Source organism: Oncorhynchus mykiss, chromosome 29 (assembly GCF_057628025.1).
Source record: "Oncorhynchus mykiss isolate SJ-2025 chromosome 29, ASM5762802v1, whole genome shotgun sequence".
Classification (NCBI taxonomy): Eukaryota; Metazoa; Chordata; class Actinopteri; order Salmoniformes; family Salmonidae; genus Oncorhynchus; species Oncorhynchus mykiss.
The window spans coordinates 12,683,022-12,955,000 of NC_143050.1; the positions used below are offsets into that span (position 1 = coordinate 12,683,022).

Below are 271,979 nucleotides of genomic sequence, written 5' to 3' on the forward strand. Positions count from 1 at the left end.
TCCCCAGGGATTCCTGAGGCTCCTTACTGCAGTTCTGCTCCTGTAGGATTTGGCTATCTGACAGACAGGATCAACATCAGTGGTGCCTCTGCCTGACTATCTGACTGGCTGCCTGACTATCTGACTGACAAGATGCAATGCTAGGTTTAGGGTCAATTCCCATTTCAATACCTGTCAATTCCGGAAGTGTTGACAGTCTCATCAATGCTTTTCAATTGGGAAAATGTCAAATTGGAATTTGATTTACTTTCTGAATTGACTGAAATTAAAATGGAATTGGCCCTATGCCTGCAGCCTACTTAGTGGGAGAGCTGTCTCACTGTGGAGACAGTGGATGCACAGTAGATGTTAAAAGACATTAGAAAAGCTTTGCTAACTATAAGGAAATACAAATTATTAAGATTGAATTATATACTGTAGTTTAAAGAAATATGTGGATATTCATTACATTTGCTATACTATTATTGCTGAACGATTCTCTGTAGATAGAATTCAAACTGAGGTCTAACAAGTCTGAGCAGATATTTTCCCTCTAATCTAACTACAATTGATAGGCTGTGCATTGTGTAGAGGAAAACGCAGAGGTGTGTGAGAGCGAGTCAAAACTAAAGCTGACGATTCCCTAGGCTCCATGATAAGACTATACCCCAGGTTCCATGATACATGACTATCCCCCAGGCTCCATGATATGACTATCCCCCAGGCTCCATGATAAGACTATACCCCAGGTTCCATGATAAGACTATACCCCAGGTTCCATGATACATGACTATCCCCCAGGCTCCATGATATGACTATCCCCCAGGCTACATGATAAGACTATACCCCAGGCTACATGATATATGACTATCCCCCAGGCTCCATGATAAGACTATACCCCAGGTTCCATGATATATGACTATACCCCAGGCTCCATGATATGACTATACCCCAGGCTCCATGATATAACTATTCCCCAGGCTCCATGATATATGACTATCCCCCAGGTTCCATGATATGACTATCCCCCAGGCTCCATGATATAACTATTCCCCCGGCTCCATGATATGACTATTCCCCAGGCTCCATGATATGACTATACCCCAGGCTCCATGATAAGACTATACCCCAGGTTCCATGATATATGACTATACCCCAGGCTCCATGATATGACTATACCCCAGGCTCCATAATATAACTATTCCCCAGGCTCCATGATATATGACTATCCCCCAGGCTCCATGATATGACTATTCCCCAGGCTCCATGATATAACTATTCCCCCGGCTCCATGATATAACTATTCCCCAGGCTCCATGATATATGACTATCCCCCAGGCTCCATGATATGATTATCCCCCAGGCTCCATGATATAACTATTCCCCAGGCTCCATGATATGACTATACCCCAGGCTCCATGATATGACTATACCCCAGGCTCCATGATATGACTATACCCCAGGCTCCATGATATGACTATTCCCCAGGCTCCATGATATATGACTATCCCCAGGCTCCATGATATATGACTATTCCCCAGGCTCCATGATAAGACTATTCCCCTGGCTCCATGATATGACTATTCCCCAGGCTCCATGATGAGACTATTCCCCAGGCTCCATGATATGACTATCTCCCAGGCTCCATGATAAGACTATTCCCCAGGCTCCATGATATGACTATCCCCCAGGCTCCATGATATGACTATACCCCAGGTTCCATGATATATGACTATCCCCCAGGCTCCATGATAAGACTATTCCCCTGGCTCCATGATATGACTATTCCCCAGGCTCCATGATGAGACTATTCCCCTGGCTCCATGATATGACTATACCCCAGGTGCCATGATATATGACTATCCCCCAGGCTCCATGATAAGACTATTCCCCTGGCTCCATGATATGACTATACCCCAGGTTCCATGATATATGACTATTCCCCAGGCTCCATAATAAGACTATTCCCCTGGCTCCATGATATGACTATACCCCAGGTTCCATGATATATGACTATCCCCCAGGCTCCATGATAAGACTATTCCCCTGGCTCCATGATATGACTATACCCCAGGCTCCATGATATATGACTATCCCCCAGGCTCCATGATAAGACTATTCCCCAGGCTCCATGATATAACTATTCCCCCGGCTCCATGATATGACTATACCCCAGGCTCCATGATATGACTATCCCCCAGGCTCCATGATATGACTATACCCCAGGTTCCATGATATATGACTATCCCCCAGGCTCCATGATGTAATGATGCTGAAGCGTGTAAATCACTTGAATGTCAACAATGTTGACAGCCTCAGTTATGTATGTTTCTACCGTGCAGTGGGCAATAACCTTGTTCCCCAACTATTGCATGTTGTTAGCGCATGAGAGACCACTTCAATCCAGAAGCTAGGAGTCGGGCCTGCAGGATCAGAGAGAGAGAGAGAGAGAGAGAGAGAGAGAGTTCAGGTATCAACAGGGGTTGATGTGACTGACATTGATGGTCCAAACCCAGACTTCTAGTGAGCAGAGAACATTCTTTGGCAGTAGTCATGGTAACATGAGATGAGGCTGAGGCATGCCAGTACTATACGGAGTAATGGATCGGATTAGGAGACTTTGGGTTGAGTTTGTCTGCGGGGTCCGTGAGTGCAGCCAGGGATACAGGCAGCTGCACCATAGAATCAAGCTCTGGAAGAGAACTGGCAGGGAGTTCAGAGGCCAAGCTAGGGGGTGAAAAACCTGTTGTTGCCTGAAATGTCGCTAGCTCTGGACACAATATTTCACATCTGAAAGAAATCTGGGAAACACTTTATTTGGATAGTCCAAATAGTATTGGTTTAGATGGTCGGTCTATGGTGAATAACTGTCAACAACATTTCAACTATCTACTAACCCTGGCCCTAACCTTAACACACATCCTAACCCTAAACTTAAAGGCCCAGTGTAGTCAAAATTCAAATGTGCCTGTGTTTTGTATTATATTGTACAACAGCTGATGAAACTAACATGGTAAAAGTATGAACGTTTTGTATCAGTGTTATCTCTTGATAGCTGCTGGTTGAAAATACAATCTACACATGACCATCTAATCAGCAGGTTTACAAGGACTGGAGTTTCGGCTTGTCTGGGGACATCACCAGGCGGTGAATTGGTTAACAGACCAATAACAAAGAGAGTTCCAAACCCTTTCTGCCAATAACAGCTAGTATTCAGTTTCCCTCTCCCAACTCAGACCATTACCGGACAGTCCTAGCTAAATTCTTGCTTGAGAATTTATTTAGCTGAATAGCTATGTGTCAATTTTAATGTCCAACTATTACAGTAAGGTAGTTATTGTTAACCAGAAATTATTTGTGTCACGTATACACCCTCTCCGACGCTCAAGGTCATCAGGGTGCTCATTATTACGCACACCTGTCACCATCGTTACGCGCATCAGCGCCTCATCAGACTCACCTGGACTCAATCACCTGCCTGATTAGCTTCCCTATGTCACTCCCTTTGGTTCTTTCCCCAGGTGTTATTGTTTCTGTTCCAGTGTTTGTGTCTGTAAGCTACCCGTGTTTCTTGTTCTGTTCTATGTTCATTTATTTATTAAATACACCCCCTGAACTTGCTTCCCGACTCCCAGCGTACAAGTTACAATTCGATATAAAAACAGCTGCATTGGCCTTTTAACCCTAACCTTTAACCCTAACCCTGACCCTAACCTTTAACCCTTCCCCTAGCCCTAACCTTTAACCCTAACCCCTATTCTAATCCCTACCCTAACCCTAACCTTAGCAAGCAGTTGCTTATCAACAGGAACACCTGCTCTTTCCAAGACAAAGACTGACCAGGTGAATCCAGGCGAAAGCTATGATCCCTTATAGTGTCACTCGTTAATCCACTTCAATCAGTGTAGATGAAGGGGAGGAGAAGGGTTAAAGAAGGATTTTTAAGACTTGAGACATGTATTGTGTTTGTGTGCCATTCAGAGGGTGAATGGGAAAGACAAAATATTGAAGTGCCTTTGAAGGGGGTATTGTAGTAGGTGCCAAGCGCACTGGTTTGTGTCCAGAACTGCAACACTGCTGGGTTTTCACGCTCAACAGTTTCCCGTGTGTATCAAGAATGGTCCTCCACCCAAAGGACATCCAGCCAACTTGACACAACTGTGGGAAGCATTGGAGTCAACATGGGCCAGCATCCCTGTGGAACGCTTTCGACACCTTGTAGAATCCATGCCCCAACGAATTGAGGTGGTTCTGTAGACAAAAAACGGGAGGTGGGTTGCAATTCAATATTAGGTAGGTGTTCCTAATGTTTTGTATGGGACTATCCAAATAAAGTGTGACAAAAAAGTGTCTCAGTCATAAGGAGGGAACCACGGTGATAAGAACGGCCCTTATAACATGTAAAGAAATCATGAGTCACTCAACACAATCATCTGCTCCATAACAACTGCATTGTGTCAACTCTGACAAGCTTCTTTCCTGAGAGCTCACAATCATCTGCTCCATAACAACTGCAATGTGTCAACTCTGACAAGCTTCTTTTCTGAGAGCTCACAATCATCTGCTCCATAACAACTGCATTGTGTCAACTCTGACAAGCTTCTTTTCTGAGAGCTCACAATCATCTGCTCCATAACAACTGCAATGTGTCAACTCTGACAAGCTTCTTTTCTGAGAGCTCACAATAGAAACAAATTCATTCTGTAAATCCTCCTCTACCACATCCATACATTTCTCTTAGCTGTATTTTATATTCAAACCAAATGAAATTGTATTTGTCACATGCGCCGAATACAACAGGTGGAGGAGACCTTAATGTGAAATGTTTACTTTACAAGCCATTAACCAACACTGCAGTTTTAACAAAAATAATAGTTTAGAAAATATTTACTAAATAAACTCAAGTTTAAAAAATGTACATTTACACTTGTCAATGCTCCTTTTCATACTGGTAAAGGTCACGGGAGGATTGTAGATCACATAGTAAAAGCTCTTCAGGTAGCACAAAATAGACAGTGCTATAAACTCCATGGCTAAGTAGAATGGGGAGTAAATGGCCTAAAATGGAAATATCTCCCATGAACTCTATGTAGAGTCATCTCTATGAGATTCACATTACTGTGAAAAGATAAAATCATGTGCATTAAGATCTGTCCATGTCATTAATCAGACAGTAGTAATGGCCAGTGAGTCAGCCTTGGTTCACTTTAGATGCATTATAGTCTTTAATAAATGCACTTGTCCTATCTCTATCTCTCTCCCCCTCCAATTTACCCCCTCTCTCACACACACACACACACAAACACACACACACAGCTGGACAGAGATCGTCTGTCATCTCTTCGTCTTCTATTCCAGGAGACGTCTGCCCTCTCCATAGTTCCCGTATGGAGACAAACATCTGCTTTACTGAACAGTTAAGAGATAATGGCCCAAGCATTTTTCCTGGACATTTTGTTTTTCTTGGATGCCTCAGATTCAGAGATATCATTAACTATTTTCTGAGATGATGAGTCTCTCTGCAGCTGCTCCTCTTACAACCTTGAGTGTTTTTGAACGCCACTGTAACACTGTAATCCTTTGACAACAAGAGTAGTTTTCTTGGAGTTCTTCCTGAAAGCTTGTGTCATGAGGGAGAGCAGAGTCTCAGACTATGGTGTGTTGGGGAATACATTATTTGCAGTGTTGAGGGAAATCTGAAGAGGGAGAGCAGAGTCTGAGACTATGGTGTGTTGAGGAATACATTATTTACAGTGTTGAGGGAAATCTGAAGAGGGAGAGCAGAGTCTCAGACTATGGTGTGTTGGGGAATACATTATTTACAGTGTTGAGGGAAATCTGAAGAGGGAGAGCAGAGTCTCAGACTATGGTGTGTTGGGGAATACATTATTTACAGTGTTGAGGGAAATCTGAAGAGGGAGAGCAGAGTCTCAGACTATGGTGTGTTGGGGAATACATTATTTACAGTGTTGAGGGAAATCTGAAGAGGGAGAGCAGAGTCTCAGACTATGGCGTGTTGGGGAATACATTATTTACAGTGTTGAGGGAAATCTGAAGAGGGAGAGCAGAGTCTCAGACTATGGCGTGTTGGGGAATACATTATTTACAGTGTTGAGGGAAATCTGAAGAGGGAGAGCAGAGTCTCAGACTATGGTGTGTTGGGGAATACATTATTTGCAGTGTTGAGGGAAATCTGAAGAGGGAGAGCAGAGTCTCAGACTATGGTGTGTTGGGGAATACATTATTTGCAGTGTTGAGGGAAATCTGAAGAGGGAGAGCAGAGTCTCAGACTATGGTGTGTTGGGGAATACATTATTTGCAGTGTTGAGGGAAATCTGAAGAGGGAGAGCAGAGTCTCAGACTATGGTGTGCTGGGGAATACATTATTTGCAGTGTTGAGGGAAATCTGAAGAGGGAGAGCAGAGTCTCAGACTATGGTGTGTTGGGGAATACATTATTTACAGTGTTGAGGGAAATCTGAAGAGGGAGAGCAGAGTCTCAGACTATGGTGTGCTGGGGAATACATTATTTACAGTGTTGAGGGAAATCTGAAGAGGGAGAGCAGAGTCTCAGACTATGGTGTGTTGGGGAATACATTATTTGCAGTGTTGAGGGACATCTGAAGAGGGAGAGCAGAGTCTAAGACTATGGTGTGTTGGGGAATACATTATTTACAGTGTTGAGGGAAATCTGAAGAGGGAGAGCAGAGTCTAAGACTATGGTGTGTTGAGGAATACATTATTTACAGTGTTGAGGGAAATCTGAAGAGGGAGAGCAGAGTCTCAGACTATGGTGTGTTGGGGAATACATTATTTGGAGTGTTGAGGGAAATCTGAAGAGGGAGAGCAGAGTCTCAGACTATGGTGTGTTGGGGAATACATTATTTGCAGTGTTGAGGGAAATCTGAAGAGGGAGAGCAGAGTCTAAGACTATGGTGTGTTGAGGAATACATTATTTACAGTGTTGAGGGAAATCTGAAGAGGGAGAGCAGAGTCTCAGACTATGGTGTGTTGGGGAATACATTATTTACAGTGTGTAGAGGGAGTAGGCTGAATCAACTAGATCCAGCCATGGGACCATTTTGTTCTTGAGTGAAGGGTCAGGGGGTTGGAACATAATTACAAATAATTTTTAGACTGCAAATTGACAATCGGCCCAAACAGATTTAATATTTGACTAAAACATTTACATTTCAAACCTTGCTTTTACATTTGTATACAATCACATATATCTTCTCTATTATGCGTTGCAATACTTTGGAACAGATTTCCATAATGAAAACCACTTCGAGTTGATTGTCTGATGTTTTCACAGTATTTTATGTCCAACAGTAAAATAAAATGTAAAAAGATAGATAACAAAATTCTAAATATATATATATATATATATTGGCTCAGAATACTTGGGGTGCCAAATAAAATCACATGCGGGACAAATTCGGCCCGTGGGCCACCAGTTGGGGAACCCTAGAGTAGACCCTAGCTGTGTTTAGGAAGGCCAGACAGACCTTTGTTTTTAAATTCCCTGCTGAGGCCTGATTACATTCTTGGTAGATTTCTGAATCAATCATTTACTACAGAGTTGAATGGTTTCGGTTGGAGAAAATCCACTATCAGCACGGCCCCTTTACAACCTTCTACAGACTTTTGTGACATGACGAGAGCAGTCTTAAGATAATAACTTCAAGACATATAATTTCACTAACACTCTTCCTTTCAGTTTCCATTAGGTTGTGCACAGTTGCCTACCAAAGTAGGATGACATACCTTCATATCCACCAATGGTCTGTCTGTCTGTTGTCAAGATGAGGGTGTCACAAAGAAGTAAAAAGGTGAGGATGTCTGTGGTTATCACAAAGACATATAGAGGAATATGATGTTGGTTTCTGTGGTTATCACAAAGACATTTAGAGGAATATGATGTTGGTTTCTGTGGTTATCACAAAGACATTTAGAGGAATATGATGTTGGTTTCTGTGGTTATCACAAAGACATATAGAGGAATATGATGTTGGTTTCTGTGGTTATCACAAAGACATATAGAGGAATATGATGTTGGTTTCTGTGGTTATTACAAAGACATTTAGAGGAATATGATGTTGGTTTCTGTGGTTATTACAAAGACATATAGAGGAATATGATGTTAGTTTCTGTGGTTATCACAAAGACATATAGAGGAATATGATGTTGGTTTCTGTGGTTATCACAAAGACATTTAGAGGAATATGATGTTGGTTTCTGTGGTTATCACAAAGACATTTAGAGGAATATGATGTTGGTTTCTGTGGTTATCACAAAGACATATAGAGGAATATGATGTTGGTTTCTGTGGTTATCACAAAGACATATAGAGGAATATGATGTTGGTTTCTGTGGTTATCACAAAGACATATAGAGGAATATGATGTTGGTTTCTGTGGTTATTACAAAGACATTTAGAGGAATATGATGTTGGTTTCTGTGGTTATCACAAAGACATATAGAGGAATATGATGTTGGTTTCTGTGGTTATCACAAAGACATATAGAGGAATATGATGTTAGTTTCTGTGGTTATCACAAAGACATTTAGAGGAATATGATGTTGGTTTCTGTGGTTATCACAAAGACATTTAGAGGAATATGGTATTACCCACTGGGCACAGACGTCAGTTCAACATCTAGCTTTGATTTATACTTGGTTGAGTTGTCAACTAATGTGAATTCAACAACAAATGTCACCGTGTCATTGGGTTTAGGTTAAAGGTTGGGTGTAAAAAAGACCAAATGAAATTATGCTGATGATTTATTGTGAATCCAATGAGTTTTCTACGTTGAATCAACATCATCACATCGGTTTTTGGGGGGTTGAAATGACGTGGAAACAACATTGCCTCAACCAGTTTTTTCCCAGTGGGTAGTTTCTTTGGTTTTCACAAAGAAGTAAAGAATCTGACGTTACTTTCTGTGGTTATCAACAACAACAAAAAAGAAGTTGTTTCATTTCTTAGACATTCTCAAAAACATTCCCATAACCGGTCAGTTAATTAGTAGTCCATTAACCCACAGTTGAGTAGGTCAAAGTATACATGCAGCATGTTCAATTCACTTAGCTACACACTACGTATAGATGTAGTGGAACATTTAACAAATACCATAGAACACAATAGTCTTACATCCCAAAACATCTAAAGGCACAGACAAAGAGATGCACAATAGTAAATATCATGTTCCCTTTTCACAAGCACACACAGGTGTGAAAACGGATATTGCTGGCTCAGAATATTGTTGCAGTGTTAAATGTTTAGGCAGGATTGGGGAGTCACGGAATACATGTAGAAAGTTACCTACCCAACCCTGATAAAGGCTACATGTGACTGAGTGTCATTCACTTTCCCAGCTCATATTCTATTGGACATTATCCTTGTATTCAGTTTCTTGAAAAAGGATCTCAGTTTACCCAGCTTGCATTTCTTCTTCCTTTTATTCCTCCCCTTTTTGTAGACCCCGTTCCATTTCTGCTCGTCTTCGTCCCCCCCGACCCAGGGTACCCAGGCTCCCCCGTTGCGGTCTGGGTTGGCCCGGGGGTCGTCAGTTGGGAACCGGACCGGGACGGCAGTGCGGTTGTAGTAGGCCAGACGTGCTAACAGCTGTTTGACCACATCAGGCCTCTGCAGCGCCAGGTCACTGCGTTCATAGGGGTCTCCTGTGATGTTAAAGAGCCACACAGACTTCCCTGTTCCTCCAGTGTTCCGCTCCAGGGTCCACCAGCTGCCGGGGAAGTTGGCCAGTACCTGTGGTGGGACCCAGTCTCCATGGCCCGGGTCCCCTGTTAGCAGCTTCCAGTCCCCCACCCGGATGGCAGCCTGGACTGTGGTGTCCCACAAATGCTGGGCCTCCTGCCCAGAACCAGATGGGGGCAGGCCAGTGCGCCGATGGAGCGGGTCAATGTTATGGAGTATCTCCAGGCGTGGAGACTCTTTGCCTTCACTGATGGTTGGCCACACATTGTAGCCATCCAGACCCTCAGTCAGTGACACATTACCCCCAGCCAGACCCACCAGGGTTGGATACCAGTCAGTGATGTGCATGAGGGCCTTGGAGACTCTCCGCTTGTTACGCAGCAGTGGGCTGTGTACGAAGCCCACCCCACGGACACCTCCCTCCCAGTAGGTCCCCTTACGCCCTCGCAGGGGCCAGTTACTCCCCCCAGTGAACGGCTGGGCACCGTTGTCAGTGGAGAAGATGAGCACACTGTTGCGGTAGTAGCCGTACTTGCGCAGAGCGTAGGTGACATTGCGTACAGCCTCGTCGACGATGGACACCAAGGCTGCGTACTTCCTTCTGGCTACGTTCCCCATCCCGCGGTAGGGGTAGATGTAGGCCTTGGGTGACTGAAGGGGCGTGTGGACAGCCTGGAGGGAGAGGAACATGAAGAGGGGCTGGCGGGACGGGTCGTGAGTGGACAGAATCTTGCGTACCCTCTGCGTGTAGAGGTGGGTGGAGAACTTGCCTCCACGGCCCCAGGCCACGGTCTCCCCCTCGTGGAGGTCGTAGCCACACAGGCCTGGTCCGTCACAGGAACCATACGTGTAGTAGTCCACACTGCCCGTCAGAGAGCCAAAGTAGCTGTGGAAGCCTCTGCGTGTGGGCAGACACTCCTTCCTGTAGAAGCCAAGATGCCATTTGCCCACCATGTGAGTAGCGTACCCTGCTTCCTGCAGTCGCTGTGGGAGTGTGGTCATGTCCAGTGGGAGGCAGTTGGGCTGTCGAGGCCGGATGATGGAATGCTGAAGGCCTGTGTGGATCTGGTATCTGTGTAAAGAGAAATAATATCCAATAACAAATCTTAATCATCCTCATTGATTATGTACAAAACACGTTCAGCTGGAACTGATTCCAAAATATAGTCATGATGCTTAGAACAGCCTTACTGAAGATACTCTGTCATTACAGATAAGTAGTTTATGCTCTACCAACCATTTAATTACAGTGTGGTTGACAAACACTTGTTTTACAGCCTGACTACAGCTTTCAAGCCATAAAAGGCAACTAATGAAGTCAATTAGTCTTTAAGGAACCACTCATGTAAACATAAGCGTTTGTTTTCTGCCAGGAGTCTGCTTAAATGGAAGGAGAAGGGTATTACTGGCATACTGTGCGAGGATACACTCTGAAAAAAAGGAGTTCAACATTTTATTTGGCTGTTCCTATATGATAACCTCTGTGGAAAGGGTTCTGCATGGAACCCAAAAGAGTTCTACCTGGAACCAAAAGAGTTCTACCTGGAACCAAAAGGGTTCTACCTGGAACCAAAAGAGTTCTACCTGGAACCAAAAGGGTTCTACCTGGAACCAAAAATTATTCTTCAAAGGGTTCTCCTCTGGGTACCTCTGGGAATCCTTTTAGGTTCTAGATAGCACCTTTTTTTCTAAGAGTGTTACGGGTGAGAAAAGGAATGTTGCAGAAATATGAAGAACAAATATAGCCCCCTACTGAACTATAATAAACACTACGATGTCTGTACTGATGCCACTAACAGAAATACCAAACCATTCTACATAAAAAAATATTGCATTTTTCATAAACCTTGAACATTTCCCTATGTTTAGTAGCGTGTAGTACTTCAGTTACATTATACAACGTTAAAAGACTTGTACCTTGTCCCTGTATAACTGTTGACTGGCCGCCCAGGTTATTTGCATGGTCTGATATTTGGGTGGTCTGCACTGCAGTAAGCATGCAGACACACTCCACTTCCTTCAGGCAAGCCCCTTCCCATATATGACCCGCACTGAGTCAATGAGCCCCTTCCTCCCATGACCCACACTGAGTCTGAATGATCCCCTTCCTCCTGTGATCCACACTGAGTCTGAAGGATCCCCTTCCTCCTGCGATCCACACTGAGTCTGAATGATCCCCTTCCTCCTGCGATCCACACTGAGTCTGAATCATCCCCTTCCTCCCATGACCCACACTGAGTCTGAATCATCCCCTTCCTCCCATGACCCACACTGAGTCTGAATGATCCCCTTCCTCCTGCGATCCACACTGAGTCTGAATGATCCCCTTCCTCCTGCGATCCACACTGAGTCTGAATGATCCCCTTCCTCCCATGACCCACACTGAGTCTGAATCATCTCCTTCCTCCTGCGATCCACACTGAGTCTGAATGATCCCCTTCCTCCCATGACCCACACTGAGTCTGAATCATCCCCTTCCTCCTGCGATCCACACTGAGTCTGAATGATCCCCTTCCTCCTGCGATCCACACTGAGTCTGAATGATCCCCTTCCTCCCATGACCCACACTGAGTCTGAATCATCCTATTCCTCCCATGACCCACACTGAGTCTGAATCATCCCCTTCCTCCTGCGATCCACACTGAGTCTGAATCATCCCCTTCCTCCTGCGATCCACACTGAGTCTGAATGATCCCCTTCCTCCCATGACCCACACTGAGTCTGAATCATCCTATTCCTCCCATGACCCACACTGAGTCTGAATCATCCCCTTCCTCCTGCGATCCACACTGAGTCTGAATCATCCCCTTCCTCCTGCGATCCACACTGAGTCTGAATGATCCCCTTCCTCTCACAACACAAATTGAGAATGAATGAGCGCCTTCCTACACGACCCACACTGGGTCTGAACGAGCCCCTTCCTCCTTCGACCCACACTGAGTCTGAATCATCCCCTTCCTACCCAACCCACACTGGATCTGAATGAGCCCTTTCTTCCAACGACCAACACTGAGTCTGAATGAGCCCCTTCCTCCTACGACCCACACGGGGTCTGAATGAGCCCCTTCTTCCAACGACCAACACTGAGTCTGAATGAGCCCCTTGGATGGCTATTACGCTATTATACTCTTTCAGTAAGATCGTGTGTCATATCCTCACTCCTCAGCCTAAAAAACAAATGTGTTGCTCCTGTCTGTTCATCAACTCCTCTTGCTCTTGTTCATTACCTGGGTGTTGCCGGGGAGACAACAGCTAATTACACTCTCCTTTCAAAAGTTCTGAAGATCAAGATCTAGGTTGAACTGTTCCCCTAGTGACAGGCTTCCAACCGACCACACAACATAACACACACATACCCACACACACACACACAAACACACACTGTTCGCTGGTGCTCATATGGTTGTTATCTTCCTACACTGGTGCTCATATGGTTGTTATCTTCCTACACTGGTGCTCATATGGTTGTTATCTTCCTACACTGGTGCTCATATGGTTGTTATCTTCTTACACTGGTGCTCATATGGTTGTTATCTTCCTACACTGGTGCTGATATGGTTGTTATCTTCCTACGCTGGTGCTCATATGGTTGTTATCTTCCTACACTGGTGCTCATATGGTTGTTATCTTCCTACACTGGTGCTCATATGGTTGTTATCTTCCTACACTGGTGCTCATATGGTTGTTATCTTCTTACACTGGTGCTCATATGGTTGTTATCTTCCTACGCTGGCGCTCATATGGTTGTTATCTTCCTACACTGGTGCTCATATGGTTGTTATCTTCCTACACTGGTGCTCATATGGTTGTTATCTTCTTACACTGGTGCTCATAGGGTTGTTATCTTCCTACACTGGTGCTCATATGGTTGTTATCTTCCTACACTGGAGCTTATATGGTTGTTATCTTCCTACACTGGTGCTCATATGGTTGTTATCTTCCTACACTGGTGCTCATATGGTTGTTATCTTCTTACACTGGTGCTCATATGGTTGTTATCTTCTTACACTGGTGCTCATATGGTTGTTATCTTCTTACACTGGTGCTCATAGGGTTGTTATCTTCCTACACTGGTGCTCATATGGTTGTTATCTTCCTACACTGGTGCTCATATGGTTGTTATCTTCCTACACTGGTGCTCATATGGTTGTTATCTTCCTACACTGGTGCTCATATGGTTGTTATCTTCCTACACTGACGCTCATATGGTTGTTATCTTCCTACACTGACGCTCATATGGTTGTTATCTTCCTACACTGGTGCTCATATGGTTGTGTTTATCTGGTCTCTGCTTGCTAGAGCAGATGAAGCAGCCCTCAACCGTTGTTTCACAATACTGGCCTCTCACCCTGCAGCTCTCCACAGTCCATCTCAACAACAGATGTTTCTGCTCATGTACCTGGGGTAGAATGTGAGTTAACGACAGCATTTATCTTCCCCAACAATTTACAGCTATTTCCTGGTAAAGTACACCAAGTGCATGACTATGTGGAATATGTACGTATCCCTCACCTCTATTGTATATGTATTCAAACCGGCTTTCTGAGACTTACAGGACAGCCAGGGTTTACCCTGTTTCCCATGGGAAAACAAAACTACTTTGTTTAGACTTCCTGACAATTCTCATTGACTTATGAATGATATTCAGACTAACTCATCTGTCATGACTGACTATAGCTGCCAACAGAAGAACTTCCAGTAAATGCTGCTGTTGTTCTGTGTTGCACTGGATGAAGATCGCTATGGACAGCTCATTAGTGCAGAACGTTTACATAGCAACGGTTGTTTCCAGCGCTGGGGGAGACATTTATAAGCACTCTACGTGAGTAAGGGCATTGTGCTGTTCTGACTCTGAGGCCCTATGGGGAACACCAGTTGGCTAATAATGGAATGCATTTTAACATGCGCATATTTATCTCTAAACGCACCCTGCATCTTGATCGTGATGTGATGCATCACAACTTTATGTAGTTTATCAATACATAGGTGTATAATTAGGAAACTACATTGTACTTCCTCACCTGGATGTACACCGTAATTACAGATAAAAATGTAGCCTTCATGAAACAATAAGTGTAATGTTGTAACGTTGTGATCAAGAGAATCTTAATTCTGCAGAATCTCTTATCCAGAGCGACGATGTTTAAGTGACTTGCTCAAGTGCATATGGACAGATTGTCTTGGACAAGTCGGCTTTAGGAAGTGCTCAAAAATTGAAGCCAGATGCTGACGCAAACTGAGGTTATGCTAGGTTATTTTTACGTCGGCCACGTTAGGTGTAGGTTTATGTTTACCTGCCCGTGATCAGCTGACTGCGTGACGGAGTGCAGATAGGTTGAACGTAATAATTCTCCAGCTTCACCCCTTCGGAGGCCAGTTTGTCTAGAGTTGGAGTACGAATGTCCGGGTTGTGGTAACCTATGTCATTGAAGCCTTGGTCATCCGTCAGTATGAATATGATGTGTGGTGGTTGTTTGGGCTCAAACGTAATAGAGGGATCGTTTTGAGTGTGCTCCTCCACTTTATTCGGCTTGATCCATTCCATGGATAGGTAGCCAAAACTTAGCAAACTGACCATTGAGAGGCTGGTAGCTGCGTGCATTTTTACAACTTTAGATTGTAATTAGACATTAGTGTCATTACGGTCCTCGCACTATAGTACTCCTCGCACTCTGTATCACACACATTCTTGAAATTAAACGAATACACACGCGCGTAACGTATCCGAGGATGCAGAGTGGAAACAGATGAAACCTTGTTATCGCCACAGATTCTCATTCGTCATGACCGTCCAGCGCTTACAATGTCCAAGCTTCTGTTCTGTAATCTTGCGCTCTAAACTTTGAACGCAACTCCTGCACATTAGAACGTTACAATTAGCCTGTCTATACATTTTCCACAGATCCTCCTTCTCAGTGGTTGCTGTTACTCCGCCTGCGTCTCAGCACAGAATTTGAAACAAGACCCTTCATAGACCCATCCCTCCGCCTCTGGTACAATGCAAGCCCCGTGCTCCTCATCTCAAGGAAAGTTGGCTCAATTGCGTTGAAAAAAGAGCATCCCATTTATTTTACTATGCAAAAAATGTATTCAAGGGACCATGCAAAGACCGTACATCTAAAATCTCAGATTATAGGTAGAAAAACTTAATTATCAAAGTCGACCTACAACAATCAGGCTTATGTTGTGTTCAAGTATGCCAATACTATTAACCCTTATACATTTCAAAAGTTGTAAGACCAATGGACCCCTCATAATCATTCTATGTGTACAGTAATCTAGCAATACCTGATATATCCCATTATAGAAGTCATGCCTTAGGATAGGGTGTGGCTTGACAGAGAAGGTAGACATAAGGTTGATTAAGCATCAGATTTACCTGTCTGCTTCAGAGGAACCTGCACTCTTCATACTTGTGTGTTCACATGGAACGTTTCACCCTGTCAAATCAAAAACACACCCTAACAAGCTCTTCCCTCTATACCCCTGGGCACAACATTAACAGTACAGTGCAACTACAGTGTACCAAAGGTTTATTCTCTCCACGCACAGCAATTTATACTTTTGCTGTTTCACTGCTATACCACCACCAAAAAGTGGTCTTAGCACAATGTTTTGTATCCGTGTCAAAAATCCACCAATGTTGCCTGACTAAAATCTATGCCTGCAACTGTTTACTTGATTAACGCCTGTTTGCCAAGACTAGAAGGACCTCGTTACAAGCCACAGTGCAGAGGAAGGTGCAGCTGGATATTTCTGGTGCACCTGGGCATTGGGAGACGGACAGTGCAGGTTGTTATACAACTTTGTACCATTCCACCACTGAACATTGCTTTTCTCTCTCCAGTCCACTGGAGAGGGAAGTGCTTCAATCTCAGTTCATAAGAGCTGCCTTTCATAGTTCCGTTACTGAGGTTATTGAAACTTTCTGCTTGCCTTCTGTCCTTGAAAGTCCTACCCTCCCACACTACATTGGAAATAGGTATTTATAAAAAGACGGCTTTAATATCTTCAAAACTGTACATCTTTGTGAAGGGGGAAATTCCAACAAAACAGAGAGTACGAGAGTTAACTTTATTCATTTTCTATTGAATTGATGGATTCATTGTCCTCTGTGGTGGTGGGGGTGTATCAGGCCACAGAATATGGACAGTAGATGCATGTGCAAACTTCCTCAATGGAGAGCTGCTTTGAGAGGGGGTGTATTAGTAATGCTTGCAGTAAGCTAGCAGGGTGTTAGTCTTTAGTAGACTGCAATAATACCAAACCATTCCTAGGATTTGTTCTGGCGTTAAATAAGGTTTCCATGGAACCTTGCGTCTACACTGATTGAAACAGGTTTAATGACAGAAGTTCCTCTGTAAACCCATGTAAGATTGTCTTTGCAGGGGGAAAAGATTTTCTTCCTTTCTCCTCTCTCCCATCCATTGGCGCAAAATAACAGCCAACAGGAGAGTTGTCAATGGGCATTCATTTCCCCTTTACTAGAGTAGGTGGCAGGTAGCCTAGTGATTAAGAGTGTTGAGCCAGTAATTGAAAGGCAGATGGTTTGAATCCTTGAGCTGACTAGGTGAAAAATATTTTGATTTGCTCCTGTAAGTTACTCTGGATAAGAGCATCTGCTAAATTACAAAAATGTAGAGTTAGCTTTTCGCAAGTCTAATTCAATGGAATAGTCACTGTAGTCATTGTCTGGTGTTGACGGGATGAAAGGTGGGTCTTCCAGAGCTGCCGGTCACAATCTCCTGCTACTCCAGTCTGGTGTCGCTCCTAAACTGGTCCACATACGTGACTTCTGACCTGTCCCTTCTGCTGGACCTATGAGGTAGTAATGGGTATGAAATAATGATAAGAACGCAAAAATAAGTCAAAAGGTCTTTGAAATCCAATATATGTCTTAGTGAATAGCTGTCAATTATAATTCATGTTTGAACATGTTCCTACTTTTAGTAAATCTGTTATTAAAGTGGTCAGGCCAGAGGGAGGGTTAGGGTTAGAGGTGGAGGGCAACAGGCAAACACTAATCACAAATCACAAGACTATGCTCATGTGGTTAGCAATCACATATCTTATGCTTAAACGACTCACTAGAAGTCACACATCTGTTCCAGCATATCTGACAGTTTTGTCATGATATTCATACAGGAAGTAAAATAGCCAGTATGATATTAGTGGCGCATTGACAATAATATCCAGGGGGCAACTTTAACAAAAATTGCATTTTGTGCTTTAGGACCATGCGAACGCCTCCCGAACGGTCAGGGTTGGCTGTTAGAAGTGTTATCCGACTGGATCAAAAATTGCTACATTTCGAAAATTGCGCCCCTGATAATATCGATACTACTCCCATCCCAGTGAGCACAATACGTCTTTTCAACGTCTTGTGCTCATTGGGATGAACCATGGTTTGAACAGGAAGAGTCTGTTGTTTGGTTGGGGTGATTTAGGCATATCCATTCTCTACCAGAGTGAGGTATGACATCAGATTAGAAAATGTGTACTGTGTGACGAGTTGTTCTTGTTGGTTCCCTCAGCACAAACTGAATGGATTTCTGTGTGGGTTTCTTGTTAATGCAGCACAATTATTTAATATTATACTGATAAATAACACAGGATACTTTGTACTGTAACATTATCGTCTCAGTTTCAGTTTTTGAAACTGTCATTTTCAGTCATGTGTTCAGGCTTGTGCCCATTTTATTTCATTTAACTAGGCAAGTCAATAAAGAACAAAATCTTATTTACAATGACAGCCTACCGGGGAACAGTGGGTTAACTGTTCAGGGGCAGAACGACAGATTTTTACCTTGTCAACTCAGGAATTAGATCCAGCAATTTTACGGTTTCTGGCCCAACGCTCTAACCACTAGGCTACCTGCAGCCCGTTTTGAAATGTCCCCTCTCCTACTTTAACTGACATCCAACATAATACCATTTTGGTAGAATAATCTGTTTCAGATATTGTCCTATATTCCTTTGCACAGCCTTTTGTTGTTTAATTTCTGGGAGAGTTACAGGGTGTTTGACGCCATCGTGTGGTATGTTGATGAATTGAAAACCAATAAATACATTTATGACGGCACAGTCCTACGTTACCCTGCCACGATCCACGTTCAAAACAACTGGTAACTCGGAAATCTCTTCCGATTTTGGTGCGTTCAAAACAACTGGGAACTCGGAAAAAACGAGCACCGAATGGGAAAATCGATGTGAACGATCATCCAACTCGGGAACTTGGGCCTCTTTCCGACCTAAAGATCACTAACGTCATGATTTGACCTCGTATTTTTCAGAGTTCCCAGTTGTTTTGTACGCGGCATGAGTTTACAAACGATGGTTTGAGACCCACAAATCAAAAGGATTGTATCTATTTGGTGGGTCATAAAAATGCCAAAAGGTTTTACGGGGCGGATCACAAACCTACGTTTAGTTTGTTATACACATTTCAGAGGGGATCACACCCTTGTATTGTGTACTGTGTAATGTATTGCTGATAATTGTGTAAGAATTTGACACTCAAATGCAATGGTTCTAAATCCCCAGGACACATGTCACTCACATGGTCCTGACATCATTGATGACGCTGCGGGTATAATGCTTTGTGGCTTGTTATAAGCATGCATGAGCCTTTATAATAATCCTATTATAAGGCTTATAATATGTTACGTCTCTATATGTATGGAATTGTTAGATCATTGTGAGATGATAACACCACATTTTAAGTGGCAACAAGATAGTGTCAAGTCAGTGAGAAATGCTGGACCAATTAAAAGACTCAGGTGCACTTCACTACATGTCCCATCATGCACATCGAAGGGGGCGTAGTCGCTGTAAGTACATGGCAAATTCCTGCAGACAGTGAGGATGAAGAGCTCTTAATCAATAGATTAAAGCCATTTAATTGATTATTTTGATTGTGCTAGTCGTTCTACCTTAAAACGATGACTTCAAAGGACCCGAGTGCATCAAATAGTGCCTTGCTTTATTTGATTTATCAGCATTTAAAGGAGAATGGTTACCAGAAGGCTGCAAACGTGCTGAAAAAACATGTAACTCAGGTATGTTTTGATACTATCCAACTCTTTTTTTTTTTTCGTTTCAACTTCTCATTAAACCTATATTAGCACATAGTGTATTTGACCATTTTGAAATATGTGTGGTTATCCAGGATTTAAGTAGTGTAATTTAATATTAGGTGAGATTTGCTTTAATTATTTTCAATATTTTGTATCTGAATGAACCTACATTTATGTAAATGTTTGCAATTGACTTTCCTTTTGAATGGTGCGTCTTTCTGAATCTCTACCTTGGATTTAGTCAGCCATAACTGATGTAGAACATTATGTAACAGTTGAACACACGTTGGGGCCATGAATGGTGGCACTGTACATTTTGTGAAATGCGCACCATTGTCGTTGTTGCGAAATGATCTTCGTCTACTTGTTTTTCAGATTAATAAATGTATTTACAGCAATTGTAAATGTATTCAGTTGTCTTTAATACTTTTTCCAAAATGTATAGAGACGTATTTAATATAAAATACTCTACATCATTCTGCCCTATGCATTTATGCTTTTGGTGACCTATAGATGGAAGCACCAGAAGAGATCACCTCTTTACATGACATCTACACAAGTTGGACCAAGTAAGTATAGTATAATATGTCATATTCGTTTAGTTTGCCTCAGGCACATATTGTCATTATGCAGTGCCTATATAACATAATGTACTATGTGCCTTTGGGCGGCAGGGAGCCCAGGGGTTAAGAGCGTTGGGCCAGTAACGGAAAGGTCGCTGGTTTGAACCCTGAGCTTGACTAGGTGAAAATAAATCTGCCAATGTGCCCTTGAGCAAGGCACTTAACCATAGTTGCTCCTGTAAGACACTCTGCATCTACTAAATGACTTAAATGTAAACATCTTAAGGTAAATCATTTGTTATGTACTGCTGCCATATTTTCAGGGTCTCGGAAATTGGACAAAATCCAAAACAAGAGCCTGAAGTGGATTCCACCACCCTGAAGAAGATTAAGGCCGATCCATCAACCAAAGAAGAAGATGTGGACTCAAAACCAATTGGTAGGCTACCAGACCTCCTGCCCTACATTAAATATAATGTTCACAGTGTATCAAATTCACAAGCTCTTAATCAACCAAAAAACAGCATTAAACTGTTCCACAGAGAAGATAGACTTGATACAATAAAACTTTATTGTCCATGTTACGGCGAACAATGAAAATGTTTCTTCTGCTCCGTTCTCAACCTCCCTCTCAGAGGGCACACATAATTGAGACAAGCACTATGGTAAAGCTACATGGGTCAAGCTGCCCAACGGTAGGGGAATGTTTTCAGGATGTGAACATAGCAGCCCTCCAGTTGCCAGATCAATTCCCTCCTTTTCCAGCACCCTGGCCCGGAATTCTAATTGGCCACCCTTCAGCTACAGGCCCAACTCCTTAGCCGCTGGGCTACCTACCGCCCCATCTGGCATTCATACAGTGCCTTGCGAAAGTATTCGGCCCCCTTGAACTTTGCGACCTTTTGCCACATTTCAGGCTTCAAACATAAAGATATAAAACTGTATTTTTTTGTGAAGAATCAACAACAAGTGGGACACAATCATGAAGTGGAACGACATTTATTGGATATTTCAAACTTTTTTAACAAATCAAAAACTGAAAAATTGGGCATGCAAAATTATTCAGCCCCTTTACTTTCAATGCAGCAAACTCTCTCCAGAAGTTCAGTGAGGATCTCTGAATGATCCAATGTTGACCTAAATGATTAATGATGATAAATACAATCCACCTGTGTGTAATCAAGTCTCCGTATAAATGCATCTGCACTGTGATAGTCTCAGAGGTCCGTTAAAAGCGCAGAGAGCATCATGAAGAACAAGGAACACACCAGGCAAGTCCGGGATACTATTGGGAAGAAGTTTAAAGCCGGATTTGGATACAAAAAGATTTCCCAAGCTTTAAACATCCCAAGGAGCACTGTGCAAGCGATAATATTGAAATGGAAGGAGTATCAGACCACTGCAAATCTACCAAGACCTGGCCATCCCTCTAAACTTTCAGCTCATACAAGGAGAAGGCTGATCAGAGATGCAGCCAAGAGGCCCATGATCACTCTGGATGAACTGCAGAGATCTACAGCTGAGGTGGGAGACTGTGTCCATAGGACAACAATCAGTCGTATATTGCACAAATCTGGCCTTTATGGAAGAGTGGCAAGAAGAAAGCCATTTCTTAAAGATATTCATAAAAAGTGTGGTTTAAAGTTTGCGACAAGACACCTGGGAGGCACACCAAACATGTGGAAGAAGGTGCTCTGGTCAGATGAAACCAAAATTGAACTTTTTGGCAACAATGCAAAACGTTATGTTTGGCGTAAAAGCAACACAGCTGAACACACTATCCCCACTGTCAAACATGGTGGTGGCAGCATCATGGTTTGGGCCTGCTTTTCTTCAGCGGGGACAGGGAAGATGGTTAAAATTGATGGGAAGATGGATGGAGCCAAAGGACCATTCTGGAAGAAAACCTGATGGAGTCTGCAAAAGACCTGAGACTGGGACAGAGATTTGTCTTCCAACAAGACAATTAAACAAAACATAAAGCAAAATCTACAATGGAATGGTTCAAAAATAAACATATCCAGGTGTTAGAATGGCCAAGTCAAAGTCCAGACCTGAATCCAAACGAGAATCTGTGGAAAGAACTGAAAACTGCTGTTCACAAATGCTCTCCAGCCAACCTCACTGAGCTCGAGCTGTTTTGCAAGGAGGAATGGGAAAAAATTTCAGTCTCTCGATGTGCAAAACTGATAGAGACATACCCCAAGCGACTTACAGCTAGCTGTAATCGCAGCAAAAGGTGGCGCTACAAAGTATTAACTTAAGGGGGCTGAATAATTTTGCACGCCCAATTTTTCAGTTTGATTTGTTAAAAAAGTTTAAAATATCCAATAAATATCGTTCCACTTCATGATTGTGTCCCACTTGTTGTTGATTCTTCACAAAAAAATACAGTTTTATATCTTTATGTTTGAAGCCTGAAATGTGGCAAAAGGTCGCAAAGTTCAAGGGGGCCGAATACTTTCGCAAGGCACTGTAGTTGCACGTGATCAACAGTGTAAATTCAGCATTCCTCATTACTCAGCTGTTTTTCAGATTCTCTACCTCCTGCCCCCCACACACCCCAGGGTGCAACCCCAGAGAATGAGGAGCCGGTCCCACAGGATGAGGTGGGTAGATAGAGGAGGAGCTGTGATTTGGGTCGGGCCTTGGCACCAGAGCTATATATATATATATATATATATGTGTGTGTGTGGTGTAGAGATTTATGTTACAACAACACAGCCTTTTGGGGACTTGAATAGGTTTGGATTAGCAAATTGAAGATTGTTAACTGTTTCTAGGATGCTTAAAACAATCAGAACACAGATATAATACAGTATTTATAGTTATTTAGCTCCATTTGATATAGTTGCTGACTACTGACATTCCGATTTCTGTGTCATTATTGAAGTTGTCATCTACTCCAGTCAGTGATGGGACAGTGGAAACATCAGCCCCTGTACCAGCGGTCACCCCTTTAAAACCAGCAGTGAGCTCAGACAGTGACTCTGAGAGCAAGGAGGAGATTCCCCTCACACAGGTGAAACATGGTGTTCCATTTGGAGGATAAAGGCTTTCTTGATTATATGAAATTGACTGTGTATCCCATGTGTCTGAATGCTTACCTCTCTTCCAGGGAGATACTGTCACCCCAAAGGCCTCTTCAGCTGTCCCTACCACCACGCCCTCAAAACATGTAGACGGGAACAGCGAATCAGACAGTGAGAATGAGATTCATCCATCACAGGTGAGGGCTCTTACGACAACTGTGTTATAACTACATTCTGTAAAATTCAGATTTATGAAATGTTTACTCTGTGTATTTCAGACTGTTGTCATTCCCAGTAAGGCCTCAGCTCCCAGTAAGGCCTCAGCTCCCAGTAAGACTCCAGCCATCCCCACAGCTCCCAGTAAAGCAGAGACCTCAGACAGTGAAGAGGAGGTTACTGTCAAGGTATGTCACACCTGAATCGTTGTAAATAAAATGTATTTCAGCTAAATGATTGGACTGGTACTGGTTACTCCTAGGTAATAGCATGGTTATTCAACAACGCCTGGATGCCATGCATTTGTCTTTCCATCTTCACTCTTCTGTGTTTTTAGAAACTAGCATCTACGGCTGCTCTTATGAAACCAGCCAAGGCGATCCCAGCAGCCCCAGTGAAGCCCAGTGTAGTCACCCCCAGTCAGGCGACTCCTGCTGCAGGGAAGAAAACACAGAGCTCTGACAGCGACAGCTCTGACTCAGACAGTGAGGAGGAGGCTCCTAAAAAGGTGAATCCTAATGATACCTGACTACAGTAATGCTCTCACACACATTTAAGCTTGAGTCTGAAATATATTCTATGACATACAAGCTGGGAAGTCATATAATAAAAACTCGGAGCACAATGATTGGTGACTTCCTGAACTTCCTTTGACCCATTGTACAGTATTTTTTATGAATCAACTTTAACAGTAGAGATACACAGACAACCATATCTGTCGTCCAGTCACTGTAATGATGTGTGTGAACATTGGCATAGATATTATTATAGTCCTCTAAATTCACAGCTAACACCCCCGTGGACAGTTTGTATTTGGCAGGGCTGTACTGCTCCTCTGTCTTTGTGTTGAAGCAGTGACCCATGGTCCTGTAACTCTGTTTGGACAGGGTCAATCCCCTTGGCTCTAGCCTGACAAGCTCTATAATGGCGCTCAGCTTCGAGTGACTGTCTGTGACACCGACCAGGAAACATGGTTCTCATGCCATGTTTCATTTGTCTCTGTTCCAGAAACCTGTGGCGACACCCAAAGCCAAGCCTGTGGCTGCAACTCTGGTCAAGGCAGAAGCAGTGAAATCCACCCCTATTAAAAAACCAACAAACAGCTCAGACAGTGACAGTGATGACACTGAGGAGGAGGCTCCTGTAAAGGTAGGTCACAACTGACTAATATCATGCTACCCTGTCCTATAGCAAGTTTATTTTCTTGAAGAGCTTGATATAATTATTTGTTTCAGAATCCTGCACTGACACCCAAAGCTTCTCCTGTGAAACCAGCCAAGGCGATCCCAGCAGCCCCAGTGAAGCCCAGTATAGTCACCCCCAGTCAGGCTACAGCTGCTCCCAAGACTCCTGCTGCAGGGAAGAAAGCACAGAGCTCTGACAGCGACAGCTCTGACTCAGACAGTGAAGATGAGTTAACTGTAAAGGTAAGTCACACCTGAGAAATAGTAATTAAACCATTTCTCCTTGTCACTAATAAAAACAAATATTGAGTTGGTTTTATTCCTGATATAATACCTTGATCTATTTTTTTGTTTCAGAAATCAACACAGACCCTGAAAGCTGCTCCTGTGAAACCAGCCAAGGCGATCCCAGCAGCCCCAGTGAAGCCCAGTGTAGTCACCCCCAGTCAGGCTAAAGCTGCTGCCAAGACTCCTGCTGCAGAGAAGAAAGCACAGAGCTCTGACAGCGACAGCTCTGACTCAGACAGTGAAGATGAGTTAACTGTAAAGGTAAGTCACACTTGAGAAATACACTGAACAAAAAAATAAATGCAACATGTAAAGTGAGGGTCCCATGTTTCATAGCTGAAATAAAAGATCCCAGTAATGTTCCATACGCACTAAAAGCTTATTTCTCTCTAATTTTGTGCACAAATTTGTTTACATCCCTGTTAGTGAGCATTTCTCCTTTTCCAGGATAATCCACCCACCTGACTGGTGTGGCATATCAAGATTCTGGGTAAACAGCATGATTATTACACAGGTGCACCTTGTGCTGGTGACAATAAAAGGCCACTTTAAAATGTGCAGTTTTGTCACACAAAACAATTCCACACATGTCTCAAGTTCTGAGGGAGCGTGCAGTTGGTATGCTGATTGCAGGAATGTTCACCAGAGCTGTTGCCATAGAATTGAATGTTCATTTCTCTACCATAACGTCATTTTGGAGAATTTGGCAGTACATCCAGCCGGCCTCACAGCGGCAGACAATGTGTAACCATGCCAGCTCAGGACCTCCACAACCGGCTTCTTCACCTGCCGGATTGTCTGAGGAGGGTGGGGTGCTGAGGAGTATTTCTGTCTGTAAAAGCCCTTTTGTGTTGAAAAACTAATTCTGATTGGCTGGGCCTAGCTCCCTGGTGGGTGGGCCTGGCTGCCAAATGGATGGGCTTATGCCCTCCCAGGCCCACCTATGGCTGCACCACTGCCCAGTCATGTTAAATCCATAGATTAGGGCTTAATCAATTGATTTCAATTGATGGATTTCCTTTTATGAAGTGTAACTCAGTAAAATCTTTGAAATTGTTGCATGTTGCGTTCATATTTTTGTTCAGTATAGTAATTAAACCATTTCTTGTCACTAATAAAAACAAATATTGAGTTGGTTTTATTCCTGATATAATGCCTTGATATAATTTTTTGTTTCAGAAATCAACACAGACCCTGAAAGCTGCTCCTGTGAAACCAACCAAGGCGATCCCAGCAGCCCCAGTGAAGCCCAGTATAGTCACCCCCAGTCAGGCTACAGTTGCTCCCAAGACTCCTGCTGCAGAGAAGAAAGCACAGAGCTCTGACAGCGACAGCTCTGACTCAGACAGTGAAGATGAGTTAACTATAAAGGTAAGTCACACCTGAGAAATAGTAATTAAACCATTTCTCCTTGTCACTAATAAAAAACAAATATTGAGTTGGTTTTATTCCTGATATAATACCTTGATATATTTTTTTGTTTCAGAAATCAACACAGACCCTGAAAGCTGCTCCTGTGAAACCAGCCAAGGCGATCCCAGCAGCCCCAGTGAAGCCCAGTATAGTCACCCCCAGTCAGGCTACAGTTGCTCCCAAGACTCCTGCTGCAGAGAAGAAAGCACAGAGCTCTGACAGCGACAGCTCTGACTCAGACAGTGAGGAGGAGGCTCCTAAGGTTTGTAAAATAATCCTACTATATAGATCCCATTTACTGTACAACGCACAACTTGATCTACTGTAGGTCATAGGAAGTGCAGTAGACCATAAACACCAAAAGTCATTACTTCTGTGATAGCAGATGCAGATCTGGAGACTCTCTCCCTAAGACCAAGCTGGGGGAAGCTGCTCCAGTCAAGGCTGTAGCAGTGAAATCACCAGAACCAGTGAAGTCCAGCAAACTAGCTATCACTCCCTCAAAACCAGCAGAGAGCTCAGACAGTGACAGCAGTGAGGAGGACATTCCTTTCACGCAGATGAAATAATATTTGCACTATTAGAACACGCAAACAGCTTTTTTTCTGTGGAATCATGTCTCGAAAATGTACAACTATAATGTTGTTTATTGACACTTCTCTGTGTGGATTTGTGTTTCAGACTCCTGCTACAGTCATAGAGGCAGCTCCCAGTAAGGCCTCAGCTCCCACTAAGGCCTCAGCTCCCAGTAAGGCCTCAGCTCCCAGTAAAGCCTCAGCTCCCAGTAAGACTCCAGCCATCCCCACAGCTCCCAGTAAAGCAGAGACCTCAGACAGTGACACCTCAGACAGTGAAGAGGAGGTTACTGTCAAGGTATGTCACACTTGAGAAATAGTCATTAAACCACTTCCCCTTGTCAATAAGAAAAACAAATATTGAGTTTTATTTCTGAAATAATTATTTGTTCCAGAAACCTGCACAGACACCCAAAGCTGCTCCTGTGAAACCAGCCAAGGCGATCCCAGCAGCCCCAGTGAAACCCAGTGCAGTCACCCCCAGTCAGGCTACAGCTGCTCCCAAGACTCCTGCTGCAGGGAAGAAAACACAGAGCTCTGACAGCGACAGCTCCGACTCAGACAGTGAGGAGGAGGCTCCTGTAAAGGTCTGTATCATATGCCAGAAGTATATGATTTGATAGTGGTGTTAATCCTGTGATAATACTGAGGATAAATTGGTGTATAATCCTAGAACCTTCTTAAATCTGAATCTACTACCAAGCAGAAAACCACCCCAGTCTCAACCCCAAGCAAGGCCAAAGCCTCTCCTAAGACCCCAGCAGCAGCTGCTAAGATGGAGACTGACAGCTCAGATTCCTCTGACAGTGAGGATGAGGCTCCAGCCAGGCAGGCCCCTGCCAAGCCCACTCCCAGCCCGGCTAAAACCACACCCAAGGCCCCTGCTGCAGCTAAGAAGGCCGACAGCTCGGACAGTGATGAGTCTGACACTGAGGAGGGCAAGCCAGCTAAAGTAAGTCATATGTTATTAACCTGTTCTAATGTGTTTTTGGTGATGATTTGGCATCTGCAGTTGTACCTACATTCTGTTTATTTGTTTTTGTTTCTACAGAAGGTCACTGCTACCTCCGTAGCCAAACCTTCAACTCCAGTACAGGAGGAGGACAAAGATTCCTCAGACAGTGAGGATGAAGAAACACCATCGGTCAGTCTCATAGCCCATCAAATTTAACTAGTGCTGTCCCGGACTAAAACAAATCTTTGTCGACCGAAAGTCGTCTGGTCCAAAAAAGAACGTTGTATTTTTCCATATATAGACACACCCTATGTGTTTTAATAAAAATAACTGTATGCATTGAGCTTGTCTGAGGCTTAAAGCTTATGGTTTGATGAAATAAGACAAATGCCTCATGATGGCGCCAGAGATCTAGATAACCAGAAGAGAACCTGACTCCACTATTCTCCTCCCTCTCCTGCTGGCTTTCACAGGTTCTGCCATTACTCTCCTGAAGTTGCCAGTAACAGGCTACATGAGGAGTTAGCAAAGTTTTTCATGTGGAATGCAAATTTATCTTACCAATCCTACCCATCTGTGTGCCAGTTCATATGCACATTTTTATGAAACAGTTTCATTTCATTTATAATAACGGCTTCATATCTGAAAATCATTGTCATGTGGTTAATAAAAATTCTATCCAAATCTAAATGAAAAAGATACTAACCTAAAAAGTAACCAACTATGTAAAATGTGTCTACATAAAGCCAACAAATAAAAACTGCAGGTAGAAAGTATCCTGATAAAATAAATATCCCATAATTTACATTGGCCTAACATGGACACCTAAATATAAATGGTACCAGCACCCAAAATGAGTACCGGAACATATTTCAGTCCAAGTCAAACACTGATAAGAAGTAATCATGTAGGCATATTTTATGATGTTTCAACTAGCTCAGAGCATGACATGTTTTGCTTTCACGCTAAGTGGTTATCAAAAGGGAGAGAGCTGGGGAGATTTTTCAGGTAGCCTATGGCCTACTATGGCCTACTATGGCCTACTTCTATTTGTGCGCGTCTTTACTCAACATGGACAGGAGCGCTCCAAATAAAAGACAATGACTAAATTGACCAAACTCGTAAATGAAATGAAATAAACCAAAACTAGTTTCTCACAAGTGTAGCATAGGTTGTGCGCTCTGTTAATAATGTGTCCACTCCGACAATGACAACGGGAAGACTGGAATAATAATATTTAATGCATTAAAATAATTAACATAACCAGAGTAACAAACATTGTAGATTATACATTCTAGGAATTAAAGGTAAATGTACTACTGGTGATATACAGTACCAGACAAAAGTTTGGACACACCTACTCATTCAAGGGTTTTTCTTTATTTTTACATTGAAGAATAGTAGTGAAGACATCAAAACTATGAAATAACACTTATGGAATCACGTAGTAACCAAAAAAGTGTTAAACAAATCCAAATAGATTTTAGATTCTTCAAGTTGCCACCCTTTGCCTTGATGACAGCTTTGCACACTCGTTGCATTCTCTCAACCAGCTTCACCTGAAATAATTTTCCAACAGTCTTGAAGGAGTTCCCACATATGCTGAACACATGTTGGCTGCTTTTGCTTCACTCTGCGGTCCAACTCATCCAAACCATCTCAATTGGGTTGAGGTCGGGTGATTGTGGAGGCCAGGTCATCTGATGCAGCACTCCATCACTCTCTTTAGTCAAATAGCCCTTACACAGCCTGGAGGTGTGTTGGGTCATTGTCCCGTTGAAAAACAAATGATAGTCCCACTAAGTGCAAACCAGATGTTATGGTGTATCGCAGCAGAACGCTGTGGTAGCCATGCTGGTTAAGTGTGCTTTGAATTCTAAATAAATCACTTACAGTGTCACCAGCAAAGCACCCCCACACCATCACACCTCCTCCTCCATGCTTCACGGTGGGAACCACACATGCGGAGATCATACCTGCTCTGCATCTCACAAAAACACGGCGGTTGGAACCAAAAATCTCAAAGGACAGATTTCCACCGTTCTAATGTCCATCGCTAGTGATTATTGGCCAAATCAAGTCTCTTCCTCTTATTGGTGTCCTTTGGTAGTGGTTTCTTTTCAGCAATTAGACCATGAATGCCTGATTCACACACTCTCCTCTGAACAGTTGATGTTGAGATGTGTCTGTTACTTGAACTCAAGCATTTATTTGGGCTGAAATAACTGAGTCTGGTAACTGAATGAACGTATCCTCTGCAGCAGAGGTAACTCTGGGTCTTCCTTTCCTGAGGTGGTCCTAATTAGAGCCAGTTTCATCATAGCATTGATGGTTTTTGCGACTGCACTTGAAGAAACTTTCAAAGTTCTTAATTTTCTGGATTGACTGACCTTCATGTCTTAAAGTAATGATGGACTGTCGTTTCTCTTTGCTTATTTGAGCTGTTCTTGTTCCGGATTGACTGACCTTCATGTCCTAAAGTAATGGACTGTCGTTTCTCTTTGCTTATTTGAGATGTTCTTGTTCCGGATTGACTGACCTTCATGTCCTAAAGTAATGGACTGTTGTTTCTCTCTGCTTATTTGAGCTGTTCTTGCCATAATATGGATTTGGTTGTTTACCAAATAGGGCCATCTTCTGTATACCCCCTCTACCTTGTTACAACACAACTGATTGGCTCAAATGCATTAAGCAGGAAAGAAATTCCACAAATGAACTTTTAACAAGGCACACTTGTGAAGTTGGTTGAGAGAATGCAAAGAGTGTGCAAAGCTGTCGTCAAGGCAAACGGTGGCTACTTTGAAGAATCTCAAATATAAAATATATTTTGATTTGTTTGACACTTTTGTTTACTACATGATTCCATATGTGTTATTTCATAGTTTTGATGTCTTCACTACTTTTCTACAATGTAGAAAATAGTAGAAAATAAAGAAAAATCCTGGAATGAGTAGGTGTGTCCAAACTTTTAACTGGTACTGTTTAGTCGAGCAGTAACAAATATATACAATCTCGGTCGACCAACAGCCAAACAATCGACCAATCAACTAATTGGGGTCAGCCCTAAATTAAACTGATAATTACTGTGCATATCAAAGTGAAAATGTTTGGCAGTGGCATTTATTATATAAACTTCAACTTGCATAGATTCAATTGACCTTGTATTTTATCTGTGCTTATGAATCTGACGTATGTGACCAGAAACCAGAATCCACACCATCTGAGAAATCTGTCACGCAAACCCAGGCAACGCCTCCTGCTGGCAAGGAGGGAGGTACAGAGGAACACATTCCAGCAGAGGTATGTACGGTACGGGTGATGTAGGGATGTCATGGAACACAGTCCAATGGGTATGTACGGTACGGGTGATGTAGGGATGTCATGGAACACAGTCCAATGGGTATGTACGGTACGGGAGATGTAGGGATGTAATGGAACACAATCCAACAGGTATGTACGGTACGGGAGATGTAGTGATGTCATGGAACACAGTCCAACAGGTATGTACGGTACGGGAGATGTAGGGCTGTCATGGAACACAGTCCAATGGGTATGTACGGTACGGGTGATGTAGAGATGTCATGGAACACAGTCCAATGGGTATGTACGGTACGGGAGATGTAGGGATGTAATGGAACACAATCCAACAGGTATGTACGGTACGGGAGATGTAGGGATGTCATGGAACACAGTCCAGCGGGTATGTACGGTACGGGAGATGTAGGGATGTCATGGAACACAGTCCAATGGGTATGTACTGTATGGACGATGTAGGGATGTAATGGAACACAGTCCAATGGGTATGTACTGTATGGACGATGTAGGGATGTAATGGAACACAGTCCAATGGGTATGTACTGTATGGACGATGTAGGGATGTCATGGAACACAGTCCAATGGGTATGTACGGTACGGGAGATGTAGGGATGTAATGGAACACAGTCCAATGGGTATGTACTGTATGGACGATGTAGGGATGTAATGGAACACAGTCCAATGGGTATGTACTGTATGGACGATGTAGGGATGTCATGGAACACAGTCCAATGGGTATGTACGGTACGGGAGATGTAGGGATGTAATGGAACACAGTCCAATGGGTATGTACGGTACGGGAGATGTAGGGATGTAATGGAACACAGTCCAATGGGTATGTACTGTATGGACGATGTAGGGATGTAATGGAACACAGTCCAATGGGTATGTACTGTATGGACGATGTAGGGATGTCATGGAACACAGTCCAATGGGTATGTACGGTACGGGAGATGTAGGGATGTAATGGAACACAGTCCAATGGGTATGTACTGTATGGACGATGTAGGGATGTAATGGAACACAGTCCAATGGGTATGTACTGTATGGACGATGTAGGGATGTAATGGAACACAGTCCAATGGGTATGTACTGTATGGACGATGTAGGGATGTCATGGAACACAGTCCAATGGGTATGTACGGTACGGGAGATGTAGGGATGTAATGGAACACAGTCCAATGGGTATGTACTGTATGGACGATGTAGGGATGTCATGGAACACAGTCCAATGGGTATGTACGGTACGGGAGATGTAGGGATGTAATGGAACACAGTCCAATGGGTATGTACTGTATGGACGATGTAGGGATGTAATGGAACACAGTCCAATGGGTATGTACTGTATGGACGATGTAGGGATGTCATGGAACACAGTCCAATGGGTATGTACGGTACGGGAGATGTAGGGATGTAATGGAACACAGTCCAATGGGTATGTACTGTATGGACGATGTAGGGATGTAATGGAACACAGTCCAATGGGTATGTACTGTATGGACGATGTAGGGATGTCATGGAACACAGTCCAATGGGTATGTACGGTACGGGAGATGTAGGGATGTAATGGAACACAGTCCAATGGGTATGTACTGTATGGACGATGTAGGGATGTAATGGAACACAGTCCAATGGGTATGTACTGTATGGACGATGTAGGGATGTAATGGAACACAGTCCAATGGGTATGTACTGTATGGACGATGTAGGGATGTCATGGAACACAGTCCAATGGGTATGTACGGTACGGGAGATGTAGGGATGTAATGGAACACAGTCCAATGGGTATGTACTGTATGGACGATGTAGGGATGTCATGGAACACAGTCCAATGGGTATGTACGGTACGGGAGATGTAGGGATGTAATGGAACACAGTCCAATGGGTATGTACTGTATGGACGATGTAGGGATGTAATGGAACACAGTCCAATGGGTATGTACTGTATGGACGATGTAGGGATGTCATGGAACACAGTCCAACAGGTATGTACGGTACGGGAGATGTAGTGATGTCATGGAACACAGTCCAATGGGTATGTACGGTACGGGTGATGTAGTGATGTCATGGAACACAGTCCAATGGGTATGTACGGTACGGGTGATGTAGTGATGTCATGGAACACAGTCCAATGGGTATGTACTGTATGGACGATGTAGGGATGTCATGGAACACAGTCCAATGGGTATGTACGGTACGGGTGATGTAGGGATGTCATGGAACACAGTCCAATGGGTATGTACTGTATGGACGGTGTAGGGATGTCATGGACATTCTTTCTGGACTGCTAACTGTTAATTTTTCCACCAACACCATATTGGTTCCTTATTCATATTGCACTTCATGCCTTGACAGAAGGTTGAGGCTGTTCGAGTCATACCTACAACTGAAACAGCAGCTGAGGAAAACAGCGGTGATGATCCAACCGATACTGAAGGATCTCCTCCTGAAGGTACAACAGCCCAGAACTCACTCCTGTCATGTGTTGTTTTTTGGTGTTGACCATTTTGCTTGGTGTAGTTGGATTTTGGTTAGTTCTGTGTCTGTGGCTATCTATGACCTCCTCCTTTCCATGACAGTCCCTGACGTGGACACACCCCCTGCCTCTGGGCCAGAGAGTGCAAAGGAGGAGGAGGTCCCAGAGAGTCCCCAGAAGGTCCTAAAGACGGACACTTCTTCAGAGAAGCCCAAGACAGAGGATCAGATAGTGACCTCTACAACATCAGAGGACAAGAGTGACACCCCTGAACTCCCATCAGAAGCCCCTGCTACGGGTAAGACCAGCCATTTCTCCCCACCTGGTCTAGAAGAACCATACGTGGACTCCACTGACAACTTGGCTCACTTTAGAGCTGAGGCCAGAAAAGGTACAGACCACACATCATAATGCAGTGTCTAAATTAACAAAGGACAGGAACATAAGCTAAGTAAAAATGAGTGTTCAACAAAAGTGAAACACAGAGAGAGGACAGTCACAACAGAAACACTGTTCATAAAGTTTGGGATGAAATAAAAAAGATATGACTTGCCATCATCTTGCAATGAAATAACTGAGACGGAGGAAAAACAAGCAAAATACAGTCAAACAAGTCAATTACCAGTCTTATGAAATGTATTTGTAAATGTATCTTTAGCTGCTGAGATCAGAACTGCTTTAGAAGAGGAGTCAAAGGACTGTGTTGACCCAGTTATCACCAATTCAGCATCTGAAGACTCGGAGGTAAGTAAAGTAATCAATGATGTAACCCTTTGTCTGTGAGACACCCTGTGTCTGTGAAGACACCCTGTGTCTGTGAAGACACCCTGTGTCTGTGAAGACACCCTGTGTCTGTGAAGACACCCTGTGTCTGTGAAGACACCCTGTGTCTGTGAAGACACCATGTGTCTGTGAAGACACCCTGTGTCTGTGAAGACACCCTGTGTCTGTGAAGACACCCTGTGTCTGTGAAGACACCCTGTGTCTGTGAAGACACCCTGTGTCTGTGAAGACACCATGTGTCTGTGAAGACACCCTGTGTCTGTGAAGACACCATGTGTCTGTGAAGACACCCTGTGTCTGTGAAGACACCATGTGTCTGTGAAGACACCATGTGTCTGTGAGACACCATGTGTCTGTGAGACACCATGTGTCTGTGAGACACCATGTGTCTGTGAGACACCATGTGTCTGTGAAGACACCCTGTGTCTGTGAAGACACCATGTGTCTGTGAAGACACCCTGTGTCTGTGAAGACACCATGTGTCTGTGAAGACACCCTGTGTCTGAGAAGACACCCTGTGTCTGAGAAGACACCCTGTGCACGGCTGATATGAAACAATAAATCAAAGTGACCAAATGCTTTGATTGAAGGTTTTGCTTTGATCTAAACAATATTCTATTGTTGTTGCCCCTCTGTTTTTCGTCACCGTGTAGCCTGAAAAAGTGACCATTGAGACAGTTGTTGAGACAATCCCCACAGAGACAGAGGAGCCAAACACTGATACCCCAACACCTGGATCAAAGAGGAAGAGGAGTAAAGAGACAACGGACGCAACTCCCAAGAAGAAGAAGATGAAGAGGAAGAAGAAGGGGGAGGTTGAAGAGAATGGGCAGCCTGCAGTAGAGGAGGATGGGGATGAGTCCAGTCTGGACACAAAGGGGTTGGAGCTGACTCCATCAGGTATACTATCCAGAGCTCTCTAATCCTGTTTCCGGAGAGCTACCATCCTGTAGGTTTACTTCAACCCTGTTCCTGGAAAGCTAGTGTCCTGTAGGGTTTACCTCGAACCCTAATGTAGCACACCTGATTCTAAAAAAATAGCTGGTTGATAAGCTGAATCATGTTAGTTACAACTGGAGTTGGAGTTAAAACCACAGGAGGGTAGATCTCCAGGAACAGGGTTGTAGTTAAAACCTACTAAAACCTTGTAGTTAAAACCTATTAGCTCTTCAGGAACAGAGTTGGAGTTAAAACCTACAGAACATTAGCTCTTCAGGAACAGAGTTGGAGTTAAAACCTACAGGCCATTAGCTCTTCAGGAACAGAGTTGGAGTTAAAACCTACAGGACATTAGCTCTTCGGGAACAGAGTTGGAGAGCCCTGAGAGAAAGAGGCACAGGAGAAAGCTAATGATAATTATACCTGGACCATAAACTACCCTTAACCACTACTAGGCAAAGGGTAGGGCTAGGGGTTGCCTTTTATTACCTGCTAAATAACTGAATGCAACCTGTAACCATCATCTATAGTCAACATTTCTGTTACATCGATTTTCTCCGTTTTACAGACGATTCCAAGGTGGATACCATCCCGGCTTCAGAGTCTGACTCCACCACTCTTGTTCTGTCAGCAAAGTCACTCAAGAAAAGGAAAAGAAAGAGGGTGAAGAAAAGAAGAGGTGCGAAGGCCGAGAGGGAGTCACCGGAAGAGGACAAAAAAACAGACTTCGTCCCAAAAAATAAAAAAATAAAAAAGAGCAAGAAAAACACAACATCCAACCTGACACCACCAACCAACAACCAGACCAAGGAAACTCCAAAGACCACAGCTGCTAAGAGGCCTCTTCCTCCCACCCCTGAGCCGGAGGAGCTAGAGACTCCCAAAAAGAAGAAGAAGAAGAAAGTCGCAGAGAAAGGGAGCGCTGTGAAGGAAAATACAACTCCAGGCATTGAAACAAAGAAGAACAAGAAAGTTGCAGAGAAAAGGAGCGCTGTGAAGGAAAATACTCCAGGCATTGAAACAAAGAAGAAGAAGGCTGCTAAAGCTGAAAACACTGTGAAAGACTCTGCAATCTCAACTCCTGAACCGAGCCTTACACCAGAGACCCCAAAAAACAAAAAGAGTAAGTGCAATGCGGGACAAACAAGAAAGGTTGCTTCTCTAAGTATTAAGTTAATTTGTTGTGTGTTTCCATTATGATTGGGTTCTACAGAGAAAAACAAGCTGACAGAGAAAAAGGAGAAAATGAAAACTGCATGGAAAACACCGGTAAAAGCCTCAACAGGACCTTTGCCTAACACAGAAGTCACTAAGGTATGGGACAGAAACACTATCTGGGGCATAGGTGCATATCAATAGAAAATTATGAATTACGCAAATAGTGTTATTTGGATGCATGAAATAGTTATAATGGCACTGATATTTCCTTTTTTCTTTTTCTTAAGAAAAATAAGTCCTCCAAAAAGAAATAATCCAATGGTGAAATTTCAGGTACATAAACATCATATATTCTGTCATTTTCCCAGAGCCCAAAATGACTTACATCATTTCTCAAATCTAATGTTACTTTGCAGGAGATGGTGGATATCTTCTCCAGGGAATGAAATGGAGCTGCCAACGTCAATCAGAAGACCACCTCGATCACACTGGTGCCTGAGGTTTCAACCAAAAGAAGGGGAAACTGGAGTTCTGGCCTGTACATGTACTTTAGGTTCTACACATGTATTTTAGGGGAACATCTGTATTGTGTTACTAACAACACAATCTATGTTTTAACCATATATTCTATAAGCTTGCTAAACCAGGCATGTATTGACATGAAAAAGGCAAAATAATCATACCATTCTATTTGAAATGTTGAATAAACGGGACACAGAAACTAACACATTTGCACAGCCTGATGGAACGTAAACCCATCTTCAGTGTATTTGCCAAGTCCTAACCAATGGTAAAACAATCATTAGGTATTAATATGTCCTTGGTCTAGCATTGCTGTCTTGATAATGTTGTAGGGTGTAGTACTCTTGCATGTTGTGGGTTTTCATTTCTGTTCTTTAAGCTGTGAACACTTCCACATAATTGTGTGTAAGGTAAGGGATTGTTAGGACTCAAAATGGGGAACACTTGTAGCAAATGTCACTCCAAATACTGTACTATGCACCTCACGAATCCTATTGCTGAGCCCATAGCCTTGTGTTTTAGCACTTATGTTAGACCCATACACCTATGCAGAGGAAGGTTCTGGGGGACCAGAGGAGGATAGCTGATCTGACTGACTCAGAGAATTTGCTGAACTCCCATGTTTACAAACCAGTATTTGTGTCACATTCTTGTGAAAACAAACTTTTCTTCCATTTGTCATTTTCTGATTGTTCATTATCAATAAAAATGGTTTAATCTCTTAATCTGGTTTCTTTATTCATGAAAGCTTATGAAAAAGTGAATATCTATAGCATGAATATAAATCATATTGTTGCCAGCCACTTGTGTATGAACCTTTCAGTCCAAAGCTGACTGGCCGGTCAATTCTCTCAGACCATAATTGGGAGCATTGAACAGTGCTAGCCTTTGTGAGTTTGACAGTATCTTTTTAATTTTTTAACAATAGATTTAACAATATATGCACATGCCTATGAATAGAATGCAGTTCATATGAACACAAACAATTAACAAACATATCAATGCAGCAGAATGTCACAAGTTAGTCCTCAGATTTATTAGAACAGCAATAGAGATTTGTGATACAAGTCCTTTACAATCCACACTCCATATCAGTTGGAAAGGTGTCCTGGGGGGAGCTGGTCATGCTTATGATGTCACAACTGTCTCCAGCGCCTTAGCCACTTGGTCAGCATTCATGTTGTCAAGGGCCACACTGCTCTCCTTACCAAAATCTGCAATACAGGTACATGAACGAACCAAATGAATGCATGGCCATAAACATTGCATTTGACTTGACATACAGCGGTGACAGATGTGAGTCGCCTAGCTACTGAAACAATGCTCTCACCAGATCTTGCCCAAAGCTTAGGCTGAACACCTGAGCACTCCCTGATGAGGATGGGGAATGTGGGGTTTGCCTTCTTCAGTTCCACATAGTGCTGTTCCACAAAATCCCTGGAGAACATGGAATAATAAATAATCAAGTTAAATAACTTTTACAATATTTTTTACTATACGAGTTCATACCACTGAAATAGCTAGCTAATAAACAAGGGTTTTCTATTTATATTAATAGTAAATGTTGAATATTAAGATACATAATAGAAACGATGTTGTAGAGCTGTAGTTAGATACATATGCATGATCTACAAATTATTTCAGATGAGTTTATTCTATAATAAATTGCGATTGTTCGCTAACTACTGTATGTTTACATGTAGTATGCCTGGCAGTATATTGTGCTAGCTATGAGGACAGAGTAGCTAACTAACTATTTCGATTTCACGAAAATATGACTGTTGTCAAAATTTATAAAATTACCTTGCTCCTTGACTCGCAGGCGATGTCTGGCACAAATGTAGACGAATCTCTCGAAGGTTTTTAGCAAGGTTAGAGCCAATACCTCTTACTACGGAAGCGGCCATGATGGTTCACCAGCTTTAGATGAATGTTGCTGAACCCACCCACTCTCCATATCAACAAATCACATTCAAGAAGCTTTGCTAAATTCGAGAATTCACCCAATTACATTCCAAGTTTAAGGTTGACGTAACGTTTGCGCCGCAAATCAAGACCATACCAATCGAATGTTGACTGTCATTTCCGTTTTCACAGCACACATCACCATCAACAACATAGCTAGGTTATAAATCTAGCAATAGTTGATCGCAAACTTTTTGTTTTACTTGAGTGAGACCAACTTCTTTCAACATGCCGGAACGAGAACGAGGAGAACGAGAGAGTAAGTTTAATTTATTTGGCATTGTGTGAGCTAACGTCAGCTAGCTAGCCAACTAACAAAGATAGCTGATGTTCGCTACTGATAACTTTCCCCATTTGTCTGTGCAGCTAACGTTACTGAATATTACGTTTACACGTTGCATTAGCAATGTATATAGCTATATGGATTCATATTTCCAGACTCAAAAGACAACCGTAACTAACTAGTTAGCAAGCTATGATCGGTAACTAGCTAACTAGCTACTGTTAAATAGCCTGTCTGAGTAGCCACTGTTTGGCCATCGTGCAAAGAAAAAGTAACCTCTCAATTACCTCATTTTATATGTATAACTGCTCAATATGTCTATTTTGATAGCCATTTGTGAACTCTTAGCTAATTGGTGTTTTACTGCAGTGGCGTCAACCACGTATTAATTATTTAGTACAAGTTAACCTCATTCGATGCAGTCGAAGTGAAGCGCGCTCCAATTGGCACAGTTGCCAGTTCTCCCCGGGAAAATGGCGTCCGCAGGTACTAACTTCTTTATTTTACAGCGGAGTCGTTCTCCAACCCTCTGGCTCCGGATGGGCATGAGGTGGAGGACCACCGGTCAGCACTTCAGTAAGTGAGGCTTTTGTTGCCGTTTACAGTATTTGCATGACAACACATTTGGTCACCACATCAACCTTTGGGTCATGAGAACAGAGGACCCAGTGTGATGACACTTATTGAAAATGTCTGAGATGTTTTGATTGGTTCCCCGTACATTTTGGACGAGTACGAATGGTCTGAAAGTCTTCCAAGACTACCTTAGACTACACATACTGTGCGACTTAACCCTCCCCTCACCTTTTTTTTCAGGTCCAAGCTGACAAATGAGGACTTCCGTAAACTTTTGATGACCCCTCGTGCCACGCCCTCGTCAGCTCCCCCATCCTCCAAATCCTCCAGACATCATGAGTGAGTGATGGATTTAGAGTGCCATAGAGTAGTCTGTTGGATCACAAATATATTAATGAAATGGCAGATTTGGGGATTAAGTCCAAGTACACAGTCTTTTGAATCAACACTTCTTGAACTGAATGAGCTTTTTTACAGGATGCCCCGGGACTACAGCGAAGAGGATGATCCTGCAGCCCGTAGGCGGAAGAAGAAAAGGTGATTCTTTCATTAAGGGTGGCAGAGCCTATAATAACTGTCTCTTATAATTTGATTAAACGGAATGTTTGTTGTCCCACTGCCTGAGGTCTCTCAGCTGTCACTGACTGACCTTTGCCCTCTGCTATCCCTATAAGTTATTACGCCAAGCTGCGTCAGCAGGAAGTGGAGAGGGAGCGGGAGTTAGCTGAGAAGTACCGTGACCGTGCCCGGGAGCGTCGTGATGGCGTCAACAAGGACTACGAGGAGACAGAGCTCATCAGCACAACAGCCAATTACAGAGCAGTGGGGCCCACAGCCGAGGCGTGAGTTTTCCATAATGCTACTGTCTACTCCCCACCGGGAGTGGTGGTGTATGGACGTGTTCTGTATGAATGTCCATGGTGATGTATTGTGTCGACAGGGATAATTCAGCAGCTGAGAAGAGACGGCAGATGATCCAAGAGTCTAAGTTCTTGGGTGGTGACATGGAACACACTCACTTGGTGAAAGGGTTGGATTTTGCCCTTTTGCAGAAGGTCAGTCTACTGTCCTTTTCATGATGCTAGGGTTCATTAATAAACAGAAGCTGACCGCCCAGATTCTTGGTCTTTGCCATTAGAATAGCGTTTCAAGTTCCGGGGAGCTGATCTAGTGGTAGTTCTGCTGCCCCCTGACCAAAATGCCCCTAAGGGCAGTGGTTTGATTCCCTTTCCACCACTCACTTCCTGAGCTTTATCCCTCTTACTGTCTCCCCTATCTACATGTTTAACCTGGACCTGTCAATAAAACTTGAGTCACGTTTTAGATGCATTTTAACCTAAAATTAACGAATCTGAAGATGCTTGAGCTCAGATGATCAGTAACAGTCATGTAGTAGTTGTAGAATGCCAGCTATATTGTAGAAGATATCTGGTTTGAAGTATGCTGAAGCTAAGGGATGCTAATTTCTTGGCTGTTCCAATGGGACACACTGTCATTGCTCCCTCCCTCGCTGAAAAGAGTGAAAATACAAAGTAGGTCACCCTGTTCTATCACTCCTGCAGTGTAGACCCAGAGGTGAAGGAAACATCCTCTGCTGTGCCATATAATGGAACAAGCAAGGGACTGTGTCGACCTACAGGAAATAGTTGACATAGATATCATGCTTGTCTACTTGCAGGTACGTGCTGAGATCACCAGCAAGGAGAAGGAGGAGGAAGATATGATTGAAAAAGTAACAAAGGAAGTCAAGTATGTGTATTCATATTTTCCCCGCTCTTCATCATTATTTTCTCATAGCATAGAATGTTATTTTTTATCCTGAACGAGCTCTCCAGTGTCCTCATTCCAGAGAAATTAACCTGTATTCTTTCCTCCAGGAAAGAGATTGAACCAGAGGAGAAAATAGAGTTCAAGACACGTCTAGGTAAGTAATAGTCCTTATCTACTGGAATTTGAGCCCATTTATAGGTAAATCACTCCAGTTGGTTGGTGGTGTTGACGGTCTCTCTGCTCCACCCTCAGGAAGGAATATCTACCGGATCATGTTCAAGGGCCGCCAGTTTGAGAGGAATGAGCTGTTCCTGCCCGGCCGTATGGCATACGTAGTGGACCTGGAGGATGAGTACGCAGACACCGACATCCCCACCACACTGATCCGCAGCAAGGCCGACTGCCCCACCATGGAGGTCCGACTGCACTGCAGACCACAATAACATAGAATGTCTATTACAGTCATGGTTTATGTAGAGGTATGCATAACTTTTCTCTCTTCAGGCTCAGACAACTCTCACCACCAACGACATTGTCATCAGCAAGCTGACCCAGATCCTGTCCTACCTGCGACAAGGGACCCGCAACAAGAAGATGAAGAAGAAGGAAAAAGGAGGTTGGCCTTAATGACTTTGATTGGTTCACAACTGGATACTGATACCTACCCCTTTTTTCATGGCATCCGTTTGTTTATCTACAGTTCACAATTAAGTGATTTCCAGTGGTTTCTTCTTACAGGGGTGAAAATTGATGAGAAGAAAGTTCCAGGACCCGAGGCAGACGTAAGGTCAGTGTTGTGGCTCTCCATAAAGGCGGTTTTCATTTAAACACTTTCTGTTTCTTTGAAGATCTGTTGTTCCCATTGAACTTGAACCATTCCTTTCTCCATCCTAACAGCATCTTTGATGACATCGGGGACTACGCCCCATCTACCTCCAAGGCCATCCGGGACAAGGAGAAGGAACGCTACCGGGAGAAAGAGAGGGACCGGGAGCGGGACAGAGAGAGGGAGCGGGAGAGGGAGAGAGAAAGAGACAAGGAGGAAGAAAAGAGACGTCACAGCTACTTCGAGAAGCCCAGAGCAGATGACGATGAGACCGTGGAGACTGAGACAGGTAATTCATCAACCATATCATACAAATAACATGCTCTTTTTAAAATGTATTATTGATCCCCATTCAACCCAACTACACATTCTGACCTCTGGCCTGTCTATCCTCTTCGGACCATACAGGTCCAGGATCAGTGAAGGACCAGATCAAGCTGATCAATGAGAAGTTTGCAGCAACTCCCCAGTGGCCAGGAGAAACATATCCTTTTCACTGTTTGGGCCAGAGAGCCACATTATCTTGGCTTACATAGCTAGACTTGACAATGTCTTCATTCCCAGTGTTTAGACTGGATAGGGGGGACATGTGTCTTCATTCCCAGTGTTTAGACTGGATAGGGGGGGGGACATGTGTCTTCATTCCCAGTGTTTAGACTGGATAGGGGGGACATATGTCTTCATTCCCAGTGTTTAGACTGGATAGGGGGGGGACATGTGTCTTCATTCCCAGTGTTTAGACTGGATAGGGGGGACATATGTCTTCATTCCCAGTGTTTAGACTGGATAGGGGGGACATATGTCTTCATTCCTAGTGTTTAGACTGGATAGGGGGGACATATGTCTTCATTCCCAGTGTTTAGACTGGATAGAGGGGACATGTGTCTTCATTCCCAGTGTTTAGACTGGATAGAGGGGACATATGTCTTCATTCCCAGTGTTTAGACTGGATAGAGGGGACATGTGTCTTCATTCCCAGTGTTTAGACTGGATAGGGGGGACATATGTCTTCATTTCCAGTGTTTAGACTGGATAGGGGGGACATATGTCTTCATTCCCAGTGTTTAGACTGGATAGGGGGGACATATGTCTTCATTCCCAGTGTTTAGACTGGATAGGGGGGACATGTGTCTTCATTCCCAGTGTTTAGACTGGATAGGGGGGACATGTGTCTTCATTCCCAGTGTTTAGACTGGATAGAGGGGACATATGTCTTCATTCCCAGTGTTTAGACTGGATAGGGGGGACATGTGTCTTCATTCCCAGTGTTTAGACTGGATAGGGGGGACATGTGTCTTCATTCCCAGTGTTTAGACTGGATAGAGGGGACATATGTCTTCATTCCCAGTGTTTAGACTGGATAGGGGGGACATATGTCTTCATTCCCAGTGTTTAGACTGGATAGGGGGGACATGTGTCTTCATTCCCAGTGTTTAGACTGGATAGGGGGGACATGTGTCTTCATTCCCCGTGTTTAGACTGGATAGAGGGGACATATGTCTTCATTCCCAGTATTTAGACTGGATAGAGGGGACATATGTCTTCATTCCCAGTGTTTAGACTGGATAGAGGGGACATGTGTCTTCATTCCCAGTGTTTAGACTGGATAGAGGGGACATGTGTCTTCATTCCCAGTGTTTAGACTGGATAGAGGGGACATATGTCTTCATTCCCAGTGTTTAGACTGGATAGAGGGGACATATGTCGTCATTCCCAGTGTTTAGACTGGATAGAGGGGACATGTGTCGTCATTCCCAGTGTTTAGACTGGATAGAGGGGACATGTGTCTTCATTCCCAGTGTTTAGACTGGATAGAGGGGACATGTCTTCATTCCCAGTGTTTAGACTGGATAGAGGGGACATGTGTCTTCATTCCCAGTGTTTAGACTGGATAGAGGGGACATGTCTTCATTCCCAGTGTTTAGACTGGATAGAGGGGACATATGTCTTCATTCCCAGTGTTTAGACTGGATAGAGGGGACATATGTCTTCATTCCCAGTGTTTAGACTGGATAGGGGGGACATATGTCTTCATTCCCAGTGTTTAGACTGGATAGGGGGGACATGTGTCTTCATTCCCCGTGTTTAGACTGGATAGAGGGGACATGTGTCTTCATTCCCCGTGTTTAGACTGGATAGAGGGGACATATGTCTTCATTCCCAGTGTTTAGACTGGATAGAGGGGGCATATGTCTTCATTCCCAGTATTTAGACTGGATAGAGGGGACATATGTCTTCATTCCCAGTGTTTAGACTGGATAGGGGGGACATATGTCGTCATTCCCAGTGTTTAGACTGGATAGAGGGGACATATGTCTTCATTCCCAGTATTTAGACTGGATAGAGGGGACATGTGTCTTCATTCCCAGTGTTTAGACTGGATAGAGGGGACATGTGTCTTCATTCCCAGTGTTTAGACTGGATAGAGGGGACATATGTCTTCATTCCCCGTGTTTAGACTGGATAGAGGGGACATGTGTCTTCATTCCCAGTATTTAGACTGGATAGAGGGGACATATGTCTTCATTCCCAGTGTTTAGACTGGATAGGGGGGACATATGTCGTCATTCCCAGTGTTTAGACTGGATAGAGGGGACATGTGTCTTCATTCCCAGTGTTTAGACTGGATAGGGGGGACATGTGTCTTCATTCCCAGTGTTTAGACTGGATAGGGGGGACATGTGTCTTCATTCCCAGTGTTTAGACTGGATAGGGGGGACATGTGTCTTCATTCCCAGTATTTAGACTGGATAGAGGGGACATGTCTTGTCCGCTGGCCTCCTTAACTGCGAGCTACTGCTGGGTCGCGTGGCCGTAAAGAGGAGAAGCTCGGAGACTTCTTTGGCATGTCCAACAGCTATGCTGAGTGTTACCCAGCTACGTGAGTCCCCCGTCACATCACTGTACTTAAGTAGGGTGGACACTGGGCTTAATATACCAGGTCATTTGCTGTAGTGGATGTACCTGTGTGATATGGGCGTTCTCTCTCTGTTCTCAGTATGGACGACTTGGCTGTAGACAGTGATGAAGAGGTGGACTACACCAAGATGGACCAGGTTGGTGCTTCATCTTTCAATCCTTAGTCCCCTCCTAGATAGACCTTTGGGTTGATAGTCTGCCATCATGTCTTTCTAGTCATGTGACAGTTAGTTGTGGTGTGGTTGACATACTTTTGACCTCTGTTTTTGTCTCTGACCTCTATAGGGTAACAAGAAGGGTCCTCTGGGTCGCTGGGACTTTGACACTCAGGATGAATACAGTGAATACATGAACAACAAGGAGGCTCTGCCAAAGTAGGTTATCTTAGCGCTTTGTCTCAACAATGAACCTGGAATCCCTTGTTTCATACGTTCATTATAGCACACAGCGATAGACACATCATTGGATTCCTTGGCATTTCCATGAAAGGCTTTTAATTGGGCCAAGTAATTCAATATTAATTGCAGACAAACTGTGTTTGTCCTTTCAGGGCTGCTTTCCAGTATGGCATCAAGATGTCTGAGGGGAGGAAGACTCGCCGCTTCAAGGAGACCAATGAGAAGGCAGAGCTGGACAGGCAGTGGAAGAAGATCAGTGCTGTGAGTGGATGGTTTAATGGCTCTGTTAACAGGGTTGTGAGTGGGTGCTTTAATAGCTCTTAACAGGGTTGTGAGTGGACGGTTTAATGGCTCTTAGCAGGGTTGTCAGTGGACGGTTTAATGGCTCTGCCAACCTCTCTGGGATATGTGGGACGGTAGCGTCCCACCTCGCCAGTAAAAATGCAGGGCGCAAAATTAAAAACAACAAATCTCATAATTAAAATTCCTTAAGTATACAAGTATTTTACACCATTTTAAAGATATACTTCTTGTTAATCCAGCCACAGTGTCTGATTTCAAAAATGCTTTACAGCGAAAGCACCACAAACGATTTAGGTCACCACCAACTCACAGAAAAACACAGCCATTTTTTTCCAGCCAAAGAGAGGAGTCACAAAAAGTAGAAATTGAGAAAATTCATCACTAACCTTTGATCTTCATCAGATGACACTCATAGGACTTCATGTTACACAATACATGTATGTTTTGTTCGATAAAGTGCATATTTATGAAAATCTAATGATTTCAAAAAGGCTTTACGGCAAAAGCACACTTTGCGATTGTTAGGTCAGCGCCTAGCCACAAAACCATACAGCCATTTTCCAGCCAAGGTGAGGTGTCACAAGTCAGAAATAGCATTAAAATTAATCACTTAGCTTTGATCTTCATCTGATGGCACTCCCAGGTCTCCATGTTAGACAACAAATGTTTGTTTTGTTCGATAAAGTTAATCTTTATGTCCAAATACCTCCTTTTTGTTCGCGTTTAGTCCAGTAATCCAAATGCACAATGCACGGGCACTAAGTCCAGACAAAAAGTCAAAATGGTTCCAATAGTTTGTAGAAACATGTCAAACAATGTTTGTCATAAATCTTCAATAATATTCCAACAGGACAATTCCTTTGTCTTTAGAAATTAAATGGAACGGAGCTCGTGCTCACAGCCGCGTGCATGACTTAACTAATGGCTTTCAACCAGACCCCTGATTCAAACAGCTCTTATTCTCCCCCCTTCATAGTAGAAGCCTGAAACGTTCTGACTTTTGACATCTAGTGGAAGCCTTAGGAAGTGCAATCTGACCCCATAGACAGTATATTGGATGGGCAATCACTTAACTACAAACCTCAGATTTCCCACTTCCTGGATGGATTTCCCTCAGGTTTTCGCCTGCCATATCAGCTCTGTTATACTCAGACATTATTTTAACAGTTTTGGGAACTTTAGAGTTTTCTATCCAAATCTACTAATTATATGCATATCCTATGCAGGCAGTTTAATTTGGGCACGCTTTTCATCCAAAATTCCAAATGCTGACACCTACCCTAGTGAAGTTAACAGGGTTGTGAGTGGACGGTTTAATGGCTCTTAACAGGGTTGTGACAGTTATCAGGGTATACTGAGACATAAACCAGGAAAGGTTGTCTTATTAATCATGTGTTTTGTCTGCCACAGATCATTGAGAAGAGGAAGAAGGCTGAGGCAGATGGGTGAGTAAATTTCCTTCAGACATCCTACAGTTAGTGTACATGACTCAGCGCAGACAGACGGTAAGATGGTGGCGGGAGAGGACTGAGAGCAGACAGACAGTAAGATGGTGGTGGGAGAGGACTGAGAGCAGACAGATGGTGGTGGGAGCAGACTGAGAGCAGACAGTATATGATAGGAAGGTGGTGGTGGTATCTGAGAGACTTGTCGGAGCCGCTCACTGTGCTGTACAGTAGTGACCTGCATTTTGCTCACACTCCGAAAGGAGGAAAACGTCTCAAGTACAACTGCCTCATCTCTCCACTTCAGAAATACTGCATCATGCAAGATGCTGCCTAAAATATTCTCAAACATAAATGGTAGATTGTCAATTATGATGCTAAATGTTAAATTCCCACTGCTCTATATTAATTTTACTTTTTATTTCAGGGAGAAACCGAAGAGGCCAAAGTATTAATGTTCTCCCGTCTTGCATAATTTGGAACATGTTGAAAATCTTGCAATATATTGTATGCTAAAAATCCTGTTTGTATTTTGTGGAATACTAGATTGTGTATTATGATTACTTTATCTTTTGTCTTAGACATGTAACCATGGAAATGTAACCATGAATGAGAATTGGAGCACAATGTTATGCAGCTTTTACAAACTGTCAATGTCTCTTAGGTAACATCCAATAAATAAGAATGAAAAAAAAGTTTCTTGCTTTGTCATACATTTTATTTCTAAGAAATATCATACGACAAACACTTGACTTTTTCCACATTTTGTTAGTGTAGATCTACACAAAATACTCTGTCAAAGTAGAAAAATTCTAACATTTGGAAAAAAAAAACACATTTTGATTAGATAAATATTCAACCACCTGAGTCAATACATGTTAGAATCACCTTTGGCAGCGATTACAGCTGTGAGTCTTTCTGGGAAGTTTTCCACACCTGGATTGTCCAACATTTGACAATCTTTATTAAGTGCTGTCAAATTGGTTGATGATCATTGTTAGACAACCATTTTCAGGTCTTCCCATAAACTTACAAGCAGATTTAAGTCAACTACTTAAGCCACTCAGGGACATTCACTGTCTTGGTAAGCAACTCCAGTGTAGATTTGGCTTTGTGTTTTAGGTTATTGTCCTGCTGAAAGGTTAATCTCCCAGTGTCTGGTGGAAAGCAGACTGAACCAAGTTTTCCTCTAGGATTTTGCTTGTGCTTATCTCCATTCCGTTTACTTTTTGTATCTTAACTCCCCAACTATTACAAGCCATACCCATAACCATGATGCAGCCAGCACTATCCTTGAAAATATGGCGTGAGATGCTCTGTAAGGTATTGGATTAGCCCCAAACATAAATTCACTTGTTCTTTGCCACATTTATTGCAGTATAACTTTATTGCCTTGTTGCAAAAAGGAATATTCTAATTCTGTACAGGCTTTCGTTTCACTCTTGTCAGTTGGGTTAGTATTGTGGAGTAACTACAACGCTGTTGCTCCATTAAACGCTAACCGTTTTAAAGTCACCATTTGGCCTCATGGTGAAATCACTGAGCAGTTTCCTTCATCTGAGTTATGAAGGACACCTGTGTCTTTGTAGTGACAGTGTATTGATACACCATCCAAAGTGTAATTAACTTCACCGTGCTCAAAATGACTGCTTTTTACATTTTTATACATATAGGTGCCCTTTGCGAGGAATTTGAAAATCTCCCTGGTCTTTGTGGTTGAATCTGTGTATGAAATTCACTGCTTGACTGAGGGGCCTTACAATTATCTGGGTGTGGGGTACAGAGATGAGGTAGTCAGTGTTAAACACTATTGCACAGAGTCCATGCAACTTATGACTTAACTACATTTGTACTCCTGAACAAAAATAAACCCAACATGTAAAAAGTGTTGGTCCCATGTTTCATGAGCTGAAATAATATGTTCCATATGCTCAGAAATATTGTACACAGATTTGTGTACATTCCTGTTAGTGAGCATTTCTACTTTTCCAAGATAATCCATCTACCTGTCAGGTGTGGCCAAGAAGCTGATTCAACAGCATGATCATTACACAGGCGCTGGGGACAAAAAGGCCAGTAAAATGTGCAGTTTTGTCACAACACAATACCACAGATGCTTTGAGGGGGCATGATGACTGCAGGAATGTCCACCAGAGCTGTTGCCAGAGAATTTAATGTTCATGTCTCTACCTTAAGCTGCCCCCAACGTTGTTTTAAAGAATTATGCCCAACCGGCCTCACAACCGTAGACCGTATGGCGTCGTGTGGGCGAGCGGTTTGCTGATGTCAACTTAGTGAACCCCAGTGCCCCATGGTGGAGGTGGGGTTATGGTACGGGCAGGCATAAGCTACGGATAACGAACACAATGGCATTTTATCGATGGCAATTTGAAAGCAGAAATACCGTGACGAGATCCATTGTCGTGCCATTCAACCGTCACCATCACATGTTTAGAATTGAATAAAACTGACATTTTTCTTTGGCATCACCTTCCATTAAAATAATCACATACATTCTCACATAACATACACATTTAAACCAGTGAGGACATTAATACATTCACTCCAATGACCACTGACCCAACTGCACTAGATAGATAAGTACATATTCCGATACCTTTAATTTTGTATTTAGTAGTCCAACAGCACAAGGAAGGAATGAATGTTTGAACATGTTCTTCTTGGCCATGGGCATTCTGAAGAGCCGGCCAGAGGGAAGCCTCTTGAACTGAGGGTGTAGAGGGTGGGAGGGGTCGCCAACGACAGCCAGTGTCTTCTGTTTGGTTGCCTTGTGGAATAGAATGCTCATGTGTGCCTGTGGTCGACCAATTCCTTTGCTGACTGTGTGTACTATTCTGGTCAGTTTGCTTTTGCTCCTCATGCTCAGATTATCATAGCAGACTGTCATATTGAACGTGAGGATGCTCTCCACCAAGCTGCTGTACACCTTCTCCAGAACATCCTGGCTGAACCCAAACCCCTTTAATTTCCTGATTAAGAACAGGTGTTGGCTTGCTTTCAAAAAAAATACAGTCTGCATTCTCTTTAAAACTCAGCTTGTTATCAGCATAATAATGCAGGCATCATGTCACAAGGATCCTGGAAGCTGAAAATGTCCCAGTTCTACCATGGCCTACATACTCACCAGACATGTCACCCATTGAGAATGTTTTGGATGCTCTGGATCGACGTGTACGACAGCGTGTTCCAGAGCCCTTCAATATCCAACAACTTTGCACAACCATTGAAGAGGAGTGGGACAACATTCCACAGGCCACAATCAACAGCCTGATCAACTCTATGCAAAGGAGATGTGATGCGTTGCGCTGCATGAGGCAAATGGTGATCACACCAGATACTGACTGGTTTTCTGATCCACGCCTCTACCTTTATTTTAAGGTATCTGATCAACAGATGCATGTCTGTATTCCCAGGCATGTGAAATCCATAGATTAGGGCCTAATTAATTAATTTCAATTGACTGATTTACTTTGAAATTGTTGCATGTTGCGTTTATATTTTTGGTCAGTATATTTAGGCTTGCCATAACTGAGGGGATGAATACTTATTGACTCAAGACATTTCAGCATTAAAGGTTTTACACATTTAAAAATAAATGTCAAAAAGTGGACAACAAATCTCAATTCAATCTATTTTAAATTCTGGCTGCAACAACAAAATGTGGAAAAAGTCAAGGGGTGAGAAAACTTTCTGAAGGCACTAACAACATACAATTTGAGCTTGGTTTGTTATTATTTTACCATCACCTAAATTACAATAATCCCCAAATGAATATAGCAGAAAAAAATAAGTTTAATCCAGTCCATGGCCTAAATGTGTAGTTCAAAGAAGTTGTGAAAACTACACTATGTAACCAAATATATCTTTCCCATATAAGCTTTCTTTGACAGCCAAAGCCAAATATATACATGTGTTTGTCTATAATTTTGTTATGAGTTCTTCACTCTCCATGTCAGACTCTTGTTCTTTACTCTGTAGAATACAATACATGGTGTTAGGCATAAAATATTAGTTTCATACACTGTCCACTGCTTCATATGTTCCATGACCCAACAGAAGAGATGAAGTTTAGTGTCTTACCAGGAAGAGGAGTGTGTGGTGTATGATGAGTTCTCTGGTGAGGCGCACCATGTTTGTGTTCATGGCCAGCTCCTGGAACAGTGTTGGGACAAACACCAGCGCCAGGTTCTGAGCTGTCATACGGTTCTCCACATTGTACAGCTGAACTCTAGAAAGAGGTTGGCAACGATGAGCATTAGTCATGCAGGATCATTTTGTTGCCCTGTTAAAATCTTACAATCATTGATCATGTGTTGTTCTTACATGTAGAAGTGTCCACACAGGGCGTTGAGTGTGATTCTGTTGTCAGGGGGCAGCTTTTTCAGGAGTCTGCGGTAGGTAGCCAGTCTAAGGTTCTCTTCTGTCTGGGCTATGGTGACACAGGCAATGAATGAGAACCCCATTACTCAAAGTACAGCTTGTATTGAACAACTTGTTCATCTAGATCAGCGCTACTCCAATAGTATTTGAGAAGATCCGGTCACACAAATTTCCTAGGTGGCAAAGATCTGGATATATATTGTAATTTAAAATCGACATAGTAACAAACCCCTACCTCGTGACCCAAACTGTTCACACCCCTCTTGTTAGCGGAGAGAAAATAGTGCAGTTTAGAAGCTAATTTCCTGAAATTCGACACGTTTTGCCATGTCTTATGTTGAGTGTTCATACGTCTGAGTGACTCAAACATTACCTCAAAATGTAAGAAAAAAAACCTTGGCATGTAATCCGGACATGATAACTACAAGGCTTTCTGGACACTATAACTACAGGGCTTTCTGACACGATAACTACAAGGCTTTCTGGACACGATAACTACAAGGCTTTCTGGACACGATAACTACAAGGCTTTCTGGACACGATAACTACAAGGCTTTCTGGACACGATAACTACAAGGCTTTCTGGACACGATAACTAGTTCCAGTGTCGCGTTGGATAATCATAGCCTGCTAGCTAACATAGCATCCCTCGGTTTGAGTAGGCTAAACTAGCTAGCTGTATTTGCTAGCTAAGTAAGTGCAAGTGAAAAAAATAGAAATATAACTAGATCTCTCTCAGAAGAAATTCATTTGTTAAAAACGAATGTCTTTCTCTCTGAGTCAACTACTCATCACATTTTATGCACTGCAGTGTTGGCTAGCTGTAGATTATGCTTTAAATACTAGATTCCTTCTCTGATCCTTTGATTGGATGGACAACATGTCAGTTCATGCTGCAAGAGCTCTGATTGGTTGGAGGACGTCCTCCGGAAGTGATCATAATTACTGTGTAAGTCTATGGAAGGGGGTAAGAACCATGAGACTCCTAGGTTTTGTGTTGAAGTTAATGTACCCAGAGGAGAACAGGAGCTAGCTGTCCTCCGGCTACACCATGGTGCTACCCTACAGAGTGCTGTTGAGGCTACTGTAGACCATCATTGCAAAACAGTGTGTTTTAATCAATTATTTGATGACTTGAAAATATTTAGTATAGTTGTATCGAAAAAGGATAACTTTTTTAATGTTTCACTATTTTTATTATTATGAAATTCACTGGAGGACGGTCCTCCCTTTCCTCCACTGGTGGCAAACAATAATGAAGGCACTACGGATGGGGGTGTGAACATGTGGGTCTGGGCAGGTGAGATGTAGTCATTGTTTGTGTACGTCTGTAAGTTGTTGTTCAGATGTACAGTTGAAGTCGGAAGTTTACATGCACTTAGGTTGGAGTCATTAAAACTCGTTTTTCAACCACTCCACAAATTTCGTGTTAATAAACTATAGTTTTGGAAAGTCGGTTAGGACATCAACTTTGTGCATAACACAAGTAATTTTTCCAACAATTGTTTACAGACAGATTATTTCACTTATAATTCACGGTATCACAATTCCAGTGGGTCAGACGTTTACATATACTAAGTTGACTGCCTTTAAACAGCTTGGAAAATTCCAGAAAATGATGTCATGGCTTTAGAAGCTTCTGATAGGCTAATTGACATCATTTGAGTCAATTGGAGGTGTACCTGTGGATGTATTTCAGGCCTACCTTCAAACTCAGTGCCTCTTTGCTTGACATCATGGGGGAATCAAAAGAAATCAGCCAAAACCTCAGAAAACAAATTGTAGACCTACACAAGTCTGGTTCATCCTTGGGAGCAATTTCCACATTCATCTGTACAAACAATAGTACGCAAGTATAAACACAATGGGACCACGCAGCCGTCATAACGCTCAGGAAGAAAACGCGTTCTGTCTCGTAGATATGAACATACTTTGGTGCGAAAAGTGCAAATCAATCCCAGAACAGCAGCAAGGGACCTTGTGAAGATGCTGGAGGAAACAGGTACAAAAGTATTTATATCCACAATAAAATGAGTCCTATATCAACATATCCTGAAAGGCCGCTCAACAAGAAATAAGCCACTGCTCCAAAACCGCCATTAAAAAAACAGACTACGGTTTGCAACTGCACATGGGGACAAAGATCGTAGTTTTTGGAGAAATGTCCTCTGGTCTGATGAAACAAAAATAGAACTGTTTGGCCATAATGACCATCGTTGTGTTTGGAGGAAAAAGGGGGAGGCTTGCAAGCCGAAGAACACCATCCCAACTGTGAAGCATGGGGGTGGCAGAATCATGTTGTGGGGGTGGCAGAATCATGTTGTGGGGGTGCTTTGCTGCAGGAGGGAATGGTGCACTTCACAAAATAGATGGCATCATGAGGGTGGAAAATCATGTGGATATATTGAAGCAACATCTTAAGGACAACAAAGTCAAGGTATTGGAGTGGCCATCACAAAGCCCTGACCTCAATCCTATATAAAATTGGTGGGCAGAACTGAAAAAGCGTGTGCGAGCAAGGAGGCCTACAAACCTGACTCAGTTACACCAGCTCTGTCAGGAGGAATGGGCCGAATTTCACCCAACTTATTGTGGAAAGCTTGTGGAAGGCTACCCAAAATGTTTGACCCAAGCTAAACAATGTAAAAGGCAATTCTACCAAATACTAATTGAGTATGTAAACTTCTGACCAACTGGGAATGTGATGAAAGAAATGAAAGCTGAAATAAATAATTCTCTCTACTATTATTCTGACATTTCACATTCTTAAAATAAAGTGGTGATCCTAACTGACGTAAGACAGGGCATTTTTACTATGATTAAATTTCAGGAATTGTGAAAAACTGAGTTTAAATGTATTTGGCTAAGGTGTATGTAAACTTCTGACCAAACTGTATAGTATAGTATAGTATATTATATTATATTATATATATATATATATATATATATATATATATATATATAAAAATAAATGTTTGTAACTGGTAAAAAGTAAATAAATAAAAAATGAAGAAAATAAATATTATACAACATACAAAATATGAATGAGAAGGTCAGAGGGGAGGGAATTCCGACCTCATCCAATGGGTTTTGAGAAGAGGGAGAGAAGAGAGGACACGAGGAATCAAGGAAATACATTCTCTCTGGGGTTGTTTAAGATGCAAAGGACAGTACCTGCAGCCTTGACCCACAGTTCCCTTTGTGTCTGAGGGATGAGCACCACCTGCTGGCGGACATACTGCTTCAGGGCCCCTGCAGCGTCCAGGAGACCCTGTTCATCTTTCTCCAGAGGGGCAGTTTTAGGTGATCTGCTGAGGGCTTCCACCAGACTGCTGACCTTAGTGGCCAAGCCACAGCGCCGGTACAGCCCATCCACCTTCAGGCCTGGGAGGGAGACAGAAGAGGAGCAGAGCAGATTAACCAGTTGTGAGAATTCATGTTCCTGCCGGAAACTGGTTATCCAGATCACTACAATACTTGTTCCAGTCTCAAATGGCTTGTAGCCGACACTCACCATACTGTGTGATGTGTGAGATACACCTCTCAATGGCAGGGGGCACATTGCCAATGGCGTTGGGTGGCAGCTCGTACAGTGATGGGCGCTGCTTCCTCTTTGTGGTCACTGCCCGTTTCAGTAGGCTGTGCCAGGACTGACAGCTGTGGTCTCGTTCAAACTGCATGGACATGGTTCTAGCAGGAAGAAGAGATGGATGCATAGGAGACCATCCTTTGAATGACAGATGCTGAAATACGTTTGGGAACCATTGCTATGACATCAAGTACAATGGAATGCAACTTGTTATAACAAAGTGTTCCTGTGGTGCTGACCTCTCTCCAGTGACCAGCTCTATGGTGTTCTCAGAGGAATCTATCTCTGTGGGCAGAAAAGAACACTGTCATATTACTTTATCATGATACTTCTGCTCCTCTACACAAGGCATGTAGAGAAAAATCATGTTGTGTAAATATGCAGACAATGAGGTGTGACTCACTGTATTGAGTCTCAGGGTTGAGTGTTAGCCTCTCTCTGTGGCGCTGCTGGTCAGTAGGATAGACGAGGACCTGACCTCCACGGAGCACTGCCCAGACCTCAGTGTGCTGCAGGCCTCCTCCCTCCCTCAGAGACACCCGGGACACAGCAAACACCCCGTCCAGCTCCTCCTCATCTATGGGCCCGGGCAACACCACCTGGTAGGGGGAGAACATATGATTAGTTTTAACCCACATTACTATATCTATCTGTGTTATCTGTAGGCCTACTCTCTGCTCAGGAAAGCTGACACAAAGGTCTCTATTATCATACAGCGTATGGAACACTGTACCTACAGTCCTTAATACTCCCAGATTGATAAACACACAGCTGTTATTGTATTACCCTGAGAATATGAAGCAGGTGATTCAGTAGATCCTCTTCAGTGTCAGCATTGCACACCAACGCGTCCGTCAGAGTCACCATTTCAAACTCATGAGTCGATCTGTGGGGGAGGAGGAAATCAACAAATCCCCCTTATATCTTATAAACCGTATTAAAACATTTAAAATCTTAAAAATGGAAATGTCTCCTACAATGTTAACGTCATAAGGTTGCAGTACCCGTTGGAGCTGTGGAAAATGGAGATGACCTCCCTCAGGTCCAGAACATCACAGGCTGCAGAGTCATTCTCCTGGGAGAACAGGAAGCGGTCCTCCTCCAACTTCCCATGGAGCTCCTCCTCTCCTGCGCACACAGTTTTACACCCATTAAGAAGTCGCCTTTTATAGCAAACGATAGGCTTTTAGGCTATTGTGATATGCCCATAGTATATGGGTACCTGCAGCAGGAGGAGGGTCAGAGGTGCCCAGCAGAGACCCTGTGACCTGATGAACATAGGCAGGGGCATCTGTAAAAGAGAAAAACAAACATATTTGAAGCATAATGAACAAGACAGACATTTTGATGTACTGACTGATATCATGAAAGTGACAAGTTGAGACTAAGCAAAGACAAAACAACAGCAGTGCTGTGGATCTTAGGCTGCAATTACACAGTCAGACAAATTCAGATCATTTTTTCACTAATTTCGACCAATCAGATCAGATATTTTGGATCTCAGAGCCTGGACCCCTGAAGTCAGTATCTGTGGATCTTAGAGGACCCCTGATATTAGTACCTGTGTATTCGTTGTGTCTGAGCAGCTCCGTCTGCATGGCCTGTCCAGCCCGCTCTGCCAGGGAGATGGGCGTGGGGCACTGAGAGTCCCCTGAGTGGCACAGGACCCGGGCCCCCGAGCACAGCAATGACATGGTCTCTGGGACATTAGGGCCACACACCACCTCACACAGCCTCTGGAGGACACAGGGTGAGGGGAGGATGTCATAACAACAAATATCATTCAGCACAGTCTGTCCTGTACAGACCCTGGGAGGTTTAGGTGTATTTTCCTATCTTTGAGGATTGATAGGAATCAGAATAGGATGCATACATGTAACAACACAAGTTAGGAAGGGATCTGAACAAAAACCAGATGAACTACACTGTCTTCTGCTGGATGAGAGCAGCAGTGTAGTCTGAGAAAGGGGCTGAAGCTGGGATTGGGGCTGGGATTTGGTCTGAGGCTGGGTTTGGGGCTGGGATTTGGGCTGAGGCTGGGTTTGGGGCTGAGACTGGGTTTGGGGCTGAGACTGGGTTTGGGGCTGGGATTTGAGCTGAGGCTGGATTTGGGGCTGGGGGTTGGGGCTGGAGTTGGGGCTGGGATTTGAGCTGAGGCTGGGTTTGGGGCTGGGATTTAAGCTGAGCCTGGGTTTGGGGCTGGGATTTAAGCTGAGCCTGGGTTTGGGGCTGGGATTTGAGCTGAGGCTGGGTTTGGGGCTGGGATTTGGTCTGAGGCTGGGTTTGGGGCTGGGATTTGGGCTGAGGCTGGGTTTGGGGCTGAGACTGGGTTTGGGGCTGAGGCTGGGTTTGGGGCTGGGATTTGAGCTGAGGCTGGATTTGGGGCTGGGGGTTGGGGCTGGAGTTGGGGCTGGGATTTGAGCTGAGGCTGGGTTTGGGGCTGGGATTTAAGCTGAGCCTGGGTTTGGGGCTGGGATTTAAGCTGAGCCTGGGTTTGGGGCTGGGATTTGAGCTGAGGCTGGGTTTGGGGCTGGGATTTGGGCTGAGGCTGGGTTTGGGGCTGAGGCTGAGTTTGGGGCTGAGGCTGGATTTGGGGTTGGGGCTGAGGCTGGGTTTGGGGTTGGGGCTGAGGCTGGGGCTGAGGCTGAGGCTGGGGTTGGGGCTGATGCTAGGTTTGGGGTTGGGGCTGAGACTGGGGTTGGTGCTGAGGCTGGGGCAGGGGATGAGACCTGGGGTTGGGGCAGGGGATGAGACCTGGGGTTGGGGCAGGGGATGAGACCTGGGGTTGGGGCAGGGGATGAGACCTGGGGTTGGGACAGGGGCTGAGACCTGGGGTTGAGACCTGGGGTTGGGGCAGGGGCTGAGACCTGGGGTTGGGGCTGAGACTGAGACGGGTTGGGGCTGAGACTTGGGGCTGGGGTTGGGGCTGAGACCTGGGGCAGGGGCTGGGACTGAGACCTGGGGTTGGGGCTGTGGTTAGGACTGGGGTTGGGGCTGTGGTTAGGACTGGGGATGGGGCTGTGGTTAGGACTGGGGATGGGGCTGTGGTTAGGACTGGGGATGGGACCTGGGGCTGGGGCTGGGGCTGTGACCTGGGGTTGGGGCAGGGGCTGTGACCTGGGGTTGGGGCAGGGGCTGTGACCTGGGGTTGGGGCAGGGGCTGTGACCTGGGGTTGGGGCTGTGGTTAGGACTGGGGTTGGGGCTGTGGTTAGGACTGGGGATGGGGCTGTGGTTAGGACTGGGGATGGGGCTGTGGTTAGGACTGGGGATGGGGCTGTGACCTGGGGTTGGGGATGGGGCTGTGACCTGGGGTTGGGGCTGGGACTGTGAAATGGGGCTGGGGCTGGGACTGTGAAATGGGGTTGGGGCTGGGACTGAGACCTGGGGTTGGGACCTGGGGTTGGGACTGAGACCTGGGGTTGGGACTGAGACCTGGGGTTGGGACTGAGACCTGGGGTTGGGGCTGGGACTGAGACCTGGGGTTGGGGCTGAGACCTGGGGTTGGGGCTGAGACCTGGGGCTGGGGGTGGGACCTGGGGTTGGGGCTGTGACCTGGGGTTGGGGCAGGGGCTGTGAAATGGGGTTGGGGCTGGGACTGTGAAATGGGGTTGGGACTGTGAAATGGGGATGGGGCTGGGACTGTGAAATGGGGTTGGGGCTGGGACTGTGAAATGGGGCTGGGGCTGGGACTGTGAAATGGGGTTGGGGCTGGGACTGAGACCTGGGGTTGGGGCTGGGACTGAGACCTGGGGTTGGGGCTGAGACCTGGGGTTGGGACTGAGACCTGGGGTTGGGGCTGGGACTGAGACCTGGGGTTGGGGCTGAGACCTGGGGTTGGGGCTGAGACCTGGGGCTGGGGGTGGGACCTGGGGTTGTGACCTGGGGTTGGGGCAGGGGCTGTGAAATGGGGTTGGGGCTGGGACTGTGAAATGGGGTTGGGGCTGGGACTGTGAAATGGGGTTGGGGCTAGGACTGAGACCTGGGGTTGGGGCTGAGACCTGGGGTTGGGGCTGAGACCTGGGGTTGGGGCTGAGACCTGGGGTTGGGGCTGAGACCTGGGGTTGGGACTGAGACCTGGGGTTGGGACTGAAACCTGGGGTTGGGACTGAGACCTGGGGTTGGGACTGAGACCTGGGGTTGGGACTGAGACCTGGGGTTGGGACTGTGGTTAAGACTGGGGTTGGGGCTGGGACGTTGGCTGACCTGGTTGAGCAGTCTCTGGCTGGAGGCTAGAGGATGGGTGAATCTGTATCGGCCCTTGGTGTACTTGGCCCTGATGAAGTCCCCCCTCTGATCCACAGAGGAGTCTGGCAGGATCTGCTCTGCACCCGGCACATTGTGACCCCATACATCATTGGCTGCTTTGTTCCCATAATAGACAAATAGCTATGGAGGAAAGAGAACACAGTTATTAGCAGTGCCTATTTTCACATTACTTTACTTCTGTATTTGGTTATACATGCAAGTATTCAGACACCTTCCCTTTTACCACATTTTGTTATGTTACAGCCTTATTCTAAAATTGATTAAATATGTTTTCCCCTCATTACACACACTATCCCATAATGACAAAGCAAAAAAATAGTAATAATAAATTGTTGAAAAGTTAATAAAACTCAAAACAGATTTATATTATTTACATAAGTATTCAGACCTTTTGCTATGAGACTTGAAATTGAGGTCAGGTGCATCCTGTTTCCATTGATCATCCTTGAGATGTTTCTACAACTTGATTGTAGAAGTCCACCTGTGGTAAATTCAACTGATTTGACATGATTTGGAAAGGCACACACCTGTCTTTATAAGGTCATACAGTTGACAGTGCATGTCAGAGCAAAAACCAAGGCATGAAGTCGAATAAATTGTCCATAGAGCACCGAGACAGGATTGTGTCGAGGCACAGATCTAGGGAAAGGTACCAACAAATGTATGCAGCATTGAAGGACCCCAATAACACAGTGGCCTCCATCATTATTAAATGGAAGAAGTTTGGAACCACCAAGACTCTTCCTAGATCTGGCAGCCTGCCCAAACTGAGCAATTGGGGGAGAAGGGCCTTGGTCAGGCAAGTGACCAAGAACCCGATGGTCACCCGAGCTCCAGAGTTAATTTGTGGAGACAGGAGAAACCTCCAGAAGGACCATCTCTGCAGCACTCCACCAATCAGGCCTTTATGGTAGAGTGGCCAGACGAAAGCCATTCCTCAGTAAAAGGCACATGACAGCCCGCTTGGAGTTTGCCAAAATGCACCTAATTGACTCTCAGACCATGAAAAATAAGATTATCTGGTGATGAAACCAAGATTAAACTCTTTGCCCTGAATGCGTGACGTCTGGAGGAAACCTGGCACCCTCCCTACGGTGAAGCATGGTGGTGGCAGCATCATGCTGTGGGGATGTTTTTCAACGGCAGGAACTGGGACACTAGTCAGGATCAAGGGAAAGATGAACGGAGCAAAGTACAGAGAGATCCTTGCTGAAAACCTGCTCCAGAGTGCTCAGGACCTCAAACTGGGGAAGGTTCACCTTCCAACAGGACAACGACAGCCAAGACAACACAGGAGTGTCTTTGGGACAAGTCTCTGAATGCCCTTGAGTGGCCCAGCCAGAGCCCGGACTTAAACCCAATCAAACATCTCTGGAAGACGGCCTCCCGGGTGGCGCAGTGGTTAAGGGCGCTGTGCCATCAGAGTCCCTGGGTTCGCGCCCAGGCTCTGTCGTAACCGGCCGCGACCGGGAGGTCCGTGGGGCGACGCACAATTGGCCTAGCGTCGTCCGGGTTAGGGAGGGATTGGTCGGTAGGGATCTCCTTGTCTCATCGCGCACCAGCGACTCCTGTGGCGGTCCGGGCGCAGTGCGCGCTAGCCAAGGTTGCCAGGTGCACGGTGTAGCCTCTGACACATTGGTGCGGCTGGCTTCCGGGTTGGATGCGCCTTGTGTTAAGAAGCAGTACGGCTGGTTGGGTTGTGTATCGGAGGACGCATGACATTCAGCATTCGTCTCTCCCGAGCCCGTACGGGAGTTGTAGCAATGAGAAAAGATAGTAGCAACAATTGGATACCACGAAATTGGGGAGAAAAAGGGGTAAAATTAAAAATAAATAAAATACATTTTTTTTTTTTTTTTAAAACATCTCTGGAAGACGAGGCTGTAATTGCTGCCAAAGGTGCTTCAACAAAGTACTGAGTAAAAGGTCAGAATTCTTATGTAAAAAACAAAAGTTTTTGCTTTGTCCTTATGGGGTATTGTGTGTAGATTTATGAAGAATACGGCTGCAACGTAACAAAATGTGGAAAACTCAAGGGGTCTGAATAGTTTCTGCAGCACTGTTACAGGGAAGGTCATCTCACCAGAATCAAAGGTTCAGTCCACACTTTACTGTCCAACTTCAGGCTTCTCACTTTGGAGACATGGATGCCCAAAGAGCGATGCTGACCTTAGAGAAACAATAGGGACATAGGTCATATAGAGCAGTGCGTACACATCCTGAGTATCACCACAGTCCCAGCTCACCTGCACAGGCCTCACAGACGACCACCAGCAGGTTAACTGAGGCCCACTCGGGGTTGGCACTGCCACAGTCGGCACACACTTTGTTCCATGGGCTGGCCCAGAGTCGGTGGGCCACCTCGCTGCATGACAGGGCACTGAGGATCACCTGGTTCAGACTCCCCAGCCACACAGCCAGCTCCCTCGATGAGTCTGTGGAGAAACTAGAAATACAAAGACTGTGTTTCTCAGTAGTAAAGCAAGGCGCTCACATACACGGGCCAGATACTGGGATAATCTGATAGAAGAGCAATTGTGTAATAACACAAGTTAGGAAGGGATCCTAACAAAAACCAGATGAACTACACTGTCCTCTGCTGGTTGAAAGCAGCACTGTGGGCTGGGGCTGATCAGACAGAGACAGTGAGAGAGAAAGAGACGGACACTCACTTGAAGGTTTTGTACGGTGTGATGAGACTGAAGTTATGACGGCCAGTCTGCTTCACTGACGCCACGTTCATGGACACATAGGTCAGCCCAACCCCCAACTGGAAGTCCTGCACGGCACAAATAACATGAACTGAATGACACAAAATACACTCAAGATGTCCTCCCGAACTGTCATAACAATCATATAGTGATGGAGCTCAGCAGAGCCCTGTTCCCTTCCTCACCTCTTTGTTGTTGTAGATCCATAGGTTGTGTCCACAGATGGCCGCGTACACTCTGTTGCTGCGAGGGTCCTTCATGGTCAGGGCTCCATGCTGCTCCGGAGGGGCTGGGGGGTCCCATCCACGAGAGGCCAGGAGGGACGTCACCCAGCCCTCCTGCACCGCTGGGACCGGGGAGAGGGGTGGAGAGATGCTCAGGCACAGGGCAAAGCACAAAAACAGTAGGAACCAGAAAGAGGAGTTCAAATCCATCAGCAGCTCACCTTTGTTGTGCGCCATGAACTCAAAGTGCTTCTTGCAGAAGTAAAGGGAGAAGCGTCCTTTGTCCTGCTTGCAGACGTTGGTGATGCTTGACACATGGAACACTAGGTCTGTGAACTTGTCCTGCGGCCCAGAAAAAGAGGGGATAGTGTAAAGATACTGGCATAGCCTGGGAGAGACAATAATGATATAACAACGTTATGCCTTAGTTCTAGTCAAAAGAAAGGGCCATTTGGACCATGGTGGTGCTAGTGGTTCACTCACTGTGCGTTTCTTCCAAAATGATACCAACGGTCCATCCAGGGTGGCCCACAGAACATTGTGCCTTCAGGAACCAAAAGTATCTCAATTTTCAAATACATAGAAATTAGGCAATGACATTTGGAAAATAATATCAGAGAACGTGATTTCAGTAAGATGTTGTTGAATAGCAACAGTACATATATCCCAGTGTCCCACATTACCTGCGTCCCTTCCATACATCCAGCCAGCTGGATCGGGACACCACATTCTCCCTACGAGAGGACTCTGCTGCCTGGGTAGCACCACCGCTCGCTGCTGCCTGTTTTCTCCTGCTGACACGGATGGTGGCAGCACTGTGGACAAAGAGAGAAGAAGTTATCTCAAAGAAACATGACAAATATTTAATTAACTGGCAGCTATCTTGAACAAATATGCTATACATTTAATACAGACCCACTGCTTGTACAGTATCTCATGGGTAAATTACAAGACACCTATTGCATAACACACTTCATGTCTTGCACAGAGCACTGCTACACAGGTGAAAACATTCTTAGTGGGGAGGAAGCAGGAAGTATAGGCATGCGTAATACAGTGATCTGACTAGGTAAACAAAAGGGGCTTGTAGAGTTCACAGGTGACTAGACAAACAAGTATACCACGCTCAAAATCAAATAGCTACTGTTTCATGTTTGATCCGGCAACACATTTTTACCTTTACATTACAGTCATTTAGCAGACGCTCTTATCTAGAGCGACTTAAAGTAAGTGAGAGCATACATTTACATACTAGTCCCACTGTGGGAATCAAACCCACAACCCTGGCATTGCAAGTGCCACACTCTGCCAAGTGAGCCACACCCGAAATGACCACTTCAATTGGTTTTAAATTCTATCACACCCTTAAAACCATGTAATAATATTGAAAACCCATTGAAATTGTATCAATATTGGTAAGTGGCTATGTTAAAATCTCAGTTGATTAGGTATCATTTTACTCTAATTGAACTCCCCATGAAGTCCATCTGTTAACTTCCTGTCTGTCTGCTGTGACGGGGTGCTGTGACGTACCGTGGGATCTTCTGTTTGAGAGGTCTGGTCTGCAGAGACTCCTTTTCCACAGGAGGTTTCCCGCTGGGGACAACACCAACACAAACATGCCCTGACGCCACACTGGAAGAGGCATAGAAGAATGACAAAGCCATTCAACATTTCTACCACCAATTTGTTTCGTGTGACCTGTAGCTTGTTACAGGTAGTTACACACATTGATATACATTTTCTTCCCTGCCTTTAGCCATGGCCTATACTGTTTTGTGGCCTATGCCTTTGCACCTCTTATTTGATACTCACTTGTTCATGTGGGATGGGTTCTTTATTTCTTCAGTAACGGTATCGTCATCATTGGACGATTCAGATCCAGATCCAGGGCATTTTTCCCAGTCAGCTACGTCAGTGATGTAGGGGTCAGTATCCGCAGCCGGACTGACGTAGGGGTCAGTATCCGCAGCCGGACTGACGTAGGGGTCAGTATCCGCAGCCGGACTGACGTAGGGGTCAGTACTGACGTAGGGGTCAGTATCCGCAGCCGGACTGACGTAGGGGTCAGTATCCGCAGCCGGACTGACGTAGGGGTCAGTATCCGCAGCCGGACTGACGTAGGGGTCAGTACTGACGTAGGGGTCAGTATCCGCAGCCGGACTGACGTAGGGGTCAGTATCCGCAGCCGGACTGACGTAGGGGTCAGTATCCGCAGCCGGACTGACGTAGGGGTCAGTATCTGCAGCCGGACTGACGTAGGGGTCAGTATCTGCAGCCGGACTGACGTAGGGGTCAGTATCCGCAGCCGGACTGACGTAGGGGTCAGTATTCGCAGCCGGACTGACGTAGGGGTCAGTATCCGCAGCCGGACTGTGTGGAGAGAAGGACAACCAGACAGATGGACAGAGTCCATTACTGTCCAGTACTGGGTAAGATGGAGTCACTCCAGAATCAGATCTGAAGAGAAGGAAGTTACACTGGCTTGGATTCTGCTCCGCTGGGCTGGTAATGGCAGGCTTATTTAGGATAATGGCAGGGTTGTCTTCCTTTTCTGCCAGCAAATCATTTGCGGGTGGAATACCTGTGAACCCAAGATAAAATGGTGAACAGTAAAAGATGCTGTGTTGTTTGGTGACAAATGAAAGCAGGAAGTATTTCAGAAGTCTGTCACTGAATCACAAGCGTTTGTGTTTAGGAGTAAAAACCAGTTATTCTTGTGTTGCTATTGTGACAGTACACTGCAGCTATGTTTGGCTGTAGGGGTGCTTTACTGGAAGTTAGGACTCAAGCTCAGTATCACATAGAATGCACTTCCTTGACCTCATTGACCTTGAGTAACTCTTTAATGAATGGCACGGAACAAATCTTGTTTAGCATGATAAAATATTGTTAACTGGTGAGATGTTGAAAGCTAAGCTGTTTTGCTGGCACACTGTGTCTGAGCCAATCAAATATGGCCTGTCATTACACAAGTACAGACAGTTCTAACAAAACTCATCTGATCCCTATCTTTATTATTAGAAAATATGTAACTGTTATCATGATGAGCACAAGGGCCTACCTCTGCTATGAATTCCTGTGTCAGGTGTATCATGTATCAAATCCCTTGAAGACAAGTGTAAAAACAAAGAATTAGAAAACAATCCCCAAGAACGTATCAGGTGTTTGGTAAAATAAGTGGACATCACGAGGATCACTCACCGATCAGAAGAGAGCTGGATCTGTGGGCTCCCTCCAGCACGCTTGTAGCGAGTCCGTGGTTTAGGTACTGGCACAGGCATGTCTGGACCGAGGGGGGCAGACATCTATTTCACAGTAGGATATATTACTGGAGGTCACAAACACATGTCTGAAATTACTCTTTTCCCCCCCAGACATGTAGATTTGATAGTTACTCAACTAAAAGTGAAAGTCAGACAGTAAAATACTACTTGAGTAAAAGTATATGGTTTTAAATATACTTAAGTATCAAAAGTAAAAAATCATTTAAAACTACTTATATTAAGCCTTGTTATAAAAATGTCCGATGTCCGGAGAGCCAGGGGCACACTCCAAAACTCAGACACTATTTATTAAAGATGCATTGTGTTTAGTGAGTTCGCCAGATCAGAGGCAGTATGAATGACCACGTGTTCTCTTGATAAGTAAGTGACTTTGAAAATGTTCCTGTCCTGCTAAGCATTCAAAATATAATGAGTACTTTGGGTGTCAGGGAAAATGTATGGAGTAAAAAGTGCAATATTTGATTTAGAAACGTATTGAATTAACAGTAAAAGTTGTCAAACATATAAAGAGTGACGTACAGATACTCCAAAATACTACATAAGTAGAACTTAAGTTTATTTTACCTTTATTTAACTAGGCAAGTCAGTTAAGAACAAATTCTTATTTTCAATGATGGCCTAGGAACAGTGGGTTAACTGCATGTTCAGGGGCAGAACGACAGATTTGTACCTTGTCAGTACTTTACACCACTGATACTTCATGACAAAGCGAAAACAGGTTTAGAAAATTTTGCAAATGTATTAAAATATAAAAACGGAAATACCTTATTTACATAAGTATTCAGACTCTTTGCTATGGGACTCAAAATTAAGCTTGGGAACATCGTGTTTCCATCGATCATCCTTGAGATGTTTCTACAACTTGATTGGAGTCCACCTGTGGTAAATTCAATTGATTGGACATGATTTGGGAAGGCACACACACCTGTCTATAAGGTCCCACATTTGACACTGCATGTCAGAGCAAAAACCAAGCCATGAGGTCAAAGGAATTATCCTTAGAGCTCAGAGACAGGAGTGTGTCGAGGCACAGATCTAGGGAAGGGTACTAAAAATGTTCTGCAGCATTGAAGGTCCCCAGTGGCCTTCATCATTATTAAATGGAATACGTTTGGAACCACCAAGACTCTTCCTAGAACTGGCCGCCCGGCCAAACTGAGCAATCGGGGGAGAAGGGCCTTGGCCAAAGAGGCGACCAAGAACCTGATGGTCACTCTGACAGAGCTCCAGAGTTCGTCTGTGGGGATGGGAGAACCTTCCAGAAGTTTAACCATGTATGCAGCACTCCACCAATTAGGCCTTTATGGTAGAGTGGCCAGACGGAAGCCACTCCTCAGTAAAAGGCACATGACAGCCCGCTTACAGTTTGCCAAAAGACATGTAAAGACTCTCATACCATCAGAAACAAGATTATCTTGTCTGATGAAACTAAGATTGAAATCTTTGGCCTACGGTGAAGCAGAATCATGCTATGGGGATGTTTTTCAGCGGAAGGGACTGCGAGACTAGTCAGGATCGAGGGAAAGATGAACTGAGCAAAGTACAGATCCTTGATGAATACCTGCTCCAGAGTGCTCAGGACCTCAGACTGGGGCAACGGTTCCCTTCCAACTGTACAACGACCCTTAGCACACAGCCAAAACGACGCAGGAGTGGCTTCGGGTCAAGTCTCTGAATGTCCTTGAGTGGCCCAACTAGTGCCAAGACTTCAACCCGAACATCTTTGGAGAGACCGGAAAATAGCTGTGCAGCGACGCTCCCATATAACCTGACAGAGATTTAGAGGATCTGCAGAGAAGAATGGGAGAAACTCCCCAAATACAAGTGTGCCAAGCTTGTAGCGTCATACCCAAGAACACTTGAGGCGGTAATCGCTGCTAAAGGTGCTTCAACAAAGTACTGAGTAAAGGGTCCGAATAGTTATGTAAATATGATATCAGTTATTTTTTGTAATCCTGTTTTTGCTTTGTCATTAAGGAGTATTGTGTGCAGATTGACAAGGGTTTTTTTTTTTAAATCCATTTTAGAATAAGACTAACTTAAAAAGTGAAAAAAGTAAAGGGGTCTGAATACTTTCCGAATGCACTGTACATGACCCTCATTCGTTTATATACACACTACATGGCCCTCGTTCATTTATATACACTACATGACCCTCATTTGTTTTTATACACTACATGACCAAAAGTATATGGGCACCTACTCATCGAACATCTCATTCCAAAGTCATAGACATTCATATGGAGTTGATCCCCCTTTGCTGCTATAACAGCCTCCACTCTTCTGCTTTCCACTAGATGTTGGAACATTGCTACGTGGACTTGCTTCCATTCAGCCACAAGAGCATTAGTGAGGTCGGGCACTGATGTTGGGCGATTAGGCCTGGCTCGCAGTCAGCGTTCCAATTCATCCCAAAGGTGTTCGATGGAGTTGAAGTAAGGGCTTTGAGCAGGCCAGTCAAGTTCTTCCACACAGATCTCAACAAACCATTTCTGTATTGACCTCGCTTTGTGCACAGGGGTATTGTCATGCTGAAACAGGGGAGGGCCTTCCTAAAACTGTTGCCACAAAGTTGACTGCACAGAATCGTCTAGAATGTCATTGTATGTTGTAGCTTTAAGATTTCCTTTCACTGGAACTAAGGGGCCCAAACCATGAAAAACAGCCCCAGACCAGTATTCCTTCTCCACCAAACTTTACAATTGGCACTATGCATTGGGGCAGGTAGCACTCTCCTGGCATCCGCCAAACCCAGATACGTCCGTCAGACTGCCAGATGGTGAAGCCTGATTGATCACTCCAGAGAACGCTTTCCACTGCTCCAGAGTCCAATAGCGGTGAGCTTTACACCACTCCAGCAGACACTTGGCATTGCGATTGGTGATCTTAGGCTTGTGTGCGGCTGCTCGGCCATGGAAACCCATTTCATGAAGCTCCTGAGGAACAGTTATTTTGCTGACATTGCTTTCAGAGGCAGTTTGGACCTCGGTAGTGAGTATTGAGGACAGACGATTTTACGCACTTCAGCGGTCCCGCTCTGTGCGCTTGTGTGGCCTACCACTTATAGGCTGAGTTGTTGCTCCTAGATGTTTCCACTGCTCAATAACAGCACTTACAGTTGACCAGGTCAGCTTTAGCAAGGCAGAAATTTGATGAACTGACTTGTTGGAAAGGTGGCATCCTATGATTGTGCCACATTGAAAGACACTGAGCTCTTCAGTAAAGCCATTCTACTGCCAATGTTTGTCTATGGCGATTGCATGGCTGTGTGCTCGACTGTATACACCTTTCACCAACGGGTGTGGCTGAAATAGCCAAATCCACTCATTTGAAGGTGCATGCTTCCTAAATGTTACAGCAACTATTATCACGTCGTTATTACTTTTAATAATGTCTTGGATTGACGTTTAGGCCTACCGAGACAGATTCTGGAGGTCATTTTATTGCCTTTTTCTACTCAAAGCTTATAGGTAGGCTATAGTTGCTGTTTATTTTAACATTTCACATGGCCTACAAAAACTTTGCGTTCCAGTTTTGTAAATACATTAAAATATTGTTATGATTATTTGATGGGGGGAAAACTGTGTGAATATGAGTTAATAGTTCGTGTTGGAAATGTTGCTCTCAACTACAGTCGTTTAAAGCTTATAAGCTCTGATCAGTTACGGGTACATTCATGCTGTTCTGTTCAAAGGTGACTAACACCGTAGGCTACCGCACTTGTTTCGAGCACGTGACATAACTAGGACTGACGGTGAAGGCTAGATTTCTGTGTAAGTCAACGGTGTTGAGAAAATCCTAAATGAAATGTTACATAAATGATTTGGTAGGCCTAATTAAAATCTTACCTTATCGTTACTCTTCTGTTCTTGTTCAAATGCGATGTTCCGTTCAAAAGAGATCTGGAAACGTTTCCCTCCTGATACTGAAGAGGTTTGTGGTGGCTGTTTAGCTTTCTGTCGACGACGACCGTGTGTAGCCTATGCGGGTAAAAAATCTGTACAGCGCGGTCTCACCTGTATTACCTGTTCAGCGGCTGAGCTAGGTCAGCTGCTGGGCAGGGCTACTAAACGAGTATTAGCACATAGATAACATCAAAGTTCAATCATTGTAAACTTATTCATGAGTCAATAAATAGCTCAATTAACCTACTTATTTAGCATGTTCAGTGCGCACGCAAACAGACACACACTAACAAATTGATTGAATATGGAATATTGTCCTTTGGGGACTACTGGCTTCTACCTTCTAAGAACTGCACAAAACAAAATGTTAAGGAAACAACTGCTGAACCACACAGACCTACTGTTTATTTTTGATTAAGCTACAATACCGCCCCTAGACAGCCAACACATTTCAAGCTCTAAATCTTGTTCTATAATGACCAATCAAAAATAGTTCCACAATGTTGCAAATGTCATAAAAACAATCACCATAAACTGCATGTTGAAGTCATAAATTGTCATGTAAAAGTGTCTGATTTATTATCTATCTACATTTTGAATAAAAAATGTAGGTAACAAAAAAACACAGTGAATATACAAGTGAAGGTTTCCAAGTGTTTTGGTTACAATTGAGACAAACTGTAAAATGATATGAGATAGGCAGCAGTTGTCAACAGGATCACTGTTGATCATTTCAACCTTGTGCCAAAGAAACCATACATCAATCAGACAAAGACAAATTGAACAATGATGTTTTAGCAAAGAAACACCAGTATCTCCTGCATACCACAATCAACTTTTCGGTTCTAATCTGTTTCCATTTTGGTTTCAATTAAATAATATTGATCTCTAAACAGTTGTATGCATCTGTCTTTAATTTGCTACCCAGCGTATACAGTTTGCTAGCGTTTGCTGACACAGTAAAATTATACCACCTCTTCTACATTATTCTGATCAGATTGTTTCTCACAGAGCATTGAGTCCCGTGATTTCCCCATCCCCCTCAACTGCTCCCTTCTTCATCTCCTGAAGAGCCACTGCCTCCTTTTTAGCCAGTTTCTCTGCACCCACATTCTTTTTAGCCCTGGAAAGCATTTTCATCACATTTCAAAACATGTCAGAGGTAAATGATATGCAGAGTCACAGTCTCACAACCTTACCATTTCTCCTCCACATCCTCGACTGTGTCAGGAAGAGGGATGTTGAGTGTTTCAGGGAGGAAGAAGGCGATGATGCCAGCCACCACAGCAGCACCTCCATAGATTATACTGGGCAGAGCGGGCAGCATCTCTTCCAGGATCAGCACAGCAGGCGCTGCCATGGAGCCCACCCTGGCCATGGTGGAGGTAAATCCCATTCCTGTCTGTCTGCAGGGGGAGGAGGAGGAGGTGGAGGAGAGGGGGAGGAGAAAGAGGAGGAGAGTGGGGGAGGAGGATGCGGAAGAGGAGGCGGAGAAGGAGGAGAAGTAGGGAAATTGCAAATTAAACAGAAATACATAATTTACTTAAGTTTTCACACTAATACATGTTAGAATCACATTTGGCAGCGATTACAGCTGTGAGTCTTTCTGGTAAGTCTCTAAGAGCTTTGCATACCTGGATTGTGCAACGTTTGCCCATTTTGTTATTTTTGAAATGATTTAAGCTCTGTCAAGTTGGTTGTTGATCATTGCTAGACAACCATTTTCAGGTCTTGCCATAGATTTTCAAGTCTATTTAAGTAAAAATTGTAACCCGACCACTCAGGAACATTCACTCTTCTTGGTAAGCAACTCCAGTGTAGATGTGGCCTTGTGTTTTAGGTTATTGTCCCGCTGAAAGGTGAATTAATCTCCTTGTGTCTAGTGGAAAGCAGACTGATCAATGTTTTCCTATAGGATTTTGCCTGTACTTTGGTGTTGCAAACAGAATGCATGTTTTGGAATATTTGTTATTCTGTTCAGGCTTCCTTCTTTTCACTCTGTCAATTAGGTTAGTATTGTGGAGTAACTACAATGTTGTTGATCCATCCTCAGTCTTCTCCTATCACAGCCATTAAACTCTGTAACTGTTTTAAAGTCACCATTGGCCTCATGGTGAAATCCCTGAGTGGTTTCCTTCCTCTCTGGCAACTGAGTTAGGAAGGACACCTGTATCTTTGTAGTGACTGGGTATATTAATACACCATCCAAAGTGTATTTAATAACTTCATCATGTTCAAAGGGATATTTCATGTCTGCCTTGAATATCCCTTAATGAAGTGGTACCTGATGACAGTGTTGTCTAATGAAGTGGTACCTGATGACGGTGTTGTCTAATGAAGTGGTACCCGATGACGGTGTTGTCTAATGAAGTGGTACCTGATGACGGTGTTGTCTAATGAAGTGGTACCTGATGACGGTGTTGTCTAATGAAGTGGTACCCGATGACGGTGTTGTCTAATGAAGTGGTACCTGATGACAGTGTTGTCTAATGAAGTGGTACCTGATGACGGTGTTGTCTAATGAAGTGGTACCCGATGACGGTGTTGTCTAATGAAGTGGTACCTGATGACGGTGTTGTCTAATGAAGTGGTACCTGATGACGGTGGGGTAAAGCTCTCCAGTAAACAGATAAATACAGGTGAAGGATGCAGAGGTGAAGGCCTTCCCCAGACAAGCCAGAGTAGTCCTAATAGACTGCATGTCTGTGTTGGGATCAAAGGGGTTGTCATTGCCAATCCTTGTCAATAACTGTTTTCAATTAGATTATCAAAGACAAGACCAATGGCATTTAATTAGACGCGAGCACAGTAGCCAACACAAAATTGTGTGACCATCTAACCTGTGGGGACGAAGATGTTGGTGAATATCATCAAGGCAGACATGAGGAGACATGTTCCCTGAGTGATCCTCCGACCCAGAAAGGTAAGACTCCCCAGAGCCACCAGCTTGGCGGGGAAGTCCACCAGCCCAAAGATGATCTGGATCAGGTAGATGTTCACCCCAAACTTCTGCAGGTCCATTGCTAGGCCGTAGTAGGCAAAACTGGTAGAGAACCTGTAGGGTGAGAGGTCAATCGGATCACTGGAAGGTTTTGCAGATAAGAATAGGCACAAAGGTAACTAGAATGACAAATGAACCTTACCAAACAATGAACCTTACCAAACAACCATAAGACAGAGAGATATTCTTCTCATCACTGTGGTGCGTATCAAGTCGTATGCTGTGTGGGTGGTCTTACTCGACTGGACCTCTTTGTGCATGTGACATTCCAGAACCTGTAATTACACACATGCACATGCACACACACATAGCCACACACACACACACATAGCCACATGCACACATGCACACATGCCCAAACAGACACACACACACACACACAGACACACAAGCAGGTCATAATCCTTCTCTGATGTCCAAGATCACCTCACACTTCCGGGAACCTCTCAATATGCCTGTATCCTTCGTTGTACCCCAGCCAGCTCTCTCACCTCCACGGTGATCTTCTCTACCATCTCAGGTTTGCCGTTGATCCTGGCCACACGGTGGATGTGTTTCAGGGCCTCGTCAGACCTGCGATTTAGCACTAGCCAGCGGGCAGACTCAGAGTACCACCTTAGGACCAGTTAGGAAAACACAAGAGACATTGTCTCTGGAAACCTTTCAAAGACTGCCATTCACCCATCAATCAAAAGGTAAGACATCCTGAATTGTTCATTCATGATATGGATAAATACCTGTATAGTGGTGCAGTGAAATGGTACGCTCACCAGCTATAGAGGAAGAAGAGGAAGAAGGGAGCGCAGACAGCCATCTGCAGCTTGCGCCAGTCCCTGAGGCTGTGGGCGATGCCCGCCAGGACCATCTGGCCGAAGGTGAAGAAGAAGGACGAGAGGGTGCCCACTAGAGTGCGGGACATGGTGGGAATCCACTCCACCTCTGTGGACAGAAGTCTGTTATGACTCGGTTGTCTTGCGACAGGCAGTGGGTGGAAATGGGAACTCTCCAATGTAAAATCATCTGATTCATCTGAACTGGATTTCCCCAGGGTTTTCATTCCCGAACCCACCTCTGGCAAAAGGTAATCAATTTCCCCCTTGAAAGACTTAAAAGGCAGTAACAATTTCCTTATGCTTAAAAGAGTAACAATGTCCTTATGCTGCAAGACCTGATAGTGTGCCAACTTTCACACATCACACAAAAAAAAGAGTAGAGCATCTAAGTAGCAGGTAGGCTAGCGGTTAAGAGCATTGGGACAGTAACCGAAAGGTCGCTGGTTTGAATGGTGAAAAATCTGCCAATGTGCCCTTGAGCAAGTCACTTAACCATAATTACTCCTGTAAGTCGCTCGGGATAAGAGCATCTGCTACATTACTCAAATGTAAGTCTCTAGATGTATGGGCTATAGGTGGGGTTGTAGGGAGACTCACTGAGAGAGACTGTGTTGAGGATCACCCCAGATACTGCCATGCCTGTCATGAAGCGGAAGATACAGTAGGTCATGAAGGAAGGTGAGAAGGCCGTACAGGTGCCCAGCGTGGCTAGCTGAAAATAGGACCAGATCAACAAGGCCTTTCGCCCAAATCTAGAGGGGAAAACAAATAGGGGAAACCACAGCAACACTTGCTCAAAAGTCACAAGAACATAATGCATTGTTGTTGTTGGTGGTAACTAAGCACCAAAAATACAAGCCCTACTAAATCATTGAGGAGGGAATGTTCCCTACTGTGAAGTAAATTACATGGACACACAGGTGTGCACAAATGCGCACGCACACACACACAGGGAAAACTTTGCTTCTGTGAAATTACTAAAAGTTCTAAGTGTGTAAAAATAAATAAGATAAAAGTCTGATATGTAGCAAATGTTAATCTTGTACTTTCAACCAGCTGGGCTCTATTCTGTCCAAGCACAAAGAAGATCAGGGTTCAAGCCAACATTTGTTTTTTCTGTTAAAGAGTCAATGATGTCCTAGCAATGGATACAGTAGGCTACATCTTAATTAGTAATGTCAGACATCTATTTACAGTACTGATTTAGCTCTAGGTTACCTATTCATAAAGTACACCTGTATCCATTTGTATCACATTGACCACAATCCTTCATCAGGTAAATGCAGTTCCTGTGTACAACCTCTACAACGATAACGTGATGTTCTATAGGACAATATGATGATTGAATTGTTGAATTCCTTTGCCGTGATGAAAATGTTGAACACAATGACGCTATAAGGTATTCCGTGTCTGTGACAGGACGCTGCTCACCTGTCTGACAGCCCTCCAAATATGACAGCCCCTGCCAGGACCCCACCCATATAAATAGTCTGGCTCATCTGTTTCATAGGACGGAGGGTACAGACCAAGTCCCACTGGAAAACAAGATCACAAACCTTTTCTTATAGGCAGGATTGTAATATCACATTCTTTGCCTTGGCATTCAGCAACGACATAAGGGCCACTGTTAGTGAATTATTAGACCTATTGAATGATACTAATAATAATATACACGTTTATTCATAAATCATGCATCATGATGTGTGTTGCGGGAGAAGCACATGTACTTCTATTATTTTATATTATTACACCTACTAATTTATAACCCAGTACGTAAAAAATGCACATGGACAGCTCCACTTACCTCTGAGACAACAGTGGACAGAAATTCTGATTTGTCATAGGTCCAGCCATCCAGACATATCTCTGTCTCAAGCTCTGAAAAGTTAGCCTGATGTCCAATGACGCTGACGTTGCTTTCAAGAAGATGCCACTGCGCCTCGACATACCTCGTACACTTGGACAATTTGGTCCCGCTGGCATCCATCGGGATAAAGGCGCGAAGGAGCTCTCTGTCATCCACTTCTGATTGAGAGATGTTTTGACTACTGGCAATAGAAGTCCTATTGGGTATGGTACAGTGATGTCCAGGCATACCAGCTGTGAAATTATTCAACAGATTCTGGCTTGCCATCAGTAGACCAGGGATAGATAACAAGGTAACATGGATCCATTGGAAACGTCCGAACCCGCCAACGTCATTCAAGAGGTCCGCAAAACCCATATCGGTGAGTCTGAGAGGAACAGTAGGCAAGTGTTAGTAGTCTTTAAACTGCTGTAGCAAAGTCTAAGAACAAGGCTTGCAAAAGTTTAAAAAAAAAAAAGTTATTCGAAGTTATTGGGAAATTATTGAGTGCCGTTATTGTCCTATAAGACAACTCCAAAGGGCCAAGTGGTTCTGATGTGGTGGCCACCGGCTCCAAATCCGCTGCTCAGCGCAGTAGTTAATTTTATACCTCTCTGAAGTTTCACCTGCTACTCCTGCACACGTTTTACAACACTACGGGAGCATCACGATTCTTAACTGAGGTGTTAATGGTTGTTAGACAGCAGATCGAGGTCAGTTGTATTCCTTGAGGGAACGTGACTGCATGAGATTCTGTGAATTTGCATGTGTCCCAAAAAGCCTATAGGTCTATAGAAACAGTGTGACATAGACGTGAATAATAACGGTGATGTTGAATAATATTATTATCCCCATATTGGAGTTCTAACCTAGATTCTCCTTCAAAACTAATGAATGCCACGTAATCGGGTTACACAAAAGCAAAGCAAAAAAGCAACAAAAAAAAACAAACACAAAAGCAAAGCCTTTATAATGGAATTTCACAGCAAGGGCTTGTAATGACATGCAAGGGATCAGAGAGAAACTCATTGACATAATAATCCAGCTATGCCACTCAAAGCCGTTGTTTTAGCATGTTACGTGTACAATTCAGCCCCAGTTCATCTCAAATGAGCCTATTGGTGATCTTGGTGTAACATTAAGATGACGGATTCCTCAGATTCAGGCAGAGTTCATAGAAAGGTTTTAGAATATGTACACACAGGCATCATATACTGTATCTTCCTTTGAGATATCCAAGGAGGCCAACCCATGCTACAGACCCACTGCTTGTGTACATAGACGGCTATAAAGTGGCACCCAAGTGCACATAAACAAAGGACGCCCTTGAGCAAGGTACTTAACCCTAATTACTCCGGGTCGCCGCTATAATGGCAGACCCTGGCCGTGACCTCACTCTCCAAGTGTTTCTCATGGAGAATTGGGATATGGAAAAAATACATTTCCAACTCACACATGCGTATTAGTACACACTTGCACATGTGTGAAATAGTACAAATAAGCACCCACCAAATTAAACTTTTTTTTTTGTTGCATTATCTAGCCAATCAAATATTGACAACAGGGGTCCTGTGACTGTTAAAAGCTCACAGGGCTGAGGAATCATTGACAGCATGAGAAGACACTTTACTCTGTGGCCTATAGCTACATCTGGATCCTTCCCTCTCTCGTATTGTCAATTGGCCACTTACGAGTTATATCATCTCCACCATTGTCACCATCACTGATTGACCCTCATCATCCAGAGTTGGATTACCCATCAGGCACATGTCCAGGGGCCCCCCACTGATGTTATGTAAAGAACCTGGCATAAACTATGGCAAAATATGTAGAATGTCATGACATTTGCTTTAAAATTGAATTGTTTTAGCCATAAGGAAAAATGTAGAATTATATCCAGCGGATCTTTCATTACAACAAAAATGGACTCGGCTGATGAGTCACTCCCTGGTTATACATGGCCTTTGTGTGCCGCAAAATGGATGTCATGGTTTAAAATATTACACTCACTGTCAGTACGAAACACACATGACATTCTCTGTGACATGAGTACATTCATTTGACATTAGGTGGTCATGTCTCGTCGTTGGCTTGGAGGAACGGTAGTCCATACTAGTTTCTTTCCCCTAGCGCCTAACATGTGCAAGCCAGATGGCACTATATCCTCCGTGTTACTTAGCAGAGTAATGTAGTGCCATCGTCATACTCCTTAAACCCATCTTCTCAGGGTTGAGTCAAGTAAAAATGCTTTGGCATTTTTCATTCAATAATCAGAGGCAAATACGTAGCCTACTTTTACAAGCAACCTTTTATCTAATCCTCCGATTGCATCATGTGTGATCCTTTACACCGATACGCTAATTCTGTTGGTTTTACCAGCTCACACACACTGACAAAACAGGATAAATGAGCCGTGACAGCTTGTTGCGACGGTTTCTTTCCTTTTTATTTCAAGTTTGAGGACTTGCTTGCAAAATACTCAGTGCAGATAGCAAACAAGTGTCCTATAGGATGAACTGAGATGATGCTGAATTGGTTGAGTGCCCCCTCCAAACAAAGACATTACGTCAAACAATTCATTTTTCCCCCCCATCAGACATCATTGCACACATGATAGAACAGCAGAAGGTCACTTTCTTTATTACCACGACTCAGAATGCTCATCTGCCCGGTTTAAAAAAAATCCATAACCGAGACACCAGTGATGCAGTCTCACCTAATCTGGATCCCAGCTTTGAGTTCTTTCATAAATAAAAATGTAAAAAAAAATCTTTATTTTATGCCAATTCACAAACTAAACCAACAAATTACTTTTCCCTCAAAAAAAAAAAAAAACTAACCAGATTAGTGTACAAACATTTGCTTTAAAAAAAAATAAATAAAAGCTATACACCATTCTGTATCCTTGAAATAATTAAAAGTTCCCCCTGGCTCAATCAGGAATAATTTGTTAAAGCCCCAATCAGTAGTTGAAACCAAGCGCCTTCCACCATTTCGTTAAAAAGATGAGATATGGGGTTGGAGAAATGTAACCACTGTCAAAGTCATAGACAGCGATATGGATGCAAGGACAAACAATCCATGATAACAACATTAGTTCTACCAATGCTTTGAGGCTATATAGTGTTAGTTCCCATTTACTTTGTTTACAAACATTGGAGTAAAACAAGTTTATATTTCAGGTTCTGATGGGGTACGACAATTGAACTAAGCTCATGAGGCATTTATACATTATATTCTTCAATAATTAATGGGTACATATCATTCATTTATAAGTCACAAAATGGATGTAACAACTACAGATTGAGTTATTCAGAATGTGTCTGACTCCAACAACAAATACAAGCATTGCACCCTTTGCAAGTTAGTTACGGTACATTGAATATTGAGCGATGACTTGGCCACAGGTTTGACGCTGGGAATGCATTTGAAAGGGTAGGACTGAAGTTGCAGAATTAGGGAGAGCGCAGTTGTTGAATAGGGGTCATGGACAATCACTCTGCTTTGGTACGCTTCAGTGCCCCTGGAAGTTTATCTTGAAGCCTGAAAAGGGGAAATCATGCTGTACTTCTCACATGTATATACACTGCACCTGGGAAGACAAATCCTTTAGGGTGGTTTAACCAAGAAGAAGCTACTGATGTGGTGTGGTCCTGCCATGTAGAAATTATATTACCAAAAAAACAGAACACGGTGTTCTGTGATTTCACCTCATCTACATATTGATGGTTAGAAAAAGATGTGCCCTTACTTTGCAAGTGTGACTTCAACTCTGGTGCGAATCAGTTCAATGTATTGATCAATCTGGGTCTGAAAGACAAAAAAATTGTTAACCAACACAGGTTCATAACAAACATTAGTAATTGTATGTAAAAACAAACTTTCATTCTTACTTTATTTTTGTCATAAACCGGAGGCGTGCTGAATAAGATGACATCAGCTGTCAATGAGAAACAGAGTGGACTCTGGTTAGGCACATTTGTATCTCTGGAGGTTTCCAGATCGCATGGGACACCTCTAACATGCTATTTCAATAAAGCTACAGTATTCATTGAATACTATGGACCTGTTAAAATAACAATATATTACTGTACCTCTCAAGGCTATTTAAACCATGTCTACTGTACATCATTCAGACCTTGTCCCCTCCCATCTTTAGAGTAAATATAAGTCTGATTGCTCCCCGCAATTATGTAGGCAGAAGTACTGATCTGTACAATACAAGAACATAGACCAGGGATGGGCAACTTGGATGGGGTGCCCCAAAAAAAATCTGAACTCACGAGGGGCCAGTGTTGTTGGCGGGTCTGAGTACCCATATGTGGATACGCCCCCACATTGCGAGTGAAACATTTTAGGAACCCCACTCTTGACAGCAGAGAGAAATGTTTGAGTTAACTTTGTGCAATTCTACACATTCTGCCATGGGGTGAAGAGAAAATGTTGCCATTTTAAAGCAAGTTTCCTGCAAGTCTACGTATTTTGCCATAGTGCGGAGACAAATGATCGCAGTTTTTAAATATGATACCTGAGACTGACGAACAAAATCAAATGGGGGGGCCCCCCCAGACAGTAATTAGACCATGATAACAAGTTTAGATAGCTGACCGCTAGAATAATTTACCAATCTAAAAATGTTTAGCTGACAATGGGCTAATTGAGTGACTATCAGTGCCTGACATAAGAGAAACACCGCAGGTGCACACGCACATTTCCACCTTGTGTATTCTACTATTCTAACTTGCAACAGTAGGTTGAAACCCCGACGGAGTAAATAATAAAAACGGTAAGTTAATTTTTTGTTATTGATTAATCTGAGGGCAGCCAGTTGCCCATCCCTGACACAGGACGACTTACAGAGCCCCATTAGTTATTAACAAACATGACATGTAATGAGAAGTCTAGGTTCCCAGAGGATCGTAAAGGAATGCATGACATGTAATGAGAAGTCTAGGTTCCCAGAGGATCGTAAAGAAATGCATGACATGTAATGAGAAGTCTAGGTTCCCAGAGGATCGTAAAGAAATGCATGTGCACATTATTAGAACATCAGTGTCTACATGACCGGGTGCAGAACACTTATTTGTGAGCATCAAACAAATGGAAGACTGGACAGTGTGTGATTCTTACCCAGTATGAGGATTGTGATGCCATTGAAGACAGCTCCCACATATGTCATCAGCCACATAAAACCAGCCAGCTGCAACAGAGGGACCAGAACATTTCAGAAACCTACCACACCTTATGGATAAATGTCATGACAAGAAAAATGACATTTTCCTTGGCCACTATCAATCAATTTAATTATTATCTTCTTATTCAAACATTGACTGTGTTTGATATGAGCGTCCCACAATGTTTAGCCTCTATAGTAACTTACTGTTGGAAAAACACACTAGCTGTAATCCACTCCTTCCTTCATCTGATAAACTCTTAATCCCTCATTTGAACATCTGCCAGGCATTTCTTTCTCTGCCACCACATGACAACTTTTCAGGCTTTCTTAGTCAGGCGTAACAATACATAAGAGACCGACTTCAGTGTTGTGAAAAAATCTCAAGAAAAAATCTCCAAAGACAACTGACCACAGTTAAAATAGACCAACAGCTCTTAAGGTGTGCAAAATACTACTTTAATTTTACAATTCTAAGCACCTTAAGTCAATTTTCCATCCAGTCAAAATAAACCCTAATTTTGTCCCAAGAGCATTACCCTTCAGCCGAGTAGATGAAACTGGTGAGACTCACAAAACTACTCCCCTTGCTATACATGTCTGACAGAAGATTTCTACATCAAGCACTTCTAGAATGAATCATTTAGATCCAATTGAAGACCATAGCATTGGAAATCTCCAAGACGGCAGTAGCTTATAGCCTAATGAACATTACCTTGAGTGAGTCCACCAGGTCCTCCACCAGCAGCAAGTGTTTGATCTGTTTAACGGCTCGGTTCACATAGGTCAGAAACACATCCACATATTTACGGAAAGTCTCAGGCTGAACAGTTAGGTCCTGCTCCATCAGACCCCTGTGGGAGAAAACGCATCAGTCATCACCTAACAATCAAATCAGACAATGACTCCAAGGGGGTCAAGTTCAATACAAGTAGACTCAGTTCTAATAATACATCCTTGTTTCCCCATGTTCCAACATATCCCAAGTTGAGCGGTCATACTTGAAGGGGTGGCCCTCTCCAGACTTCTGCACTGCCTGAATGACAGACTTGTAGATGCGGAAGGTGATTGTGACACAGAGCAGGGCAAGCAGCAGGTAGGACAACACACTGATGATGCTGAAGATGGCCAGGGACAGAAGGACCAGCAGGGACATGCCAAAGGCCACCGCAGACTTCTTGGGGTCCCGCCAGTACACCAGCTCCATCACTGGATGAGGAACAAACAGGATGGAACAGGGGAGAGAGAGTTAATTCTCAAGCCAAACCTGACTGTCAGATGATCACAGATGTCCTTTATAAATCCTAATACTGAAGGAAGGTTTTGATGAGAAACCTGAGAGCATAAAGTTCCCAATTTCCCTCATATGATCTCAGGTATGACCATAACGCCACTGCCAACATGCAGTTCATTCTAGTTGAATGAGTCGTGGCTGTGAGGATTATCCATGTTACAACACACAGATCTCAGACAGAGCCAAATCTAAAAGGCATTTTCTCAGGGTTCAAAATAATGGAATGGAACACATGGGCAACTCCTTTTCGCCGTTATTTGGTCACGTCATGTTAGTCTAATTCTCCATAGCACCAGGGCATCAGTCCACAATCAACACTGGAAAATAATTTCCCTCAGTTCTCAGGTGAGCACAACTGGTGGCAAATGGTTATCATTATCCTGAAAAATGTGTAATCCAGTCAACGGTCTCATATCTAGTGAAATTCAGTGGGGACCTACATTTCATTCATAGTTGTCCTAATTCAGGAGTTGTTCACTTTCCCCAAATGGGCTGTAGCCTGCAGCCAGGGTTTTTGTAGTCTAGAATGGTGCCAAAAACATGCGCTTCGACACAAATGGCCCCTCATCTGTTAACTTGATGCCAGTTCAGGAACCACTAGGCTACATCAATAGCTAGGATTCCATGTGAATATTCTCAAATTCACATTAAGAAAATAAACACATTGTCCCACCATTGGTGTGTTTCCACTAGGGTTGCAAAGGGTCAGAAACTCTGGTAAATGAATCCCTGGAATTTCTGAACTTTTGCTTAAATTCATCAAACAAGTTAACGTATAACAGTGAAGTGTTTTTGTGGGATACACAAGGCAATTCTAGGTCTTGTGGCCTAATTTTTAGTTAAACTATCCCCAATTCTATGGAATTGCAACCCTCTGCATGCAGTGTATTCTTCCATCACATGTACAGCTGATTCTCAAGATCTTGCACACTAATGAGATGCTATTGAGCCCACACTACTACACTGTCTGAGCCAAGGACTACATGCTTTCTGGTAAGTTTTGATTACAATACTGGGTGGGGTGAATATATTTTATATGACTTACATGATTTTTTGTTAACTAGAATAATAGTAGCGTACAGCAACGTTTGTTTAAATCAATTCTAACTTGTTAACAATTCCTGCTAGTTAGTTTTTGCTACAATGTGGGTTTTAGCTTGCTTGAGCCTGCTTGCCGAGGACTGTTAATTCACCCGTTTCCATACGTTTCATTTGAAAACATTTCTTACAAAAGGAGTTGTTTAATCTAACTTAACTATTTATCTATTCCTGGAATGTCAAATTTACAAAAAATGTAATCTATGTATAACAATGAAGGTTCATTTAATTGTAAAATAAGATAAAAAATATTCTAAAATATTAGCTTTGAATGCCTGAAATCTATCATCTTGTTGTAGTTAAAGTTATTTTGCAACTGACATGCAGGCATGACAGTTAGCATGAAAAAAATAGGCACAGGGTAGCTAGCTTAAGTTTGGTACCTAGCTAGCACCAATACAACTTGCCTAAAAACAATGACCAGTAGAAACTGCCGTAATCTTCATTATTCTTAGCAATGATTTAGGAATCCTTGTGATTAAGTATTAGCTAGGTAGCCACTTGTTGACCTATTGAAATTGAACTCCAGTTCATGAAGCTAACATTATAGGCAACCAGATAGCTTCATCTGGCTAGTGAGGCTCAACCGGACAGGGTTATGCGTTGTGAAGCTAGCCACAATAAAGATTAGGCACAAGTGGAAGTTGCCATTTGCCTTCAAAATAAAAGGATCTCTTTGAAAGTGATACGGAAGGTTACAATCGGTGGACTCGTGCCATATTTAGACTAATGTTAAATCAAGGTTTGAATGCGAAGCAATAAAATGGGGTATCAGTCTACTCGGTGACACCCACAGAACACAATTGTTCAGAGTTTACACAAATATTAGCGTTGTAGCTCTTATCACGGGACTGACTGTGAAATCACCTCCCCAGTAAGCCTATTTTGTGTATTGACATTCAAATTGCACTGTACAGCTTTACCTAAGGATTGGGGATCAATGAAATGGGGTATATTTTTTCCCCAACATCCTCTCAGAGTTAGACTCCAAAACATCCAGCCAGTATTGTTTTTCCTTGGGAATAGTGTTCAATACACAGGTTGACAATAAATGTGGCTCAATTCAGTTGTTTCAAAGTCCCGCAATAAGAGCTACAATCCATAGGTAAGGCTGTACAGTGAAATAAGTATGTCCCCAATGCAATTCTAAAGTATAATACATCCAGTGTGGTTGCAATAGATGTCAAATTAACAACATTGTCTTTTGCTGGTTTTACATAACATTCCAACCTCATTTAGAATGACCTATTCAATTATGGCATAATTCTACTATTTGTATTCATTTGCATCACTGACAATGGCGTTTGTGGCTGATCCTTATTGTGGCTAGCTTCACATAGATGGGTCCGACCACCATTAATCAAATAAAAACTGTCTTATAAATTAGGGTTATTTTTTATGACACCTAGCTATAGCTACTGAAACCGATGTCGTTTTGCAATATTTTTGAGGAAGACATTGTTTGCATCCATGAGCTAGCTAGCTTTTTTATGACCAGTACTGTAGGTTCACAAGACAACTTTACCAGCATCATAGCATCAGTATTGATGACTTGTGACATATGACATACGAGTGATAATTGAATAAAAACGCAAAACATTAATGAACGTGTTAAATTATTGTGTGACGTGCAGTCATATTCAGGTCCTGATTGGCCAAATAGTGTTATTTGATACGCAAAGACTACACTATATTTAGTGTAACCTACCTATATTTACACTATCCTTCAAATACTGAGCAACACATTTACCATTTGTCTCCGTACTCCATAAGTGGTGAAACACTAAAATGTGATCGTCTTTGTTCAAATGTATATGCATGAAACATACATTATGGAACACATGCCTCACACTCAGTCATAGTTAGTGGAAATCAAAAGCTGGCCTCCTTATTGTAAGGCACATTGTGCACATTTTGCCAAGCTGTTTTTAGCTTCTGAAGCAGCCAAATTGACTTTTACAATAGCTGGCTAGGCTAGTCAAACTAACATGGGAGAGACGATATGGACATTACAATAGCTGGCTAGTCAAACTAACATGGGAGAGACGATATGGACATTACAATAGCTGGCTAGGCTAGTCAAACTAACATGGGAGAGACGATATGGACATTACAATAGCTGGCTAGTCAAACTAACATGGGAGAGACGATATGGACATTACAATAGCTGGCTAGGCTAGTCAAACTGTAACATGGGAGAGACGATATGGACATTACAATAGCTGGCTAGTCAAACTAACATGGGAGAGACGATATGGACATTACAATGGCTGGCTAGGCTAGTCAAACTGTAACATGGGAGAGACGATATGGACATTACAATAAACTGGCTAGGCTAGTCAAACTGTAACATGGGAGAGACGATATGGACATTACAATAGCTGGCTAGGCTAGTCAAACTGTAACATGGGAGAGACGATATGGACATTACAATAGCTGGCTAGGCTAGTCAAACTGTAACATGGGAGAGACGATATGGACATTACAATAGCTGGCTAGGCTAGTCAAACTGTAACATGGGAGAGACGATATGGACATTACAATAGCTGGCTAGGCTAGTCAAACTAACATGGGAGAGACGATATGGACATTACAATAAACTGGCTAGGCTAGTCAAACTGTAACATGGGAGAGACGATAAGGACATTACAATAGCTGGCTAGGCTAGTCAAACTGTAATATGGGAGAGACGATAAGGACATTACAATAGCTGGCTAGGCTAGTCAAACTGTAACATGGGAGAGACGATATGGACATTACAATAGCTGGCTAGGCTAGTCAAACTAACATGGGAGAGACGATATGGACATTACAATAGCTGGCTAGGCTAGTCAAACTAACATGGGAGAGACGATATGGACATTACAATAGCTGGCTAGTCAAACTAACATGGGAGAGACGATATGGACATTACAATAGCTGGCTAGTCAAACTAACATGGGAGAGACGATATGGACATTACAATAGCTGGCTAGGCTAGTCAAACTGTAACATGGGAGAGATGATATGGACATTACAATAGCTGGCTAGGCTAGTCAAACTGTAACATGGGAGAGACGATAAGGACATTACAATAGCTGGCTAGTCAAACTAACATGGGAGAGACGATATGGACATTACAATAAACTGGCTAGGCTAGTCAAACTGTAACATGGGAGAGACGATATGGACATTACAATAAACTGGCTAGGCTAGTCAAACTAACATGGGAGAGACGATATGGGCATTACAATAAACTGGCTAGGCTAGTCAAACTAACATGGGAGAGACGATATGGACATTACAATAGCTGGCTAGTCAAACTAACATGGGAGAGACGATATGGACATTACAATAGCTGGCTAGGCTAGTCAAACTGTAACATGGGAGAGACGATATGGGCATTACAATAAACTGGCTAGGCTAGTCAAACTAACATGGGAGAGACGATATGGACATTACAATAGCTGGCTAGTCAAACTAACATGGGAGAGACGATATGGGCATTACAATAAACTGGCTAGGCTAGTCAAACTAACATGGGAGAGACGATATGGACATTACAATAAACTGGCTAGGCTAGTCAAACTAACATGGGAGAGACGATATGGACATTACAATAAACTGGCTAGGCTAGTCAAACTAACATGGGAGAGACGATATGGACATTACAATAAACTGGCTAGGCTAGTCAAACTAACATGGGAGAGACGATATGGACATTACAATAGCTGGCTAGGCTAGTCAAACTAACATGGGAGAGACGATATGGACATTACAATAGCTGGCTAGTCAAACTAACATGGGAGAGACGATATGGACATTACAATAAACTGGCTAGGCTAGTCAAACTGTAACATGGGAGAGACGATATGGACATTACAATAAACTGGCTAGGCTAGTCAAACTGTAACATGGGAGAGACGATATGGACATTACAATAAACTGGCTAGGCTAGTCAAACTAACATGGGAGAGACGATATGGGCATTACAATAAACTGGCTAGGCTAGTCAAACTAACATGGGAGAGACGATATGGACATTACAATAGCTGGCTAGTCAAACTAACATGGGAGAGACGATATGGACATTACAATAGCTGGCTAGGCTAGTCAAACTGTAACATGGGAGAGACGATATGGGCATTACAATAAACTGGCTAGGCTAGTCAAACTAACATGGGAGAGACGATATGGACATTACAATAGCTGGCTAGTCAAACTAACATGGGAGAGACGATATGGGCATTACAATAAACTGGCTAGGCTAGTCAAACTAACATGGGAGAGACGATATGGACATTACAATAAACTGGCTAGGCTAGTCAAACTAACATGGGAGAGACGATATGGACATTACAATAAACTGGCTAGGCTAGTCAAACTAACATGGGAGAGACGATATGGACATTACAATAAACTGGCTAGGCTAGTCAAACTAACATGGGAGAGACGATATGGACATTACAATAGCTGGCTAGGCTAGTCAAACTAACATGGGAGAGACGATATGGACATTACAATAGCTGGCTAGTCAAACTAACATGGGAGAGACGATATGGACATTACAATAAACTGGCTAGGCTAGTCAAACTGTAACATGGGAGAGACGATATGGGCATTACAATAAACTGGCTAGTCAAACTAACATGGGAGAGACGATATGGACATTACAATAAACTGGCTAGGCTAGTCAAACTGTAACATGGGAGAGACGATATGGGCATTACAATAAACTGGCTAGGCTAGTCAAACTGTAACATGGGAGAGACGATATGGACATTACAATAGCTGGCTAGGCTAGTCAAACTAACATGGGAGAGACGATATGGACATGCCTGGTGCCCAGAATGATGACGTTGGTAGCAAGAGTGGAGGAGAATGAATTCGGTTCAGTGAGTCCTCCTGATGACCCCTTCACAGCTAGTTAGTTATACCTGTGCCTAGAAACTTCAGAGTGAATTTGAAACGTGTCTGCCGGAGTTGGGACTGTACATTATCATTCATTTTGTACAGGAATAATAGTTTAAGCTAGACGTTAATCCCGTAGTTGTGATTTTCACCTAATGTACTACAAAAAGTGCTTTAGCCGTCATCCTGGCCTGATATCGGCTACATCATCTTAGCTACTTCCCTCTCCTTAATGCGGAGCGAAGGACACTGTGCCGCATCTGTTGCAGCGCATACTCTCCCCATTGAGCAGTAGACTATCAGTGACATCCAGATGGTTACTACCAATATTACAAGTTATTTCTCGTATAGGCTGCCATCGTACTAAAAATAAAATCAAGTGGGATGGAACAGATTTGAGATTGTGACCAATACTACAAGGTATTTCTCCGTAGCCCATCAAAATAAACATCACTTACTTTTACAAGTAACTAGTGCCATGCTGCTGCCAGTAGCCAGCATTTCTAGCTGGAAGGGCTGATCAGAACAACTGACTGAACCGAATCCATTCGTCGCCACACTACGCCGCATGACATACGCCATCCATTTGGGCACCAGGCCTGTCCATATAGCCTCTCCCCTGTAACACTGGCTAGCTTTCAATAAATTGGCTGAGCGGTCAAGAGTTACCTCTACATACGATCAAGACAAGTCACATTGCATGCTGCATATTTCAGGTGCACTCGAGCTGATCAGAGGAGAGGCATAGAGGCCTCTTTATCTTATTTAAGTCATCAGCTCGGGTTTTACATTGAGATAAAAGCAGGATATTGGCCACCTTCATGACGAGGGGTCTGTACAGGAGTTCTGATTGCGTCCAAGTTTAGGAGTTCAGTAAATTTGCCTATAGTATAGTGTTGAAATGTACTAATGAGAAAAATGTGCAAGAATTGAAGGTGCCAAAAATAATGTCATAAGGTTTTACCGTATACACAAAAAAACATTACGTTTCTTGGCTCACCACTTACATTTCCTTGACGAAACCACTGAGCTGACAAGGTTGGTTTGATTAATGAAAGCAAAGGGATGGTAACCATGCCTTCCTTGGTCCAATCCTTGTCAGGGTGATTAGAACCATTTTAAAAGCCTTCAAATAGGGCCATGTGCTCGCGGTCGCTGCTACCCGGGATCCTTGGTATGTCCCTAAACTGACAATACCGTAGCTACATAACATTGGTCAGAGATCAACTGGGTGAACAAACGAACTATTGTGGGCTACGGAGCTACTCAAAAATACAAAAGGCTTTCTCTGGTCTTCGGCCTTTGCTAGCTACCAAATTACCCAAACAATTGCTTTATGGTATGGGCAATTCGCAACACTGTTAACCAACATAGAGGGACTGTAACGTTACCTATAATATAATAAACCAATAACTAGCTAACGTTAGCCAACATGAGTCCTGTTCAACATGTGATCAAATCGCTAATTCTCTGGGGCACCGTTAGCATTCATTCACTCACTCACTCACACACAAACACACACACACACACACACACCACACAAACAACAACCCCCGGCCATCAATTGTTTGAACATGAATCGCATACGAGTGTGGTTGAGCTGAGCTCGAGCTATTACGGTCAAAATGTTTGCATTCAAAATAAAACAATTCAAAAAATAATAATTTCCTACCGGAATATGTGGATTCTTTTGTCGATGAAGCGTTCAGAGAGGACGAGATCTGGCCAGACTGTGTCATCGGATCTGCCATTTTTGTGATGATTTCTACCCAGACAGCGAGACAATCAAAATAAACGTAAAATCGAAGTGCGTAGCTAGCTAATATGTTCTGTTCCAAATTCTTTCCAATTTGTAATAGATGACTGACGCTAAATTGACTCCTCAAGCCCGTTTGACGCCTTGAAAATGATGTTTCGGAGCACAACGATGGACGTGCCTTCACCACGAAGGGGGGGCTTGGCTTTAAAGGTGTGGTCTCAATATGGTCTAGTCAGTATCATTACCTTATACCGCATATTTATACAGTGGTTTACTTATGCTACTATTTTCAAAATAATTGTTTAAAAAATCCTGAGTTCATTTTTCCTATATCCATAAAATAACTTTAATAATCACCCAGTCAATCAACCAATCGTCTCAAGAACCCCAGGGGCTCTCCCAAGTTTATTCACAGGGTTTACTACCTACCCCTTTATATGTGTGTGTGTGTGGGTGTGGGTGTGTGTGTGTGTGTGTGTGTGTGTGTGTGTGTGTGTGTGTGTGTGCGCGCGCGCGAGTGCGAGTGCGAGAGGGGATTATTATCACAAATATTTTTACTGAAATAGAAGGAAAATATAAAATATAATTTAAACAATAACCGAAATGGGGACCAATTACTATTTTTTGACAAGGCTTTGTGTCACTGAAAAACCCAGAATGTAGATTCTGTTTTCCATTCAGGGGCAACAACAATGCCTTATTATTTACAAAAATGTCATGGCACTGGTAGGCTGCCGTTCTCTGAGCATCACAAGGCTGTATAGCTGCCATTTTTATTTCAGCTTTTGCTTCTGATGGTTTGTTGCAGAGGAAGTGCAGACATCTGGATTGGAATCATATAATTAGTGGCTAGAAAGCACTAGTCGAGACATACAGTGCTGCGATGGATGCAATTGGTGTTTCCTACTCGAACCCATTGGAGGACTACGAGATGATTCACCGGATCGGTAGTGGTACATACGGAGACGTATTTAAGGTAGGCCTATTTGAAATAAACCATGCTCTGATATTTTGCAGTCCTTTAGTGAAAATTATGTATCTTTCGAACAGGATTTGTAACCACCCCACGATTTATAAGATTGTTTTGATATGGCTTTATTGGTATACCTGAGCAGACCCACCTGTTTGATTAAATGGTTATTCATATCCCTAGTCGGTTCCATGTTGACGGGTTGCAGTCAACGTTTAAAAAAATAATGTGATGGTTTTATTAATCAATAGTGATATAAATTGTTTTGTGATTTTATTTTTTTATATATTTTTTCCTGATATAATGTTTGCCAGAAAAGTGGTATTTCACCATCTGTTCTGTCATCAATTTGTGCATGGAGGCAGGCTGCATGGTCTCTCTCCATAACTGTATTGAATGTTTGGTTGACATGTGCACAGAGTTTAACATCAGAATGACTGATGTCAAAACAAGGCTCATTGAAATGCTGAAAAAGCCCTTTCTATTGGTCTACCTGGTCATTTGTTGAAAAAGGTCCAGCACACTAAATTATGAAATGCACTCCACTGTTAAATCTTACAATATGGTTAGCTGAGATGGTGACTAGAAGGGAGCAGTTGGTAACAGGAAACTAACAATGAGTTGAGAAAGGAAGAAGTGTCATCTGTGAGAAACTCACTGTACACATCAAGCCAGTACCCTGACCGATAGCATAATATTTGGAATGGCCAGCAAATATAGTATTTTCACTGCAGCTTCACTGTCATAGCACATGACACCCAAGACACCCTTGTAAAGTATTGGAGATAGTTCTGTAATGAATGTACTTTTTCTAATTGAAAAAATAAAATGAGTAGATCATTATGAAATTAGGGAACGATTGGTCGCCTAGGTCCTGTTTGGTAAGTGATCTTGCAATAATAGCCGAGGTAAAAGTTCTGCTGCAATATGATACATGCCTTACATCTCCGGAAATCTTTTACTACAGAAACAAAACAGGAAGTGAGTACCGTTCCGTAACAGATGTATTTTTTTCAAAGGTAGCAGTTCTTCTATTGGTGACAGGAGCCTCATTGTTCCCTGGTGGCCGTTTGCTGCTTTGCTTGGTAACAGAAGCATGGTGTCTGTATGATCTGTAGACCAGTGGAAGCTGCATAGGAGAGGACGTGGTATAATAATGTCTGAACGAAGCTAATGGAATGGCATCATGATCTGTAGACCAGTGGAAGCTGCATAGGAGAGGACTGCGTATAATAATGTCTGAACGAAGCTAATGGAATGGCATCATGATCTGTAGACCAGTGGAAGCTGCGTAGGAGAGGACTGCGTATAATAATGGCTGGAACAGAGCGAATGAAATGGCATCAAACACATAGAAACCATTTGTTTGATACCATTCCACATATTCCGCTCCAGCCATTACCACAAGCCCGTCCTCCCCAATTAAAGTGCCACCAACCTCCTGTGCTGTAGCCATACAGTGAGGGTGTTCTTTCCTTTATCACCCAAGTTTTCTCAGAAAGAGAAAGTGTGAGCACAAGGCCTACAAATAAGATAATTTATCTGGAAATATTTTAACTACTGATGCGTGGTAGGCTACTATTCCTTTTCCCATTGTAGAACTGAGATGCTGTGACACTCATGACTTCAAAGGTCATGTCACTACCTATAACGTTCACAGCAAGAAGTGAAACCACAATGTCATATGATCAGAATAAAAATCTTTTTTTTTTTGTACTTTGTCTTCTTTATAGGCACGAAACATCAAGACATCCGTGATCTCTGCAATCAAAGTTGTAAAACTAGATCCTGGTAGGATATTTATCCCAAATGTGATTGTGTTTATCTTAAAGGCCCAGTGATTCTCCTTTGTTTAATATATATTTACACACTATGAGTTTGGAATAATAGTGCGAAATTGTGAAAATTATGATTATGCTCTTTTATAGAGTTGTTTGAAAGGACTGCCTGAAATTTCTGCCTGTTTTGACGGGATTGAGTTTTGGCCTGCCTGGTGACATCACCAGGCGATACGTTAGTTAATACACCAACAAGAAAGAGGGCTCCAAACCTATCTGCCAATAACAGCTAGTTTTCAGTTTTCCCTTCCCCACTCAGACCACTCCTAGACAGTCCTAGCTAAATTCTTGCTTGAAAAATTATCTTTGCTAAGAAGCTATTTTTTGGTTATTGTTTTTCAATTAAAATGGTCAAAAATCACAGTAAGGTACTTAATTGTTACCCAGATATGATATGATATTGAGATACAAATATCTGCATTGGACCTTTAATCACATTGTGGTGAAGTCGTGATATTCCAGTCTTTTCTCATCTCTCTCTTCAGGTGATGACATCTTATCTATCCAGCAGGAGATTACCATGATTAAAGAATGCACTCACAAGAACATTGTGGCCTATTTCGGCAGCTACCTCAGGTTTGGTCTGCAATCAAACATTACGTTGAAACTTGATATGAAATGCAATGAGGTATTCCATTTAATAGTGGTGGGAAAAGTACCCAGTTGTCACACCTAAAAGGTACTGTACCTTAATAGAAAATGACTCAATTAAAAGTGAAAGTCACCCAGTAAAATACTACTTGAGTAAAAGTCTAAAAGTATTTGGTTTTAAATATACTTAAGTATCAAAAGTAAAAGTATAAATCATTTCAAATTCCTTATATTACTCAAACTATGCGGTTTATTTATCGATAGCCAGGGGCACGCTCAAACACTCAGACATAATTTACAAACAAAGCATTTGTGTTTAGTGAGTCTGCCAAATCAGAGGCAGTAGGGATGACCAGGGTTGTTCTCTTGATAAGTGTGTGAATTAGACCATTTTCCTGTCCTGCTAAGCATTCAAAATGTAACATGTACTTTTGGGTGTCAGGGAAAATGAATGGAGCAAAACTTCCATTTCCATTATCTTCATGAATGTAGTGAAGTAAAAGTTGTAAAACAAAATACCCCCAAAAAACTACTTAAGTAGTACTTTAAAGTATTTTTTTACTTAAGTACTTTACACCACTGTCCTTTAACGGCATGCCTCTTCCTTTGATAGAAATAACAAGCTGTGGATTTGCATGGAGTACTGCGGAGGAGGTTCCCTGCAGGACATTTATCATGGTACTTAATACATGGCTCTGGTGTATATGAATGGCATCATCCAGTGTTCAAGTATTCAACCAGGAAAATATGTAAAAAAAAAATATATATATATATAATGTATATATTTACCCCCAAAAATATGGGGGATTGGAAATGATGCAGACAATTACATTGATGGAATCCACAATCAATCTGCAATATTAAAGCTGATCTATCCCTTTAAAAAATGATCAAATAAATGATATCAGTTACTACTGTGTACATCATTCATTTTTTTTTTATGATGGCCCTGAAATACTTCATTTTTATGTTTCCATAGTTACTGGCCCCCTGAATGAGAGGCAGATTGCATATGTGTGCAGGGAAACACTACAGGTAAGCATGAAATTATATGCAGCTTTATTCATTGGCTGAGGCGTTCAACCATTTTCTACTGTGAAACCTTCTATTTGGATGTAACATTATTCACATTATAAATTCATAAACGTCCTGCTTGACTGTTGCTCTGGGGTACAGTGCCACACTCTAAAAAATAAAGGTGCAAGTTGGAACCAAATAAGGTTCTTGAGAGCAATGCCACAGGGCATGGGTATTCAACTTTGACCCTACGAGGTCCGGAGCCTGCTGGTTTTCTGTTTTACCTAATAATTAATTGCACCCACCTGGTGTCCCAGGACTAAATCAGTCCCTGATTTAGAGGGGAACAGTGAAAAAAGCATTGGAACTGTCTTTGAGGTCCAGAGTTGAGTTTGAGGGCCATAGGGTAACCATTTTAGGGCCTCTGAAGAACCGTTCAAAAATCCAAACCAGAAATGTGTTTGGCCTTCCAGGACTGGAATTGAATAGCCCTGCTGTAGTGTTTTAAGCCTTATTTGCATATTTCTCAGTGCCTTTTGAATGGATTTGAGTTACCAGTACCACCCATGACTGTGTTTGCTACTGAGAGAGACATGGTTGTTGCATTCATTCATTTACAGTCATGTGGCATTCACAAAGTGACAAAACAATACATATTTCATAAGGACTTATTTTAAGGGCCTCTTAAATTACATTAAGCTGGCTTGCAAAGTGATTCCTATTGGAATCCAGCCTGAGTGGGGATATCCAATATTTTGAACTTGTATTCACATGCAACCTGCATTCAGAATGACTACCAGGGTTGAGAAGATTAAGGTATGAGACGACCTTAAACATCTTAACTGGAATACTAACTGATGCAATAAGTTCAAGTAACAGATTGGAATAGTTTAGAAAAATGTATGTTATATATTTGAGTAGCATGATATTCAATTAATCAATCAATGTGCATGCAAAAACATAGATATCGAAACAAACAATTCTAAAAACCAACCTGCAATAGAGCATGCTGGGAAATAGATTAATTATGGGTGTGGTTTTGGTTAAACTCTGGTTATTAACACCAACACTGAATGTATTTTACACCAGTGAGTGGTACTACCCCCCCCCCCCCCCTTTAAATCAATGGTTCTTTATCAGGCAAGAATTCTCCAGAACATTCATTTTTTTCAGTGTGGTGTTATTGGGTTTTCTGTGTTTATAGGGACTGCATCACTTACACGAGACTGGGAAAATGCATAGAGATATAAAGGTAATGTATTGTTGAATATAAAACATGTAAACAGTTTACTCTACCCCTCATCTGAATTGAATCATTTTGGTCTGGCGTGTTGGAACTACTCCTTCATACTTACTGAAATCTAATATTTAAGTGTGTGTGTGTGTGTAATTGGAGCTGTGGGCGGTCCTCATGAGAGAGTGCACTCATTGTGTCACTGTGGGTTTTTCACAGGGAGCAAACGTTCTTCTGACAGAGCGAGGAGATGTCAAACTGGGTCAGTGACTGTCAACCACCCTCACACTGTCACTCACTCTCACACATCCTCTCTGCCTCTCCCATAGACGCACTCAAAAACAGATCTACTAAAATACTTTTTCTCCAACTCTCTCACGGCATCTTTTTTTCCCCAGCGGATTTTGGCGTTGCAGCTGAGATCAACGCCTCCGTTGCCAAGAGGAAGTCATTCATAGGCACGCCTTACTGGTGAGTGATCTGGTACCAAAGTTCGTCCATGGTACCAAAACAAGGCCATTGATCATGGTTTACCATAGTTATCCACGGGCAGCTTTGCTCTTTTAGGATGGCACCCGAGGTGGCAGCAGTGGAGAAGAAAGGTGGCTACAACCAGCTATGTGACATCTGGGCAGTGGGCATCACCGCTATCGAGCTGGCAGAGCTTCAGCCTCCCATGTTTGACCTGCACCCCATGAGGTGAGGGCACCGTTGCTGGGATGTCACCTCTCATTATTATCAGTATACAGATTCAATCTAGTTTCATCTATCCAGTCATATTAACAGATCAGATTTAGATAATTAACACTGCATCATGTTTCATCAACAGGTTAAGTACATACAATTTTTTTTGTTCTTTTTTCCCAGGGCCTTGATGATGATGTCAAAGAGCAGCTTCCAGCCACCCAAACTAAAGGACAAGGCCAAATGGTTTAAGTTACTTTATTGTTAAAAAGTCATGAGCTCCAGAACCGAAAGTACACTGCTAAAAAAAAATAAAGGGAACACTAAAATAACACATCCTAGATCTGAATGAATGAAATATTCTTATTAAATACTTTTTTCTTTACATAGTTGAATGTGCTGACAACAAAATCACACAAAATTATCAATGGAAATCAAATTTATCAACCTATGGAGGTCTGGATTTGGAGTCACACTCAAAAATGAAAGTGGAAAACCACACTACAGGCTGATCCAACTTTGATGTAATGTCCTTAAAAACAAGTCAAAATGAGGCTCAGTAGTGTGTGTGGCCTCCACGTGCCTGTATGACCCCCCTACAACGCCTGGGCATGCTCCTGATGAGGTAACGGATGGTCTCCTGAGGGATCTCCTCCCAGACCTGGACTAAAGCATCCGCCAACTCCTGGACAGTCTGTGGTGCAACGTGGCGTTGGTGGATGGAGCGAGACATGGCGTCCCAGATGTGCTCAATTGGATTCAGGTCTGAGGAACGGGCGGGCCAGTCCATAGCATCAATGCCTTCCTCTTGCAGGAACTGCTGATACACTCCAGCCACATGAGGTCTAGCATTGTCTTGCATTAGGAGGAACCCAGGGCCAACTGTACCAGCATATGGTCTCACAAGGGGTCTGAGGATCTCATCTCGGTACCTAATGGCAGTCAAGCTACCTCTGGCGAGCACATGGAGGGCTGTGCGGCCCCCCAAAGAAATGCCACCCCACACCATGACTGACCCACCACCAAACCGGTCATGCTGGAGGATGTTGCAGGCAGCAGAACGTTCTCCACGGCATCTCCAGACTCTGTCACATGTGCTCAGTGTGAACCTGCTTTCATCTGTGAAGAGCACAGGGCGCCAGTGGCGAATTTGCCAATCTTGGTGTTCTCTGGCAAATGCCAAACGTCCTGCACGGTGTTGGGCTGTAAGCACAACCCCCACTTGTTGCCCTCCTACAGCCTCCTCCATGTCTCCTGATGTACTGGCCTGTCTCCTGGTAGCGCCTCCATGCTCTGGACACTACGCTGACAGACACAGCAAACCTTCTTGCCACAGCTCGCATTGATGTGTCATCCTGTATGAGCTGCACTACCTGAGCCACTTGTGTGGGTTGTAGACTCCGTCTCATGCTACCACTAGAGTGAAAGCACCGCCAGCATTCAAAAGTAACCAAAACATCAGCCAGGAAGCATAGGAACTGAGAAGTGGTCTGTGGTTATCACCTGCAGAACCACTCCTTTATTGGGGGTGTCTTGCTAATTGCCTATAATTTCCACCTGTTGTCTATTCCATTTGCACAACAGCAGGTGAAATGTATTGTCAATCAGTGTTGCTTCCTAAGTGGACAGTTTGATTTCACAGAAGTGTGATTGACTTGGAGTTGCATTGTGTTGTTTAATTGTTCCCTTTTATTTTTTTGAGCAGTGTATATACTGTATGTTACTGTGAGTGTCTAGGAGTCCATGTGGTAATGACCAATAACTATCTGTTTAGGTCTGCAGACTTTCACAGCTTTGTGAAAATATCCCTCACCAAGAACCCTCGCAAGAGGCCCAGTTCGGAGAAACTGTTACAGGTACTACCTCAGAGTTCCATCCTTTTAGAGGAGCGCAACAAAATAGCATCAACGTTAATAAAAAAACTGGTGAATTCATGTCCCTAGTGGAAAAACTGTTCTGTAGTCCTTTGGGTGACAGACACTCCCCACATTATCTATGTTTTCTCTTCAGCACCCCTTTGTGAGTCAGCTGCTGACCAGGACTCTGGCCATTGAACTGCTGGACATGGCCAGCAACCCTGTTCTGCAAACCACACACACTATGGATGAGAGTGATCTTGACGTGAGCATGTCCCCCTATCCTATCCTACCCTTTCCTGAAATGTATGCTTGGGCTCAACAATATATGATGTGGATTACTATACTACTAAGATGAATATGTCACTAATGATCTGTATGTGCTGTGTATGTTGTTGTTGTGTGGGTTTGCAGACATGCAGTGCATTCCCTGATCAGATCCATTCCTTAGCGAAACACCTGCCGGTCCAAAGGACTCAGTCTGAGGAGCATTGTGAGTAACTACAGATGTAGGATCTTAATTTGATCACCCTGTTCCAGAAACATGGAGTGTATTTGAGGTTCATAAAGGCTTCTGAAGTTTGTAATTTGCACTTAGAAATTTCAGAATTGATTTTCCCTCATGAAAAATGTATCAACCTCTACAAACATGTATATTTAATTATATTCCACATAATAACTAACATCCTGTTGCTGCAGGATTTTTTTCCTGCAAATTAAGATACGGCATCTGTATAGCCTCTCAGATCCTTGCCCTCTAAGCACAGCTCCTCAAGGACTCTGTTACTGATGAGCCATTGTTATGGCCAATGTAGCATTACATTACAGCATCCAGGGGCAAGCAGCCAAGGTCAGTAGGACACGAGGGGATAGTCACTGGTATCTATTCACAGAAAATGAAAGAGAGTAGTGTGAGAACAAGTGTGTTTTTGTTTACCGGTATCTCATATCATTGTCATAACAAAAATATATGATTATGATGATGATAATGATGATTATCAACTACAGAGTTTATTTCATAAACTCAGCAAAAATAGAAACTTCCTCTCACTGTTAACTGTTTATTTTCAGCAAACTTAACATTGGTAAATATTTGTATGAACATAACAAGATTCAACAACAGAGACATAAACTGAACAAGTTCCACAGACATGTGACTAACAGAAATTGAATAATGTGTTCCTGAACAAAGGGGGGTCAAAACCAAAAGTAACAGGCAGTATCTGGTGTGGCCACCAGCTGCATTAAGTACTGCAATGCATCTCCTCCTAATGGACTGCACCAGATTTGCCAGTTCTTGCTGGGAGATGTTCCACCAAGGCACCTGCAAGTTCCCAGTCATTTCTGGGGGGGAATGGACCTAGCCCTCACCCTCTGATCCAACAGGTCCCAGACTTGGTCAATGGGATTGAGATCCGGGCACTTCGCTGGCCATGGCAGAATACTGGAATTCCTGTCTTGCAGGAAATCACGCCCAGAACGAGCAGTATGGCTGGTGGCATTGTCATGCTGGAGGGTCATGTCAGGATGAGCCTGCAGGAAGGGTACCACATGAGGGAGGGGGATGTCTTCCCTGTAACGCACAGCGTTGAGATTGCCTGCAATGACAACAAGCTCAGTCTGATGATGCTGTGACACACTGCCCCAGACCATGACGGGCCCTCCACCTCCAGATCCTGCTCCAGAATACAGGCCTTGGTGTAACGCTCATTCCTTTGAAGATAAATGCGAATCTGACCATCACCCCTGGTGAGACAAAACCGTGACTCGTCAGCGAAGAGCACTTTTTGCCAATCCTGTCTGGTCCAGCGACGGTGGGTTTGTGCCCATAGGCGACGTTGTTGCCGGTGATGTCTGGTGAGGACCTGCCTTACAACAGGCCTACAAGCCCTCAGTCCAGCCTCTCAGCCTATTGCGAACAGTCTGAGCACTGATGGAGGGATTGTGCATTCCTGGTGTAACTCAGGCAGTTGTTGTTGCCATCCTGTACCTGTCCCACAGGTGTGATGTTCGGGTGTACCGATCCTGTGCAGGTGTTGTTACACATGGTCTGCCACTGCGAGGACGATCAGCTGTCCGTCCTGTCTCCCTGTAGCGCTGTCTTATATGCGTCTCACAGTACAGACATTGCAGTTTATTGCCCTGGCCACATCTGCAGTCCTCATGCTTCCTTGCAGCATGCCTAAGGCACGTTCACGCAGATGAGCAGGGACCCTGGGCATCTTTATTTTGGTGTTTTTCATTGTCAGTAGAAAGGCCTCTTTAGTGTCCTACATTTTCATAACTGTGACTTTAATTGCCCACCGTCTGTAAGCTGTTAGTGTCTTAACGAGCGTTCCACAGGTGCATGTTCATTAATTGTTTATGGTTCATTGAACAAGCATGGGAAACAGTGTTTGAACCCTTTACAATGAAGATCTGTGAAGTCATTTGGATTTTTCAGAATTATGTTTGAAAGACAGGGTCCTGAAAAAGGCACGTTTCTTTTATTTTTTGCTGAGTTTATTTAAAGGTGCTATTCTGGATCATAATTGTATATGTGTGTTTTCCAGTTGATCTGCTGAAATTTGGGCCTCCCATGAGGAAGGAGACTGAGCTCTCTCCTGACCTGGTGAGGATTATCTGTGTCTAACCTCTATGTTTCACAAACAGCAGGTTGAACATAGAAAAACAATTAATTTATTTGTCAAATTGTCAGTGCATTAACATATTTTCCCCAACAGGGATCATATGACGAATGGAGCATTACAGGAGATGAGAAGAACTCACCGTAAGCTATTATTTCTCACACTTCCTATGTGACGTCAGCCGTAATAAATCGCAAATGAAAGCAACAATAACTGAATCTACTCTACATTTGAGGTGCAGAAGTCTACTGGAGTGTGTTGAGGAAGCGTTACTTGAAAGGTGAGGCTATAAGACATTCCATATACATCTCTTTTATAGCACTTACATACCTACTGTATTGTGTCTGTAAGGTAAAACACCCTTACCTACCTACTGTATTGTGTCTGGAAGGTAAAACAACCTTACCTACCTACTGTATTGTGTCTGGAAGGTAAAACAACCTTACCTACCTACTGTATTGTGTCTGGAAGGTAAAACAACCTTACCTACCTACTGTTATTGTGTCTGGAAGGTAAAACAACCTTACCTACCTACTGTATTGTGTCTGGAAGGTAAAACAACCTTACCTACCTACTGTATTGTGTCTGGAAGGTAAAACAACCTTACCTACCTACTGTATTGTGTCTGGAAGGTAAAACAACCTTACCTACCTACTGTATTGTGTCTGGAAGGTAAAACAACCTTACCTACCTACTGTATTGTGTCTGGAAGGTAAAACAACCTTACCTACCTACTGTTATTGTGTCTGGAAGGTAAAACAACCTTACCTACCTACTGTATTGTGTCTGGAAGGCAAAACAACCTTACCTACCTACTGTATTGTGTCTGGAAGGTAAAACAACCTTACCTACCTACTGTATTGTGTCTGGAAGGCAAAACAACCTTACCTACCTACTGTATTGTGTCTGGAAGGTAAAACAACCTTACCTACCTACTGTATTGTGTCTGGAAGGCAATAACACCCCAAAGGGAAAAAAATAACAAAATATAATTTCCATTACGAACAAACATACCAAGTAAAACAATACTGCACATTCACACCACTACACATGTTTAATTCCCATAACATAGTATATTTGTGTCTGTTTGATATCCCTTGCAGGAGGTTAACCATAAAGAGAGCGCCCTCTGCTGAGGTGAGCGAGAACTACAGACTATCATCAGCCTCTCAGGCACTCAACAATGTTTTTTTGGAACCACACCAGTGTCTGTGTTCATCTGTTGCAGCACTCTCCTGAAGATGAGGATATGGATAAAAGTGGTACCGTGAAGCGGAGTGGGGTCCTCAGCCCTGCCTTAAGGCATATCATCTCCCCATCCACTGACTCGACTCCTTCCACTGTCACACCTTCAGTCGCAGACTCTGCTCTGGCTGAACCCTCTCTCTTCAACTCCACTATCTTCTCAGACCTCTCACTTTCCTCCAACTGCTCGTTTGAAGGTACAGCATCACACACGACACACCCAGGAACGCTAAAACAATCTATGACATCATTGCGTAACAAGTAGTGAAATCAACTGCTTGTCAGGTATACTATCTGCATGACCAATTTAAGAACAGTCTCAAACCCATAATCCTGAGACGCTATGCCGCACTGATGGGTCTGTGTGTTCCTGCAGAGGGCAGTGAGTCAAAGGGACTTTGGCCGGGAGAGACATCCTACATGGCCCTGGGGCCCCCACTGTCTCCAGAATGGAGCACACTGAGGAGGAGAACGGAGGACTCGGTGAGACACCATCAACAAGTCACTGACAGCACTTTTCAATTCATATTTTGTGCACACATGATGACAGATGATCTATCGTGGAATTTGTTTTTTCTTCAGAGAGGTGATTGTCATGGACTTCCACCCACGCCCAAAGTCCATGTAAGTCAAGATGTCTGGATATACAGCCACCAAAAAATAAAATACGTGTTTAGTTTTAATGTCATGTGCAAAAGTACAGTGAAACGCCTTTCTTGCAAACTCAAAACCCCAAAATGCAATAATCAATAACAATTTAATACTAGGAAAAAACACGAGACATAAGAACACAATAAGTAAGTAAGCATATTATATACAGGGTCAGTTCCATATTTACAATGTGCAGGGATACTGGAGTGATGGAGGTAGATATGTATAGGGGTACAGTGACTATATACAGGGTCAGTTCCAATACCATATTTAAAATGTGCAGGGATCCTGGACCTAATATTGTGTACAATATGTTTTTTGTAGTGATTCATATGTTGATGATGTAAAGAATATTTGCTGGTATGTAATAAGGAGCAACTAGACGTTGCACTTGATACATTTATAAAATTGCTTATTCCAGTTACTAATAAACACGTACCCATTAAGAAAATAACTAAAAATGGTTAAATCTCCTTTTTAAATTTGTTAAATTTCACCTTTATTTAACCAGGTAGGCTAGTTGAGAACAAGTTCTCATTTGCAACTGCGATCTGGCCAAGATAAAGCACAGCAATTCGACACAATACAACAACAGAGTTACACATGGAATTAACAAAACATCCATTCAATAATACTGTAGAAAAAAATAAAACCAAAAGTCTATATACAGTGAGTGCAAATGAGGTAATATGAGGGAGTTAAGGCAATAAATAGGCCATGGTGGCGAAGTAATTACAATATAGCAATAAACACTGGAATAGTAGATGTGCAGAAGATGAATGTGCAAGTAGAGATACTGGGGTGCAAAGGAGCAAGATAAATAAATATAGTATGGGGATGGGCTATTTACAGATGGGCTATGTACAGATCCAGTGATCTGTGAGCTGCTCTGACAGCTGGTGCTTAAAGCTAGTGGGGGAGATATGAGTCTCCAGCTTCAGTGATTTTTGCAGTTCGTTCCAGTCATTGGCAGCAGAGAACTGTAAGGAAAGGCGACCAAAGGAGGAATTGGCTTTGGGGTGAACAGTGAGATATACCTGCTGGAGTGCGTGCTATGAGTGGGTGCTGCTATGGTGACCAGTGAGCTGAGGCGAGGCTTTACCTAGCAGAGACTTGTAGATGACCTGTAGCCAGTGGGTTTGGCAACGAGTATGAAGCGAGGGTCAACCAACGAGAGCGTACAGGTCGCAGTGTAGTGTATGGGGCTTTGGTGACAAAAATGGATGGCACTGTGATAGACTGCATCCAATTTGTTGAGTAAAGTGTTGGAAGCTATTTTATAGATGACCTCGTCGAGGATCGGTAGGATGGTCGGTTTTACGAGGGTATATTTGGCAGCATAAGTGAAGGATGCTTTGTTGCGATATAGGAAGCCGATTCTAGATTTAATTCTGGATTGGAGATGCTTAATGTGAGTCTGGAAGGAGAGTTTTTCAGTCAGACACCTAGGTATTTGTAGTTGTCCACGTATTCTAAGTCAGAGCCGTACAGAGTAGTGATGCTGGATGAGCGTGCAGGTGCGGGCAGTGATCGATTGAATAGCATGCATTTAGTTTTACTTGCATTTAAGAGCAGTTGGAGGCCATGGAAGGAGAGTTGTATGGCATTGAAGCTCGTCTGGAGGTTAGTTAACACAGTGTCCAAAGAGGGGCCAGAAGTTTACAAGATGGTGTCGTCTGCGTAGAGGTGGATCAGAGAATCACCAGCAGCAAGAGCAGTTTCATCATTGATGCATACAGAGAAAAGAGTTGGCCTGAGAATTAAACCCTCTGGCACCCCCAGAGAGACTGCCAGAGGTCCGGACAACAGGCCCTCCGATTTGACACACTGAACTCTATCAGAGAAGTAGTTGGTAAACCAGGCGAGGCAATCATTTGAGAAACCAAGGCTGTTGAGTCTGCCAATAAGAATGTGGTCATTGACAGAGTCGAAAGCCTTGGCCAGATCAATGAATACGGCTGCACAGTAATGTCTCTTATCGATTATGATATCGTTTTGGACCTTGAGCATGGCTGAGGTACACCCATGACCAGCTCTGAAACCAGATTGCATAGCAGAGAAGGTATGGTGAGATTCGAAATGGTCGGTAATCTGTTTGTTGACTTGGCTTTCGAAGACCTTAGAAAGGCATGGTAGGATAGATATAGGTCTGTAGCAGTTTGGGTCAAGAGTGTCCCCCCCTTTGAAGAGGGGGATGACTGCTGCTGCTTTCCAATCTTTGGGAATCTCAGATGACACGAAAGAGAGGTTGAACAGGCTAGTAATAGGGGTGGCAACAATTTCGGCAGATCATTTTAGAAAGAAAGGGTCCAGATTGTCTAGCCCGGCTGATTTGTAGGGGTCCAGATTTTGCAGCTCTTTCAGAACATCAGCTGAACGGATTTGGGAGAAGGAGAAATGGGGAAGGCTTGGGCGAGTTGCTGTGGGGGGTGCAGTGCTGTTGACCGGGGTAGGAGTAGCCAGGTGGAAAGCATGGCCAGCCGTAGAAAAATGCTTATTGAAATTCTCAATTATGGTGGATTTATCAGTGGTGACAGTGTTTCCTATCTTCAGTGCAGTGGGCACTGAGTAATGATGAGAGAGATCAAGTCTCTAGAGACGTTTAAACTAGGTGATCGCATGTGTAGGAGGTGGAACAACACGGTTGGTTCAGACATATTGAGCAGGGATTGATGAGGAATTGAAAAATTGTATGGTTAAGAGGGATGAGGCAAATGGTAGGGCAAATAAGTCTGGCAGCCCAACTGATTGGCAAACTAACAAATTAATAAATCATGTGACTAAGCTAAACAAAAATAATCTATACAATGATAAATTATATAAAGAATGTTAGTAAAAAGCTTTGGAGCACCTTACATTACATTTTGGGGGAAAAAGCCAACTCGGCTCCATCATTCATTGAATCAAATGGCTCATTTATCACAAGAACCACTGATATTGTCAACTACTTTAATTACCTTTTCATTGGCAAGATAAGCAATCTTAGGGATGACATGCCAGCAAAAAGCCCTAACACTACACGTCCAAGTATATCTGACCAAATTATGAAAGACAAGAATTGTACTTTGAATTAAAGTCAGTGTGGAAGAGGTGAAGAAATTATTGTCTATCAACATTGACAAGCCACTGGGGTCTGACAATCTGGATGGAAAATTACTCAGGATAATAGTGGACGATATTGCCACTCCTATTTGCCACATCTTCAATTTAAGCCTGATAGAAAGTGTCTGCCATCAGGCCCCGGGGAAGCTAAAGTCATTCTGGTACCCTTGAATAGTAAAACCCCCTTTTACTGGCTCAAATAGCCGACCAATCAGCCTGTTACCAACCCTTAGTAAACTTCTGGAAAAATTTGTTTGACCAGATACAATGCTATTTCACAGTAAACAAATTGACAACAGACTTTCAGCACGCATATAAAGGACACTGAACAAGCACAACACTTACACAAATTACTGATGATTGGCTGAGATAAATTTATGATAAAATGATTGTGGGGCTGTCTTGTTAGACTTCAGTGCAGCTTTTGACATTATTGATCATAGTCTGCTGCTGGAAAAATCTGGTGTGTTATGGCTTTACACCCCCTGCTATAATGTGGATAAAGAGTTACTTGTCTAACAGAACACAGAGGGTGTTCTTTAATGGAAGCCTCTCAAACATAATCCAGGTAGAAGCAGGAATTCCCCAGGGTAGGAACCTTGCTTTTTACTAACAACATGCCACTGGCTTTGAGTAAGGTCAGTGTGCCTATGTATGCGGATGACTCAAAACTATACACGTCAGCTACTACAGCGACTGAAATGACTGCAACACTTAACAAAGAGCTGCAGTTAGTTTTGGAATGGGTAGCAAGGAATAAGTTAGTCCTAAATATTTCCAAAACTGAAATCATTGTATTTGGGACAAATCATTCGCTAAACCTCAACTACATTTCATAATGAATAATGTGGAAATTGAGGAAGTTGAGGTGACTAACTGCTTGGAGTTACCCTGGATTGTAAACTGTCATGGTCAAAACATATTGATACAACAGTAGCTAAGATGGGGAGAAGTCTGTCCATAATAAAGTGATGCTCTGCATTCTTAACAACACTATCAACAAGGCAGGACCTACAGGCCCTAGTTTTGTAACACCTGGACTACTGTTCAGTCATGTGGTGAGGTGCCACAAAGAAGGACTTGGGAATATTGCAGTTGATTCAGAACAGGGCAGAACGGCTGGCCCTTAAAAGTACACGGAGAGCTAACATTAATGACATGCATGTCAATCTCCCATGGCTCAAAGTGGAAGAGAGATTGCATCATCATTACTTGTTTTCGTAAGAGGTGTTGACAAGCTGCAGGTACCGAGCTGTCTGTTTAAACTAATAGCACACAGCTCAGAGACCCATGCATACCCCACAAGACATTTCACCAGAGGTCTCTTCACAGTCCCCAAGTCCAGAACAGACTATGGGAGGTGCACAGTACTACATAGAGCCATGACTACATGGAACTCTCCACATCAGGTAACAGCAGTAGAATCGTATTTAAAAAGCATGTAGAAATACAGCTAATAGAACAGCAGGGACTGTGAAGTAACACAGAGGCATAGACACATGCATACACACACAATAACATACGCACACACGTATACATAGATTTTGTGTTGTAGATATGTGGTAGTGGAGTATGGACCTGAGGGCACATACTTAGTGTGTTGTGAATAACTGCTTTAATTCTGCCGGAACCCAGGAAGAGTAGCTGAATGGGGATCCATAATAAATACATATACAGTGCCTTGCGAAAGTATTCGGCCCCCTTGAACTTTGCGACCTTTTGCCACATTTCAGGCTTCAAACATAAAGATATAAAACTGTATTTTTTTTGTGAAGAATCAACAACAAGTGTGACACAATCATGAAGTGGAACGACATTTATTGGATATTTCAAACTTTTTTAACAAATCAAAAACTGAAAAATTGGGCGTGCAAAATTATTCAGCCCCCTTAAGTTAATACTTTGTAGCGCCACCTTTTGCTGCGATTACAGCTGTAAGTCGCTTGGGGTATGTCTCTATCAGTTTTGCACATCGAGAGACTGAAATTTTTTTCCCATTCCTCCTTGCAAAACAGCTCGAGCTCAGTGAGGTTGGATGGAGAGCATTTGTGAACAGCAGTTTTTAGTTCTTTCCACAGATTCTCGATTGGATTCAGGTCTGGACTTTGACTTGGCCATTCTAACACCTGGATATGTTTATTTTTGAACCATTCCATTGTAGATTTTGCTTTATGTTTTGGATCATTGTCTTGTTGGAAGACAAATCTCTGTCCCAGTCTCAGGTCTTTTGCAGACTCCATCAGGTTTTCTTCCAGAATGGTCCTGTATTTGGCTCCATCCATCTTCCCATCAATTTTAACCATCTTCCCTGTCCCTGCTGAAGAAAAGCAGGCCCAAACCATGATGCTGCCACCACCATGTTTGACAGTGTAGATGGTGTATTCAGGGTGATGAGCTGTGTTGCTTTTACGCCAAACATAACGTTTTGCATTGTTGCCAAAAAGTTCAATTTTGGTTTCATCTGAACATTCTTCCACATGTTTGGTGTGTCTCCCAGGTGGCTTGTGGCAAACTTTAAACGACACTTTTTATGGATATCTTTAAGAAATGGCTTTCTTCTTGCCACTCTTCCATAAAGGCCAGATTTGTGCAATATACGACTGATTGTTGTCCTATGGACAGAGTCTCCCACCTCAGCTGTAGATCTCTGCAGTTCATCCAGAGTGATCATGGGCCTCTTGGCTGCATCTCTGATCAGTCTTCTCCTTGTATGAGCTGAAAGTTTAGAGGGAAGGCCAGGTCTTGGTAGATTTGCAGTGGTCTGATACTCCTTCCATTTCAATATTATCGCTTGCACAGTGCTCCTTGGGATGTTTAAAGCTTGGGAAATATTTTTGTATCCAAATCCGGCTTTAAACTTCTTCACAACAGTATCTCGGACCTGCCTGGTGTGTTCCTTGTTCTTCATGATGCTCTCTGCGCTTTTGACGGACCTCTGAGACTATCACAGTGCAGGTGCATTTATACAGAGACTTGATTACACACAGGTGGATTGTATTTATCATCATTAGTCATTTAGGTCAACATTGGATCATTCAGAGATCCTCACTGAACTTCTGGAGAGAGTTTGCTGCACTGAAAGTAAAGGGGCTGAATAATTTTGCACGCCCAATTTTTCAGTTTTTGATTTGTTAAAAAAGTTTGAAATATTCAATAAATGTCGTTCCACTTCATGATTGTGTCCCACTTGTTGTTGATTCTTCACAAAATAATACAGTTTTATATCTTTATGTTTGAAGCCTGAAATGTGGCAAAAGGTCGCAAAGTTCAAGGGGGCCGAATACTTTCGCAAGGCACTGTATACACTGCTCAAAAAAATAAAGGGAACACTTAAACAACACAATGTAACTCCAAGTCAATCACACTTCTGTGAAATCAAACTGTCCAGTTAGGAAGCAACACTGATTGACAATAAATTACACATGCTGTTGTGCAAATGGAATAGACAACAGGTGGAAATTATAGGCAATTAGCAAGACACCCCCAATAAAGGAGTGGTTCTGCAGGTGATAACCACATGACCACTTCTCAGTTCCTATGCTTCCTGGCTGATGTTTTGGTCACTTTTGAATGCTGGCGGTGCTTTCACTCTAGTGGTAGCATGAGATGGAGTCTACAACCCACACAAGTGGCTCGGGTAGTGCAGCTCATCCATGATGGCACATCAATGCGAGCTGTGGCAAGAAGGTTTGCTGTGTCTGTCAGCATAGTGTCCAGAGCATGGAGGCGCTACCAGGAGACAGGCCAGTACATCAGGAGACATGGAGGAGGCTGTAGGAGGGCAACATCCCAGCAGCAGGACCGCTACTTCCGCCTTTGTGCAAGGAGGAGCAGGAGGAGCACTGCCAGAGCCCTGCAAAATGACCTCCAGCAGGCCACAAATGTGCATGTGTCTGCTCAAACCGTCAGAAACAGATTCCATGAGGGTGGTATGAGGGCCCGACGTCCACAGGTGGGGGTTGTGCTTACAGCCCAACACCGTGCAGGACGTTTGGCATTTGCCAGAGAACACCAAGATTGGAAAATTCGCCACTGGCGCCCTGTGCTCTTCACAGATGAAAGCAGGTTCACACTGAGCACATGTGACAGACGTGACAGTCTGGAGATGCCGTGGAGAACATTCTGCTGCCTGCAACATCCTCCAGCATGACCGATTTGGCTGTGGGTCAGTCATGGTGTGGGGTGGCATTTCTTTGGGGAGCCGCACAGCCCTCCATGTGCTTGCCAGAGGTAGCCTGACTGCCATTACATACCGAGATGAGATCCTCAGACCCCTTGTGAGACCATATTCTGGTGTGGTTGGCCCTGGGTTCCTCCTAATGCAAGACAATGCTAGACCTCATGTGGCTGGGGTGTGTCAGCAGTTCCTGCAAGAGGAAGGCATTGATGCAATGGACTGGCCCACCCGTTCCCCAGACCTGAATCCAATTGAGCACATCTGGGACATCATGTCTCGCTCCATCCACCAACGCCACGTTGCACCACAGACTGTCCAGGAGTTGGCGGATGCTTTAGTCCAGGTCTGGGAGGAGATCCCTCAGGAGACCATCATCAGGAGCATGCCAGGCGTTGTAGGGAGGTCATACAGGCACGTGGAGGCCACACACACTACTGAGCCTAATTTTGACTTGTTTTTAAGGACATTACATCAAAGTTGGATCAGCCTGTAGTGTGGTTTTCCACTTTCATTTTGAGTGTGACTCCAAATCCAGACCTCCATGGGTTGATAAATTTGATTTCCATTGATAATTTTTGTGTGATTTTGTTGTCAGCACATTCAACTATGTAAAGAAAAAAGTACTTAATAAGAATGTTTCATTCATTCAGAACTAGGATGTGTTATTTTAGTGTTCCCTTTATTTTTTTTTTAGCAGTGTACTTTCGGTTCTGGAGCTCATATGACTTTTATTATTATGTTATTATATTTTTTTGAGCAGTGTATGTGTATATATATATATATATATATATATATGGGGTAAGGGGACTAGGTAACAGGATATAAGATAGCAGAGTAGCAGCAGCTTGCGTCTGGGTGGGTGTTTAGAGTCAGTATAAATGTCTGTGCTTATTATGTGTGAGTGAGTGTTCGTGTGTGTGTTGGAGTGACAGTGTGTGAGTGTGTAGGGTCCTGTGAGTGTGCATAGAGACAGTCTGTGTAGCTATTTATCAGTCTTATTGCTTGGGGATATAAGTTGTTCAAGAGCCTGTTGGTGTTAGACTTGATGCACTTGATGCACTAGATGCACTATAGTCTATGGCTTAGGTGGTTGGAATTTTTTAAAATTTTCCGGGCATTCCTACCACACCCCTGGATGGTAGGTTGTTCGGCCCTGGGGATGCACTGTGCTGTCTGCACCACCCACTGTAGCGCCATGTAATCGAGGGCAGTGCTATTGCGATACCACGTGGTGATACAGCCAGTCAAGATGCTCTCAATGGTACAGCTGTAGAACGTTTTGAGGATTTGAGGGCCCATGCCAAACTTTTTCAACCTCCTGAGGGGGAAGAGGCGCTGTTGCGTGTTCTTCATGACTCTGCGCATGTTTGGACCATTTTAAATCTTTAGGGATTTGAACGCCGAGGAACTTGAAGCTCTCGACCTGCTCCACTGCAGCCCCATCGATGTGGATGGGGGCCTGCTCGCCAACCCACGATCAGCTCCTTGGTCTTCCTGATTTTGAGGGAGAGGTTGTTGTTCTGGCACCACACTGACAGGTCACTGACGACCTCCCTGTAGGCTGATTTATTGTCGCTGGTGTTCAGGCCTACTACCGTCATGTCGTCAGCAAACTTGATGATGGTGTTAGAGTCGTGCGTGGCCACGCAGTCGTGGGTGAACAGGCAGTAAAGGAGGGGACTAAGCACACACCCCTGTGGGGCCCCTGTGTTGAGGGTCAACGTGGCGGAGGAGATGTTGCCTAGCGTCACCACCTATGTTCGGCCCATCAGGAAGTCGATGATCCAGTTGCAGAGGGAGGTTGTTCAGACCCAAAGTCCTAAGCTTGGTGACGAGCTTGGAGGTGACAGTGGGGTTTTATAACGCTGAGCTGTAGTCAATGAACAGCATTCTCACATAGGTTTTCCTCTTGTTTAGGTGGGTGAGGGCAATGTGGAGAGCAATTGAGATTGCATCGCCTGTGGATCTGTTGGGGCAGTATGCACATTGAGTGGATCTAGGGTGTCTGGGATGGTGGAGTTAATGTGTGCCATAACCAGCCTCTCAAAGCATTTCATGACCATAGAAGTGAGTGCCACAGGGCGGTGGTCATTGTGGCAGGAAGTCTTAGAGTTCTTGAAGACAGGAATGATGGTGGTCATCTTAAAACATGTGGTGATTACAGACTGGGACAAGGAGAGGTTGAAAATGACCGTGAATATGCCTGCCAGCTGTTCTGCGCATGCTCTGAGAACGCGCCCTGGAATAACCTATGGACCTGCGGCCTTGCGGGTGTTGACCTGATTAAAGACCTTTCTCCCATCGGCATTGGAGAGCGAGATCACCACTACCTCTGGGTCGGTGACGGCCCTCACACCCAGCACAATGTTGTTGTTGTCAAAGCGTGCATAAAATGCATTGAGTTCGTCTGGTAGAGTGTCATTGTTGGGCAGATCACGGTTAGGTCTTCCTTTGTATTCCGTAATAGACTGTATCCCCTACCACATTCGGCGTGTGTAGTATGATTCCACCTTATTCCTATATTGCCTTTTTCTTGTTTGATAACTCTGCGGAGGTCATAGCGGGACTGAAATGATGTACAGTGTATATTGACCCACACAATCTTTTCCAGATGGGGGCCTGTTTTTCCAAGGTGTTTAATGGCTGTCCATTGAAGATTCACTGTGCTGTCACATGGGTCCTGCCAAAGACTAAAGGTACGCACAGGTTATAAAGACAAACAATAGGTAAATGGAGCTTCTGTCAAACCAGTCAGATCTCAGGATAATGTCTGACTTTCCTCCCTCAGATCAACACCTCATCCTGGGGACGGAGGAGGGCATCTACACCCTGAACCTCAACGAGCTCCATGAGGACACCATGGAGAAGGTAGCTACCATCAATTGGCTTAACACAAAAAGCAGTGTTGCTCTACCTGTCATTTTTTTTGTTGTAATGTATTATTATGTATATATTTTTTCAGTTATTACCCCAGAGGTGCAGCTGGCTGTATGTCATGAACAACGTGCTAATGTCTATCTCAGGTAGGGCCCTCCGTGTCTCCACCACACCCTAATACTTATGTTCTATCTAGATGTGTGTGTTGACTGTCTTTGTGCTCCGTAGGGAAATCATCCCAGCTGTGCTCCCAGAGGCTGACTACCCTGTTTGACCGTAGACATCTGCAGAAGAGGCAGGGCCACCTGTACATCAACGCCCACCGCCTCACTGAGAGGATCAACTCAAGGTAGGGACACCCGACCACTGGTCAGAAGGAGGCTGCAGTGAAAATAACAATGGTTTATATATATACACTAGATAACTAATAGGGGGCGCTGTGTTGAAGCCACTGACTCCATCTTGGCATTCTCCCAATGTTCACAAAAATATTTTGTACACTATAGAAATCCATTTATCCATGTCTACATTTGTGTTTGCCACATTTATTCCATTACAGACACTTTAATGCCTACTTTTAAATTATATTTTGTGAGCTAAACATACAAATAGAAAATGAAAAATATATATATTAATGTAACTGCCCCTACTACAACAATACTAAACATACAAATAGAAAATGAAAAATATATACAAACATTTTCCTTCGTGTAGTTTAAAAAATATATATATTAATGTAACTGCCCCTACTACAACAATACTAAACATACAAAATAGAAAATGAAAAATATATACAAACATTTTCCTTCGTGTAGTTTAAAAAATATATATATTAATGTAACTGCCCCTACTACAACAATACTAAACATACAAATAGAAAATGAAAAATATATACAAACATTTTCCTTCGTGTAGTTTAAAAAATATATATATTAATGTAACTGCCCCTACTACAACAATACTAAACATACAAAATAGAAAATGAAAAATATATACAAACATTTTCCTTCGTGTAGTTTAAAAAATAGATATATTAATGTAACTGCCCCTACTACAACAATACTAAACATACAAATAGAAAATTAAAAATATATACAAACATTTTCCTTCGTGTAGTTTAAAAAATATATATATTAATGTAACTGCCCCTACTACAACAATACTAAACATACAAATAGAAAATGAAAAATATATACAAACATTTTCCTTCGTGTAGTTTAAAAAATATATATATTAATGTAACTGCCCCTACTACAACAATACTAAACATACTAAATGCATGGAATTTGGACCTTGAAACATTTAATTGGAATACAGTAGAATTTCATTCATTCCTATGGAGGACTGCTCCTACTGGGAAGTGCCAATATAGCCAACATGGGGCTTCAAATCCTCTCAATGGCCAATACATAGCATCAGCAATCCAGGGTTTCTATATATCATTGGAAAATACCAGAGCACTGATACTAACATGAGAGGAAGGGAAATCATCCTGGAAATTGTACCAAAAAAAACTGTCGTGTTAATGTGTTCTCTGTTTTAGAAAGTTTTCTGTGTCTGGGAAGATATCAGACACCAAAGGCTGTCGACGCTGCAGTGTTGGTAAGAAACATGTTATTTTAGTCTAAAATGGAGGTGTACTGCACAGTATCTATGACTAAGATGACATCTCTCTCTCCCTTTCTTTCTGTCTCCCTTCTGCCTTATCAATGCTTCTCAGTGCATAACCCGTACACTGACAGCACATTTTTGTGTGCTGTTGTACCAACTGGCCTTGTCCTACTTCTATGGTATGAGCCTCTTCAGAAGTTCATGCAACTCAAGGTGTGTGATCCCAATGCACATATATACAATTCTAGCATAGCTTTTAAATATATATATATATATATATATATATATACATACATACATACATACAGTACCAGTCAAAAGTTGACACACCTACACATTCCAGGGTTTTTCTTTATTTTACTATTTTCTATAACACATATGGAATCATGTAGTAACCAAAAAAGTGTTAAACAAATCAAAACATGTTTTATATTTGAAATTCTTCGAAGTAGCCACCCTTTGCCTTGATAACAGCTTTGCACACTCTTGACATTCTCTCAACCAGCTTCATGAGGTAGTCACCTGGAATGCATTTCAATTAACAGGTGTGCCTTTTTAAAAGTTAATTTGTGGAATTTCCTTCCTTAATGCAAATCAGTTTTGTTATGGCAAGGTAGGAGTGGCATACAGAAGATAGCCCTATTTGGTCAAATACCAAGTCCATATTATGGCCAGAACAGTTCAAATAAGCAAAGAGAAATGACAGTCCATCATTACTTTAAGACATGAAGGTCAGTCAATCAGGAACATTTCAAGAACTTTAAAAGTTTCTTCAAGTGCAGTCGCAAAAACCATCAAGCACTATGATGAAACTGGCTCTCATGAGGACCGCCACAGGAAAGGAAGACCCAGAGTTACATCTGCTACAGAAGATAAGTTCATTAGAGTTACCAGCCTCAAATTGCAGCCCAAATAAATGCTTCACAGGGTTCAAGTAACAGAAACACATCTCAACGGCAACTGTTCAGAGGAGAATATGTGAATCAGGCCTTCATCAAATCGATCAAATGTATTTATTTAGCCCTTCGTACATCAGCTGATATCTCAAAGTGCTGTACAGAAACCCAGCCTAAAACCCCAAACAGTAAGCAATGCAGGTGTAGAAGCACGGTTGAATTGCTCCAAAGAAACCACTACTACAGGAAACCAATAAAAAGAAGAGACTTGCTTGGGCTAAGAAACACGAGCAATGTATATTAGACCAGTGGGAATCTGTCCCTTGGCTACCACAGCATTCTGCAGCAATACGCCATCCCATCTGGTTTGCGCTTAGTGGGAGTTTCATTTGTTTTTCAACAATAACCCAACACACCTCCAGGTTTTGTACCGGCTATTTGACCAAGAAGGAGAGTGATGACATGGCCTCCACAATAACCCAACCTCAACCCAATTGAGATGGTTTGGGATGAGTTGGACCGCAGAGTGAAGGAAAAGCAGCCAACAAGTGCTCAGCATATGTGGGAACTCCTTGAAGCCTGTTGGAAAAGCAATCCAGGTGAAGCTGGTTGAGGGAACGCCAAGAGTGTTGTCATGTCTTTACTATCATTAAATGTAAAGACTGTTATTTTATCAAATCAATTCTCTATGTAATTATTATTATCATTATTATGTGATGAAACTAATCATGTAAACTTGAATTAACTAGGAAGTCGGGGCACCACTGGAAAATGTTTGTCTCTATTTCCCGAATCGACTCTTCATATATTTTCATATCTAATTGAGTACAGTCTTCTTTTAATGATTGTTAGTCTTCACCTTCCATTAGTCTCATTCCAAACGTTGTAAAATTCTTGGTTTTCTGCACGAACCCAAGCTTAAATTAAGAATCAGCGATATACAAATCCGCTTAAATTATTTATTTACTAACTAATCAAATCACAGAAATACATGAAAACACACACAATTAGTTCATACATTTTTCATTGTACATGATACAATGAAAAAGTCCCTAGTGGGCTAAGCTGATATGACAGCTTGGTAGACAAAAAGAAAGGGGTTGGACTGAGAGAGCAGAAAAGACAAATGGATTCACTACACACAGACTATAATTATATTCATTGAAATGCTAATCCTTTGTACATGAGCTCATTCGAGAATAATTGCAATGTACAGTTGAAGTCGGAAGTTTACATACACTTAGGTTGGCATCATTAAAACTAGTTTTTCAACCACTCCACAAATTTCTTGTTAACAAACTATAGTTTTGGCAAGTCGGTTAGGACAACTTTGTTCATGACACAAGTAATTTTTCCAACAATTGTTTACAGACAGATTATTTCCCTTATAATTCACGGTATCACAATTCCAGTGGATCAGAAGTTAACATGCACTAAGTTGACTGTGCCTTTTAAGCAGCTTGTAAAATTCCAGAAAATTATGTCATGGCTTTAGAAGCTTCTGATAGGCTAATTGACATCATTTGAGTCAATTGGAGGTGTACCTGTGGATGTATTTCAAGGCCTACCTTCAAACTCAGTGCCTCCTTGCTTGACATCATGGGAAGAAAAAAAATTAAATCAGCCAAGACCTCAGAAAACAAATTGTAGACCTCCACAAATCTGGTTCATCCTTGGGAGCAATTTCCAAATGCCTGAAGGTACCACATTCATCTGTACAAACAATAGTACGCAAGTATAAACACCATGGGACCATGCAGCCATCATACCGCTCAGGATGGAGACACGTTCTGTCTCCTAGAGATAAACATACTTTGGTGCGAAAAGTGCAAATCAATCCCAGAACAACAGCAAAGGACCTTGTGAAGATGCTGGAGGAAACAGGTACACAAGTATCTATATCCACAGTAAAACGAGTCCTATATCAACATAACATGAAAGCCCCCTTTAGCAAGGAAGAAGCCACTGCTCCAAAACTGCCATAAAAAAGCCAGACTACGGTTTGCAACTGCACATGGGGACAAAGATCGTACTTTTTGGAGAAATGTCTCCTGGTCTGATGAAACAAAAATAGAACTCATTGGCCTTAACAACCTTCGTTATGTTTGGAGGAAAAAGGGGAAGGCTTGCAAGCCGATGAACACCATCTCAACCATGAAGCACGGGGGTGGCAGCATCATGTTGTGGGGGTGCGTTGCTGCAGGAGGGACTGGTGCACTTCACAAAATAGATGGCATCAAGAGGGAGGAAAATATGTGGATATATTGACACAACATCTCAAGACATCAGTCAGGAAGTTAAAGCTTGGTTGCATATGGGTCTTCCAAATGGACAATGACCCCAAGCATACTTCCAAATTTGTCAAAATGGCTTAAGGACAACAAAGTCAAGGTATTGGAGTGGCTATCACAAAGCCCGACCTCAATCCTATAGAAAATGTGTGGGCAGAACGGAAAAAGCATGTGTGAGCAAGGAGGCTTACATACCTGTCTCAGTTGCACCAACTCTGTCAGGAGGAATGGGCCAAAATTCACCCAACTTATTGTGGGAAGCTTGTGGAAGGCTACCTGAGACGTTTGACCCAAGTTAAACAATTTAAAGGCAATGCTACCAAATACTAATTGAGTGTATGTAAACTTCTGACCAACTGGGAATGTGATGAAAGCTGAAATCATTCTCTGCTATTATGCTGACATTTCACTTTCTTAATATAAAGTAGTGATCCTAACTGACCTAAAATTGAATTTTTACTTGGATTAAATGTCAGGAATTGTGAAACTGAGTTCAAATGTTTTTGGCTAAGGTGTATGTAAACTTCCGACTTCAAATGTATATATATTTGCGTCCATATGTCGTTGTTGTCTTCTCTGTTGGAATTCTCGGTCATCCTGTAGAGTCTCTGGTTAACTTTCATTGAAGTCAGTCTTTTGTGTTTGTAGGTGGTTAGGATGGATACTTCAGAGTACCATTCGGAAATGTTCTCATAGAGTATATACTTCAGCGGTTGTCGGTAATCTTGTTCTAGGTTTCCATAATTTCTAGCTGCAGACTAGTAAATATTAATCTAAGATTTGCTATTAGTCTGGGGGGATTGATAGTCTCATAGTTTAACCATTTCCAGCCGTGTAGCCAATACTCCACGTGGTATAGTCTTATCCTTTGGTAGAGTTGTAGTTTAAACCACTTCACACACCAGCGTCACCCGGCATGTTTTGGTCTTAACCATTCAAGACGTCCAGCTTACAGTGGGTCTCTTTGGCATGAAATGTACATTTCGCCACAGGTGGTTTTATATATTTCAGTAGAAAAGGGCGGTTCCATGATGCCAGATGTAATGGCTGGCCTAACGGGGGCGTGGCCATTGACAAGTTCAACTTTACATGGAAGAAAATTCTCTCATTTTCAAGGTTAATATCACATTACATAGTTTCATGTTTAATCACATACGTTTCACAATATTTAGATCTAAACCTGACAGCAGGGACATGTACACTTTAGGAGATACTGTTATGTGTGTTTCCTGTCCTTCATGAGATCACCAAATGAAACACACTCATCATAACTGTCCCTTAAGCGTCCACAGACCATTCTCAAAAGTAGAAATATTGTTTTAATTCTCCCATTTTGGGGATTTAGGAGTTTGGCCAAGTGAAGTCCTTTGTTCTCTCCGTGCTCTCTCCCTCTCTACTGCATGGCAGTTTCTACCCGATATTTATGACCTGAGGTACTAAACCTGGTTTAGGAGAGTGAGAGAGGGAGGGAGGGAGGGGGGAGCCACGATCTACACCCAAAAAGGGCCACGTCATGACCGTGTGTAAACCTTTCATCAAGGCAAAGGGTGGCTAACACTTTTTTTTTGGTTACTTCATGATTCCATTTGTGTTTTTTCAAAGTTTTGATGTCTTCACTATTATTCTATAATGTAGAAAAAAGTTTCAAATAAAGAATAACCCTTGAATGAGTAGGGGTGTCCAAACTCTTGACTGTTACTGTATATAGAAAAGCATTGCAACGAATTCCGACGATGTCCTCCCGCTCTCTCCTTCCCCTCTCAGTACATAGCTGTGAGTCTCCCAGAAACCCTCCCCATCTTTGAGCTGCTTGTCCTGGAGACTGATGAGCTGCCACAGGTGTGTGTAGGTGTGAGTAGGCTACAGACCCCTGTCAAGACCTGTGAGCGGGTCCACTTTGACATCATCCACCTGAATGACACACCAAGAGCCCAGTCAGGTACTGTAGATGGAATCGATGTCATTATTATTATGATAATCACCCTCCATCACTAATTGGATATTTTAATGTAGTTTTAATCTAGACAAACACCAGTAGAGTGTACAAGCTGTGATGCTATTGTTTGTGATGTTTTCACAGATAGTCGATCTATGAAGGTGATGCAGGTAACCCAGCTGGACAGAGACACAGTCCTGATCGGTCTGGAGAGTGAGTTCATTCTTCTTCTTTTTTTCAATAGTCTTCTTTCAGTATAATTTGGTCAGGAACATTGGATGTGCTAGTGTTCTATTCAGAGCAATAAAGACCCTTGAATGAAAGAAAAAAAGCAATGATTGAATTGTGACCGTTTTTCCATTGTACCTTTGCAGATACTGTGAACATTGTGAACCTGGATGGCAACCCAAGCAAAGGGATGACCTCAACATTGACCTTTGACTTTTCCATTGAGACTCTTGGTAAGGGAATAGATGCGTTCTGATTTCTAATCATTTAGCTTGGTGTCTGGATTGGAGCAGAGGAGGCTGCTGGGGGAGGGGGGAGGGGGGGGGGGGCTCATAATGGCTGGAATGGAGTCAATGGAAAGGTATCAATCGTGGTTGAGACCATTCCATTGACTCCTTTCCAGCCATTACTATGAGCCGTCCTCCCCTCAGCAGCCTCAACTGGATTGGAGGTGAATAAATTGTTCTTTGCAGTATGTTTGCAGGACAGTGTTCTGGCTTTCTGGAAGCATGGGCTTAAAGGTAGAAGCCTACATAGTGATGAGGTAAGGCAGAACAAGTTTTTCATGCCAGGCCAGCTTTTCGGTGTTGTCAGACTCTCCTATTGACAATAAAATGCTGTTGTGACATCTGTGATGTTTTTCATAGGTTACACAAGAGATCACAGATGAAAGTCGAATATTCAGAGTCTTGGGAACCTCAAGGCATGTCTCTTAATTATAGAAGTTTGATAGCAATTTGATAACAAAACATTTCTGTCAAATCAGTGAAGCAAAATAAAAAATGTGTTGCACATTAACATATGCTTTCATTCCTCAGGGACATTATCTTGCAGAGTACTCCCACGGACAATCCATCAGCCTTAAGCAACTTGTACATCCTGACAGGTCATGAGAGTAGCTACTGAAGAAATCAGAGAAAGGAGGACCTTCTGGCTCGAGGAAGTACACAGCAGTCTCCTGCTACTCCTAAAAGGACAAGCGCCAAGTCAATAAGGATGGAACAAGGAGCAAAGCTGCTTACAATGGCGAGTTGTTTGCAGAAGAGACACTGCAGGAACTGTCTGAGCTGTGATTGGAGTGTGTCTCCTCAGGCTCTCTTCACATCCATGTGCCAAATGGACCTGTGAATATCAGTGGTTCTTAACATTACCATTGGTCTAGGCTACATAAAGATATTGGCAAGGATTTAAAACCACACTTGTGTGCATTCATCTGACTGGGAGAGTCCCCCCCCCCCCCCCCAACAGTATCTCAAGACTGTCTAAGTCTGCAGTAACCCAGTACCAGTCTGGACAATACTTCCCATAGGGCTGTGGTGTCAGTACTGAAGGGAAGAAAAGTAGATGACACAGTGTCCATGGTGTGAGGTGGAAAGCAATGGTATCATGTAGTAGCAGCTCTGTGTGTAGGCTACCTGAGAAGAAGTTATATGCAGTGAAAAACGCTTATTCACCATGGGTTGATGCATAGGAGGCTGCTGAGTGAAGAATGGCTCATAATAGTGGCCGGAACGGAGCAAATGAAGGGCATTAAACACCTGGAAACCATGTGTTTGATGTATTTGATACCATTCTACTGATTCCGCTCCAGTCATTACCACAAGCCCGTTTTCCCAGATTAAGGTTCCACCAACCTCCTGTGGCTGATAGAGAATACATATGGAAAACATAAGTAACAGCAATTGTTCTAATTAACAGTATCAAATGTCAACAAGATGTGATTTATAGAGGCCTATTAGATTTGTTGTGCTGTGAAGCTGGCTGCTATACTCAAAATAAAAACTGACCAGATGGATATTTGGTTCCCTGTCAAACAGAAACAAATCATTCATATCCATATGTTTCTTCTTTTATGTCCATATGTTTAAATATAGTCAATTGTTTTGTCCAGTAGAAAGAGAAGTTGTAGAGAGAGTTATTTTGACAACCCCCAAAAAGGTGACAGAAACAGTGACGCATGTGTCTCTCTGTACATTCAGTATTCGGCTCCACCCAACTGCTGATAACTTCAGCCAGCCACATCAACGCAGGTCTGACTCTGACAAGTCGTCGACTGCTCTGCCTTTGGGAGTGCATTTGTACTCGCTAAATCCACAGATGAATAGCCTGTCGTAACATCTAAGACATTGCTTTACAACTATTAATTATATATTTTTAACATCTAGATCGATTGTTATCATGGAACGAAATAGTCGCCTGTTGTTTTGAAGTAGCTAGCTACGACGACTTAATAGCAGCTAGCTCGCTAGCTAAGTCAAGATACTGGTAACTAGCTCCTATCTGAGGTTACGTTGTTTTTCTAAAGGAAAAAAGGTTGCTACGTCTAACTAGCGAATAACAAAAAGCAAACTACGTTAACTAGCTAGTCTAGCTAGCTAAAACTATTATTTAATTGGTTGGCTTTCTGTTCCTTTGGATGCGGAAGATGGCCCAGTCACCGGGTGCGGTGCAAGTGCCTGGGATGCAGGTAAGTGGAGGCCTCCAACTTTTTCTACAACGAAACCATTTAGCTAGCTTGCTAGCTGTGACGCTAGTTAGCAAACGTTAGCTAACTTTCAAGGCGTTGTTAGTTAGATGGTGTGTAACTTTAGAACTAACGTTACATTTTGTAACTAGCTGTCTCAGTGGTTGGATTGCTAGATCGTTTTTGAGGGGCATTATGATACTAACAAATCAAAGTCGGCTTGCTACCTTTTCATTAGCACTCATGACCGCAGGTATTCAACGACAGTTCAGTGGAAGGAATGACAAATGTCTGACATTGTGTAACAGGTGAGCTAAATGACCTAACGTTAGCTTAGCTCGCGTGGACTATCTGCTTGCCTTGTTTACTATCTAGCTAACGTTAGTTGTCTGGAGAAGAAGCACCAGAGGTCTTTAGCTATATATTTTGAGGGTGGCGTTGGTCATCTTAGCAATCAAGGAAAGGTTAGTTGGCTAATTGGTAGGTGACGTTTCATAAAGGCACAGGTGTTCACATCTGGTCGCCTGAAATTATATTTTGTGTGTTCCTTGCCTTTGCAAATTTAGCTATACATGTCATTGTTTAGGCGGCCATAAGGTCACCGTTCCCTAGATTTGTGACTTGAAATAGGCCTAAGCGACTAGCTACAACTGCTGCTTTCCATTTACAGCCTGTAATCTGACATGGGTGAGAACCTTTCAGTGCAATAACGTTAGCGATATTATTGGGGCCCGTCTGTCATTGATGTGAACATCAGAGGGAAGATTGCTCCATGAGAACGTGTGTGTGTGTGGAGCTATAAGACTACAGTTGAAACTGGAGCAGCAACACGACCAGGTGGGACAGGGAAGGCCAGATAGTCCTGAGGCATAGCCCTAGGGCTCAGGTTCTCTGGGAGGGGAGAGAGATGGGAGAATTAGAGGGAGCATATTAAAATTCACACAGGAGCCCAGATAAGACAGGGGAAATTCACCAGATAGGACAGACTGACCCTAGACCCCCTGCACATAGACTATTGCAGCATAGATACTGGAGGCTGAGACGGGTCAGGGCACACTGTGGCCCTGTGACGATACCCCTGGACAGGGCCAACCAGGCAGGATATAACCCTGCCAACTTTGCCAAAGCACAGCCCCCACACCAGCAAATTCATTCCTATCCAACTGTCTGTCTCCGGGGAGATCAGCAGCTCCCCTCTCCCTTATGATTTCCTGTTGTTTTCTTATGTAGCCTGGTCATTAGGCCTACCTGGAGTCCAAAGTCTGACGCTAAATCAGGCCGCAAGCCTTAATGTCTTGTGAAACTGGTATGATACTGCCAACTATGACCAGTAGCATTTGTCATGTTGAAGTGTTGTTCTGTAAGCTTGTAGAGGGTGTGGCCTGAGATGAAGTATTCCTTACCCTCTTGTCATCACCCTGGCTTCCTGTGGGTAACTCCTGAGGTGGAGCTAGGCTAGTTGTCAACAGTGCAGGAATATTGAAACGGCCCGTTAGGACTGTTTGTGCACGTGTGTATGTTAGGCTAAATGTTTAGTATGCTGCATATTCTCTCCACAATGTGCATAGGGGCCTATTCTCTTCAGCTTTTAGTTTTGAATATAGAAAGTTTCATGCGTGAGACAAGGGGGCAGGCAGGATACAGCCTCCTATCGCTGCTCTGGCCCTCTGTGACGCCATGAGCCGGGCTCTGCTCACCCAGACACGGACACTGGTGCCATTCTAGGTAGTGCTGGAGCACCACACGTCCAAAGGTGTTGAAAGACAAGGAAGTCCTCTAGCCATGCAGTGCTATTAATAGTCAGGGCAGGGCGAGATCAAGGCTGATGCCTCTGATTTCTTCCACTCTCTATACACCACTCTCTATGCCTTCTGGAATTGGAACCTCATTCTTCCTGTGTCAGGTAAGGCAGAGGGGTCATGATGATATTATAACACGTCTGCTTCCCAGTGTTCTCAAGGCAGCACTCTCTCAACTTTGCTGAATTTTAAATGTCCCACATTTTGAACGAGGAAAGTTCTTATAATAAGCTTAACAGAGAAGAAAGTGTGTCATTTATTTGGATCCTCCAGCTTCCTTTTGCAAACATGCTTGTGGATATTTAGGGATGGGCTACATTACAGCAATAGTGCAGATTTATATGGATTTTCCTAATTGGGTGTTTTTTATCAAATAGTTGATCATCAGTTTTATGCAATGGCCTATCAATAAAATGTCTTTTTTTATTCTTTTTTTTTTTTACCTGATCCAACAGTATAAACTAGCTACATAACTTGTATGTCTTCGTCTCTCGACCTTCAGAACAGCCGGACGGACCCTGAGGAGCTGTTCACCAAGCTGGAGCGTATTGGGAAGGGCTCCTTTGGCGAGGTGTTCAAGGGCATCGACAACCGCACCCAGAAAGTGGTGGCCATCAAGACCATAGACCTGGAGGAAGCTGAGGATGAGATGGAGGACATCCAGCAGGAGATCACCGTGCTCAGCCAGTGTGACAGCCCCTACGTCACCAAGTACTACGGCTCCTACCTCAAGGTAACACACACGGCCTACTAGGAATTGATTGACAAATGCCTGAACACAAGCATTTAACAAAGCATAGGCCCCACAGACTCTAGCATACAGCTTGCTGTTGCTTGGTGGAATGTTTCCTCATACTTGGAGACCTCGGGCAATATTACACTCACAGCTGGGAGTGTAAATCAGCTACAATTCAACAGGAGATGTTAATGCCTGTTCCTTCAAATGATAATAGATCAGTCTGTACCATAGAAATACAGTGCCACTTATCAGAAGAACCCTCTTTTACTATTTTACAATATGTGTATTTCTAGAAGAGGCAGATGTGACCCCTGGTTAAATACACCAGGGCCTTGAAATGTTACAATAACTCAGTGGAGGCTTTCATAAAAAAATTTTTTTTTTATAAAACTATTCTAAATATATTGTCACCAAATAACTGTTTTAAAACACTGTTGTACAATGGTCAACAGTATCCTCAACAGCACTCTGTAGGGTAGCGCAATGGTGTATCTGGACGACAGCTATTTTACATCCTCCTCTGGGTACATAGACTTCAATATAAAACCTAGGAGGCTCATGGTTCTCATCCCCTTCCATAGACTTACACATTAATTATGACAACTTCCGGTGGACGTCCTCCAACCTATCAGAGCTCTTGCAGCATGAACTGACATGTTGTCCATCCAATCAAAGGATCAGAGAATGAATCTAGTACTGAAAGCATAAGCTCCACCTAGCTACTGTAGCACTGCAGTGCATAACATGTGGTGAGTAGTAGACTCGGAGAGAGTGGGACAATAGTTGAACAGTTAACAAATTACTTAAATTTAGGAGCAGCAGGAGTTTCATTTTCACACTGTGCTAGCTAATGCAGCTAATTTAGCCTACACAACAACCTGACTCAGAGGAATGATATTTGTTAGCTAGCTGGCTGATGCTATCCAACACCAACTTTTCCAAATCATTAAGTCCATGTAAGCTTTCGGATTTATAAATGTATTGCCACCAGGGCCCGCCTATGTAACTGCTTGTTGTACACTACGGCGTGATTGTACACATGGATTGGATTGTGGGTTTACTAACTTGTTAGTTCTAGCAGCTATTTTGATTATGACGGTGATGATGTAGGCTGTGTAGCGGTTATGGTATGAAGGTTTGGCTTATAGATGTTTGTTCGCTTGGTCACAGACAGCTGTTGTGCAAAGGAAAAATGTGAGAGGAGAGCAGGTAGATGTGACAATGCTGTTTGTATAACTTCTATGAAAGTGAACTTTGGGTGTATTCCACCAATTCTGTTGCAAAACATTTCTTGAATGGAATGAAATTGGAATGGATTTACCTGAATTTGTCCAAAATAAACTTGTTTGGACTAATGATTACATCCTAGATCTGCTAAATGTAGGCAAGAGTGTGCAAGGTGGTATTGAATGTGTCAATGTCTGTCATCTTGATTACTCCAATTTGTGTCTCGGGCCTATTTTTATAAACATTCATTTGTAGGCTAGGTTGTAGCACCCTCGTGTGTGTGTATAGGCAGGCCTGGCATTTTGTGTTTTTTTTGTTGTTTTTTTTAGGGACAAGGGGATTTGGCCTTCTGGAGGTGCCCATCTGCTAGGGCACCAAGGCCATTAACCTCTCTTGTACAAGTGGGATGCTAGCGTCCCACCTCGACAACAGCCAGTGAAATTGCAGGGCGCCAATTTCAAAACAACAGATCCCATAATTAAAATTCTTCAAACATACAGGCTTTTCTGCGAAAGCACACCATGCGATTATGTTAGATCAGCACCTAGTCACCGCCATTTTCCAGCCATGAAATTAGTCACTAACCTTTGATCTTCATCAGATGGCACTCATAGGACTTCATGTTACATAACACATGTATGTTTTGTTCGATAAAGTTCATATTTATATACAAAAATCTCAGTTTACATTGGCACGTTATGTTCAGGAATGCATTGTCAAACAAACATTCGGTGAAAGTGCAGAGAGCCACATCAAATTTCAGAAATACTCATCATAAACATTGATGAACGATACAAGTGTTAAACATACGAATAAATAAACTTCTCCTTAATGCAACCGCTCAGATTTCAAAAAGGCTTTACTGCGAAAGCACACTTTGCGATTGTTAGGTCAGCACCTAGCCACAGAAACCCATACAGTCATTTTCCAGCCAAGGAGAGGGCTCACAAGTCAGAAATGGCATTAAAATTAATCACTTAGCTTTGATCTTCATCTGGTGGCACTCCCAGGTCTCCATGTTAGACAGTAAATGTTTGTTTTGTTCGATAATGTCCCTCTTTATGACCAAAAACCTCCCTTTTGTTTGCACATTTTGTCCAGTAATCCGAATGCTCAAGTCCAGACAAAGTATATATATATTTTTTTAAGTACAATAAAAGTTAGTAGAAACATGCCAAATTATGTTTAAAATCAATTCTCTGGTTGTTTTTGTCATAAATGATCAATAATATTTCAACCGGACAAAAGCTTCGTCAATAAAAAAAAGAAAGGCACGTTCCCGATCAGGCTGATGTCTGGAAATTTCCACTGGCCCCTGATTGCAAGTGCTGTATCTCCCTCATTTTCAGAGTAAAAGCCTGAAATGATGCTGGCCACATGTAGAAGAAGCCATAGAGCTCGTGAACTGGGTCCTAAGTCTTTGTATGGTGGACAGGCTTTCAATGGAAAAACAGCCTTTCAAAATAATAGTACTTTCTAGTTGGATTTTCCTCTGGTTTTTGCCTGCCATATCAGTTCTGTTATACTCACAGACATTGTTAAAACAGTTTTGGAAACTTTAGTGTTTTCGATCCAAATCTACTAATTATATGCATATCCAATCTTCTGGGCCTGAGTAGCAGGCAGTTTAATTTAGGCATGCTTTTCATCCAAAACTTCGAATGCTGCCCCCTACCCTAGAGAAGTTAACAAAAATAGCCAATTAATTTGATTTGAAAAACAGTAGTTATTCTGTTGAGAAAAGCATATGTAAATGTACATAAATAATTAGCCTACATGTTGAAGTGTAGGTGATAGCCTGTGTTGGCTACAACCTGTCATGTCCAGACCGATGCTTCCGTGAGGGAGGTACCAGAAAATGGAGCCAGACTTTAAGGAGACTTTTAATTACATACAGGGCATTCGGAAAGTCTTCAGATTCCTTCACTTTTTCCACATTTGTTACATTACTCTTATTCTAGAATGGATTAAATAATTTTCCCTTTATCTATCTACACACAATTCCCCATAATGACAAAGCGAAAACAGGTTTTTAGAAATTTTTTGCAAATGTATACATCTAATAAAATGTATTTATATAGCCCTTCGTACATCAGCTGATATCTCAAAGTGCTGTACAGAAACCCAGCCTAAAACCCCAAACAGCAAGCAATGCAGGTGTAGAAGCAAATAAAAAAATAAAAAAAACTTGACTTGAAATTGAGCTCCGGTGCATCCTTTTTCCATTGATCATCCTTGAGATGTTTCTACAGCTTGATTGGAGTCCGCCTGTGGTAAATTCAATTGATTGGAGAGGCACGCGCCTGTTTATATAAGGTCCCAACGTTGACCGTGCATGTCAGAGGAATAACCAAGCCATGAGGTCGAAGGAATTGTCCGTAGAGCTCAGAGACAGGATTGTGTCAAGGCACAGATCTGAGGAAGGGTACCAAAAAATGTCTGCAGCATTGCAGGTCCCCAAGAACACAGTGGCCTCCATCATTCTTAAAAGGACGAAGTTTGAAACTACTAAGGCTCTTTCTAGAACTGGGAGGTGACCAAGAACCCGATGGTCACTCTGACAGAGCTCCAGAGTTCCTCTGTGGAGATGGTTGTCCTTCTGGAAGGTTCTCCCATCTCTGCAGCACTCCACCAATTAGGCCTTTATGGTAGTGGCCAGACGGAAGCCACTCCTCAGTAAAAGGCACATGACAGCCTGCTTGGAGTTTGTCAAAAGGCACCTAAAGACTCTCAGACCCAGAGAAACAAGAGTCTCTGATCTGATGAAACCAAGATTGAACTGCATCAGCCTTTTATTATTGTATTTTTTTTAATGTACAGTGGTTGTATTAATTAGGGATCTATCACATCCCACAACTGTCCCAAGCTGATCAGTAGAACCTGTTTTTTTTTTTTTTTTTGGTACTATGCGGGATAGTAGATTGACACAGGCTAGTGCTTTTTGCTGTTCTTTACTCATCTTGTTAGTTGAGTCATGGGACAGTTTTTCTAACATCTTCAATATGCGTATCGGAAATCTAGAAGGACACGTGCCTTTGCATCCCTATTGTCTGGCTTCACCTGTCGCCTGCTTCGGCGTCACTTGTCGCCTGCTTCGGCGTCGCCTGCTTCGGCATTGCAATGCCTGTGAGAAGAACTCAATCACGTGACTGTCATTGGCTAATAAGAAGTGAGATATCTAAGAGAGCCATGTGAGTGGTGCTTTGGAGCACAGCGATTGGCAGCGGGGAGAAGATAATTATAATTATTATATTCAGCCGCAGGGCACAACGGCCACTTCTTGATATTTTTTTTGAGGGCATTGCGGTGATGTTGGGAAATTCGATACTCATGTAGTACCCTAAACTTATCAATGTTATATTGAGCTGGGTGTATGGAAAATGAATGACAGTCATCCAACATACTGTAGTAGAAGGCCATGCTCATCAAAAAGTAAATAGTCCTCCCTAATCTTAAACAACACCGACCGCCACACCTGTATTTCTAGAAGAGGGAGATGTGACTCACCCCTGGTTAAATACACCGGGGCCTTGAAATGTTACAATACCTGTATTTCTAGGAGAGAGCGATGTGACTCAACCCTGTGTGTTTCATTCTATAGCTAGAGGACTCCTGATATCTCCAGGAGTGATATGTATCTGTTGTTCAGTACTGTTTTTTTTCCTAGCTAGTGCCATTTACTTTAAGTGCTGCCTGTCTTCCCAGTAGCCTACTCTGTGTGTGTGTGTGTGTGTGTGTGTGTGTGAACTGTTGACTGCTCATGAATTGCAGATTGTTGACAAATGAATCAAGATCAAAGGGCAGGGCAATTTGTGACTTACTTTGGTAATCAGTGGCTGTATTGGAGGGGGAGTGGTTTCTTTTCCTCTACTTCAGTCTACCCTGGTTTCTCAGCGGCAGCTGTAAGCGCCAGTCGTGTCAGTGGTGGTCTCATCTGCAAAGCTAAGATGGTTCTGACGAGTAGTTTGAGGAAGGAACGCGAGGAAGGCGCTACACCTTCCTCTCTCACTTGACTATCTTAGCTAGTTATTTTCTGATCTAATTTTGCTTTTTTGCAGCTTTGACACCTGTTTTCTATACCAGTTCACTCCTCTCCCTGTAGGCTTTACAGACGCTCCCCACCCCTTGACTGTAAACCTTCTAATTTAGTGTACTCCGCACACAACCCATGTGGAATAAAGGGTCTCTGGCAGCGTTTGGAACTGCCGATCTGCGGTAAAGAACGCAGAGTTCATCTCGGCCTATGCTGCCCTTCGGTCCATTGACTTTTTTTGGCCCCGATGGAGACATGGATCACCCCAGAGAACACTGCTGCTCTCTCTTCATCTGACTATGTTTTATCTCACAGTCCGAGAGCATCTGGTTGTTGCGGTGGTGGTACATGGCTACTCATTTCTCCCTCTCACCTGTCCATCTCCTCATTTGAATTCCATACTGCCACTGTAACTTGTCCACTCAAGCTTAACATTGTCGTCTCACCCACCAGGTAAGCTTGACACCTTGATGAGCTAATTTCTTGACAACGGTTCACCGCTCTTTGTACTTAGCGACTTCAACCTCCCGACGTCTGCCTTCGACAAATTTATTTTTGACCTCACCCTTTCCCAATCCCCACCAAATCACAAGGCAGGCAATAACGCTAGCGGTTGTTCGCCTACTAATCTCACTGCAACCCCCATCCAGATATTTGATCCCTACTTTGTTTCCTTTTCTGTCTCATTTTCCTCCAACTCTAACCACTCAACCCTACCCAGATGGTCATCCGCTGTCGCAATCTACTTTCTCCTCTTATGTCCTATCATCTCTCCCTTCTGCTAAATCCTCATTTCCTTCCTGTCTCATTCTGCCTCTTCAACCCTACTCTCCTCCTTTTCCACATCCTATCACTCGCACTGTCCCCTTTCCTCCCAGCCAGCTCGGGACTGTGGCAGAATGACTCATTGCAAGCTTAAAAAACAGGACTGCAGGCAGCTGAGTGAAAACGGAGGGAAACAACTTTTTGTAAGCTTATCATCCTTTCACACTTTTCTACCTTTTCTTCCTCTGTATCAGCTTCTGAAACTACTTTCTATCAATCTAAATTTCAAGCTTCTGCATCTAACCCTAGGAAATTCTGTTCCACCTTCTCCCTCCCTCTGCGGGCGACTTTGTCAACTACTTTTAAAAAGTTGATGACATCCGCTCCTCATTCACCCAGTTTGAATATTTTCTATTACCACCCAGATCTGCACTGGTCTCACACAGAACTACTCTACACCTTGACCTCTTTCTCCCCTCGCTCTCCAGATGAATTATTGCGTCTATTGAGGTCTGCAGCCCGACAACCTGCCCGCTCGACCCCATCCCCTCCTGCCTTCTCCAGACCATCTCAGGAGAACTTTTCCCATTCCTCATTAACTCATCCCTGACCACTGGCTGCACTCGCTCCCTTCCGGAAACCAACTCGACTCATCTGACGTCAAAAACTATAGACCTGTATCTCATTTTCTTTCCTGATTTAACTCTCTCGTTATCTCTCTCAGAATGATCTTCTTGACCCTAACCAGTCAGGCTTCAAGACAGGTCATTCAACACAGTGTCACAGAGGCTCTCCGCACCAAAGCTGACTCTCTCCTCTGTTCTCATCCTCCTAGATGGAGTCGCTTCCTCTGACACCGTGAACCATCAGATCCTCAGCTCCGCCCTCTCAGGGCTGGTTGTCTCAGGCACTACACACTCTTGGATTGCATCCTACCTGGCAGGCTTCCTTGTGGAGAGGATCTGTGTCTGCACCATGTACTCTCACTACTGGTGTCGCCCCAGGGCTCAGTTCTTGGCCATCTTCTCTCTAAACACCAAGTTACTCGGTTCCATCATATCCTCACATGGTCTCTCCTATCATTGTTGTGCCGATGACAGTCAACTACTCCCACCCCACCCCCCTAACTGTTGCTGCGTGCCTGGCATATATCTCCGCTTGGATGTAGGCCAACCACAAGCTTAATCTCGGCAAGACAGACCTGCTCTTGTTGTTCCTCGGCCATGAAACGCTTGCGTTCAGTCTGCATGCTCAATGCTGCACATGCAACAATGTTGGTGAAAACTATCCTGTTTTTGCTTAATATAAATCCACTAATTACACTTTGTTTGTTTTTTACATCTGCAAACAGCTATTTTTTATTTTCTTAGCAAGTTGTGCCTAAATCTTGTTAGCCAGCTAACTAGCGATTAGCATTAGAAGCTATCTACCTAATAAAGGTACTGAGTCAGAGCAAAAGTAATTAGCTATACAGCCTATAATACCAGTGATGGTGTAGACTTAAATCAGCAAATCAGTTAGTGTTGCACTATCTTCTAAATCTGAAGAACACACAAAGAATGAATATCTTAGCTACATGAGGTAGCGAAGAGAACATTCAATGTAGCCAAAGATTATAGGGTCCACTAGAAAACACTTGTCAACACTCTTCCCTGGCATTTTCATTCATTGTCATGTCAAACATTGTATTCAAAGTGTCCACTATTATATTCTCTAACTATAGAATTCAACTTATCATTCTATTTCCATGATTCCAACAGTTCACCAAAGTGTGTTGCTCTAAATCGCTAGTCAAATCGTGATTGCAGTGTTTGGTTAAAAATAAGGCCTTAGGCCTTACCCATATCATGCATCCCTGTGTGGAAATTCTCAAATTAGTGCAGGAAATGCAGAACATTTTGAGGGGGAGGGTTTGAATTGAACAGTATAAAACAATCAGAATTGAAATCACTTAGAATGTACAGTACCAGTCAAAAGTATGAACACCTACTCATTCCAGGTTTAAAAATTTTTTTTTTTTTTTTTTTTACTATTTTCTAAATTGTAGAATAATAGTGAAGACATCAAAACTATGAAATATCGCATGGAATCATGTAGTAACCACAAGTGTTATATTTTTGATTTGTTTATTTGCGATTCTTCAAAGTAGCCACCCTTTGCCTTGACAGCTTTGCGCACTCTTGGCATTCTCTCAACCAGCTTCAGGAGGTAGTCACCTGGAATGCATTTTAATTAACAGGTGTGCCTTAAGTTAATTTGTTGAATTTCTTTCCTTAATGAGTTTGAGCCAATCAGTTGTTGTGACAAGGTAGTGGTGGTATACAGAAGATAGCCCTATTTGGTAAAAGACCAAGTCCATATTATGGCAAGAACAGCTCAAATAAGTAAAGAGAAATGAAAGTACATCAGTACTTTAAGACATGGTCAGTCAACCTGGAAAATTAAAAACTTTGAACATTTCTTCAGGTGCAGTCGCAAAAACCAAGTTTTATGCTGAAACTGGCTCTCATGAGGTGACCCTGTCAGTGATTTATTTAGAATTGAAGGCACACTTAACCAGCATGGGTACCACAACATTCTGCAGCGATACGCCATCCCATCTGGTTTGCGCTTAGCAGGTCTATCATTTTTTTCTCCCAACAGGACAATGACCTAAAACACACTTTCAGGCTGTGGAAGGGCTATTTGACCAAAGAGTGATTGTGTGCTGCATCAGATGACTTGGCCTCCACAATCACCCGACCTCAACCTAATTGAGATGGTTTGGGATGAGTGAAGGAAAAGCAGCCAACAAGTGCTTGGCATATGTGTGAACTCCTTCAAGACTGTTGGAAAAGCATTCCAGGTGAAGCTGGTTGAGAGAATGCAGAGTGTGCAAAGCAGTCAAGGTGGTTACATTGAAGAATCTCAAAGAAAAAATATTTTTTGATTGAACACTTTTTTTTGGTTACTACATGATTCCATATGTGTTATTTCATAGTTTTGATGTCTTCACTGTTATTCTACAATGTAGAAAATATTAATAAAATAAAAGTCCAAACTTGATTGGTACTGTTTATACGGAGACTGGTGCAAAACATATGGGGTTAAATGTATGTCAAAATAAACAAATGTTTCCCGATCTTTCAGATTTAGGACAGACATTTCAGAACAAACTTCCTTTTTATAATTTTTTTTGGGGGGGTTTATCAGTTCCATGGCAGGGACTCTGTATCTGGGCTTCTGTAGAGGGCATTGGTGTGGTTGCCACAGGTTTTTTCTATTTGCACGTAAAATAATCTGAATAAATAATAACTTCCCCAAACCACTAATTCCTACGATTAATGGCGTTAAATAACACTGAATCAATCCAATTTATTTATGATGCCCTTCTTACGTCAGCTGATATAAAAGTGCTGTAAAGAAACCCAGCCTAAAACCCCAAACGGCAAGCAATACAGATGTAGAAGCACGGTGGCTAGGACAAACTCCCTAGAAAGGCCAAAACCTAGGAAGAAACCTAGAGGAACCTATGAGGGGTGGCCAGTCCTCTTCTGGCTGTGCCGGGTGGAGATTATAACAGAACATGGCCAAGATGTTCAAATGTTCATAGATGACGAGCAGGGTCAAATAATAATAATCATCATAGTGGTTGTCGAGGGTGCAACCGGTCAGCATCTCAAGAGTAAATGTCCGTTGGCTTTTCATAGCCGATCATTCAGAGACACTCTTCCGCTCCTGCTGTCTCTAGAGAGTTGAAAACAGCAGGTGTGGTGAACAGGTCAGGGTTCCATAGCCGCAGGCAGAACAGTTTGAAAGTGGAGCAGCAGCATGACCAGGTAGACTGGGGACAGCAATTAGTCATCAGGCCAGGTATTCTTGAGGTGTGGTCTTAGGGTTCATGTCCTCCGAAAGAAAGAAAGAGAGAGTGAATTCGAGAGCATACTTAAATTCACACAGGACACCGGATAAAACAGGAGAAACACTCCAGATATAACCGACTGGCCCTAGCCCCTCGACACAAACTACTGCAGCATAAATACTGGAGGCTGAGACAGGAGGGGTCGCGAAACACTGTGGCCCTGTCCGACGGTACCACCGGACAGGGCCAAACAGGCAGTATATAACTCCACCCACTTTGCCAAAGTACAGCCCCTTGAGGGATATCTTCAACCACCAACTTACTATCCTGAGACATGGCTGAGTATAGCCCACAAAGATCTCCTCCCCCACGACACAACCCAAGGGGGGGCGCCAACCCAGACAGGAAGATCACGTCAGTGATTCAACTCACAAGTGATGCACCCTCTAGGGTTAGAGGCAGAGAATCTCAGTGGAGAGAGGGGCACCGGCCAGGCATAGACAGCAAGGGTGGTTCGTTCCTCCAGTTTCTTTCCATTCACCTTCACACCCCTGGGCCAGACTACACTCAATCATAGGACCTACTGAAGAGATGAGTCTTCAATAAAGACTTAAATTGTTATGGCTGCTTTCCCACTAACGGGATAAGTGTCATCAACAACCGCTGAATAGCATAGCGCTACATTCAATAAATATTACTAAAAATATTTATATTCATGAAATCACAAGTGCAATATAGGAGAACACAGCTTAGCCTTTTGTTAATCCACCTGTCATGTCAGATTTTGAAATTATGCTTTACAGAGAAAGCAATACAAGCGTTTGTAAGTTTATCGATCGCTCGACAAAACATTAAGTACACTTAGCATCAGGTAGCTTGGTCATGAAAATCAGAAAAGCAATCAAATTAATCGTTTACCTTTGATCTTCGGATGTTTTCACTCACGAGACTCCCAGTTACACAACAAATGTTCCTTTTGTTCCATAAAGATTATTTTTATGTCCAAAATACCTCAGTTTGTTTGGCACGTTATGTTCAGAAATCCACATGAAAAGGCGGTCACGACAACGCAGACCAATTCCAAATAGTTTCCATAATGTCCACAGAAACATGTCCAACTTTTTAAAAATCGATCCTCAGGTTGTTTTTAAAATAAATAATTGATAATATCAACCGCAAATGTCTTTCACAGTAGGAGAGGGAAAAGCCATACCTATCCAAATTCTGTTGTGTGAGCAAAACTCAGGTGACCATTTGACGCGATGTTCTTTCTGGCTCATTTTTCAAAATAAAAGCCTGAAACTATGTCTGAAGACTGACACCATGAGGAAGCGATAGGAAAAGGAATCTGGTTCATATCCCTTTAAATCCAGCAAAGGGAGGCTATGGAACATGGAGTTTTCAAAATAGAAGCCACTTCCTGTTTTGATTTTCCTCAGGGTTTCGCCTGCAATATCAGTTCTGTTATACTCACAGACAATATTTTGACAGTTTTGGAAACTTTAGTGTTTTCTATCCAATACTAATAATAATATGCATATATTAGCAACTGAGACTGAGGAGCTGGCCGTTTTACAATGGGTACCTTTTCATCCAAGCTATTCAATACTGCCCCTGCAGCCATAAAAAGTTAAAGGTCGAGACCGAGTCTGCGTCTCTCACATGGATAGGCAGACCATTCCATAAAAATTGAGCTCTATAGGAGAAAGCCCTGCCTCCAGCTGTTTGCTTATAAATTCTAGGGACAATTAGGAGGCCTGCGTCTTGTGACCGTAGCGTACGTGTAGGTATGTACGGCAGGACCAAATCAGAGAGATAGGTAGGAGCAAGCCCATGTAATGCTTTGTAGGTTAGCAGTAAAACCTTGAAATCAGCCCTTGCCTTAACAGGAAGCCAGTGTAGGGAGGCTAGCACTGGAGTAATATGATCACATTTTGGGGTTCTAGTCAAGATTCTAGCAGCTGTGTTTAGTACTAACTGAAGATTTATTTAGTGCTTTATCCTGGTAGCCGGAAAGTAGAGCATTGCAGTAGTCTGACCTAGAAGTGACAAAAGAAAGCATGGGTGCATTTTTCTGCAGCATTTTTTGACATTTCTGATTTTTGCAATGTTACGTAGATGGAAAAAAGTGGTCCTTGAAACAGTCTTGATATGGTCGTCAAAAGAGTGATCAGGGTCCAGAGTAACGCCGAGGTCCTTCAGTTTTATTTGAGACGACTGTACAACCATCAAGATTCATTGTCAGATTCAGCAGATATGCTTGTTTCTTGGGAACTAAAACAAGCATCTCTGTTTTGTCTTAGTTTAAAAGTAGAACATTTGCCACCTTCCTCTTCCTTATGTCTGAAACACAGGCTTCCAGGGAGGGAAATTTTGGAGCTTCACCATGTTTCATCGAAATATACAGCTGTGTGTCATCCGCATAGCAGTGAAAGTTAACATTGTTTTCGAATGACATCCCCAAGAGGTAAAATATATAATGAAAACAATAGTGGTCCTAAAACGGGAACCTTGAGGAACACCGAGGACAAACCATCCACAGAGACAAACTGATATCTTTCCGACAGATTAGATCTAAACCAGGCCATATCTTATCTTTGTAGACCAATTTGGGTTTCCAATCTCTCCAAAAGAATGTGGTGATCGATGGTATCAAAAGCAGCACTAAGGTCTAGGAGCACGAGGACAGATGCAGAGCCTCGGTCTGACGCCATTAAAAGGTAATTTACCACCTTCACAAGTGCAGTCTCAGTGCTATGATGGGGTCTAAAACCAGACTGAAGCGTTTCGTATACATTGTCTTCAGAAAGGCAGTGAGTTGCTGTGCAACAGCCTTTTCTAACATTTTTGAGAGTAATGGGGGATTCGATATAGGCCAATAGTTTTTATTTTCCGGGTCAATTTTTGGCTTTTTCAAGAGGCTTTATTACTGCCACTTTTAGTGTATAGGGAGCCGTTTGTGTTCAACATAGGAGGGCCAAGCACAGGAAGCAGCTCTTTCAGTAGTTTAGTTGGAATACGGTCCAGTATGTAGCTTGAAGGTTTAGAGGCCATGATTATTTTCATCATTGTGTCAAGAGATATAGTACTAAAACACTTGAGTGTCTCTCTTGATCCTAAGTCCTGGCAGAGTTGTGCAGACTCAGGACAACTGAGCATTGGAGGAATACGCAGATTTAAAGAGGAGTCCGTAATTAGCTTTCTGATGATCTTTTCGTCAAAGTAGTACATTAATTTATTACTGCTGAAGTGAAAACCATCCTCTCTTGGGGAATGCTGCTTTTTAGTTAGCTTTGCGACAGTATCAAAAATACATTTTGGATTGTTCTTATTTTCCTCAATTAAGTTGGAAAAATAGGATGATCGAGCAGCAGTGAGGGCTCTTCGGTAGTACCGTGCAGTATCTTTCCAAGCTAGTCGGAAGACTTCCAGTTTGGTGAACTATTTTGTTATAGCAAAGTTGGTAGCAACATAAATCTGTTGCAGCTCAAGTCGACTACGAAACCCGCAATGCTTTCTCTGGGGTGACTGGCTAGGTAACGTAGCTACACACTACCATGGTTAACATCAGCATGTGAAGTAGCTAGCTAGACAAACTGCACTAGTAATTTAGGAGTCATCTCCGAGTTCAACTTTCAGTTTGTCTGCCAAGAGCTTCATGTGTCTATACAGTCATTGGCCCAGAGCCAGTGCAGAGTATGTTGCTATGGCAACTACATCCCTTTCCCCACGTTTCCCATAGACACACAGGGCTCATTGAGACATGGTACTTGGAAGGAGAAACTGAGTTGAATAATTAGGTACAATGTTTAGATTGAGCACATCTCAACAAAATATATTTTGTCAGGTCGTAAACGGGTTGATGTGTTCTCGACAGTGCCCATACCATCTGTTATTGGCTAATAGGGTGATCTGGAGTGAAGGTAATTGTTTTAAACGTTATGAAATGTGATATTGGATACAACACTATGCCCAGTGATGAGAATCATATGGCTATGACGCGTTCCTATACAATTTCCTGATTTTCAGACTGATCACTTAGCGGCAGGTAGCCTAGTGGTTAGAGCGTTGGACTAGTAACCGAAAGGTTGCAAGATCGATTCCCCGAGCTGACAAGGTAAAAATCTGTCGGCACTTAACCCACTGTTCCTAGGCCGTCATTGAAAATAAGAATTAGTTTTCTTAACTGACTTGCCTAGTTAAATAAAGGTTAAATAAAAAAAATATCATGGTCATTTTTATTTTACCCACTGATAGGCTTTCACCAAATTGACAGAAGTTTCATGATTTTTATTTCTGTGGGTGGGTTATCCCTTTAAGTCATGTTTATTGAATAGAGAGGTAGAGATGGCGTGGGCTGGATTCAAACCCACGCTGCAGTGGTACATTGTGTACCAGAGGCTACTGCCTAGACCTCGAGACCATCCTAAGCCACGTTGTTCCATGCAGAGTGTCTTACATGTTTACAGCCATGTGTATCCCCTAGAAGAGGTTGATATTAGAATGTCTAATGAGTCTCTCTCTGTACAGGGCAGTAAACTATGGATCATTATGGAGTACCTTGGTGGTGGCTCAGCTCTGGACCTGGTAAGAGAGACAATATGTCAACATGAACAATGTCTGTTGGTGGATTTGTCTACTGGGTGTGTTCACTGTGTTTTGTGTGTAGCTGCGAGCAGGGCCCTTTGATGAGTTCCAGATTGCCACCATGCTGAAGGAGATCTTGAAGGGCCTGGACTACCTCCACTCCGAGAGGAAGATCCACAGAGATATCAAAGGTGCGTGTCATCACGTCCAGCATGTAGGATATCTCGGACAGAGGCGAGCTGCAGCAGTACAGGGTTAAAGCTGCCATGTCCGTTTTCCATATTGAAACATCAGACATTACTTAAAACCTGTCTAGGACTGTTGCTTGTGGACCCCCCCCCCCCCCCCCCCCTGCAACAGCCAGTGAAAGTGCAGGGCGCCAAATTCAAAACAACAAAAATCTCATAATTTAAAATTCCTCAAGCACACAAGTATTTTACACCATTTTAAAGATAACATTCTTGTTAATCCAGCCAAAGTGTCTGATTTCAAAAAGGATTTACAGCGAAACCACCACAAACGATTGTTAGGTCACCACCAAGTCACAGAAAAACACAGCCATTTTTTCCAGACAAAGAGAGGAGTCACAAAAAGCAGAAATAGAGAAAATGAATCACTAACCTTTGATCTTCATCAGATGACACTCATAGAACTTCATGTTACACAATACATGTATGTTTTGTTGATAAAGTTCATATTTATATTAAAAAATCTGAGTTTACATTGGCGCGTTACGTTCAGTAGTTCTAAAACATGCGGTGATATTGCAGAGAGCCACATCAATTTCCAGAAATACTCATAAACATTGATAAAGATACAGCTATTATACATGGAACTTTAGAAACTTCTTCTTAATGCAACCGCTGTGTCAGATTTAAAAAAAACTTTATGAACATGTTCCCCCCCCTTCCATCAGACATCATTGCACAATACAACAGCAGAATGTCCAAATAGTTTTTTACCATGATTCAGAATTGAACTGCCCAGTTTAAAAACCCATAAGATGCACCTGTGGTGACCAGTGGTGCAGTTTCACCTAATCCTGGATCTCAGCTTTAATATATCAGGTTCTCTCACCTTTTGTGCCAGTAGTGTGTTGTGTATTAATGTCAGTAATTGCTGTTGACATCATGACTGTGTGCTTTGGTAGCGGCCAACGTTCTTCTGTCAGAGTGTGGCGAGGTGAAACTGGCAGACTTTGGCGTGGCGGGCCAGCTGACAGACACCCAGATCAAGCGGGAGACGTTTGTGGGAACGCCCTTCTGGATGGCCCCCGAGGTCATCCAACAGTCTGCCTACGACCACAAGGTTACCAGCTTTCTGTTCTCTCTTTAGTTTCTTCCTAAATAGTGTCCTACAGATATGTGATTCAAACAGACATCGACTTGGAGACAACGCAGTTGTAAGCTCATAAAGGACTGATAATGCACTAAGTTGACTATTGGTTATACTATTAGCGGAAATAGATTGGGGTCATCGTGAGGGGCTGGAACTGCTTATCCAGGGGACGAGAGAAGAATGGGCTTGTGTTTAGTGGAAGACACTTAAGTTGAACTCTTTACTTTTCTACAACATAATGATGTTGCCCAAATACTGCAATCTTACTCCCACATAATGACTACCTAACACACACTCCCTCCTCCAGGCTGATATCTGGTCTCTGGGCATCACTGCCATCGAGCTGGCCAAGGGTGAGCCTCCCAACTCAGACATGCACCCTATGCGGGTCCTCTTCCTCATACCAAAGAACACCCCACCCACACTCAGTGGAGATTTCTCCAAGACCTTCAAAGACTTTATAGACTCCTGCCTCAACAAAGACCCTTCATTTGTAAGTAAAATGCCCCAGCTCCCACCCCATTTTGCGTTATTGAGTGGTAGTCCATTTGGTTGTTCTTGGTAAGCCTGCCTTTAATTGTGGGCTGATTGTCCCTCTGTATAGAGGCCAACAGCTAAGGAGCTTCTGAAGCACAAGTTCATAGTGAAGAATGCCAAGAGGACGTCCTACCTCACTGAGCTGATAGACCGGTTGAAACGCTGGAAGGCCGAGGGACACAGTGATGGAGACTCCAGCTCTGATGACTCTGACTCGTGAGTAGAGAAGGCTCTAAACAATCACTGACTGACAGTTGGTAGAAATGTGATCGAAGACCCTGTCTGAACTAGAGTAAAATTCAACCTGTAGATGATCCTTCCTGCTGTCTGTCTGTGTGTGTGTCTCTGTCGGTATGTTTCCAGGGAGTCCAGTAACAAGGAGAACAACTCCTCCCAGCCAGGCTGGTCCTTTACTACAGTTCGCAAGAAGAAAGACCCTAAGAAGGTTTCCAATGGAACGGTGAGTTTGCCTCTGTGGGAGGAGTATGAGGAGAATGTTGTGTGTCTATAATGTTTACCTCTGCTCACCATTTGATGACAGGACCAAGACCTCCTGAAGAAATCTACCAGCTTGACCACGCTGATTGCCCCAGTATTCACTGAGGTAGGGAAGGGTGAACTCTACATCCACACTCTTTTGTAAGTTGTAACGATGAGTAAATCCTCTGTCTGTTTCCACCCCTCCTAGCTGAAGCTGCAGCGCAGGGATGGAGAGATGAAGGGAGTGATGGAGGACTTGGAGAAAAGCATCCACCTGGCTGAGGACATCTGCCCCGGAGTCACAGACAAGATGGTCAACCGCATCGTCGACAAGTTCCAGAGGTGAGTTAGGGGACGGGAGGCTGTTTAGGGGACGGGAGGCTGTTTAGGGGACGGGAGGCTGTTTAGGGGACGGGAGGCTGTTTAGGGAGACGGGAGGCTGTTTAGGGGGACGGGAGGCTGTTTAGTGGGACGGGAGGCTGTTTAGGGGGACGGGAGGCTGTTTAGGGGGACGGGAAGCTGTTTAGGGGGACGGGAGGCTGTTTAGGGGGACGGGAGGCTGTTTAGGGGGACGGGAGGCTGTTTAGGGGGACGGGAGGCTGTTTAGGGGACGGGAGGGGTGCGGCCATTGTAGAATAGTGCCATAGACTAGGAGTGGTTGGAAGCTGTGGAGATGACATGTTATAATTTGGAGCAGTTGGCCTTCAACTGTGTTCTTCCTGTGGACTTTCCCATCAGATTGTCTGTCAGTTAGTGGCATGTGGAGGGCAGGTTTAGACGCTTGATGAGGACCACGCCTCCAGAGTGCATCATCAGCCTCTATGCCTTTTCCCATCATCCCCCATTCCTTTTCCCATCATCCCCCATGCCTCTCCTCTGATCAGCTCCCCCAGGACCAATGGATGCAGGGAAAGAGGGAGGACTCCTGCTGTGCACACTCACTGATCTTATAACCAAAAGGATATTTTTTAAATGTATTTGTTGAAATATGTTTTGTTTTTCTATTTTATTTAATCCCTTTAAAAGTAGGCTCAAGCTAGTGCCCAAAGCAGAGCCTGTTACTGTTATGGTAGTCAATAGTATTTTAGTTTTGTAATATTTTCAGTCTGAGACAACAACAAAAAACTCTAAGGTTGCAACATCAATCTTCTGCTGAGTATAAGACATAGCTACTTAAAGATATTTCAATTTTGAATTAATTTTTTACTGCTACTAAAAATGTTTAAGTAGCTATATTTTAGATGTTCAGTGTACTGCACTTGTTTCTGATGTCTAGCTTACCATCTTCATGTCACTTGTAGCATTTAGAAACCTGCTGTTTGGAGAACTGCATATCTAGTCAAACCACAGGAGTTCAGTACCTCTCTGCTGAGAGCAAGCCATGGTTGAGGAAAGACTCAGACCCAGTGAATGTCCATAGAAACAAAACTTCTGTTTGTGACCATTTGGAAACGGGTCACTTGTTTGGGCATTGGGGAAAGATTGTATAGGAAATGGGTGGAGGACTTTGCTGCGCAAAAATGTATCACACCCTCTCATTCCAAAAGATACAAATCATATCTATCTTATGGGATCTTAGCTCTGTAAGGGGCAATCCTATTGGAACCTTCGGAGATCTGCTTCTGAAGGAAATATGCACTGCACACACTTTGAAGGGGGTGGAGCTTTTTCTAAATATACTTGCTAGTTATTTCCCTGTTTCAGACTAGATCTCAAGGGAGACGGGGTACTTTTCTGTCTTAAAGACAATATACTCTCCCTCTACCAAAAAATACTTGAGTGCTCAAGTGAAATGGCAATGTCGGTATTGTGGACGTGTAATGTTTGAAACATTGGTATGAGTCCTTGAGTACTCTCTCTACTGGGGAGTCGTGTATCTTTGAACAAATCCCAAATAAAGACTTTTATTGGGAATTTTATCAGCCAAGCTCAAATGCATACAAAAGGGTGCCATCTTTGGTGTGGTGATGACACTGCACCTTTTGGAGGAAGTATGCCAACTTAACATCCAACAGTGCCTAAAACTTAAGAATTGCAGTGATATTCTCTATTTAAACTTAAGAATTGCAGTGATATTCTCTATTTAATTGTGGTCATGTATCATCAAATGCATTAAATGGTAATAATACATTTTGCCAGAGTGTTTCAAGTTTTTAAAAGCAATAAGGTATTTGATCATTGCATATTTTTATATTTCCTCAAATGACATTCAGATGGCAAAACTACGATTTTTTTTGTTTATAGATTTCTGTATCTGAACTTTATAATGGAAACCGTGTTGACTTAGCTTTACAGGAAGCTGTCAAATGTACATATTGGATAGTCTTTGCTTCAATCGTTATTCATTTTGGTTTGGTCTTGAAAAATAAATATTTAAATTATGAATTCCTGTGTTTTATTGATGTAATATCCTTGTTAAAACCAAGTATTCATTTTATTTGTTATAATTGGTTTTAGATTTAAAATGTGATTGAATTGCTTCTGAACTGTAATGTCGTTAATGCATTTCTTTTGAATAAATATTTCTTTAATGTACATGTGAATAGGTTGGTTTAAGTTTTGACCAATAAGGTCGTTTTTTAACCAGGTCAACTCTCCCATTGGCCCCAGCATAACAGGAGGCCTGGGAAAGAGAAGTTGAAGAAAGATGGAGAGATCAATGTTGGTGAAAAACTATGAAAATAGAACAAAACCCATATCTACTGAGTTTCGAAGGGAAATACTGATTTTATTTTATAGGAGAGTATTATTTTGTTAAAGACTTCTCCGACTTCTGTAAACATCAATGATGTCGCTCTTGCTGCTGGTGATTCTCTGATCCACCTCTATGCAGACGACACCATTCTGTATACTTCTGGCCCTTCTTGGGACACTGTTAACAACCCTCCAGACAAGAGTCAATGCCATACAACTCTCCTTCAATGGCCTCCAACTGCTCTTAAATACAAGTACAACCAAATGCATGCTCTTCAACCGATCGCTACCTGCACGCCCATCCAGCATCACTACTCTGGACGGTTCTAACTTAATATGTGGACAACTACAAATACCTAGGTGTCTGGTTAGACTGTAAACTCTCCTTCCAGATTCACATCAAACATCTCCAATCCAAAGTTTAAATCTGGAATTGGCTTCCTATTTCGCAACAAAGCATCCTTCACTCATGCTGCCAAACACCCTTGGAAAACTGACTATCCTACCGATTCTCGACTTCGGCGATGTCATTTACAAAATAGTCTCCAATACCCTACTCAATAAATTGGATGCAGTCTATCAGTGCCATCTGTTTTGTCACCAAAGCCCTATATACTACCCACCACTGTGACCTCTATGCTCTTGTTGGCTGGCCCTCGCTTCATGTCCATTGCCAAACCCACTGGCTCCAGGTCGGCTACAAGACCCTGCTAGGTAAAGTTCCCCCTTATCTCAGCTCGCTGGTCACCATAGCAGCACCCACCTGTAGCACGCGCTCCAGCAGGTATATCTCTCTGGTCAGCCCCAAAACCATTTTTTTGGCCGCCTCCTTCCAGTTCTCTGCTGCCAATGGCTGGAACGAACTACAATAATCTCTGAAACTGGAAACACTTACCTCCCTCACTAGCTTTAAGCACCAGCTGTCAGAGCAGCTCACAGATCACTTGTACATAGCCCATCTATAATTTAGCCCAAACAACTACCTCTCCCCCTACTGTATTTATTTGTTTATTTTGCTCCTTTGCACCCCATTATTTCTACTTAGCACATTCTTCCACTGCAAATCTACCATTCCAGGGTTTTAATTGCTATATTGTATTTACTTTGCCACCATGGCCTTTATTTTGCCTTTACCTCCCTTATCTCACCTCATTTGCTGCAGTAGATATCTCAGATAGGGAGGAGTGAGGCCTTAGAGGGTTTTATAAATAAGCATCAACTAATTGATCTTGCGACGGGTATACAGAGATGACCAGTTTACAGAAGAGTATAGAATGCAGTATAAGGAGCATTAGTGGCAAATCTGATGGCCGAATGGTAACGATCATCTAGCCGCTCGAGAGCACCCTTACCTGTTGATCTATAAATTGTCTCCATTATCTAGCATGGGTAGGGTGGTCATCTGAATCAGGGTTAGTTTGGCAGCAGGGGTGAAAGAGGAGCGATTACAATAGAGGAAACCAAGTCTTGATTTAACTTTAGCCTGCAGCTTTGATATGTGCTGAAAGAAGGACAGTGTACCATCTAGCCACACTCCCAAGTACTTGTATGAGGTGACTACCGCAAGCTCTAAACCCTCAGAGGTAGTAATCACACCTGTGGGGAGAGGGGCATTCTTCTTACCAAACCACATGACCTTTGTTTTGGAGGTGTTCAGAAGGTTAAGGGCAGAGAAAGCTTGTTGGACACTAAGAAAGCTTTGTTGTAGAGCATTTAACACAAAATCCAGGGAGGGGCCAGCTGAGTATAAGGATGTACAGTGCCTTGCGAAAGTATTCGGCCCCCTTGAACTTTGCGACCTTTTGCCACATTTCAGGCTTCAAACATAAAGATATAAAACTATATTTTTTTGTGAAGAATCAACAACAAGTGGGACACAATCATGAAGTGGAACGACATTTATTGGATATTTCAAACTTTTTTAACAAATCAAAAACTGAAAAATTGGACGTGCAAAATTATTCAGCCCCCTTAAGTTAATACTTTGTAGCGCCACCTTTTGCTGCGATTACAGCTGTAAGTCGCTTGGGGTATGTCTCTATCAGTTTTACACATCGAGAGACTGACATTTTTTCCCATTCCTCCTTGCAAAACAGCTCGAGCTCAGTGAGGTTGGATGGAGAGCATTTGTGAACAGCAGTTTTCAGTTCTTTCCACAGATTCTCGATTGGATTCAGGTCTGGACTTTGACTTGGCCATTCTAACACCTGGATATGTTTATTTTTGAACCATTCCATTGTAGATTTTGCTTTATGTTTTGGATCATTGTCTTGTTGGAAGACAAATCTCCGTCCCAGTCTCAGGTCTTTTGCAGACTCCATCAGGTTTTCTTCCAGAATGGTCCTGTATTTGGCTCCATCCATCTTCCCATCAATTTTAACCATCTTCCCTGTCCCTGCTGAAGAAAAGCAGGCCCAAACCATGATGCTGCCGCCACCATGTTTGACAGTGGGGATGGTGTGTTCAGGGTGATGAGCTGTGTTGCTTTTACGCCAAACATAACATTTTGCATTGTTGCCAAAAAGTTCAATTTTGGTTTCATCTGACCAGAGCACCTTCTTCCACATGTTTGGTGTGTCTCCCAGGTGTGGCAAACTTTAAACAACACTTTTTATGGATATCTTTAAGAAATGTCTTTCTTCTTGCCACTCTTCCATAAAGGCCAGATTTGTGCAATATACGACTGATTGTTGTCCTATGGACAGAGTCTCCCACCTCAGCTGTAGATCTCTGCAGTTCATCCAGAGTGATCATGGGCCTCTTGGCTGCATCTCTGATCAGTCTTCTCCTTGTGTGAGCTGAAAGTTTAGAGGGACGGCCAGGTCTTGGTAGATTTGCAGTGGTCTGATACTCCTTCCATTTCAATATTATCACTTGCACAGTGCTCCTTGGGATGTTTGAAGCTTGGGAAATATTTTTGTATCCAAATCCGGCTTTAAACTTCTTCACAACAGTATCTCGGACCTGCCTGGTGTGTTCCTTGTTCTTCATGATGCTCTCTCTCTCACTGAACTTCTGGAGAGAGTTTGCTGCACTGAAAGTAAAGGGGCTGAATAATTTTGCACGCCCAATTTTTCAGTTTTTGCTTTGTTAAAAAAGTTTGAAATATCCAATAAATGTCGTTCCACTTCATGATTGTGTCCCACTTGTTGTTGATTCTTCACAAAAAAATACAGTTTTATATCTTCATGTTTGAAGCCTGAAATGTGGCAAAAGGTTGCAAAGTTTAAGGGGGCCGAATACTTTCGCAAGGCACTGTATCATCTAAGAGAGCTTTCATCTGAGAGAGCTTCCTACTGCCTCAGCTATGTTGTTGATGAAAATTGAGAAGAGCATGGGGCCTAGGATCGAGTCTTGGGGTACACCCTTGGTGACAGGCAGTGGCTGAGACAGCAGATGTTCTGATTTTATACACTCTACTCTTTGAGAGGGGTAGTTAGCAAACCAGGCCAAAGACCCCTCAGAGACACCAATACTCTTTATACCGGCCCACAAGAATGGAATGGAATGGTCTACGTATCAAAAGCGTTGGCCAAGTCAATAAAAATAGCAGGACAACATTGCTTAGATCAAGGGCAATGGTGACATCATTGAGGACCTTTAAGGTTGCAGTGACACATCCATAACCTGAGCGGAAACCAGTTTGCATACCAGAGAGAATATTATAGACATCAAGAAAGCCAGTCAGTTGATTATTGACAAGTTTTACCAACACTTTGGATAAACAGGGCAAAATAGAGATACACCTATAACAGTTAGGATTGGCTTGATCTCCCCCTTAAATAAAGGAGGAACCGTGGCTGCTTTCCAAGCAATGGGAACCTCCCCAGATAGAAGAGACAGGCTTGGCGATGATTTGGGCAGCAACCTTAAAGAATAAAGGGTCTAAACCATCTGACCCAGATGGTTTTTGGGGTCAAGGTTCAGGAGCTCCTTTAGCACCTCAGACTCAGTGACCGCCTGCAGAAAGAAACTTTGTAGCGGGGCTGGGGGAAAAGAGGGAGGAGCATCGGGGCTAGTTGCATTAGAAGGGGTGGGAGAGGAGGAAATGTTGGACGGGCAAGTTGGCATGGCTGAGTCAAATAGAAATCCTGACTTAATGAAGTAGTGATTAAAAAGCTCAGCCATGTGCTTCTTGTCAGTAACAACCACATTATCCACTTTAAGTGACATGGGCAGCTGTGAGGAGGAGGGTTTATTCTCCAGGTCTTTAATCGTTTTCCAGAACTTCTTGGGTTTAGACCCACAGAGAGAGAACTGCTCCTTAAAGTAACTAACTTTGGCCTTCCGGATAGCCTGAGTGCACTTATTTCTTATTTGCCTGAACGAAAGCCAGTCAGCCTGAGTATGCATGTGCTGAGCCTTTAGCCAAATGCAATTCTTGAGGTGGAGTAACTCTGCAAGATCACAGTCGAACCAGGGGCTGAACCTGTTTTTAATTCTCACTTTCTTTATGGGAGCGTGTTTTAACAAATCACTGAAAATATCAAAAAAGAAGGTCCAAGCGTCTTCGACAGAGGGGATCAAGCTGATTCTATACCAATTTACAGAGGCCAGGTCATGAAGGAAGGCTTGCTCATTAAAGGTGTTTAGTAAGTGTCTATGACAAATCAGGACAGGTTGTTTCACTGAGCAGCCATTACGAACACAGGCTGTAAACCAGTGATCACTAAGGTAATTACAGAAAACACAGACTGATACCTATCAGGATTATTTGTGAGGATAACATTGAGGAGAGTAGCCTTTTCTGGGTGTTTGGAGTCATACCTTGTGGGATTGGTGATCATCTGAGAAAGATTTAGGGAGTCCCATTTGCTTTAGGACTTGGTCAGGTGGTCTAAGCATGTCCCAGTTTAGGTCACCTAGCAGGACAAATTCAGACTTGGTGTAAGGGGCCAGGAGAGAGCTTAGGGCAGGTAGGGTGCAGGCCAGTGCTGATGGAGGACAATAAGACCCAGCAACAATCAACAAAGAGCTATTTGAAAGTGTAATGCTTAAAACCAGCAAATCAAATTGTTTGGGGACAGACTTGGTGGAGACAACCGAGCACTGAAGGTGATCCTTGGTAAAGATTGCCACTCCCCCACCTTTAGAAGATCTGTCTTGCCGAAAAAAGTTATAACCAGAAAGGTTAACATCAGTGTTCAAAACATTTCTTAACCGCATTTCTTAACTTTCTTAACCACGTTTCTTAACTTTCTTAACCACGTCTCAGTAATGACCAACACATCTGGAAAGGAGCTGTGAACCCACACTTTCAATTGACCCACTTGGGCCCCTATAGCACTGTGGGCCCTGGCTTGGCCCTGGATGAGGAGGTGTGCCCATCCACATCATGGGGAAAGAGGTCTGTTCATACACCTGGGAAACACGTGTTACTGTAGGCTCCCGTATGTCTGGCATGCAGTGTCAACAATGATTTGTCAGAAGAAGATTGTATTGGCAAGATGGATAATGACATTCCGAAGTGTAGTACACTGTCAAAGTGCTGTTTGCTTGATGCAACATATAATTATAAATGATTCCTCTGGCTGCAGAGTACAAGGCATGATGCAGGCCAATACAAGAGAATGGAGGTAGCGAGAAGTACAACGACTTGAAAGAACATCCAGCTTCAGCAAGAACAGGAGTCCATTTAACTGATTTAAATGTACCTTAAGAGGCAAAGGAATGCATTTTGAACACAGACTGGCACTGTGTTTAAACTGTTTAAAGGGGTTTAAAACCATAGAAACTGAACTGTGTGACACTTGGCTGTGCAGACATTGTTCATCTCCATCTCCTTGTATGCCTTGGGATATGTGATCATACTGCAACCTTACCTCATACTACAAACTTGCGTCATCAAAACAAACTGACCAAAAAAATGCAGAAGTGAGCCATTGGAATTGGCTCACAGGAAATCTCCTATTGTGCTTGTGCATCTACAGGTTTGGCTGTGAGCATGGTTCCTAACAGAAGGTACCTGTTTGGAGACATCAGTGAGGACGGCAACCTGCGCTGCCTGTTGTCATAGTGGGCCGTGTACAACTTCCTGGAATGTAGATGTTTAGAAGGGTTTGGTTATTGCTTTGTTTAACCATATTCAAGCAATGTAAAGATTTATTTCACAGTAGGTCTAAGAATTTATTAAGAATAGTTTTTTTTATTTAGTTATCCTTTTTAGATAAAACTATACTAAATATATTCAAGTCTACAAATAATTGATTACAATAACCTGTTTTCTGATGGTCTACAGTAGCCTCAACAGCACACAGTAGGGTAACACCATGGTGTAGCCGGAGGACAGCTAGCTTCCGTCCGATTTTTTTTCTTCTTCAGTTTCACTTACTTAGCTAGCAAGTGCAGCTAGCTAGTTCAGTTACTCAAACACCCGGCTCAAACAGAGGGATGCTATGTTAGCTAGCTGACTATAACAGAGGGATGCTATGTTAGCTAGCTGACTATGACGATCCAACACAACACTGGAACTATTCCAAGTAAAGGTAAGCTTTTGGTTTTACTCATTTATTGCCACTGTAAGTGCTAAACTGCTTACTGACTGTACACTGTAACGTTACAGCATGATTGTAGCAGGTTTACTAACACGTTAGTTCTATTAGCTATGCTGACTATGACGTTACTGTAGTTAATATGGAGACAACGATGTAGGCTGTGTGTAGCGGTTATGACATGGTTTTGCTTGGAAAGGCTTTTTCACCTGGTCACATACAGCTGATGTGTTGTTCATTGAAGTCCACAAGACGATAGCCCTATTTGGTAAAAGACCAAGTCCACAAGACGATAGCCCTATTTGGTAAAAGACCAAGTCCATAAGACGATAGCCCTGTTTGGTAAAAGACCAAGTCCATAAGACGATAGCCCTATTTGGTAAAAGACCAAGTCCACAAGACGATAGCCCTATTTGGTAAAAGACCAAGTCCACAAGACGATAGCCCTATTTGGTAAAAGACCAAGTCCACAAGACGATAGCCCTATTTGGTAAAAGACCAAGTCCACAAGACGATAGCCCTATTTGGTAAAAGACCAAGTCCACAAGACGATAGCCCTATTTGGTAAAAGACCAAGTCCATAAGACGATTGCCCTATTTGGTAAAAGACCAAGTCCATAAGACGATGGCCCTATTTGGTAAAAGACCAAGTCCACAAGACGATAGCCCTATTTGGTAAAAGACCAAGTCCATAAGACGATAGCCCTATTTGGTAAAAGACCAAGTCCATAAGACGATAGCCCTATTTGGTAAAAGACCAAGTCCACAAGACGATAGCCCTATTTGCTAAAAGACCAAGTCCATAAGACGATAGCCCTATTTGGTAAAAGACCAAGTCCATAAGACGATAGCCCTATTTGGTAAAAGACCAAGTCCATAAGACGATAGCCCTATTTGGTAAAAGACCAAGCCCACAAGACGATAGCCCTATTTGGTAAAAGACCAAGCCCACAAGACGATAGCCCTGTTTGGTAAAAGACCAAGTCCACAAGACGATAGCCCTGTTTGGTAAAAGACCAAGTCCACAAGACGATAGCCCTATTTGGTAAAAGACCAAGCCCACAAGACGATAGCCCTATTTGGTAAAAGACCAAGTCCACAAGACAATAGCCCTATTTGGTAAAAGACCAAGTCCATAAGACGATAGCCCTATTTGGTAAAAGACCAAGTCCACAAGACGATAGCCCTATTTGGTAAAAGACCAAGCCCACAAGACGATAGCCCTATTTGGTAAAAGACCAAGCCCACAAGACGATAGCCCTGTTTGGTAAAAGACCAAGTCCACAAGACGATAGCCCTGTTTGGTAAAAGACCAAGTCCACAAGACGATAGCCCTGTTTGGTAAAAGACCAAGTCCACAAGACGATAGCCCTATTTGGTAAAAGACCAAGTCCATAAGACGATAGCCCTATTTGGTAAATGACCAAGTCCACAAGACGATAGCCCTATTTGGTAAAATACCAAGTCCACAAGACGATAGGTAAAAGACCAAGCCCACAAGACGATAGCCCTATTTGGTAAAAGACCAAGTCCATAAGACGATAGCCCTATTTGGTAAAAGACCAAGCCCACAAGACGATAGCCCTGTTTGGTAAAAGACCAAGTCCACAAGACGATAGCCCTGTTTGGTAAAAGACCAAGTCCACAAGACGATAGCCCTATTTGGTAAAAGACCAAGCCCACAAGACGATAGCCCTATTTGGTAAAAGACCAAGTCCACAAGACAATAGCCCTATTTGGTAAAAGACCAAGTCCATAAGACGATAGCCCTATTTGGTAAAAGACCAAGTCCACAAGACGATAGCCCTATTTGGTAAAAGACCAAGCCCACAAGACGATAGCCCTATTTGGTAAAAGACCAAGCCCACAAGACGATAGCCCTGTTTGGTAAAAGACCAAGTCCACAAGACGATAGCCCTGTTTGGTAAAAGACCAAGTCCACAAGACGATAGCCCTGTTTGGTAAAAGACCAAGTCCACAAGACGATAGCCCTATTTGGTAAAAGACCAAGTCCATAAGACGATAGCCCTATTTGGTAAATGACCAAGTCCACAAGACGATAGCCCTATTTGGTAAAATACCAAGTCCACAAGACGATAGGTAAAAGACCAAGCCCACAAGACGATAGCCCTATTTGGTAAAAGACCAAGTCCATAAGACGATAGCCCTATTTGGTAAAAGACCAAGCCCACAAGACGATAGCCCTATTTGGTAAAAGACCAAGTCCACAAGACGATAGCCCTATTTGGTAAAAGACCAAGCCCACAAGACGATAGCCCTATTTGGTAAAAGACCAAGTCCACAAGACGATAGCCCTATTTGGTAAAAGACCAAGTCCACAAGACGATAGCCCTATTTGGTAAAAGACCAAGCCCACAAGACGATAGCCCTATTTGGTAAAAGACCAAGTCCACAAGACGATAGCCCTATTTGGTAAAAGACCAAGTCCACAAGACGATAGCCCTATTTGGTAAAAGACCAAGTCCACAAGACGATAGCCCTATTTGGTAAAAGACCAAGTCCACAAGACGATAGCCCTATTTGGTAAAATACCAAGTCCACAAGACGATAGGTAAAAGACCAAGCCCACAAGACGATAGCCCTATTTGGTAAAAGACCAAGTCCATAAGACGATAGCCCTATTTGGTAAAAGACCAAGTCCATAAGACGATAGCCCTATTTGGTAAAAGACCAAGTCCACAAGACGATAGCCCTATTTGGTAAAAGACCAAGTCCACAAGACGATAGCCCTATTTGGTAAAAGACCAAGTCCACAAGACGATAGCCCTATTTGGTAAAAGACCAAGTCCACAAGACGATAGCCCTATTTGGTAAAAGACCAAGTCCATATTATGGCAAGAAAAAGCTCAAATAAGCAAAGAGAAACAACAGTCCATCATTACTTTAAGACATGAAGGTCAGTCAATCAGGAACATTTCAAGAATTTTGAAAGTTTCTTCAAGTGCAGTCACAAAAACCATCAAGCGTTATGATGAAACTGGCTCTCATGAGGACCGCCACAGGAAAGGAAGACCCAGAGTTACCTCTGCTGCAGAGGATAAGTTCATTAGAGTTACCAGCCACAGAAATTGCAGCCCAAATAAATGCTTCACAGAGTTCAAGTAACAGACACATCTCAACATCAACTATTCATAGGAGACTGCGTGAATCAGGCCTTCAGGGTCGGATTGCTGCAAAGGAACCACTACTACAGGACACCAATAATAAGAAGAGGCTTGCTTGGGCCAAGAAACATGAGCAATGGACATTAGACCAGTGAAATCTGTCCTTTGGTCTGATCAGTCCAAATGTGAGATTTTTGGTTCCAACCACCGTGTCTTTGTGAGTTGCAGACTAGGTGATCTCCGCATGTGCGGTTCCCACTGTGAAGCATGGAGAAGATGGCGTGATGGGGTGGGGTGCTTTGCTGGTGACACTGTCAGTGATTTATTTAGAATTCAAGGCACACTTAACCATCATGGCTACCACAGCAATGATCATTCTGGCTGGAGTTCAGTTCAGCTCATGTCCACACATTGACACAAAATAGCAGAATAGCATCATATCCTTGACAAAGTGTTTGTATCTTTGTGTTGTGTCAAAATATGACTGAATAACTTAAATGTAAGTTGGATGGAATCATGGAAACTTTTTGGACTATTCAACAAAATGTGTTACCAACCTTTCTCTCTCCTGTGGATTTTATCATCTCCTCAATGATACATCCTCACTATAGTCCAAGTAACATCTTGTAAAAGCCACTGTGAAGAGGGGTCCTTTCTATCCTTGGATGACAGCCTTTCCCACTAACATCTCCAGCTATTGCTCCAAATAGAATGCTACACGGGTTAAAGGGATCCAAGGAAAGAGTCACGCGAGTTGTGTGTCTGTTGAAACGGGTGGCACACGTTAAACGTGTTTGTGCACACACACACACACACACACACACACACTCGGTGTGATTGCTGAGGCATGCAAGGTCAGGTGGTCACTATGGTAAAATCATGGGCATCTATTTTGAAAAATAAAGAAACAGTACTGGGGACTGCCACTAGATGTCACCAAGTGCATGCAACATGACTGCCAGCTTCACTTATTATAGTGAGCTGGAAAGGGCTATCATCTCTTCAATACAAAGTTTTATTGGAAAGTAGCATATAACCTGTTGTATTTTCCATTGGCAGAATGGCCAAGGATGTTTAATATTTCAAATGAGATCATTCACTTGATCGAACCATATCGGTCAATATAAATAAGATCGTTAAGAATAAGCCATTGAAAGATAATTCATTACTTACTGTACAGGGCTTTTATCTAGTCATTTCACTGATTTCAGTGTTCAGTAATGGCCATGTTTGCAACAAGTTTACAATGTTTGAATTACTGGGAACTTTTATACTGAAGTCAACTGAAAAGGATGCCTGAAGTAAATGAGATAATCTCTGGAGAAATCTACAGAAAAACCTGGACTGTAACAAGCAGTGTGAAATCTGCCCCGCTAGGTGAGTGAAATCTGCCCCGCTAGGTGAGTGAAATCTGCCCCGCTAGATGAGTGAAATCTGCCCCGCTAGGTGAGTCAAGTCTGCCCCGCTAGGTGAGTCAAATCTGCCCCGCTAGGTGAGTCAAATCTGCCCCGCTATGTGAGTCAAATCTGCCCCGCTAGGTGAGTCATCTGCCCCGCTAGGTGAGTCAAATCCGCCCCGCTAGGTGAGTCAAATCTGCCTCGCTAGGTGAGTCAATTCTGCCCCGCTAGGTGAGTCAATTCTGCCCCGCTAGGTGAGTCAATTCTGCCCTGCTAGGTGAGTCAATTCTGCCCTGCTAAGTGAGTCAAATCTGCCCTGCTAAGTGAGTCAAATCTGCCCCGCTAGGTGAGTCAAATCTTCCCCGCTAGGTGAGTGAAATCTGCCCCGCTAGGTGAGTCAAATCTGCCCCGCTAGGTGAGTCAAATCACCCACTAGGTGTCTAGCCTGTAGCTCTCTTTACCCTTTTGCATTTTAATGTCACGACTCCATGCAGAAAATGGATTTCCAATGATACCATTGATAAACTGGGTCACAGTGGAGAAAAATAAGAAAAACAAGAACAATGATTCAACAAACACAAAATGTTGAGTGACACTAAATAAAGAAAATATCCAAGAAATACAGGCGATATTGAAATGGAAACATATGTCAGGTTGATTTAATCTTCTAGAAGGTCTGTGACTGGCCGAACTGATGAGGGTCTGGCAGTGCAGAATGCTTGTTACTGAGACAGTGGAGCCTTCAGGCCCAGACATCCAGCACAACAGCCATGAATAGTCTCCAGGAATAGTCAGATATACAGTACCAGTCAAAAGTTTGGACACACCTACTCATTCAAGGGTTTTTCTTTATTTTTACTTTTTTCTACAGTGTAGAAAAATAGTGAAATCATCAAAACTATGAAATAACACATATGGAATCACATAGTAATCACAGAAATGCTAAACAAATATATTATATTAAAGATTCTTCAAAGTAGCCACCCTTTGCCTTGATGACAGTTTTGCACACTCTTGGCATTCTCTCAACCAGCTTCATGAGGTAGTCAAATGGAATGCATTACAATTAACAGGTGTGCCTTGTTAAAAGTTAATTGTGGAATTTCTTTCCTTCTTAATGTATTTAAGCCAATCAGATGTGTTAGCTCAAATAAGCAAAGAGAAACAACAGTCCATCAGTCCATACTTTAAGACATGAAGGTCAGTCAATCAGGGACATTTCAAGAACTTTGAAGGCTTCTTCAAGTGGAGTCGCAAAAACAATCAAGAGCTATGATGAAACTGGCTCTCATGAGGACCACCACAGGAAAGGAAGACTATCATTTATTTTCAACAGGACAATGACCCAACACACCTCCAGGCTGTGTAAGGGCTATTTGACCATGAAGGAGAGTGATGGAGTGCTGCATCAGATGACCTGGGAACTCTTTCAAGACTGTTGGAATAGCATTCCAGGTGAAGCTGGTTGAGAGAATGCCAATAGTGTGCAAGTAGTAAAAATGAGTAGGTGTGTCCAAACCTTTGACTGGTACCGTATACGACACTAAACTAACCTTAACAGAACATCTACCATGGGAAAAATACCACTACTGTATATATGTAGCTTGATACCCCTCCATGAAGTGGTTGAGTTTTATTCTCTCCTCCAATAAGAGTATCCTTGCCAGCTCTTAATGACCCAGCCATGTGTTTTATAGTAATTCATCCCCCTTCAATCTGTAAATACTCTCAACAGAGCGGAGATCAAATTATGGCAAAACAAAGCCCTGTGAGCAGAGCGAGGAGAGACTGTGCATTCACAGGCGTAATGAGCCATCTGTTCCGTCCCACCACCGCAAAACAAATGTCATCAAACCCTTGGTTCTCACCTCCCTTTCTTTCCAGGTAAACTGGGAGCTTTGTTTGTTCTGGAAGCAGGAACACCTTGCTAATGTGAGACTGTGCTGTGCCCTGCCGACAGCTGCTGTCACCACACATTGTGACAGTTGTATCTGATTTTTCCAATGGAAATTGATTCACACCTGTCGACGCCACAGAGCGTGTCATTGGACCTTTTCTCTGCTGCGGTTGCTTCTGTTCTGTGAATTCTCCTCTTCCACTTCGGTTGGAAACTGATCTCCAATGTAAATTACAGTTGTAAAATGAAAAAATAAAAACAGAGGTTTTCCAGTAGCATGTTAATGTTGTCTACCTTACTAAAAATATAGTGACAGCAACACAGAATATGAGAGAACAGAGGTAGAATACTAAAACATATTAAAAACAGACATGGGTTTTTGATGACACAGCAGAGGTTGTAAAAAAAACATGCAGGTTGAATTGCGAGGCTATCCCTGTCCCAGTGTTTTGGGAGGGGTTCAAATTGAGGATGAGGTGCCTTATGGTTCCTGTAAGAGTTACTGTAATCCCTAAACCATTCCAGAAATATACACGAGAGAAACAAAACAGCATCAGACACTCTGGCTGAGCAAAACTCAAACTAAACCAACATCCACGACAGTGCAAAAAGTAAAAGGCAATTGATTTCTTCAGTCACTTCACCATATATACACACATTTATCATAATGCAATGGCTTTTACAAAGAACAGGCTGCTGCAACAGATGTCATGAGTAGCAGATGGCAAAACTGGGACAAATATAAATAAAAGACACGTCAAGAAAAGGGGGCGGAACCTATTTAAACCAATCATATCCCCAAAGCAGAGCTGAAACAGCATCCCCCCCCCACTCATTGGAACCTTTACACCAACCTCAGGTGAGAGGAGAAACACAGCGAGTAGTCTTCTACCCATATACTGCCCAGACTCCATTCATATGCTGTGCATGCCAATGTACAGACAGTATGTGTGTATCTATCTACATATATATTATACATATATACACATATACACATATATATACACACTACCGTTCAAAATGTTGGGGTCACTTAGAAATGTCCTTGTTTTTGAAAGAAAATCACATTTTATGTCCATTAAAATAACGTCAAATTGATCAGAAATACAGTGTAGACATTGTTAATGTTGTAAATGACTATTGTAGCTGGAAACGGCTGATTTTTAATGGAATATCTACATAGGCGTACAGAGGCCCATTATCAGCAACCATCCCTCCTGTATTCCAATGGCACGTTGTGTTAGCTAATCCAAGTCTAACATTTTAAAAGGCTAATTGATCATTAGAAAACCCTTTAGCAATTATGTTAGCACAGCTGAAAACTGTTGTTCTGATTAAAGAAGCAATAAAACTGTCCTTCTCTAGAATAGTTGAGATCTGGAGCATCAGCATTTGTGAGTTCGATTACAGGCTCAAAATGGACAAAAACAAATAACTTTCTTCTGAAACTCGTCAGTGTATTCTTGTTCTGAGAAATGAAGGCGATTCAAGAAATTGGCAAGAAATTTAAGATCTCGTACAACGCTGTGTACTACTCCCTTCACAGAACAGCACCAACTGTCTCTAACCAGAACAGAAAGAGGGGTGGGAGGCCCCGGTGCACAACTGAGCAAGAGGACAAGTACATTAGTGTCTAGTTTGAGAAACAGACGCCTCACAAGTCCTCAAATGGCAGCTTCATTAAATAGTACCCACAAAACACCAGTCTCAACATCAACAGTGAAGAGGCGACTCCAGTATGCTGGCCTTCTAGGCAGAGTTGCAAAGAAAAAGCCATATCTCAGACTGGCCAATAAAAATAAAAGATTAAGATGGGCAAAAGAACACAGACACTGGATGTATATGTATAAAGTTCCTTCGGAAAGTATTCAGACCCCTTGAATGTTTCAACATTTTGTTACATCACAGCCTTATTCTAAAATGGATTGAATAAATACAAATCCTCAGCAATCTACACACAATACCCTAAAATGACAAAGCGACAACTGATTTTTAGAAACTTTTGCAAATGTATTTAAAAAATAAAACAATTTAATCATTAATGCAATTCATATTTTCGTGTAAAAATACTCAGCCATAATTGTGTCAATTTAGTTTTGTAAGTATATTTTAGTCAGTGTGGGAGGAGAGAAAAGGAACTTCACAGACTCCTTTCAACACAGCTTATTGGTAAGGAACTATGATTTCTGTAAATGGGGTGACTTTTGGTTTGCCGACCATGGCACACGGAAAGTGTTTCTTGACACTCTTTGATCGGCCCGTGAGTGAGACTTAAAACGGTCAAACAAAACAAGAGAGGATGATTTGGAGCTGTCTATATCATTACCCTTTAACAAGCTTGGGATCAAAAAAAGGTACCCAAAGAAAGAGAGAGAAAAAGGTGTCAGTCTGAAATGTCAGTTTGGTCATGACCAAAATGTCAAACAATTATAATAGGTGTTCTTTTCCTGCCGTGGGTAGCAGAGTGATTTAGTTCAATAGGAGAGTAGCAGAGGTGTTATACCATCAACGTGATGTCTCCCAACCTCAAAATGCACTGTCCTCTACACCCCTCTGTCTGTCCACGCATACACATGCACACACCTGACCAGAGACGCACCAACACACACCTGACCAGAGACACACCAACACACACCTGACTAGATACACACCAACACACACCTGACTAGATACACACCAACACACACCTGACCAGATACACACCAACACACACCTGACCAGATACACACCAACACACACCTGACCAGATACACACCAACACACACCTGACCAGATACACACCAACACACACCTGACCAGATACACACAAACACACACCTGACCAGATACACACCAACACACACCTGACCAGATACACACACCTAACCAGAGACACACCAACACACTCCTGACCAACACACACCTGACCAGATACACACCAACACACACCTGACCAAATACACACCCACACACAACTGACCAGATACACACTAACACACACCTGACCATATACACACCCACACACACCTGACCAGATACACACTCCTGACCAGATACACACACCTGACCAGATACACACCAACACACACTTGACCAAATACACACCCACACACAACTGACCAGATACACACTAACACACACCTGACCAGATACACACTCCTGACCAGATACACACTAACACACACCTGACCAGATACACACTCCTGACCAGATACACACTCCTGACCAGATACACACCAACACACACCTGACCAGATACACACTCCTGACCAGATACACACCAACACACACCTGACCAGATACTCACACCTGACCAGATACACTCCCACACACTCCTGACCAGATACACACTCCTGACCAGATACACACACTCCTGACCAGATACACACACTCCTGACCAGATACACACTCCTGACCAGATACACACCCACACACTCCTGACCAGATACACACCAACACACACCTGACCAGATACACACCCACACACACCTGACCAGATGCACACACCTGATCAGATACACACCAACACACACCTGATCAGATACACACCAACACACACCTGACCAGATACACACCAACACACACCTGACCAGATCCACACCAACACACACCTGACCAGATACACACACCTAACCAGAGACACACCAACACACTCCTGACCAGATACACACCTGACCAGATACACAATCTTGACCAGATACATACTCCTGACCAGATACACACCAACACACACCTGACCAGATACACACCAACACACACCTGACCAAATACACACCCACACACAACTGACCAGATACACACTAACACACACCTGACCAAATACACACCCACACACACCTGACCAGATACACACTCCTGACCAGATACACACTCCTGACCAGATACACACCAACACACACCTGACCAGATACCCACACCTGACCAGATACACACCAACACACACCTGACCAGATACACACACCTGACCAGATACACACCAACACACACTTGACCAAATACACACCCACACACAACTGACCAGATACACACTAACACACACCTAACCAAATACACACCCACACACACCTGACCAGATACACACTCCTGACCAGATACACACTCCTGACCAGATACACACCAACACACACCTGACCAGATACCCACACCTGACCAGATACACACCAACACACACCTGACCAGATACACACCAACACACACCTGACCAGATACACACCAACACACACCTGACCAGATACACACACCTGACCAGAGACACACCCACACACTCCTGACCAGATACACACCCACACACTCCTGACCAGATACACACCCACACACTCCTGACCAGATACACACCCACACACTCCTGACCAGATACACACACTCCTGACCAGATACACACACTCCTGACCAGATACACACTCCTGACCAGATACACACCCACACACTCCTGACCAGATACACACCAACACACACCTGACCAGATACACACCCACACACACCTGACCAGATGCACACACCTGATCAGATACACACCAACACACACCTGATCAGATACACACCAACACACACCTGATCAGATACACACCAACACACACCTGACCAGATACACACCAACACACACCTGACCAGATACACACCAACACACACCTGACCAGATACACACCCACACACTCCTGACCAGATACACACACTCCTGACCAGATACACACACTCCTGACCAGATACACACTCCTGACCAGATACACACCCACACACTCCTGACCAGATACACACCAACACACACCTGACCAGATACACACCCACACACACCTGACCAGATGCACACACCTGATCAGATACACACCAACACACACCTGATCAGATACACACCAACACACACCTGATCAGATACACACCAACACACACCTGACCAGATACACACCAACACACACCTGACCAGATACACACCAACACACACCTGACCAGATACACACACCTGACCAAATACACACCTTGTTAGACATCATTGTCTAGTTTTTCACTCACACACACATGCGCAGCCCCATCACAGATGTGAGAAAAATCAGATTAGCATTGATCTGTTTCTTCTTGCTCCACATCCCCAAATATCAGCCAGCTCTCTGCCTGGGCAGCCTGCCACCCTACACCACAACACACATCTACACACCAACACTCTCTTCTGGCAGTCATTCTTAAAGTGGCAATCAGGAGTTGAAACAGTAACAAATCGCACTCCCCACCCGTTTTTCTCCCCACCCGACCATCCATGATATCAAAATTAGAGTTCTAACCATGTTTTGTTGCTGAACATTGTGTGTTTCCATTTTTTTTGTTTACAAACATTGCAGTGAAACAAGGTTATATTTTGGGTTCCGATGGGGTACGACAGTTGAACTAAGCTCATGAGGCATTTGTAACATAAATTATTCAAGAATAATATGATTTTTTACATGATCATTATCATCATCACCATCATCATGATGATGTAGCAAGTACCACTTTGCTTCTTGAAAGTCCAAAAGACATCAAATCTATGAAACAACAAGTATGGAATCATGTAGTAATCACAAAAGTGTTGAACAAATCCAAAAATATTTTATATTTGAGATTCTTCAGATAGCCACCCCTTACCTTGATGACAGTTTTGCACACTCTTGGCATTCTCTTAACCAGCTTTATGAGGTAGTCACCTGGAATGCCTTTCAAGTAACAGGTGTGCCTTATTAAAAGTTAATTTGTGGAATTTCTTTCCTTCTGAATGCGTTTGAGCCAATCAGTTGTGTTGTGACAAGGTAGGGGTGGTATAAAGAAGATGGCATAATATGGACTTTTACCAAATAGGGCTAAGAACAGCTCAAATAAGCAAAGAGAAACGACAGTCCATCATTACTATAAGACATGAAGGTCAGTCAATACGGAACAGTTCAAGAAGGTTTCTTCAAGTGCAGTCGCAAAAACCATCAAGCACTATGATGAAACTGGCTCTCATGAGAGGACCGCCACAGGAATGGGAGACCCAGAGTTACCTCAGCTGCAGAGGATAAGTTCATTAGAGTTACCAGCCTCAGAAACTGCAGCCCAAATAAATGCTTCAGAGTTCACAAAGTAACAGACACATCTCAACATCAACTGTGAAGAGGAGACAGTGTGAATCAGGCCTATATGGTCGAATTTCTACAAATAAAACCACTACTAAAGGACACCAAGAAGAGGAAAAGACTTGCTTGGGCCAAGAAACACGAGCAACGGTCCTTAGACCGATGGTCTGGAGTCCAAATTTGAGATTTTTGGTTCCAACCGCCATGCCTTTGTGAGAGGCAGAGTAGGTGAACGGATGATCTCAGCATGTGTATTTCCCACCATGAAGCATGGAGGAGGAGGTGTGATGGTGTGGGGGTGCTTTGCTGGTGACACTGTCAGTGATTTATTTAGAATTCAAGGCACACTTAACCATCATGGCTACCACAGCATTCCGCAGCGATACGTCATCCCATCTGGTTAGGGCTTAATGGGACTATCATTTATTTTTCAACAGGACAATGACCCAACACACCTCAAGGCTGTGTAAGGGCTATTTGACCAAGAAGGAGAGTGATGGAGTGCTGCATCAGATGACCTTGTCTCCACAATCCCTGACTTCAACCCAGATGAGATGGTTTGGGATGGTTTGGGAATCTGAGAGAATGCCAAAAGTGTGCAAAGCTGTCGTCAAGGCAAAGGGTGGCTATTTGAAGAATCTTAAATATAAAATATATTTTGATTTGTGTAACACTTTTTTGGTTACTACATGATTCCCATATGTGTTTTTTTCATTGTTTCAATGACTTCACTATTATTCTACAATATAGAAAATAGTAAAAATAAAGAAAAACCCTTGAATGAGTAGGTGTTCTAAAACTTTAGACCGGTAGTGTATATGTGGACCTTTTACTGACTGCTCCAGCCCCTAACGCCCAGCACCCTCAACCCCCCCAGAGCCTCTGCTGAACACCCCCCCCCTGTCCCTTTCCAATCCCCCACCACATCTCCTACCCAGTGGATGAATGAAGAGCCTTCAGCCAGTCAGCCAGGTGACTTTGTCTCTTTGACCTGTTCTGGCCCACTGCTCTCCTTATCTAGTGATTCATCCTCAATAACTCTCACAGTATTTGTCCTGACATTTTAATTAAAATACTACTACCTCCTTCCTGTGATGAAAAGGGTGGCGTCACAGAGCACGGCCCCACACTACACTGGCCTACTACCTGACCACCTCGTCTACCAATACACACACACACACACACACACTCACACTCACACTCACACTCACACACACACACACACACACACACACACACACACACACACACACACACACACACACGGGGTGAAAGAGAGAAAAGGGGAACAGTTGTGGTGGGGAAAGAGATATGTCAGAGAAAGATGGAGAGAGACAAGACAGAAAAAGAGATGTGGTGGGGTAAAGAGAAAGAGGAGAAAATGAGAGGGATCTCAATCATGTCTGTCACTTGACAGATGATGACGTCTCACAGCTGGAAAGAAACAGTAGTAAAATGGCTTCAACAGGCGACTGTGGACCTCTGTGTTGGTTTGGGTCAGAATGGAACTGCCTCTGACTTGAGAAAAGCCTTAACCTGACAAACAGATCCCTGCCTCAGTAAAACAACTGACTCCTCCAATATATTAGATATAGCTGCGTGTAGACATTAAAAGTTTAAAATCCAAAATAGCAAAACACATTCAATATGGCAAAAGTTATGGGTTCTAGAAGCAAATGTGTTCCCCATGAGGTGATGGAAACATACATTTTGAGTGCAGGCTAAATGAGGACCTGGAGATAATCAAACGTTACAGATTCCCATAGAATTTCTTGCTAAGGAAATATTGTGTCTCATTTGAACCAAATTCCTTGTACGGATGTGACATGTGGACCTTTATCCTTCTGTTCTGCTCTGCTCTGTTCTGTAGGTGAAATTAAACTGGTCCAAAACCTAGGGGGACAAAATGACAACGTTGACCAAAACAATGCATCTTCACAACAAGGAATGAACCCCTAAGGATATAGTTAGGCCTATAAAAACATCTCCACAGAGACATGTTGAAACAGTATTTCCATAATTTCTTGTAATAAGGAGGTTTCATCTGAGGTCATGTGCTAACTTACTATCAAGGAACCAAGCAGAGCCTGACAGAAGGTAATGGGAATCAATGGGACAACAGCCTGATGCCAGTCTGGCACGCAGCCATCAATATCAATCATTGTTATTACTGATAATGTCTCCATGCAACCCCGATAAATGTCAGTGCCGCCTCACCCAACACCAAACCAGCCAGATCTCTCTTCTTTAAGAAATGATATTATGAGGTACTTAGAAACGCACATTATTTTGTATCAAGTATTGACAGTGAAGGTGAGGATATGGAAATCAATCAAGAGAGAGGTAAGGTTAGATATTTGACGGTGAAAAGGGGGGTCAGATGAGAGTTTCCTAGTGTACCTTCCGTGGGTTCCTCTCCAGGACTAGCTGGTGTGTAGAACAGCCTGGACACCACAGGACACACTCTTCTTGGGCAGAGGCAGAGCAGGAGGAACACGTCAGGTACACACACGTACCACCCTGTATTATTAGCCAAGCAGAATACCATCGTCTCCTCATTAGCAAATGTTCTCCATGATGACATCAGCCCATTTTCCATCTGTCTTGTAGAGAGTGAGACGAACCTTCCCTAAAGATATGGAACATTGTGTAATTACCCTCCGTAGTCAGTTTCCTAACAACCTGTTCCTTAACACACTGCCGATGTAGGGATTCAGTTTCTCCTCTGCAGCATGGCAGGGACTATTCCATGCGAAGTGGCCAGAGAGGGTGGGTTGGACGGAGCTGGGCTCTGGATGCATGTTGGACCTCAGAGGGGGTTCATCTCTCCTCCTGGAGGGCAGTACTCTGAACACCATGTTAATGGTGGCAGGTTTGAGGATTGAAAGGGAACCCGATAGCTCCTAACTGTCCCGTGCTGGCCCTGGGAGGGGGGCGTTGCAGATACAGGTCCTCCCCAGTGGGATACGCGGTGTGTCATTGCCATAGGGTTCATGGACATAGGGAACGTCAGTGCTCCAAGATGCAGCTCAGAGGACGTGTCACACTCTCCTCACACTGGGACACTACTCTGTCGGGAGGACAGACACTACTCTGTCTGGAGGACAGACACTACTCTATTAGGAGGACAGACACTAACTACTCTATCAGGAGGACAGACACTGCTCTGTCTAGAGGACAGACACTACCCTATCGGGAGGACAGACACTACTCTATTGGGAGGACAGACACTACTCTATTTGGAGGACAGACACTATTCTATTTGGAGGACAGACACTATCGGGAGGACAGACACTACTCTGTTTGGAGGACAGACACTATCGGGAGGACAGACACTACTCTGTCTAGAGGACAGACACTACTCTATTCGGAGGACAGACTCTACTCTATCAAGAGGACAGACACTACTCTGTCTAAAGGACAGACACTACTCTGTCTGGAGGATAGACACTACTCTGTCTGGAGGATAGACACTACTCTGTCTGGAAGACAGACACTACTCTGTCTGGAGGATAGACACTACTCTGTCTGGAGGATAGACACTACTCTGTCTGGAGGATAGACACTATTCTGTCTGGAAGACAGACACTACTCTATCAGGAAGACAGACACTACTCTGTCTAGAGGACAGACACTACTCTGTCGGGAGGACAGACACTACTCTATTTGGAGGACAGACACTATTGGGAGGACAGACATTACTCTGTTTGGAGGACAGACACTACTCTGTCTAGAGGACAGACACTACTCTGTCTGGAGGATAGACAATACTGTCTGGAGGATAGACACTACTGTCTGGAGGATAGACACTACTCTGTCTGGAAGACAGACACTACTCTGTCGGTAGGACAGACACTGCTCTGTCGGGAGGACAGACACTATTCTGTCTAGAGGACAGACACTACTCTATCGGGAGGACAGACACTGCTCTGTCTGGAGGACAGACACTACTCTGTCGGGAGGACAGACACTACTCTGTCGGGAGGACAGACACTACTCTGTCGGGAGGACAGACACTACTCTGTCGGGAGGACAGACACTACTCTGTCGGGAGGACAGACACTACTCTGTCGGGAGGACAGACACTACTCTGTCTGGCGGACAGACACTACTCTGTCGGGAGGACATACACTACTCTGCCGGGAGGACATACTCTGTTGAACAGGGCTGCCGACTGAGACACTTGATGCTTATTCTGTGGAAATGAAAGAAGGAGATGGAGTATCTGGTGCATATGTGTTGTCTACATGCTTTTACTTTTTAAAGTACTCATGGAGAGAACTCTTTACTGTTAAGACAGCTATTGCTGTAGGTAGCTATACCTACCTGTTCTATTTGAAATGGCACAACACCATTGTTCTCATAGTGTTGCTAGTTCAAATCCTAGGAAGCCAAGGTGCCATTGAGGAAGACACTCAGATTTAAAAAATATATATGAGGTATATATTTCACCTTTATTTCACCAGGTAGGCCAGTTGAGAACAAGTTCTCATTTACAACTGCGACCTGGTCAAGATAAAGCAAAACAGTGCTACACAAACAACAACACAGAGTTACACATGGAATAAACAAGCGTACAGTCAATAATACAATAGAAAAAAAAGAAAGTCTATAGACAGTGTGTGCAAGTGGCATGAGGAGGTAAGGCAATAAATAGGCCATGGTAGCGAAGTAATTACATTTTAGCAGATTAACACTGGAGCGAATAATGAGCAGGTGATGATATGCAAGTAGAAATACTGGTGTGCAAAAAAGCAGAAAGTAAATAAAAACAGTATGGGGATGAGGTAGGTAGATTAGGTGGGTTATTTACAGATGAACTATGTACAGCTGCAGCGATCGGTTAGCTGCTCAAAGAGCTGATCTTTAAAGTTAGTGAGGGAAATATAAGTCTCCAGCTTTAGCAATTTTTGCAATTCGTTCCAGTCACTGGCAGCAGAGAACTGGAAGGCCAAAGGAGGAGTTGGCTTTGGGGATGACCAGTGAGATATACCTGGTGGAGCACGTGCTGCGGGTGGGTGTTGTTATTGTGACCAGTAAGCTAAGATAAGGCGGAGCTTTAACTAGCATAGACTTATAGATGACCTGGAGCGATGGCCAGCCGACTAGAGCTTACAGGTCGCAGTGGTGGGTGGTATAAGGGGCTTTGGTAACAAAACGGATGGCACTGTGATAGACTGCATCCAGTTTGCTGTGTAGAGTATTGGACGCTATCTTGTAGATGACATTGCCAAAGTCGAGGATCGGTAGGATATTCAGTTTTACTAGGGTAAGTTTGGCGGCGTGAGTGAAGGGGGCATTGGTGCGAAATAGAAAGCCGATTCTAGATTTGATTTTTAGACTGGAGATGTTTAATATGAGTCTGGAATGAGAGTTTACAGTCTAGCCAGACACCTAGGTATTTGTAGTTGTCCACATATTCTAGGTTAGAACCATCCAGGGTGGTGATGCTAGTCGGGCGTGCGGGTGCAGGCAGCGAACGGTTGAAAAGCATGCATTTGGTTTTAGTAGCGTTTAAGAGCAGTTGGAGGCCACGGATGGAGTGTTGTATTGCATTGAAGCTTGTTTGGAGGTTAGTTAACACAGTGTCCAAAGAAGGGCCAGAAGTAAACAGAATGGTGTCGTCTGCATAGAGGTGGATCAGGGAATCACCCGCAGCAAGAGCGACATCATTGATATATACAGAGAAAAGAGTCGGTCCGAGAATTGAACCACTGTACCCCCATAGAGACTGCCAGGGGTCCGGACAACAGGCCTTCCAATTTGACACACTGAACTCTGTTTGAGAAGTAGTTGGTAAACCAGGCGAGGCAGTCATTTGAGAAACCAAGGCTGTTGAGTCTGCCGATAAGAATATGGTGATTGACAGAGTCGAAAGCCTTGGCCAGGTCGATGAAGACGGCTGCACAGTACTGTCTTTTATCGATGGTGGTTATGATATAATTTAGTACCTTGAGTGTGGCTGAGGTGCACCTGTGACCAGCTCGGAAACCGGATTGCACAGCGGAGAAGGTACGGTGGGATTCGAAATGGTCAGTGATCTGTTTATTAACTAGGCTTTCGAAGACTTTAGAGAGGAAGGGCAGGATTGATCTAGGTCTTTAGCATTTTGTATCTAGAGTGTCACCCCCTTTGAAGAGAGGGATGACCGCGGAAGCTTTACAATCTTTAGGGATCTCGGACGAGAATAAAAGGAGCAGATTTCTGGGCGTGGTAGAATAGATTCAGGGTATAATGTGTAGACATGGGTATGGTGGGGTGCGGGTACAGTGGGGGTAAGCCCAGGAACCGAGTGATGATAAGAGAGTTCGCATCTCTGGACGTGCTGGTTATACTGGGTGAGGTCACCGCATGTGTGGGAGGTGGGACAAAGGAGGAATCTGAGGCATGTAGAGTGGGACTAGGGGCTCCACAGTAAACTAAAACAATGATAACTATCCTAAACAACAGTAAACAGTATTGACATTTGAGAGAAACATAAAGCGAGGCATAAAGCAGCCACAGGTGTTGATTGGAGCTAGCTAAGACAACAACGGGTAAGACCACAACAGCTAATCAGCTAAGACAACCACAACAGGTAAAATGGCGATGAATGGGCAAAAAGGGTCGGTTAGCTACACACAGGGCCTGAGTTCACGGCTGGGGCTGACAGATAAACAAAAATAAACAGAATGGAGGACCGTGATTAATGAACAGTCCAGCAGGCATCAGCTATGTAGCCAAGTGATCATAGGGTCCAGTGAACAACAATAGATGGAGCAGGGAAGCTGCGGTGTGTTCGTTACTACGTTGGCACGCAGGAGACACAGCGTTTGTTAGCAAGTTAGCAGGCCGGGGCTAGTAGAAGCGTCTTCCACGACGTCCGACAGCGGCCGGTTGCAGGCACAGCAGATGGAGTATTCATCGGCAGACCAGTCGAGGTGGTACGACGGGATGCCGTGTCGACAAGGGGTCCAAGCCAGATGGCGAGAGGGGTATTGTTGTTGTAATAATTTCCTTTGCTAGCCGGGAGATGCGCCTGGCTCGCAGCTAACTGGTGCTAGCTTTGGGGCAGGGGCATTAGCCACTATAGCCACTCAGTAGCAGCGATGATCCGGTGCCAGTGTCCAGAGCTTACGGCAAGGAACTGGTGGAGTAGTGGATTCTATCCGTGTTTGGGTGGAGTCCGGGTGAACACTGAGTAGGCCGGGAGGTGGGCCTGGCTCAGGGCTAGCTGCAGGGCTGGGTCACTCGGTGGCAGCTAGCTAGCTGTGAAGATCAGGTGTAATGGTCCAGGGTTTACGGCAGGAATCCAGCATTGTAGTGGAGAAACAGTCCGATAGTGGTAGGCCGGCAAGTATTATCCAGGCAAAAAAAAAGGGTTGGTGTCTGTGCAGAAGGAAAAGGCCACTAGCAGTGGCTAACAATGACTAAATAGCTAGTAGCTAATTAGCTGGTTAGCTCCTGATGGCTAGCTTCCGATGGAGTTCTGGCTACAAGGTCTAAAAAAAATAGCGGTTCCGTAACACGTTGGGTGAGGCAAGTTACCGGAAGGTATATTTCATTTCAAATGGAAAAGAGATTGAAAATAAACTTGAAATATAATACAAAAAATTACGAAAAATACAAAAGTACACAAGAGGACGAACAAAAACACGTCTGCACTGCTACGTCATCTTGGAGATGAAATTGGTCTGGTATATATTCATCAGTATAAATGGATCATCTGTAAACTGTAAACTGCAAGCATTGTTCAATGCAGATTAATGATATAAAATATGTCCCTCTACTTTTGTGTGTGTGTGTGTGTGTGTGTGTGTGTGTGTGTGTGTGTGTGTGTGTGTGTGCGCATGTGTGTGTGTGTGTGTGCGCATGTGTGTGTGTGTGTGTGTGTGTGTGTGTGTATTGCACGCCTGTCAAGCTCATCATCATCTCATGATTGCAACTGATCCACTCAGGTAGAACTACATTACTTAAGGGACACTCCAGCTATCCATCACACACACACACACACACCACACGCACAAATTCCTCAGAGTGAGGGAGTGGAGGAGTTCTGAGGAGTCCCCTCCCCCCAACCCCATGGAGATGGCCACTGGACAAACGTCACCATTGCTCATCTATCTAAGTATGATGACTGACTGGGAAATAATACCAGGATTGCTAAAAACAATAACACTCATAAATAACTATACAGTTAGCGATATAATCATCATCATCACTGTCGCCACTGTCGCCACAATTCAAATGGAAAATGGGGATATATTGTTTGACCCAAAACCCTACACACACACACAGGAGATGGAAGGTTCAGGAACACTATCATTCACTCACCCGACCTACTTCCCTCAATCTTGGTTTTCTGTCTTATTTTTTCCATGAATTCTAGTCTGCCTGACAACCCTGATGTCACCTGGTCTGCCAGAAACACTGCCTCGTCTAAGCATCATGGAATTACATTTCTAAAACAACGGCCCTCTATGTAAATGGCTCTGTCTAATACCAATCCCACCCCCTCACCCCCTTCCGTCTTATCCCCTGTCCTGGGCGGTGGGTGGCGAGGTGCAGCTGGACTCACAGGTGCCTGGCATACAGGTCATGGTGGAAGAGCAGAGCTCTGAGGCGCACCACTGGACCGCCAGGCTCCATGGGAGGCACAGTGACCAGGGAGATCTATAGTAGACAGACAGACAGACAGACAGACAGACAGACAGACAGACAGACAGACAGACAGACAGACAGACAGACAGACAGACAGACAGACAGACAGGTAGATAGACAGACAGGTAGATAGACAGACAGGTAGACAGACCAGGTAGTTAGACAGACAGACAGACCAGACAGACAGACAGACAGACAGACAGACAGACAGACAGACAGACAGACAGACAGACAGACAGACAGACAGACAGACAGACAGACAGGTAGTTAGAGAGACAGGTAGATAGACAGACAGTCAGACAGACCAGGTAGTTAGACAGACAGACAGGTAGTTAGACAGACAGACCAGGTCGACAGACAGACAGACAGACAGACAGACAGACAGACAGACAGACAGACAGACACAGGCAGACAGACAGACAGACAGACAGTCAGACAGACCGGTAGTTAGACAGACAGTCAGACAGACCGGTAGTTAGACAGACAGTCAGACAGACAGGTAGTTTGACAGACAGTCAGACAGACAGACAGGTAGTTTGACAGACAGTCAGACAGACAGACAGACAGACAGGTAGTTTTACAGACAAGCAAACCTTACTTTGCTACCTGACAACTTTATGGTTTTTACTTTTTAATTACCGTTTATATTTTTTGTTTTTCCTTCACTCAACTTTTTTTCATTCAACTTTTCACTCCGGACGCAAAAACTGTTTTCTGCCCCTCCCAAAAGATAGAATTTGTAGATAATTGGCCCTCTTTCTGGGACTCACCCACAAACAGGACCAAGCCTGGCCTGCTGAGGAGTGACGGACTCCATCCTAGCTGGAGGGGTGCTCTCATATTATCCACCAAACATAGACAGGGCTCTAACTCCTCTAGCTCCACAGTGAGAGGGTGCAGGCCAGGCAGCAGGCTGTTAGCCAGCCTGCCAGCTTAGTGGAGTCTGCCACTAGCACAGTCAGTGTAGTCAGCTCAGCTATGCCCATTGAGACCGTGTCTGTGCCTCGACCTAGGTTGGGCAAAACTAAACATGGAGGTGTTCACTTTAGCAATCTCACTAGAAGAAAGACCTCCTCCATTCCTGCCATTATTTAAAGAGATTCTGATACCTCACATCTCAAAATAGGGCTACTTACTGTTAGATCCCTCACTTCAAAGGCAGTTATAGTCAATGAACTAATCACTGATCATAATCTTGATGTGATTGGCCTGACTGAAACATGGCTTAAGCCTGATGAATTTACTGTGTTAAATGAGGCCTCACCTCCTGGTTACACTAGTGACCATATCCCCCGTGCATCCCGCAAAGGCGGAGGTGTTGCTAACATTTACGATAGCAAATGTCAATTTACAACAAAAAACCCGACGTTTTCGTCTTTTGAGCTTCTAGTCCTTAAATATATGCAGCCTACTCAATCACTTTTTATAGCTACTGTTTGCAGGCCTCCTGGGCCATATACAGTGTTCCTCATTGAGTTCCCTGAATTCCTATCGGACCTTGTAGTCATAGCAGATAATATTCAAATTTTTGGTGACTTTAATATTCACATGGAAAAGTCCACAGACCCACTCCAAAAGGCTTTCGGAGCCATCATCGACTCAGTGGGTTTTGTCCAACATGTCTCTGGACCTACTCACTGTCACAGTCATACTCTGGACCTAGTTTTGTCCCATGGAATAAATGTTGTGGATCTTAATGTTTTTCCTCATAATCCTGGACTATCGGACCACCATTTTATTACGTTTGCAATCACAACAAATAATCTGCTCAGACCCCAACCAAGGAGCATCAAAAGTCTATAAATTCTCAGACAACACAAAGATTCCTTGTTGCCCTTCCAGACTCCCTCTGCCTACCCAAGGACGTCAGAGGACAAAAATCAGTTAACCACCTAACCGAGGAACTCAATTTAACCTTGCGCAATACCCTAGATGGAGTTGCACCCCTAAAAACTAAAAACATTTCTCATAAGAAACTAGCTCCCTGGTATACAGAAAATACCTGAGCTCTGAAGCAAGCTTCCAGAAAATTGGAACGGAAATGGCGCCACACCAAACTAGAAGTCTTCCGACTAGCTTGGAAAGACAGTACTGTGCAGTACCGAAGAGCCCTTACTGCTGCTCGATCATCCTATTTTTCCAACTTAATTGAGGAAAATAAGAACAATCCGAAATGTATTAAAAAGCATCATTCCCCAAGAGAGGATGGCTTTCACTTCAGCAGTAATAAATTCATGAACTTCTTTGAGGAAAAGATCATGATCATTAGAAAGCAAATTACGGACTCCTCTTTAAATCTGCGTATTCCTCCAAAGCTATGTTGTCCTGAGTCTGCACAACTCTGCCAGGACTTAGGATCAAGAGAGACACTCAAGTGTTTTAGTACTATATCTCTTGACACAATGATGAAAATAATCATGGCCTCTATACCTTCAAGCTACATACTGGACCCTATTCCGACTAAACCACTGAAAGAGCTGCTTCCTTTGCTTGGCCCTCCTATGTTGAACATAATAAACGGCTATCTATCCACCGGATGTGTACCAAACTCACTAAAAGTGGCAGTAATAAAGCCTCTCTTGAAAAAGCCAAACCTTGACCCAGAAAATATAAAAACTATCGGCCTATATCGAATCTTCCATTCCTCTCAAAAATGTTAGAAAAAGCTTTTTGTGCAGCAACTCACTGCCTTTCTGAAGACAATGTATATGAAACGCTTCAGTCTGGTTTTAGACCCCATCATAGCACTGAGACTGGACTTGTGAAGGTGGTAAATGACCTTTTAATGGCGTCAGACCGAGGCTCTGCATCTGTCCTCGTGCTCCTAGACCTTAGTGATGCCATCGATCATCACATTCTTTTGGAGAGATTGTAAACCCAAATTGGTCTACACGGACAAGTTCTGGCCTGGTTTAGATCTTATCTGTCGGAAAGATATCAGTTTGTCTCTGTGAATGGTTTGTCCTCTGACAAATCAACTGTAAATTTGGGTGTTCCTCAAGGTTCCCGTTTTAGGACCACTAATGTTTTCATTATATATTTTACCTCTTGGGGATGTCATTCAAAAACATAATGTTAACTTTCACTGCTATGCGGATGACACACAGCTGTACATTTCAATGAAACATGGTGAAGCCCCAAAATTGCCCTTGCTAGAAGACTGTGTTTCAGACATAAGGAAGTGGATGGCTGCAATATTTTTACTTTTAAACAAAACAGAGATGCTTGTTCTAGGTCCCAAGAAACAAAGATCTTCTGTTGAATCTGACAATGAATCTTGATGGTTGTACAGTCGTCTCAAATAAAACTGTGAAGGACCGCGGCGTTACTCTGGACCCTGATCTCTCTTTTGACGACCATATCAAGACTGTTTCAAGGACAGCTTTTTTTCCATCTACGTAACATTGCAAAAATCTGAAACTTTCTGTCCAAAAATGATGCAGAAAAATTAATCTGTGCTTTTGTTACTTCTAGGTTAGACTGCTGCAATGCTCTACTTTCCAGCTACCTGGATAAAGCACTAAATAAACTTCAGTAGTTAGACAGACAGGTAGTTAGACAGGTAGCTTGACAGACAGGTAGTTAGACAGACAGTCAGACAGACAGGTAGTTTGACAGACAGACAGGCAGACAGGTCGTTTGACAGACAGTCAGACAGATGGGTAGTTTGACAGACAGGTACTTAGACAAACAGTCAGACAACTAGTTAGACAGACACTCAGACAGACAGGTAGTTTGACAGACAGTCAGACAGATGGGTAGTTTGACAGACAGGTACTTAGACAAACAGTCAGACAACTAGTTAGACAGACACTCAGACAGACAGGTAGTTTGACAGACAGTCAGACAGCCATGTAGTTTGACAGACAGACAGGTAGTTAGAAAGACTGACAGACAGGTAGTTCGACAGACAGGTAGCTTGACAGACAGGTAGTTAGACAGGCAGTTAGACATACAGTCAGACAGAGAGTCAGACAGACAGGTAGTTAGACAGACAGCTAGTTAGACAGACAGTCAGACAATTAGTTAGACAGACAGACAGACAGACAGACAGAGATAGACAGACAGACGGGTAGTTTGACAGACAGGCAGACAGACAGACAGGTCGTCTGACAGACAGTCAGACAGACAGGTAGTTTGATAGACAGGTAGTTTGTCACAGTCAGACAGGCAGACTGAGAGAAGTACAGCACCTACACACGTAGACCTGATGAAGTCTGCCAGACAATCCTAAAGCCTATTACCAAACTTCAGATCTAAGTAATGGATCCCTGTAATCCTTTTATATGAATCCCCTGGATGTTATTATAATGTCCATCTGGCTGAGGCCGAAGTGAGATCACTCCTTTTTAATCAAGTGGACAAATTTAAGGAAGCAAAGTCAGTGTATCCCATGTTGGGAGAGAGCAGGGGATAGAGGGAGAGCAGGGCCAATCTCCCTTTGTATCTGCCTGGGTCCACACTGTCATTCCACAGGACCATCCAACAGCTAATTAAAAAGAGAGTGAATATTTAATTCCGTTTTGTCACACAGTCATGTAATATTCCATTTCCACACTGTGTCAAGACACATAAATTAATTTAATCTTCTCCCTACTAACTAATGAGCAGAAATTACACACGGTTTTCCCTGTCTTCTTTCTGAGTGATATTCAAAGACGGATTTCAGCCGGAAAACCAAACTTGTGTCACGAAGAGGGATGAAAATTCTATGGATATATGCTCTTTATGCAGACACTTTAGGGAATTGGATTGATCAGATTTCTTTCAGCGTGTTCTAAACCATTATTCCATGTTTGTCATATTCATATTGAAGACTGGCACTCAAATTAGCGTACCTAATGCTAGCATGTCAATTCCCATTCTCCAGCCGGTAGGATTATTTAATCAAATTCCAAACCAGTCACAACAAACAGCATTAGGGAGCTTTCATTGAACTGGTTAGTTTTTTTCACAACGGATTTGAAATCTTCATGGTAGACAGCTGCATGTCAGGACTACTGTAATGATCTCTCAAATCAGCTCTGATGTTTTGTTGTTCTTGGACGCGGACCAAGAATCTATACAAATGTGATAGAGCATAAAATAGAATGTAATGCAAAACAACACGAGTAGCTAAAGTGCAGACATGGCAGGAATAGCGCTAAGCCACACTGGATATCTGAAATGAAATGTATGTGTGTGCCCTTTGAATATGTCGTAAAGTCTCACTGTATGGAGAGGAACAGGGGATGAGCCATATGGAGAGGAACAGGGGATAGGCCATATGGAAAGGAACAGGGGATGAGCCGTATGGAGAGGAACAGGGGATGAGCCGTATGGAGAGGAACAGGGGATGAGCCATATGGAGAGGAACAGGGGATGAGCCATATGGAGAGGAACAGGGGATAGGCCATATGGAAAGGAACAGGGGATGAGCCGTATGGAGAGGAACAGGGGATGAGCCGTATGGAGAGGAACAGAGGATGAGCCATATGGGGAGGAACAGGGGATGAGCCATATGGAGAGGACCAGGGGATGAGCCATATGGAGAGGAACAGGGGATGAGCCATATGGGGAGGAACAGGGGATGAGCCGTATGGTACAGAACAAGGGATGAGCCGTTTGGAGAGAAACAGGGGATGAGCGTTATGGGACAGAACAGGGGATGAGCCGTATGGAGAGGAACAGGGGATGAGCCGTATGGAGAGGAACAGGGGATGAGCCATATGGGGAGGAACAGGGGATGAGCCGTATGGAGAGGAACAGGGGATGAGCCGTATGGAGAGGAACAGGGAATGAGCCGTATGGAGAGGAACAGGGGATGAGTCATATGGAGATGAACAGGGGATGAGCCTTATGGGACAGAACAGGGGATGAGCCATATGGAGAGGACCAGGGGATGAGCCATATGGAGAGGAACAGGGGATGAGCCATATGGGGAGGAACAGGGGATGAGCCATATGGGGAGGAACAGGGGATGAGCCGTATGGTACAGAACAGGGGATGAGCCGTATGGAGAGAAACAGGGGATGAGCGTTATGGGACAGAACAGGGGATGAGCCGTATGGAGAGGCACAGGGGATGAGCCATATGGAGAGGAACAGGGGATGAGCCATATGGAGAGGAACAGGGGATGAGCCATATGGAGAGGAACAGGGGATGAACCGTATGGAGAGGAACAGGGGATGAGCATTATGGTACAGAACAGGGGATGAGCCATATGGAGAGGAACAGGGGATAAGCTGTATGGAGAGGAACAGGGGATGAGCCGTATGGAGAGGAACAGAGGATGAGCCATATGGGGAGGAACAGGGGATGAGCCGTATGGAGAGGAACAGGGGATGAGCCGTATGGAGAGGAACAGGGGATGAGTCATATGGAGATGAACAGGGGATGAGCCGTATGGGACAGAACAGGGGATGAGCCGTATCGTACAGAACAGGGGATGAGCCGTATGGAGAGGAACAGGGGATGAGCCATATGGAGAGGAACAGGGGATGAGCCATATGGAGAGGAACAGGGGATGAGCCGTATGGAGAGGAACAGGGGATGGGCCGTATGGAGAGGAACAGGGAATGAGCCGTATGGAGAGGAACAGGGGATGAGATGTAAGGAGAGGTACAGGGGTGAGCCATATGGAGAGGAACAGGGGATGAGCATTATGGTACAGAACAGGGGATGAGCCGTATGGAGAGGAACAGGGGATGAGCCGTATGGAGAGGAAACGAGGATGAGCCATATGGGGAGGAACAGGGGATGAGCCATATGGAGAGGACCAGGGGATGAGCCATATGGAGAGGAACAGGGGATGAGCCATATGGGGAGGAACAGGGGATGAGCCGTATGGTACAGAACAGGGGATGAGCCGTATGGAGAGAAACAGGGGATGAGCGTTATGGGACAGAACAGGGGATGAGCCGTATGGGGAGGAACAGGGGATGAGCCATATGGAGAGGAACAGGGGATGAGCCGTATGGAGAGGAACAGAGGATGAGCCATATGGGGAGGAACAGGGGATGAGCCGTATGGAGAGGAACAGTGGATGAGCCGTATGGAGAGGAACAGGGGATGAGCCGTATGGGGAGGAACAGGGGATGAGCCGTATGGAGAGGAACAGGGAATGAGCCGTATGGAGAGGAACAGGGGATGAGTCATATGGAGATGAACAGGGGATGAACCGTATGGGACAGAACAGGGGATGAGCCTTATCGTACAGAACAGGGGATGAGCCGTATGGAGAGGAACAAGGGATGAGCCATATGGAGAGGAACAGGGGATGAGCCATATGGAGAGGAACAGGGGATGAGCCGTATGGAGAGGAACAGGGAATGAGCCGTATGGAGAGGAACAGGGGATGAGTCATATGGAGATGAACAGGGGATGAGCCTTATCGTACAGAACAGGGGATGAGCCGTATGGAGAGGAACAGGGGATGAGCCATATGGAGAGGAACAGGGGATGAGCCATATGGAGAGGAACAGGGGATGAGCCGTATGGAGAGGAACAGGGGATGGGCCGTATGGAGAGGAACAGGGAATGAGCCGTATGGAGAGGAACAGGGGATGAGCTGTATGGAGAGGAACAGGGGATGAGCCGTATGGAGAGGAACAGGGGATGAGCATTATGGTACAGAACAGGGGATGAGCCATATGGAGAGAACAGGGGATGAGCCGTATGGAGAGGAACAGAGGATGAGCCATATGGAGAGGAACAGGGGATGAGCCGTATGGAGAGGAACAGGGGATGAGCCATATGGAGCGGAACAGGGAATGAGCCGTATGGGACAGAACAGGGGATGAGCCATATGGAGAGCAACAGGGGATGAGCCATATGGAGAGGAACAGAGGATGAGCCATATGGGGAGGAACAGGGGATGAGCCGTATGGAGAGGAACAGTGGATGAGCCGTATGGAGAGGAACAGGGGATGAGCCGTATGGGGAGGAACAGGGGATGAGCTGTATGGAGAGGAACAGGGGATGAGCCGTATGGAGAGGAACAGGGGATGAGCATTATGGTACAGAACAGGGGATGAGCCATATGGAGAGAACAGGGGATGAGCCGTATGGAGAGGAACAGAGGATGAGCCATATGGAGAGGAACAGGGGATGAGCCGTATGGAGAGGAACAGTGGATGAGCCATATGGAGCGGAACAGGGAATGAGCCGTATGGGACAGAACAGGGGATGAGCCATATGGAGAGCAACAGGGGATGAGCCATATGGTACAGAACAGGGAATGAGTCGTATGGGACAGAAGAGGGGATGAGCCGTATGGAGAGGAACAGGGAATGAGCCACATGGAGAGGAACAGGGGATTAGCTGTATGGAGAGGAACAGGGGATGAGCCGCATGGAGAGGAACAGGGGATTAGCTGTATGGAGAGGAACAGGGGATGAGCCGTATGAAGAGGAACAGGGGATGAGCTGTATGGAGAGGAACGGGGACTAGCCGTATGGAGAGGAACATGGGATGAGCCGTATGGGACAGAAGAGGGGATGAGCCGTATGGGACAGAACAGGGGATGAGTTGTATGGAAAAGAACAGGGGATGAGCCGTATGGAGATGAACAGGGGATGTGCGTTATGGGACAGAACAGGGGATGAGCCGTATGGAGAGGAACAGGGGATGAGCCGTATGGAAAGGAATAGAGGATTAACCGTATGGAGAGGGACATGGGATGAGCCGTATGGGACAGAACAGGGGATGAGCCGTATGGGACAGAACAGGGGATGAGTTGTATAGGACAGAACAGGGGATGAGCCGTATGGGACAGAACAGGGGATGAGTTGTATGGAAAAGAACAGGGGATGAACCATATGGAGAGGAACAGGGGATGAGCCGTATGGAGATGAACAGGGGATGTGCGTTATGGGACAGAACAGGGGATGAGCCGTATGGAGAGGAACAGGTGATGAGCCGTGTGGAGAGGAACAGGGGATGAGCGTTATGGGACAGAACAGGGGATGAGCCGTATGGAGAGGAACAGGGCATGAGCCGTATTGGACAGAACAGGGGATGAGCCATATGGAGAGCAACAGGGGATGAGCCATATGGTACAGAACAGGGAATGAGCCGTATGGGACAGAAGAGGGGATGAGCCGTATGGAGAGGAACAGGGAATGAGCCACATGGAGAGGAACAGGGGATTAGCTGTATGGAGAGGAACAGGGGATGAGCCGCATGGAGAGGAACAGGGGATTAGCTGTATGGAGAGGAACAGGGGATGAGCCGTATGGAGAGGAACAGGGGATGAGCTGTATGGAGAGGAACGGGGACTAGCCGTATGGAGAGGAACATGGGATGAGCCGTATGGGACAGAAGAGGGGATGAGCCGTATGGGACAGAACAGGGGATGAGTTGTATGGAAAAGAACAGGGGATGAGCCGTATGGAGATGAACAGGGGATGTGCGTTATGGGACAGAACAGGGGATGAGCCGTATGGAGAGGAACAGGGGATGAGCCGTATGGAAAGGAATAGAGGATTAACCGTATGGAGAGGGACATGGGATGAGCCGTATGGGACAGAACAGGGGATGAGCCGTATGGGACAGAACAGGGGATGAGTTGTATAGGACAGAACAGGGGATGAGCCGTATGGGACAGAACAGGGGATGAGTTGTATGGAAAAGAACAGGGGATGAACCATATGGAGAGGAACAGGGGATGAGCCGTATGGAGATGAACAGGGGATGTGCGTTATGGGACAGAACAGGGGATGAGCCGTATGGAGAGGAACAGGTGATGAGCCGTGTGGAGAGGAACAGGGGATGAGCGTTATGGGACAGAACAGGGGATGAGCCGTATGGAGAGGAACAGGGCATGAGCCGTATTGGACAGAACAGGGGATGAGCCACATGGAGAGGAACAGGGGATGAGCCGCATGGAGAGGAACAGGGGATGAGCCGTATGGAGAGGAGCAGTACACTCACTCACTACCTGCTTGTCAGAATTCAACGGCAGAACTGACCGGTCTGTGACGAGAACCGCTCTGGATATCTGCCTGTGAAATGAGAAGATGGATGAAAGAGAGGAAAGTGGAGGGAGGACATGAGAAAAACAGAAGCACCAATATTAGATTGTTACTGCTCTGTTTTCCTTTCTTCTCTGTTCTCTGTTGTGGTAGATTTTGGCTGTGAGACAGTCCAGTCTAGGCCATGCTACAACAGAACAGTGGCTGGTTTGGTTCTGGCCAGCCGGGCCTGTCATTCTGCGCTGCTGTCTTTAAGAGCATTAGTCGTGCTCTAATTGGGGTCAGTGGTGTAAATGTCAAGGTCTCCATTGACACAGGCAGGCAGGCAGGCAGGCAGGCAGGCAGGCAGGCAGGCACGGTGTGGTGGGCAGAGCAGAGCCCAGTCACCTGCAGCCGGGTCTGTGGAGTGTGTCTGGGATAATCAGCCCTTTCACCATGACGCCACTGAAACTGTCCCACAACATAAAGAAAAGATCCCTCTTATCTGCACTGAGACCCTCCTCCCAAGTTGACTCCAAGGAGAAATGTCACCACTATGTAGGCTATGCACTGTTCTCACTAAATGAACCCTGAAACAGTGAGTGAGAGCAGTATCAATGACTATGAAGGGACGGTGATGAGGAGGAGGACTGGGTGAGTAGAGGTGGTCCTCTCTGAGCCCCTAGTCCTCTCTGCACCCCCAGTCATCTCCGCACCCCCAGTCCTCTCTGAGCCCCTAGTCCTCTCTGCACCCTCAGTCCTCTCTGCACCCCCAGTCCTCTCTGAGCCCCTAGTCCTCTCTGCACCCCCAGTCCTCTCTGCACCCCCAGTCCTCTCTGCACCTCCAGTCCTCTCTGCACCCCCAGTCCTCTCCGCACCCCCAGTCCTCTCTGAGCCCCTAGTCCTCTCTGCACCCCCAGTCCTCTCCGCACCCCCAGTCCTCTCTGAGCCCCCAGTCCTCTCTGTGCCCCCAGACCTCTCTGCACCCCCTGTCCTCTCTACACCCCCAGTCCTCTCTGCACCCCCAGACCTCTCTGCACCCCTGTCCTCTCTGCACCCCCAGACCTCTCTGCACCCCCAGACCTCTCTGTGCCCACAGTCCTCTCTGCACCCCCAGACCTCTCTGCGCCCCCAGTCCTCTCTGTGCCCCCAGTCCTCTCTGCGCCCCCAGTCCTCTCTGCACCCCCAGACCTCTCTGAGCCCCCAGACCTCTCTGCACACCCTGTCCTCTCTGCACCCCCAGACCTCTCTGCGCCCCCAGACCTCTCTGTGCCCCCAGTCCTCTCTGCACCCCCAGACCTCTCTGCACCCCAGTCCTCTCTGTGCCCCCAGCCCTCTCTGCACCCCCAGTCCTCTCTGCACCCCCAGACCTCTCTGTGCCCCCAGACCTCTCTGTGCCCCCAGTCCTCTCTGCACCCCCAGACCTCTCTGCGCCCCCTGTCCTCTCTGTGCCCCCAGTCCTCTCTGCACCCCCAGTCCTCTCTGCAGCCCCAGACCTCTCTGAGCCCCCAGACCTCTCTGTGCCCCCAGTCCACACTGAGCCCCCAGTCCACTCTGAGCCCCCAGTAAACTCTGCACCCCCAGTCCACTCTAAGCCCCCAGACCTCTCTGTGCCCCCAGTCCACACTGAGCCCCCAGTCCACTCTGAGCCCCCAGTCCTCTCTGCACCCCCAGACCTCTCTGCGCCCCCAGTCCTCTCTGTGCCCCCAGTCCTCTCTGCGCCCCCAGTCCTCTCTGCACCCCCAGACCTCTCTGAGCCCCCAGACCTCTCTGCACCCCCAGACCTCTCTGTGCCCCCAGTCCTCTCTGCACCCCCAGACCTCTCTGCGCCCCAGTCCTCTCTGTGCCCCCAGTCCTCTCTGCGCCCCCAGTCCTCTCTGCACCCCCAGACCTCTCTGAGCCCCCAGTCCTCTCTGAGCCCCCAGTCCTCTCTGTGCCCCCAGTCCACTCTGTGCCCCCAGTCCACTCTGAGCCCCCAGTCCACTCTGAGCCCCCAGTCCACTCTGAGCCCCAGACCTCTCTGCACCCCCTGTCAACTCTACACCCCCAGTCCTCTCTGCACCCCCAGACCTCTCTGCACCCCCTGTCTTCTCTGCACCCCCAGACCTCTCTGCACCCCCAGACCTCTCTGTGCCCCCAGTCCTCTCTGCACCCCCAGTCCTCTCTGCACCCCCAGTCCTCTCTGCGCCCCCAGTCCACTCTGCGCCCCCAGTCTTCCCTGAGACCCAAGTCCTCTCCGCACCCCCAGTCTTCCCTGATTCCCCAGACCTCTCGATGCCCCCAGTCCTCTCTGCACCCCCAGACCTCTCTGCGCCCCCAGTCCTCTCTGTGCCCCCAGTCCTCTCTGCACCCCCAGTCCTCTCTGCACCCCCAGACCTCTCTGAGCCCCCAGACCTCTCTGTGCCCCCAGTCCTCTCTGCACCCCCAGACCTCTCTGCGCCCCAGTTCTCTCTGTGCCCCCAGTCCTCTCTGCACCCCCAGTCCTCTCTGCACCCCCAGACCTCTCTGAGCCCCCAGACCTCTCTGAGCCCCCAGTCCTCTCTGAGCCCCCAGTCCTCTCTGTGCCCCCAGTCCTCTCTGTGCCCCCAGTCCACTCTGAGCCCCCAGTCCACTCTGAGCCCCCAGTCCACTCTGAGCCCCAGACCTCTCTGCACCCTCTGTCCTCTCTACACCCCCAGTCCTCTCTGCACCCCCAGACCTCTCTTCACCCCCTGTCCTCTCTGCACCCCAGACCTCTCTGCACCCCCAGACCTCTCTGTGCCCCCAGTCCTCTCTGCACCCCCAGACCTCTCTGCGCCCCCAGTCCTCTCTGCACCCCCAGACCTCTCTGCGCCCCCAGTCCTCTCTGTGCCCCCAGTCCTCTCTGTACCCCCAGTCCTCTCTGCACCCCCAGACCTCTCTGAGCCCCCAGACCTCTCTGTGCCCCCAGTCCACACTGAGCCCCCAGTCCACTCTGAGCCCCCAGTCCTCTCTGCACCCCCAGTCCTCTCTGCGCCCCCAGTCCACTCTGCGCCCCCAGTCTTCCCTGAGCCCCAAGTCCTCTCCGCACCCCCAGTCTTCCCTGATTCCCCAGTCCTCTCTGTGCCCCCAGTCCACTCTGCACCCCCAGTCTTCCCTGAGCCCCCAGTCCTCTCTGAGCCCCCAGTCCTCTCTGCGCCCCTAGCCCTCTCCGCACCCCCAGTCTTCCCTGAGCCCCCAGTCCTCTCCGCACCCCCAGTCTTCCCTGAGCCCCCAGTCTTCCCTGAGCCCCCAGTCCACTCTGCGCCCCCAGTCTTCCCTGAGCCCCCAGTCCACTCTGCGCCCCCCGTCTTCCCTGAGCCCCCAGTCCACTCTGCGCCCCCAGTCTTCCTTGAGCCCCCAGTCATCTCAGAGCCCCCAGTCCTCTCTGTGCCCCCAGTCCTCTCAGAGCCCCCAGTCCTCTCTGTGCCCCCAGTCCTCTCAGAGTCCCCAGTCCTCTCTGAGCCCCCCAGTCCACTCTGCGCCCCCAGTCCTCTCTTTTCCCCCAGTCCTCTCAGAGCCCCCAGTCCTCTCTGAGCCCCCCAGTCCTCTCTGCACCCCCAGACCTCTCTGAGCCCCCCAGTCCTCTCTGCACCCCCAGACCTTTCTGAACCCCCAGTCCTCTCTGCACCCCCAGACCTCTCTCCACCCCCAGTCCTCTCTGCACCTCCAGACCTCTCTGCAACCCCAGACCTCTCTGCACCCCCAGACCTCTCTGCACCCCAGACCTCTCTGAACCCCCAGTCCTCTCTGCACCCCCTGTCCTCTCTGCACCCCCAGACCTCTCTGCACCCCCAGACCTCTCTGTGCCCCCAGTCCTCTCTGCACCCCCAGACCTCTCTGAACCCCCAGACCTCTCTGCACCCCCAGACCTCTCTTAGTAGCAGCAGCAGCAGTGTGACCTTCCTGCCTTGCTCGTCTCAGACAGAGGGGAAACGATGGGGAATCTCTCTGCTTGTTATGTCAAGAGTTATAAATGTGCTTTATAGGGCTCATTATCCAAACTAATGGGCTAGGGGTGACATCCTTGAAATGGACTTTCACAATAAAGGAGAAGGCAAGCTGCACTCCAAAACGCCCTCTCCCACCCCACTCCAAACCACACCCCTCCGAATAATCCACGCCTCGGAGAGATTGACTGCAGGATGGACAGTTTATGTAATTGAAGACGTATTTACTAGGAGAGGGCTTGGCAGTGGGAGCTGGCAGTTCAAATCAATCCTAAACCAATGGAGTGAGATATGGGATATAGGAGACGGGATCGCTGGTTTTTAAACAAAAATACTGCACTCTCTGGAAAGTACCTTCACAAGCGGTATATAATAGCAATAAGGCCTGAGGGGGTGTGGTATATGGCCAATATACCACTGCTTTCAGCCAATCAGCATTCAGGGCTCGAACTACCTAGTTTATATAGAAGAAGTAGAAATGATGGGTCGATAATGTGAATGGATGTGCTTCAGCACTAATCTATATCCTCTGTCATCTATACACCTGTATACATAACCTGGGAATAAACCTCAAACTATCCACTAATCTATATCCTCTGTCAACTATACACCTGTAGACATGACCTGGGAATTAACCTCAAACTATCCACTAATCTATATCCTCTGTCATCTATACACCTGTAGACATAACCTGGGAATAAATCTCAAACTATCCACTAATCTATATCCTCTGTCATCTATACACCTGTATACATAACCTGGGAATAAACCTCAAACTATCCACTAATCTATATCCTCTGTCATCTATACACCTGTAGACATAACCTGGGAATAAACCTCAAACTATCCACTAATCTATATCCTCTGTCATCTATACACCTGTAGACATAACCTGGGAATAAACCTCAAACTATCCACTAATCTATATCCTCTGTCAACTACACACCAACACGTCATTTCAATGTGGACAATTGGGTAATATTTGGTAGATTTGTTGATCAATGAGATTCCAACCTATTTTCACCCACTCAAAATACAGACCAAAAAAAGGTTGTTGAATTGCCAATGTTATTACTATGCTTTCAACCATCTAAAAGCACAACAAAATTCAAAAGGGAATACAATGTCAGATATTTTGTTTATTTATTTAACAACTTAATGTGTTATCACTGTGCTTCATCTAATAGCACAAACAAATGTCCTGGATTGTAGTTGAGATTTCATTAAAGTACATGGTGCAGGTGATCAATGCTGTTTGAGACTCGGTGCAGATTATTACAGCAATTGTGAAGATTTCCATAGACCCACTGAACATACATGCTTTCTATAATTACATAAGAAGACATTTACTGTTACAGTAACTGTGAACAGGGATGTGTTACTCATGTTACGGTTGAATAAATACTGTTACATTAGTTTGTCAGATAGCCTTAACATTAGGCTATTTACTGTTTCACAAAAGTAATATTGAATTGTGTTTGGTTGACAACACTACTAGATATCAATTTATTTATTTTTGTCTTTTAAAAAACATTTTTTTTGGTATATATATATATGACACATCAATACAGGGACATTCCTGTGAATATAGAATATAATAATATAACATAGAATGGAAAATTAAATAATAGAACAGAAGGTGAACCCCCCCCCATTTAAAGGAGAAGTATCTACTGCTGAGATAGTTCCGTCTGAGCCACTGGCTTAATCCCATTCTTTAACCTTTTGAGTGAGATAGAGACGTTAATACAACCTATCATTTGTTAACTTGTAGACAAGTTAATAGACTATTTGTCGTATTGCAAAACTAATATTGTATTGTGTTTGGTTGTTAGCGCAACCAAATATCAATATTTGAAGGCGATGTTTCTTCTGCTTGTATAGTTCCATCTGCACCACTGACGCTGGCTTTAAATCCAGTTTGTCTACAAATTAATAATTTATATGTTGGATTCACGTTATATAACGTGTTGGATTCACGTTATATAACGTTAAATAACGTGTTGGATTCACGTTAAATAATAGGACTAAGTCAAATCAAACTTTAAATGCACTATACATTCAGTTTCATTTGATTTAATCCTATTCTTTAACTTTGATTTTTGGTTGAGATGGAGAAGTGAATCCAACATATTTATTATTGACTTGTAGATGCCATTTAGAAATCAACTGAAGCTTGAAACCCCAGGCCTACAGTATATGTACTGTCTAGTTTTAGTTGAATCCTGGGCTGGATTTAAACAATAGCTGTTGATGACTTCCCAAATGCTACAGTATATGTACTGTCTAGTTTTAGTTGAATCCTGGGCTGGATTTAAACAATAGCTGTTGATGACTTCCCAAATGCTACAGTATATGTACTGTCTAGTTTTAGTTGAATCCTGGGTTTGGATTTAAACAATAGCTGTTGATCACTTCCCAAATGCTACAGTATATGTACTGTCTAGTTTTAGTTGAATCCTGGGCTGGATTTAAACAATAGCTGTTGATGACTTCCCAAATGCTACAGTATATGTACTGTCTAGTTTTAGTTGAATCCTGGGCTGGATTTAAACAATAGCTGTTGATGACTTCCCAAATACTATATTATATGTACTGTCTAGTTCTAGTTGAATCCTGGGCTGGATTTAAACAATAGCTGTTGATGACTTCCCAAATGCTATATAGGCCTAAAAACCATAATTGATTATATACTGTATGATTGATAACATATGGTTACATTTAACCTACCCTTTCGAATGACTTCTTTAGCAACAGTGATTCTATATCGTGAAGATTTCTCAACAATCATTCTCACGATAGCACATTGGTTATATATTCAGTGATAGATATTAAAGCGAGGCTTGGATAAAACCCTGGACAGGACTGCTGTAGATAGATCAACTCTCCAGTAGGAGGTGCTGCGAAGCCTATAGTTTTTTCTTATCGTGAATATTACGTTGAAGATCTGACATTGATTCAAAGTACAAATTCAACGTAATTTATACAAGGTTGTCTGTTGAAAATTGGTTACCATGATGACATAATCCTGTGGTTAGAAATGATTACTTTTTTCAAATCCAATGTATTTTCCACGTCATCAAACTTTGATTTAACCCGTTTGTACCCAGTGGAATTAGACTATGATCCGTGCATTAACACCAAGGGATAGATAGTGACAGGAGAAGTCAGAGAGAGGAGGGACTGTCAGAGTGAAAAGTCTGGACAGTTGAGTCTGGACAGTTGAGTCAGCACAGACAGAGAGATGCAGACAGAGAGAGACAAAGAGAGACAGAGATACAGAGAGACACAGGCAGAGACATAGGGAGAAAGACAGGCAGAGACAGTCAGAGATTGAGAGAGACAGAGAGAGACAGGCAGAGACAGGCAGAGACAGAGAGAAACAGAGAGAGACAGGCAGAGACAGGCAAAGACAGAGAGAGACAGGCAGAGACAGAGAGAGACAGAGAGAGACAGGCAGAGACAGAGAGAGAGAGACAGGCAGAGACAGGCAGAGAATGAGAGAGACAGGCAGAGACAGGCAGAGACAGAGAGAGACAGACAGGCAGAGACAGGCAGAGACAGAGAGAGACAGACAGGCAGAGACAGGCAGAGGCAGGCAGAGACAGTGAGAGACAGTCAGAAACAGAGAGAGACAGGTAGAGACAGGCAGATACAGAGAGAGAGAGACAGGCAGAGACGGGCAGAGACAGAGAGAGACAGACAGAAAGAGACAGGCAGAGACAGAGAGAGACAGTCAGAGACATAGAGAGACAGGCAGAGGCAGTGAGAGACAGTCAGAGACAGAGAGAGACAGGTAGAGACAGGCAGATACAGAGAGAGACAGACAGACAGAGACAGGAAGAGACAGAGAGAGACAAGCAGAGACAGATAGAGACAAGCAGAGACAGGCAGAGACAGAGAGAGACAAGCAGAGACAGGCAGAGACAGAGAGAGACAAGCAGAGACAGAGAGAGACAAGCAGAGACAGGTAGAGACAGAGAGAGACAAGCAGAGACAGATAGAGACAAGCAGAGACAGATAGAGAGACAGAGACAAGCAGAGACAGAGAGAGACAGGCAGAGACAGGCAGAGGCAGGCAGAGACAGAGAGAGACAGATAGAGACAGGCAGAAACAGGCAGAGACAGAGAGAGACAGATAGAGACAGGCAGAGACAGATAGAGACAGGCAGAGACAGATAGAGACAGACAGAGACAAGCAGAGAAAGAGAGAGACAAGCAGAGAAAGATAGAGACAAGCAGAGACACAGGCAGAGACAAGCAGAGACAGAGAGAGACAGGCAGAGACAGATAGAGACAGGCAGAGACAGGCAGAGGCAGTGAGAGACAGATAGAGACAGGCATAGACAGAGAGAGACAGATAGAGACAGGCAGAGACAGATAGAGACAGGCATAGACAGATAGAGACAGACAGAGACAAGCAGAGAAAGAGAGAGACAAGCAGAGACAGATAGAGACAAGCAGAGACACAGGCAGAGACAGATAGAGACAGACAGAGACAAGCAGAGACAGAGAGAGACAGGCAGAGACAGATAGAGACAGGCAGAGACAGGCAGAGGCAGTGAGAGACAGATAGAGACAGGCATAGACAGGCAGAGACAAGCAGAGACAGGCAGAGACAGGCAGAGGCAGGCAGAGACAGTGAGAGACAGTCAGAAACAGAAAGAGACAGGTAGAGACAGGCAGATACAGAGAGAGAGAGACAGGCAGAGACGGGCAGAGACAGAGAGAGACAGACAGAAAGAGACAGGCAGAGACAGAGAGAGACAGTCAGAGACATAGAGAGACAGGCAGAGGCAGTGAGAGACAGTCAGAGACAGAGAGAGACAGGTAGAGACAGGCAGATACAGAGAGAGACAGACAGACAGAGACAGGCAGAGACAGAGAGAGACAAGCAGAGACAGATAGAGACAAGCAGAGACAGGCAGAGACAGAGAGAGACAAGCAGAGACAGGCAGAGACAGAGAGAGACAAGCAGAGACAGAGAGAGACAAGCAGAGACAGGTAGAGACAGAGAGAGACAAGCAGAGACAGATAGAGACAAGCAGAGACAGATAGAGAGACAGAGACAAGCAGAGACAGAGAGAGACAGGCAGAGACAGGCAGAGGCAGGCAGAGACAGAGAGAGACAGATAGAGACAGGCAGAAACAGGCAGAGACAGAGAGAGACAGATAGAGACAGGCAGAGACAGATAGAGACAGGCAGAGACAGATAGAGACAGACAGAGACAAGCAGAGAAAGAGAGAGACAAGCAGAGAAAGATAGAGACAAGCAGAGACACAGGCAGAGACAGATAGAGACAGACAGAGACAAGCAGAGACAGAGAGAGACAGGCAGAGACAGATAGAGACAGGCAGAGAGGCAGAGGCAGTGAGAGACAGATAGAGACAGGCATAGACAGAGAGAGACAGATAGAGACAGGCAGAGACAGATAGAGACAGGCAGAGACAGATAGAGACAGACAGAGACAAGCAGAGAAAGAGAGAGACAAGCAGAGACAGATAGAGACAAGCAGAGACACAGGCAGAGACAGATAGAGACAGACAGAGACAAGCAGAGACAGAGAGAGACAGGCAGAGACAGATAGAGACAGGCAGAGACAGGCAGAGGCAGTGAGAGACAGATAGAGACAGGCATAGACAGGCAGAGACAAGCAGAGACAGGCAGAGACAGGCAGAGACAGGCAGCTGGGATGTTAGGCCACATCATCTATTGCATTATTCATCTCCCTCCACCCTTTCAGCTTTATGTATGTAATAGAAGGAGACATAAGGAGGTAATTTATGACGCTGGCGAAATTAAAATCATTGTTCAGCCTGGCAGACACCTTGCCTGTATTTTTACCTTCAAAAAACGTTCTTCCTCCGATGATGTATTATGCTTGCCTTGACCAAGGAGCAGAGTGGACACCTGTGCGGCGCACGTGTAGAGCAGAGCGGCTCTCTCGGCCATGCGGCCCTCTCAGACATGCGGCCCTCTCGGCCATGCGGCCCTCTCAGACATGCGGCCCTCTCGGACATGCGGCTCTCTCGGACATGCGGCCCTCTTGGCCATGCGGCCCTCTCGGACATGCGGCCCTCTCGGCCATGCGGCCCTCTCGGACATGCGGCCCTCTCGGACATGCGGCCCTCTCGGACACGCGGCCCTCTCGGACATGCGGCCCTCTCAGACATGCCTCACTGCTGGCTTATGGACTGCTCTCCACTGCTGACTGACAGGGTCTCGGATCATCTTCAACCTCACTCTAACCCCTGTACATATGGAAAACTAGCAGAGACCACTGCTGTCTACAGCACTGTGACATAGTTTTACGCATTTATGTTGAAGAATACCCGTAGGCGGCTACATTGGATATATATATATGGATATATTATCGAATAGATATTTGATAAACACCTTGAGGATTGATTATTAACAACGTTTGCCATGTTTCTGTTGATATTATGGAGCTAATTTGGAATATTTTTCGCAGTTTTCGTGACTGCAATTTCCGGGCGATTTCTCAGCCAAACGTGAAGAACAAACGGAGCTATTTCGCCTACAAAAATAATATTTTTGGAAAAAAGGAACATTTGCTATCTAACTGGGAGTCTCGTGAGTGAAAACATCCGAAGCTCATCAAAGGTAAACGATTTAATGTGATTGCTTTTCTGATTTCCATGACCAAGTTACCTGCTGCTAGCAGGACAAAATGCCAATTACCTTGAATGAGCTACAGGACAAAATAAAAACCCTCCAACCCAAAAAGCCATGTGGTGTTGATTGTATCCTTAATGACACGATCAAATATACAGACAACAAATTCCAATTGGCTATACTAAAACTATTTAACATCCTCCTTAGCTCTGGCATCTTCCCCAATATTTGGAATCAAGGACTGATCACCCCAATCCACAAAAATTTTGACAAATTTGACCCCAATAACTACCGTGGGATATGCGTCAACAGTAACCTTGGGAAAATCCTCTGCATTATCATTAACAGCAGACTCGTACATTTCCTCAATGAAAACAATGTACTGAGCAAATGTCAAATTGGCTTTTTACCAAATTACCGTACAACAGACCATGTATTCACCCTGCACACCCTAATTGACAACCAAACAAACCAAAACAAAGGCAAAGTCTTCTGATGCTTTGTTGATTTCAAAAAAGCCTTCGACTCAATTTGGCATGAGGGTCTGCTATACAAATTGATGGAAAGTGGTGTTGGGGGTAAAACATACAACACTATAAAATCCATGTACACAAACAACAAGTGTGCGGTTAAAATTGGCAAAAAACACACACATTTCTTCCCACAGGGCCGTGGGGTGAGACAGGGATGCAGCTTAATTCCCACCCTCTTCAACATATATATCAACGAATTGGCGCGGGCACTAGAAAAGTCTGCAGCACCCGGCCTCACCCTACTAGAATCTGAAGTCAAATGTCTACTGTTTGCTGATGATCTGGTGCTTCTGTCACCAACCAAGGAGGGCATACAGCAGCACCTAGATATGCACAGTTTCTGCCAGACCTGGGCCCTGACAGTAAATCTCAGTAAGATCAAAATAATGGTGTTCCAAAAAAGGTCCAGTTTCCAGGACCACAAATACAAATTCCATCTAGACACTGTTGACCTAGAGCCCACAAAAAAAACTATACATACCTTGGCCTAAACATCAGCACCACAAGTGACTTCCACAAAGCTGTGAACGACCTGAGACACAAGGCAAGAAGGGCATTCTATACCATCAAAAGGAACGTAAAATTCAACATACCAATTAGGATCTGGCTAAAAATACTGCAATCAGTCATAGAGCCCATTGCCCTTTATGGTTGTGAGGTCTGGGGTCCACTCACCAACCAAGACTTCACAAAATGGGACAAACACCAAATTGAGACTCTGCACGCAGAATTCTGCAAAAATATCCTCCATGTACAACGTAGAACACCAAATAATGCATGCAGAGCAGAATTAGGCTGATACCCACTAATTATCAAAATCCAGAAAAGAGCCATTTAAATTCTACAACCACCTAAAAGGAAGCAATTCCCAAACCTTCCAAAACAAAGCCTTCACCTACAGAAAGATGAACCCGGAGAAGAATCCCCTAAGCAAGCTGGTCCTGGGGCTCTGTTCACAAACACAAACACACCCTACAGAGCCCCAGGAAAGCAACACAATTAGACCCAATCAAATCATGAGAAACAAAAAGATAATTACTTGACACATTGAAAGAATTAACAAAAAAACAGCTCAAACTAGAATGCTATTTGGCCCTAAACAGAGAGTACACAGTGGCAGAAAACCTGACCACTGTGACTGACCCAAACATAAGGAAAGCTTTGACTATGTACAGACTCAGTGAGCATAGCCTTGCTTTTGAGAAAGGCCGCCGTAGGCAGACATGGCTCTCAAGAGAAGACAGGCTATGTGCACACTGCCCACAAAATGAGGTGGAAACGGAGCAGCACTTCCTAACCTCCTGTCCAATGTATGACCATATTAGAGACACATACAGTGGGGAGAACAAGTATTTGATACACTGCCGATTTTGCACAGTCTCAAAGAAAACCATTAGTAACACACTACGCCGTCATGGATTAAAATCCTGCAGCGCACGCAAGGTCCCCCTGCTCAAGCCAGCGCATGTCCAGGCCCGTCTGAAGTTTGCCAATGACCATCTGGATGATCCAGAGGAGGAATGGGAGAAGGCCATGTGGTCTGACGAGACATTTTTGGAGGAAGAAGAAGGATGAGTACAACCCCAAGAACACCATCCCAACCGTGAAGCATGGAGGTGGAAACATCATTCTTTGGGATGCTTTTCTGCAAAGGGGACAGGACGACTGCACCGTATTGAGGGGAGGATGGGATGGGGCCATGTATCACGAGATCTTGGCCAACAACCTCCTTCCCTCAGTAAGAGCATTGAAGATGGGTCGTGGCTAGGTCTTCCAGCATGACAACGACCCAAAACACACAGCCAGGACAACTAAGGAGTGGCTCCGTAAGAAGCATCTCAAGGTCCTGGAGTGGCCTAGCCAGTCTCCAGACCTGAACCCAGTAGAAAATCTTTGGAGGGAGCTGAAAGTCCATATTGCCCAGCGACAGCCCCGAAACCTGAAGGATCTGGAGATGGTCTGTATGGAGGAGTGGGCCAAAATCCCTGCTGCAGTGTGTGCAAACCTGGTCAAGAACTACAGGAAACGTATGATCTCTGTAATTGCAAACAAAGGTTTCTGTACCAAATATTAAGTTCTGATGTATCAAAAACATGTCATGCAATAAAATGCAAATTAATTACTTAAAAATCCTACAATGTGATTTTCTGGATTTTTGTTTTAGATTCCGTCTCTCACAGTTGAAGTGTACCTATGATAAAAATGACAGACCTCTACATGCTTTGTAAGTTGGAAAACCTGCAAAATCGGCAGTGTATCAAATACTTGTTCTCCCCACTGTATTTCCCTCAGATTACACAGATCCACAAAGAATTCGAAAACAAACCCAATTTTGATAAACTCCCATATCTACTGGGTGAAATTCCACAGTGTGCCATCACAGCAGCAAGATTTGTGACCTGTTGCCACATGAAAAGGTCACCCAGTGAAGAACAAACACCGTTGTAAATACAACCCATATTTATGCCTATTTATTTTCCCTTGTGTATCCTTAACCATTTGTACATCGTTGTAACACGGTATTTATACGTAATATGATATTTGTAATGTCTTTATTGTTTTGAAACTTCTGTACGTGTAATGTTTACTGTTAATTTTTATTATTTATTTCACTTTTGTATATTATCTACCTCACTTGCTTTGGCAATGTTAACACGTTTCCCATCCCAATAAAGCCCCTTGAATTGAATTGAATGGAGAGTAGAGTAGAGAGAGTAGAGTAGAGAGAGTAGAGAAAGTAGAGTAGAATAGAGAAAGAGAGTAGAGAGAGAGAGTAGAGAGAGTAGAGAGAGTAGAGAGAGAGAGTAGAGAGAGAGAGTAGAGAGTGAGTAGAGAGAGTGAGTAGAGAGAGAGAGACAGAGAGACAGAGAGAGAGAAAGAGAGCGAGAGTGCAGACAGAGAGAGAGAGTGCATACAGAGAGAGAGAGTGCATACAGAGAGAGAGAGTGCATACAGAGAGAGAGAGTGCATACAGAGAGAGAGAGAGAGAGAGAGAGAGAGAGTGCATACAGAGACAGAGAGTGCATACAGAGAGAGAGAGTGCATACAGAGAGAGAGAGAGAGAGAGAGAGAGAGAGAGAGAGAGAGAGAGTGCATACAGAGAGAGAGAGTGCATACGGAGAGAGAGAGTGCATACAGTACTACTCATCAGTACACTGCTGTTCCACCACAAGACTCCTGCCCACTAGGGTCACGCACCACCAAAATGAAAGAATCTCAATACCGAGCCCTCCCAAAAAACTAATCTAACCTAGTTTATGACAACAATCTACCTTTGAAACTCATTAAAGGGCTTTCTAGTAGGGCCTGACTCACATTATCAGCGCAGATTAATCAAGGGAGACTGGAGATGAACTCTCATTTTTTAAGAGGCAGTAACAGAGGTCTTTTTTGTCTTCAGATGAAAATCAATTAGTGAAGGTAAGGCCAGGAGGAAAAAGCAGCATCACTCAGCGCCAGCCCAAGTGGCAGGCCCCTCCCGAGCTTGGCTGCTTCAGGGGGGGTTGGAGCTCCCTTCTCCCAGAAAATTAATTTTCGTATCTATATTCTGGACCCCCTCTTCTTTCCTTGTTTTGGAAGACCACGTACACAAATTACTTCTAATTGAGGTTGATCCCTGATTAGAGGGCAGGAAGAGAACAGGGCAGCTTTTTGTTATCTCAGTCCTGAACACAAACCAAATCTTCTACTGCTTTGTTATCACACTTCTTTATTGTGGAGGAGGGGGAGACTGTCTGTCTGTGTGTGTCTGTGTGTCTGTGTGTCTGTGTCTGTCTGTGTGTCTGTGTGTGTGTCTGTCTGTGTGTGTCTGTATGTCTGTGTGTGTGTCTGTATGTCTGTGTCTGTCTGTGTATGTCTGTGTGTGTCTGTGTGTCTGTGTGTGTCTGTGTGTCTGTGTCTGTCTGTGTGTCTGTGTATGTCTGTGTGTGTCTGTTTGTGTGTATGTCTGTGTGTCTGTGTGTGTGTCTGTATGGCTGTGTGTCTGTGTGTGTGTCTGTGTATGTCTGTGTGTGTCTGTTTGTGTGTGTATGTCTGTGTGTCTGTGTGTCTGTATGTCTGTGTGTGTGTGTGTATGTCTGTGTGTATGTGTGTGTGTATGTCTGTATGTCTGTGTGTGTGCGTATGTCTGTGTGTCTGTGTGTGTGTGTGTGTGTGTCTATGTGTCTGTGTGTTTATCTGCATGCCCCTGTGTGTGTGTGTTTGTGTGTGTATGTCTGTATGTCTGTGTATATGTCTATATGCCTGTATGTCCCTGTGTGTGTGTCTCTGTATGTCCCTGTGTGTGTGTGTGTGTGTGTGTGTGTGTGTGTGTGTGTGTGTGTGTGAGTGTCTCTGTATGTCCCTGTGTGTGTGTGTGTGTGTGTGTGTGTGTGTGTGTGTGTGTGTGTGTGTGTGTGTGTGTGTGTGTGTGTGTGTGTGTGTGAGTGTCTCTGTATGTCCCTGTGTGTGTGTGTGTGTGTGTGTGTGTGTGTGTGTGTGTGTGTGTGTGTGTGTGTGTGTGTGTGAGTGTGTGTGTGTGTGTGTGTGTGTGTGTCTCTGTATGTCCCTGTGTGTGTGCCCATTTCCCTGTGTGTGTGCCCATGTCCCTGTGTGTGTGCCCATGTCCCTGTGTGTGTGCCCATGTCCCTGTGTGTGTGTGTGTGTGTGTGTGTGTGTGTGTCTCTGTATGTCCCTGTGTGTGTGCCCATTTCCCTGTGTGTGTGCCCATGTCCCTGTGTGTGTGCCCATGTCCCTGTGTGTGTGCCCATGTCCCTGTGTGTGTGCCCATGTCCCTGTGTGTGTGCCCATGTCCCTGTGTGTGTGTGTGTGTGTGTGTGTGTGTGTGTGTCTGTATGTCCCTGTGTGTGTGCCCATTTCCCTGTGTGTGTGCCCATGTCCCTGTGTGTGTGCCCATGTCCCTGTGTGTGTGTGTGTGTGTGTGTGTGAGTGTCTCTGTATGTCCCTGTGTGTGTGCCCATGTCCCTGTGTGTGTGCCCATGTCCCTGTGTGTGTGTCTCTGTATGTCCCTGTGTGTGTGCCCATGTCCCTGTGTGTGTGTGTGTGTGTCTCTGTATGTCCCTGTGTGTGTGTGTGTGTGTGTGAGTGTATCTGTATCTGTATGTCCCTGTGTGTGTGTGTGTGTGTGTGTGTGTGTGTGTGTGTGTCTCTGTATGTCCCTGTGTGTGTGTGTGTGTGTGTGTGTGTGTGTGTGTGTGTGTGTGTGTGTGTGTGTGTGTGTGTGTGTGTGTGTGTGTGTGTGTGTGTGTGTGTGTGTGTGTGTGTGTGTGTGTGTGTGTGTGTATCTGTATGTCCCTGTGTGTGATAAATTCTCAATGGACTACTCACTTGCCAGACTCCTTGTCCAGAACCAGACACTGAAATGAGTGGCGAAGACAGTAGATTCCTCCAAAAACAGCATCCTGAGAACAAGAAGGGATTTTAGATAGTGGCTAGTCAGTGTAGATAAACATACATGAATTCACTGCAAAATACTCCAAAATTCCAAAATAGAAATGTTTTAAATCTCCCCCAAAGAAAAAGTGGAATCACTTAATGTGGTTACAATCACTATAAAACAGTGTATTTGTGCTTCCTGGTTTTGTTCAACTTTTCAAAACTCAAGGCTACATGGGTTTAGCCAAGCTCCCACGCAGACACAGCTGCATAACAAAGACAGAACAGGTCTATGAGCCTGGCACGAGCTCTTTCAAAACAGAGTGAATAACGGCCTGAGATGGCTGGGGTTTGAAGGAGCTCTGTCATATGAGGGACTGGAGAGAGAGCAGGTGGAGTGAAACTGAGGGAGGAATGGAGAGGAGGGACCCAGACATGCCTACCTCACACACCCCACCACCGCTTCTCTAAAGGTTTGTACCTGCCCCAGACCCGTTAGTTTAATTACCAAGCACGACATCTTAGTAAAGCATAGAGAGAGTAAAGAGAATAGAACTCACAGACAATCATTCAGGCCCATGTCATGTCCTATACTAAACCCCATTCAGACGACAGGAAACCCCTTTTGATGTCATTAACCCTAACTGACAGACGTTTAAGCTGATATTACTCTAATTAACTGGCCGCTGTCTGTCCCAATGATGCCATCCCCCGGCTGAAAAGGCACCGCTGAAGCGCGGCCGGCCCTCACTCGCCCCCCTTTGGCTCCTGCGACATCACTCCGCATCGCTGCTAAATTAACAGTTGTGAAAATCCCCTCTGAGCCCCCGGTCTTTATAGCCTCTAAATGGCATTTCAGTTCCTATCAAGGCGGGAATCAGGGGACGTGATTTTTTAATACGGTGGCAAAACAATAGGGGCCATTAATAGCCGAACTCCGTGACAGCGAGCTCGGCGATGATTTATGAGTTTGTGTATAATTTGATTATGCTATTAATTCCACTGATTACAGCTGCAGCTAGTGTGGAGAAGGTCACATCCCAAATAAATCTTCGACAACCCTCCTCTCCCCCCTCTTACAAAACAACTGCCTCCAACTAGTTATTTCTGTAATTAAAAGGTAATGTAACAAGAAGCAGAAACAAGCTGCAGGCTCTAGCGATAGCAAGGCAGAAATACATAAAACAGAGAGTCCCTTAAAGGCTGCCAGCCACAATTTTCTTGACAACTCAATCCCTATGCCTCATGAGGATGGCAGAGAATGTATTTACAAATTTACACAGGACGTGTCCACCTCCAAGTACTGAATGCTGCCGTGTTTTCTAGATTCTCATCTCAGTTTCAGTCATGACAGTTAGGTCTGGGAGGTTTCTCTCAAGCTTTGACAAGCCTGTAGGACCAGCAGGTGTTGTGCTTTCTTCATCCTCACATGGAGGAACACTAGAGATGGATTGTTCCATTACAGTCTAGAGATAAGTCTAAAGTGTATGTATTGAGGAGCACTGCTTAGCAATACCATGTGGTTCAAGCTCACTTTTGCACAACATCCTCTTAAACAACTCTGTAATTGTTCCAGTGTTGAACTAAGTCCTGACTCAAACCTTTAAGAGTGTTGAACTAAGTCCTGACTCAACCCTTTAAGAGTGTTGAACTAAGCCCTGACTCAACCCTTAAAGAGTGTTGAACTAAGCCCTGACTCAACCCTTAAAGAGTGTTGAACTAAGCCCTGACTCACCCTTAAAGAGTGTTGAACTAAGCCCTGACTCAACTCTTAAAGAGTGTTGAACTAAGTCCTGACTCAACCCTTTAAGAGTGTTGAACTAAGCCCTGACTCAACCCTTAAAGAGTGTTGAACTAAGCCCTGACCCTTAAAAAGGCTGTTGAACTGAAGACCTGACTGAACCCTTATAAAGCCTGGTGGGACAGAAGCTGCAGGTTCTGTAGGTGCATACTTTCTCTCCCCACCTCCAAGAAGGAGAAACAGGTGGGACGTTTTAGTAGGTCCTGGGAGGATGTCAGAGGGTTTGTGGACACTAAATCCTCACCATGTCAAGAACACGCTAAAGTGAGGATGGCTTTCACTTCAGCAGTAATAAATTCATGAACTTCTTTGAGAAAAAGATCATGATTATTAGAAAGCAAATTACGGACTATTCCTTCAAAGCTATGTTGTCCTGAGTCTGCACAACTCTGCAAGGACCTAGGATCAAGAGAGACACGCAAGTGTTTTAGTACTATATCTCTTGACACAATGATGAAAATAATCATGGCCACTAAACCTTCAAGCTGCATACTGGACCTTATTCCAACTAAACTACTGAAAGAGCTGCTTCCTGTGCTTGGCCCTCCTATGTTGAACATAATAAACGGCTCTCTATTCTCCGGATGTGTACCAAACTCACTAAAAGTGGCAGTAATAAAGCCTCTCTTGAAAAAGCCAAACCTTGACCCAGAAAATATAAAAACGATCGGCCTATATCGAATCTTCCATTCCTCTCAAACATTTTTGAAAAAGCTGTTGCGCAGCAACTCACTGCATTCCTGAAGACAAACAATGTATACGAAATGCTTCAGTCTAGTTTTAGACCCCATCATAGCACTGAGACTGCACTTGTGAAGGTGGTAAATGACCTTTTAATAGCATCAGACCGAGGCTCTGCATCTGTCCTCGTGCTCCTAGACCTTAGTGCTGCTTTTGATACCATCGATCACCACATTCTTTTGGAGAGATTGGAAACCCAAATTGGTCTACAAAGATAAGATATGGCCTGGTTTAGATCTAATCTGTCGGAAAGATATCAGTGTGTCTCTGTGAATGGTTTGTCCTCTGACAAATCAACTGTAAATTTCGTTTGATTTGTTCCTCAAGGTTCCGTTTTAGGACCACTATTGTTTTCACTATATATTTTACCTCTTGGGGATGTCATTCGAAAACATAATGTTAACTTTCACTGCTATGCGGATGACACACAGCTGTACATTTCAATGAAACATGGTGAAGCCCCAAAATTGCCCTCGCTAGAAGAATGTGTTTCAGACATAAGGAAGTGGATCGCTGCAAATGTTCTACTTTTAAACTTGGACAAAACAGAGATGCTTGTTCTAGGTCCCAAGAAACAAAGAGATTTTCTGTTGAATCTGACAATTAATCTTAATGGTTGTACAGTCGTCTCAAATAAAACTGTGAAGGACCTCTGCGTTACTCTGGACCCTGATCTCTCTTTTGACGAACCTATCAAGACTGTTTCAAAGACAGCTTTTTTCCATCTACGTAACATTGCAAAAATCTTAAACTTTCTGTCCAAAAATGATGCAGGAAAATTAATCCATGCTTTTGTTACTTCTAGGTTAGACTACTGCAATGCTCTACTTTCCGGCTACCTGGATAAAGCACTGAATAGACTTCCGTTAGTGTTAAATACGGCTGCTAGAATCCTGACTATAACCCAAAAATTTGATCATATTACTCCAGTGCTAGCCTCCCTACACTGGCTTCCTGTCAAGGCATGGGCTGATTTCAAGGTTTTACTGCTAAACTGCAAAGCATTTACATGGGCTTGCTCCTACATATCTCTCTGATTTGGTCCTGCCGCACATACCTACACGTACGCTACGGTCACAAGACGCAGGCCTCCTAATTGTCCCTAGAATTTCTAAGCAAACAGCTGGAGGCAGGGCTTTCTCCTATAGAGCCCCATTTTAATGGAATGGTCTGCCTACCCATGTGAGAGACGCAAACTCGGTCTCAACCTTTAAGTCTTTACTGAAGACTCATCTCTTCAGTGGGTCATATGATTAAGTGTAGTGGTATTCTCTGCCTCTAACCCAATTACAGGGGCTGGCTTACTGGTGCTCTTTCATGCCGTCCCTAGGAGGGGTGCGTCACTTGAGTTGGTTGAGTCACTAATGTGATCTTCCTGTCTGGGTTGGCGTCCCCCTTGGGTTGTGCCGTGGCGGAGATCTTCGTGGGCTATACTCGGCCTTGTCTCAGGATGGTAAGTTGGTGGTTGAAGATATCCCTCTAGTGGTGTGGGGGCTATGCTTTGGCAAAGTGGGTGGGGTTATATCCTTCCTGTTTGGCCCTGTCCGGGGGTGTCATCGGATGGGGCCACAGTGTCTCCTGACCCCTCCTGTCTCAGCCTCAGTATTTATGCTGCAGTAGTTTATGTGCCGGGGGGCTAGAGTCAGTTTGTTATATCTGGAGTACTTCTCCTGTCTTATCCGGTGTCCTGTGTGAATTTAAGTTTGCTTTATCTAATTCTCTCTTTCTCTCTTTCTTTCTCTCTCTCCGAGGACCTGAGACCTAGGACCATGCCTCAGGACTACCTGGCATGATGACTCCTTACTGTCCCCAGTCCACCTGGCCATGCTGCTGCTCCAGTTTCAACTGTTCTGCCTGCGGCTATGGAATCCTGACCTGTTCACTGGACGTGCTACCTGTCCCAGACCTATTATTTGACCATGCTGGTAATTTATGAACATTTTAACATCTTGGCCATGTTCTGTTATAATCTCCGCCCGGCACAGCCAGAAGAGGACTGGCCACCCCTCATAGCCTGGTTCCTCTCTAGGTTTCTTCCTAGGTTTTGGCCTTTCTAGGGAGTTTTTCCGAGCCAACGTGCTTCAACACCTGCATTGCTTGCTGTTTGGGGTTTTAGGCTGCATTTCTGTACAGCACTTTGAGATATCAGCTGATGTACGAACGGCTATATAAATACATTTGATTTGATTTGATTTTGATTTAAACAAAGTAAACTACGATGTGTACACAGACCTGTCAAGAAGACCTGTCAAGATCATTGCCGGCAAATTCTGCTGTAATCTGGGGAGCTGGGTGTCAGAGTGGGGGGCTAATGGTTGGCCAATAATTAAAAGACAAACAAAGAGCCATGCCGCATGGTGAGGCCTTCTGCACATAATTAAATCCTGTGGGTTAAATTATGTTTATTGCTCCATGAGTAGAAAAAAACTGAATGCTCGACAAACAATCATCTGTATTAATGAATGCTTTTCCCCATCCTCTCAATCGGTTTCATTCTGCCTGCTGTCTGATTGGAGCGTGGCAATGCTGCATGCAAATCAAAGCGTGTCACGGCCAAATGCTTTTTCAGGTTAAATGAATAACGGTCCCCAAGTCATGGAACGGTACTAGGGGCATAGGCAGAATACGGACTACGGCAGTCAATGCGCCAAAGGTTATTTAGAAATTAAAAAGTCTTCCCTGTCAAAACTTGAGGAATAATCCAGGCGAGGACACAAAAGCATTTCATCACTTTATTAGCAGTGCTGCTCGCTGATCTGTGAATAACCTGAGAGAGTGAGAATTATTGAGTTTGCACAGCCATCTATCCATCCATCACCTGCAAGCAGGTATCACGTTGATGGATGATCCCTCCAAACACCACTCTCTAGCTCAGATATTGTTCTCCCTTCTCCATCTGACTCGCTACCTCTATTTTGTTTATTCTCTCTCACTCTACCTCCAACATTTTCTTCTTCCTTCCATTTCTACTATTGTAACCTTAATTACCTCCACTATTTAAGAAAAAACTGACCTTCTGACTAGAGTCAAGGTTTGAAGTCAAGGTGAGACATTGTGATGTTTTTAATCTAAGATATAAAACTAGGGAGATTAAAGTAATAGCTCAATTCCTATTCATCACCGGTAGAACAAAATAAAGACATGGCAATCCAGAATGGGAAAACACCAGAGAGCGAGAGAGAGACGGTGACAGACAGGTGTGATCATGTGTCGTCTCTTTACCTTGCTTATCTGAACGTCAGGGAAGGAGATTAGAGGAAGGAGTGGGAATCAAATATGCAAATGACTGAGCCTCAAGCAGAGGTGCTTTATTCAAATTCTAAAAGTCAGGTAGAAGATGAATCCAACCTCTGTATCCTACATGATAGACTTATGTCTCTACATCTACCCCCAAAGGTAAACACAGATGAGGAGGAAGATGTCATGGCTCCATTTGGAGGCTCTTAATATGTATTCATCACTTTCTATTAATTACTACATCATTATAACAAATACTTTTTTTCTGAATAGTTTATTATAATACAATTAAGCAATAAGGCACGATAGGCTTTTGGTATATGGCCAATATACCACAGCTAAGGGCTGTTCTTATGCACGACGCAACGCGGAGTGCCTGGATACAGCCCATAGCTGTGGTATATTGGCCATATACCACAAATCCCAGAGCTTTATTGCTATTATAAACTGGTTACCAACGTAATTAGAGCAGTAAAGATAAATGTTTTGTCATACCCTTGGTATACGTCTGTTAATACGCCTCTGAAATGTGAGGTGTGCAGCCATTCTCTATGATGGATTTAGTTGGATGCAAATCGATTGCATCCCAGATACCCTACATGGTCAAAAGTATATGGACACCTGCTTGTCAAACATCTCATTCCAAAATCATGGGCATGAATATGGAGTTGGTCCCCCCCCTTTGCTGCTATAACAGCCTCCACTCTTCTGGGATGCCTTTCCACTGGATGTTGGAAAATTGCTGCGGGGACTTGCTTAAATTCAGCCACAAGATCATTAGTGAGGTCGGGCACTGATGCTGGGTGATTAGGCCTGGCTCACAGTCGGCGTTCCAATTTATCCTAAAGGTGTTCGATGGGGTTGAGGTCAAGGCTCTGTGCAGGACAGTTAAGTTATTCCACACCGATCCCGACAAACCATTCCTGTATGGACCTCGCTTTGTGCACAGAGACATTGTCTTGCTGAAACAGGAAAGGGTCTTCACCAAACTGTTGCTACAAAGTTGGAAGCGCAGAATCATCAGGAATGTCATTGTATGCTGTAGCATTAAGATGTACCTTAACTGGAACTAATGGGCCCACCCCGAACCATGAAAAACAGCCCCAAACCATTATTCGTTCTCCACCCAACTTTACAGTTGGCATTATGCATTCGGGCAGGTAGCGTTTTCCTGGCAACCGCCAAACTCAGATTTGTCCGTCAGACCGGGGAAGAGTGATTTGCATTTACACTGCTCCAGGATCCAAAGAGCATGGCAACCTTAGACTTGTGTGCAGCTGCTCGGCCATGGAAACCCATTTCATGAAGCTCTTGATGAGCAGTTATTTTGCTGACGTAGCTTCCTGATGCAGTTTGGAACTCGGTAGTGAGTGTTTCAACCGAGGACAGACGATTTTTACGCGCTACGCACTTCAGCACTCGGCGGTCCCGTTCTGTGAGCTTGTGTGGTTTACCACTTGGCAACTGAGCCGCTGTTGCTCCTAGACGTTTCCACTTCACAAGAACAGCACTTACTGTTGACCGGGGCGTCTCTAACAGGGCAGAAATTTGATGAACTGACTGGTTGGAAAGGCGGTATCCTATGACGGTGCCAGGTTGAAAGTCACTGAGATCTGAGGTCATTCTACTGCCAATGTTTGTCTATGGCGATTGAAAAGCTACGTCAAATCAAATGTATTTATATAGCCCTTCTTACATCAGCTGATATCTCAAAGTGCTGTATGTGCTCAATTGTATACACTGGTCAGCAATGGGTGTGGCAGAAATAGCCGACTACACTAATTTGAAGGGGTGTCCATATACTTTTGTAGATATAGTGTATATCGTTTTCATGGCACTGACTTGGACAGTACAGCGTGTTCAATAGAACATGACCTATCTCCAGGCTGCTCCGCCGTAGAAAACAACTCTGTCACATATGCAACTCAGCGCATGGCACCTCCATGGTGTAGATATATCCCAGTCAGAGAATGGAAACGCAGGCAGGCAGCCAAAGTCATATGCACAACCCCGGGGCAAGTGTAAAAGGCTATATCCAGCTGCATCCACGGCCCCTGGGGAGTTGTTCTCGCATTGTCTGGCTGTGAGCCATTATCCCCTGCAGTAGTATTACCATCCTTTCTCTCTCTCCCATCCTCTCTCTCTCTCTCTCCCCCTTCCTCTCGCTCTCTCTCGCTCTCATCCTCTCACTCTCGCTCCCACTTCCTCTCGCTCTCTGTCTCATCCTCTCACTCTCTCTCCCACTTCCTCTCCTCTCTCTCTCATCCTCTCTCCCTCTCTCTCTCCCCCCTCCTCTCTCTCTCTCCCATCCTCTCTCTCTCTCCCCCTTCCTCTCGCTCTCTCTCGCTCTCATCCTCTCACTCTCTCTCCCACTTCATCTCGCTCTCTATCTCATCCTCTCACTCTCTCTCCCACTTCCTCTCCTCTCTCTCTCATCCTCTCTCCCTCTCTCTCTCCCCCTCCTCTCTCTCTCTCCCATCCTCTCTCTCTCTCCCCCTTCCTCTCGCTCTCTCTCGCTCTCATCCTCTCACTCTCTCTTCCACTTCCTCTCGCTCTCTGTCTCATCCTCTCACTCTCTCTCCCACTTCCTCTCCTCTCTCTCTCATCCTCTCTCCCTCTCTCTCTCCCCCCACCTCTTTCTCTCTCCCATCCTCTCACTCTCTCCCCCTTCCTCTCGCTCACTCTCTCTCTCTCATCCTCTCACTCTCTCTCTCTCTCTCCCCCTCTCTCCCCCCATACAATTGCTTTCTCTCTCCCCCTTCCAAATAACACAGATCTTCATAGTAAAGGGTTCAAACACTGTTTCCCATGCTTGTTCAGTGAACCATAAACAATTTTTTAACATGCATCTGTGGAACGGTCATTAAGACACTAACAGCTTACAGACGGTAGGCAATTAAGGTCACAGTTATGAAAACTTAGGACAATAAAGAGGCCTTTCTACTGACTCTGAAATATACCAAAAGAAAGATGCCCAGGGTCCCTAATCATCTGTGTGAACGTGCCTTAGGCTTACTGCAAGGAGGCATGAGGACTGCAGATGTGGCCAGGGCAATAAATTGCAATGTCCGTACTGTGAGACGCCTAAGACAGCGCTACAGGGAGACAGGATGGATAGCTGATCGTCCTCGCAGTGGCAGACCACGTGTAACAACACCTGCACAGGATCGGTACCTACAAACATCACAGGTACAGGATGGCAACAACAACTGCCCGAGTTACACCAGGACCAGACAGGACTCTTCACTCTGACAGAGCTCTAGAGCTCCTCTGTGGAGATGGGAGAACCTTCTAGACGGACAACCATCTCTGCAACACTTCACCAATCAGGACTGTATGGTAGAGTGGCCAGACGTAAGCCACTCCTCAGTAAAAGGCACATGACAGCCAACTTGGACTTTGCCAAAAGGAACCTAAAGGACTCTCAGACCATGAGAAACAAGATTCTCTGGTCTGATGAAACCAAGATTGAATTCTTTGGCCTGAACGCCAAGCGTCACATCTGGAGGAAACCTGCCACCATCCCTAAGGTGAAGCATTATTATTTTTAAATTTGCTACATTTCTAAAACATGTTTTTGTTTTGTCATTATGGGGTCTTATGTGTAGATTGAGGAAGAAAAAAAACGATTTAATACATTTAGAATAAGGCTGTAACGCAACAAAATGTTGAAAAAGTCAAGGGGTCTGAATACTTTCCGAATGCACCGTATATACACTGAGTGTACAAAACATTAGGAACACCTTCCTAATATTGAGTTGCAGCCCATTTTGCTCTCGGAACAGACTCAATTCTTGTATAAAGGTTAAATTAAAAATAAAGAAAACAAACATTTGTCGGGGGCACGGACTCGACAAGGTGTCCACAGTATTCTACAGAGATGCTGACCCATGTTGACTCCAATGCTTCCCACAGTTGTGTAAAGTTGACTGGATGTCCTTTGGGTGGTGGACCATTCTTGATACACACGGAAAACTGTTGAGCGTGAAAATTCCAGCAGTGTTACAGTTCTTGACATACCCAGTTCAAAGGCACTTAAATCTTTTGTCATATACACTGATTGAAGTGGATTTAACAAGTGACATCCATAAGGGATCATAGCTTTAACCTGGATTCACCTGGTCAGTCTATGTCAGTGTATATTAGTCTGCAACAGACCTTTAGCACAGACATAAGGAACCACTGACCTGCAGAAGCACTGAGGGATGTCCCACAGCCCGTAGAGGGGGAACAGGAAGGGCGTGTTGCTGTAATGCCCCAGACAACACAGGAAGTGCTGCGTTGCTCTCATGCCCTCCCCCGTGCAGACCTCTGGGGTCACCATGGCGATGGTGTGCAGGAAGAGATGCTGCAGGTTCTCTGTCAGCTTCTTGGTCTGTAGCAAGTCCCAGAAGGAGAAGCTCTGAGAAGTCTGGAGAGACAGGAGAGCAGGGAATACCAGGGGAGAGAAGTCTGGAGAGAGAGGAGAGCAGGGAATACCAGGGGAGAGAAGTCTGGAGAGAGAGGAGAGCAGGGAATACCAGGGGAGAGAAGTCTGGAGAGAGAGAAGAGCAGGGAATACCAGGGAAGAGAAGTCTGGAGAGAGAGGAGAGCAGGGAATACCAGGGAAGAGAAGTCTGGAGAGAGAGGAGAGCAGGGAATACCAGAGGAGAGAAGTCTGGAGAGAGAGGAGAGCAGGGAATACCAGGGGAGAGGTCTGGAGAGAGAGGAGAGGGAGAGAGTGCAAGAGATAGAGAGGGAGAAATGAGAGATAGAGAAAGGAGAGAGGGAGAAAGGAGAGAGAGGGTGTGAGAGGGAGAAAGGAGAGAGATAGGGGGAGAGAGAGGGGGAGAATGGAGAGAGAGGGAGAAAGAGCACGAGATAGATAAATAGGGGGAGAAAGAGTGAGAGAGTTAGAGATAATGGGGATGAGTGGGAATGGAATGGTGAGGGTGTGTGAACATTAAAAAGCAGGGCGGGGGGGGGGTGACGGGGCAGACAGGGACAAGTGAGTGTGGTCAAATATGGGACAGCTATCTTGAGCAGAGTGATTGAAGTACTCAAATTAAAAACCGATGTTCATAACCACCACTCAATAAATCAAATGTAGAGACATTACTGAACAACATTTGTATATTATCTTCAGAGATTAAATAGCTGTTTGTGCAACAGCATTAATCTGACATTAATTGGAAAGTTAACGAAATCTGTTAGATCTTGTATCTCAACTCAACATCTGTGTGTGTGTGTGTGTGTGTGTGTGTGTGTGTGTGTGTGTGTGTGTGTGTGTGTGTGTGTGTGTGTGTGTGTGTGTGTGTGTGTGTGTGGTGTGTGTGTGTGTGTGTGTGTGTGTGTGTGTGTGTGTGTGTGTGTGTGTGTGTGTGTGTGTGTGTGTGTGTGTGTGTGTGTGTGTGTGTGTGTGTGGGTGTGTGTGTGTGTGTGTTGTGTACTCTACCTGATCCACTTTCCTGTTGCGGTAGGTGAGGATGCGGGTGAAGTTTTTAAACTCTGCATATCGGCTGACATTGGACTTGATGAGGAGGTCCACCAATGAGCCACGAGAGAACATGAGCTGGGGACGGTCACAATAGTGCCTCCAGAACAGTCTGAATTCTATGGGGCATGGAAACGTTGCTCAATTGGTATCAAGGGACTTAACATGTGCCAGGAAAACATTCCCCACACCATTACACCACCGCCACCAGCCTGTACTGTTGACACCAAGCAGATTGGAGCCATGGACTCATGCTGCTTATGCCAAATCCTGACTCTACCATCAGCATGACACAACAGGAACCGGGATTCGTCAGACCAGGCAATGTTTTTCCACTCCTCAGTTGTCCAGTGTTGGTGACCGCCTGCCCACTGGAGCCACTTCTTCTTGTTTTTAGCTGATAGGAGTGGAACCCGGTGTGGTTGCAATAGCCCATCCTTGACCAGGGCCGATGAGTTGTGTGTTCCGTGATGCTGTTCTGCACACCACTGTTGTACTGCACCATTATTTTTCTGTTTGTGGCCCGCCTTTTAGCTTGCACGATTCTTGCCATTGTCCTTCCACCTCTCATCAAGGAGCTGTTTTCACCCAGAAGGCTGCCGCTGACTGGATGTTTTTCTGTTGTCCTTCCACCTCTCATCAAGGAGCTGTTTTCACCCAGAAGGCTGCCGCTGACTGGATGTTTTTCTGTTGTCCTTACACCTCTCATCAAGGAGCTGTTTTCACCCAGAAGGCTGCCGCTGACTGGATGTTTTTCTGTTGTCCTTCCACCTCTCATCAAGGAGCTGTTTTCACCCAGAAGGCTGCCACTGACTGGATGTTTTTTTGTTTGTCACACCGTTCTCTGTAAACCCTAGACACTGTCGTGTGTGAAAAGCCCAGGATGCCGTCCGTTTCGGAGATACTGGAACCGGTGCGCCTGGCGCCGACGATCATACAACGCTCAAAGTCACTTAGGACACCTGTTTTTCCCATTCGAACGCTCAATCAAACAGTAACTAAATGTCTCAATGCCTGTCTTTCTGCTCTATATAGCAAGCCACGGCCACATTACTCACTCTCTGTAGGAGCGAGCCATTATTGTGAACGAGGTGGGGTACCTAATAAACTGGCCACGGTGTATACTCGCTGTATTATTTAAAATTGTGTGACCTTACAGTCAATCAAACATTAGGTTACACAGAAAAATAGTTACACAGTTAGTTTGGAGCATTGCACACAAGTCACGCCGTCATTGAATCATAAATGTTTCACTCCTCCATATACCGTACCAACCTTAGACATGAGGTCAAAGTTGAATCTCCGTCCCTCCTTAACAATCTTAGTATAGGTGATATTTTTCTTGGCCTCTGGTTGGCTCTCAGCTGGAGAGGGGCTGGCCTGCTCCTGTTCCACCCCTGGATCTCCTCTGTCTGGGGGGCCACCTCTCCCTCCTGTTGGGTCTGTTCTGCCTGGGGGCCACCTCTCCCTCCTGTTGGGTCTGTTCTGCCTGGGTGGCCACCTCTCCCTCCTGTTGGGTCTATTCTGCCTGGGTTGCCACCTCTCCCTCCTGTTGGGTCTGTTCTGCCTGGGTGGCCACCTCTCCCTCCTGTTGGGTCTGTTCTGCCTGGGTGGCCACCTCTCCCTCCTGTTGGGTCTGTTCTGCCTGGGGGCCACCTCTCCCTCCTGTTGGGTCTGTTCTGCCTGGGGGCCACCTCTCCCTCCTGTTGGGTCTGTTCTGCCTGGGGGCCACCTCTCTCTCCTGTTGGGTCTGTTCTGCCTGGGGGCCACCTCTCCCTCCTGTTGGGTCTGTTCTGCCTGGGGGCCACCTCTCCCTCCTGTTGGTTCTGTTCTGCCTGGGTGGCCACCTCTCCCTCCTGTTGGGTCTGTTCTGCCTGGGTGGCCACCTCTCCCTCCTGTTGGGTCTGTTCTGCCTGGGGGCCACCTCTCCCTCCTGTTGGGTCTATTCTGCCTGGGTTGCCACCTCTCCCTCCTGTTGGGTCTGTTCTGCCTGGGTGGCCACCTCTCCCTCCTGTTGGGTCTGTTCTGCCTGGGTGGCCACCTCTCCCTCCTGTTGGGTCTGTTCTGCCTGGGGGCCACCTCTCCCTCCTGTTGGGTCTGTTCTGCCTGGGGGCCACCTCTCCCTCCTGTTGGGTCTGTTCTGCCTGGGGGCCACCTCTCCCCCTGTTGGGTCTGTTCTGCCTGGGGGCCACGCCTCCCTCCTGTTGGGTCTGTTCTGCCTGGGTGGCCACCTCTCCCTCCTGTTGGGTCTGTTCTGCCTGGGTGGCCACCTCTCCCTCCTGTTGGGTCTGTTCTGCCTGGGGGCCACCTCTCCCTCCTGTTGGGTCTGTTCTGCCTGGGGGCCACCTCTCCCTCCTGTTGGGTCTGTTCTGCCTGGGGGCCACCTCTCTCTCCTGTTGGGTCTGTTCTGCCTGGGGGCCACCTCTCCCTCCTGTTGGGTCTGTTCTGCCTGAGGGCCACCTCTCCCTCCTGTTGGGTCTGTTCTGCCTGGGTGGCCACCTCTCCCTCCTGTTGGGTCTGTTCTGCCTGGGGGCCACCTCTCCCTCCTGTTGGGTCTGTTCTGCCTGGGGGCCACCTCTCCCTCCTGTTGGGTCTGTTCTGCCTGGGGGCCACCTCTCTCTCCTGTTGGGTCTGTTCTGCCTGGGGGCCACCTCTCCCTCCTGTTGGGTCTGTTCTGCCTGGGGGCCACCTCTCCCTCCTGTTTGGTCTGTTCTGCCTGAGGGCCACCTCTCCCTCCTGTTGGGTCTGTTCTGCCCCAGCATCAGGTCAGGGGCTGGAGATGCCTCATCACTGACCATCACTGGCTTTTCCTCCTCCACAGAGCTGTTCTCTACCAGACACCTCTCTACCTCCCCCTCTGAGTCTGGGGTTTGAGGGAGGGACCAAGCTTCAGCGATAGAGTTCCTTCACCTCCTCAGGCTCTTCACTGCCCACACAACGCACAACTTATGAGGACATGAAACAGGTTTGTAGTGGTGGACACAACTAGAATGACTGTCGGCAGTGCTGTGTAGGCTAATTATTTTAGTTGGAGATTTCTATAGTCCTCTATTCTAAATGAAGCCCTCATCAAAGAGATTGATGGAAAATGACACGAAAAGAGTAGTCAGGGTCGAGGTTTGTCCCATGTGTGTGTGTGTGTGTGTGTGTGTGTGTGTGTGTGTGTGTGTGTGTGTGTGTGTGTGTTTGTGTGTGTGTGTGTGTGTGTGTGTGTGTGTGTGTTTGTGTGTTGACCTGTCACGTATCTTCAGTGGTACCTACCTGGCGTAGCAGAACAGCTGTCGGTTAGAGATTGACCTCAGAGCTCAGGGCCAGGGCCTCCTCTCCCTCCTCCAGCTTCTCCTCCCAGTCCTCCTGCACAGCCTCATAACTCTGGCCTGCCTGCTGACAACAGTCGTAACTCTGGCCTGCCTGCTGACAACAGTCATAACTCTGGCCTGCCTGCTGACAACAGTCATAACTCTGGCCTGCCTGCTGACAACAGTCATAACTCTGGCCTGCCTGCTGACAACAGTCATAACTCTGGCCTGCCTGCTGACAACAGTCATAACTCTGGCCTGCCTGCTGACAACAGTCATAACTCTGGCCTGCCTGCTGACAACAGTCATAACTCTGGCCTGCTGACAACAGTCATAACTCTGGCCTGCCTGCTGACAACAGTCATAACTCTGGCCTGCTGACAACAGTCATAACTCTGGCCTGCCTGCTGACAACAGTCATAACTCTGGCCTGCTGACAACAGTCATAACTCTGGCCTGCTGACAACAGTCATAACTCTGGCCTGCTGACAACAGTCATAACTCTGGCCTGCTGACAACAGTCATAACTGGCCTGCTGACAACAGTCATAACTCTGACCTGCCTGCTGACAACAGTCATAACTCTGGCCTGCTGACAACAGTCATAACTCTGGCCTGCCTGCTGACAACAGTCATAACTCTGGCCTGCTGACAACAGTCATAACTCTGGCCTGCTGACAACAGTCATAGCTCTGGCCTGCTGACAACAGTCATAACTCTGGCTTGCCTGCTTACAACAGTCATAACTCTGGCCTGCTGACAACAGTCATAACTCTGGCCTGCTGACAACAGTCACAACTCTGGCCTGCTGACAACAGTCATAACTCTGGCCTGCTGACAACAGTCATAACTGGCCTGCTGACAACAGTCATAACTCTGACCTGCCTGCTGACAACAGTCATAACTCTGGCCTGCTGACAACAGTCATAACTCTGGCCTGCCTGCTGACAACAGGAGACATCCAAGTGGACACACAATATAACACGCACACACACACACACTAACACAGACACACACTCTTGCCCAGACACACACTTGCAGACACACACACACACACACACACGCACGCACGCACACACACACACACTAACACAGACACACAGACACACACTCTTGTCCAGACACACACTTGCAGACACACACACACATTCTACATCCATCTCAACTCCAAGATCGCATAGCAGTTCAGACGTCTTTTGTCCTCGTCTTGTCGTGTCCTGTATATATATATATTTACAACTTTTTTCACATACATTTTATTTTTATTTTCCATCAACTCATCTTCAAAACACTCTCCTGCAACCCGCCTCACCAAATTATATTTATAAAAAAGTATTATTTACCTCAGATCTGTAATCCTCCAAGAAGCTAGCCAGAAACTCCAAGAAGCTAGCCAGAAACTAGCCAGAAGCTAGCCAGGAGCTAGCCCAGAAGCTAATCCAGAAGCTAATCAGAAGCTAGTTAGCTTCTTTACTGGCAAATCGTTAGTATTCAGCTAACCACGGTTTGTGGTCATCAGCTATCCTTTAGCTCGAAAATCTATCGAAAATCTATCGCCAGTTTTGTACGGCGCAGCGCGGCTCGGAACGGAACATACCGGACCAATTTTTCTCTCCATGTCCCTGGATTTCAACTGCTCTCTGGACATTCATACCCGGATCTCACAGCTAGCTAGCTGCTATCCGTGTGACAATCGGCTTTCGTCGATTCCGGAGCAAACATCAATTATTCCGGTGCTAGCCAGCTCCGTCAATCACTCCTGAGTTCCATCATTCACTCCTGGGCTGCAGTCACCTATCCGGACCCGTTTTACTGCCTACGCGGAGCCCCACCGGGCCTTCACAACTGGACTGCAGACGTTATCTACCTGAAGGAGATCCGGCTGGCTCCTCCGTCGCGACGTTACCTGAACGCCCATCTGCGGCCCGCTAACCGTTAGCTGTCTTACCGGCTGTTATCTGAATAGACAATCGGACAATTTATTTATTTTTATTATTATTATGTTTTCTTCTCGGGCCTCTATAACTATATCTATTGTTCTTATTTTTGTTGTTGTGTGATTTGGATTAATCCCCTCTACCACACGGAACCGAACGCAAGAGGTGGCTAACAACATACCTCCATCCTATGCTAGCTTGCTACCGATGGCCTGGCTAGCTGTCTAAATCGCCGTGACCCTCAACCAACCTCTCCACTCACTGGACCCTTTTGATCACTCGACTAAGCATGCCTCTCCTTAATGTCAATATGTCTTGTCCATTGCTGTTCTGGTTAGTGTTTATTGGCTTATTTCACTGTAGAGCCTCTAGTCCTGCTCACTATACCTTATCCAACCTATTAGTTCCACCACCCACACATGCAATGACATCTCCTGGTTTCAATGATGTTTCTAGAGACAATATCTCTCTTTTCATCACTCAATACCTAGGTTTACATCCACTGTATTCACATCCTACCTTACCTTTGTCTGTACATTATACCTTGATGCTATTTTATCGCCCCCAGAAACCTCCTTTTACTCTCTGTTCCAGACGTTCTAGACGACCAATTCTTATTGCTTTTAGCCGCACCCTTATTCTACTCCTCCTATGTTCCTCTGGCGATGTAGAGGTGAATCCAGGCCCTGCAGTGCCTAGCTCCACTCCTATTCCCCAGGCGCTCTCTTTTGACGACTTCTGTAACCGTAATAGCCTTGGTTTCATGCATGTTAACATTAGAAGCCTCCTCCCTAAGTTTGTTCTATTCACTGCTTTAGCACACTCTGCCAACCCGGATGTTCTAGCTGTGTCTGAATCCTGGCTTAGGAAGACCACCAAAAATTCAGACATTTTAATTCCAAACTACAACATTTTCAGACAAGATAGAACTGCCAAAGGGGGCGGTGTTGCAATCTACTGCAAAGATAGCCTGCAGAGTTCTGTCCTACTATCCAGGTCTGTACCCAAACAATTTGAACTTCTACTTTTAAAAATCCACCTCTCTAAAAACAAGTCTCTCACCGTTGCCGCCTGCTATAGACCACCCTCTGCCCCCAGCTGTGCTCTGGACACCATATGTGAACTGATTGCCCCCCATCTATCTTCAGAGCTCGTGCTGCTAGGCGACCTAAACTGGAACATGCTTAACACCCCAGCCATCCTACAATCTAAACTTGATGCCCTCAATCTCACACAAATTATCAATGAACCTACCAGGTACCTCCCCAAAGCCTTAAACACGGGCACCCTCATAGATATCATCCTAACCAACTTCCCCTCTAAATACACCTCTGCTGTCTTCAACCAAGATCTCAGCGATCACTGCCTCATTGCCTGCATCCGTAATGGGTCAGCGGTCAAACGTCCTCCTCTCATCACTGTAAAACGCTCCCTGAAACACTTCAGCGAGCAGGCCTTTCTAATCGACCTGGCCGGGGTATCCTGGAAGGATATTGACCTCATCCCGTCAGTAGAGGATGCCTGGATATTTTTTTTAAATGCCTTCCTAACCATCTTAAATAAACATGCCCCATTCAAGAAATTTAAAACCAGGAACAGATATAGCCCTTGGTTCTCCCCAGACCTGACTGCCCTTAACCAACACAAAAACATCCTATGGCGTTCTGCATTAGCATCGAACAGCCCCCGTGATATGCAGCTGTTCAGGGAAGCTAGAAACCATTACACACAGGCAGTTAGAAAAGCCAAGGCTAGCTTTTTCAAGCAGAAATTTGCTTCTTGCAACACTAACTCAAAAAAGTTCTGGGACACTGTAAAGTCCATGGAGAATAAGAACACCTCCTCCCAGCTGCCCAATGCACTGAAGATAGGAAACACTGTCACCACTGATAAATCCACCATAATTGAAAATTTCAATAAGCATTTTTCTACTGCTGGCCATGCTTTCCACCTGGCTACTCCTACCCCTGTCAACAGCACTGCACCCCCAACAGCAACTCGCCCAAGCCTCCCCCATTTCTCCTTCTCCCAAATCCATTCAGCTGATGTTCTGAAAGAGCTGCAAAATCTGGACCCCTACAAATCAGCCGGGCTAGACAATCTGGACCCTTTCTTTCTAAAATTATCTGCCGAAATTGTTGCCACCCCTATTACTAGCCTGTTCAACCTCTCTTTCATGTCGTCTGAGATTCCCAAAGATTGGAAAGCAGCTGCGGTCATCCCCCTCTTCAAAGGGGGGGACACTCTTGACCCAAACTGCTACAGACCTATATCTATCCTACCATGCCTTTCTAAGGTCTTCGAAAGCCAAGTCAACAAACAGATTACCGACCATTTCGAATCTCACCATACCTTCTCTGCTATGCAATCTGGTTTCAGAGCTGGTCATGGGTGCACCTCAGCCACGCTCAAGGTCCTAAACGATATCTTAACCGCCATCGATAAGAAACATTACTGTGCAGCCGTATTCATTGATCTGGCCAAGGCTTTCGACTCTGTCAATCACCACATCCTCATCGGCAGACTCAACAGTCTTGGTTTCTCAAATGATTGCCTCGCCTGGTTCACCAACTACTTCTCTGATAGAGTTCAGTGTGTCAAATCGGAGGGTCTGTTGTCCGGACCTCTGGCAGTCTCTATGGGGGTGCCACAGGGTTCAATTCTTGGACCGACTCTCTTCTCTGTATACATCAATGAGGTCGCTCTTGCTGCTGGTGAGTCTCTGATCCACCTCTACGCAGACGACACCATTCTGTATACTTCCGGCCCTTCTTTGGACACTGTGTTAACAACCCTCCAGGCAAGCTTCAATGCCATACAACTCTCCTTCCGTGGCCTCCAATTGCTCTTAAATACAAGTAAAACTAAATGCATGCTCTTCAACCGATCGCTACCTGCACCTACCTGCCTATCCAACATCACTACTCTGGACGGCTCTGACTTAGAATACGTGGACAACTACAAATACTTAGGTGTCTGGTTAGACTGTAAACTCTCCTTCCAGACCCATATCAAACATCTCCAATCCAAAGTTAAATCTAGAATTGGCTTCCTATTTCGCAACAAAGCATCCTTCACTCATGCTGCCAACCATACCCTTGTAAAACTGACCATCCTACCAATCCTCGACTTTGGCGATTTCGTTTACAAAATAGCCTCCAATACCCTACTCAACAAATTGGATGCAGTCTATCACAGTGCAATCCGTTTTGTCACCAAAGCCCCATATACTACCCACCATTGCGACCTATACGCTCTCGTTGGCTGGCCCTCGCTTCATACTCGTCGCCAAACCCACTGGCTCCATGTCATCTACAAGACCCTGCTATGTAAAGTCCCCCCTTATCTCAGCTCGCTGGTCACCATAGCATCTCCCACCTGTAGCACACGCTCCAGCAGGTATATCTCTCTAGTCACCCCCAAAACCAATTCTCTCTTTGGCCACCTCTCTTTCCAGTTCTCTGCTGCCAATGACTGGAACGAACTACAAAAATCTCTGAAACTGGAAACACTTATCTCCCTCACTAGCTTTAAGCACCAACTGTCAGAGCAGCTCACAGATTACTGCACCTGTACATAGCCCACCTATAATTTAGCCAAAACAACTACCTCTTTCCCAACTGTATTTAATTCATTTATTTATTTTGCTCCTTTGCACCCCATTATTTTTATTTCTACTTCGCACATTCTTCCATTGCAAAACTACCATTCCAGTGTTTTACTTGCTATATTGTATTTACCTTGCCACCATGGCCTTTTTTGCCTTTACCTCCCTTCTCACCTCATTTGCTCACATTGTATATAGACTTGTTTATACTGTATTATTGACTGTATGTTTGTTTTACTCCATGTGTAACTCTGTGTCGTTGTATCTGTCGAACTGCTTTGCTTTATCTTGGCCAGGTCGCAATTGTAAATGAGAACTTGTTCTCAACTTGCCTACCTGGTTAAATAAAGGTAAAATAAAATAATAAAATAAACACACGCACACACACTGGCACACACACACGCACACACACATGACACAGACACAGACACACATCCTTATGCCAAAGTCTCTCACAATAACCCTCAGGACAATCACCGTTAACACATTGTTTTGTGAAAGGTCAAAGCAGACAGACCATTACATATTCACACCTCCAATTAGTCACATTGGATAAATGAGATCATGTAATGCTTTGTGAGGACGTGCTACATCTAGAGGAACGAACACAGCTAGACTCACTTTGTACTCCTCGATCCAGGGCAGCAGTGAAGCTGGCCCAGTTTCCGGCATACTACTTTCTCCTGTAGGATTGAGCATTGTAGGAATTGGGATCATGTCATTTTTCATACCTTGTACACAATCATGCACATTTAACTTATCAATAAATCTATTTTAATGAACAAGTATACAGACAATTCACTCCAGTACGCAGTACACTATTCTAGCACGCCTGATTCTAATAATTAGCTGGTTGATAAGCTGAATCAGGTTAGTTACAACTGGGGTTGTAGTTAAAACCTACAGGAGGGTAGCTCTCCAGGAACAGGGTTGGAGTTAAAACCTACAGGAGGGTAGATCTCCAGGAACAGGGTTGGAGTTAAAACCTACAGGAGGGTAGAGCTCCAGGAACAGGGTTGTAGTTAAAACCTACAGGAGGGTAGCTCTCCAGGAACAGGGTTAGAGTTAAAACCTACAGGAGGGTAGCTCTCCAGGAACAGGGTTGGAGTTAAAACCTACAGGAGGGTAGCTCTCCAGGAACAGGGTTGGAGTTAAAACCTACAGGAGGGTAGCTCTCCAGGAACAGGGTTGGAGTTAAAACCTACAGGAGGGTAGCTCTCCAGGAACAGGGTTGGAGTTAAAACCTACAGGAGGGTAGATCTCCAGGAACAGGGTTGGAGTTAAAACCTACAGGACGGTAGCTCTCCAGGAACAGGGTTGGAGTTAAAACCAACAGGAGGGTAGCTCTCCAGGAACAGGGTTGGAGTTAAAACCTACAGGACAGTAGCTCTCCAGGAACAGGGTTGGAGTTAAAACCTACAGGATGGTAGCTCTCCAGGAACAGGGTTGGAGTTAAAACCTACAGGAGGGTAGCTCTCCAGGAACAGGGTTGGAGAGCCCTGGCCTAGGTTATTTGGAATTTGTATCTAAATTCATTCTCACACAGAATGAACCCCTAACCAGAGCACCATCTCTCCCCAGTGGAATCCAATATAACTTAACACAGCTCCCTCACCCCTACCCAGCTCCTTCACCCCTTCAGACTCACCCTGACCCAGCTCTCTCACCGCCTCAGACTCTCCCTGACCCAGCTCTCTAACCCCCTCAGACTCCCCCTGACCCAGCTCTCTCACCCCTTCAGACTCTCCCTGACCCAGCTCTCTCACCCCCTCAGACTCTCCCTGACCCAGCTCTCTCACCCCCTCAGACTCTCCCTGACCCAGCTCTCTCACTCCCTCAGACTCACCCTGACCCAGCTCCTTCACCCCTTCAGACTCTCCCTGACCCAGCTCTCTAACCCCCTCAGACTCACCCTGACCCAGCTCCTTCACCCCTTCAGACTCTCCCTGACCCAGCTCTCTCACCCCCTCAGACTCACCCTTACCCAGCTCCCTCACCCATTCCCAGCTCGCTCACCCCCTCATAATCATCCTTACCCAGTTCTCTCACCCCCCCAGACTCACCTGTCAACATGCAAGACCCTCTTTCCAAAACGGGAGAAGGCAACAGAAATGACAGGCTCAGAGAGGCCTGGAAATGAACAGAGACAGTAGACCCATTGTCAGACCGAAGATTCAACTCTTCAATCCATATCTCCGTGTGGCTTTTGTCTGAATGGCAGGGTTTATTCAATTTGATTAATGCTTTACAATTCAACCTCATTGACAAGCAGCACACTGCGTTAACGGCGCCTGCTCATTCAGGTACTAGTGATGAGTATTTATTTGAGTGTATTGCTTATTCTATTGTCAATGGGAGAGAAATGTCTAGAATGATTCTTTTTGGCCATTTGAAGTTGACAGTTGAACAAGGTTCAAATAAAATGAGTTCTATTTGAATAGCACTACGTTTCCCCCCCTGGGGAGAAAGCAGTAGCCTCTGATGAGGAGCACACCAAGGAAACATCCACCTGGTGTCCATCTCAACAAGTGAGAGGTTTCTTTTCCCTGGAGATGACAAAGAGTGAAATGTCCAGTCAGAGGCAGAGGAGTCTGGCCACAGACTACGTTTACCCAGGCAGCCTAATTCTGATAGTTTTCCACAAAATGGTCTTTTGGCCAATCAGATCAGATCTTCTGCCAATAATTGGGCAAAAGATCTGAATTGGATTGCCTGTGTAAATGCAGCCAGAGAGAGGGGTTAGGGTAAGCGAGATTGAGAGGCAGTGCCACAGATAGAGCTCGGAAAACAACCCCATTAGGCCACTAAGGCAGCCTGGTCTCTCCATCCCTCTTCCTCCTCATCTGGCCTTGCACCGCCCCATCTCACACACACAATGGGAAAGTGATTTATTCTCAAGTACATGCCACCACTTCCCCACCTCTCCCTGTGTCATTTAAAATTGAGCATCTCTCAGCCCCAACAGAAAGCCAGAGGTTCACACAGTTTAACAGAGAGCATCTCTCAGCCCCAACAGAAAGCCAGAGGTTCACAGTGTTTAACAGAGAGCATCTCTCAGCCCCAACAGAAAGCCAGAGGTTCACAGTGTTTAACAGATAGCATCTCTCAGGCCCAACAGAAAGCCAGAGGTTCACAGTGTTTAACAGAGAGCATCTCTCAGCCCCAACAGAAAGCCAGAGGTTCACAGTGTTTAACAGAGAGCATCTCTCAGCCCCAACAGAAAGCCAGAGGTTCACAGTGTTTAACAGAGAGCATCTCTCAGCCCCAACAGAAAGCCAGTGGTTCACAGTGTTTAACAGAGAGCATCTCTCAGCCCCAACAGAAAGCCAGAGGTTCACAGTGTTTAACAGAGAGCATCTCCCAGCCCAATCAGAAAGCCAGAGGTTCACAGTGTTTAACAGAGAGCATCTCTCAGCCCCAACAGAAAGCCAGAGGTTCACAGTGTTTAACAGATAGCATCTCTCAGGCCCAACAGAAAGCCAGAGGTTCACAGTGTTTAACAGAGAGCATCTCTCAGCCCCAACAGAAAGCCAGAGGTTCACAGTGTTTAACAGAGAGCATCTCTCAGCCCCAACAGAAAGCCAGAGGTTCACAGTGTTTAACAGAGAGCATCTCTCAGCCCCAACAGAAAGCCAGTGGTTCACAGTGTTTAACAGAGAGCATCTCTCAGCCCCAACAGAAAGCCAGAGGTTCACAGTGTTTAACAGAGAGCATCTCTCAGCCCAATCAGAAAGCCAGAGGTTCACACTGTTTAACAGAGAGCATCTCTCAGCCCCAACAGAAAGCCAGAGGTTTACACTGTTTAACAGAGAGCATCTCTCAGCCCAATCAGAAAGCCAGAGGTTCACACTATTTAACAGAGAGCATCTCTCAGCCCCAACAGAAAGCCAGAGGTTCACAGTGTTTAACAGAGAGCATCTCTCAGCCCCAACAGAAAGCCAGAGGTTTACACTGTTTAACAGAGAGCATCTCTCAGCCCAATCAGAAAGCCAGAGGTTTACACTGTTTAACAGAGAGCATCTCTCAGCCCCAACAGAAAGCCAGAGGTTTACACTGTTTAACAGAGAGCATCTCTCAGCCCCAACAGAAAGCCAGAGGTTTACACTGTTTAACAGAGAGCATCTCTCATCCCCAACAGAAAGCCAGAGGTTTACACTGTTTAACAGAGAGCATCTCTCAGCCCCAACAGAAAGCCAGAGGTTTACACTGTTTAACAGAGAGCATCTCTCAGCCCCAACAGAAAGCCAGAGGTTTACACTGTTTAACAGAGAGCATCTCTCAGCCCCAACAGAAAGCCAGAGGTTTACACTGTTTAACAGAGAGCATCTCTCAGCCCAATCAGAAAGCCAGAGGTTTACACTGTTTAACAGAGAGCATCTCTCAGCCCAATCAGAAAGCCAGAGGTTCACAGTGTTTAACAGAGAGCATCTCTCAGCCCCAACAGAAAGCCAGAGGTTCACACTGTTTAACAGAGAGCATCTCTCAGCCCCAACAGAAAGCCAGAGGTTTACACTGTTTAACAGAGAGCATCTCTCAGCCCCAACAGAAAGCCAGAGGTTCACACTGTTTAACAGAGAGCATCTCTCAGCCCCAACAGAAAGCCAGAGGTTTACACTGTTTAACAGAGAGCATCTCTCAGCCCCAACAGAAAGCCAGAGGTTTACACTGTTTAACAGAGAGCATCTCCCAGCCCCAACAGAAAGCCAGAGGTTTACACTGTTTAACAGAGAGCATCTCTCAGCCCCAACAGAAAGCCAGAGGTTTACACTGTTTAACAGAGAGCATCTCTCAGCCCCAACAGAAAGCCAGAGGTTTACACTGTTTAACAGAGAGCATCTCTCAGCCCCAACAGAAAGCCAGAGGTTTACACTGTTTAACAGAGAGCATCTCCCAGCCCCAACAGAAAGCCAGAGGTTTACACTGTTTAACAGAGAGCATCTCTCAGCCCCAACAGAAAGCCAGAGGTTCACAGTGTTTAACAGAGAGCATCTCTCAGCCCCAACAGAAAGCCAGAGGTTTACACTGTTTAACAGAGAGCATCTCTCAGCCCAATCAGAAAGCCAGAGGTTCACACTGTTTAACAGAGAGCATCTCTCAGCCCAATCAGAAAGCCAGAGGTTTACACTGTTTAACAGAGAGCATCTCCACTTTTATGTTTACATACCCTAGATTACTCATCTCATATGTATATACTGTACTCTATACCATCTACTGCATCTTGCCTATGCCGTTCTGTACCATCACTCATTCATATATCTTTATGTACATATTCTTCATTCCTTTACACTTGTGTGTATAAGGTAGTTGTTGTGGAATTGTTAGGTTAGATTACCCGTTGGTTATTACTGCATGGTCGGAACTAGAAGCACAAGCATTTTGCTACGCTCGCATTAACATCTGTTAACCATGTGTATGTGACAAATTGGATTTGATTTGATTTGCTCTCCCAGCCCCAACAGAAAGCCAGAGGTTTACACTGTAACACACTGTCCCATGCACACCTTCCACATAGCCTACACGGTCCAATCACTATCACCATTTCTACATTAGGCCTATAGACTACAGAAGACGTACACAGCTGTAGGCTGTGGTTGCATCGCCAAAGACGATGCAGGAACATGGAGTAAAGTTATCCAGTGGCCACCCCTATCAATGTTGCAAAAGCAAAGAGAACAATGAAAGTAGACACAGCTAGAAAACCAACTCTTTCTCAATGAACTACCCTGTGGGGGAAAACAACATGGTTGTACATCTCTACCCACCAGGCCATTCTTGAGATGTCTTTAAAAAGTGTAAATATTCTCAGATGCCATCTTTTAATGCCTTTTATCGTGTCTGGTATTGATTTTTTTCCACATCATATTTGCTAAAGACAAACACTACCTAGCTGCCTTAAAGCACTGATGCCACAAACCTCATAAATAATAGATCTGGCCGGCAGGACTTTGATGACCGAGCAAAGCCAGAAATGCTTTCAGCAGGAATTGTATGAAATCATAAATCACTCTTCATTTCAGAGAACATTCCAAAATGGATTCTCTCTCTCTCTCCACCTTGAAAGTCATTTGACGTGTTATTTATAGTCTGGCTGAGAGAGCTTGGGAAGACAGAAGAGGCTCACAGCAAACAGAGAGCAACATGGGAAGGCAGAAGAGGCTCGCAGCAAACAGGGAGCAGCATGGGAAGGCAGAAGAGGCTAGCAGCAAACAGAGAGCAACATGGGAAGGCAGAAGAGGCTAGCAGCAAACAGGGAGCAGCATGGGAAGGCAGAAGAGGCTAGCAGCAAACAGAGAGCAACATGGGAAGGCAGAAGAGGCTCGCCGCAAACAGGGAGCAGCATGGGAAGGCAGAAGAGGCTAGCAGCAAACAGGGAGCAGCATGGGAAGGCAGAAGAGACTAGCAGCAAACAGGGAGCAGCATGGGAAGGCAGAAGAGGCTAGCAGCAAACAGGCAGCAACATGGGAAGGCAGAAGAGGCGAGCAGCAAACAGGGAGCAACATGGGAAGGCAGAAGAGGCTAGCAGAGAAGAGATAGCAGAAGCAGAAGAGATGAGACGAAGTGTGAGAAAAAACGATTAATTCACTGATTATAGTGATGTCATCCATATAGAAGCAAATTAATGTACAGTAGAGGCAGGAAGATACCAGTATCATGATATTCTTTCGGTGGCAAAAATTTAAACGCGACGCAGTCTCTCTACAACTCTTTTGCTTTATGTAAAATATTGTGTGCTACAGCTTGTAAAATACATAAATGTGACTCTGGATGATGACAACAAATGTTGTTTCTAACTTTCCCTAAAAAAGTTACATCCGATACGTGTTTTGTTTCCTTGCCGTGATACTAGCTAACGAGTATCGCGATACTGGAATCGTCCCGGGCCGAATGTACAGACGTAGCCTATTCAGCAGTCTGTCAGTGTTGCTGCTGATTCTAGGACATTCAGATTAAAATGAACTTTGGCCCATTCTATTTCGTCTAACTATGAGGTCTTCAAAGTTTATAGTCTTCCCATATTTATTTTTTACAAGCAGCGTACAATGCAAGGTGACGATAAACCAGTGACGCCATTTTGTTTTGTGTTGTGTCACTAGACAATTTGTTTTTTAAACCTGACGAATAAGCAAGAAGTCTAAGACCAAGTCAGAGATGTGTCAACTAGTAAAGATGGTGATTGTTGGCTCTGTTCCACAATCACATGTCCTGTTAATGGACGTCCTTCCTGGCAGTGACTGTGGAGGTCCCACCAAGATGGATAGTTACATTAACACAACAGCAGGGAATGGCTCAGCGAGTTAAGACTCTGCACAAGACCAGTTCTACTGTGAGATCGGGAGTAAATTGTGCATCTCAGTCACTGCCGTCTCAGGAACGTGAACACAATAAATTTGCCTCTGATGATACCATTTCACATTAAACTAACGACTGGACAAAAGAGAAGCAATGGCCCAGGGATGCTATGTTGATTAAAAAAATATATAGGTCAAATGTTGACAATTACAACAGCAAAAACAAATGGGCCAAATATTTGTAGAGAGAAGAATTAGGACAGCAACACAACAATTGCATCGACTCCATTTAAGAAACTTTCAGACACCAAATGTACAGACGTCCAACAGAGAATTATCCACGTAGACCCGAGGTCCCCTGCGCCACTCTGCGCCAACCCACGGTGTACGTGAGGTGTGTGTGAATTGGATACTGACGGGGTGCAACCAACAGGAACACCCTGCCTCACACAGGTAAAGGGCCAGCAGATGGAAAAACCATGTCATTAGGGGGCCACAATATTCATGAACAACTGTTCCCTGTCCACAGACATTGTTTGTCTTGGGTTTGTGTGCAGAGGCTGGGGAACCTGGAAAACACACTTGTCTGACCAACCTTGACACAGAACACTGCCTGCACTGAAATAGACTGGGTCATCAGTGCAGTCTTGTCACCCACAGTCTGGGGACCAGCTGGCTTAAAGTTTTGCACCAGCAAAACCAGAAGTGGGCCAGAGATATTCCATTTGTACACAATCAATCATAGTGTTGAATTATAGCAATAGGCATCTAAACGGTCATATTTTTTTTGTGTATGATGGCATCACATTGATTAGACTAATCTGTGGCTGAAAATGAGCCACAATTTCTATTCTGACGAACCTGATAATGAAATATGAAATGTCTTATCCTGTATTGTCTTGCTAGGATTTCTAACAATTAGATTAGATCATCTATGTGGGGGTTGGCCAGACAATTGTTCATTTAATTGGCTAAAATATGTTTTATATTTCTCTACCCAACAGTAGCCTAGGCTGGCAATACAATGACACTGCATGCTTCTCTGAACTGAGGGTGGCCATTGCCTTTAATTAATGCTAGCTAGCTATTTGGCTGTGTTTACCTTGTGTGCCATGTGCAACTGTTGGTTGTTTAGGTTAGTTAGCTACCCATCTTCCAATCAAACAGGGACATGATAGCGATAATTCATAATGAAAGCTGATAGCTATCTAACATTAGCTAGCATTACACAGATGTTGACATCTGTGCAGGCTGGTGGGAGGAGCTATAGGAGGATGGGCTTCTAATAATGGCTAGGATGCTATAAGTGGAATGGAGTCAAACATGTGGTTTTAATATGTTTGATACCATTCCATTTATTCCATTACAGCCATCACATTGGGTCCGTCCTCCTATAGCTCTTCCCACCAGTCTCCACCTGTTGACATCAATATTCAATATTCTGATGAAGATGACACTATCTTGCTAGCTATCCATGTTGAAATGGTGAGCCAAACGTTGTAAAACAAATATTACGCATTTAGAAAATTAGATGACTTGCTGTCGTTAGTTAGTTTTATATTCAAATGGTACACGTTGTTAGATATGCCCTACTCATATGTTCTAACATTATGCTAACGTCAACAACTACTGCTAGCTAATGCTAGCAGCCCTTCTGGACGAAAGACAAGATTCTTGAACCATCGCCAATTTCAGCTGCACCGTTCTCAAGAAAATGATTGAAACACCACTGGCAAAACAATAACAGTTTCTCATCTTTCTCGAATATGATAACAATTCGGATGGTAGGTTGTCAGCAGCCATGTTGAGCAATATGTGCACTGTATCATGTGACAGTAGATGAGACGGAAAGTCTCTCATCACATTAAACAACAAATCACACATACACCTTGATTAAGTAAAATTAATCCCATGTATTTTCTCAACATAAACATGATTAATATCAGATTAGTAAAGATGTAACTAGCTATATGTAAACTAATAGAAACACCATCCCTTCATCATCAAATCAAATCACATTTCATTGGTCACATACATATGGTTAGCAGATGTTAATGTGAGTGTAGTGAAATGCTTGTGCTTCTCGCTACACTCACATTAACATCTGCTAACCATGTGTGTGTGACCAATAAAATATGATTTGATTTGATTTGATTTATTTATTTTTTCACCTTTATTTAACCAGCTAGGCCAGTTGAGAACAAGTTCTCATTTACAACCTGGCCAAGATAAAGCAAAGCAGTGCAACATGAACAACAACACAGTTACACATAAACAAGCGTACAGTCAACAACACAGTGATGACAAAGGGATGGTGTTTCTATTAGGGTTATAGCTCGTTACATCCAATAGCCCTTAATACTGCAGGAGATGAGAGGTTTTAGGTGATAACATAACTGAGACAATGCATCAGCATTGAGAAACACCTCACTTCCAACCAGTGGTATACTAGCCATGTTACCTGCCATCAGTGCCCATCGCTATCGCATTGGCATTCAGCCTTAGTTTGGTCCATGTTTCCCAGTGGACCCTGGTTGGGAACATGTACAATGTATAAAAGCACCACAAACCCTGCTGCTCCGATGAGAGCATTTGTCCCCGAAGGCTGTGTGTGGTTTGTGTTTTTACCACTGAGCTATATAGTTATTATTGTACTCTATGTAACTCTATGTACAATAACTACTTTTAACAATTTCCACAGAAAACTACGTCAGCCTTCCGACTGCTTCCCTATTAATGGGCCTAGATTCGGTCATACTAATAGATGTTACATATTCTTGCCATGTAATTCAGATGTTCTCAAAACTATTTGCCCAAGTAGATGTATTCCTAAACAAGGTATTCTTCTTCTTCTTTGTCTTCTTCTTCTTCTTCTGCTGCTCTGCCTCTTCTTCTTCTTCTTCTTCATCATCGTTAAAATGGCGTTGCGCAAACAAGTTAAAGGTGCATACCGCCACTTACTGTGCTGGAGTGTGTGGTCAATCACGATTTACATATTACATTAGAAACAAAAGAAAACACTTCCTAATTCTGTACTACTAAAACAATAAGAAAGAGCCCTACTAACGTCCAACAAACCCTCCCCATCCCCCAAATCCCCTCCTAACCTTCCCAACCTTCTCCAATCTCAATATCCCTACACATCCATCTTTCCCTCTCTTCAACAAACTATCAACAGGACAGCAGCACATGCTCCACTGTTTCATCAACCACCCACTCTGGACACAAACCATTCACATGACTGCCAACCAAATATAATGAACAGTTCAATGAAAAGTGACCTATAGGTGCAACCGGGCAAACTTCTCCTTGTTTACTACTGTAGATGGTATACCACACTAGCCACATTTGCCAACAGCTGGCATCACTAATGTTGTTGGCAGAGCATGAATGTAAACTGTCATCAGATTCTCCATAGATTAGCCGTTTCTGCCGAAGGAACAAAAGTTGACTGGACTCAGATTCAAATCATTACCGTCATACTTTTCTTTCTATCGACCCTTCACCAAGTCAGCCAGAATGAGTTGTTTCTTTGGGCTTTGACAGAGGTAATCTCCACAAATATCCGGTGCTTGACTGCTGCATAGCCTGCAGTGTTGTTAATGTATGCTGTAAAAATCAGTGGCTCGGGCTGATTGCTTGTTGAGTGATGTTCTGGTTGTAAAAGTAATGAAGGATTGACTGTTGTTTCGAAAGAGGAAGATGCATTTAAAATTGTTCATACGAGGGTTGTAATGAGGTTTAAATGAGGGCACACACCATGTCTATTTCCTTGTTCAGTGTGCATTGAAAGGACCAAAGAACCTGATGATATAAGCTGCACCTGGCATACATTTAGTTACACAAGTGAATTAGTTTGGTCATTTGGATTCATTATCATTGGTGGCCTTTTATGATTTTAAGTGGTTTCTAAAAGCTCTGCTGTTAAAAAATAACCAGGCTTGAGGCTTGAGGGTCCTTCTAAAAGAACCAGACTTGAGGGTACTTCTGAAACCATTGTTTAATTCTACAGTATTAGAGATCATCTTTCATGGTCATTATTTCATTCAAGTGAGGCACGGTTTTGAATGATACATTATTTAAATTACACTTGCTTATCACAAAAGCTTGAGATGCATCGTGCATCCCAGACCTAACGTAAGCATGCTATCCAATCCCTGGACAGCAGAGCCACATATTACTACATAGTCGAAAACTTAAACATCCCTTGTCTGTCACGAATGCTGAATAAAATAATATTTGAACTTACTCCATGGGGTTGGTTTATATATAGTGTTGGTGTTTGAGACAAAATATCAGAAGGAACATATTATTAAACAGACTTTGCAAATGTTAGTATTTTGTTAATCTCTTGTGGACAGAGTACATAAATATAGATGCTACCATCGGTCTGTCATGATACAACAGGATGTGTGAGATAACAAGTTAAATTAGTTCCCGTGCTAGGGTTTTTCATCACTGGTAATTGAAAAAAATCACGATTTCGCAGGTGTTAGTATCTTTCGGAATTTTTGAAGGGGTGGGGATATTTGGCCCATAGACTTGCCCATACCTTGCAAAGAGAAAGGGTGGAGGTCTTCGTTCCGGTTCCGATCCTCATTCTATCTCGTCTTAACCCGTATGGACCCAGAACTTAATCAAGCATCTAACCCATTACGCAAGACTTTAGTTCTTGGTTAACTGAGATTAGTATGTGGTAGACCCACTTCTTCACTGCTTTCCTGATGTCAAAATAAAAGTAAAGCATGTGCACCATATGTACTCAAAAAGCGATAGATAACTTGCAGGGGACTTTTATTTTTTCAAGAGGAAAACAGGAAAAAGTGGGTCTACAACAGAGCCATGTTTGGAAAGTCTGTTTTATAATACATTCCTTTGGATATTTTGTCTCAAATTCCACCCTATATAAGAACCAACTCCAAGGACAACTGGTAAGTTCAAATATCGTTTTATTCAACATTCGTGACAGATGAGGGACGTTCAGATTTTTGCCTATGTAATAATATGTGTCCCTGGCTTTCTAGGGATTGGATAGCATGGTCACGTCGGGACCACAGGCATCTCAGACCCAGACAACATACGTGTCTCAAGTACTCTACAACAATTGGGGCAGCAGCATATTGTTTGAGCTGAGCAGGCATGGTGCTGTAGAAATTTCACTATCTTTAGTTGCTTCTCATCTTGGATCCTGGATCCTGTCCTGCATTTCAAGGCTGCTTTGAGACAATGACCTATCAGTGACCCAAGCCCTGCTCAGATAATCCCGACCATTGTGACATTGAGTTGTCGTAGTGCTGCTGCAAATGTACATTGTCCCAGGGGCGTTGGCAGTCATAATGTAAGTAACCTGATTTATGTTCCTTTAACTGAATGAATGCATCTGTCAATCCTACAGCTATTGTCAGCAGTAATCATGTGCTGATGAACCTGAGTTATACTGTTAGCACTGAGACGTTTTGTCCTAGTAGGAAGCCCACTGTGAGCAGTGCACCCTATACTATCAGCTGTCATATCTACCTCTGATAAGCCTCCCAGTAAAGCAATAAAAACCACCAAGAATCCCAGAAAGTACAAAAATAGTCTACATAACATATGTAGCCTAAAAAACAAAGTTCATGAAATCAATAACTTTCTATTAAAATTCATATACTGACTGTCTCTGAAACTCACTTAGATAAGACCTTTGATACAGTGGTAGCAATACATGGTTTCAACATCTTCAGAAGAGACAGGAATGCCAGTGGTGGAGGTGTTGCCATTTATGTTCAGAGTCATATTCCTGTAAAGCTTAGAGAGGATCTCATGTCAAATAATAATATGGCTACAGGTTCATCTGCCTCACTTAAATCCCATTTGTGTGGGAAGCTGCTATAGACCACGAAGTGCTAACAGTAAGTATCTGGATAATATGTGTGAAATGCATGATAATGTATATGATCTCAACAGAGAGGTATATTTCTTTGAGGACCTAAATATTCACTGGCTTTTATCTAGCTGTTCACTCAAGAAAAAGCTTCAAAATGTAACCAGTGCCTGCAACCTGGTTCAGGTTATCAGTCAACCTACCAGGGTATTTACAAACGGAACAGGAACTAAATCATCCACTTGCATTTGCCACATCTTTACTAATGCTGCTTCTACACCTGCATTGCTTGCTGTTTGGGGTTTTAGGCTGGGTTTCTGTACAGCACTTTGTGACATCAGCTGATGTAAGAAGAGCTTTGATTGATTGATTGATCTGCTCTAAAGCAGTATCCAAATCCATCAAATGTGGTGATCATAATATAATAGACATCACTAGGAAAACCAAAGTTCCAAAGGCTGGGCCTAATATAGTGTATAAGAGGTCATACAAGAGGTTTTGTAGTGATTCCTGTGTTTAAGATGTAAATAATATTTGCTGGTATGTGGTGTGTAATGAGGATCAACCAGACGCTGCACTTGACACATTTATGAAATTGCGTCTTCCACTTACGAATAAGCATGCACCCATTAACAAAATGACTGTAAAATCAGTTGAATCCCTGTGGATTGATGAGGAATTAAAAAATGGTATGGTTGGGAGGGATGAAGCAAAAGGAATGGCAAATAAGTCTGGCTGCACAGCCGATTGGCAAACATACTGTAAATTGAGAAATCATATGACTAAACTGAACAAAAAGAAGAAGAAACTGTACTATGAAACAAAAATAAATGATATAAAGAAAGATAGCGAAAAGCTTTGGAGTACCTTAAATGACATTTTTGGCAAAATGGCAAACTCGGATCCATCATTCATTGAATCAGATGGCTCATTCATCACAAAACATACTGATATTGCCAACTACTTTAATCATATTTTCATTGGCAAGATTAGCAAACATAGGCAAGACATAGCAACAAAAAATTCTGAACCTATACATCCATGCATAACTGACCAAATTATGAAAGACAAGCGTTGTAATTTTGAATTCCATAATGTGAGTTTGGAGAGCCACCTGGGTCTGACAACTTCAATGGAACATTTCTGAGGATGATAGCGGACGATATTGCCACTCCTATTTGCATTCTCTTCAATCTAAGCCTACATAAAAGTGTGTGCCCTCAGGCCTGGAGGGAAGCAAAAGTAATTCTGCTACCCAAGAATAGCAAAGCACCCTTGACTGACTCAAACAGCTAACCAATCAGCCTGTTACCAACCCTTGGTAAACGTTAGGAAATAATTGTGCTTGACCAGATACAATGCTATTTCACAGTAAACAAATGAACAACCGTTTTTCAGCAAGTTTATAGGGAGAGGTATTCAACAGGTACAGGACCTACTCAAATGACTGAAGATTGGCTAAGAGCAATTGATAATAAAAAGATTGTGGGAGCTGTTTTGTTAGACTTCAGTGCAAAAGGGTATGTGAAAAACGTGTGTTATGGCTTTACATTCCCTGCTATATTGTGGATTGAGAGTTACCTGCTCGCAAGGGTGTTCTTTAATGGAAACCTCTCCAACACAATCCAGGTAGAGTCAGATATTCCTCAGGGCAGCTGTCTAGGCCCCTTACTTTTTTCAATTTTTACTAATGACCTGCCACTGCCTCTGAATAAAGCCTTTGTGTCTATGTATGCTGATGACTCAATACTGAGTCTGCTGCTACCACAGCAAGTGAAATGCTGCAACACTTAACAAAGAGCTGCAATCAGTTTTAGAATGGGTGGCAAGAAATAAGTCCTAAAAAAGTCCTAAATATTTCAAAACCTAAAAGCATTGTATTTGGAACAGATCATTCACTAAACCATAAACCGCAACTAAATCTTGTAATGAATAATGTGAAAATTTAACAAGTTGAGGAGAATAAACTGCTTTGAGTAACACTGGATTGTAAACAGTCATAGTTAAATCATATTGATGCAACAGTAGCTATGGGAGAGGTCTGTACATAATAAAGCGCAGCTCTGCCTTCTTAATAAAGCTATCAAGGCAAGTCCTACAGGAGCTAGTTTTGAGCGCATATGGAATACTGTCAAGTTGTGTGGTCAGGTGCCACAAATAGGGACTTATGAAAATTACAATTGGTCCAGACAAGGCCAACACACCTGACCCTTAAATGTACATGGAGAGCTAACATTAATTAATGTCAATCTCTCCTGACTTAATCACTACTTGTATTTTTAAGAGGGGAATGCGCCAAGCTTTTGATTTAAACTACAAGCACACAGCTCAGACAGCCATGCATACCCAACAAGACAAGCCGCCAGATGTCTCTTCACAGTCCCCAAGTCCAGAAAAGATTATGGGAGAGGCACAGTACTACATAGAGCCATGACAGCATGGAACTCCATTCCACATCAAGTAACTCATGCACGCAGTAAAATCATATATGCAGTACCAGTCAAAAGTTTGGACACACCTACTCATTCCGGGTTTTTTTCTTTGATTTTACTATTTTCTATGTTGTAGAATAATAGTGAAGACATCAAAACTATGAAATATCACATATGGAATCATGTAGTAACCACAAAAGTGTATAACAAATCAAAATATACTTTATATTTGAGATTCTTCAAAAATAGCCACCCTTTGCCTTGATGCCAGCTTTGCAGTCTTGGCATTCTCTCAAAATAGTAAAAATAAAGAAAAACTGTTGAATGAGTAGGTGTGTCCAAACTTTTGACTGGTACTGTACAGTAAGGGAACACTTTTTTGATCCCCTGCTGATTTTGTACGTTTGCCCACTGACAAAGATATTATCAGTCTATCATTTTAATGGTAGGTTTATTTGAACAGTGAGAGACAGAATAACAACAAAAAAATCGAGAAAAACGCATGTCAAAAATGTTATAAATTGATTTGCATTTTAATGAGGGAAATACGTATTTGACCCCTCTGCAAAACATGACTTAGTACTTGGTGGCAAAACCATTGTTGACAATCACAGAGGTTGGCAACCAGGTTTGCACACATCTCAGGAGGGATTTTGTCTCACTCCTCTTTGCAGATCTTCTCCAAGTCATTAAGATTGAGGCTGACATTTAGCAACTCGAACCTTCAGCTCCCTCCACAGATTTTCTATGGAATTAAGGTCTGGAGACTGGCTAGGCCACTCCAGGACCTTAATGTGCTTCTTCTTGAGCCACTCCTTTGTTGACTTGGTTGTGTGTTTTGGGTCATTGTCATGCTGGAATACCCATCCACAACCCATTTTCAATGCCCTGGCTGAGGGAAGGAGGTTCTCACCCAAGATTTGACGGTACATGGCCCCGTCCATCGTCCCTTTGATGCGGTGAAGTTGTCCTGTCCCCCTAGCAGAAAAACACCCCCAAAGCAAAATGTTTCCACCTCATTGTTTGACGGTGAGGATGGTGTTCTTGGGGTCATAGGTAGCATTCCCCCTCCTCCAAACACGGCGAGCTGAGTTGATGCCAAATAGCTCCATTTTGGTCTCATCTGACCACAACACTTTCCCCCAGTTGTCCTCTGAATCATTCAGATGTTCATTGGCAAACTTCAGACGGGCATGTATATGTGCTTTCTTGAGCAGGGGGATCTTGCGGGAGCTGCAGGATTTCAGTCCTTCACGGCGTAATATGTTACCAATTGTTTTCTTGGTGACTATGGTCCCAGCTGCCTTGAGATCCTTGACAAGATCCTCCAGTGTAGTTCTGGGCTGATTACTCACCGGTCTCATGATCATTGCAACTCCACGAGGTGAGATCTTGCATGGAGCCCCAGGCCGAAGGAGATTGACAGTTCTTTTGTCACCCAACAGTTCTGTTGTCACCTTCTCACCAAGCTGCTTCGCGATGGTCTTGTAGCCCATTCCAGCCTTGTGTAAGTCTACAATCTTGTCCCTGACATCCTTGGAGAGCTCTTTGGTCTTGGCCGTGGTGGAGAGTTTGGAATCTGATTGATTGATTGCTTCTGTGGACAGGTGTCTTTTATACAGGTAACAAGCTGAGATTAGGAGCACTCCCTTTATGAGTGTGCTCCTAATCTCACCTCGTTACCTGTATAAAAGACACCTGGTAGCCATAAATCTTTCTGATTGAGAGGGGGTCAAATACTTATTTCCCTCATTAAAATGCAAATCAATTTATAACATTTTTGACATGCGTTTTTCTAGATTTTTTTGTTGTTATTCTGTCTCTCACTGTTCAAATAAACCTACCATTAAAATTATAGACTGATAATTTCTTTGTCAGTGGGCAAACATACAAAATCAGCAGGGGATCAAATACTTTTTCCATCACTGTATATACAGTTGAAGTCAGAAGTTTACATTTTTCAACCACTCCACAAATGTCTTATTAACATACTATAGTTTTGGCAAGTCGGTTAGGACATCTACTTTGTGCATGAAGTAATTTCTCCAACAATTGTTTACAGACAGATTATTTCACTTATAATTCACTGTATCACAATTCCAGTAGGTCAGAAGTTTATATACACTAAGTTGACTGTGCCTTTAAACAGCTTGGAAAATTCCCTAAAATGATGTCATGGCTTTAGATAGGCTAATTGACATCATTTGAGTAAATTGGAGGTGTACCTGTGGATGTATTTCAAGGCCTACTTTCAAACTCAGTGCCTCCTTGCTTGACATCATGGGAAAATCAAAAGAAATCAGCCAAGACCTCAGAAAAAGATTGTAGACCTCCACGAGTCTGGTTCATTCTTGGGAGCAATTTCCAAACGTCTGAAGGTACCACGTTCATCTGTACAAACAATAGTACGCAAGTATAAACACTATGGGACCATTCAGCTATCAAACCGCTCAGGAAGGAGACGGGTTCTGTCTCCTAGAGATTAACTTCCTTTGGTGCGAAAAGTGCAAATCAATCCCAGAACAACAGCAAAGAACCTTGTGAAGATGCTGGAGGAAACAGGTACACAAGTATCTATATCCACAGTAAAACAAGTCCTATATCAACATAACATGAAATGCCGCTCAGCAAGGAAGAAGCCACTGCTCCAAAACCGCCATAAAAAAGCCAGACTACGGTTTCCAACTGCACATGGGGATGAACATCATACTTTTTGGAGAAATGTCCTCTGGTCTGATGAAACAAAAATAGAACTGTTTGGCCATAATGACCATCGTTGTGTTTGGAGGAAAAAGGGGGAGGCTTGCAAGCCAAAGAACACCATCCCAACCATGAAGCACATGGGTGGCAGCATCATGTTGTGGGGGTGCTTTGCTGCAGGAAGGACTGGAGCACTTCACAAAATAGATGGCATCATGAGGAGGTAAAAATTATGTGGATATATTGAAGAAACTTCTCAAGACATCGGTCAGGAAGTTAAAGCTTGGTCGCAAATGGGTCTTCCAAATGGACAATGACCCCAGGCATACTTCCAAAGTTGTGGCAAAATGGCTTAAGGACAACAAATTCAAGGTATTGGAGTGGCCATCACAAAGCCCTGTCCTCAAACATATAGAACATTTGTGGGCAGAACTGAAAAAGCATGTGCGAGCAAGGAGGCCTTACAAACCTGACTCAGTTACACCAGCTCTGTCAGGAGGAATGGGCCAAAATTCACCCAACTTATTGTGGGAAGCTTGTGGAAGGCTACATGAAACGTTTGACCCAAGTTAAACAATTTAAAGGCAAATACTAATTGAGTGTATGTAAATTTCTGACCCACTGGGAATGTGATGAAAGAAATAAAAGCCGAAATAATGAATTCTCAACTATTATTCTGACATTTCACATTCTTAAAATAAAGTGGTGATCCTAATTGACCTAAGACAGGGAATTTTTACTAGGATTAAATGTCAGGAATTGTTAACAACTGAGTTTAAATGTATTTGGCTAAGGTGTCTGTAAACTTCGGACTTCAACTTTGTATAAAAAAGATATAAATACATCTTACGATTACGGAACAGCGGGGACTGTGAGGGTACAGACACGCATGCACACATATTATAAAATGTAATGTCATGTTTTTAATTGTTTATAACTGCCTTCATTTTACTGGGCCCCAGGAAGAGTAGCTGCTGCCTTGGCTATATATGTTGTTTGCTGGGCCAGGCAATGCAGACAGGTGTTTATTGGTTTGATATGAATAATCAATTGATCATCACCGGTCTCCTTTTTAAAATCTCATATACTCTCAAAACAGCCCTGACAGATGGCTGAAAACGTGCATGTTTTCCCCTTTTTTCAACTACTAAATCCACAGTGTTGAAGCCTTTACCAGGAGTGTTTGTCTACATTTCTGTGATGCAGAGGTGTTTTGGTGTCACTTGCTTACTCTCAGGGGATATGCTTATTTTTTAATCCAATAAAATTAAAAGAAAATCCTGTGTGGATTGAAATGGTTGGAGTAGTTTCATCCTGTGCCATTTAGGGGTGTGTTCATAGGCGGTTTTCCTGGCTGTCTTACAAACGATCATCAATGCAGCAAGCACTGCCTTGCTTTTTGAGAAAATCAAGAACTATTTATCTTTGAAGTGCACAAACCTTTCGTTGTTCACTTCTATGTGTTCCGCTTCCTTTGATTGTTGCATCAGAGAACCGTTAGAGATGTAGCTAACTCTTTATCATGGCTCATGCATTTTAAAGAGTCCCTGATTGGCTCTGTTTCATTCTAACAGGGGATTATTTGGTGGGGGGGGGGGGGGGTATGAAGGTTTCTCAGGCCATTCTTCCTCCTGTTTCTTCTACTTGAAGGGATATGATATGGAGCCATGAAGTTCACCAGAGCAGTGCAACCTGACAGGTGTTGAGGGAGCTGTGAATATAGTATAGTCAATGAAAGAGACTTGGATTCCAAGTTCTCTCAGAACTGGACAGATAACCAAGTGGAATCATATGATAAAGGGCTGTAGTTATACTAAAATAAAATGAAATGCAACCAGTATTATTAGATGTGTTTGAATTCTATCAGTTATAATATGGATTAGCTTTTTTCTCTCTTTTCAACTCTGGGAAAACATTGGGGAAACAACTTTCAATTAATACATCAAATGAACACATAGAAAGCATCTATACGTGTAATTACAATGTGTGTAAAAAAATATTGCTAAATGATTTCAAAGCATGCCAAAGTGGTTTTGACAGGTATTCCTGCTCATTGATTCTGTTGCATCCCAAGGCAGAGAAAAGAGTGACAGTCTTACTTCAGGGATCAGTCACCCTTCATTTGGCAGCAAGCATAGAGAAAGTGTCATTAAATCATCAATGTGGACCTTCTTAAAAACAATAAGCATGGCAACCACACTCAAGTAACAAGCTTGTCTTTTTAAAGTAGGAGTGATATTTTATTTAAATGAAGAGCGCATCAACTTTTTGTCACATGTCACAGCCCAAATGGATTACTTGATGTATACAGTATGTAACATTCAATCCAGCAAGAGACAAGAAAGTGTAATGAATTTAAAACACTGTAATGGGTATGAATATCTATCACAAGCGACAGTAAAGTTTAAAAAAACAACATTAAATTACAATTACCAGTAATATATTGTTGTTATTGATTTGTGTGATGCTTGCATTAATAAAAACATTTCATTATTATGAAGGGAGATTCTGTTCTGCATCTGGCCTCACTGCAATGTTTCACATTACAATAACTCTATAAATAGAAGGAGTCAACATTGAGATGAGGCAGACATACTCTCTCTCTCTCGCGCTCCTTTTCTCCATTGCAACCTCACCATGTCCTGTCTTTCACACAACCACTTTCAGTCTACCGTCTGAATGATGCATAAGTGATGATGGCAAGCCTACAGGAATGTATGTACAGTACTCTTCTTTTGGCAACCAAGTACACGTGTCATCCACTGAAGGAACTTTAGGGATTCATGATTTTTTTCCCTCACATTCATTTAAGTGTATTGTCAGTGTAGTTACATTGCATTTAGCAATGCTAATTTAGCTAAACTAATCCAATGTAAAGTCCAAATATAGTAAAATGTAGGATTTAACACGTTGACAGAATGACGATTGGTATAAGAATATATTATCTTTCAAAAGATATCCCCAGTCTGTTCAGTGTAAGATCTACTGAAAATCTGAAAACAGGAAGTGTTCTTCAACCAGTTTGAGAAACTGTCCTTAAAAAGAGGAGATTACTCTGTACAATGTTCCCATGGAAGCAGTCCATCACTGTGTGCTGAGACGGTGGGAGGGCATCATTATATACATTTACTCTATGAGGAATGAGTTGTCGCTTTGTGTAAAGGGGGAGACATTCACCCGCTGCTGGGGGAGTGTTGAGGCTGGAGCCAGTAGCTTTGCCAGCTGGCTGGCTATGCTAATCAGGCAATCATTAAGATTACATCGAAGATGAAGGAGCAAGGTGCAATTGAAACCCAGGTAAAATATGTATCTAATTTCCAGATTGCCACCTAGCTTTTTAATTTAACCAGGTACTTGCAAAAAATTTGCATGGCATTTAAGCACTCATTACAATATTAATCTTCTCTACTAGAATAGCCCAAAGGTTAAATATTATTCCTGTATTCACTTTTCAGACTTTTTTTTAACCAATATGAAGATTTTCATTTGAAATAGTGCCATCTGCCTGAAAATGCTGGCAGGTGTGCAATTGCATTAATTATTTCTAACATGTCCTGCATTAGTGAGGTCCAACAAAAATACTTTTACAGTAGCTTAATATGAAACAAACATGTCAGCATGGTCTCTGGTGATGATTATCGAGGGGAGGTGGCAAGGAAAGAACATGTGCAGCAGAAGACAACTGATTGAGGTTCATACACGTCACGGATAGCCAGACGTTGACTGTGTCTGCAAAACCATCAAGTTGACCTTTGACTCTTTTGGCTCTTGTAGAAGTGATTTAAATGACCTCTTTTCAGATGACAAGGAAATGTTTGTCCTACCACATGTAGTCTGTGTTAGGTTCAAACACAAATGCAATGTATTGGTCCATCTAGCTCTGTTAAGTAACCATTTTTTCCCCTTTTACTGGCAACAATCTGACCAGGGCACTATAAACTAATAATGTTCTTGCTTCATGCAATATCCCCCCTGCTCCTCTGGTTTGTGGCAGTCATGTCGATAACCTGCGTTGTTAACGCAGCCTAGGCAGGACAGCAGTGAGGGCCTCTGGAGAGGCATCTGTTTGCTACTGTTATCAGAATGGGATCACTGTTTGAAACCACACTGGGGCTCCATAGGCAAAGACATGTACACAGGAAGTGACAACTTGAAACGCACTACTGGTGCTATAGATTTAACACCTTCCAGGCTGACAAACCACTAAATAATAGCTTATTGATATGTGAGTAAATGCTTAAATATATATATATATTTACCAAAGTTGTCATAGACTGTTTCAAATTGATGAAATAAATGAACATGAAGATACATGTGAATTTGTCAACTTGTCCATTTCTCTGCATGGGAGTTTATGTATTTTTAGTTTAGTGCCACAGATTAGAGGTCTTCACGGGTCTGGGTGAAACCGATCTACCCGGGTCTGAAATGTGAACTTGTCCCTCGGGTCTGGATCAGGACTCTGGTCTATTTAACTACTGCTGATAGACCCAAGTGGACCTGAACGTACCCGACCACGGCTCTACATAGCCTATAGCATATTTATTTTATGCTAATAGGGTAAATGTATTGATTTATAGAAGGCCTAGCCAATACAAATAGACCTATTTGTTAAACAGAAGAGCAACTTGTCTGATTAACAAATATTTGTATTTTTTTGTCACTTGGGTCCAATCAGGTATGGTCTAGACGCAGACATGTAAGGGTGTGGGTCGGGTCTAGGTCAAGTTGTCCTCGGTTCCATTCGGGTTCGCGTCTGATTTTTCTCGGGTCCCCTCGAGTCCGGGTTCCTATTTTTTATTTTTATGATCAGGTCTATTCGCGTTGGGTCTGATAAACATTCTGCAGTAATTGTGAGTAACCAGAATAGATTTTCAACCAGAGCCATAATACTGTATGTATGTCTCTGTCTTCAACCAGCAGGCAATCCCAAACATAACTACTGCCTCTCAGAGCTCATGATATTGGCCTTGGTATGCCTATTATAGTAGCAGGGGTAACCCACAATAACAATATCAACAACTATTATTACAATAATCGTAATCATTATGGCTATAAGGCTAATCAAAGTAATGATCCTAATAATCTATCAGATTCTCTATCAGATACAGAGGAACCATACTCTGGAATTCTTGTCTTCACATTGCCAAAACCTCATCATCCCTCAATGACTTCTAGCGACGACTGGGTGTCAGCTTGATGAACCAAACTACACAATAATCCCCTCCATGTAGCCCCTCTCACACTCACACACACGTGTTCAAACATGTTTTTTCTTGTATACTGAGTACATCATGTACAATTTTAATTAACATGCTGTTTAACTGATTGAACCCCAAAAAATGTTGTACTCATATTTTTGGTGTTGTTTTCATATAAGCCCTTTTGGGCTTCCAACCTCACCTGTTACTGGTTTTTATTATCTCTACTGTTTTGTCTTTCACTTATTTTCTTTGATGCGAATCAATATAACCTAAAAACCTAAAAACCGAATCATATGTTATTAGGCTATATGCCTGATGCAATGGGTCTACATGTATTATAATACAATAGCAATGTAATAACATTACAACAACAAACGTCACATGTTTTATTATTTGTACCAATAAGAATAAAACATTTTTAATTCAGGTCTTAATGGTTTCAAATGAACGCTAACAGTCTGTAAAAAGGTTATTATCCAGTAGCGGAGTAGCTGTCAACAGAAACTCGCCCCTCTAACTAGGAGCCCTGCCATTCATGCTTAAAGGACCAATAGGATGCTCGCGCGTAAACTGCTACGCTCCTCGTTGGTGGTGGGAGCTGCCAATCCAGTTCTCAGTGGGCTGGCTAATTGAAACGGAATCGGATGGTTCTCATTCTAGCCACCGCACTTGTGAGATAGGTAGTTGCCCGTTGCCGATTATCCGAGGTGAGCGACAGTGCATGTGAAACATCAAGATAAAAAAATAGTGATCGAGAAGAAAAAAAAACGCAAAGGGTGAGACAGGAAGAAACTTGAGAAACTATGGCCGTGTCAGCAACTCCGCCGGTGCTTTCCCAAACCTCTACTCTGGAGTCTGGCAGCTTATTTCGCTCCGATCCGCTGTATACAAGCCCAGCCGAGTCCCCGAGACTGACAAGCAGCATGATCAACTCTTTCATCAGCGGAGGAGGCGGTGGAAATGGAAACGGCACAAGCGGCAATAACGAGTGCAAAATGGTTGAGGTGCACGGGGTCAGGGTAGCCTCGTTCAACGTGGACGGTCAAGAACTTATTTGCCTGCCGCAGGTCTTCGACCTCTTCCTGAAACATCTGGTCGGAGGGCTGCACACCGTCTACACCAAGCTGAAGCGGCTGGATATATGCCCCGTCGTGTGCACGGTGGAACAGGTCCGAGTTCTGCGGGGGCTTGGGGCTATTCAGCCCGGGGTGAATCGCTGCAAACTCATCACCCGCAAGGACTTCGAAGCGCTGTACAACGACTGCACCAATGCCAGGTTAGTTGCATGTTTCCTTCTTACCATGTTTCATATGCAGCCCCACTGCGATGCCCCAAAAGCAGAGCAGACGGGGCAATGAACTAAAAGTTTTCAACTAACTTTTTTTGTAGATGCACCAACTGAGGTTAATCAAAATGTGTAGCAAACGCTGCATTAGGCTACACTGTGTATTTCAGTTACCATTGCTGTACCCGTCACTCTCTCTGTCTCTCTTGAACACACACGCACTAGTTCTATCTGAATAGAGGCTACAATGGTTCCATTTTATAGACAGCAATGTATGAGGGAAGTAGTTGAGTTATTCATAACTTATAAGCAATCACCTTTAAGCAATCCCCCCTATAGCTGCAGCTCGTTGTTTCGTCATGTATCAAAGCTCTAGATCGTTTTCCCACATACTTACAATATGTTGGCATTGAGGAAAATAACTTTTAATTAATTAGCACCTTTTCTCACTTTGACGTTCACCTTATTGACCTTTAATGTGACGCAACATACTTTTCCTATAAAGCCTAATTAATAGTCAGATCACAACACTATAATAAACATGACAACAGTAAGCTTACAGCTTGATTGTTCATTTCGATTTTTTTTAGGACTTTCACTAAGAAGAATTGTGTTCTTTTTGGTTTGTTAATAAAGCACGTCTCACCATGAACCATTATGCCATTCCGGCGTCATTCAGGAGCAATAGAGCAGGTTGTGGTATATGAAGTTTAAGTTTCTTCCTTTAAGTTCCTCAAGTCTACCTGAGTGTAATTTGATATAAATCCCATAAATCTATATTATTGTAATGAGCAGGCAAACATGTAAGTCCACCTTTCTTTTGCTAAATGACTAAATTAAACAGACCGTTGTGTCTCTGTATAGAATCCGTTCGATTCTACCAGTGAGAAAATATAATTAAAAGTATGGATGAGAGAAGTTTTAGATGTGGATTTCACTTAATGAGGCTACATTTGTGGGCATTTTGTTGCATTTTCTGTCACTTCTGCCACGTTAAAAAATATATATATTTTATTATATTTTTTACTAATGCCACTGGGCACAGACTTCAATTCAACGTCTATTCCACGTTGGTTCAACATAATTTCATTAAAATTACTTGGAAACAACGTTGATTCAACCAGTGTGTGCCCAGTGGGACCTCTCCTCTCCCTTTCCCCTCGAGTTGATCTTCAACCCGTGCACCGTGCTGGCTGTGCGCTGCAGATGTTGCTTGTGTGTTTAATAAATCAATGAGACAGTTCTGAATGAATCACCTCGGATGGATTCTCTGCTCGGTTTGATGTCCAGGTGTTATTCTTAGCTTGTTATCATGACAGATGCATTAGTGTTCCCATACAATGTCAGATGAGGAAAATAACTCTAAACAGACCAGTGCCCTCTTTTCCCAAGAGCTTTAGCATTCCGAACCTCAACGTTTTTTCCCCTCATTGTCTCGTTGTAAGTAATTGCAACTTTTATTCTCCAGCAGCTCCCACGGCTACTTCGACAATAAGCCATGCTGATTATTCTCCACAAAAGAGGAGGCTGGTAATTCAATACAAAGACAGGATTTTCACATGTGAAAATAAACATAACAAAAAGTTACCTTGACTAGATGCTGGACCCACGAATGTGCATCAGGGTTGCTGTTATATCATGTAGATTAAGACAAGACATGGATGATGATTATACATTCCCACTTAATCAATAGAGATGTAATGATGATGATTGTAATAATAGTTGTGAAACCAAAAGAGAAATCTATTTGTAGAAAAGTTTTCATTCTGTGTGTCCCGCTGTCACAACACACACACTGAAGTTATTCACTCCGAAAATCACAGCATATAGGACCTTTTAACACATTTTTATTTCTGACCACATAATTTAATCTTGTCTTAATTAATTATGCGTCAAACAAAAAACTACTACTAACTAAGTACTTTATGCTAAACTTTTTGTCTTTATTTCGCAATTTGCCAACATCAAACATTTTTCATATGGCATCTTGACCATCTGTTTGAAATCGAATACCTTTCCATCTCTGACGCATTAACGGATCGTGCATGTTTTGTCAAACTGAGTCTGATATATTTTGATGGGAATGGTGTATTGATTACAGATCAAGTGGACAATTGTGCCGTAGGAGTAAGCGTAAGGCTGTATTTTGACCGCTATTTTTATTTTATTTTAGTTCACTTTCATTACAAGACATTTCAAAGGTTTCAGTTTTCAGTCTTTCACTTTCTACAGCGTTCAAGTGAACTACATCAATATTTGCAAAAAAGTAGAAATATTTTAAAACGTCTGTCTTACCTGATATAACATTCAACTCAACATCCGGCTGTCAGAAAGGGGATCAAGATTATTGTATCTCTCGGTGGTGAGTTTGGTGTGAAAATGACAAGGGAGCGCATGGAGAGGATACAACGATGCATTAAATATGTCCTCAACGCGAGCTAGACTACTCTTGTGAGACACACACACACACACACACACACACACACACACACACACACACACACACACACACACACACACACACACACACACACACACACACACACACACACACACACACACTTTCAATTAGAGAATCTGCTTTGGGGTTATGTTTGGAGAGGAATATAGATTATATTTTACACAGCGATCACTGAGAGAGAGGGTGAAGCAGAAGCATGCTGGGAGAGAGAGGGAGGCAGGAATATGTTAGTATTTCATGTCCAGATGGTCAGTTTGGGCAAGATTCGGTCATTAACCTTTCAGCCTCTCCTCCCTGATTTTACAATCCCTGGATCTATTATTACGTTTGACTTTGATCTGTTGCACTTGTCAAATGTACCCTAGGAGAGAGAGATTCTATATGTGTATTAGAAGTGAACTGGTTACTATAATACATCATTCACTGCAATGTTGAAGGTTATAGTGTAGGCTATGTGCTGCTCACTTCACAAAGATTGCAGCCACTGATGCGTAATGAAATTGCCTGAGTAATACAGTATGGGTGGCAAGAGAATTGAATTTGCACCTTGGCCTCCGTGCTTTACGGCTCACCTGCCTGCGCGCGCCCATCTGAGCGCTGTCTTTATAGTCAGATTTAAACATCATCCACCATCCCATCACCAGATGGTTGTAACTAATGAGTGAAAACAGGCCTATCCCCCCCCCCCCCTTTATTTGGCGAAGTGACGGGAGAGAATGAAAGCGAGGGAAAGAAAACGTGTGGAAATCTCTTCATGGACGCAGTGCACATCTCTCAGTAGACGCAGGAAGCCTGTAAACTGGAATAGTGGATAGAGTCATCAAGAAATCAAAACATCTCGACAAAACCTTTAGCGCGGACAAGGACAATTTGAAAACGGGAAAATGTCCAAATCAGCAAACATAGGCGGCACTTAGGGCTCCTTTTATGATATTTCAGCTCGCGATTGATCTCCAAGTTTTTATTACATTCATTATTTATTAAAAATAATTTGCAAGCTAAACATAACGCTAACCTAGTTTGCACTTGGGGACTGCACTTAGGAAATGTAATGGAAATTACATTAGAGATGAACATCTGTGCTGTTTTTCCACTCTCCTCGTGTTTCTTCCCTCAAAGGTGTATTGGATTAACCATTTAACCATTCACCGAATGCAGATGACCATGAGAGACAAAAAAAATTGCTGCTGACTGAAGAGACCAGAGAGGTCTTGGAGATAGCTTGTTGAGGAGATCAGTGAGGCCTTTAAACATTAGTCTTCTAAACCAGATGTAACAGGTTCCTTGAGGCTCGCTCAATGAGCCATAAAACCCACATCACTCCTAATCAGACATTTTGGTTAGAAATCAATGAAAATTTAACTTAATCATAATTAATGATGACCTTGTGAGTTTTTAGAAAGCCTAACAGAATAAGCTTCTTCTTTCCTTATTTTAAGTCATTCATCTATAAAGGCTTTAATTCTCCAGGATGCCCAGATAAAAATTCCAGCTGCACATTTTAACACCACTTAAGGTTTCCTAAAAAAAAAGATGATCCAGATTTTCTGCTTGATTATAATCTGTGGGTAAATGTGAGGTTCTGGAAATGTTTTGTTAGATCTATGGAGGATGGGTACATTGGCCAAACCACTGTCCTTTCCTTCGCTTGTGTTTGTGTGGTGAATCAGTACATGATCCCTTGTCCTGTGGCCTCCACAGAGTGTCCCATATTGAATGTTAATAGAGAATACCCCAGTGATGTCTGGGTGAAATCAGAGACACATGGAATTGATGACTGAAGTACAGTATCTGCTACAGTAACAGGTTGATTTTTTTTGCTGCGTGTGTGTGTGTATAGAGGTGGCGTTGGTTGTCAGTGTGTGTTGGCCAGTCTAACTGCTCCATATGGCCAGCTCCCTGCCTGTAGCCTAGCCTTGGGCAGCGATACACCCGATTGAGCACGCCACCCAAGACACACCCCTGTCTCCTCCAATCTCCTCCAATCAGCAGGGAGCGTGTCACTCTGTCTAGAACCACCACGGCTCCTTAATGTCAACCATCAATTATACACTGGCTTCTTCTTCAGCTTGATTTTATTACATATCTGCTCCCAATGCCCTTTTCTACTTTAAATAATAAATTAACCCCACTTGATGTGAAGAGTTGCACCAAGCACTGTCAAAGCTCTGGAGAGATCAGCCTCATTAAATAGTGAAGGAGTGCTTTTTGTTTTTCTGTTTAGATGGCATTTAAGCATGGCCCTCTGTGCATGGCTCTCTCCTGCTCATGCATGCATGTGTCTCTGTGTGTTCATGGTTGTTTTCCGTGTGTTTCATGGTTGTCGTTCCATGTCATGACGCCCACCATCTCAGATGGTTCTGAAATCGTTTATGTAGTTAGAAACAGGTCAAATTGCCATTCCTGAAATGTTATTTTGTTGACATGGAATTTGATCTGAAAGAAAAGAAGCTAATTGATTGTACCCAAATTGGCCATTTTAATTTATAGGATTCAGATAATATTCAATAAATATAGTAACCAACATCCGATTTGGACCAAACGTCTTCCTACCAATGAGTAAGACATGAGGAATCACGCCAAAAATGTCAAATGCCGCCCACAGATCCCCCACACCCCATGCCATTCCAACCCCCAACTACCAGTATACAGTATCACTTCTCTATGTTTGACAAGTAGTATAAAGCTGTGGCTTGGAGTATTGCTTCTCCATACTATGTCATATATTCCCAGTGAATCTGTTGATAGTTTTTTCCTCTGTTTAGAGAAATTAGTAATTGAAGTATCTTGCATTATATACCATAAAGTGGTGTGAAAGTACCAGATTCTGACCACTAGATGCTAATGTTCCTGCTATACCTCCACACTCTTTTTTCGATTTTGCTGGTCTCTTGTGTATATTAAATAGATCACAACGTTCCCTTTGCAATTTTGGGTAGAAAACCAATAGATTTGGCTCGTGATGAAAATACATTGTGTGGTCGTCTTCACAATTGAGACCAGTCCTCCATGAAAGCAATTCAATTTGTCCTTGTCCTTCTTTTAAGCTTAATCTGTGTCCAAGAAATTGACCCCTTGTGGGTCTGGATTAGTTACTGTTAGACCATTCCTGGTGAACAAGCAAACCATTTGTCTACAGCAGTTCTATTGGTTTCAATGTCATGGTCTCTAATGGTCTTCAAAGGTAAAAGTCCCAAACATATACCATATACACTGAGTGTACCAAACATTAGGAACACATTTTTTGCAGAGGTAATGGTATTGGGTTCTATAAGGGTTGTCGCAACATTTTTGTCCCTAGCTAGCCCATTTCTCCATCAAAGTTTTGGGCTTGTAGGAAAAGTCTTCATATTGGAATTGCACCGTAGGGATTGCCCTCTCAGAGAGCTGCCACTTGTTGGACTTTTCAAGGAGAGTTGGGCTGAAGCATTAGCTTGCTAAGAGACAAACTGAATTGCTTTATTTGTGAGGATGACCACATAGTTTATATTCATAATGAAAGTAAAGGGGGACGGGGGATACCTAGTCAGTTGTACAACTGAATGCCTTCAACTGAAATGTGTCTTCAGCATTTAACTCAACCCCTCTGAATCAGAGAGGTGCGGGGGGGCTGCCATAATCGACATCCACGTCTCGGGTAACAGTGGGTTAACCGCCTTGCTCAGGGGCAGAGCGACAGATTTTTACCTTGTCAGCTCAGGGATTCGATCCAGCAATGAGCCAAATCTCTAGGTTTTCTACCCAAAGTTGCAAAGGAAATGCTGTGATCTATTTAATAAACAAAAGACACCATTAAAATGGATAAAAGAGTGTGGCTTTATGGTAAATAATACAAGCAAATTTCTCTGAACGGGGAAAAATTCATCTCCAAATTCACAGTGAATAGCCACAGGTTCATACTACTTGTCAAACATAGAGAACTGATAGGGTTGTTAGGTTTGGATTGACATGGTGGTGCGTGGGTGGCTTTTGACAATTTTTTGGGATTCGTTGTGTCTTACTTTTTGGTAGGAAATAGTTTGGTCACAATCGGATGTTGCGCACTACGTTTATTGAATACTATTTGAGTTCTATCAATTCAAATTGCAAATCAATAAGCTTCATTTCTTAGAGATCAAATTATATTAAAAACATTTTCCTCAGGAATACTAATCGTATCTGTTACTACCTACATCAATGATTTCAGAACAATCTGAGATGGTGGGTGTCTACATCCTCTTTCTTATACTTTTTGAGGTGGAACGACCCATGTGTCAGTCAGCTGCATGGTGCAGACTGTGGTGGTGTCAGTCAGCTGCATGGTGCAGACTGTGGTGGTGTCAGTCAGCTGCATGGTGCAGACTGTGGTGGTGTCAGTCAGCTGCCCGGTGCAGGCTGTGATGGTGTCAGCCAGCTGCCCGGTGCAGACTGTGGTGGTGTCAGCCAGCTGCTCGGTGCAGGCTGTGATGGTGTCAGTCAGCTGCCTGGTGCAGGCTGCGGTGGTGTCAACATGCTGCCTGGTGCAGGCTATGATGGTGTCATCCAGCTGCACGGTGCAGGCTGCGGTGGTGTCAGTCAGCTGCCTGGTGCAGGCTGCGGTGGTGTCAGCAAGCTGCCTGGTGCAGGCTACGATGGTGTCAGCCAGCTGGCCGGTGCCTCATGACCCTACTGTTACAGCAGCACACACACATTAGTCCAGATGAGAGGTAAAATGGATTCACTGTGTAATGGTTTGGCTGCAAGGCTTCCTTGTAGTCCCCTATTTGACTAATGTACAGTAATCGTAATAGTTCAATTATTCAGTTTAAAATATAAATTGTGTCTGTGAAGACATGCTTAAACTTTCTGGCACCCGTTTTAATTAGTATATTTTTTTTAGGTAATTAAAGCAATTAAAGAAATATGATCATTATTATTGGGTAATAAATGTAATCATTAAATAACTATGATCATTATTATTGGGTAATAAATGTAATCATTAAATAACTATGATCATTATTATTGGGTAATACATGTAATCATTAAATAACTATGATCATTATTATTGGGTAATACATGTAATCATTAAATAACATGATCATTATTATTATGTAATACATGTAATCATTAAATAACTATGATCATTATTATTGGGTAGTACATGTAATCATTAAATAACTATAATCATTATTATTGGGTAGTACATGTAATCATTAAATAACTATAATCATTATTATTGGGTAGTACATGTAATCATTAAATAACTATAATCATTATTATTGGGTAGTACATGTAATCATTAAATAACATGATCATTATTATTATGTAATAAATGTAATCATTAAAGAAATATGATCATTATTATTGGGTAAATTGAGAAAATAATTTAGTCTGACTTTCCCCCATTTCCTTAAATTACTTTTCTGTGTAAATTCTAACATCCCGACCTTTCCTCATGTGAGATTTATAGCACTCCATTGTAAAAGCAAAGGTTGAAATACTTTGATATTTTTATGACTGGGGTTAGCTTGCCCCTAGACGTGTGTGTGTGTGTGTATGTGTGTGTGTGTGTGTGTGTGTGTGTTTATGCGTCGTGTGTCATACAATATGTCATGAATGTTGTGGAGTGCCTGTTCCAAGCCACAGCCCTGTAATAACTAGTCCCCTAACTAATCCCATAACTAGTCCCATAACTAGTCCGATAACTAGTCCCATACATAACCAATGAATCGGAGGCAAAGAAAAGACATGTGGTCAATTAGGGATTGGAAATATGCTTCTATGAACTCCGTGGACCTCGTGCACATTTATGTCAGTAAAGTGTCTTAATCATGAGCTGTCACTCATAATATTTTTTCTCCCACTTCATTGTTCATGAATGTAATAGTTAAATTATTCAGTTCATCATTTTACACAGTAAATAGAGTGTGAATGTGTGGAAGTGAATTGAGCCTGAGCCTGCCGTTTAGGACAGTGGAGAGCAGAGAGCAGAGAGCGTCTGCATGTGTGAGGACTTGATGTGAGATGCATGTGATAGATATGTGAGCAATATTTTATTTTTTACCTTTATTTAACTAGGCAAGTCAGTTAAGAACAAATTCTTATTTTCAATGACGGCCTAGGAACAGTGGGCAGAGCGACAGATTTGTACCTTGTCAGCTCGGGGGGGTTTAAACTTGCAACCTTCCGGTTACTAGTCCAACGCTCTAACCACTAGGCTACACTGCCGCCGATATGTGAGAGATATGTGAGAGATTTGTCTTTTGACCTATGTGTTTATGTGTGTGTGTGTTTGTAATGTCGATGTGTTAACATGTGTGTGTGTGGTTTATTTATTTAATTTAACCTTTATTTAACTAGGCAATTTAGTTAAGAACAAATTCTTATACACAATGACGGCCTACAAAATGTTTATGTTGTGTGCGGCGTACGGGGGGTGGGGGGGGGGTGAATGTGACAGATGGAAGAAGCCTGTCGTCTCTCGCTGGGGTAGAAATGACATCCACCGTCTCTTCGTGATGTAGGAGACCAGGCAAAACCAGAGTCACTGGTGTCATCTTGACTTTGGGATGATCTTCTTCCTGGGCTTAATGACACATCTGCAGCGGGGCTATATTTATTACAGTCATGTAGAGTAAAATGAATTGTCTCCTAACATTCATTTTGGGTTTGCCTCTAGCAGTGCTTTAACGGAGGACAGTAGGCTCCAGGAGTATTGTTTAATCACATTAATATCACAGCCCCAGGACAACCCAGATAATTGTACAAACGAACATAGAAATATGTATCTCTAACTTTTATGATTGAATTATGCAAATGACTCATCTCCTGCCCTTCCAAGCACTAATCATCTAATTAGGAGTGATGCATTAAATAGTTGTTTTTGGATGGGGATATGGGAGAAGCAGGGAGCAGAAAATTGAATGTGACATTAAAATCTACACAGTAGTTTGTACCAGAATAGCTGGTGTTTTCCTATCCTCTCTCTCTCTCTCTCTCTCTCTCTCTCTCTCTCTCTCTCTCTCTCTCTCTCTCCCTCTCTCTGTATCTCTCTCTCTCCCTCTGTCTCTCTCTGTATCTCTCTCTCTCTCTCTCTCTCTCTCTCTCTCTCTCTCTCTCTCCCTCTCTCTGTATCTCTCTCTCTCCCTCTCTGTCTCTCTCTGTATCTCTCTGTATCTCTCTCTCTCTCTCTCTCTCTCCCTCTCTAGTTGTGGGCTCATTAGTGAAGTTTTGTAAGACATTATACAAGCTTGATACTTAAGTCCCTTAATCTTATTTTTTTTGTTGCAGTTTTGATTAATTGTGTTGCTGCTCAGATGATGTGTTTTGACATGGAGCTGTTGGACGTGGTGGTGTGGGCGCAGACAGACCTAGACATGCAGTGCTCTGCTCTTGGAACTCAATGCAGTTGAAGAAATGTGAATTAGCGTCCCAATTACACAGATGAATATTTTATGATGTGTTTAGCAGTGTGTGCTCTTTTTTCCTTCCGTGCTGACTCTGGATGCGAGGAGCCTACAGTAATAAGGCACCCATGCAGACTGAGGACAGGACAGCCCAGAGCCCAAACTCTCTCTCTGTTCCATATAAAAAACAGACCATCCTAAACAAAAGGCCTGTGCCTCCCTCTGTGATCTGTGTTTGTCTCCTGAATCTCTGACATCTGGAGGCAATAACCAAGGGCTCTACCTCCCGTACTGCAGCTTGTACTGCAGCCCCTAGCCTGTACTGTAGCCCGAGCCTACTGCAGCCTGTACTGTAGCCCCTATCCTACTGCTGCCCCCAGCTTACTGCAGCCCCTAGCCTACTGTGGCCCCTAACCAACTGCAGCCCATAGCATACTGCAGCCCCTAGCTTTCTGCAGCCCATAGCCTACTGCAGCTTCTAGCCTACTTCTGGCCCTAGCCTACTGCAGCTTCAAGCCTACTTCTAGCCCTAGCCTACTGCAGCCCATAGCCTACTGCAGCTCCTAGCCTACTGCAGCCCCTAGCCTACTGCAGCTTCAAGCCTACTTCTAGCCCTAGCCTACTGCAGCCCATAGCCTCCTGCAGCTCCTAGCCTACTGCAGCCCCTAGCCTACTGCAGCTTCAAGCCTACTTCTGGCCCTAGCCTACTGCAGCCCGTAGCTTACTGCAGCCTGTGGCTTACTGCAGCCCCTAGCCTACTGCAGCGCTCAATGTCACTAGTGATGGCCGGGTTCACCTGAAGAGACTACAGACACCCTGGTTTGATTCCTGACTGTACCACAACCAGTCGTGATTGGGAGTCCCATAAGGCGGCGCACAATTAGCCCAGTGTCGTCCGGGTTGTAAGCCGTCGTTGTAAATAGGAATTTGTTCTTAACTGACTTGCCTAGGTAAATAAAGGTTAAATAGAAAATAAATAAAAAAGGAGCAGCAGCCGTGATCCCCCCCCCCTCCCCTCCCACAGACACTGTCAGTCTGGCCCTGCTCCTCCCCCCCCCCCCCCCCCCCCATAGACACTGTCAGTCTGGCCCTGCTCCTCCCCCCCCCCCCCCCCACAAACACTGTCAGTCTGGCCCTGCTCCTCCCCCCCCTCCCACAGACACTGCTGTCAGTCTGGCCCTGCTCCCCCCCCCCCCCCCCCCCCATAGACACTGTCAGTCTGGCTCTGATCCCCACCCCCCCTCCCACAGACACTGTCAGTCTGAATGTGATCCCCACCCCCTCTCCCACAGACACTGTCAGTCTGGCTGTGATCGCCCCCCTCCTCCCGCAGACACTGTCAGTCTGGCCCTGATCCCCCCCACAGAAGCTGTCAGTTTGGCCCTGATTCCCCCCACAGAAGCTGTCAGTTTGGCCCTGATCCCCCCCCCCCCCCACAGACACTGTCAGTCTGGCCCTGATCCCCAACCCCCTCCCACAGACACTGTCAGTCTGGCTGTGATCGCCCCCCCCCCCCCCCCCCCCCCCAAAGACACTGTCAGTCTGGCCCTGATCCCCACCCTCCCACAGACACTGTCAGTCTGGCCCTGATCCCCCCCCCCCCCCCCACAGACACTGTCAGTCTGGCCCTGATCCCCACCCCTCCTCCCACAGACACTGTCAGTCTGGCCCTGATCCCCACCCCTCCTCCCACAGACTCTGTCAGTCTGGCCCTGATCACCACCCCTCCTCCCACAGACTCTGTCAGCCTGGCCCTGAGCCCCCCCCCCCCTCCCACAGACACTGTCAGTCTGGCCCTGCTCCCCACCCCTCCTCCCACAGACACTGTCAGTCTGGCACTAATCCCTCCCCCACAGACACTGTCAGTCTGGCCCTGATCCCCCCCCCCCCCCCCACAGACACTGTCAGTCTGGCCCTGATCCCCACCCCTCCTCCCACAGACACTGTCAGTCTGGCCCTGATCCCCACCCCTCCTCCCACAGACACTGTCAGTCTGAAACTAATCCCTCCCCCACAGACACTGTCAGTCTGGCCCTGATCTCCCCCCCCCCCCCCACAGACACTGTCAGTCTGGCCCTGATCTCCACCCCTCCTCCCACAGACACTGTCAGTCTGGCCCTGATCCCCACCCCTCCTCCCACAGACTCTGTCAGTCTGGCCCTGATCCCCACCCCTCCTCCCACAGACACTGTCAGTCTGGCCCTGATCCCCACCCCCCCTCCCACAGACACTGTCAGTCTGGCTGTGATCACCCCCCCCCCCCTCCCACAGACACTGTCAGTCTGGCGCTGATCCCCACCCCTCCTCCCACAGACACTGTCAGTCTGGCCCTGATCCCCCCCCTCCCACAGACACTGTCAGTCTGGCCCTGCTCCCCCCCCCCCCCCCACAGACACTGTCAGTCTGGCCCTGATCCCCACCCCCCCTCCCACAGACACTGTCAGTCTGAATGTGATCCCCACCCCCCCTCCCACAGACACTGTCAGTCTGGCCCTGCTCCTCCCCCCCCCCCTCCCACAGACACTGTCATTCTGGCCCTGATCCCCCCCCCCCCCCCCCCCCCCTCCCATAGACACTGTCAGTCTGGCTGTGATCGCCCCCCCCCCCCCCCCCCTCCCACAGACACTGTCAGTCTGGCCCTGCTCCCCCCACCCCCCCAGACACTGTCAGTCTGGCCCTGATCCCCCCCCCCCCTCCCACAGACACTGTCAGTCTGAATGTGATCCCCACCCCCTCTCCCACAGACACTGTCAGTCTGGCTGTGATCCCCCCCCCCCCACAGACACTGTCAGTCTGGCCCTGATACCCCCCACAGAAGCTGTCAGTCTGGCCCTGATCCCCCCCCCCCCCCCTCCCACAGACACGGTCAGTCTGGCCCTGCTCCCCACCCCTCCTCCCACAGACACTGTCAGTCTGGCCCTGATACCCCCCACAGAAGCTGTCAGTTTGGCCCTGATTCCCCCACCCCCACCACATACACTGTCAGTCTGGCACTAATCCCCCCCCCCCCCCATCCCCCCTCCCACAGACACTGTCAGTCTGGCGCTGATCCCCCCCTCCCACAGACACTGTCAGTCTGGCCCTGATCCCCCCCCCCCCACAGACGCTGTCAGTCTGGCCATGATCCCCCCCTCCCACAGACACTGTCAGTCTGAATGTGATCCCCACCCCCTCTCCCACAGACTGTCAGTCTAGCCGTGATCCCCACCCCCCCTTGCACAGACACTGTCAGTCTGGCCCTGATCCCCACCCCTCCTCCCACAGACACTGTCAGTCTGAAACTAATCCCTCCCCCACAGACACTGTCAGTCTGGCCCTGATCTCCCCCCCCCCCCACAGACACTGTCAGTCTGGCCCTGATCTCCACCCCTCCTCCCACAGACACTGTCAGTCTGGCCCTGATCCCCACCCCTCCTCCCACAGACTCTGTCAGTCTGGCCCTGATCCCCACCCCTCCTCCCACAGACACTGTCAGTCTGGCCCTGCTCCCCCCCCCCCCCCCCCCCAACAGACACTGTCAGTCTGGCCCTGATCCCCACCCCCCCTCCCACAGACACTGTCAGTCTGGCTGTGATCGCCCCCCCCCCCCCCCCCCCCCCCCCCACAGACACTGTCAGTCTGGCGCTGATCCCCACCCCTCCTCCCACAGACACTGTCAGTCTGGCCCTGATCCCCCCCCTCCCACAGACACTGTCAGTCTGGCCCTGCTCCCCCCCCCCCCCCCCACAGACACTGTCAGTCTGGCCCTGATCCCCACCCCCCCTCCCAAAGACACTGTCAGTCTGAATGTGATCCCCACCCCCCCTCCCACAGACACTGTCTGTCTGGCCCTGTTCCCCCCCCCCCCCTCCCACAGACACTGTCAGTCTGGCCCTGATCCCCCCCCCACAGACACTGTCAGTCTGGCCCTGATCCCCACCCCCCCTCCCACAGACACTGTCAGTCTGAATGTGATCCCCACCCCCCCTCCCACAGACACTGTCAGTCTGGCCCTGCTCCTCCCCCCCCCCTCCCAAAGACACTGTCAGTCTGGCCCTGATCCCCCCTCCCACAGACACTGTCAGTCTGGCCCTGCTCCCCCCCCCCCCCACAGACACTGTCAGTCTGGCCCTGATCCCCCCCCCCCCCCCCCTCCCACAGACACTGTCAGTCTGAATGTGATCCCCACCCCCTCTCCCACAGACACTGTCAGTCTGGCTGTGATCCCCCCCCCCCCCACAGACACTGTCAGTCTGGCCCTGGTACCCCCCACAGAAGCTGTCAGTCTGGCCCTGATCCCCCCCCCCCCTCCCACAGACACGGTCAGTCTGGCCCTGCTCCCCACCCCTCCTCCCACAGACACTGTCAGTCTGGCCCTGATACCCCCCACAGAAGCTGTCAGTTTGGCCCTGATTCCCCCACCCCCACCACATACACTGTCAGTCTGGCACTAATCCCCCCCCCCCCCCCCCCCCCCCCCACAGACACTGTCAGTCTGGCGCTGATCCCCACCCCTCCTCCCACAGACACTGTCAGTCTGGCCCTGATCCCCCCCCTCCCACAGACACTGTCAGTCTGGCCCTGCTCCCCCCCCCCCCCCCCACAGACACTGTCAGTCTGGCCCTGATCCCCACCCCCCCTCCCAAAGACACTGTCAGTCTGAATGTGATCCCCACCCCCCCTCCCACAGACACTGTCTGTCTGGCCCTGTTCCCCCCCCCCCCCCTCCCACAGACACTGTCAGTCTGGCCCTGATCCCCCCCCCACAGACACTGTCAGTCTGGCCCTGATCCCCACCCCCCCTCCCACAGACACTGTCAGTCTGAATGTGATCCCCACCCCCCCTCCCACAGACACTGTCAGTCTGGCCCTGCTCCTCCCCCCCCCCTCCCAAAGACACTGTCAGTCTGGCCCTGATCCCCCCTCCCACAGACACTGTCAGTCTGGCCCTGCTCCCCCCCCCCCCCACAGACACTGTCAGTCTGGCCCTGATCCCCCCCCCCCCCCCCCTCCCACAGACACTGTCAGTCTGAATGTGATCCCCACCCCCTCTCCCACAGACACTGTCAGTCTGGCTGTGATCCCCCCCCCCCCCACAGACACTGTCAGTCTGGCCCTGGTACCCCCCACAGAAGCTGTCAGTCTGGCCCTGATCCCCCCCCCCCCTCCCACAGACACGGTCAGTCTGGCCCTGCTCCCCACCCCTCCTCCCACAGACACTGTCAGTCTGGCCCTGATACCCCCCACAGAAGCTGTCAGTTTGGCCCTGATTCCCCCACCCCCACCACATACACTGTCAGTCTGGCACTAATCCCCCCCCCCCCATCCCCCCTCCCACAGACACTGTCAGTCTGGCGCTGATCCCCCCCTCCCACAGACACTGTCAGTCTGGCCCTGATCCCCCCCCCCCCCCACAGACGCTGTCAGTCTGGCCATGATCCCCCCCTCCCACAGACACTGTCAGTCTGAATGTGATCCCCACCCCCTCTCCCACAGACTGTCAGTCTGGCCGTGATCCCCACCCCCCCTTGCACAGACACTGTCAGTCTGGCCCTGATCCCCACCCCTCCTCCCACAGACACTGTCAGTCTGAAACTAATCCCTCCCCCACAGACACTGTCAGTCTGGCCCTGATCTCCCCCCCCCCCCCCCCCCACAGACACTGTCAGTCTGGCCCTGATCTCCACCCCTCCTCCCACAGACACTGTCAGTCTGGCCCTGATCCCCACCCCTCCTCCCACAGACTCTGTCAGTCTGGCCCTGATCCCCACCCCTCCTCCCACAGACACTGTCAGTCTGGCCCTGCTCCCCCCCCCCAACAGACACTGTCAGTCTGGCCCTGATCCCCCCCCCCCTCCCACAGACACTGTCAGTCTGGCCCTGATCCCCCCCCCCACAGACACTGTCAGTCTGGCCCTGATCCCCACCCCCCCTCCCACAGACACTGTCAGTCTGAATGTGATCCCCACCCCCCCTCCCACAGACACTGTCAGTCTGGCCCTGCTCCTTCCCCCCCCCTCCCAAAGACACTGTCAGTCTGGCCCTGATCCCCCCTCCCACAGACACTGTCAGTCTGGCCCTGCTCCCCCCCCCCTCCCACAGACACTGTCAGTCTGGCGCTGATCCCCACCCCTCCTCCCACAGACACTGTCAGTCTGGCCCTGATCCCCCCCCTCCCACAGACACTGTCAGTCTGGCCCTGCTCCCCCCCCCCCCCCCCCCACAGACACTGTCAGTCTGGCCCTGATCCCCACCCCCCCTCCCACAGACACTGTCAGTCTGAATGTGATCCCCACCCCCTCTCCCACAGACACTGTCAGTCTGGCTGTGATCCCCCCCCCCCCCCCACAGACACTGTCAGTCTGGCCCTGATACCCCCCACAGAAGCTGTCAGTCTGGCCCTGATCCCCCCCCCCCCCCCCCCCCCACAGACACGGTCAGTCTGGCCCTGCTCCCCACCCCTCCTCCCACAGACACTGTCAGTCTGGCCCTGATACCCCCCACAGAAGCTGTCAGTTTGGCCCTGATTCCCCCACCCCCACCACATACACTGTCAGTCTGGCACTAATCCCCCCCCCCCCCACCCCCCCTCCCACAGACACTGTCAGTCTGGCGCTGATCCCCCCCTCCCACAGACACTGTCAGTCTGGCCCTGATCCCCCCCCCCCCCCCCACAGACGCTGTCAGTCTGGCCATGATCCCCCCCTCCCACAGACACTGTCAGTCTGAATGTGATCCCCACCCCCTCTCCCACAGACTGTCAGTCTGGCCGTGATCCCCACCCCCCCCTTGCACAGACACTGTCAGGCTGGCCCTGATCCCGACCCCCCCTCCCACAGACACTGTCAGTCTGGCCCTGATCCCCATCCCTCCTCCCACAGACGCTGTCAGTCTGGCCCTGATCCCCATCCCTCCTCCCACAGACACTGTCAGTCTTGCCCTGATCCCCATCCCTCCTCCCACAGACGCTGTCAGTCTGGCCGTGATCCCCACCCCCCCCTCCCACAGACACTGTCAGTATGGCCGTGATCCCCACCCCCCCTCCCACAGACACTGTCTGTCTGGCCATGGGAACCACAAAGTTTTCAAATAGCAGCGGAATTTACGTAGGATGACTGAATTGTGATCCTAACTGCCAGGCTCATCCTGTCCCTTTTCATCCTGGTTATTTATAGGTGTTGTGTTGTCAGGATTATGTTGCTCATGATAGCATATGTGATGTGTAATGTTTAAGATGTTGACTTGTGACCTTCAGAGAGGAAGTCATTTCCTGTGCATGTGCACTGTGCGTATGTGTGTGTGCGTGTGTGTGTGTTTATATGCATTGCGTACAGTACATGTGCATGTACTTCTAAACATACCAATTAGGAGGAAATGGAGACCTTGATGGACAAACATGGTCCTGAACACTTTTCATTTTCAACCAAATCACACAGGCGTGGAGAAAGCAGTGTCAGGGGCTAGAAGAGGAAGGTAACGAGGGAGGTGAGGCAGGGAGGAGGAGGAGTAAAAGATGTGCTCAGTGTGCCCCTCCTGGTCTGTGTTAAAGCTTAAAGAGGAGCATTGGGTATGTGATGACATCATTGCCAGTTTTCATGTTCTTGTGGGATCCGTAAGGGAATCATCCTCCTTCCACCCAGAGGAGCCTGGCTCCAATTACTCACCGAGAATGCCCTGTCTGGGTCGGCCCGGCTGGATCCAATTACTCACCGAGAGTGTCCTGTCTGGGTCGGCCCGGCTGGCTCCAATTACTCACCGAGAGTGTCCTGTCTGGGTCGGCCCGCCTGGCTCCAATAACTCACCGAGAATGCCCTGTCTGGGTCGGCCCGGCTGGATCCAATTACTCACCGAGAGTGTCCTGTCTGGGTCGGCCCGGCTGGATCCAATTACTCACAGAGAGTGTCCTGTCTGGGATGGCCCGGCTGGATCCGATTACTCACCGAGAGTGTCCTGTCTGTGTCGGCCCGGCTGGATCCAATTACTCACCGAGAGTGTCCTGTCTGGGACGGCCCGGCTGGATCCAATTACTCACCGAGAGTGTCCTGTCTGGGACGGCCCGGCTGGATCCAATTACTCACCGAGAGTGTCCTGTCTGGGTCGGCCCGGCTGGATCCGATTACTCACCGAGAGTGTCCTGTCTGGGATGGCCCGGCTGGATCCGATTACTCACCGAGAGTGTCCTGTCTGTGTCGGCCCGGCTGGATCCAATTACTCACCGAGAGTGCCCTGTCTGGGACGGCCCGGCTGGATCCGATTACTCACCGAGAGTGTCCTGTCTGGGTTGGCCCGGCTGGATCCGATTACTCACCGAGAGTGTCCTGTCTGGGACGGCCCGGCTGTATCCGATTACTCACCGAGAGTGTCCTGTCTGAGTCGGCCCGGCTGGATCCGATTACTCACCGAGAGTGCCCTGTCTGGGTCGGCCCGGCTGTATCCAATTACTCACCGAGAGTGTCCTGTCTGGGACGGCCCGGCTGGATCCAATTACTCACCGAGAGTGTCCTGTCTGGGTCGGCCCGGCTGGATCCAATTACTCACCGAGAGTGTCCTGTCTGGGTTCGGCCCGGCTGGATATAATTACTCACCGAGAGTGTCCTGTCTGGGACGGCCCGGCTGGATCCAATTACTCACCGAGAGTGTCCTGTCTGGGTTCGGCCCGGCTGGATATAATTACTCACCGAGAGTGTCCTGTCTGGGACGGCCTGGCTGGATCCAATTACTCACCGAGAGTGTCCTGTCTGGGACGGCCCGGCTGGATCCAATTACTCACCGAGAGTGTCCTGTCTGGGACGGCCCGGCTGGATCCAATTACTCACGAGAGTGTCCTGTCTGGGTCGGCCCGGCTGGATCCAAGCAGCTTCAACCACAAAACCAACCGCAGCTTTGAATTTGTTAACTTATGAGGCAGAGACCCTTCTCCTAATCATCCGAAACGTGACTAAAACGTTCCTCTGTTTTCTCTAATGAAGCATTAGTGCCTTGAAGGAGAGATAAGTCTGTTTATTATGTGGCGTAGTCTTTGTGTTCAATGTCCGCTGTTGTCGATGTCGTGACTGAAATGTGACTGAGGGCTTATAGCTACTGAAGTGATTGCAGGAAGAGATCTTGTCTTTGCTCTGTGAAGGTGAACTTATTGCACCACAACTCCTTCCCACCTCCCACTGCCCACCTCCCACTGCCCACCTCCCACTACCCACCTCCCACTCAAACAAGAAACTCACTTCTGTTAAACGCCAGACTACCCTATAGCTCCTACAAAAGACATCACTGGGCCGAGTCCGATGTGTTTTTTATTCATTCCTATGTTATTTAAATGAGTGTTTAAGAGTCTATATGGGTGGCTTAAAGGAGGGCTGTGTTTTTACTGAGACCATCCGTCTTCCCCAGAACCAACTCACAACATGCTTTTTTCTCGCTCCTCTCTCCCATTACAAGGTAGTGTGTGAGTTTTCATTTGCCTACAGTAAATAGACTGTCAGGGGTGTCGGTGGTATATAAATATATCAGGCGGTGCCTTTCTAAAAGGCAGCGCCCCGGCGAGGAGGAGACTTTAAAGCAGGAGGCTAGAGGATTGATTTATCTCCTGCCCTGTAATGACAGCAGATGTGGACCTGTTATCCTGATGAGCAGTGAACTTGATGAGTTGATAACGTGGGCCGAAGCCCAGTCTGCTTTTAATTACTTACCAGGAATGTATTGGTGCAGGGTGTTGATTCACACACACACTCCCTTTCTGTAGAGCTGGACAGGTGACCTTGCCTCTCTCTCTCTTGTCTCTCCTTGACAGAGGCAGGTCTCTCCTCTCAGGTTTTAAATGGCTCCAGTCAGATCAGAGTGGAGCTGAGAAGAACCGTCCAAGCTAGCAGTGAGGAATCGGCCCAGAAGCGGCCCTCTTCCTGGGGGCCGGAACTGATTGAATCGGCCCGGAATTGGGTGTCGGACTCTGCCCTGAATCAAAATGAATAACTGCCCAGAATCGGCCCAAGTACATCGGGCCGTTTCCATCTACCGGAATTCCCCCAGAAGCGGCCCGTTGCAAATATTTTAAATATGACTTATACATTTTGTACATACAAAATAACATTTTGTGTCAGAGGAAACACCATACACCTGGTGACCGTGTCAGCGTGCATGCGCCTGGCCCGCCACAGGAGTCGCTACAGCGTGATGGGACAAGGACATCCCAGCCGCCCAAACATTCCCCTAACTTGGACGATGCTGGGCTAATTGTGCGTCCCCTCATGTGTCTCCCGGTCGCAGCCGGCACAGGTCTCTTACCAGCATCTGTAGCAATGCAGTGTCTTAGACCGCTGAGCCACTCGGGAGGCTCAAAAAAACAAAAATACTACACAGGACTATTAAAGAATTTAATTAAAATGTTAATTGTATTTTTGATCACAGAAACAATGAGAAAGTATGGAAAAATAAATAATGAAATGTTAATTATATAAAGAAGCCCATGTCATCATCTGCTAGAGAGTAGCCCCAATCGGCTCGAGCCCCAAGTAATACATTTGGGCCAGATAATTCACACCGAAATCGTCCAGAGCTCAATCCCTGCATCCTGATCATAAGTAATACTGCTTCCTGGTTTAGACTCTGCTGTATTCTGCTTCCTGGTTTAGACTGCTGCATTCAGCTTCCTTGGTTTTGACTGCTGCATTCTGCTTCCTGGTTTATTTAGAATGAGTCTGACTCTGCTGCATTCCACTTCCTGGTTTAGTCAGAAGGAGTCTGACTCTGCTGCATGTCTCCATGCTTCTGTAACTGTTCTGTACCCTTCATAAACTGATTAGGATCTCTGTATAAAATGTTCCATGTACGGTATAAGGACTGAAAGCCCCCCTGCCTCCTCCAGCCTTCCCCCAGCCTCCACACTGCCTCCCCCCAGCCTCCCCACTGCCTCCCCACTGCCTCCACCCAGCCTTCCCCCAGCCTCCACACTGCCTCCCCCCAGCCTCCCCACTGCCTCCCCACTGCCTCCACCCAGCCTCCCCCAGCCTCCCCACTGCCTCCCCAATGCCTTCCCCCAGCCTCCCCCCAGCCTCCCCACTGCCTCCCCCCAGCCTCCCCACTGCCTCCCCCCAGCCTCCCCAGCCTCCTCCAGGCTCCCCACTGCCTCCCCCCAGCCTCCCCACTGCCTCCCCACTGCCTCCCCCCAGCCTCCCCACTGCCTCCCCCCAGCCTCCCCACTGCCTCCCCCCAGCCTCCCCACAGCCTCCCCACAGCCTCCCCCCAGCCTCCCCACTGCCTCCCCACTGCCTCCCCCCAGCCTCCCCACTGCCTCCCCCCATCCTCCCCCCAGCCTCCCCACAGCCTCCTCACAGCCTCCCCCCAGCCTCCCCACTGCCTCCCCCCAGCCTCCCCCCAGCTGCCTCCCCACTGCCTCCCCCCAGCCTCCCCCCAGCCTCCCCCAGCCTCCCCACTGCCTCCCCACTGCCTCCCCATTGCCTCCCCACTGCCTCCCCCCAGACTCCCCACTGCCTCCCCCCAGCCTCCCCCCAGCCTCCCCACTGCCTCCCCCCAGCCTCCCCCCAGCCTCCCCACTGCCTCCCCCCAGCCTCCCCCCAGCCTCCCCACTGCCTCCCCCCAGCCTCCCCCAGCCTCCCCACTGCCTCCCCCCAGCTTACCCCCTGCCTCCCGGCCACCTCCCAGGGAAGGGAATGAGAAGGCTTGCTGGAAGTTCATCTGGACTCCTTGTTGTGTTTTCCATGTTTGTTTCTATACCGCTGTGTGATTCCCAGCAGGATGAAGGCAGGTCTTTTTAATGACAGGAGAAACAGGGCCTCAGCTTGATTGAAACCATGCAGCAGAAATGTTAGTAATGCTGTAAATTGGAACCCAACTTCGAGGCAGTTTATTTAGATGTTTATTTGCAGTTGTGACGTCCATGTCTTAATAGGCCCGAAGAAGATGGATGATTGGATGGGGCTGCAGCCAATCTGATAAAGGGAATCACAGCCCCCCCCGATAACACCATGTATGGTGTTTAGGACTTTAAGTCTGTGTATACTCTTACCACACACACACACACACACACACACACACGCACACACACACACACACACACACACACGTTTTACACATGATACTCTTCCCTTCCACGTCAATGTTGAACATTAAATGTTAATTAATGTTAATTAATGAAATAGCTTCATGCTATCACACAGTTCCACAGCTGCCCCTGGTCTGCAGTCTAAACAGCAGCTCCATTCCCTCCTGCCCATCGGAGGGGGGCGCCGTGGCAGACTGAACAGAACTAGGCTTCTCTTCTCTCAGTGAAGACACAATGTAACCTGATCATCTACACTCTTTTATCTCACTGAAATCCTTTCTGAAGGAGAGAGGGCTTGGAAAGGTCACTGTGTGTGTGTGTGTGTGTGTGTGTGTGTGTGTGTGTGTGTGTGTGTGTGTGTGTGTGTGTGTGTGTGTGTGTGTGTGTGTGTGTGTGTGTGTGTGTGTGTGTGTGTGTGTGTGTGTGTGTGTGTGTGTACTGGGTGGGGTGGGTGAGGTTGGGGAGGAGGGCACCCTCTTATGAAAACAATGGGACCCCATGAGACTTCATTACAGGGTAATGTCTCACCAAATTGTTCCAGGTAGTTAAAATGAAATGAAGTGAATTAGTGAAACAGGAGGGAGAGCATGCAGAACGCTTTATTGCTTTCCTTCGAAGGCACGATTATAATAATCTCCTTCAGCGTAGAGTCTGCCTTGGATAACATATCAAATAGAAGGTGTGTGTGTGTGTGTGTGTGTGTGTGTGTGTGTGTGTGTGTGTGTGTGTGTGTGTGTGTGTGTGTGTGTGTGTGTGTTCGTCCACATGTGTGTGTTAGGTCAAGGGTCACAGTGTTGAGTGTATTCCTGTCTCTCTCTGTGCACTGTCTCTACATATCCAAGGTTGTTTGGTGCCTCGATGGCCCCTGTGTGTTTGTGTAAGAAGCCATGTACATGTGTTCCATAGTCTGTTGTGTGGTGGTGTTCACGTGTAATGTGTCTCCAAGAAAGGAGAATATATCCGTGATGGAACAAACCACCAGTGGTGGAAAAAAGTACTTCTTGTCATACTTGAGTAAAAGTACTTCTCGTCATACTTGAGTAAAAGTACTTCTCGTCACACTTGAGTAAAAGTACTTCTCGTCATACTTGAGTAAAAGTACTTCTCGTCACACTTGAGTAAAAGTACTTCTCGTCATACTTGAGTAAAAGTACTTCTCGTCACACTTGAGTAAAAGTACTTCTCGTCATACTTGAGTAAAAGTACTTCTCGTCATACTTGAGTAAAAGTACTTCTCGTCACACTTGAGTAAAAGTACTTCTTGTCATACTTGAGTAAAAGTACTTCTCGTCATACTTGAGTAAAAGTACTTCTCGTCATACTTGAGTAAAAGTACTTCTCGTCATACTTGAGTAAAAGTACTTCTTGTCATACTTGAGTAAAAGTACTTCTCGTCACACTTGAGTAAAAGTACTTCTTGTCATACTTGAGTAAAAGTACTTCTTGTCATACTTGAGTAAAAGTACTTCTCGTCATACTTGAGTAAAAGTACTTCTCGTCATACTTGAGTAAAAGTACTTCTAGTCATACTCGAGTAAAAGTACTTCTCGTCATACTTGAGTAAAAGTACTTCTAGTCATACTCGAGTAAAAGTACTTCTCGTCATACTTGAGTAAAAGTACTTCTAGTCATACTCGAGTAAAAGTACTTCTCGTCATACTTGAGTAAAAGTACTTCTAGTCATACTCGAGTAAAAGTACTTCTCGTCATACTTGAGTAAAGGTAAAGATACCTTAATAGAAAATGAATCAAAGTAAAAATAAAAGTCAACCAGTAAAATACAACATGAGAAAAAGTCTAAAAGTATCTGTTTTATTAAATGTACTTAAGTACTGTGGTGGAAAAAGTACTCAATTGTCATACTTAAGTGAAAGTAAAAAGTAAATGCTACAGTATATACCAAATTCCGTATACGCAAACCAGATGGCACAATTGTCTTGTTTTTATTTATTTACGGACAGAAAGGGGCACACTCCAACTCTCAGACATCACTCACAAATGCAGTATTTGTGTTTAGTGAGTCCGCCAGATCAGAGGCTGACGGATGGATGACGTTGCGTTATTATTGATAGGTGAGTGAGTTGGATCATATTCCTGTCCCGCCTGAGCATTCAAAATGTAACGAGTACTTTTTGGTGTCAGGGAAAATGTATGGGTGTAAAATGTACATAATTTCTTTAGGAATGTAGTGAAGAAAAAAGTAAAAGTTGTCAGAAATAAAAATAGTAAAGAACAGACCCCCCCCCCCCCAAAAAAAAAAATCTACTAAAGTAGTATTTTAAAGTGAATTTACTTAAGTACTTTACACCACTGCAAACTTTAGAATTTTGTTAGATTCAGCAAAAAATTGTAAAAACATGTGGCACATAGCCACAGTTATTCTATAATTCTTTAAAAAGAATAGTAATTGAAGGTGGCATTGTGGTGGAAGTGTCTCGGGACACCGCGTGAAGACCAGAGAGTTGGAGGTTCATATACGGCTTCCCTTACATTGACTTTATCAGCCTAGTCTTCTTTAGGGGGAGACAGTGAAACTAGATCGTATGAGAAGAACATGCTTATTTTCCTTGATAACAGCCGAGGCTTATGACAGATATCCTGTGACACTGTTCCTGCTGCAGCAGAGCAGGGGTTTGTGGGTAATGGCAAGGGCAGTTAAAAAAAAATGTTTTCTTGAAAGATCACTCAGGCTGCTCTGGCTTTTCACCGGACTATAAATCAGACCCTTCCACGAAGGGCTGTTCTGTCCCGCCTTTATGTCATCCTGGGGCAGGAGGGGCCAAACAACCCGTCAATTAAGCTCATCCCCAATCACAGACAGCTCATGTCATGGGCTGGACTACCAGGGGCCCATGGTAGCATGATCCACTATCTCAAGAATTTGTACCTATTGAATATAATGTGTGTGTGTGTGTGTGTGTGTGTGTGTGTGTGTGTCAAATCACATGCTTGGTAAACAACAGGTGTAGACTAACAGTGAAGTGCTTACTTATGGGTTCTTTCAACAATGCAGAGTTAAAGAATTCAATTCTAAATAGAAATATTGACAAGAGGAATTAATACACAGTGAATAACGAATAACAATGACAAGTAAAAAATAACATGACTATATACAGGGAGTACCAGTACAGAGTCGATATGCAGGGGTACGAGGTAATAACATGACTATATACAGGGAGTACCAGTACAGAGTTGATGTTCAGGGGTACGAGGTAATAACATGACTATATACAGGGGGTACCAGTACAGAGTTGATGTTCAGGGGTACGAGGTAATAACATGGCTATATACAGGGAGTACCAGTACAGAGTTGATGTGCTGGGGTACGAGGAAATAACATGACTATATACAGGGAGTACCAGTACAGAGTTGATGTGCAGGGGTACGAGGTAATAACATGACTATATACAGGGAGTACCAGTACAGAGTTGATGTGCAGGGGTACGAGGTAATAACATGACTATATACAGGGAATATGAGGTAATAACATGACTATATACAGGGAGTACCAGTACAGAGCTGATGTGCAGGGGTTCGAGGTTATGACATGACTATATACAGGGAATATGAGGTAATAACATGACTATATACAGGGAGTACCAGTACAGAGTTGATGTGCAGGGGTACGAGGTAATAACATGACTATATACAGGGAGTACCAGTACAGAGTTGATGTGCAGGGGTACGAGGTAATAACATGACTATATACAGGGAGTACCAGTACAGAGTTGATGTGCAGGGGTACGAGGTAATAACATGACTATATACAGGGAGTACCAGTACAGATTCGATATGCAGGGGTATGAGGTATTGTACATAGAAATGAGAAATAAAGGGACAGATAATGTGAGTCAAAAGAGGTAGTGCAAAAATGGTCAATGCAGATCGTCCGGGTAGCTATTGGTTCACTATTTAAGACAGGAGTCTTTCACAATTTTTTGGGCCTTTCTCTGACACCGCCTGGTATAGAGGTCATGGATGGTAGGGAGCTCGGAAACAGTGATGAACTGGGCCGTACGCAGCACCCTCTGTAAACGCCTTGTGGTCGGGTGCCTTTGCAGTTTCCGTACCAAGCAGTGTTGCTGTCGATGGTGCAGCTTTGTGTGTATATGTGGGAAAGTGTGTGTGTGTTGTGTGTGTGTGTGTTGTGTTGTTCAGGCAGGGGGCCGCTGTCCACTGTAGACAGTTAGGACTCTTCTCTTCATTACTTGAGAACTGCTGAGACGGCACCATAGACATAATTTTCCCACAGCTCTCTTTCAATGGCTGTTAATGAGTGAGTTGATGTAGTTGAACATTTAGTTAATAAATATTTCCGACTTTAACCTCTCTGTTTTCTATTCCTCTGGCCCCTCCTTCCTTCCTCAAGCTGTCGTTCATTTTTCTTGGTGTGCTGAGAAATTGCAATTAGTTTTAGATTTACGCTACGATGACAGACAGTGGTATATAAATAGAGGTTAAACACACAATTTACATATTAATTTCATGATTCATTTAATCAATGATTTATGTGGATATTTAATCCCTTCAAGACAGCAGTGTTTCTCCTCTCCTCTCCTCTCCTCCTCTCCTCTCCTCTCCTCTCCTCTCCTCTCCTCTCCTCTCCTCTCCTCTCCTCTCCTCTCCTCTCCTCTCCTCTCCTCTCCTCTCCTCTCCTCTCCACCAAGCATGACAGAATAGAGTGGTTTGCTCAAGCTCTCTCTCTCTCTCTCTCTCTACCCCCCCTCCCCCTCTTTCTCTCTCTCTCTTTATCTCTCATGCGCTCACTTACCCTCTATCTCTCTTCCTCTGTCTTTCTCTCCCTGTGTTGTTCAGTGACTTGGAGAGGAATGTGAGTTGAATGGCTCCAAACGGCAGTCTTAATTGGTTTAATTTGTCAGCGTGTGCACCGGTCCTGACACTCGCTTATGGAACGCCATTCCACCGGCACTCTGTGATCCCTCCACTCCCCTCCGGTGTCACTCCGTTTCTCCCACTCTTCAACCATGCTCCCTTGTTGACGATCTCCAAGTCACAAGGCGAGAGACGTTAATAATGAAGTAATCATCACAATCGTTAAATTGATAATATTAAGGATTGTGTGTTCATACCAATCAGAGAACTGGAATCCAGCCATGATTGGGATGCGTTTTGAATCCTCAATTTGTTCCTATCGGTGGCCTGAAGGAACTCAAGTATTACAGATGGAACGCATGATTAGATTTGATTTTTTTTGCATTAGCATGATGTTGTCAAGTATTGATTTTGATGAGAAGAGGGTCAAATCTTCTCACAACTATTGTATGATTAGCAAGCTGAGGCGCTGTCGCCGCTCCTAACACCAGGTTGGTCTTGATCTGTTCTGAGGGTGGGATGGTATGTTTCAGAGCCTTCAATCCAGTGCACTCTATTTTCCTCTCTGAACTTTGAACCGGACCAGACCGAGGCCTCTGGATGTTTTTCTTCTCTGATCCCCCACTCAGTCAGATCAATTAGGAGTCCATTTGGATGCTGGTGTTCAGAGGAGAGGAAAGCCAGCTCTGCCTAGCAGACAGGATCTTTATAGACTAATGACTGCAAACACAACCCCCAGATTCCCTTCTCTCCACGCACCTCTGACATTAAACTTTATACTTAATATTTTGTAGATGTCACACTGTGTTTTATATATCGTGACAACAACTGAAAATGTGCAGCTGTGAAAGAAAATTGGCAATTGAGTATTTTATCAGACACTTCCGCCAAACAGACTTTTGCAAGTCGTAAATGAAGATTAAAGCTCTTGTTGGCAGAGAAGGAAGAAATTGGACATCAATATGTCACAGCTCTGGAAACAGAATTATCAATATGTCACAGCTCTGGAGGGAGGGAGGGAGGGAGGGAGAGGGAGAGAGAGGGAGAAGGAGAGAGACAGAGAGCGAACCAGAACCACTCTATTCTGTTATGCTTGGTGAAGAGCAGAGGAGTTAGTAGCTACCCCTCTGTGCTCAGGTTTATTTCTGTAAGTATTTCTGCTCGGCTTTGAAAAGCCAACTGACATTTACACCTGAGGTGCTGACCTGTGGCACCCTCTACAACCACTGTGATTATTATTATTTGACCCTGCTGATCATCTATGAACGTTTGAACATCTTGGCCATGTTCTGTTATAATCTCCACCCGGCACAGCCAGAAGAGGACTGGCCACCCCTCATAGCCTGGTTCCTCTAGGTTTCTTCCTAGGTTTTGGCCTTTCTAGGGAGTTTTTCCTAGCCACCATGCTTCTACATCTGCATTGCTTGCTGTTTGGGGTTTTAGGCTGGGTTTCTGTACAGCACTTTATAAAGAAAATATATCTATATTTTTATTTAAACTTTATTTAACTAGGCAAGTCAGTTAAGAACAAATTCTTATTTACAATGTCGGCCTAGGAACAGTGGATTAACTGGTCTAGGAACAGTGGGTTAACTGGACTAGGAACAGTGGGTTAACTGGTCTAGGAACAGTGGGTTAACTGGTCTAGGAACAGTGTGTTAACTGGTCTAGGAACAGTGGGTTAACTGCCTTGTTCAGGAGCAGAACGACCGATTTTTACCTTGTCAGCTCTGGGATTCATCTAGCAACCTTTCGGTTACTGGCCCAACTCTCTAACCACTAGGCTACCTGCCGCCCCATCGGCATCGATGTAAAAAGTGCTTTATAAATAAATGTGATTGATTGATGGTCGTCACAGGGCTGAGGATAACTGTTAATGACCAGAGACATTCCTCTACTATTCTTCATGTCTGTGTTTCTAACAGGACTGAGACAGTCTCATAAAACATTTACAGTAAACATGTCCAGCGGGGAATTAGCCACAAAATCATTTCCTCCTGGCTCTCTGGTGGGACTGGCCACTGTGGCTCTGTGACCTGAGCCAGGCTATTGGTGGATACTCTGGGGCAGGCAGTGTCCTCGCCATCCACAGGGGCC

At 44.5% G+C, this 271,979-nt stretch overlaps 10 protein-coding genes and 1 pseudogene across 14 annotated transcripts in view; 5 read left to right on the forward strand and 6 right to left on the reverse strand.

Annotated features, from left to right (window-relative positions):
- Positions 1-7,122: 7,122 nt before the first annotated feature.
- Positions 7,123-15,693, reverse strand: arsib (arylsulfatase family, member Ib). Its single transcript, XM_021591555.3, has 2 exons — positions 14,994-15,693; positions 7,123-10,771 (listed from the first exon to the last, which is right to left on the reverse strand). The coding sequence occupies exons 1-2, from the start codon at positions 15,299-15,301 to the stop codon at positions 9,358-9,360; spliced, it is 1,722 nt and encodes a 573-aa protein (XP_021447230.1). The 5' UTR covers positions 15,302-15,693; the 3' UTR covers positions 7,123-9,357.
- A 3,774-nt stretch (positions 15,694-19,467) lies between these two features.
- LOC110510180 (uncharacterized) lies at positions 19,468-37,919 on the forward strand. The gene is made up of 26 exons (XM_021591551.3): positions 19,468-19,757; positions 20,289-20,344; positions 20,662-20,777; positions 22,874-22,947; positions 23,232-23,360; positions 23,457-23,567; positions 23,649-23,774; positions 23,924-24,094; positions 24,595-24,735; positions 24,822-25,013; positions 25,128-25,319; positions 26,238-26,429; positions 26,545-26,733; positions 27,153-27,344; positions 27,442-27,633; positions 27,753-27,998; positions 28,098-28,190; positions 31,203-31,301; positions 33,672-33,768; positions 33,896-34,090; positions 34,451-34,536; positions 35,229-35,475; positions 36,083-36,637; positions 36,728-36,828; positions 36,960-37,005; positions 37,089-37,919. The coding sequence occupies exons 1-25, from the start codon at positions 19,641-19,643 to the stop codon at positions 36,984-36,986; spliced, it is 3,936 nt and encodes a 1,311-aa protein (XP_021447226.3). The 5' UTR covers positions 19,468-19,640; the 3' UTR covers positions 36,987-37,005; positions 37,089-37,919.
- Positions 37,918-39,112, reverse strand: ndufa2 (NADH:ubiquinone oxidoreductase subunit A2). The gene is given in 3 exon segments (NM_001165199.1): positions 37,918-38,408; positions 38,525-38,631; positions 38,998-39,112. Coding segments are annotated over 3 exon segments (297 nt in total). The 5' UTR covers positions 39,102-39,112; the 3' UTR covers positions 37,918-38,322.
- On the forward strand, positions 39,105-48,452 carry ik (IK cytokine). Its single transcript, XM_090226537.1, has 19 exons — positions 39,105-39,418; positions 39,952-40,018; positions 40,259-40,357; positions 40,496-40,555; positions 40,693-40,860; positions 40,959-41,073; positions 41,697-41,767; positions 41,896-41,942; positions 42,041-42,204; positions 42,293-42,404; positions 42,527-42,575; positions 42,686-42,903; positions 43,023-43,096; positions 45,410-45,495; positions 45,613-45,670; positions 45,819-45,907; positions 46,084-46,192; positions 47,645-47,679; positions 48,107-48,452. The coding sequence occupies exons 1-19, from the start codon at positions 39,388-39,390 to the stop codon at positions 48,132-48,134; spliced, it is 1,680 nt and encodes a 559-aa protein (XP_090082663.1). The 5' UTR covers positions 39,105-39,387; the 3' UTR covers positions 48,135-48,452.
- On the reverse strand, positions 48,376-70,385 carry LOC110510177 (arf-GAP with Rho-GAP domain, ANK repeat and PH domain-containing protein 1). 3 transcript variants are annotated; one of them, XR_016493209.1, is made up of 25 exons: positions 70,007-70,385; positions 66,076-66,179; positions 65,936-65,979; positions 64,687-65,455; positions 64,405-64,506; positions 63,555-63,686; positions 63,355-63,415; positions 63,093-63,213; positions 62,833-62,993; positions 62,609-62,715; positions 62,183-62,382; positions 62,020-62,105; positions 60,325-60,417; positions 59,874-60,056; positions 57,231-57,405; positions 56,892-56,960; positions 56,674-56,797; positions 56,456-56,555; positions 56,073-56,268; positions 55,909-55,954; positions 55,595-55,770; positions 55,255-55,464; positions 52,024-52,129; positions 51,781-51,928; positions 51,473-51,672 (listed from the first exon to the last, which is right to left on the reverse strand). XR_016493209.1 is itself a non-coding variant. In XM_021591546.3 (24 exons), exons 2-24 carry the CDS (start codon positions 66,177-66,179, stop codon positions 51,619-51,621), a joined length of 3,474 nt encoding a protein of 1,157 aa, XP_021447221.3. In that variant the 5' UTR covers positions 70,007-70,385; the 3' UTR covers positions 48,376-51,618. The 3 variants fall into 3 exon arrangements, 2 of the variants coding, with proteins under 2 accessions (XP_021447221.3, XP_090082661.1); XM_021591546.3 differs by lacking the exon at positions 60,325-60,417 and having other exon boundaries at positions 48,376-51,672; XM_090226535.1 differs by lacking the exon at positions 60,325-60,417 and having other exon boundaries at positions 48,376-51,672; positions 66,076-66,202; positions 70,007-70,161.
- Positions 70,386-70,446: 61 nt separating this feature from the next.
- On the reverse strand, positions 70,447-78,061 carry oatx (organic anion transporter X). Its single transcript, XM_021591549.3, has 10 exons — positions 75,702-78,061; positions 75,329-75,432; positions 74,495-74,649; positions 73,835-74,003; positions 73,556-73,679; positions 73,224-73,339; positions 72,904-73,118; positions 72,658-72,766; positions 71,263-71,469; positions 70,447-71,186 (listed from the first exon to the last, which is right to left on the reverse strand). Exons 1-10 carry the CDS (start codon positions 76,119-76,121, stop codon positions 71,069-71,071), a joined length of 1,737 nt encoding a protein of 578 aa, XP_021447224.1. The 5' UTR covers positions 76,122-78,061; the 3' UTR covers positions 70,447-71,068.
- A 106-nt stretch (positions 78,062-78,167) lies between these two features.
- Positions 78,168-90,432, reverse strand: LOC110510179 (reticulon-3). The gene is made up of 7 exons (XM_090226538.1): positions 89,871-90,432; positions 81,918-82,125; positions 81,632-81,770; positions 80,874-80,943; positions 79,637-79,683; positions 79,495-79,553; positions 78,168-79,286 (listed from the first exon to the last, which is right to left on the reverse strand). Exons 1-7 carry the CDS (start codon positions 89,947-89,949, stop codon positions 79,238-79,240), a joined length of 651 nt encoding a protein of 216 aa, XP_090082664.1. The 5' UTR covers positions 89,950-90,432; the 3' UTR covers positions 78,168-79,237.
- LOC110510173 (mitogen-activated protein kinase kinase kinase kinase 2) lies at positions 90,396-121,612 on the forward strand. Of its 2 annotated transcripts, none has more exons than XM_036968005.2 (32): positions 90,396-90,933; positions 92,661-92,718; positions 93,251-93,341; positions 93,970-94,034; positions 94,336-94,391; positions 95,578-95,625; positions 95,827-95,869; positions 96,006-96,078; positions 96,175-96,306; positions 96,475-96,537; positions 98,066-98,147; positions 98,302-98,412; positions 98,562-98,640; positions 100,700-100,758; positions 100,871-100,917; positions 101,016-101,054; positions 101,878-101,911; positions 102,003-102,216; positions 102,396-102,502; positions 102,602-102,643; positions 112,561-112,645; positions 112,738-112,817; positions 112,912-112,972; positions 113,055-113,175; positions 114,370-114,428; positions 114,547-114,650; positions 119,389-119,563; positions 119,705-119,773; positions 119,935-120,021; positions 120,262-120,332; positions 120,436-120,491; positions 120,607-121,612. In XM_036968005.2, exons 1-32 carry the CDS (start codon positions 90,841-90,843, stop codon positions 120,692-120,694), a joined length of 2,592 nt encoding a protein of 863 aa, XP_036823900.2. In that variant the 5' UTR covers positions 90,396-90,840; the 3' UTR covers positions 120,695-121,612. The 2 variants fall into 2 exon arrangements, with proteins under 2 accessions (XP_036823900.2, XP_090082662.1); XM_090226536.1 differs by having other exon boundaries at positions 90,445-90,933; positions 96,161-96,306.
- A 196-nt stretch (positions 121,613-121,808) lies between these two features.
- Positions 121,809-143,983, forward strand: LOC110510176 (serine/threonine-protein kinase 26). 2 transcript variants are annotated; one of them, XM_021591545.3, is made up of 11 exons: positions 121,809-122,255; positions 124,554-124,784; positions 139,187-139,243; positions 139,326-139,434; positions 140,394-140,551; positions 140,889-141,074; positions 141,186-141,334; positions 141,482-141,578; positions 141,660-141,722; positions 141,807-141,940; positions 142,337-143,983. In XM_021591545.3, exons 1-11 carry the CDS (start codon positions 122,205-122,207, stop codon positions 142,350-142,352), a joined length of 1,251 nt encoding a protein of 416 aa, XP_021447220.1. In that variant the 5' UTR covers positions 121,809-122,204; the 3' UTR covers positions 142,353-143,983. The 2 variants fall into 2 exon arrangements, with proteins under 2 accessions (XP_021447220.1, XP_021447219.1); XM_021591544.3 differs by having other exon boundaries at positions 142,483-142,557.
- A 56,334-nt stretch (positions 143,984-200,317) lies between these two features.
- On the reverse strand, positions 200,318-228,174 carry LOC149970352 (rab proteins geranylgeranyltransferase component A 2-like; annotated as a pseudogene).
- A 14,384-nt stretch (positions 228,175-242,558) lies between these two features.
- LOC110510172 (dachshund homolog 2) overlaps positions 242,559-271,979 on the forward strand; it is a gene marked incomplete at its 3' end in the record, with an annotated part of 232,295 nt that continues 202,874 nt past the window's right edge. The window contains exon 1 of the mRNA XM_036967523.2: positions 242,559-243,181. Coding sequence (XP_036823418.2) covers positions 242,709-243,181 — 473 coding nt within the window. The remainder of the gene's footprint in view (positions 243,182-271,979) is intronic.

Bases quoted from the DNA above. Each gene is read 5' to 3' on its own strand.
- ik (XM_090226537.1), top strand. From the start codon at position 39,388: ATGCCGGAACGAGAACGAGGAGAACGAGAGA. The intron at 45,496-45,612 runs GTGAGTCCCCCG...CTCTGTTCTCAG, and splicing joins GCTGAGTGTTACCCAGCTAC to TATGGACGACTTGGCTGTAG. The intron at 45,671-45,818 runs GTTGGTGCTTCA...TGACCTCTATAG, and splicing joins ACTACACCAAGATGGACCAG to GGTAACAAGAAGGGTCCTCT.
- LOC110510173 (XM_036968005.2), top strand. From the start codon at position 90,841: ATGGATGCAATTGGTGTTTCCTACTCGAACCCATTGGAGGACTACGAG. The intron at 112,646-112,737 runs GTACGCACAGGT...TTCCTCCCTCAG, and splicing joins GGTCCTGCCAAAGACTAAAG to ATCAACACCTCATCCTGGGG. The intron at 114,429-114,546 runs GTAAGAAACATG...AATGCTTCTCAG, and splicing joins CTGTCGACGCTGCAGTGTTG to TGCATAACCCGTACACTGAC.
- LOC110510177 (XM_021591546.3), bottom strand. From the start codon at position 66,179: ATGTCTGCCCCCCTCGGTCCAGACATGCCTGTGCCAGTACCTAAACCA. The intron at 64,507-64,686 runs GTGAGTATCAAA...TGCCTCTTCCAG, and splicing joins AACCCATCCCACATGAACAA to TGTGGCGTCAGGGCATGTTT. The intron at 51,673-51,780 runs GTAAGACACTAA...TGTATTCTACAG, and splicing joins ACCACACACTCCTCTTCCTG to AGTAAAGAACAAGAGTCTGA.
- LOC110510180 (XM_021591551.3), top strand. From the start codon at position 19,641: ATGACTTCAAAGGACCCGAGTGCATCAAATAGTGCCTTGCTTTATTTG. The intron at 23,361-23,456 runs GTGAAACATGGT...CCTCTCTTCCAG, and splicing joins AGGAGATTCCCCTCACACAG to GGAGATACTGTCACCCCAAA. The intron at 33,769-33,895 runs GTACAACAGCCC...TTTCCATGACAG, and splicing joins TGAAGGATCTCCTCCTGAAG to TCCCTGACGTGGACACACCC.
- arsib (XM_021591555.3), bottom strand. From the start codon at position 15,301: ATGCACGCAGCTACCAGCCTCTCAATGGTCAGTTTGCTAAGTTTTGGC. The intron at 10,772-14,993 runs GTAAACATAAAC...CTCTTTACACAG, and splicing joins AGTCAGCTGATCACGGGCAG to ATACCAGATCCACACAGGCC.
- LOC110510176 (XM_021591544.3), top strand. From the start codon at position 122,205: ATGCGGAAGATGGCCCAGTCACCGGGTGCGGTGCAAGTGCCTGGGATG. The intron at 141,579-141,659 runs GTGAGTTTGCCT...ATTTGATGACAG, and splicing joins AGAAGGTTTCCAATGGAACG to GACCAAGACCTCCTGAAGAA. The intron at 141,723-141,806 runs GTAGGGAAGGGT...CACCCCTCCTAG, and splicing joins TTGCCCCAGTATTCACTGAG to CTGAAGCTGCAGCGCAGGGA.
- oatx (XM_021591549.3), bottom strand. From the start codon at position 76,121: ATGGGTTTTGCGGACCTCTTGAATGACGTTGGCGGGTTCGGACGTTTC. The intron at 73,119-73,223 runs GTAAGGTTCATT...CTCACCCTACAG, and splicing joins CTCTGTCTTATGGTTGTTTG to GTTCTCTACCAGTTTTGCCT. The intron at 71,470-72,657 runs GTACCACTTCAT...CTCCCCCTGCAG, and splicing joins CTTTACCCCACCGTCATCAG to ACAGACAGGAATGGGATTTA.
- LOC110510179 (XM_090226538.1), bottom strand. From the start codon at position 89,949: ATGGCAGATCCGATGACACAGTCTGGCCAGATCTCGTCCTCTCTGAAC. The intron at 82,126-89,870 runs GTAGGAAATTAT...TTCCTCATCCAG, and splicing joins AAAAGAATCCACATATTCCG to TGATGGAGCTGGTGTACTGG. The intron at 79,684-80,873 runs GTAAGAATCACA...TCTCATTGACAG, and splicing joins CATCACAATCCTCATACTGG to CTGATGTCATCTTATTCAGC.